The sequence below is a fragment of the Camarhynchus parvulus genome, chromosome 2 (genome assembly GCF_901933205.1).
Source record: "Camarhynchus parvulus chromosome 2, STF_HiC, whole genome shotgun sequence".
NCBI classification, from domain to species: domain Eukaryota; kingdom Metazoa; phylum Chordata; class Aves; order Passeriformes; family Thraupidae; genus Camarhynchus; species Camarhynchus parvulus.
Genome location: NC_044572.1, coordinates 92561261 through 92849618, shown reverse-complemented (window position 1 = coordinate 92849618; position 288358 = coordinate 92561261). Strand labels below are relative to the sequence as shown.

General features: G+C 38.4%; 2 protein-coding genes across 4 annotated transcripts; one reads left to right on the top strand and one right to left on the bottom strand.

Annotated features, from left to right (window-relative positions):
- The first annotated feature begins 80753 nt into the window (after positions 1-80753).
- Positions 80754-156926, top strand: ZNF236 (zinc finger protein 236). Of its 3 annotated transcripts, none has more exons than XM_030965458.1 (33): positions 80754-80783; positions 91469-91611; positions 93079-93243; positions 97262-97440; positions 98883-99007; positions 102689-102861; positions 105457-105603; positions 107432-107503; positions 112334-112537; positions 113626-113854; positions 115557-115829; positions 117581-117784; positions 119543-119687; positions 121926-122186; positions 122438-122688; positions 123300-123401; positions 128243-128394; positions 129527-129633; positions 129758-129909; positions 130027-130239; positions 130753-131032; positions 131483-131586; positions 135241-135606; positions 137570-137715; positions 138932-139175; positions 139871-140050; positions 140567-140719; positions 141345-141535; positions 143169-143300; positions 144545-144742; positions 150310-150439; positions 153306-153482; positions 153921-154048. In XM_030965458.1, the coding sequence occupies exons 2-33, from the start codon at positions 91585-91587 to the stop codon at positions 154046-154048; spliced, it is 5610 nt and encodes a 1869-aa protein (XP_030821318.1). In that variant the 5' UTR covers positions 80754-80783; positions 91469-91584. The 3 variants fall into 3 exon arrangements, with proteins under 3 accessions (XP_030821318.1, XP_030821309.1, XP_030821303.1); XM_030965449.1 differs by lacking the exon at positions 80754-80783 and adding an exon at positions 80960-81057 and having other exon boundaries at positions 137600-137715; positions 153921-156926; XM_030965443.1 differs by lacking the exon at positions 80754-80783 and adding an exon at positions 80960-81057 and having other exon boundaries at positions 153921-156926.
- Positions 156927-157358: 432 nt separating this feature from the next.
- On the bottom strand, positions 157359-267787 carry MBP (myelin basic protein). The gene is made up of 9 exons (XM_030966163.1): positions 267549-267787; positions 241999-242072; positions 211552-211642; positions 176017-176447; positions 166322-166348; positions 163846-163953; positions 163350-163385; positions 161643-161765; positions 157359-159159 (listed from the first exon to the last, which is right to left on the bottom strand). The coding sequence occupies exons 2-9, from the start codon at positions 242047-242049 to the stop codon at positions 159103-159105; spliced, it is 924 nt and encodes a 307-aa protein (XP_030822023.1). The 5' UTR covers positions 242050-242072; positions 267549-267787; the 3' UTR covers positions 157359-159102.
- Between the last annotated feature and the right edge of the window lie 20571 nt (positions 267788-288358).

Below are 288358 nucleotides of genomic sequence, written 5' to 3'. Positions count from 1 at the left end.
TGCCATAACAATTGACCAAAATGCTGGTCTTCTAAAATTACAGAGAAGTAGAGGATCCTAATAAACATTTAAAAAGGAGGACTTCCCATATTTCTTTTTTCAAACGCTAGCATGTGCTCAAACAGCTATTCTTTGGCATTTTGAGTAATTAGCAATATTTTTCCAGTGCTGTAAGAATAAAAAAATTTAAGGATTCCCTGGACATAGCACAGCAGCTGCAGTTCAGACTTGCAGTTTGCAAGACTGATCCTAATCTGATAAGGCATAAATAGGAATTTGGCCCTTACCAATGTCACCCAGCAGTACCCTTCCTCTGCCACCAAAAGGTTGGCATGGCACAGAGACCCCAGCACTGGGATGTTTGCTCCCTTCTTCAGTGGTAGATCAGTGATGTTCCACAACACTGACCAGCTGCTTTCTCTGTCTGAAAAGTTTTTCTTCAGTGCCTCAAGCACACTCCTAAGGTGCTGGCATAGTCAGAATGGCTCCAGCTGCATCTTGCAAGACACCTTATCCATCATATTCTTCTTCTGACAGTTGATAATTGGTCTTTTAAAATGCAGAATCATTCTGCAGTCTGTGCCTTAGAGTGCCAAACATTCTCCTGGGCTGGGAGCTCCCACTGCTCCACGGCTGCTCCGTTGATGTGTCTCTGGGAATCAGCATGCCAGGCCCTTTCAAACCTGAGCTCCCAAACACATTTTCAGGAGAGAAGCGGAATACAGTGGCTGTCTTCCTGCAAAGATTAAATGCTTTGAGGAGGAGCATGTTATAAAAGCTGTAGACACATTAGGTATTTCACAGCAGACAGAGCCAGTTGGGTCTTTGTGGGAAGCGTGCAGAGAGGGATCAGGCAACCTGGGATTTTGGGATGTCTCGGTTTGTAAACCGTATCTGAAAAAGAGGTAAGAGTTGCTTCTCTCTGGTTGTTCTTTTTCTCTTCACCCATTCTCTCGCATTTCCTTCCCACAAGATACAAAGATCCAAGGAACATATCATATGCTACTGGAAATAACCGTAAAACTCCAGGACAAGACAGCTGTGTGTCAAAGTATTCAGTAGATGTTCTACAGTGCAGCACAGCAGATTTAGAAATAAAACCCAATGTACAAATTTGCTACCCATATACTGAGATAGAAACAGGGTTTTAAGATAATCACAGCTCAATACTTTTAGGATCAGGATGGGAAAAAAACCGTTTTTTCTTTCCATAAAAACTATGTTTCCAATTTTTTTTATTCCCATGGGAAGTCAGTTACAATACTATATTGTAACAGGTTAGTGTTAAAGCCGGGTAATGACAGTGCAAAGGCAATTTTCCTCTAAGAAATACCATCCCCTACATCTCTGTGAAACTACATTATCCAAGGGACACAAACTCTGATATTAATATACTGTCATTTAATTTAAGAAGGGTCTGATGGGCCTGACACAACCCCCACCACAGTCTTTCCTATTAATGCAAGATATTGCCTTGAGAAAAACACTTACTGCAGCATTTTGAACCCTGTCTGTATTATTTTAAAGCAAGACAGAGTACGATTGTCTTTCAGTTAATGATGTGGCAGGGGGTGGCTTTTTGCCAAGATTAGGTTAGACTCCTTTTAAGTTGGAGCCTTTAAGATCCACCTGGACAAGCAATAATTAAAGGGAATAGCAAATTAAGTGTATTAGGAAGGGGAAATGATTTACTAACCAAGGGGAAGAAATAATTTATTGGAAAAGAAAACTTTTCCTTTAAGCCGAGAGAGTCAAATTACCTCTTTCACAAATCATTTGCCCTGCTGTTGGTAACTCAATTTTTTAGCTTTTCCTCCTCCACAAAATTCCTCCTGACCCACAAGTCTGTGGCTACTTCTTTCCCTGGGGCACTGTTCCCTGGCATACAGAGCCCATCCTGACACGTGCTTTCTGTGTCAGCTCAATAAGACTTCCATTTTCCCTGCAGAACTATTTTGGGACAGGGTGGAGAGATGGAGAAGAAAGCTGGGGAAAGCATTTTTGGACAGACCCTGCATGTTCTCCAATGACAGAAGCAGTGAAAGAAACCTAGATAGAGCAGCCTGATGGAGAGTACTCCCCTGAGGCTCCTGGTCATGCAGCAAGCCAAAAACATAGAGTTTAAGTCAACTGACTGAAACTGGAAAACAAGAAGTCAGAAATCAAATGAGGGCAGGCTGTCGTACTTTTCTAGCAGATGAGCAAGGAAGAGCAATATTTGAGTCATCCCAATCACTGTTTATTTCTTTTAAAACATTTTGTCTGTAATGTATTATTGGATCTTGCACCACATTACAAGTGAGACCCGAGGATCCATAACAATTAATAACCCTCACGTTTATTAAAATTCAGCCACAGTGGCACAACATAGCATGCAATTATAAACACAAAACAGATGCAACACCATCTTCTCTATAGTCAGCAAAGATTACAATCTGCAAAACCATGGAAATTTGTGTCCTTGATTTAATGGTTTAAAATGCAGGAAAGCTGTTTACATTCACTGTCAAAATGTTTGCATTACATATGCTCACTGCCCCTGTAGTGGAAATATTTTTCCACTAGCACTGCAGAATAAGCACAAAATGAAGATGCACCGCTCTTACTAACAAAATGCTGGCATAATGCAGTTTCACCTCTGCTAAAACATTTGTTAGTGACTCATCACACTGCGTTATTTGTTCCCTCTACCTTGGATAGACTTCCTGAGAAATTTAGTGTTATACACATATTTTCAACACTCCACTGATCAGATAGCCTTCTGTACAATGCTGCAGACACTTTTTCGTGTCCTAAAAGCATTAGCAATATGGATAGTTTTTTAAGCCCTTGATTGCAAACTTTAAATTATTCAACTAAAAATGGAAAAGGTGCAGCCACCTTTCCTGACACACATTTAGGAGCAATAAGGTAGGCTGGAAATTTTAATTTATATCTTCAGTTAAAAGATAATGATGATTTTCAATTCTGTACTCTAAAATCAGTCTGTACTTTAGAATTTAGGAATGCAAATCCCAAGGAGATTCAATGGTATTTTTTTAAATCTCCAGCTAAGATATCAGTGGATACACGCTGAAGACATATAATATTCTGCTACCAGAAAGTCTTTTAAACGCATATCTGGACACACAGAAAAAGTATTGATAATGCTTATGTTAATAGCTATGAAACACAGAGTTTCTTATAAGTCTGCCATAATTCATTTAACTTACATTGGCACTACACAGACTTACCTATCTTTTCTCATGTTTTCCTCAGTTTCTGTGGGACTATTCCCAAGATAAAGCCCACGCCCAAATTCAAAGCCATAGTGTTTCATACTAGCTGTAGAGCATGATTCAGTTGCTGTTACTATGTGCCTGATGGCAAATAATTTCTCTCTCCAGGTAAGCAATTGGTGTACCAGTACAACAAAAAAGGCAGGTATATTCCATGCAAATCATACCAGAATAATTTATTTTTGTTAACTATCCTATAGCAGGATTTGCTGATATGTTTGATTCATCTTGTGCAATTAAATAAAATGTATGAAATACATCTAAATGATGAAATATTATGCAACAGTTTTCCACTGTTGAACCTTACGGAGAAAACTACATTATTTATTCAAATGCACACTGTGAAGGATTTTTTTGCAGTTGTTTTTGCTTAGCTTTTTTTACTGTGTGGTTTCTTTGCTTGTAAAGAAACAGAAGATGACTTACATCTGAGCATGTTGAGTGAATTCTGCAGATATTTTGGCTGCACTAAAGGTTTCTCTTGACTATGTTAAAAAAGTTTGTTGTCAAGAATATTTACTAACACGCTCTCAAGCCACCATCCTGCAGCCAACCAGCATCTGTTAACAACAATTTGCCTTTGGTTAAATGCAAAAAAAATTAAGCAAATAGTAATTTTTTCTAGTTAAGGCAAATACTGCTTGACTGGGAGAATCTTTCCCTACCTGGTTCAACCTTGTAAAAACAGGGTCTTTTGCCTTCAGCTTCAAAAATTTGCATATAATTTTAGGGACTTGATTATGCCACAACAATCTGGCATTACGACATGCTTAAAATATATTATCTCCATCAGTCAAAGTACAAGATGGCTAGGATAAGGGAATGGTTGTTATCCACACATGGACGGCAACATGGATTTCTTCCACAGCTCTGTTTAACAGGAATGAATCAGGCTTTCTGTCTTTACAACTGGGCATCCACAGTGTGTGTTTTCACTGTGAACAGATTCAGTTAACAACTCTAATCTGTTCCTCGTGGGGTAGAACAGAATATTTTGGAGACTTTTATACTCCATTTTTGAGGATGTCTAAACAATGTTCAAACACATACATATGCAAAAGTGCATTTTTTTCCTGTTTGCTGCTGCTCACATTACATGAAGATGGCATACATGTATTGAAACAAACGTGACTCATTTTGGAATTGCACGTTCACACTCGGAGTAACGTATTCTAACACGCTAAAAATGCAATCCCCAGAGACAAACGTGCTGAAATCGATCTTCAGCTGCTCACAATACAAGTCAGTTCTTCTACATCCAAGCGAGCTATTCTCTGACCTGACTGCCTTCTGACATTGTTGGTGGAACAGACTGGGGTGTTTCCAGAGTGTTTCTACTTCTCCTGTATTCAATCATTCAAGATACTCTCTAAAAGAGAAAATACAATTTTTTTTGAAAATTATTCACTCGTTTCTCATACTGAGGTGTCCTAAATTATAGTACAAGCCTGGGATTACTATTTTAATTTTAAGATAATCACCTTCTGACAGATCACAAACAGGCCTTTTCAGACAGTGTATGCCTGTTTCCTATTTGTGGCATTTGTTTACTCAGAGCATTTTTCTTAAATACTGGAAGACTCAGGGATACAGTTAAAGAACATGGGTAATGTCTAAGGAGACCTGCACAAAAAGTCTAAGATGAAAGCTAATTGGTTAGCAATTTTGCTGTGAATTCAAAACTTGGAGTAGGGTCACTGATTCTGTGGCCTTTCAACTCCTCTCAAGGTGATTTATGGGTTTGTGCTGAAACACTATAGCAGACTTAATGGTTTTGCATGGTTGAAGCATGAAATAAGGTGTAACCTGAGTGTTTTCACTGGATGTAAGTTTGTGTTTGGGAAAGTTTTTGAGTCCAAAATTTCAGCCAAATTGCTACATTCTAAAGCCTATAGCCACATGACAACTCGGGGGAAAAAAAATCTAATTAACAGTTTTTCTGTGGATGCTACAAACTCATCAACATCAAAACACTGAGATTCATACCACTTTTATTTGATTGGCCATTCTAAAACGAATCCAAAAACATCCAAGTCAGAGTCCTTGCATTATAGTGACGTGGAAACTAGTTCAGTTGTTGTCTACAGCTTGATGGTTCAAAACATTCTTTACAGGGAGTTTTGTGAATTTAAGAACTTTATGATCTAAAACCCCATTTCCTTTTCCCTAAGTCCTACAGCATACTGAAGGCTGCCATGGTCACCTTCTGGAGTTCAGGTACATAAACCTTGGACACCTTTTAAGTTTTGACTGCTACTCATTCAGCAGCATGATGCTGCAGGCTGCAGACTGCATCCTAAATACAAGAAGGAGACAGCATTTGAGATTTCAGTTAGCTTTAGAATATAGAAAACATTTCCAATCCCTAGCTAGAGTTCATTCTCAGCTGTGAACCCTGGGAATATCCTGGGAAAGTATTCACTGTGAGGTGCTCCAACACTTACCACAGCAAGACCAAGACTTTTTGTTAGTTTTGTTGGTCTGTCAGGCTGTTCTCAGCTTTTGCCTGAGCAAAAAAAATATTTTAAATCTCTCACTTGGAGATTAGTAAGTCTCATGCAGCCCTATTCTCACCCATTTCACACCCTTCTCTCCTTTCCATGATTCTCAAGAAGTACAAGACTTTGCAAGAAAAACAAAGAAAATAGCAAACTCAAATTCCATTGAGCTCTGGGGCTACAGAACTCAACTGAATTTCCTTGATAACTTTATATAAATCCATTTTTGTAGTTGCAAAATTCTATTATATTTAAGCACTTGCATATCCCTGAGGGTTTTATGTACAGACACACCAAGGTCCTGCAGACAGCATTTGAGAACAATATTTTTCCCTCTTTCATTGCAAGTAAAGATGAAAAAGGTTGCTCTCAGATCTCTATCCCAGCAGTCTCCTCAAAACTCCAACTGAAAAACTTTTTCAACTTATTTTTTCCTTCTCCTTCAGCCTAGTTTATATGTGGCCAATATTGCATTTCTTAGCAAACCATAACATGCAATCCCTCTGTAAGCTAATAAGGAAGAGAAATTTATGAATTTCGTATACTTAAGTACATTCGTAAATAAAAATCCATTTGTAATGCTCAGACAGATTTGTTGCTGAGAAGGTTTTATGCTGTAATGCAATTTTTAGTTACCCTTGGAAGTTAGAGCTTGTTAAAATCCTTAAAGTTTACTAAGTCCAGACTACAATCAAACTCTAGCCATAATGGTGGTTCACTGGTCCAATATATGAAAAAATAAGCCCTCAAAATTAAAATTCCCTTTCTTTTCTCTCATCAAAATATATTTAAATTGACATGAGCAACACAGTACTTTATAGAACAGAATCTGGGGATCATACAAATAGCACATGGAGAGACAGTAAAGACAGAGGCTATATGTGTTTTAAAAATTAGAGACAGAAAAGAAACAAATATTTAAAGATGTAACTGTATTTATTTACTTGATAGTTCTGCTGTAAATGTTTTCCTTCACACTCTACATAGCAACAACCTGAGCATTCTCCCTTCTGTCAAGATGGTATCCAAGTGACAAGCAGAACTATAGAATTAATAAAAATTAGATAGGGACCTGATTGAACTGTCTCACTTTTGCCAGCTAAAATAATTTCCTTCCAGAGCACAGAGCGGTTGTGATGGATTAACTTTTCTCTAACGAAAGCGGAAACTGTATCAAAAAGGAAATAAACAAAAATTTACTACTCTGATGTTTGTGCATAAAATTAAAAACAGTGATGTGAATTATTGATCTGACCTGTTAATAGCAAATGTAAATTTCTTTCAGAAGAGCATTTCTGGAAAAAACAACCCAAAACCTTCTCTTCTTTACTACTATCTTTTGAAATGCTCATTGCAAGGATAAATTTATCCCAACCCAAAGCAACTTTATGGGTGCAGGGGATTTGGGAAACACAAAGTAGCTGGCAGGATAGGAACCTCTGTCTGAACTGCAGAACAACTTTGTCTGATGAGTTTTGAATATCAGTTTGATTTTCAGGCTTGATGTCAATAAACTGTCGCTTAATGCTGTTTCATTTCTTTCCCCACTTATTAACAGAATTCAGGATGACCTTCAAGCGCTTGGTGGGACACACAGACATACACACACAAACATTAGTATATTGGTGTGTTTCTTTGAGAAGTGTAGGTAGAGATATGCCAGTTTCTATGGTAACAACAAGACTTTTACATTAGTAACAGAAAAATAGGTGTTGAGATAACCTCTTAGAAATTGTCAGTGCTTTGGTTATTTCCAGTGTCAGACACTGCTTTCAATTAATACACATTTAATTTGTAAATAAGGGTACAACCTTCTTTAGGAGTTAAACACTTTGCTGGTGTGTAACAGGTATGTGTTCAGAAAAAATGCTGCAATGCATCAGAGGAAAAACATTCTGCAAGGAAAGATTTCTACTTGCTGTGGGATTCTCATGGTATTATTTTAGTAGCATGGTGATTAATTTGTCATTCATCAAAAGAACTCACTGATGAATTGAAACATTAAGGAAAGTTCAAGCAAACATAATGAAACTGTGTCTTGATTCCTGGTTATTTTTTAAAATTTTTAATTTAACATTAAGAAATCTACTTTTGGCAGGTTAACAGCTATCATGGCATGCTATTGTCATTATTTATAGTTAAGCCTGACATTTCCTAGGCAAAATAATTTGACCAGGCAAGGCTTCTGTGTGCTGCCTGAAATGGGTACCGGAGTTCTCCATGGAGGAAGATTCCAGCTGGAATGATTCTCCCAGATAGAGGAAAAACCAATAAATGGTTCATGTGCACATTTTTTTTCACAGAAGCTCACATTTTCAACCAGCTTTACAATTGGTGCAGAAGCTCCTGTTTCCACAGCCCACAGCCCAAAACCAGTAGGAAAATGGGCATGTTGAGACAGAGGAGGGAGTGGTTGCAGCAATCTGTACTCTCTGTATTGTGGGTTGCATGTCCCTCATAAATCGGGTCAGTCCTTTCTATCAACTCTAATTCATGTAAGCAGGGCACGCTTGGGTTCAAAGCAGCCCAGGAATGACAGATAGGATGATGACTTAGTGGTTTTCCTGAGCTTTGAGGCTGTAATGTACCATTTAATCAAATGTACATTACAGCTCTCTTAATCAACAGAGCCCAAAATGTAACCAGACTTGCAGTGATTTTGCTCCTTTTTCAGGCCCACTGATTTGAGCAAGGCTTTGTGCAGGCAACCTTGTAAATGGTAAGAGTGAAGTCTGTATCATCTCAAGGTTGGTCACTTGCCCTTTCTCACAATCTTGCAAATAACAATCATATCTTACCCATCTTCTTTTTCTTTACAGAAAAATATGACAGCTCTTTTCCTTCATAACAGAAAGGAAGTCCTGCTCACTATAATTGAAGCAATGCCAGCTGTTTGGAGCTGCTGGAAACAGTGAACTGAGCAGCCATTACCTCTCAGTAAAAAAAAAAAGTTTTTAAAAGTAAGTCTCCGTTTATGATGGCACCTACCCAGGCCCATTATAGTGCTCTCTGAACAAATCATGCCTTTCAGTGTGATAATCTCAATTACAGGTAAATGTGGTTATTTTATAGGAACACAATCTTGCAGACACAGAACTGAGATTTTTTTTGGTTTGTTTTGTTTATACTACAGAATTGTATAGATCATCCTACTTATGCATCCACACTTAATTTTGAAGCCAGATAAAATCCTGAACTTCCATTAGTCAGGTTAGACCAGTTCTTCCAACAATACAAGGCCACTGCTATCACGCTTGTGTAGACACTCCTGTGTCAGATATTACCTGCCCCTCTACAAGCAGTTTTTCATTAAAAACACTACAATTAAACTCTTGCTTTTGCAGAATTTCACTGGTTGTACTTTCCAGCTTGAAGGTTTGGGATAGTCACGATCACTTTGGCTCTGAATACCCCAGTGTGGTTTCCATCTTTGTGAGCTCAGAGGAATCATCCATGCACAGCAATTTGAACTTGAGTATTTGCCCAAATCAGTAAAATAAAAAAACACACAAACCACTATCTAGACCCTTAGAAAAATGTCAAAGCAAACCTGGAAGGGAGAAGAGGAACTACCACTGCAAATGTATTTGATGATGTTTTTCAAGTCCACATGGTACTCAAGGTTTGAAATTCATGAGATTTTAAAGGAAGAAATGAAAATAAACTGAATTATACCATGAGTAAATTAACTAAGATGTTATCCAGCTTCTCTGAAGCAAGATTAACTCCTTCAAAATACTATGACTATAAGTTTTCAAAGGATGATGTACATCAATCATTATATTTTGTGGACAGTTTCTTTTTCCTAGTATCTTCCAGGCTTCAGCATCTTATACTTTCTGCTAAGAATGATGGCATAAACTGTAAAACTGTCCTTTTCATGCATGACCAGTGAATGATAAGGAGTACTAGGAGTAATTACACTGATCTCTGATGCAGATCAGAACAATCAGAATTTTGCCATTTTTAAAAAATTAGTTTGTTGAAAAATGGAGTTTCACTTTGGTATGTAGACAAGGTGGGGTTTTTCCCTTAAAACCAAGAAATAAGAAGTAAGAGATAAAATTAACAAGAGGAAAAAAATAAAGAACAGTTCTATGAAAATGCAGCTCCTCAGTAAGATTAATAAAAGTTCTTAACAGTTATTATTGGTCACGTTCTGCACAATGGGAAAGCATCTCCTGCTGTTCTGTTCTTCTCACTGCCACCATTCACACAGGATGGGAGGTTTGGGCAAGTGCCTTTGTGCTTATATTTCCTAAATCCTTCTTCTTCCACCTAATGGGATTTGTGTCCTTTATAAACACTCATAACCATTTTGTTAAACAACAATCAGCAGTCATAAACTTAAACCTTTAGAGCCCACTTAACATCTAACCTAATAATGTAATTTCCATGACCTTTTTTGTCTGGTCACCATACTCGCTTCTACTGCCTCTCATCAGCAGAGAGAATAATTTTTCATTACAGACCAGGTCCTTATGAGTCAGAAGTGAGAGTCTTTTATACAGAGGCCAAGACCTTAAGAGCAACAGCATTGCAACAGCATCCAAACATCTGTAGGCACTGACAAAGATAAAATGTCTTTTTTTGACTTTTCAATAAGTCATGCAGCTTCCCAGATTAATGAGAGAAATACCCTAATGATTCATCAGTGCCATTTCTGTCTAGCTGCTCAAAAGGTGAAATGAAAAAGAAAAAAAAATCAAAGTATCTCCTAAATTCTTACCTCAGGACAGTTGACTGAATCAGTCAGTGACTTTCAGTCCTTTCAGTTCCCTGAAGTCTTAAAGGTCTTGTGTATCTCAGTGATGTCAACTTTTTCTGTATTTTTCTTCAGACCAAAAAGATTGACAACCTTCAACCTTACAACCTTCCTCCCTCCCTTCCTCACCTCACTGCCTCTGCACTGGCACCTGAGCTTTGTTGGGCTGCTTTTAGACAAGGAAGCTGGGCTGGGTCCAGTACCCAGAGCTGGGAATGCTGCTCTCCACAGCTGCCACCCTTAGATGATGGTCCTATACTTGTACCATAGACTGCATGGGGCTCTTCTCAGCACCTCAGAAGGGCCCCTCACTCCCATGCAGCTGGACACTGGAGCAGCCAGCTCCTGCCTGGATCACCTTCTTTTTGTCAATGCCACATGAGTGAGGGGACCTGAGTCTCTGTCTCCAAAACTGAAAATATTCCGCCAATCCTTTCCTGAGTAAGTGTACAGTTTATGTGTGTAGAGTTTCAGGTCTGGTTGAATTAGGAATCTGAATGAAAGGATCTGTGGGACCTGACCCAAGGGCCCTGCAGTTCTTGCTAAGAACAAGGTTTCCTCATGGTGCCAAGGAATACCTGCCAGAGCTCCCCATGGGAGCAGAGAGACTGGGAGGGGAAGGCTTTAGCGCCTAACCAACGTGTCAGAAGGACCACATGCACACCAAAGAGGCAAAAGCCAATCAAATCAACTACAAAGTTAAAAACTGAATTAACTTTTGAGAAGAGACACAACCAGCAAGGCTACATGCAAATTCCAGTAGAGATCCAAGCCAACATTTTTAAGCTCTAGACACATCCTTGAATTACTGTAGCAATAGTGCTGAATCTCATAGGACTGTTGAGTGTAAGGGCCTGTAAAGGATGAAAAACTTAGCAAAAAAGTGGGCATGAGGTTCAGATTGCTGCATTCATCATGAAAAATAAGTGATGGTGAATAAAGGCAATACATTTTTACGTTGCAAAAGAATCTCAAAATTTCTCTTGCAAGAAGTTTTGTGGTGATTTGAAGACATAACTGCCTTTTTTCATTCTTATCTTTTTTTTAACTCAAAACCACTTACATTTCTTGTAAGTTGCTTGGGATATTATTTCCAGCTTAGGAACTGGGGCAAACTCTAGGTTCTGATCCTAAAGATCTTTCTACACACGTCTAGCTTTATAATCATGAGTGGAAGTTCTGTTGGCTTGCAAGAGGGTTGAATAGAGGTTGCATAAGCATATAGGTAATTTTATCCCTCTGTGAACTGAAAAGATCTGTTGCATCTTTTGAGGTTAGCCTACCCATAATAAAACTGAATCATACTCATCTCTTGGTCAGCTGTGCTGTTTAACAGCTTGTGGTGCATGGGGATCTCATGATAGAACATGAAAACCCTTTATTTCTGTTCATTTGAACACTACATTCACGAGAAGGGGGTTAGTACGTCATTTTGTTCTCTAGTTTTCCATGGGTCTTTCACCAGACTGAAACCTACACCTTATTTTCCTCCATTGTCTGGATGCCAAGTTGAGCGAGGTTAATGTTTTGAATTACACGCCTACTAATCATTTACCATCAAAACTGGTAGCATTGTGGAGACACACAATGTGGTGCACTGCAGGTAAAGGTATCACCAAGCTGTCAACCATTTCTTAAATGCATCTGATGTGGTAGCATTCCTGTAAGATGGCCACAGATCCTCTTTGTGAACACAAGCATATCAGGTGGAGTAGGAAATCCCTTGTTTTCTTTGCCCTTGCAATTGTATTTCATTTGCTCAAAACCCACTTATGACATCACGTAGAAACAGCAGTTAGGGAGCAGGGTGTTGTTTTTGTTTCATATTTCAGGCAGGATTTTTGATTGTATTGATTAAAAAATAAAACCTAGATGTTTTAAAGGTTTCCTCATAATTTCGGAACCTGTGATGATCTTTTTCTATTGTTGCTTTTCAAAAATGTGCTTGCACAATTATTAAGTGTCAGGAAATGTTGTTCTGAACTTTGCTAAAATCTGCTTTTAAAATTTAAGTGTGAACCCCAAGCGCATTACAATGGTTGCACTCCCAAGGAGCACAGTTTCGACGTGCTTCATTTTCAAATCCCACTTGGTGCTTCTCTTGACTCCTCACCCCTGCCTGCAAGAACCATCCCCTCAAAAAGCTTTGGGTTTGAATTAATTTTTCTCCTTCTCTGAAAAGCTGCCCTGGGCCATGGCTGCCTTCAGGAGATCTCCCCAGGGTGGCTGCCCCTCCCTGGTTAACAGATGCAGGGGCAGGGGGGCTGGGCTTGCTCTCTTGCAAGTAACCAACAGCGGAGATTTATTTGCATTATGCTGACCCAATAAATAAAACTGATCTTGACTCTGTAATGTGGAGTGAAGAAAAAGCAAGCAAGAAATGTACTGGTAAGGAAAGAAACTAAGCAGAGAGAGGTACCAGGAACATTTTTCTTGCACGATTTGTTAAAACAAGAGGTACACCAAATAAGTGGTAAATTCAGTGATGATGAAAACTTCCTCAAGCGCCACAGGGCATTTCTGCAGCTCTTACTCAAGCAGTTAAAATTTGTCTCAATATGGAATCTAAGGAGAAGGAGAACTCAGTTTTTATTTCTGAATCAGTTTTTCAAATTATTTTGACAGTTTCAAAGAATTTTTTTTTTCTGTCAGAATACTAGAGTGGTTTAAGGCAAATTGAGAACAAACATCCAGAAATGCACTGGTTTCTCCCTAATATAAAACCAAACAAAGAAATAAAAGAGTAAGGCTTTCTGGGTGCATGGAATTTGACACAAAAAGCAATTGAAAGTATGTCCCAGACCTCAGCATTAGCTCTTGGCTTCTCTGCACTGAAGAAGAAAATTAACTGGTTTAAGAAACGCATATGAAATTTCCCATCTGGCTGACAACATGGATGTTTCTGCTCACTGTGACAATCTGAAAACGCTGCTGAGATGTTTTAAAGTCAGTGTTTATATCTAAAAAGCCAACTCTTCCACAGCTAAGGTGGCTCTCCTTGCTTCCCTAAGATATAAAATAAGACAATAAAGTCCATCTGAAACTCATTTTTAAAGGTGCACAGCCATGATAAGTGTGCTTTGATTAGTGCTCTTTAAAATTCATCTTCTTACTCTGAAGCCAGTTTTTACTTTCAAAGTTGTTTTTGTCCTCCATCAAGGAACATTTAATAATTGGGTTTAAAGCACGTACAACTGTAGTTTGTATTTACTTGCTAATCAGATTAGCATTGCTAAATACATGTGTCATGTGAAGGTGTACTGCTACACTCCTTAACTTTCAAAGGCTTCAGGTACCTTGGAAAAACTGATGATGTTATGACAGACAGGTAAAGAGCACCATAAAGCTGTCTGCTAGATACAGCGTATGCAGAAGCAATTTGCCTTCTAAAACTCTGAACATGATATTCTGTAATATTTCCTGGCAGATCTTCAGTAGCTAGAAAATAAGCATTTCCATATGTAAGAAAATATTCCTTTGAAATGTAGATTTTTCTTTACAAGAAAAGAACACAGAGAGAATTGCATTTTTAAGCTAAGGGTTCATTATTATTTATTTTTCTGCTTTGAAAAATGTTGTGTGTTTCCCATACAGCACTTAGGTGGTAATTGCAATTCTAGGATCAGCTAAATTACTGTTAACAAACCTCCTAGCTGTTTTTGTCCACTAAGAAAAATCTCTAAATAAACAAATTTTGGCTAATACATAGCTCCTCACCAAATACTTGGGCAATGTTAAATTTAATATACAGCAGCAAACATAACTGCATTTATCTAAAATTTAAAATGTGCTCACAACACTGCCCCTCTGTTCCGCTGCTTTAGTAGGGTGTTTTCCCCTTTAAGGAAAGCATTTTAAAATGGTTGCTAGTCATCTCAGTTGCTGCAACCACATGATGCAATCTATTGTCAAATTAGTGGGTGGCAGCAAGTGGAAACAGATTTCACCAGCAATAAAGCCCGTCACATGATTTCATCTGTTCACAGTCATACAATCTCTTAGCCCGTTCCTCCTGTTTGATCTGAAGGCTCTGTCCACATGGAAGCTGATCTTTGCTATCTTGAGCACTGCTGCTAAATAACAGTCTTTGTGGATGGTTTTCACTAAGTGGTATTTTGGGAGCATACAGGGAATTAAACCATTTAGCACAGAAAAGTTTGCACGTTTTTTAAAAAATTGAGCTAAACGCACAGATGTTTTGCAAAGTCAGAACTAAACTTAATGAAAATAGTAACAAAATATTTGCAAAAGAAACCAAATCTAATTAAAGTCATAGAAAAAGTTATACTTTTAAAAGTCTGAGCATACTATACATATTTATAAATGAGATTAAAATTATATATCTGAAGTACAAATAAATTAATCTATCTAGTATTAAGTTAGTGATAATCACACATGAATCAGCAAAAATATGGAGGGTGGGGCAAAAGAGAAAATTTGGTATCAAAATAGGTACAAACTTGTCATGTACATTGAAAATCAGAATATTTCTAACCAGAAGTATTGTGTTTTTATTATGGAATAGTGTCATGATACTTACTTCTAATTTTAAGAGCCATTAAAATCACCATCACAAATTATAAAACCAGTCAGGTGTTCTTGGTTCTTTCTAACTTTGTGAAATATCTTCAGCCCTGCCTGGTCCCAGTACAGCCAACAAACTGCAGGTTCCAGGGCCAAGATCTTGAATTTCCACATTCATCTTGTAATGATAATACTAAGAGCAGTGGGGGATGGGAAGCACAGGAACGAAAACAAAAAGCTTGGAAGAGAACCACAGTGTGGATCACAGAAGACAGAGGTTTGCCCTGCCCTTTTTATGCCGTACCTGAAAGCCAACTGAAGCACTCAAAAAAACCCTCCATAACTAATTGTCTGCAATATTGCTCCACAATAACTGTCTATCCCAGTTTGAAATGAGGACAAATGCAATGTTCTTCAGACCCTGGACCACCAGCTGAACACTGATTATTCGTGAATAATGTGATTCCCACTTAATGGGCCAGTCAGTTAAATTAAACATTAGTATTTGTGCTGTCAAATAAAATGCAAAGGCCAATGAACAAATTTTTCTGGCAAAGTAAATGTCACAGACTTCATTTTTGGAGAACTGCAAGCTAATGTGCAGATCAATAGGATCACCATTTCTGCAATAACTATGGAAATGTTAGATACAGCGCATGGCATGTGTTTGAATTTCTCAGCTCTCTCTCAGATAAACTTTGATTACATAAGGAATCTGGCTATGAAATAGATCAAAAAAAGGGGATTCTCCCTGACAACACCTAATGCTGCATCCTTTATAAACCATTTCCATTGAAATTTGGTTCTCTTGCAGTATAGGAAATCAGGAAGCATAGAAAAACATGGGGCTCTTGATCTAAATGCTGGTCCAATTCAGAAAAGCACCGACTGATGTGCTCAACCTTGCTTAAGCTTCAGTGAAGTTAAACATGTTCAGAGATGTTTTATTAGTGTATTTGCTGGGCTCACTGCTAAAACTACTCTATTAGTGAGTTTGTTTCACAGACAAAAAGAAAGACAGTGGTACAAGACAGAAGTCCCCAAGCTCAGAGTTAAAAGCCCTCTTTTTTTTTTTTTTTGTGTACGTAGTCATTCATGTAAATAGACCTGCACTTAATTGTATTTCTTTTAATTTCAAACATATCTGTATTTTATGTAGTCATTCTTGTAAACAGATCTGCTTACAAAATATATCTATGCAAGAAGATCAAGTATTTGCACATCTAAGGACCCATTTTGCATGGGCAAATAGTTGTTTACACATACAGATGAAAAATAGGGATACACAGATATGCAAGTGACTCTGAAATCTTGACACACATCGCCTTACAGGATGAAGCTGGAAGAATGTCAACAGGCAAGAATTATCCAATTAAAAGTCCGCAGTCATGTATGCATTTGGAATTAGTTCTAAAGGCTTTGCAGAAAGAATGTACTGCAGTAAACATTTCATCGTCACTAATTCTGTCCAGATTCATTCAAAGCACATCCCCTTCTGAAGATCCATTAATATATTTTTGATTTAGAGAAAAGTCAGCAAACTATTTGTTTCAGAAAGCTGCCAAAATAAGATTGAGACACGTGTAATGGAAAAGTATCAGGACTTTATTCACTCTCAAGAAAAAAGAAAATCAGAAAAAACCCCAAAACTACTGAGGATCTGAGAACAAAATCTGGATCTGGTATTAAAAAAAACCAAACAACTGAACATGCACTGGTTGCTATAGAGAGAACCTCTTACTTTCAACCACAATTGCAGATGTGGTGGTGTTGAAGTGAGTATGTATGTCCTATAATATTTAACAGCTATGTAAAAGATGCATTAAAGTGATCTGAGATATTTTTTCCCAAAAAGATATTAGATAATTGTGAGTCATGCACTGACTGCCCAAAGGAATATAGGAACATTCCACAAATAGCTGAGACTTAAGCAACCCTAGACAAAACATAACAGTTGGCCAATGAGTAGTGCTTGTTTACTGATAACACATTAAAAACAGTAAAATAAAACAGGCATTAAACAACAGTCAAATTTAAAGAATTTACATAGTTGCTCGATCTTTCTGTGTGGAAATCAATGAAAGTCTGGAGTCACTAATGAGAGGTAAGGAGGAGTACATCTTACCACTGAGTACAGTTCACTGCCAGAGTATCCTCATCTCATTCCCCACCCAGATCAGTGCCTTTTCGATCATTTAAAGCCCCTCCTGATATAAATGAAGCTTACTGCACTGGCCTTTCTTAGTACAACAGATAGTACAGTGTGGTTGAAAACTCCCTGCTGTTTGAAGCTATTAATACTTGACTCTTAGATCACAGTAGCACCAAAAAGCCACTGATCAAGGCCACATGATTCTACATTTAAGGCAAAAACAGAAGAAGTAACAGTCTGCCTCAGAGAGCTTAAACTCATTGATCTGGCCCCATCAGGCAATTTCTGTTCCAATTTCTAGATTTAACTTCTAGAAAATACAGGCTCAAGTTCATTGTCAAAGTGCTATTTTTGCAAGCTGTTTTTATGAGGGCTTGGGTTTAGAGTCATAGAACCATTCCTGTGCAGCTTGTGCCAACATTTGACAACCTTTTTAATGAAGAATTTTTTGCTAATATCCAATCTAAGCCTTCCCTTGAGCAACTTGAAGCCATTTCCTCTCATCCTATTGCTCATTACCTAGGATGAGAGGCTGACCCCCACCTGGGCACAACCTCCTTTCAGGTATTTGTAGGGAGGGATAAGGTCTCTCCCAAGCCTGTTTTTCTCAGGCTAAGCAACCCCATCTCCCTCAGCCATTCCTCATAGGACTTATTCTCCAGACCCTTCACCAGCTCTGTTGCCCTTCTCTGGACTCACTCCAACACCTCAATGTCTTTGTTGTCCTGAGGGACCCAAAAGTGAGCACAGGGTTTGAGGTGCAGTCTCAGCAGTGCCAAGTACAGGAGAATGATCCCCACTCTGGTCCTGAGCTGGCCACACTATTCCCCACACAGGCCAGGAAGCCCTTGGCCTCCTTGGCCACCTGGGCACACTCTGGCTCTTGTTCAGCCACTGTCACTCAGCACTCCCAGGTCATTTCCACCAGCAGCTTTCCAGCCACTCCGCCCTCAGCCTGTAGTGCTGCCTGGGGTTCTTCATGACCCAAGAGCAGGACCCAGCACTTGGCCTTGCTGAACCTCACAAAATGGCCACAACCCATTGATCCACAGCCTGTCCAGATCCCTCTGCAGAGCCTTCCTGCCCTCCAGCAGATCAACACTCCATCCAACTTGGTGTCTTCTTACTGAGAATAAATTCAATTCCCTTGTCCAAGTCATTGATAGAGATTAAACAGGACGGGTCCCAATGCTGAGCCCAGGGGAGCACCACTTTTGACTGATTGCCAGTTGGATGTAATTCCATTCACCACTGCTCTCTGGCGCAGCCATCCAGAAAGTTTTCTATCCAGCAAAGAGTGCACCTGTCCAAGACAAAAGCAGCCGATTTGTCCAGGAGAATGCTGAGGGAGACAGGGTCAAAGGCTTTACTACAGACCAAGTAGGCAACCCCCACAGCTTCTCCTTCCTTCACTGAGTGGGTCCATTTGTCATAGAGGGAGATCAGATTGGTTCAGCAGGACCTGCCTTTCATAAAACCATGCTGGGCCTGATCCCTTGGTAGTCTTGCATATGTCATAGGATGGCACCTAAAATGAGCTGATCCATGACCTTTCCCAGCACCAAGGTCAGGCTGACAGGCCTGTAGTTCCCCAAATTCTCCTTTCAGCCCTTCTTGTAGGTGGGCATTGCATTTGCTTACCTTTAGTCAACTGGTACCTCCCCAGCTAGCCAGGAGTGCTGGGAAGTAATGGAAACTGTCTCAGCGAGCACTTCTGCCAAAATCCTTCAGTACCCTTGGGTGGATCCCAGTTGCCCCCATAGGGATGTGTGTGTGTCCCAGTGGTGGATCAGATCACTGACTATTTCCCCTTGGACTGTGGGGGCTTCATTCCCCTCCACGGCTCTCTTTTCCAAAGAGCTCAGGAAGCTGGGTACTGGGATAACAGCTGGTCTTACTGTGGAAGACTGAGGCAAAGGCATTGGGTTCATCAGCCTTTACCTCATCCTTTGTCACTGTGTTTACCCCTGCATCCAATAAAAGATGGAGATTCTCCTTAGCCCTCCATTTCTTGATAATGTAATTATAGAAATATTCCTTATCTTTTAGGGTAGTAGCCAGATTAGGTTCTCACTGGGCTTTGGCCTTTCTAAATTTCTCCCTGCTGCCTGCCCCTTCTTCCAAAGGTCATAAACTCTGGGGTTTTTCCCCTGAATTTCATCCAAATCTCTGTGGTCAGCTAGGCCAGTCTTTTTTAGCTTCCTTCTTCAGCACATCTTCAAGGCCCTGATGCTGCCTGCTGGTGAGCAGGAACTGTGAGACCAGAGCTGGGCTGAGTTCTGGAGAGAAGATGCACTGGCCATGATGTGTGGGCCAAGCAGGGCTGGCTCACAGGACCAAAGTCAGCACACACGCCTCCATACAAAGATATGCCCCCAAGTTTGCATTGCAGAGCAGGTGAAGACTTAAGAGAACATAAATATATCTTTGTAAATTTACCATGAGGATAAAAATCAGAGATAAGGACAGGTTACAAAAACTAAAAACAACTTAGGCACAAAAAGAAACAGCCAGGGGATTTTTAATTCACTCCCCAGCCATCAGCATAGTGAGGTTTCAGAGTAGCCAGTCTGCAGGAAGAAAAAAGGAGCAAAATCCTTAGGTATTCATAAGACAAAGCACAAGCTGTTCATGAAAAGCACACTACGCTGGGATCACCTGGAACAACAGAGGACTGGCATTGATGAGTTTCTAAAGGGTTTCAGGTTTCTAAGGAGTATTTCCTACAGCATTCATGTGTTTATCATTTTCACACAATCCAGGATTCACATGATGTTGACAACTGTAATATATTCTTTGCAAATTGCAATTGAATCTTTGGATCTCCTGACAGTTGAGAAACTACTTTCTCTCACCTGTTTAATTAACCATGCCATGTTTTCCAAAGAAAATTAATTGTCTCAGTGCAGCAGTAAGGAAACTCAAAGGTTTGAAAGAAAAATAAATATGAGCATGCAGCAGAGTAAACATTTATCCAATAAACATTTTCACAGCTGAGTTTCAAACTTCTCATGTTCCAGCTTCTTATATTTTATAATCTCATCCCACTTGGTCCTGGCACCACATCTCTTTGAGACATGCCTCATGGGAAAACACTGCCTTGGTAATCAAAACATTTAGACTGCAGAAGAAATATAAAACAATTCTCAAGGAAGTTTTATGGTGCAGCAACTGCTCCAAGATCAGATTGTAATTTTTTCCTGCCTGGTCCTTAACAATTGATGAATAGAATTGGTTTTGTATCAAGCTAACTCTACCCTGATTGGCTCAAGATTTGGCAGATGTTTCCCCTGAGTAGAAGCCAGTAACGCTCCTGGTGACAAGTGTAGTGTGTCTTCTTCCTCACTCTTCTGCTCCTGAGACTATCTGTTGCTGCTTTCCATAACTAGAATTAACCTTAAAAGTCTCAATTTTAACCAAATTGAAATAGCTTTTTTTAAATTGCTTTCATTTCTGCTTTTACGAACATTTTTTAAAAAACATTACTCTGAGAATGAAGCAAACAGTTGTACGTGAAAAGGAGAAATGAAAATGATCTTCAGATAGTTGTTTCTACAGCAGAAAGCATTTTTGGTGTTTAGCTGTGGTTTTATGATGGAAGAAAATCTTCAGGGTATCTGTCAGTTGGATAAAGTGGCAATCATTGAAATAATGATATTAATCATTGTCATTTCAATGCTAAGAGGGCTGAGGCCTTTTCCAAAGATTCTGAAAGTTTCTAATTCCCGGTAACATGATTCCACGCAGAATGTTAAAGGGAAAGACCAGCATTTAGTCTTACAAGCTGAGCTACTTCTTCCTTGAAAAAAGGAATCTGGATAAGTCATGAAAAATATACCTGCATTTCAATGAGAAGAATTTCAATCAGGGCAGAAGGAGGTGGGAAGTATTTTCTGTCTTTGGAAATATTCTCAACATTTTGCAAACTTCATACTTTGACCCTTTAATAGTTCTTAGTCCTTAGAAAAACTGTTGCAGTATCTGCATTTAGAAACAGGATTTAGTGCCCATGTCCTCAAAGGATTTTTAGCTCTTTAGGTCAGATATTAAAAAATCAGACCAATATAGCATAGCTTGAGTGAAGTCAGTGGAGAGAAGCCATTTATCATAACCAGCTAAAGGTCCCCCTTGGCATATTTCAGCTCTGAAGAGCAGTAAATCTCACAGAAGAAGCAGACACCATGCCGTCAGATAAGTTTTTGAAACCCAGTGATATATTAAGTATGGTTTAGATTTTGTATTAGTCAAACAAAACTGAGAAACACTTTCCTTTGATTTGTTCCATTTCTGAGTCGTTCAGAGTAAATTTTAAATGAGTAGTCGTTGCTTTAATAACTCCATGTCTGCATGACCTTGATCTCGGTTTAACTTTTTCTTTCACTTCTGCTCTTGCACGTGCATGTCTGTATTTGAATGTGCTCATGTCCTCACTAGCAACATTTCTATAGCTGCGCTTTCTTGCTTTTCTGATGCACCTTGGAAACACCTGTACAGGCCTGGGTGTCCAGCCCTTCTGAACTCAAGACCCATGTGTCAGAGGGACTCAACAGTGGAGCAGGCTATATAGATACTCTTGAAAGACCCAGCCCTTTCAGATTAACAGAAATACAGAATTTGTCTTACTATGACTAAAGAGGGAGGGTCAGAAAGTGCTAGGAGCCAGCTGATTTTCTTTGCTGAACACCACCCCAGTGCTTGGAGCAGCTCACCAGCACATTTCAAGATGCAGCACAACTGTCTCCAAACCAGCCCCAATGGGCAGTGTCAGAGGGAAGTGCATTTACCCCACTTGAACCACAACTAGTGTGGCTTGTCTGCTTTTCCTGAAATGTTGTCTGCAAGAGGCAAGATGGGGATTGCTGCTTGTTGAATACCTGCCCGAGCAGATGAAGGCTTTGAGCTTCCTCACCTCCCCTTCACTCGCACACCTGCTCCTGGGCAGCCACAGTCTGGCCATGAGCAAAAGCAATAATCTCTGCAGCATGAGAAACAAGCAGGCTGCTGAGCCTCATGTGTGTACCAGAGAGGCATCATGAGAGACTGAATAAGTGATTTTTTTAAAAGACGTGCTTATAAATCATTAAAGTGACATAGTATGGGTTTGGGGTTTGTTTTGCAAGCTAGAATGGGAATTGTAACATCCGTATTTCAAAACACATACTCACCCTTACACTTCCATTTCCTGTGGAAGGCATCCAAATTTAACCTTTAATTTCTTGAAGAGCAGTTTCTTATATTTATTTGTTAGAATAAGCAAACAGCTGACTACAGCAAATCCAGGGAGCTCTTCTAAAACTATCCACAAGCATCAAGATAAGTGCATTTCAAGCATCCCCCAGGAACTTTAAAAATACACCACTCACCTGCTGCCAGCTGTTTCACTTACTTTAGTGCAGCTGGCATAGGCATATCCCAATCTTCTGTGATCCCCAAAAGTCTGAAACTGGCTCCACCTCTGCTGCGTCAAACACAGCGGAAAAAAGGCAGGCTGAGAGGAGCCTGCTGTCAAGTTAAGATCTCCCAGTGTGCCTTTGAGGGGCCACATTATCTCTGACAACTGGTGGCCAGCACCTGAGCACACCAGCCACTATCAGTGTGCCCGCCTGGTGGGAGATGGTGTCCCTAAAGCAGGACAGATGGTAAGGCTCAGGAAGGGCCAGGATCCCAGCCATAGGATGGGTGATCCAACAGTGCACTGTCACAGGCATGGGGACTCTGCGTTTGGGACCTGATGCCTAGGGAAGTTAAGGTATGTTGGGTGCCTCTTGGAGTCTTACTGCATTTAGGTTCAGGCTCCACAGACACTGCTCAAAGCCACAGGAAATCCTGTGGGAGATGGGCAAGTGTGCCTTGTTCTGAACAGCCAAGCCTTAGCTAAAAGTTGGTCACCAAAAATGACAGCAGAACCAAACACCATCTTTAGGGGCACTTGTAGAGTGACTGTGGGAATGGCTCCACATCCTGTGCTCCTGGGAGGGATGGGGAGGCGCAACCATGCAACCCATGGCATAAGGAAGAGCATATGCAACCTCTGGTAGAGACTGATCAGAGTTATAGCCCTCTTTAATTTGCACCCCCTCCCTACACTCTCAGAAATTAGTGTGTATGTTGTCTACAATATAATGGTCTGGACCTGATGAATCAGGAGTTCAGTACTCAGGAATTTCCTCCGAAACCTCACACATTCCCTTGTGTGATCAGTTTAGACCTGACCCAGACTGCAGTCAAGCTAATCCCTCAGAGTGATGTGTGGTGGAGATGCTGGTTGCTGCAGTACCTGGGCAACCAGCTCCCAACTATTTCTGCTTTTCTTTCTGGCTGCAGCTTCCCCCAGTGACTGAGCCCATGCGCTGCTTTCCCCAATGCAGCTACCTGAGTCTGGGCTGTCAGCAGGTGGTTGCTGATAGATCAGATTTTGGTTCTTATAGCCCTTGACGCTGGTCACGTTGCTTCCCTTTCAGCGAGGGTATTTTTAGTTTTATGTATGTAAATTTGAACGTGCAGGCAGTGTGTCACAAATCACACTGTACTGGTTTCCATTTACCTCAAAGACCTACACGTGGGTGTGTCAGCAGACGGAGCAACGTCTGACGGCTTCTTCTTCACTACCTCAGATTGCACTTCCAAGATTTGGGATTACCACAAGAAATTGATGGAAATTCTTTTCCATCCAGGAGTTGCAGGACTTTTAAAAATCTCACTGAAGTGCCAGAGAATGTTTTTGTAGAAGTTTCAGGACAGGCCCCAATGCTTGCAAAGGCTGTCTTGAACAACCAGGGGTTAATTAATGCTCTATTGATAAATCTGGCTCCGATGTTTACCCCAAGGGTTTCGGAGGGTGGCAGAGCTGGGGAAGGGAGGGACTTTTTACATTGGTAGGCCCATCTGAGAACTTTTTAATCCTTATTACAGTTACACTTTTTTGTGCTTGCCAGCCTGCAAGAAAGTTTGAAAGTCAGCCTGACCTCTTGAGTGTCTGATCTAGGTCCAACGGGGAATGAGATCAGGGAGCTGTGAGAAGCAAGCTTAATGGGGAGACTGCTGCAAATGTAGCAAAACAAATAATAGAGGCTCAAGTTTTTTGTTGTAGAAAATACACTGCTATGGCTTTTGGGTGCCAAGAGGCAGTTCTTTTAATAGCTACATTCTTTGTAATGCTGATGAGTGGCAATATAGAAAGATGAAAGTGGGAGGGCATTGTATTATGGTCTTACATATATTATGCCACAAAGAAAATGCAGTTGCTGGGTGGGGATTCTTCGCCCTCCTCCTGCTGAGCTATTCATACAAACTCTCCTCTGTGGATGGCAATCCCCATTCCATCTCTCCTAAATCCCAAAGGGTTTGCCAACTGACTTTCAATTTTTCAAGTGGAAATCGCAGGACTGAATGGTGCATTGAAGTATTTCCTCCTACACCTCACTGCTCCTTTAGGAAGTGAGCAGACATTTTTTTCCAAAAGATGTATGCCATCTCCTGGGAACAGTAGAAACTGCAGGCCCCTCGTATGGAAGCTCCCTGTAAATTGTATTTGCCTCTTCTCGGAGGGCATTATAGAGCCACCAAATAAGTTCTGTGTAGCTAGGACTACCCCCACCTCTAAATTTGTTGAACTTTCCACAATTTACACCAGAAAACCTCAAATTACATTGAAAATTTCATTGTTTACTTTGTGCACCGGAAGATTTGGGTGCATGCCAAGTAGTGTGACAAGATAAGATTCATCAATACATGATACTAATCAGTTACAAAGCAGTAGTGGAGCTTAGCATGCGCTGATGTGATGTTTTAAGTCAATGATATGAGGCTGAAATGCAGGCCAATGACACTGCTCTGATCTGTCTTTCTTGTCCCACAGGACATGTGCAAGAGACAGAAGAAAACCAGAGATTCCCTTCTTAAAACACCATACGATCCCTTAGCATACAAGAGAAGATATGTTTCTCTTAAGTCCTAAACTGCAACTTGCATATGTCAAACAACAGACTCATCTCCTCATCACCCTTATGCTTTTTATTTGCTACTGACATGCCATTCAGCTTTCTCCTGTCAAGGAGATGTAACAGGGAATAAAATCCATGGATGCAAATGAAGGCAATTTTGCATATTGAATTAATAAATATACAGGCGAATGAACTCTTTGTCTTTGAATTGGTCTTTAAAACAAGTTAGTTATATCATATGGACCAGCCCTTGAAATAATGTGTGTAAGCATGGTTTCACATATAAAATGTTTTTCTGGGTTATGTATATTAAATATACCTGCAAAATATCATAAAAATATCTTTTGTTTCATAAAGGTAGATCAATATCTACTTTAAATATTTAGCAATGACATAGCCTATGCACGTGGAATTTGCTTTTATGTAGTAAGCAGTAGATTTAATCCTCTTAATTTATCACTTTTTTATCAATTAATAATCCTATTTTTTAATCACTTTCCATTTCTTCCACAGACTTGAGAATCTTTGAACAAGAATTGAAAAGGGAATTTTTTTCCTCAAAAAATATCATAAGAGAAGAAATTTTATAGAATGGCATCAAAAAGTAAGAAAACAATGACTCAGGAACAAGAGATGACAATGTCAGGCATCCACACTGACTAGTGGCTGAGCTACAGCAGAGGGCATCTCTTAACTCCCTGAGGTCAGGATTCTCCCGTCCTTGTCACCAAATTCCCAGTTTAATAAAAATGTTGCTTCATGGTTTGTCTTCATCTTCCCTATCCCAAGATCTGCAGATTGTCTCTAACTACCATTTGGGCCGTGCCCCCTGTGCATGGGGGTGAATATAAAGGTGGGAGAGGGCAGGGGAAGGATGACTGCAAACGAGGTGCTGGAGAGCCCTTATTAGAAGAAACAGGCTTTTCCTTAGGGTGCATCACAGTCCACCTACACACAGGTTTTATCTCACCATGTTCTTTCATTTACATCCAACTGATTGATTAATAAAATGAATTCCAGATCTCCAAACGCACAAATAAAATATAGCTGTGTCACAGGATTTGTGAAAGTCTCCACTCAGGGGAGTGGAGGTGGAACATCACTAAATCATCTAGTGGCAGTGATCTGTCAGTGATTTGTGCCCCTGTTGCAACTATTCAACCCCCTCTGCCACCCCCAAACCACTAATACAAGCTCCTGCCACTTAACCCTCGGCTGAGTTAAATCCCTTTGGCAACCATATGGGTACTTACACCAGCATGGCTTGAATTTTTAGGGAGAAATAGGGTGAGAAGTCTTTGCATGAAATACATCATCTTGATAATTTTAATATAAAAATCCCTAATCACGTCAAAAAAACTTCAAGCACTACAAAATCCTTCAGCTCTGCACTGACCCAAAGATTTTTGAGTTTGAGCAGCTAGAGCTATGCCGTAGTTAGATGCCCAAGGAGGAGGTACCTGGCTTGCCTAGAAGCTGCAAATCTCCTCAATGCCCAGGGTAACTGCACATTTCTCACAGTTTTGAAAATCTGACTGTTTCCTTTTAAGCAGTTTAAGTATGGAATGAGGAATCTGCCTGTAGGAATCAACACTTCCAGGATCTGGGCTTATACAAGGGAGTACGCTGCTGACTGCTTGCTTCCCCAGGAAAGTGCAGAGAAAATTAGTGGAAAGTTAGTACCATCTAAGTGGATTTCTGCAATGTGTTTGCTGTGTGCAGGAAGAATTTACTTGTCTTTTGAGACCATTAACTTTATGTACTTGGAATGATTAGAGCTGAGACAAACCACTCTTTCATAAATCATCAGCACGATGCAGGACACTGTTCCACAGGTTCTCGTTATAAGGTCTCCATTGTTTGGGATGTCTCAGAAGTAGACTTTTGGAGTGTGGCCAAAACCAGAAGGAGACTATATTTCTAAAGAGATATTATTGCTATGCATACTCTCTCTCTAACCTGGACTTTTCTTTCACTGTCTCTGAAATTACTTCTCTCAATAATGCCTATATTTAAGATTTTTTAATCTTTAAGATTCTGTGTTTATGTGGGTGGTTACTGTATCAAGTTTAGTATAATGATTAGAGAAAGGCTATTTTATCCTGTTTAAATTTTGTTTTATTCAACATCCATTTCCAAACTCCATCTGACAAAAAAAATAAAAACTCTTTCTGAAACTTACCAACTCTTACAGTTAAAATTTCACTCTGCTCTGAGGCAGGCTGTAGAATACTCTGGGTTCCCCATGCAGTCTCCTGGAAAACAGAGAACATTTTAGGGTTCTTTTACTTTGGAAAACTCAATATGCAACCAGCACCACTGATTCCGTTAATCTGGGAGTATTAGTGGATGATGGGATCCTGGTGTAGTATGAATCAATTTTTGTTATTGAAATAAACAAAGTACAGAATAAACAATAAACAAAAAACCTCTAAATGTGTAAAGAACTGATGGTATGAAGGAAAAGGGCACTGTTTTTGCATTCTCAATGGATTTTCAGTCTATGTGGGGACCCTGGGCAGCCAACACACTAGAGCTAAGCTCTGCTTGGCACTGAAGACACACCATCCCTTATGTCCCCAAAACATACTGCATCCCTGACAAACTGAAAGATAAAAACATCAGATAACCTTTAAAAAATATTTTCAATTTGAAAAATAAAATCAGTGAGTGTTCTGAGCTGCTGCCAATATTAAGAGGAAAATGAGGAGAAAGTGCCCTGACTTTATATTTATATTTGAGATAACAAAAAGCATCTGAATGTATTAAGATGATATTAATACATTAATCATCTTAATGTATTAATGTATTATGTAACAACTGCTCAAGCAGTTGTTGTTGGGGTTTTTTTCTTATTGTTTTTCCTCTTCCTGTTCAATTCCCCAGGCTGTTGATTGCTGAGCTCAGGCTCCTCAGGCTGCTGTTGTAAAAACTGTCTGATGTCACTTCAGAAATCTTCCTTCAGTGGACAGCAGCGTTTGGACTTACTCAAAGTTACTCAGTAAGGAAACTTCTGTGTCCCTCTCATCAGTGGGAAATGGCAGGACCCAAGAGGCGGAGGGGGGAAGGAAAATTTGAAAGATTACAGGCCACTGAGATAGATGCAGCGCACTGAAACAAAACATGTTTTATCTATTTGCAAGGTTGGTGCCCTCAGCTGGAACAGAAGTTTTGGAAGTGTAGTAGAGGAAAAGTTTCATCTATCACAAGCACTAACTAAGGCATGTTTAAATTCTGTTTATGAAGCAGTTTAAGTAAATTTGGGCAATGGGACTTAGGAAATTGTAACCACATTTGCCCAGTAGATTGCAGAAATAATAGCAGCCAAGAAAAAAAAATTCCAACAAATCTCCCTATAAAGTGACCTAGACAACACTCAATTCCCATGTCAGGTAAAATGCATATATTGACTGCTATGAACAGTGATGTAGATGAACTTGACTTAAAACAACTATTTTCATATGCCTTTAACTTAAACCTAAAATGCCTGTGAAAGATACAGCAGTCAAGCTTGTCACAGAAATATAAAATGAAAGGCACTGGCTCTTTGGCACGTCTTTGATTTCTTTCTGAACAGCTTGGTTCAGTCAGATAATTCTGTTCATAGTTATATCTATTTAGTCTTGGAGTAATGCCATCAAATTCAATGGTGTTACATGGATTTAAATTGCTTAAAGGAGAAGAAAGTATATTCATTACATCTCTGGAGTTACTCTAGCAGTGCATTTAGCCTAGAATGTGCAGCTAATGTGCTAGATTATTTAACTGTTACTGAGATGAGACAAGCACGGGGCACAGTTTCAGAGGCCATAATGTAGCAAGTATCGTATTGTTTTAGTTTTCAGCATTTCCATATGATTTGTCTCTCTCTTCCCACACATGTGGGTGATTATCCTTGAGGCCACAGCGCATTGCACGCACACAACATACGCAGTAAATGCTTAAGAAGTTTAGGGAGAGGGTGTTATTGTGTGCTCAATAATAAAAGGAGAAGTGGCACTTCAGCCTGATGGTTTTGCAGCATTCCTTGCAAACTCCATTATCTTCTTCCTTGTGCAAGTAGGCACACATTCTTACATGCACACATTCACTTTGGGTGTCAGCTGGTTAATATTGTGGGCTCTTGACACCTACAGCTTATCTAAGTGCAAATAAATGAACATGAATTATGCAAATACAACAAGCCAAGAATGAATCCACAGGTTCTGAACAGTATGGCACAAGCCAGGTCAGCAGTAATAATTTGTTTAAAGAATGCCATGATGGGGAGGTAAGAGGAGAGTCCTCCTGCACTGGAAGCAGATGATGTTCATACAATGGCAGGTAGCTTCTCATTTGAAAGATATTCTTGTGTAGTAACACTGACCAGTATTTTCAAAAGATGCAGAACGAAGTAATCTGAAATTAATCTGATGAGTCAGACATGACTGCTGAAGCACATCTAATCATACAGCTATTAGAATGCTGGTTTACAGTCACTGCACCTATGTGCAAGTGTAGGTGTAGTGAAACTAGAAGAGATCTGGAATTATCATGACAATACTCAGTTTTCGTTGCCTTCCTGGTGAAGGAAATTGACAAAAAGTAAAAAAGCCCCTTAGGGAAAAACTGGGAGCTTCAATAAGATAGTAGGTTATGGGAATTCTGTAAGGTAAATTGTTGGCATGAAAGATGGTGTGTATGAAAATTGGAAACCCTGGTGTTTACTTGTATGTATGAAAAGAAATAGGTCAGTGACTTTGTTTCCATGGTGACCATTATTGAAATAAAACAAACTGACACCAATGTTGATTTATTTCCCTATTCTGCACCCTTTTAAACAATTGCCTAAATCTGAGATTGCTACTCAATGAACAGGATATCAGAATGAACTTCTACAGCGTGACCTTCTCAGGGTTATTAATGAAAGAAAGGCCTAAAGAAAAGGTCTCCTTCAGAACAATTCCATCCTTTGAGTCAAAGAGATGCTGTAGTTTTTGGGGTCTGTGACTTGAGGAAGACTTAAGCATCTAAAATTAATTTATGTGCTCCTGAGTGCAGGTACATTTTAGTAGCTTTCATAATCTTAGTCTTATGCTTTCCCTTTGCTTTTGGTCTTGCTTGTGATGCTTACTTCCAAACACATAGAGTGATAATTATAAGAGTTTTCTATTTCACAGAGGCTCTAGGAGGTTAAATTCATTTGAGATTTTGAGATGATCCAATAATAGGTTTATACAGACATGCTGGAAAGATAAATCCTGCAGGTTCTTGACACAATCCAGTAGACCAAGGATATCAACCTTGTAATCTTACCACAGCACATTAAAAACATCAGAGATAATTACGTTTGTTTGGCAATGTCCATTGTATAAGAATTGCCACAGATCTAGAAATTAAGAAAAAGAGCATGGTGTAATAATACTTGTGACAACAACATCAGTATTTGGTAGCAGCTGAGTGTGCAATTTATTTCCCAATATCATTGTTTTGATCTGTTATAGCCAATACACTTATTTAGGCAGGATAACTGGTGAGGAACTAGTTACCCTGCCTAAATAAATGTATTGGCTATGATTATAACATAATTGTTTTGTTGTTTTTATCCTGCATATGATATTGCAGCAGCCCTGCTCTTTTCATTAGCACTTGAAGGAAAACAAAAGATGAAGGAATGCATGAACACCTTTTAAACCTCAACCTGTGAAAGCAAAGGAAGTACAATGAGATGTGTTTATCAGAAAATGTGTGCCCATCTACAAGCATGTGAGTCTCTAAGGAAAGAGAAGCACAAAGAACTGAAGCCACAGCTATTAACCAAAGTCAATTTCTCTCTCCCTGTTTGTATGATAAAGTCTGTTACTTCAGTAGAAGCAAGATTAGACTTTAGCTACTTTCTTTTGAAACAAAGGCAATAGTGTCCCCCTCAGTTTGAGCCCTGAGCCTCAAAAATGCTTTACTGATATTTTTGGTTAGGATAAGACTTTTTATTTAAACTTCCTTTCTTAACATCCTTTCAGTGAGTTTCAAGAGGAGATTTGGATGTCATTACAGTAAAAAGCAGTGACAGATGTGGGTGCTCCTCAGAACTGTACCGATGGTAGCCCAGTGCAATCTAATTTTTATTTTTGGTTGTGATTTCTTATCCTATGGTTTTGACACCCAAAAATCAGTGGTAGGGACTTGTGGCGTCTCATTATCATCTACAGCAAGGTATAAGTTGGACAACTATCAATTATCACATGTTAACTTTTAAACAGTAGAAAAGATAAATTCTTTGTATACTAAACTGCATCATTCAAGATACTGAATTATTCTTCAAATTATTCTATGAGTAAGATGATAACAAAATCAGGATTGCAGGAAGATTCATTTTTAATCTTAATTCAGTAAAAAGGCCAGTAACTCAATGTCCTGAATGCTTCATGCAGTGCTGTGATGGCTATCTTCTTACTCTACAAGGCCTCTTTCCCAGTCAATTTTTTTGAGATTTACCTAATCCATTTTAATTGTTTGGAGTAAATGCAGATTCCTGTAAATGACAATGAATTTTTGACAGCTTATTTTGCTGCTAATACTAAGCTAGCTCTTATTCTTAAGTCTTCTTATCTCCTAGACACATACTTTCACCTCTGAGAGATGTCACCACTCTGATCAGGGAAAAGATACCTTTGTTGATGTTCACCTTTCTAATGGTTGTTGCTCTTTCACCATACTAAGGCTCACTTTTCCCCTCTACATGTACATCTTTGTTCAAAGCTTATGCAAAGTCCTCTGCTTTTTTTCTACATGGCTTTAAAAAAATCTGCCTTTGATATAGCCATAAATAGAAAGGAGTTAGGAAAGATCAGTCTTTGCTTCAAATTCAGGCCACTGAAGTCAAAGGTCTAAAAATGAATGGCTAATTCTGGTCCATCACATAGTTTTCACTAAATCCTGCCTTTTGGGCATGCAAGGACATTCCTTTGAATTCCCAATGACTGTTACAGGAATATGAAACTGTAAATGTCTACCATGAATGGATATATTCAAGACAAAATGTCAGAGCAATGAAGAGAAGCAGATGTCTTTTTATCAGGGATAGCTTTAGAAAGATTAAATCAAATTTACCACAATACCAAAACATGGATGACTCATCACTGGTCATATGCAACTCTGAACATGCAAAGTATTAAATTATTTTTGTATAATATTTTTACGTTCCCACAGGTTTTTTTTGTTTGGTTTTTTTGTTTTGTTTTGTTTTGTTTTTCATTTAATTGGCCTTTCCAGGACAAGAAAAGTAATAAACAAACCAAACCTCAGAAAATTATCATTTTTCTTCATTATTAAAATCTCCTTATAAAGAAGGAAAAGGTCTTGTGAGCTGAAGACTGTTTCACTTGATTCAAAAGTAGTCTTTGAACTATGAAATTGCAATGGTACAACTGTTACCAAGATTTGGATAATAGTTTTCTGATATGTTTATCTGATTTTCATGTTTACACATGAATAAAAAAGGTTTAGGGATAACTCTACCTTGTTGTCAGGACTCTTCATCTATTAAACAGTGTGGCTCAATGTCTCTCATTATAGTGCACTTTTTGTTCTCTCATCACAGACCAAACTTCTGTAAATAGTACAGGCATACACTTTTTCATTGTCAAAATTATCTAAAGGGGAATCAGGTTAAAGAATTCCACACAAATCACCTAAAATTATAGAAAGGGGAGATTTTTAAAAGGCACTTTTTCCTTTGAAAAATACATTTGAGCTGCACAAAATGTAGGGAACACATATGTTAGCTGAGCTATGACTTTTGCCCAGAATACAGTGTGCTTTGTGTTCTGGGCTTTAAAAATATAGATGCATTAGGTTCTAGGTAAATGAGATAAGATGCTTTAACTCTGGAAATTTTTGGCTGTTGAAATTTTTAGGGCCCTTCCTTACCCAGAGGAAAAAAAGGCATTTCTTTCATAAACTTGCCCTCAAATAAACTTTGGGTAGTAACATGCTATCACAACTATTCTATTTACATAAAAATGGAACACATACATAGCGGGTGAGAATGTATTTAGCACTATTAAGAATATATGAAAGGATACAGTTTCCACACTTTTGTTTATATTTGGCCCAAGGGAAAAAATAACTCTCCTGCTGTGCAACTTTTGGAAGAAGACGTAGCATGGCTGCTGGGGCACCCCTGAGCTCTCGTTGAGTCAAACCAGCACAGAGTAGGGCAATATCTCCTCTCCAAAAAAATGTGATTGAGTAGCCAAGAGGATGCCTAAACAGCTGTAATATTTCTGAGTTTCTGCACACAGGTGCAGCAGGGGCTCCATACCTCTTGACAATGCATGGAGCCCGTACTGGGATGAGACATATGAGGCATGCCCCTCAGACTCTTCTGTCTTTGTTTTTGGTGCAAAATTCATCTTCCTGGGCCAGAGGGAGCCCTGGGAGTTTGGTGAGTGACATCTCTAGGGTTTTTTCTGGCAGTGCATCCCCATTGCTCCAGCTAAGGGCAGCCCTGCACACCCCAGCTGTGTCTGCTTTCCCTTAGGTTGCTCTGAGAAAGCAAACTGCAATTCTTCATGCTTTTGTTGCAAATGCCATTAAGAAGGTTGTGAGGTGAATTGCAATCTGTTTTAGAGCTCCTCTGCAGTAAAGGATTTTTGACTGGAGTTAGTTTTTTATTTAGGAAAAAAGCCCAAGTAAACAGCAAACAAAGGGCATGTGTTCCCGAGCATGTAAACACACATTAGGCAAACGCTCACTGGAAGCACAGCACAAATTATGACTGCTGAGGTTAATTAATTGATAAAATCGCTTGTATAGGGAGGGGTAAAGTCTGAACTAGGTCTTCCTTGAAAATCCATGCCAACTCAGAGTAAATTGCTGGATGAGGTACTTTGTCCTCTGTTGTGCAGCATATGTTACCATAACCTAATAATTGATGAGTGGATCCCAGAAGGAATTATGGACTCCTCCTTCCCACTTTGCAGTGGAACAACACTATATAATCTAAATAATTTTAGGTATGCAGACATACTAAAGAATGCAGGTAATGATATCTAACATTTTTAGACAGCATATAAATATGTAAGAGATATTCAGTAGCTACAAGTGGCTTGGATTATTTGCAAATTATTGGTTGCTCATACTGCAACTTTATATTCTGCTAATCCTACAGTGGCTAATAGGAATAGGTTAGATGTATGCTAAAATGGAAAGAGAAAATGGAAAAGGGGTTGAAAGCAGCCCTGAGGAGTAGAACTTTGGGGTGTTGGCTGATAAGAAGCTCAGCACGACCTGGCAGTGTGCACTCACACCCCAGAAAGCCAAACCTAGCGCGAGCTGCATCAAAAGCAGTGTGGCCAGCAGGGAAAGGGAGGGAATTCTGCCCCTCAGCTCTGCTCTGGTGAGACCCTACCTGGAATGCTACATCCAGCTCCAGGGGCCCCAAAACTAAGGCTTTAGTGAGTCCAGAGGAGGCCATGAAGATAATCAAAGGGCTGGAGCACGTCTCCTATGAAGACAGACTCAGAGAGCTGTGGTTGTTCAGCCTGGAGAAAAGAAAGGCTCTGGGCAGACCCTACAGCACCTTCCAGTACCTGAAGAGGACCTTCAAGAAGGTTGAGAAATTTTTTACAAGGCCGTGGAGTGATAGGACAAGGAGTAATGACATTAAACTGAAAGAGAGTAGATTCAGAGTAGATATTAGAGAGAAATGCTCTGCTCAGAGGGTGGGAAGACACAGCAACAGACTGCCCAGACAGGTTGTAGATGTCCCCTGGAAGTGTTCAAGGCCAGGCTGGATGAGGTCCTGAGGAACCTGGTCCAGTCAAAGGTGTTCCTGCCCATGTTCCTACCCTAACCCTAGCCCTAACCCTAACCCAACCTCCCATGGCAGGAGGGTTGGAACTAGATGATCTTTAAGGTCCCTTCCAATCCAGGGCATTCTATGATTTTATGATTCCGTGATTCTACAAATCTGTGATAGCATCCATTGTTCTGACATGACAGGAGAGAGCTTTGCATGGTTTTCAGTTCTGCCTGGGGTTTTTTTTCCCTCTTTCTTTCCTAGGTCTTCTGTGTAAGACCCTGATGTTGTGAGCAGTCAGGATGACTAGCCAAGAACATAAATGGAATTAACATACAAGCAAAGAATGAAAGGGGCTCTTCAGGCAGCAGTTGCTGTCACTGTCTAGCTGAGGAGAGCTTCACCTCTTGGTGAGTTCACCTAGCAGTCAGTCCCAAAGGTGATGTCAACCATAGTTACAAAAGCTGGGTTAGAACACTTGGAAATTTCCCACCACTCATAGCATGGACTGTTCAGATTGCCAGTCAGCAACCTTAATGTAGCTTGTCCTCAAAATACTCATACGGACTCCTAATATTAAATAGAAATAACAATACCTAAAGTTAATATAAAACTGCTTGTGGTGATGCAATTTTTTCTACTTTAAGATACTAGGTAGAGAACACTTGTTTCTATGAGCAAAAAACAAGGCTTCAAAAATTCAGTGGTATTTTAACGGCACGTAGTGCTTTTGAACAAACAGTTATGCACCTGAGTAATCCCAGTCTGGTCTCAGTTAGGCTGAGGTAGGAAAAGGTGTTTTGTTTTTTTTTTTCTCTTCTGTGAATCTATCTAGAACATCAGCCCACAGGGACAGAATTCAACCCTGTGGTTTCAGGTGCTTCTTTCAAGTATGGTGACTTCTTTGTACATAGTTTACTTTCTTCTGTATGCCAGGTGCCATCTCTTATTTGGCCCTGAGGGTAATAAGCTGAATGCAGCATGGATGACTCACATGGACCACAACTCAAGTTGAAGAACCTTGAGCGAAAAAAAAGCCTTGAAATGAGAAACCTGAAAATAAATCTGGATGTGTATGCACAACAGATGTGTATGTCTGCTGCCTTATGTGACAGCTGGAAAGGAGAAGGGGATTCTTTAAATACACTTGTGGCAACAGGACATGAGGCCTAAGGCAAAGTACTAAATGATTTAGCTTAGACACCATTCAGGGAAAGCCAAACAAGCCTACACTGTAGGCCATCTGAGCTGAAACTCTGGGCCTCAGATGTCTCCAAGGCAGTCAATGTCTCAGAGAGGCAGCAGCACTCTCTGCCTGAGACATCCAGGTCCTTGTGGAACAGCTCTGGCCTTCTCCCTTCTGCTCTCCCTCTGTCCTTGTTAGCCAGGAGCAATGATGGGACCCAAACCAATCTTGGGCTGCACATCTTGCTGCTGACTGTGAGTCTTCAAATGAGATTGGAAGAGGGTCCTGTTGCATGGGAACAGCTGAACAGCAAGTGCCAGGTATGACCCTGGTGCAATATTCGGAGTTCTGAATAAATTGTGTTCCAAAACCCTGAGGTACATGTCAGCAACACCAAATACTGTAAGGGTGCTAGAGAGGAGGAAACAGCATGTGTCATTCCTTCCTACTGCAACACTTAGCTTTGTTTTTTATTACCAGGCTTCACTGATAAAAATGGGCCAGGAATAAGTAAAAGAATCTTACAAAAATTTAAAACCTCCCTTTAAAAACTTTTCCTACATTCGTTTTACTTTTCAACTTAGTTTTCCAAAAGAGAATGTGTCCCATATTTACAGACTTTTTACTGGAGATCTAAATATGCTTTTTCAAATTCTAGTTCATTTAGTCTCAGTATATTCTTCTGAAATAAGTAAGAATTGTTTTACAAATAACAAAACTGAAGCACATAAAGGTTTAGTGACCTATTCAGGCAGAGAAGTGCCTGTCAGAGCCGTGAAGAGTAACTTCCCTGATATCAGGTACTCTATCCTAATCAGAACAGCACTCCTCTCTGCATCAAACAAAAAGCAGAAGACAGGTTTGTTTTAGCTGAAAATGTGCTTCTATCTACAGAGAACAGATATCATTCTTACCATGTTTGAATGATCAAACTATATATTACACACATGCTGTCTCTTCTTTTCTTCTGACAGTTTTCACAAGAGAGCCCAAAACAAATATATTAAATAGAGAAGACTTTAAAGCAACATAGTCCTGTTTCTTGTGGGAATATTCTGTAATGATCACATATACTGGCGAATCCTTTGCGTATCTTAAAAGCCAGCAATGAAAAATCTGTAGTTGTTTGGAGTTTTTTAGGTTTTTTCTTTGTTTGTTTGTTTTTAATTGGGGAAAAAAAGGAGGGGGGAAATACTATTGTTGAGGTAAAAACAGGCACAAATGTGTGACTCATCCACTCATTATCACATCTATATTCACACTCCACACTCTCCCTAAAAGGCTCCCTGAGCAAGGAGGTCACAAATTCGAGTGTGGTAGCTGTTAATTAAGCTGATACTACACAGAGAAGCCAGTTTACTAATTTTACTGGAAAAACAATATTACTGAAAGATATGATTTTTTTTTCAGGTTGGAAAGAGGAGAAGAACTAAAACACACAAACAGTTAAAGTGCAAGTATAGTGGTTTTAATAAAATAGCATTTTACTGGAACTGGGTATTTCAGTTCTGTTGCTACAATGAAAACTGGGACAATTGCCTCTATATAGAACTGAGAATTTTCTACTGCCTTGGTATTGCTAAATCAATATGGGAGACAATTTTATTCCTGGAACTGCTATAGATATTTCTGAATGATAATTTTGTTCCATTTGGGAGAAAGCAGAGTGCACCAAATCTTGTGTATTTCCAATATCCCTGCTGAGGCATAAGACTTCAGGAACTGAACACAGGAGCAAAATACGAGGTTTTTTTACTCCACTTCTTTTATTACAATAAAAAACAAATGCAGAACACCTCTAATTTCACTAGATATTATAGTACCGCAGTCCATGAAAATTGCACGCTCTGTTACAATTTTCAGGATTTTGCCACTGGATTTCCTGTGGCTGTTCAGGTGTGTTGGCAGCACAGCATGAAGAAAGCCACCACAGCCCACCCATCCTTGCTGTTCTGTGAGCCAAACAATCCTCAGGCCCATTTGATTTCCTCATTGCTTCTACTTTGAGGGGAGAGAGCTGGAATTACAGCTGCTCACTGCTCAAATGGAGTGAAATCCTTCTGGACATGTGTGTAGGGCAAGGCATAATGTGGCATTAAGAGATGGCATTAAGAGCTGGCATTTGCCTTCCTCCAGTACATCTTGGAGCTGGGGACTGAGGTGCATCAGCATGGAATTTCTCATTAGCAAACACACCGCTTCTGTTGTGTTTGGGCTTACAGTGTTGCAGGGAAACATGTTTGATTTAATATTTTTTTAATAAGGTTTTTACCTGCAATATTTAACAGACTCTCTTCACATCAGTCATTCAAAGGAAGCTGGCAGCTGGTGTAAAGGTGGGTTTGAGCTGAGGAGACCAGAAGTGGGTCAGTTTGCTGATCTGAGCTGGAGGGGTTTTGGGGGGGATTTTGGCTGGCATGAATTTGTGATTTCCAAATGAACTCTGCAAATCAAACAGAAAGACTAGACAATCAGATTAGCAGATACACCTATTTCTCTGAAAAGAATGCTGCAGCCATTCAGCTGCGTGCTGGCCATCTGTGTGGCTGTTCAGAGAACATTTTCTCAGGAATACTGTCAAATATATTTGAATGGAGAATATAAAATAAGCATTTTATATCAAGCTGCCATAACTTTTCTTGTGCTGTGGTAGGTTTCAAGAAAAATAACAAAAAGTGGGTGGAAAAGCAGAACCCTGCAGTTTAATTAAGCATGAATGACATTAAGTGTTGGCGTAAACCACAGGGTGAGTCAGTGCTGTTACTGTGAAGCATTATGTCCATCCTGTAGTCATATGATAGAGAAGGAATGCTCCTCACAGCACACACAGAAATTACTTGTCTTGGCAGCACCAGCAAGCACACAGCCCCAAGACATTACTGTGTAATAATTTCCCTAGCAAAGGAACACAAACTATGACTGAAGCTTTTCCTGACCTTAGAAGTCGTGTCAGTTGGTTAAAGCTGACCTACTTTGGACTTACATTTTCAATTTCTTTAACTAATAGTTGGGGTATTTTTGTTCTGTGACACTGATTTTAGGTTTGTTTTGTGGGGTATTTTTGATCCAGGGTGGAGGAGTAGATCAACGATAAGGTTTTCAAGTACGGAGGGAAATAACCAGAGAAAAATTTTCCTTTACAGTTACATGTTTTCTAATAGGATGTTTATTTGCTACTGAATTTATTCTAAATCTGGCACACAACACATTTTTTTTATTACCCGTCATACATTTTGATGAATCCTAATATCTGTGAGTGATTCCTTAAGTAAAGAAGAAAGAAGAATTACCTTAAATGTTTGTGTCATCATAGAGTGCCTTAGTCACCAACAAGGCATTATACAAACACCAAAGTAGGAACATTTTTTATTTTCTATAGATTTCAAACATGCTGAGAAGAAATGGGGATTTTATTATTTACTCTTTACAAAAGGTAAGATTCAGTGTAGCCTACTCTGTACAGTACAAAGTAGAGTTAACCTACTTTTTCTTTTGCTAACCACCCAAGGCAGCTGCAGGCAGTCAGCTTAGCTACAACAACAGGGATTTTCACAGAGCTACAAAACTCCCTCCCTGGCTAGAGACAGAAGACAGAATTGAATTCCTCATCCTTATGGGTGGAACCTCTACAATTATCCAAGGGAATTTCTTTGCAGCACTACCATTTTGCCTTTGGAAAAAAGAATATTTATGCTTTGGGTATGAGACTTGTTCACTATCCCCTTCCTCTCACACATCCATTCTGGGATTTCATTTATCAAAAGTCAGTGTTCATCTCACTAGCTGCAACTGGAGCTAAAGAACACTACAGGGATATGCTGCACAGTGACCAAGGTGTAAATTTCCTAGGAATTTTGGATCCCTTTTAAAGGGCACATCCTTCAGCCTCGTGCCAATGAATCTCTTTTAAAAGTTTACCATTTTCCCCAACCTACTCAGTCAACTGCAGCTGAATAATTTATTTCCCATTCTTTCTCCACAGTTTTTGGTAATCAGAAGGCACTCCAGAAATGTAGACCTATTTTTCACATTTAGACATACATCCTGCTGCATTGCAGTGACTTGATTTCCCCAAACACAGAGCAGAGGCAGATATAAAGCCCAATACCTACCTACCACCAGAAATGCTGGACAAATATTGCTTGCTTTAGTGCAAACAGACTATTATAGATTATGTGTATAAGCCTGGCACCTGAGCATGAAAATCACATGGACTGCCAAAATACAGGGCGAGCTGTCATCCAGGCATAGAAACACTGCAAAAAATGAGCACCACTGGTCTCCTTTTTATGGTAACCTCGGTTGCCTTGAGCAACACTTGAAGACACTGTACAAATATTTCTGTTTGCAGTGCACTTTGTACATGCTAGAAGTCTGAGAAAGACTTGGATCCTGGCCATCAGTGCAGAAACTCCGTGCCACAAGTGGAGTAAAAGCAACATTAAAAGTGCATAACTCACCAAATGATGTTTTCTCTGCATCCTTACCATCCACCTTGCAATTGCTGGCAGGGAGACAAGAATCTTGTTGGGGGCTGTTAACAGCTCAAGGTGGGGCAATCAACAGCACCAAGTGCACCAGCTCTCCCCAAAGGAGGCTTTCTGCAAAGGAAGTAAATCTACGTCCATTCAGAGGGAGCTGCAGTAAGCTTCAGGCCCAGAAGAGAGTTTTGTTTTGTCACAACTCTGGATTATAATATTACCTTGGATACTTAGGCAAGAAACCTTCAGAGTGTACTGTGGTGCTAAATTAGACAGTCATCATGCAGTTTCCTGTGGGACTATTTGATAGCACTAAACCCATGGGCAATTTTACCAGGTATGAATTCAGAAATTAAGAGATGCAGACCAATTTACACCAGTTGAAGAAAACTGGTGTAAACACCTTTTCCAAAAATATTCACTTTTCTCTAAATCATGCATGAATTTATAAAACAATAATTGCTTTTGCTTTATCCTTCTGGAGACAGAGACATTTCAGCAAGTCTCAACAAATCTTCAGAATAGCATGGAAAGGGATCTTAAGGGCTCGACTTAGAAACACTTTATTTCTAGTGTTTCCTTTCCAAGGATGGAGAAAATGGTAGAGAAAAGGGTGCAATGCTTCCCAAAATATGATTTTTGACTGGTTCTGGCTTTATTAACATGGATACTATGTCAGACATCCATGAGATGACACCAATGCAGCATTCACCATGCCAGCAGAGACTGGTTTGTTTCTCTTGTAGAAAGAATTGAGACATTTCCAAAAGAGTCATTGTTTTACAAGTAAATTAATTTCCCCAGTTATGTGTTCTCACTTTCTGCATTATCACAAATCTCACTGATTTAGAAAACCTGAACTGTCATGCAGTTTTGTGGGGGTTTTAGATTTACGAACAGGTAACACTGGAAATCCTCCTGCAATCTTTTTGTTCTGTGCAGGCTTAATACATTTAGTGTCCCAAGTTTCCTCAGCCTTCACTCCTGTGCGTCATGACATCAGTGATGTTCCTCAAATGAATTAGCCCTTGTGTGCCCCAGAGCCTTCTCTAATATTGTATATCCTGTATCTCATGAAAGAAATGATAAAAAATAAGAAGTAACAAAATACAGTTGTAGTTTTTGTAAAATAACACAAATAATTATTTGACTACATAAAAAAAAACCTGCTGTGGTTTATTTTCTCTCTTCTTAGGCACAAGTATCCTCCACTGAATATACTTTTTATTTCTTAAGATATAATTTTTTAATAAATCTGTACTGAAATAGCCAGAATAACTCATCTGAATCACCGGAATAAATTCAACTCTTGTTTAGCTTAATATTAATTCAGCAATTTAATTCAGTGTTGCAGAGGTCAGAATTTGCCTGAGAATTTGATATTTTGTCCCTTTAAGAAAAAATACAGGTTAACATTAATATGCATGCTAAATTCATTAACATAGTAATTATAAATCTATAAAGAAAATTAATTCAATTCAAAGCCCAATATTAAGTAATACATTTTTAAAAACCATATATGTAAGTAACATTTTGTACATCAGCAATTTTTGAACCTGTTATTCAGACAAAACTGCTTTTCTTTTCATGTGGAGCCTACTTTTGCAGGGCAATAAGAATGATGTGGTCATGCTCTAGGTTGTCTTCTTGTAACCTTTGAGTCCCTTTTGCCAAATTCAACCTGATTCAGTGGCATATAGGTGCAGTATAGCAGTGCCACAAAAATAGATGGGGACATATAAACAAGACTACATTGCTTATGTAGAAACATGAAGTAATTTAGGGTGGAAATGACCCCTGGAGACCACTTGGACAAAACCCTTCTCAAAATGGGCTATCTAGGCTTGCTCAGGAACTTTTCCAGCGCAGAGCATAACATCTCTGTGAACTGATACTTCACAACTTCTCTGGACAACCTGTTCCAGTCTTGCACTATTGTCTCTGCAGAAACATTTCTCTGGTAAGGCAAAAGATGGTTACGAACTTTTTAAACAATAAAAAGTCTACAGTAGAAATGGAGGACCCCTATTATGAATAACCCTAGTATGGAAAAAAGCTTTGAGTCTGTTTGGTCCCTGAAGATAGAGTTGCACAAGTCTTCACCAATCAAGCATCATTAATTTGACTTCTCACAATAAAACTTGGTTTTTTAAGGAGTTTTAAAATTTAGAAGAAGTATTTGCCTACATTATAAAAGTTCTTGAGCAAGAACAACAGGAATTAATAATTTAAAATAAGACATAGAGAATGCTGGGAAGGAAGTATACCCCTAATATCCTGCTAATGCAGAGTAACTTAATGAGGACAGAGGGTACCAGGCATCCACATGCTCCTCAGCACACAGTAAAAGAGGAGAGGCAGATCCTGCTGACACATTATGTATTCTCCTCATGCAGGCAGGCAAGAGCAGGCAGATAGAGATTTAGGCTGGAGAAAGCTTTGCCAGAATGCCAGCACACTGCTGGGGTTTTGCACAGAGTTGTTTACCCTTTCCCTGAACTGCACGGGAGCTGAAAGGGGTTTTCCAAGTGGAACATGGCAAGATGTTTCTTCTTGCCCTGAATGCTTTCTGAAGTCCAAAGTGCTGCATGTACATTGTGTTGTCTCCCCAGCTGGTGGGCCAAACTTATGCTGCAGTCACATCCTAACTTTGTGTGGGCTGAGACCACAATTCCTATTCACAAAATCACAGAGTCACAGAACGGGTCAGGTTGGGAGAGACCACAGAGGCTCATCTGACCCAACCTCCCTGCTCAGGCAGGGTCATCCCAGAGCACATGGCACAGAACTGTGTCCAGGCAGTCCTTGAATATCTCCAGTGAAGGAGAATTTACAACCTCTCTGGGCAATCTGTTGCATTTTTGTCCTTTCAGCTTTGTCTTTGTGGAAATGAAAGCATAGCATGTGGCCTGGAAGTTGTGGGGGAAGGCAATTACCAGCTTGTTTTCCAATTTGGTGAACTGGGACAAGCACAACTTCCACACAGCTTGGATGTCACTCCTGTAACCCTGAGCATACACTTGCTTGCTCAGACAATGAACAATATGTTTCACCCATCACTAATGCTTTATTTAAATTCTCTTTTCCTTTTTACATTGAAATACATATATCTGTACACATAAAAGGAAATAAAAATGTAGAGAGAGTATTTATGCAGCATCACAGGGACACAGGGATAAAAATTGAAATACTGTAAAAACTTATTGCTACATTCTAAAACAAGGGGTTTTTTTAATTGCAAAAAATCAGTTGCTTTATCTCTCTTCAGTACTATCTATACATGTTTCACATGTCAAATAAAATTTTTAGCATATTATTGTATAATAACCTTAAAATAGATATTTGGTGTGGAAAATGTAGTTTGGTTGGAAAAAAAAATCATTTTAAGATCTTCTAAGCAGTAAATGTGTGACCTAACACATCTGATTTTACACCACCAGTAATTTTTCAAATGGAAGACTCACATTTGCAGATACACTGTATAAAGACCGACAAGTAATACTTTGTTTTTGCTTTTCAGCAACAATTGCTTTCTTTATTGCCAAAGCGCATTTCAGAGAGTCACTTCAGAGAATGCAAATGAAATCACAGAGTAAATGTCTTTCATCTTACTTCATGTTGGGGGAAAAGTGAGGTCTTTTTAGAAAATATTCTATTTTGGCATCATTTGAAAAGAAAGCTTTAATTAATAGTACGTTCAGTTTTCTGATGTTGAGTACTATTCAGAAATGTGGGCATCTGCAGCCAGCTAGAGGCCATTAAACATGCTTTTGCACTCTGTTGACAGGATTTTGCCTCAGTACAGAAAAAAAAAGCTTTGACAAAAGTCTCTCCAGCAGCTACAGAAAAGTGAAAGAGTAGAAGGAGCCTAGGAAAGCATATTAATACATCAGATAATGCACAGAAGGCAGAAAATGAAATTGTGAATCTGTATATACCTGGAGTGAGATGTTCATGTGAAATTGGAGCTGAGTGACTCATTTCTTGGTTTCTTGAATGAACAACAAGTTTGCTCCAAAATAAATGTTACAGGGGTGTTATATGTGGGATGCAAAGGCAGAAAGCAAAATGAAAAACTGTAAAAAATTCACCTCCTGTTGTAAGCAAACTAAAATTGCTGATACATAATTTTTCTGAAATATAATATTGAGGGGAAAAAGCAGTGAACACAACTACACAACAGACAGTTCAGTCCTTGCTGATCTTTTGCACTGGCCACTATTGAAACAGGAAAGTTAAATATACTGTAAATCTGATCTGTAAGGTCCTTTTGTCCCTAAATCTGAAGTGACCCATGTAATCCATCAGAGTGAGAGTATTCTGAGCATCTGCTTCAGGCACTTGCACAGTTGCATAATCCTCAGGAACAGGATCTTGAAGGGAAGGGAAAAATCTCCAAGCTATGCATTCAGAACTGTTATTTCTAGTTGTTAGGGTTTTTTAAAGAAACAAAAGATTTATGCGGTCCTGGAAGTACCCTTAATCTTGGTATCCCTGTTTGCCAGGTGTTTCACTCTGTTCCAGTGAAATGCTTCATGCACCAGGCACTGGAAGACTCCCCTGCAGGTTCGATTGATGCTGCTAATGCTTATGCATTTGCACAGTGCCGTGCTGGCACACAGTTGCTAGGACGCCTCGGCAGAGATCCGGGAGCAGCCAGGGATGCATTCACAGGATCGCTGGCTGCGTTGCCATGCCTGCCAACTAGTGGACAGATCAACAGCGAGCCCCTTTTTTAGCAGAATCCATGCTAAGGGTACACTTTCTCTATCTTCTTTCTGCACATGCCTCAGATTGATACAATACTGGTTAAAATTGTCTTTTCTTTGTATTTTCTGTCTTGAAGTTTGCTGCCTGTTCCTTGCTGCAAGCCTTCTATTGACTTTGATGGCAGCTGCAATACTTAATTATTTAAAAACCTGGCCATTTATTTAAGTGCCTGAAGGCAGACTTAAGAGTGTAACTTGGAATAGTGATATATATTCCAATATTTTAATTTTAAATTTATATAGCAAAAAATGGACATGTCGTGCAAGATGCAAGCTTAGAAATAAACTCCAGGCACGCTGATCTCCATAGCAATCATAAACAATTTCTCTAAAGCAGATCAGGTGTTATAACAGGAGTCAGGACGACTGTGTCCACAGATGTTCTACAGTAATTCGGTTCATGCCATCCATTCTTCCCAAAATACCTCTTTGGAAGCATTAAGGCAGGAACACAGGGGTCAGAAATGAGACTGGTTCCAGAAGAGCTGGTTTGTCAGCTGGGGTCACTGACACACGTGCTGTGGACAGTGTGCAGAATCACCCTCAGGACTTACGGGCTTTGCCAAACCTGCCATGACCTGCAAACATGACTGCAATGACCACAAAGGAGAGTAAAGAGGCCTCCAAACATAGTGAGTCTCTCTACTTGAACCCAAATCTTCCTTCTTTTTGAGGCTGCCACAGCTTTTAACACAAGAGAAAGAAAAAAACCCACAAAGCTTTGTTTTTGTTGTGGCGAACGTTAACAAAACGAGCAGGGGATGCTGAAGAAGGCAAGAAATGTCTACCAAATGTACCACGTGGAAGCCATCACCAAGACTAGTCACTTGCAGAGTGCAAATAATGGCACTGAGAACAATTTGGAGACAGCAATTCTACTGCTTCAACCAGAGCACACAGCCCTGATTGTGTCCTGAAGGGCAGCTTAAAGACACGAATCTCACAAACTCCTTTTGTGGAGCAGAGGCTGCACCCATCCAGCTCCCTGCAGTTCTGGCAGTTCAGAGCAATGGACAGCACAAGGTTCTTTTGGCCTTTCTTCTCCACAGATAGAGTCCCTGCTGGCTGCTGGCACATAGCACACACCTGCAGTGTTCCAGGGAAAGGTTAAAAAAATGTAGGAAGTACAGAGCAAATCCACTACGGCCAACAGCGATGAAATTCTGATATATCACCACACCTGTTTGGAATAGTTGAAGGATGTGGAAAAGGTGTGTAGGACAGTTTTATGAGCGTGTCTGACTGTGTGAAAACTGAGAAAGTGGCCAGATAAGTACAGATGAGGTGACTTACTTGGAATGTAGGATGAGAAGTGGCTAGATCAGACAGCAACTGGCTACACTGGAAGCTGACCTACCTAACAAACACCAGATGATGACTTCTTGAGGATATTATTGCATCTCTTGGTAACCATCTACCATCTAATTTCCCCAAACAGAGTCTAAAAGATCAGTGTTAGGGTTTTGTTATTCCTGTTTGGGAGGATGCATACGATGATCACTGACACAATGCCTTGCTGGGAATATTCCATTACCTATGGTGTGAGTACCAAGTCTCTGGTAATTTTCATTTCAGGTTGACAGGGAAAGTTGTTTGAAAAATGATCCAATCTCCCTCAAGAAAAAAAAAAAAAAAGATTCTTGGAATAAGCATTAGAATTAGGTGTCTATGGCACATGCCTTGTGCTTAATTTTGTCACTGCAAAACAATTACTTCAGTTAATACAGGACAATTTTTTTTTCTTTGTATCACATCCAGTAATTTTTGCTTTCTCTACTCTGGACAAAATATTATTGTCACTTAAACATATCAGGTAATGTTATTGCACTTTGGTTGCACAATAACTGGAGTTCATAAACTAATACCTATTTTCCTGGATCCGTTCTAGGCAGCACGCCATCCAAACATGTGATGAATGCCCCTAGCCAAGGAAAGTGTCACAAATCTCTTCCTGTGATCATACATTCATTTTTCTTGGACAGCTGACCCCAGAAGCCCTTATTTGAAGTCAACAGGAATTTTCCTAGGGAAAAAAAGAGAAAACAAAATTTGCCCAAACCAATTTTTTTTTTAACACAGAAAGTTTTCAAAAATCCAACAAGCAGCCCAATCTTTATTCAAGCAAAATGTTTAGTAACACCACAAGAGAACATAAAAGCCATGCAAAGAACAGCAATAAAAGTAAGAAAACTGACTTTTCACAAAGGCAGTTATCTGCCACATGAATTAAAGCAAGCTAAGCGTGCTGTTCCCGATAACACAGACAACACAGCACCTTCTCATTAAATATTCTTTTAGTGAATCTGCTAGTGGGTGCAGGTGAGGATGGATTTCTCCAGGAATTTCAAATATTTGCAAAAGCTTGGGAGATAAACAGAAGAATCTGGGGAAGAGCAGTGGCTATAAGAATTTGTATAGCTGGGGGTTTTGCTGCTGATCTGCATTTAGAGTAGATTAAAATTGTTTCCATAGCAGAAAGAAACAGTGCCTTCAGACAACTTTCTTGGAGAATGGTAAAGCACTCTGGAATGGTCTCATCCTGGTGGACAGAGGACCCTATACCCACACTCAGATGGAGACAGACCCCCAAAACACACACCCCATGTTTCTTTTCCTCTTGGAATTCTGGATAGAATTTCATTCTGATAAACTGAGATTTATGCCGATATAAATTACACGTGCAAATCTTCCATATGTCAAGGCGGGAAAATTTACCGCTTATATTTTGTACTTTATATTTCTTACTCCTGACTAAAGTAATTTTATCAACATAATACAGGCAGTGGGGCAACACTTCATAAGCCAGATGTTTATTGACCTATGTGACCCTCCAAGTGTTTTCCTCCTGATTATTTGTGGTATGAGCATAATGGACAACATCTGAAGTAATGTGGGAAAATGGGCCTATAAAACCCGTCACTTTTGATTTTTGTTTCAGCTAATTTTGATTTCATTTTATTTTGTTTCCTCCAGGTAAGCATTTAAGGTGATAAAAACCAAGAAAACAATTGAGCTAGCTCTCAGACAGTTTCGTATTTCCACTGTCAAATTCTGTAAGGTGGCTCTGAAAATAGGATTACATGAGAAAAAGGTCATTAATTTGATTCTACAAGAGAATTTATACAGCAAAATAGATGCTATGTTTATAATTAACATTTTAGTACTATGAAGGGCACTACATTGTCATATTAAAATATTATATGAAAACAATTATTCTGAACATAAAAGATTGGAATGTTAATTGGTAGAGTGCATCTGAAGTTAAAGCTATTACAGAAGAACTTAAGGTACACTGGAAGTTAGAGATGTGTAAACAAAAATGATAACACTTTGGAGAATATTTTGCCAAAAACTAATTAGCTATGATCAGATTTATTTTTTTTTTTTTTCTGAATGGCATCTGGATCCTTGAAGTTCCCTTATATTACATAGCCCCAACAGAAAGCATAATGAAGAGAAAGTAATCATAGAAAAGAGGGATGCTCAGTCTCATCTGCTTTTTCTAAACAAGCAGCATGCAGCCTTTGGCTAGGAGCTTCCCAGTTGTGAAAAAAGCAATTATTGTAGAAATCACTGTAGCACTCATTCCTCTTCCTCTGTCCACGGGTATTTCAATGAGCCTCCAGCTGAAGATTATTGGCCATACAGCTGATTTAATGAAACAATTTGGGTATGCCCCTCATTCTCATCATGTCAAGTCACCTGGATGCCATGAACTGTCATTGATGCCTTGAGAGGCTACCTAGAACAGAGGCTAGACAGAGTTAAAGGAATAAAGTAGGTATTAAAAAGGCCTTCAAAGGATACACCTTGGGCAGTACAGGAATCTGGCCAAGGCTACACCAAGATGGATAATGGGTCATGAGTTTTCACGCATTTATAAGTTTTGGTCCATTTACATATTGGGGTTAATTGTCCAATTACAGCTAGGAGTTAGCACAGGCCGGCTGGTTTTTTCCTGAAATGTTCAAGATAGTGATTTAACAGACTTGATTCATCTGTCTCAGCTGAAGAGGGAGTAATAATGAGCAAAAAGATAGTGAAACTCAAGCATTTCCAATTGTGATAGTTATTTTTGGATTTTGCCTGGCCTCACTCATCTTTCTCTCAAGGTCAGAGAAAGAGACTGAGGACAACTTAATGTTATTCGGGGGATGGTTGGTTGCAGGACAGAAGTGTCTAATGCAATTACCCTTATGCTCTTTGTTCCTAATACTATTTACAGAAAAGGAACTTCTGCATAATCTTTCAATGCACCAATTACATTACCTGAATAACTGACTTGTCGCTAATTTCTGTTTCATATGAAAAACTCAACTCCACAGCTCTGGATTTTGCTACTACATAACAAAAGGAGACTACTCTAGATTCTTGCCACAGATTCAGAATACTTCATCATCATCACTGAAGCAAAGTGTCCTCAAACACTCAAACATTTTTCATTAATAGAAAACCAAGGATTAGACTGAACAATTTTTATTTGCCATAGGTCTCATGGAAAACTTGCAAATTGATAGCGGACAAACTGTCCTGAATGTTATACTCCCAGAAAAGGTGCAGATGATTACTTTCAAACTGTATATGAAAAATACATTCAGATTTACAAAAGTAGTTTCCAAGGTAGGATTCACTAAATCTAATACTTTTCTTTGAATGCCACGGGTTCCATGATTGAACTACTGTCTTTTATTAAAGACAATAGTAATTATTGTTGTTCCATTACGTATTTTGACTGCTAGTAGGATTTTCTGAGAACTGATTTTCCAGTTCACCATCAAAATGTATTGCCAGGTTTGTCAAGCTGTCAAAGCAGAAACTGTCCACTTTTAATCAGTAGCTCAGAGTCCTTACCCAAAATGTGCTGCTGCGTTTGGCGCCACGTGCTTCAAGCAGCAGCAGAGAGCCCTTCTGATGTGAGGGAGCACTTGAATAGGTTACACAAGGTGAAGCAGGGAAAATGGGGCAGTGGAGGAAGACTCATGCTCAAGCAGCCAAATTGATGCTTAGAGAGGTGCTGAAGAGGAGTCAGAAGATCTAAACCAAGTAATGTTCATCTGCTTATAAATAGGGAAACGGGAACTGAGTCAATTAGGGACCAACAGCACCAGCTCCCCCATCTTTATTTACTAAAACTTTGGTTTAAATTGTTATTCTGGACAGATCAGGCTTTAAACAGCGTAAACTCAACCTCTTTATCAATAGCTGTTTCTTATTTCATCTTCAAATGCTTCAGACATATTACCAGTGTTTGAGTCTTTGATACTTAAAGTGGATAGGAAAAAGCTGCGTTAACAAAGCAACAATTTATCTCAGTTAATTTCCACAGATCACAGTTACTAATGTTTCTTAAATGAAGCATTAGAGAACTTTGCCTGGGGTATGTTATCTATAAACCTTTTTTTTAGCCAATAAAGCTAGGATTGAGAAAGCTTAAAGTGTATAAATAGTAGTTGGAAGCCTTATTTTAGCATAAATGTGTTTGAAATTAGATTGCAGATAGCATGTGGAGGAGTATAAACAGAAAGCACTTCTGTTGCTGTGTGTATGTAAGAGCACGATGGCCTCTCGCAGCTCACAGCACACCCCAGCAGTGCAGTGGCCTCTTAACAGGGGTCTGAAAATGCCAGATGGACTCCAGAAAACTGATCTTAAAAAGGATTTAAGTAGCTGTGGGGGAGGGGAGGTGTCTAGTGGACAGTAGCAAAGCCTATGGTGCTGCTTGGAATTGGACAAAGCATCAGCGAGCTCAGCAAGCACAACTTTACCTGCCAAAATCCAAACGCAGGATGCAGTGTGCGAGCAAGAGACCAAAAATAATTGTATTCATATGGAAAATGTAAAACACTGCTGTGGTTATTCGTGGAGAGAAAACAACCTTTTCTTCTCTCTTTCATGTTTCAGTTTGATGTCAATTGTTTTGAACAACAAAAGAGAAAGGAATCAAAATTTGGACTGAAGCCCATTTACTGAAATGTATGTGTAGGAAAGTACCAAAGATGCCATACGGGAAGGTTTGGACTGTGCTTTAAAAAAGATGCAATGACAGAAACTGAAAAGAACAAATGACAAGGAAAAAGCATCTTCTGATTTCTTCCAAAATTTTATGACAACGCAGTAGGATTTAGATGTCTATATGACATATATGTCACCTATCTGAATGACAAAATCCCCCTTATTTATATTCTACTTGGGTATTCAGTTTACAAAAAGAACACAAAATATTATTGAACAGTGATATGCAAAATATATAAGCAAGTAATTAACTATTCATTTGTACAAGCTGGTATCGTAGTTATAAATTAAGTGTTCGTGGATTCCCATCTGCGTCTGTATTTACTATAAGCTTCCTGAACATGGAATACAATATTTTGTCCATCCCACAAATAATCTACTGGGTTGTTTGTCTTCATTTAACATCAGTGGATTGAACTCAGCTCTGATACAATTTCAGTCTTTTCAAAAGAGTTGCATCTGTTATATGAGGTCTGAACATGTGATACTCTTCTAAACTTCCCTGAATATTCCTCTTTGCTTCATTACAGCAATATGTAGGCAATGGTTTTATTCTTGATACAGTTTGCCTAAACTGCTTAAGTAAAAGCAACATGAGGAGTTATAAAATTATCAGGATTTTTTTTTTAATTGTGGCAATAAGAAATAATTTAAACAGATGTAAATATGGTAAAATGTTAGGGTGCCTAGTTGCTTTAGCTCTTTTTCTCCTTTAGTGGGAGGTTCCTGTAGCAGATGAAAGAAAGCAACTTGCCTCAGGCCACGTTTCTGATTTCCCTTTATTTTACTCAGCTTGGCCAGTTTCACATGTTGAGTATGTACATTTATGGCAGACTAGATTGGATACATCATTTATGAGCATTGTTTTAGTCCAGTGCTTATATCCAACCCACATTTACACACTATCTTCATCATCAAGTCTGTCTCACACACTTCAGGTTCAGAGGTTGCCAGAAGAAGATTCTTATGTGTTTCATTATAGCAGCTTAAAGATATACTTCATACCCTTCCTTTCCTGAACAATGTAAAGAATTCCCATCATTTCTGTAAGCAGATGCATCTAATTTGCAAATAGTGTAAAACTGCTCTCCCTCCACCAATGTCTAAAGATAGTGGTGGGTTTCAGTCCCTAAGTTCCTTTTGCATGTAGAAAATGAAAATGACAACTGCATTCTTTAAGATGCAGGGCAGTCTGTAGCACCCCACTCTCCAGGCCCTACAAAATCATGATGTCCATAAAGTCAGCTGTAGTGACTGACTGCTGGGTGGTGATATGAGGAACACAGTGCCAAGTCACCTTGAGCCCATGCTCGACGTCTGTCTCAATTTGCCTGAAGTGCTCCTTTTGTATATGCTGGGATCATTACTGTGTGAGCAGCAAAATGAACAGATTTCTAGCAGCAATTAATCTTTTTGTGCATTGAACAAATGTGCTTTCTCTTTAAGCAAGTTTCTCTTTTCCCACAACTTCAGAGGTAATATTTATTCCCCACAATTAAGAGCAACTATATTTAGGCTCACCACTGCTACAGATTTTTACTTGCAGATGCCTATTTTCATATTAATGCATTTAGCTTTATTTGTGGCCTCTCTCTAGGCATTATGTTTTATTTTTAATCAACTATAAATTTCATTGCTATTAATCATGTTTTCCCCTGTAATTGCATGAAACATGCCAATAGCAACTTCATTTGATTCATCTCCCGTTTATATCTCTTTTACAAAATAAGAGTCTTCAAATGTTCTTGTTTTGATCCTTGGAGTGAAGACCATTTAAGAATCACCTACTCAACAGGCTAAACATTATCTCAGTAAGAAGACATTATCTCATGTTTTAACATATTTTGACTTAGCACTTATAATTACATCAAATTTTCAATAAACACCCACTTTTTGTATGTTCCTCATTCATATTTATCACAGGCTTCACATGTCACAGTTATTTATTTCCCTCAGATTCTAAACAGGCATGCAAAAACAAAATACGTAAAGTAAGTTGCATTTCACAGAACTGGATACATGGTGGTCCTCATAATCATTCAACATGTCAGAATCCTTTAGTAGGAGAATAGAGTTAACCCTGTGCTGCTTAAATCTGTCTTCTTATTAAATTTATGCTCAGCAAAGCCCTTTCTAAACTGTATAATTCAGGCTACAATTTATTTGGCATCTTCAGCGTGGCATCAGAGTCTTTTCAGAGTTTATAGTGTCTTTCAGGCAATTTTTCTTAAGCAACTTTTATGCCTTCATTTACGCTATTATTCATTGGTTCTTTGTTTGTGGTGGGAAGAGACTTTACCTCCTCCAACCTCCTACCCTCCTTTCCCCAAAGCGGGGACAACTAGAACAAGTTACTCAGGACAATGCCCTGTTGGCTTCTGAGCATCTTAAAATATAACCTTTCTGGGAAATCACTTCTGAGGTTCCACTACTCTCACAGTAAAAAAGATTTTCTTATGTTCAAGGGAAGTTTCCTTTATTTCATCCTGTTCCATTGCCTCTTGTCATTTCATTAGGCACCACTGAGAACAATCTGGCTCCATATTCTTTACTCCCAATCATCAGCTATTTATGCACATTGATATGATATCCCTGAACCTTCTTTTCTTCAGGCTAAACAGTCCCAGCTCTCTCAGTCTCTCTTTCTGTGCCAGATGCTCCAATTCCTTAACTATTTTTGCAGCACTTCACTGAATTCCTTAATCATTTTCACAGGCTTTCACTGCACTCACTCTTGTGTGTCCATGTCTCTCACTACTGCAGAATCTGGGACGGGACACAGCACTCCAGATGTGCTCTCACTGGTGCTCAGCAGAGCCAAACAATCAGCTCTCCTGACCTGCTGGCACTGCTCTCCATGCATCCCAGGATGCTGCTGGCCTTCTCTGCTGCAGAAGCACTTTACTGGCTCGTGATCATTTTGTCCACCAGCATTCCAGAACCTTCTCTGAAAAGTTGCCTCCCAGGCAGTCTGCCCCTAGGTTGCGCCAGTGCATGGGCTGTTCTTCCCCACAGTTAGGATTTTGCATTTCCTTTTGCAGAACTTCATTATATTCCTGCTGGCCCAGCTCTCCAGACTGTTGAGATCCCCCTGGTGCTATGTCCCTCGTGAGCTTTTCAAGATCCAACAATATTGAATTATTGAATAATAAGAAGTGGCCTTGGGGTTGATGGGGGGTTGATGAGTCCTTGTGTTGAGCCTGTTGGGCAGCCCTTTTTCTGGCCTACTGCTTGCTGATCCATCCATACACATAATTCTGTGTTTGCTGGTTGTTTTCTCCTGATGAGGTGTCTTTGCAGCTTCTGTCTGAGTTTGTTGATTATTTTTTTCTGCTCTCTTGATTATTTTGTTAGAAACATGAACTACAGTAAAAGACAAAAGTTTACTACTCAATATCACGTTCATTACCACTAAGTGGTCAGTCACTCCTCCTGCCACTAATTAATAAAGGTGCCCTCAATTCACTGCCTTCACTCCTGCACTTGATATAAGCATAAAGTAATACTGATATGAAATTGTGTGCCAGGAGTGTTATTTATGGCAATGTTAACTTGACAATATGGTAGGATATGGGGGTTGAGGATGTGTCAATTTTCTGTTTAATCAGGGACTTCTTAGATATGCGTGGTACTTTGATCACCTATAAAATAATCATTGCATTGGCATGGCAGCACCACTACAGTATCTTCTGCCTGGAAGCTTTTATTACAAGTATTTATACTCAGCAGCATCAACTTTTTATTTCAAAATGTTTCAAAACATGGACTTACTGTGACCATGACTAATTTAGTGCATTATAGTTGCAGAGTGCTGAAGAAAAAAACTTTAGGCAAAAAAATGCTGGACAGAAATGGAATGCAGCTGAGTAGAGAACTATATACATGCTAGCATTGGTGGACACAAGCTTTACAGAAATTATATCTTGTCAAAGCAGACATAGGCCAGTTTTGCTGCAACTTTCATCATAAACTAAATAACTACACTTGTAATTATTCTTCCAGCAGTCAAAATTTCAAGAAGTCATCATTTTATTTGTCTCTCTCAGGGACTTCAAGAAATAAATATATGGTCTGTTCAATGCAGAGAATTAATGAGGAAATGTAAGAAAATATCAGTTTGAAGCCATGAGTTGTTGACATACCAAGAAGGTACCATGGGATAATGAATTGCCGTGTGTCAGCTCTTGTGAGGTAACCATATAAACATCCCTCCTCTCCTGCTAAAATATTAGGTGGTTTTTCTCTCAATTAAAGGACAGGCTGCTCCACTTTCACTTGAAGTAAGAGAATGCACACAGAGAATTCAACATGGCAATTTCCTATGTCCCAATAATTTGTTCATGTTCCCTGTGTATCTGTAACAGAGTTCAAATGCAAAGGTAGGTGCTACTAGGATTATCTAATTAATATCCTGCAGAGCATTCGACAGCAAGGTTCATTCATTTTCAAAGACAGCAATTTCCAGAGTCATCTCAACCATTTTTTGTAATCTAGATTACATATCTAGAAAGACATGACATCAAGCACATCACTCAAACACAATTAATTTGAAACCTCTCCTAACATGTCATTGACTGTACATTAAAAACTTGAGTATTTTTGCTGAACTGGATCTCCAAACTGCAGGGGATGAAGAATAATAATATTTTCTCATAAGTGATTTCAAAGGTTAGTTCACTTGCTTTCTACTTTGAGTGCAGCTGGTATTGTCTTCCAGGTGCAATCCACCTTATTTTCCTGTTCCTAAATGAATACTGGGATTGACATAACCAGACAGATCAAGAATCTGTCGAGCCCCATGGCAGAAGTTCTACATGGTTGCTTAGGGGATTACCATCAGAAACTGATCAAGGGTAGGGCAATGTTTCCTAGGAATATTGTCCATATTTCCAGGTACATCCTGCATCAGAGGTTTCTGCGGGCTGCTTCAGCTGAGACCTAAATGGACCCATCCTTCCCAGGTGTGTCCAGTCCCTTTTCTTTAACTTCCTCATCCTTCCTGGCAAATGCTCAGTTACTGCTGTGGCTGATAAAGAAGCAATTGTGGAGCTGGGGTACTCACCACACAGCCCAGTAAATCAGCAGAACAGCACTGACACAAACAGGGAAAGAAAGAGTGGATGCTCCACCACCATCCTGCTCCAGTGCTTAGTTAGGACTGGGCTAGCAGTCACTCCAAAGCAAATCTGACAACAGCAAACAATAGGTCACATAATAGTTTTTAAAAATACAAAATTTTGACACTTTGGTTGCTGAGAAGAGATGCTTTCTCTAACTTAGAGACGAGTAAAATCGAAAGGGCAGTAGAAACTGGCTTTCCAGCAGCCTAACTGGAAGGAGCAAGTAAGGGCCCCTTTGGGGGGTGGTAACTAAGTAACTAACTAAAGAGGCTGCAATTCAAGAAGATGAGAGAGATGGAGGAGGTCCCTGGAGTGCTGTGAGACTGATTACCAATGCATACATATGAGGCAAGTAGAAACCCAGAAGAAAGCAAGAGATGTCAAGGGCATACCTCTGTGAGCAAGATGAGCAGAGCTGTTTGGGGAAAAATTTCTCAAAAGCCAGGCAGATTTTGATTTTTGAACGAAGATGCTGTCTCATAGTGCTTATTTTGACTCTTTCCTAGAAAACAGAATGCCTCATACATTCCTGTAAATTACCAGGATTGTCACCATTGGGCTATTCTCCATTTCTCTTGCTAATGAGGACAGGCTCTTAATATTGGCTAACCACTGCTACCAAAGGCAGTGAAATTCTTCTTTATGTCCAAAACTGAGAAACTTACCTTCCAAGCATTTCTAGAACAGCCATCTCAGTAATATTTGCATGTTTTACAGCACAATATAAGAGACCTTTTTGTCATGAGGTTCCAAAGTGTGATGTAACACATAAGATTTATTTATATGGAGATGTTAAACCCTGAAGGTTCACTGAGTTTTATTAAAAAGAGAACAATGATTCAGTTTTCCCAGTGCACTGTTTAAAAATCAATGACACAACTACATGTGTAAAGTGATAAAAGATCATGATACTATGACTATATATTAACAATTCAACTGATATAATAGTTTCCTTTTGTAGTAATTTAATTCTATGCCTTTTAAGAAAGTGTCATATTAACTACTGTCAGGAAAAATTGGCCCCAGTCTGGATACCTTTGGGCATCTTACCCAAATGGCTTGTTCTAAAAAAATGAATGATAATCTGATTAGCTTTTCCCCAAACACAATTTTATTTGGAAAGGAACAACCATGCTGGTTCTGAGACAGATATGGAAAAAGTACTTACCCTTTTTCCATAGAAAATAAAGATTGTTGTAAGCCCACATTGCCTACCCCCTTTCAGGAATGAAACTAAATTTATTGTTTTAAGATGAAAACCAGCCAGTTTCAAGGAGGTAGTGTTATATTTGTATTTATATCAATTAAAACTGATGTGGAAATGCCAAAAAGCTTTTTTTCAAGTGCCTTTTGTGCTACACTAAGTGCAGAGTTCTACTACATGAACAGAACAGTATCATTTGAAATGAAGCTGTCTCTTTTTTCACACTCCATTACTTCAGCTAAAATGCAGGTCCAAAATAACACCCCTCCAACAGTCAGAATCCTGGCTCTAAATTCCCACATTAAATTTAATTATGGTCATTTCCCAGGTATTTGTTATTCTGCCAGCATTGTCCCTTAGCTGGACAGCCGTTTTCTTCCCTCATATTTTTCTCCCCCTTGCAGATGTCTGGTTCAGGAGGTAAAACATCAGTACTGGGGTAGACTCCATTAGTGCCTGTGTTTCCCATCGGTTTCAGTTACTATTTTTCTTTAATGATCATGACACCAGCAGCATGAAATACGTTGCTGTTACATATTTGGGAGCATCAAAAGTGCAAACCAGGACTAGGATGTCATTGAATCATAGAATAGATTGGGTTGGAAGGGAGCTTAAAGATCATCTAGTTCCAACTCAACTGCAGTGGAAAAATACCTATCAGTGAAATGCAACTATTGTATTTGCGGGGTGCCTTGTGGCAGGAAGGAATGATGAATCTGACTCCATGTTCTTAGAAGGCTAATTTATTATTCTATGATACTATATTATATTAAAGAATACTAAACTAAGCTATACGAAAGAATACAGAAAGGATACTTACAGAAGGCTAAAAAGATAATAATGAAAACTCGTGAGTCTTTCCAGAGTCTCGACACAGCTTGACCCTGATTGGCTTGACCCTGATAAGTCAAAACAATTCACATGAAACCAATGCAACAACCACCTGTTGGTAAACAATCTCCAAACACATTCCAAAGGAGCAAAACACAGAAGAAGCAAATCAGATAATTACCATTTTCCTTTTTCTCTGAGGCTTCTCAGCTTCCCAGGAGCAAAATCCTGGGCGAAGGGATTTTTCCAGAAAATATGACTGTGACATGCAACAGCCTAAAATGCTAGGTGCTCTACTCAAAGTCCAATAGCAGAATTTTTTGCTCTGAGAACTTTTGCTCTTTGTACTTACTCTGAAAACAAGATTTTGCACATATTTGCCACACATGAACCAATAGGCAAAGGGAGCCCACAGCACATTGGGAAAGGCACTGCAGAGATACTGAGTGCTGCTGTATTCCACAGCAGAACTCAAATGCTTAAAATCTGATTGGAGTGCAGAGAACCACTGGGATATAACAAAGCACCCATCTTGTGAGACATTTAATTGTTAACCTCAGTCTCTGTTTTATTTTGTAATTCTGCATGCAATTACAGTGTTACATCAAGGTATTAAATACTTTAAATCTGCTGAAAAAAAAAAGGAAGGAGATTAGATGAGATGTTGTGATTTAAATTTAGCTCTTCTCACCACTACAGTGCTTTTATTTTACTCATTCTTCTTCTCCCTCTGTACCTTTGCCGAGTGTGGAAATTAACATGAATCTCCATGTCAGTCTTCCCCTGCTGTGCAAGCAATTTCTAAACACCAGGTTGAACTGCATAAGCAAAGTAACCTTGTGCTGCAGCCAGGCTGCTTCCAAAATGTGAAGTAATTTATGTACAGCTGCACTACATTTTAAACAATGCTGTAAATATGAGAAAGCTTGTATTTTAAAGCTCCTCTTAGTTGGGCAGAAGAACAGCACTCCAACACTTTAGTGGAGTTCATTTTCAGATTCCTCATAAAAAATTCTCAGTGGTTCAGAACTCTCATAACCAAAACCTTCCTCCCCTAAGAATCTGTTTTATTTTTGTTGTTTGGGGTGGGGAAATTTCACACCACGCCACGCCACACCACACCACACCACACCACACCACACCACACCACACCACACCACACCATACCATACCATACCATACAATACCATGTCATGCTCAGCATGGAAAGCTGGGATAGGAAGAAAGGAGAGAGACTTTCAAAGTGATGCTTTCACCATTACTTTTGATGGAGTCCTGCATTCCTGGAAGTGGCTGAACACCTGCCTGCCCATGGGAAGTAGTGAATGAATCCGTTGTGTTGCTTCACTTGCATACATGGCTTTCACTTTATCTATTAAACCTTTATCTCAACCTACAAGTTTTCCTCACCTATACCCTTCTAATTCTCTTCCCACTCTCTTCCACTGGGGAGTAGAGTGAGGGGCTGCATGGAGTTTCACTGCCAGCTGGATTAAACCATGACAACTGTACTGGGAAAAGTGTAACCAGCAAGTCAAATGAAGTGGGTTTTTCTCCTTCATGTTGTAATAAAGAGGCCACAGCTGGTGTTCAGTTTAGGGCTTTTCAATAAAACAAGGATATGGACATACCAGAATGAACCCACTGGAGGGCCACCAAGATGACTAGGAGGCTGGAACACATCCCACCAAGGAGGTGGTGGAGTCCTGTTTGTTCAGCCTGCACTAAGGAAGTGTAATGGGGGCTATTCTGCTGTTATAAGATCACAGGGGAAGTTTCTTCTTGATATGCCATAAAAAAAAGAACAAGGCAATGGTGCTGAATGGCAACAAGAGAAATTTCTATTGAAACCTATCAAAAATGTTTTCACTGGGAGAGTGGTCAAACACTGAACCAAGCTGCTCATTCAAGTTGTGGAATCTCTGTCTTGGAAGCTATTCCAAGCTTGACTGGAAAAGCTACAGGCATAGCTCCTCACATAGGTGAGGAGAAATTTGTTTGGTTTGGTGAAGAAGAAAATACACTATGAGCTAACAGTGGCCTGCAGCTACCTCAAGGGGCAATGCTGCAGTGACAAATTTTTCATGGTGGTTGCAGACAGTTTTGCAAGATGCAATAGCAGCAATGTGCAGTGAGAAAAGTTCCAACAGGACATTACAAAAATGTCTCTACTAAGTGTGGTACAGCACCGGGACAGAGAGACTGACTTCATCTTTGGAAATTTTCAAGACTGAGGTAGAAAAAGCCATTGCTGACCTGTTCATCTGTTGAAAAATTCTCATTCAATTAACTATGCAGGTGGACTGGATGATTTTCAGAAGTTCCTCCAACCCATAAGCTTATATTTCTGTAACTCAGTCTCCTATATTACATTGTTACATCTCCTGCTCTGTTCCCTGGCTATCTCAATTTTTCCACTTTCCTGGAGGTAACTCCTGTTCTTTCCAGAAATTAAGTCTTCTCTTTCCTTGCCCACACTTTTTGGTGATTTATACCTGTTTTTTGACTCATCTCCTCCTCCTTCCTTCATTTTGACTGATGACATATGGGGTTTTGGGTCATATAACCCTTTCATGCATCTCTCCTCTGTGTCATCTCATTTAACAGGTGCCTGTAAACTTCAAATGTTTGCACAAATGCCTCCTCTCTCCCTTCCTCTGCTCTCTATTTTCATGTCACTCTTTTACCAATCCTCCAGTTGCAGTGCTAATCCTCAGATCTTTTCTTCTCTCTGGCAACACTTCATCAGTAAGTAATTTCCATCAGGTACCTTTTCAAGATTAGAAAGTATCCTACAGCTTCTGCATCATTTTTATGCCTGTTCCATTTTTAGTCAGATTTTATGCATTAAAGAAACTATTTCTCTGTCCCTTGCCTGGTTTTAATAGACTATGGAGGTTTTTTCGGATGTGTCACATTGAGTCAACAACAGTCTGTGCAGGCATGAAAATACAAAGTAATATGAAAGCTATCAAGTTTGTGAAAGACGATTTTGACAGACCTTTTTAGAGACATGTGGCATATAATGTAGTTCTGTGAGTAGGAGATCAATTCAGACCAAATTTCCCTAAATTTAAAGAGAAAATTGTACTTCCATCATCTCACCCTATAAAAAGATATTTTAAAATACTCTTTATGTCTTTGCTTTTATAGTCCCTGGACTTTCCTCAACATTGGCTGCTTCCACGGTTAAATCTCTGCAGTTAACTGTCCATCAGCTGTGATTAAAAGCAGAAAGCTGCAGCTGGCTCAGACGCACGCTGCCTGTGCCACTCAGCTCCCCTGGAGAAGACTGTAAACTACAAACTGCGGCAAACCACAGATCCCACACACTCTAACCCAGCCAACTAGCACCAGCCACTGCAACCTTCTCTTGCATTTGAAATTAAGTGGGAATCTCAGAGAACACTCCACAACTTTTTGGAATGTGTTGAAGTTCTCTAGGTTGAGGAGATGTAACAAGACCAAGCAGCTACAATGGATATAGCTGGTTTGAGGTGTGGCAACACACGAGTAAGTGACACAAATTTCTAATGCTGCAAACTTATCTTTGTCATGATTTCCATACATTTGGTGATGTTCCAAATCATGAATTCCTAGAACCAGAAGACTACAAGAAAACACCAAACTTCAAAGGTTTTACACATTGAGGACATCGACTGCAGTCTTCTGCTCATGGTGTACATTAAACAAATCTATTTACCTTGAGTCTAGTCCTAAAGATCTGTTTATTGAACTGCTTTACTCATGAAAACTGGCAATCACAGTATTTTATTTATGCATGTTTACTGCAACAAAATAACACAGGAAAAGTTCGTGCAGCACATAGTCTCAACCTACACTTATGGACATTTATTTTAGAATAGGTGCTTCAATGACAATTCAGATCTAGATAAAAAAAATCTAAAACTTGACTCTTCTACCATCATTCCTACTTTTCTTTGGTACATATTTTTATGTCCTTTTTCACTACCTTTATATCAAAAGTCTCACAATATTTTGGAATAGCACTAGAATATCCTGTCACAGCACAGAGACTATGCTGTTTGTAGCAGAAGGAAGGATTTAAATTAATTAGTGATGCTGAAGTAAAGCAAAAGGAAAGAGTTTTAAGATCACATTTTTTCAGTTGATGGTAAGATATAGCACAGCTGAAGAATAATGATTTTACTGCTTGCTTATTTAGCTTTATTTTTTCTTTTATAATGAAAATGCTTGTATTAATTCAAATTTTCTACATCCTTTCTCTTAGTATATGCAACACTGGATAAACAATGACACCTTCTAATACTGCAGATCTGTTCTATTAGCTGGATACCAGAAAGCCTTTTAAGAGTATGCTGTAGTATAAGCTGCCGTCTTCTTTGTGTTCTGATTTCTTTATGTAGCCTCACCACAGTTTTATGTGCAAATTTTCTGCAAATCTCTGTCTTTGAAATATGCAAACATAACTTCATCACAAAAAAGTGAGATAGCATACTGACCATGGGATTCTCAGAGTGATCCTCTGAGGGCCTTGCTCCTTTACCATCATGACTTAAAAAATCTCCCATAAAGCACAAAGGCATGAAGGGCATTAGGGCTGTGACAGAAGCTTTTGGCTGACCTTTTGTGGAATCAGGGGATCTAAATTAGTTCTGTAAATAATGAGCAACCAAGATAAAGATACTTCAATGAATAAACAACTTGTAGGAAAAGGGAGCCATTTTGCTCAGGTTAAAGTTGAAAGAATTGATAAAGTTAGGTAAATTCAATGTAAAGTCTAAACAGTTTTTTTTCCATGCGTTGTGTGGTTACAAGTGTGTTTTACAATTCAGGGTGGTTTATTTATTCCTTCTTAGCTAATGCACAAAAAGTTTAGTGGGCAGTAGGTGGTGCCTTGAGAGTCTACCTAGAACAGAGGCTAGACAGAGCTAAAGGAATAAAGTAGGTATTTATTGAAAAGGCCTTCAAAGGATACACCTTGGGCAGTACAAGAGCCTCGCCATGGCTGCACCCAAGATGGACGATGGATCACACGTTTTCACACTTTTATAAGTTCTGGTCCATTTACATATTGGGGTTAATTGTCCAATTACAGCTTCAGGTTATGAAGTACCATCCTCAGTTTGCTCTCCTCAATTCACTGTTGTTTATACTTTTTGAGCCTGAAGCTGCAACAGTGTCCTTGGTTGTCAGGCTGGAAAAGTTTTGTCTGACTACCCTGTGAAGAGAACTTGCTAACATTTTATATGAAGTTCAGAGTTATATGCTAATGCAGTACAGAATCTGGATAACATGAAAGCTAAAACTTAAGGCATCATAGGAAGTAGGAATTAGAAGACTTAAAAATGTTATAATGAACAGACTAAAATAATTCAAATAGACAATCTGTTCACACCTAACCATTGCTTTACTTTTTTTGTATCAAGTTAATATGAAACACAATTATAATTTTACTCAATTCCTACATAATAAGCACAGTTAATTGCATAAGAAAATGAAGCAGTGTTTTGCAAAACTTGAAAGTGTTTTAAAGATATCTGTTTTCTGGAATGATAGCTTTAAAATTGTAATATCTTCTAAATAAGTAACTGGTATCAAAGAAAACAATAGGTGGCGGAGAGAGAAGACTCTGCACAGAAGACTGTTTTATATATCCAGAATTACACAAAGCATTTCAAATTTAGTTGTCTACTTCTAAATTTGCCCTAAAGGCCACAAAATTAATTCTAAAACCTGTAGATATCTTCAAGCTATTTTATATTACTATGAGACACTAAAAGTGTTGCTACACTATCTAAATAAATATTACAAGACGAAAAATCCAGAACCAAACTATAAATCTGTATTTCTCAGAAGTAAAAAGGTCCACAACAAGGCAGGCATTTGAGCCAAGATTTAATTTTTAATATTTCCCCACTAATAATCACCAGTCTTTATCATCTCTGAGCAGTTGGAAAGAATTTGTGGAATACACCAGTGAACCTAAGGCTATGTCTATGCCAGTGAATTACACAATACCTGTGACTCTTCCCAGACACTGGAATATGACTGGTCTGAAATTATTAGAGCAGTCCCTGACACACTTTTGGCCTGTACCAACTAGCTGTCTCCCAAGCAATTCCCAGGCATGGAATTACAAAATCCCACAGACCATTAGCACCAAAGGATTTGCATCCAGTCAGCCTGTTCTGGAGGCTGGCTGTGTTTGTTTACTGGGGTACTTTTGAGTCAGTCCATGCCAGTTGGCTTCTGGGCCTGGGAATATTCTTAGGAATGCTGTTATTTGCTGGTATAGAAATACTTCTCACCCTTTCTTTGTAATGCTCAGGGCAAGCAGGATGCTTAAGGAAGGTAAAGACCAAGTCAGTAAAGTTTCATTCAGTTAAAATAACTTTGATTACCAAATCCATATGGATGAGGTTTTTCTTTTTTTTTTTTAACAAACCACCTTCCCCTTTTATTTTAATCACACTGCAACAGATGCGACACAAAATTCAACTAAATTCAGAAACTGTTTGAGGTGCAGCTTGTTTTTTCTGTAAATTGATTAATCCCATGCAGTATGTCAGGCTGGAGTTACACTCAAAGGTAGCACATGCAATGCAGGTAGAATATCCAATGCTACCAGTAACCAGAGATGAGTGCCTGCCACATCAAGTCCTGGAAGCCAAGAGAGCAGAGCATTATTTGGTGCTTCTTCAGAGTGCCTCTCTTGTTTTGGACTAACTGTTAACAGCCCAGCCCATAATGTCTAACCTGTTAGGCTACAGGATTATGCCTCCTCTCTTCCTCCAGTACAATCCGTTTAAGAAGACCACCAGCTACCCTGATGGTCAAGGCAGCCCCAAAGAGAGGATGATTTTAAATACTCCCAGCTGCAGAGAGACAAATGGGAAGGGTCAGAGGTTCCAATTTGCAGGGTGAATGCTCTAGACATTGGGATAGATGGTACAGTACATCCAAAGCTTACTTGGCTCCCTTCCTGCTTGAAAGTACCTCCAGAGGAAATCTAGATTCTTACCTTGTAGTCTGAGTACAGTCATGCAAGCCTCAAACAGAATGAGTTTTCAGACAAACCTTTTACTGGTACCTTTGAGATAATTCCAAATGACTCCTCAGAACATGATGTTTCTGGGTTATCCAAACTTTTTTTAGGCCCCAAAATCTGGGCTTTGGATTCCACTCTTGAGTCCAAATCTCATAAAACTTAGTTGTGCTGTGCTGAAATTATGGACACCTAATTACCGTAATAGCTCAGGCTTTTAAATTGCTGCTGTATTTACACTGCCTTGTCACTTGGGACCAGAGGCAAAATTCCCTGGGGACTGCCTGCAGGCTGATTCTCGCTTTGCTTCTCATCTGGAAAATCAAAATGCCTCTCCAAAACAGAAATCTAAGGCAAAGAGTAGGACTGGCTCATACCTGAGCTCCTCCAGGCTGTGCAGACACAGCTTCAGCTGATTTGGTTATTTGAATTCAAACACAGATTTCGGAGTCAGTAGAAACAGTGTGGCCTTAACTCCCCATGTGTAATATGAGGAGTAGCAGAGCTTTTCTACCTTACAGTGATCAGGAAGATAACGCATTCCCATTCTGGAGTCACTCAGGCAGTACACCACAGCAGCCAGTCAAAACACACAGCCAAAAAGATGGAAAGTTTTTGGGGGTGTAGAGGAGGCTGAATGATGGAGGTAGTTATGGATCACTGATTCTCAAGGCAGACTCACACTGTTCTATATCCTAGTGAAAGCTTCTCTACATGCACTGACTGAGTACAGCTGAAGGACAAGGTGCTTGCAGCTCTGTGACACAGAAGCAGAGTGTGGTAGGTGCCAGCCAAAGCAGGCAGCCAGGGGAATTCTCAGCTGGGAGAACCTGGCTGCCTTCCAGCCTTGCTTATCTGCATATATTATACAAGTGTAAGTTTATATATATATATATATATAATATGTGTGGGTGTGTGGGTGTATATATATACACACATATATATATGTATGAATGAATGTACAGATAAAAAATACATACACACACATATATATGTATATCAGAACTTTTGAAAGAATCATTATGTTAAAAATGTCTTTTAGATTGGCTGAGTTTTTTGTCTCCTGTCTAGTCATAGAATAAATCTACAGATGCCTCTTCTGTGATTATCCTCAGCTTTCACACAGACCACGCTGTTAAACAATCATGTTGGTAAAAGTTTCTATGCCTCTCTTCTCAGAAAAAAAAAATATATATAGGTAGGCACTCCAAAGATCTTCAAAAATGCAAAATATCTTTTCACACCTAGCACAGATATGGGTGAGCAAAGCTATTGGCCAAAGACAGAAGGGAAGAAGGAATACCTAAATGAATTTCATGATAAAAGTGTTAATTTCTTCCACCTTAACCCCCCCACTTTACTAGTTTCCAGGTAATTCTAATTTAATTCCTTTCATTAACATCTTACAGCTTGTTCAGCCAGCTCTGCAGACAATTGATTTTTATTACTACATGCCTCAGTGACTTTCTACTCTAGATTTTTTTCTACTGACTATGCCATTCTTGAAATCTCTTCAAAATGGTATTTTGTTTGTCTTTTCATAGTCTAGTCTGTCTTTTCAATCAACCTTATCACTTATTTATCACATTCTTCTACAAAACTAATTGAATAGATATGTTATAACAGCAAATATTTACTATTATGGTTGCTGCTTTCAGAGGTGGGATTTCAAGGTTTTTATTATGGTGCTGCTGCTAGTGAAAATTGCTGAAAAGAGAGAAAAATAGCCTGATTACGATATGGTAACTCTTTGACATGTGAAAGAACAATATTTGGAAAGCACTTTTGAATAATAAAAGAGCTTTTAAGATCCACAACCAAGAGTATTATGTGATGGTGTTGAAACTTCTTAATCAGATTGGTTTCACCCTTAATTAGAAAGGCAGAGTTCACACTGACACCTGCTGTTAAGCCTTCCTAACTTTTTCCATCATAAGGCCCTTTTCAGCTTGATTGTGTGGGCTGATATTTTCTGGAGTAAGTGTCTTCTTCAGAATTAAATCAAAGGATGAAAAAGAAGAGTCGGTGTTTCAGATGAACTTGTGATTTTTAGGAATTACGTGGGGGATAACAGCTTGCTTACTTCATATGGACTCTCAGTTATTTCATTTTAAAAAAATCGGTTATCTATATCCTTTGGAAAAAGAACTTGAAAATCAGCACTTTCACTCAATGAAGTTCCCTAGAGAGGCATTCATAATTTGCCAAGCTACAAGCCCCAGAAAAATCAGACAATACACACTGACTTAAGTGGAAAAGTATTGCAATTCTATATCCAATGTCTTTGAAGATTCTACTTTCTTTTACCTCTGACAAATCACCAGGAGTAAAAAAAGATAGCTAGGGAACTCAAAGTATGTAGGATGATGAGGACAGAGGTGTTACAATGGGATGTATAAAACAGAAGAAGAGCAGACAAGTTTGGTAGGACATGCAATGCCAGTGAAAAGAACAAATATTAGCAAGAAAAAAGAGAAGGGAACAAGAGGAAAAATTATAGGAGGCAACAGGCATTTTAATGATGAAGCGTTAAATCACAACTTTAGTATCTTGAGACTTCTCTGATCTTTAAAACCTGCCATAACTTTCCATTTCCTTTTACTTATGTGCCTGCAAAACAGATAACACATTTTTGTTGCTTCTGTGGTACTAAAATAATGATGAAGTTCAGTGCCAATGACCTAGGTAGCCCAGGAGATAACTCATATGGAGGATGAGCCTGTAGTTGTTCTAACCTTCCCCACAGAAAGTCAGCATCAGGCTTCTGTGAAGGTGACTGCATACCTGTAAGCTGAGTCCAGACATATGCTATTACAAAATCATTTGCTCTTCTCATAGAAGTGATTGTACTCCATTCATGTTACATAAGAAATGTTCTCTGTAAAATAAATGTTGTTTGAAATTACTGGCATCCCTAAGATTGCAATTGCTGACTGCTCATCTGCTAAGACCTACATATTAAATTTTTGTTTGTTTTTTATTTGGGATGATTTTACACCCTCTTCTCTTCATCACCTCTGAAGAGAATTTGGAATCAGAAAACTTGGGGGTTTGACTCTGAATTTTCCCCAAGTTTTCTACATTCAGTAAACCCATTGGCCTTTGCTCTCACAATGTCTATAAAATAATTATCTATAAAAAATTATAAAATAAATATGAGTGACCTATGAGCAATGTACAGAGTTTTCCACCTGGCAACTACATTTTGGCCCAGGTCAGCAGATGCTAAATGTAGCAAAGACTACAATTTACAAGGGCAATCTTCTATGCACTTCTTTTATGTCACACAGCTCAGCATTTACACCTTCCCCCTCCTGTACTGGTGACTCACATGACCCCAGCACGTCATGGTCACCTGCCACCTTACTAACACTTCATTAACTAGAACACCTGCAGTGATTTTAACCACAGCTCACCATAATGTAGCCACTACTGGTCTATACTAGACCAGCATTCATGAAATGGTTGGAAATTACCTGGTTGTCTCAGCCCTATGGTGTTTTAAGATAGAAAATATATAAATCAGTTCCTTTTTATTCTTTAAATAATGAACAATATAAAAATAAAGTTTTGTTATGATGCTGACTTGCTGATGTATTTTTGAGCTGGTATATTCTTCAAATACTGATAAAGATCATAGAGAAAAGTTAGTTCAAATAGCTGTCCTCTTGATTTAATTTGGAAACTTTGGGGTTTGTTTAGTTTAGAGTCCCAGAAGGTCATCTGAAAGCTTCATGTGGAGCTGGACTCTGAAATACATTAAAAGATATATGCTTATCATTTGCATTTCAACAAAAACTATTGAGCTAAATTGAGCTAAAACATACGATACCTGAAAAATTGCAAATGTAAATGAGTATCAAACCCACGGTATTTGATTAAAAAATAAATTCTTCAGTATTTAGTGTTGAGCTATGGTCATACACCTTGTTAAACCTCTGCGCACAGAATGGCTGAGCAGCATTCACCATGTCTTTGGATGCCCTCAATGTGCTATCAAGAAGTATTTTGTTACTACTTTAGTATCTCTATTTCCCTAGTTTTATGGTTTTTGCCCTCTGACTTTTCCTTCAACTCTCTTTTTTTCAAAATTGTGATTATAATTATTTGTTGCCCCTAATAATTTAGTTTCTTCCTGGTTCCTTTTTCCACAGTTTTCCCCTTGTCACTGAGAATATATCCTTTCAACAGTTGTAGCTTAAGTAATTTCTAATATGGATGTTAATCTATGCCTCTGACCATCCCAGTTGAATTTGACTAAATGTTCTTTGGTCCCTTGTACTTTTTTGAGGTGGTAGGGAGGGACAAGACCAGAACTGCACAACATAATACAGACAGGGCAAAACCACAGGTTTACATGGTGGCAGACCACCAGTCTCTCTTCTGTTCTTCATTCTTCTCCTAGAGGCTCCTGATATTTGATTTACTCTTTTGAACACTACTGAACACTGTTTCTGTGTGACTATCAATCATAACTCCCAACTCTCGTTCCAGGCAGCTCATGGAAGTGAAATCAGTGTTTCTTCTCTTTATGTGCATCACTGAACATTTATCTACACTAAATTTCAGTTGTCATTTTATTGCTCAGTCACCAAGTTTTACTACCCTGAATAAATTAGTATCATCAAACTTGATTACCTCAGTGCTAACATGCTTTTCAAAGTAATATATAACCATCTTGAACAGCAAAGGCTCTAGCGTAGATCATACAGAACCTCATCTGTCACTACCTTCTACTGTGAAAATTGACAATTTACTCCTGTCTTCTAAGCAATTAACCATACAAGGGTCTTCCCTCTCATGACATGGTGTGAAGTTTCCCTAAATGCCTCTAGTAAGACATTTCTCATTTCTTCTGGAAAAACCAAGTAAGCCACATCAACCACATCACAGTTATCCATGTAACATGTTGATAAGACTTCAGAAAGGCCAAGAAACCCATAATTTTATCAAGATATTAAGTAATTCTGCTCTTGATAGCTATTCTGCATGGTACAGATATCATGCTTTAAAAACGCTTAAGAATTTTGTACTTCCCCAGGTCTCTTAAGAAGTGTTTCAAAAGTTGCCTTCAGATTTTCAGTTGTCCTTGGGTCCCAAGGCAGCTTTGGGAAAGTTACCACTGTCATGTTTTAGGAGTCATTCAATTCTTTCAGGCTTGAATTCCTCCTGAACTCTGTCATAAACACCACTTTGTCCTGGCAACGTGCTGCTTGTTGTAAGCTCTGTTTTCTTCATTTCTGTAGGCATTTCTTTTCCATGTGGGTCTTCTGAGGAGTCTCTCATAAAGACAACTTTAGATCAGGATCTGTCCTGTTTCTTGTGCAGTGACTGCTGACAAAAATAATTAATGTAACTCCTCTGCAATGGCCTGACCCTCCTGAGTGCTCTTTTCATACCACGATTACTACCCTTGCCCTTCAAATTTTGGCTTAATTCCTGCTTTTGATATATTGGAAGAAAGATTTGTTGCTACTTGTGAATTCCTCCACTAGATGCTCCTCAAAATTCTTCTTGTCTTGTGCTTTTACATGCTACCTGCCAGAATAAACAATTCTTTCTATTCTTTTAATATGGACATCAGTTTTTTGCAGAGCATCTCCTTGCTTTTGTTATGTTTGTCACTTCCTCCCCAGTATGTGGGTTTTCTTTTGCCATTTCCCACACTAATCTTTGTAAAGAGGGTGTGTTGGCCCAATGCTTCCATTGGGTGTGGTGGTGGCCAGAAAAAATTCAGGTGAAGTAAGAGGATTCCATTCTCTTAGCTGACCTTTTTAACTTAACAAAGTGCTTCTTTCCCACAGTTCCCCTTTTGAGGAGCCCAGCTGTTGTTACTCCTAGAAGAGCACCGAAGCTGAGCGTGCTGCAGCAGCTGCTGCAGAGCAATCCCTGAGCTGTGGGGCTCTGGGGCAGCCCCTGGAAGCTGCTCTGACCCAGCTCAGGGTTGCATGTAGGCTGCAGACCCTCCTGGGCCCTGCTCAACCACCTGCCCCAGACCCAGCTACTGAGCAATCTCTGTGGTACAGTCTCATGGTGTTCCACCTGTCACTGCAGGCAAATAAGGCAGCCCATGATTGTCCTCCTGCCTGATTTGGCTGCTTCTTCAGTGGTCTTAGAATACTGGATGCAGTGTTACCATCTTTGCCGGGCAGTTATGATGCATAACTGCCAAATGATGCATTTGATTTAGGCTTTGAATTTCAGTCCACGTGGATTCATAATGTAGTTTGATGAAGCAGGGAGTTTCTTCATTATATTCTAACTTTTAAGAAGTAAGTAACACCACATCACCACCCTGAAGGCCTACTTAATTTTCACCTTCATCAACATTTTTTTTTGTTTTGGTTTTCTAATCTATGGATTAACTTTCTTCTGTCAAGCTTCTGGTAAGTGTACTATGCCACTTCTTCCACTTAGGGCTGGACTTGCTTCCCTCATCGTTTATCTTAGTTTTTTTAGCAGTTGTTTCTGCCATATTTTCTTCTTTAACAGGCAGCCTATTTGATTTTTCTCTGCTTTGACTGATGTATCTGAAATCCCATAGCATTACCAGTACCACAATTTCCACTTCAAACCACATGTTCTTCTGAACATACTGGCTTTCTCAACACTTCTTTGTTTACAAGCTCATGACACTCCTGATTTTAAGTGCCAGAAGCCCAGTTCTCTAATGACCCCTCTCTCATGTCTTCCTTGTACCAAGAAATGTTTCTAAATCCTAGTAAATCTGGCAACTTTCTAAATCCTAGTAAATCTGGCAACCAGATTTTTGCAGCTTTGATATCTGGCTGAGGGGATGGCATTTGTGTTTGGCACCCATATACTGTGCTTGCCAAAAACATAAAATACAAATCCTCTAAAATGGGGTCAATTCCATAATTTCTTTCAAGTATGGTGTACCCTCATACCCTCATGGACCATCATGCCAGCACAGCCCAGGGTGACAAGCTGTGGAGAGAAGAAAAATCACTGTGAGAATAGTAGGGAGGGAATTTCTAAGTGAGAACAGCCACCAACTATTTCACAATGTGCAGCTACATCCCCAGAAGGGCTCTGTCTAAGCAACACTTCTGCACATGAATTAACACTGTGAAAACATAAAACAATTAATTATATTGAATTGTTTGCTATTGCACAAGTTTTCAAAATTACAAGACTATGAACATGAACATTCAGATACTTGTATTGATCTAGAAAAGTTCAGGCTTAGGTTTAAGAGAGAAACCTTTCGATCAGATTTTTCTAATAAATGTTTATAAGAAAATTTTATAATTCAAATAATATTTCTGTTGTTCAAGCAAGTACAATTGGGTACTTTCTTACTCTCACCTTCCCTGCAAGCACCTACTTACTTTGTTTTGTGCTTTCTCACTGTGAGCTCATTTATACTAATATCTCGGTGTGTGATACAGAGTGAGAGGCTCCCATCAACAAGTAGGAAAAATACAGGTTTGTGAAATGATAAAAATTCCTTAGTTATCTGTCTAAAGAATGGACTAGCACTGGTTGCAGCAGGTAAGATCTTTGCCCTTCAAGAATAAAGTTGGGAAATTTAATTTTTTCTTCCTCAGGATCAAAGTATTTAGCCTACATTCCTACTTCAGGGTAAGTCCTACGCATAGTCTAACTCTGGAGTCTGTAAGTTTACTTCCACTGAAAATTTTGGGAGAAAAACATCTCCTCTGCACTTGACTTGTTCAAGTTTCTGCCGTCTATGCAGCATCCAGATACCAGGGCTCTGTAGCATGTCCAAAGATGGAAAAATACATCAGATTTAAGGAAATACACGTAGTGTCCAAGTACAAAGACTTTTTTCCTATTAAAAAAAATCTTTCATATGAAAAGACCAATGGTTTAAACATAGTCTTCATAGTGCAAATAATATGTCATTTGTAATTTCTATGAATGGCAAGCCTTACTTCTGAAACTGCTCTGCAGAAGAGGTCTTTATCTGTGGAGGGCAGAATGATGTCCTGAGACTGTACTTGTTACTTGTAAAGGTGACTACCATATTCCATGGCATATGAAGACATTACATGCTTCTAGGGGATTTCTAGGATTTTGCATTCATATCTCAATATTTAATGAAAGAGTTTTTTAAAAACAGACGAAAAACTGTGGTTAAGAATCTGGGGAAGACCAATGCTGAATCATATAAGAAAGCTGAATTATAGGACTGTCAGATTAAAATCCTCATCATTTAGAAATTGGAATGAAGCTTCAGGAGATTGAACAAAAATGTCCAAAAACTTCATGTAAACATTATGAGGAGATACAGACAAACACAATATGGACAGCAACTCCCCAGTAGAGCAGTCTCAGGGACAACTTGGCATTTAACAGAGGGAAAGAACAAAAAGACAGCAAAAAGCCTGCCCAAGAACCCACTCCCATTACCAAAACCATGAAAAAACAATACACAGCAGAAAAGACAAGCAAATTACAAGATCACATAACATTGCTCATGATGTACTATGAAGAAAAATTAGGTGATGGATAGACCTTCTGTTTGGGGTCATATATTTGCAGCAGAAGAAATTATTGTGCCAACACTTGTAGTCAAGGGAAAGAGAAATAGGAGAGGGAAGAGGAGAGAAAAAAGGAGGAAGGGAACAAAAAGGCAACATAAAACAGAAAACATAAACCTCAGCCTATCATAAGACATCAAGACAAGGCAGCCTACAAACAGGAAATTAAATGCCAAGTTCACAGTAAGGCATCAGTGAACCTAGTAGGTTATGAAGACTCCTACATTATTACTTGTGAATAGAAAACAAAATTGAAACTGTAACGAGATAGATTAAAATTGTAAAACGCATGACTATAAAACCACAAGGACCATGCAATAAACCCCCCAAAAAAGACACATAAAGAAAACATACAGAGAAGGCTTACAGGCTGAGATTTCAGGTAGTGCAGACAACACGGAAACTGGTGTCACTGGAAGAAATAATGAAACTTATTGGAGGTTTCTGACAAATTATTTAAAACAGATTCAAAAATTTCAAAAAATCAACACTCCATACTATCTAGAGCATATGATACATGGGTATCCCTGCAGCAAAGTTGCTGAAAAATTAGCAGGTGATATGTGAAGGATTGGACCATCTTCCAGGCATGTTATACCCACAACAGAAAATAAAGCTCAGCCAGTGGAGAACCTGCATCACAGGGTATATATTACATAAGTAGAAGAAAAATAGGAGAATCAAATACAATAGAAAAGAGTCAGCTCTGGTCACAGAGCCTCAGACTGATCAACCTGACAGTAAAAACTGCAGCTTAGGAAAGCCGTAGGAAAAAAAAAGGTGATATCTGTGCTCGGTTTTAAATGTGGAAGGAGACTTTAAATCCCAGTGTAGGAACCAAACTAGGTAACATGGCTCTGTAGAAATTCATAGGAATCCAATTAGAACTCTGACACTGACAGCAAATGTAATGTCTATCCTTTAGATGATCAGTTTGAGTTAGTGCCCAGCTGGCAGAGGTGAATGTCACACAGATGTGAAATATCCAAGTTCAGTAGCATATGTTAGAAGAAGCTGCTAGACTCCATGCTGTTCTTATTTGATTAGTCATCCTGGTCTCAAAATAGATTTCACCTTTAGTACAGCTCTACTACTACAATATCCTACAGTACAACCCTGCCTTACTATATTGAATTTCCTCTTAAAATACTGAACTGTACATGCAGCCTCAGGGCTGCCAATGAGATTTTTATGGATATTATTTAAGGGGCATTTACATTTTCAATCTTCATTAAATGTGTGAGGGTTTGTAATGAGTGTAAACACTAGATTTTCACAGGGAATTAGTTTTTCATCAAAATACTATTTTCCACTGGAATAGCACCTTCAGAAGCAAGATAGCTGACCGTGCTGGAAACCCAAGTCCTTCAGTTACACAAAAGGAAATCAAGAAAGTGTAGGAGGCACCATTTCTTTGATAAATGAACAAACCAACCCAACAAAGCAGGAAACATTTCCCTTTCCTTGGAAACTAATATGCTAACACTGGAAAACTACCTCTTTAGTGAAATCCTTCATAAACAATGCATACTGCAGTTCTCACACTGCATAATTTTAAGAATTTATACATTCTGAACATACACCAGGCCTATTCTAGCTTTTTCTATTATAGCAGTATGACAGAAGATGATTATTGCTTTTGTTGACACTTCCACATTACTGCAGGTTCTAGTCCAAGTTATGTGCTATAATCATAAAGCTCCTATTGCCAGGACAGCTGATTTCATTTTGGCAACAGCACTAAGACAGTCTTAAGTTTGTTTACTGTTTTGTGCCAACAGTTGGCAAATACAGTGTTCAGGCCAGGCTGGATGGGGCTGGGAGCAAACCTGGTTTAGTTCCCTACCCATGGCAGAGTTGGAACTCAGTGACCTGCAAATCCCTTCCAACCCAAAGCATCCTACAAAATTTGATGGTATAGCTCTCAAAACGCCCTTCTATAGAGGCCTGGCTCTACTGTGTATTTAGGATATTGAGATTGCTTCTCTTTCTCTCACTTCTGGCTGAACACAGAACCACAGAACTACTTTGGTGTATCAGCGTTTTCATCACGCTGAGAAAACTGCAATACTTTTTTCTCAAAATGCCATTGCTCAAAGCCAGACCAAGACACAAAAATGCACTCACTAGAAGTATGTTTGTTTCTACTTCACAAGCATTCAGACATGCAAAAGCCAAAACATAAGAGTTCAAAAGGTGTTTTACTTATCTAAATGTCACGACTCTAAGCAAATTGTAGATGAATTCTCCAATTTGGAATAGTACACATCTACAGCTTTAACTCAGGGAAAGTACTGTGCTGCCTTCCCCAGCTTGGAATACATGGACAGGGAGATGTCACATGACCCTTAAAATGAAAAATAAAAATTTAAAAAAAAATTGAGCGCATTCTATTAATTTGTTTGAAACATATAGAAAAAGAATAAATTTTAAGTATTACTGGAATGCACTCCTCCTGAATTAAAATTCTAGCTGACATCAACATTTTCAACCACTGGTTTCACTGGTGAATGCAGCAAATGATTTCATGTGCCTTCTTAAATAAGAAAAAAACCAAAATCAAGGTTGATATATAAGCTGACAAACAGAAGTAGACTGTTCAAATCAACAGCAATGAGACAGCTGGCATGGAAATTTTAGTCCAAAGATTTCAAGTATGGCAAAGCCATAAGCAACTGAAAAAAATATCTTCCAATAGTAAAACAGTATCTGACAACTGAAAATAGTACCCTACTTAGTAATTAGCTTTACTGAAATGGTTCACTGAATTTCATTAGTTTGCCTTAAAACTCAGCAGCACATCTAGTACTACTGGTTGGTAGTAAAACCTAGAACCCAGTTTGTTCTGTGGCCTTGTGTTAACCTTACTCTCTGTTGCTATAGTTCATCTGCAAGTATAAGTATACAGTTTATTGCTGCATATTTTAAAGGATGATGCTATAGCTGCTTTTCTGCCTAGAAATTAGTGATACCTGATAAAATTAATCATAGAAAAGTTAAAGGCTAGCCATCTCACACTCTGTATTACATTACAGATTCCATCTGGAAAACAGACCCATGTTTTCTATGTACGGACAACAGAGCATAAGTAATGGTCTGCTAGGTTCTCACTTGAGAAGGCACTGGGTTATAATGCTAGGCACACCCCAAAACCAAGAGTGTCCTGTGTAGCAGTTCTGGAGTAATGCCAGAGACTTTAGAGAGAGACTGTAATTGGAGATTTTATTATTTACAAAATACAAAAAATTGAAATATTTTGAAATATCAGCACTTCTGCAAATACAGACAACAGAATCACTGACAAGTAGCACAGAAGTTATAGCAATGAGTGCAGTACATTTCTTCCAGGAGCTGTGAAGTGCAAGGGAAAAATATTGTGTCAATCACACAGACAAAGAAGGAAAATTACACAGAGATTAGACAGCTTGAAAATGTCTGTAAAGTTAGGCATCTGATATACCACTGAATTTCCTTATTAAAAAAAATGTTCATAACCTCTTCAACACATGTTCCATGCACTCTTCATAAACTATTTGTCTCCCAGTACCACAAGCTTCTTAAGGCCCTGAAGAAAAAAATTATGTATATTCTGCTTTTATGCTTTTATGCAGAGCTAGTTTTATACAAAAAGAGAGTGATGCAGAAGTGTTAGAAGACTGATAGGCAATGACAAACATACCACATAAATTTGGAACAGATAATGAACAGACTTTTGCAGTACAAAATTAAACACAATTGTATGTACTACTGCTGAACACTGAAAGACAGGCAGAGAACAATAATGTTGAAAAGCTAAAATAGAAATGAAAGTTGGCTTTTGCAGTAAATGGCTTTCATTACTATCTGTACAGATAGAAGTTTCCAGCACATACAATCTCACATTTCCGTAAAGTGTGCATCAGCTCAAAACTGAAAATAAACTCAAAATGAAGGTTCCTAATCCTAAAGCAGATGACCTCAACAAAAAATACAGACATGCTTGATAACGAAGTTAGAATAAAATCAGGAGAAATATGTAAGATAATGAGATTGTGCAAAGTTTTTCCAGATACTGATCTGGTTCGATATCTTTGGTTTTGATTCCTACCCCTGGGTTCTCTCTGCAATCACGCAAAAAGCTGTCACTTCGTTTCTTGTACTTGTAGGTTGTAGCTCACTGCTAAAACGACCGGCGATCTTGGTATTTTAGCACAGAACTATCCTACAGCCACCAGAGGCCACTGCTGCTCTTCGCTCTTTTCCTGTCGGCAGCTGGGCTGCAGCGAGTAGAGAGCCCACAGAAGCACCAGGCAATGGTCACACCAGCTTCAGTCCTCCTTTCCATTTTTATACAGCCAGCGCTGCACTTCTGTAGAGAAAATTAAATACAGTACACTTTTTATTGGTGGACAGACTGTGAAATTATCTAAATATTGCTTACCCAACCTTAGCCTTCAGGTAGAAACTAAACCTTGCATTCCAAAAACCTGAATTCATTCTTTGATATGATTAAATTGGGTTGCTTAAGGCAAGTTTTTAGATGTAATTTAATTAGGTATCTGAAAGGCTTTAACTTAAGAAAAAACCCCCAACATCCATTTGAAACGGAACAAGATAGATGAATTAACGAAGTGATAATTAACATTCAACGATGAGAAAACGATTGAGTAATGCTTTGCTACCACAGTTTACAGATATCAGTACCCAACCCACCCTGTTTTTTGATCAGTGATCTGAAGCACCTGCCAAATACTATTGCAGAGACTACAGAAAGTGACATTAAAGTAATAAATGTAACAAATGAGGACAGGATCATCCAGCCTGGTTAATGCATCATATTAAAAGTGTTTTAATACAACCTATTGAAGCACTATGTAGTTTTTAATAAAGACACTGGACATATGCTGGCATATGGGATGGGGGGAGGAAAAAGGGACATCCTAGAAGGCAGTGAGAAGAATTTGCACATTTTAACAGTTTGGCAAATAAGCTGCAGGAAGCCAGTTCAGTGGCAATGGGCTTTGGATCCATTTTTGGCTGTAAGACTTGAGTTGCCAAAAAAATGTTAAAAAAGGTAGTTTGATCACTGCAGGCAGTATTCTCATACAAGTTCCCTCTGTACAGAAATATACTCATTTTAAAAAGGTATTTAAAAATCAAAAGTTGTAGGAAACCCCCCTAACTCACAAGCTTTAGAGTCTTAAACAGGTCCAACTAAAGAGATAATGGAAGAAAAAGAATCAAGTAATTCATCAAAAGTATTTTGTATTAAGATTTATTTAGCAAGAAAGAGGTGTAATAAACACCTAATTTTAGAAGCTCAACACTTGTGTATTAAACAATGACATACAGCAGTGTCTTTGGAAGCAATGAAATCTATGAAGTGCAGAACATGCTGTCAAGAAAAGCATATGCAACTTTATTTGTATCTTTCCAGAGAGTGCAGTTCTATTGCACACAAATACAGGGGACACAATCAAACTCTGGCCTCTGATACCAAAAAAATCACAATTAAATGACCCAGCTATCTTTTATGACAACTCACATCAAGATCTGAAGAGGGACTTCTGACAAGGCTCACTCACGAGGAGTGACAGGACAAGAGGAAATAGCTTTAAACTGAAGGAGGGTACACTACATACTGAAAAGGAATTATTTACTGTGAGGGTAGTGAGACGCTGGCACAAGCTGCCCAGTGAAGCTGCAGATGTTCCATTACTGCAAGTGTTCAAGGCCAGATTGCCTGGGGCTTGAACAACCTGGTCTAGTCAAAAGTGTCCCCGCTCACGCGCAGGTGCATTGGAACAAGATGATCTTTATAGGGTCCCTTCCAACCCAAACCACCCTGCGATTCTAAGATCTCCTTGGGCAGCAATTTGGTTCAGGTAGCAAAGCTTGGCCAGGGCACAGCCAGGCCAAACAATTTCAGCAAGTTCAGCAGCAAACCCTGCCTACCCTGTGTGCAGGCTGGAGGCTGCCACCTTCCTGGGCACCAGGCGAGTCCCATGTGCTCATGTTTTGTGCCCCTCAGCCTAAAACCAGAATTCATGGAGGGTGTGTGAGGAGAAAGCAGAGAACAATTGCCCACAGCGAACAGAAACAGAGAAGGACCTGTAAGGATCATGAGAGCCCAACTGCCAGCCCTGCGCAGGACAGCCCCAAGACCACACCATGAGCCTGAGAGCATTGCCCAAACACTCCCTGAACTCTGTCACGCTCGGTGCTGTGACCACTTCCCTGGGGAGCCTGTTCCAGTGCCCAAACACCCTCTGGGTGAAGAACCATTTCCTAGCACCTAATATCCAACCTAAACTCGCCCTGACACAACTTCAGGCCACTAACCACGCGGCTCTGGCCGAGTCCTGATAACTTTCAAGCTCTCACCCTTACAGAATCACAGAACAATTAAAGAGTTGGAGGAGACCTCTAGTCCAACCCCTCTGCCAAGACAGGGTCAGCTACAGCAGGGGACACAGGTACGCGTCCAGGTGGGAGCCACAGGCAGGCAGATCCACCGTGCCAAACCCCGCTCGGCCCGTTCCCGTTCCCGGGCCGGCCCCACAAGGGCGCCCCGCGGGCCCCGCCCGCCGCCGCACCCGGATGTACCGACCTCCCCCCAGCCCAGCACAGGCCGGCGCATGCGCACCGGGGGCCGCCGCCGCCCCTCACCCGCCCTGCGCCCCCCGCCCGCCCGGCACTGCCGTGAGTTCGCCGCTGCCCCGCTCGCCCCCTGCCCGCCTCCCCCGGGAGGGAGCGCCGGCGCCCGCCCCCTGCAGCCCGTGTGTAGGGCCGGGCCCGCCCGCTCGTCCCCGCCCCTCCGTCCCCCCCTCCGCCCGTTGCCAAGAGTGTGTGTGTGTGGTGTGTCCGTGTGTGCGTGCGCCGGGGGGGGGCGGGAGGGACGGGTTGGGGGCGGCCATGCCGAGGGGGCGGCCCCCCGAGCCCGGCGGGGAGAGTGGCGAGGCCGGCGCCGAGGCAGGTAACGAGCGCGGCCGGGCTGGCGCGATCCGCGCCCGGGGGTGGGAGGCAAGAAGCCTCCGCGGGCTCCGCATATAGTCCCCGGATATGGGGGAGGAAGGCCGGGTCTATTGTGCGAGGGTACAGGCGAGAGGGCGGAGGGGAGGAGAGGAGAGCGGAGGGAGCCGGGCCCGGCCCTGCGCAATGATACCGGGCGGGCCGCGGCAGAGCGGGCCGGGGCGGCCTCCCCGCCGCCTCCCGCCGGGGCAGCGCGGCCGTGGTTGTGATGGCCGGCGGAGCAGGGCTCCTCGGGCCTGGCCCTGGCCGTCCTCCTTCTCCTCCTCCTCGTCCTGCTGCTGGCGCGGTGCGGGTCCCGGAGCTGGAGGAAGAGCTTGGGCCAGCTTGCGGTGGGCAGAACGGGATGGCTCCGGCTCCTTCCGCTGCTCCTCTCCCTCTCCCTTCTTCTCCCGGCCAAATTAATGAGGCCTTCGAATAAAGCATGATAAACAAATACAAAATTAAGTTCAACTCGCTCATGTTTCTGATTTGCAAGGACGACGTTATTTTTAAGTTTCGTGTTGTTTTTCTTTAAAAACACTTGCGGTCGTTTTCTACGTGAATATATGTGTAAAAAGCCCCAAACCAAGCTGGTTTTCTTTCTCAACATGTATTAGTGTCACGCCTAAGTTTTAACATTTTTGATTGTATTTTATTGCCGTTGATGTCTGGGGAGCATTTTCAGGGCATGATTGGTTTGATGGTTGGTTGGGGAGCTTTTTTTTTTTTGGACAGTAGTTGGTAGCTGGTGAGTTTTATGGCTCTTTTATGTAGTTCACTCCTGCTGATGTTACTGTGGTTCTGTGAGCAATATGAAAATAAGGTCCACAAGCAAGAAATGCTGTGGTTCAGATAGGCCTGAAACCCTCATAAGTGACTTCTCCTTCAGCACAAGCATGTAGCAGTAGGTGTTTAATTGAAATACATATTTTTTCACAAATAGAATGGAAAGAGATTTCATAAAGCATTTTAATACCATACCTATTTCAGTAATGAAAAGTCATCCAATTAATACATTCAGTATGTATTTAGAATATTTTGTTTTCCTAATGTTTTCAGATGGGTTCTCGCTGTGGAGTGGGAATGTGTAGGTGAGCCTTCTGTGGAATACTTTTCTGTAGAATTGAAATGTGCTGACAGGCAAAGAAAAAGCTGTGCTGTTTCGTGAGAGTTGGGAAGTTGGGCGAGGTTTTTTCTACAGTATGGAAAGCCAGATGGGCCACAGGTTCCTACCACAAGTGGTGGGGGATTTTTTTTTTGTTAGCTCTGTTATGGCTATTGGTCTCAGCGTTTGATCACTAAGTAATAAGGATATAAAGAAAGTCCCAAAGAACTTTTGGTGTTACTAGCTTTGGAGGTGGTTTTGTTTGTTTGTTTTATTATTTAAACTAAAGATCTGCTTAGTTCTCTAGTAGTTTTTGAAAGGGTATGCATGTGTCATACATGTGTGAACTCCTATAGTAATGACATGATGTACAAATGAGAAGAGGATGAGAATTGAGACAAGCTGTCCAGGCAGCTACAGCCTAGTAGCTGTATTCATTTTGCTTGTAGTTGGACCTTGATGTTAGACTATTTCTATGGTAAGATCTGCAAATGGCTGCCAAGACTTAATGTGAGTTTCATCACGTTCTTAATTTTTCACATTTTCATTTATTTTAAAAGAAGTTTGCCAATTTATTAATTATATTTTTTTCATAGAGGTGCTTTGAATGCATTTGAGAATTACAGGGTCTGGGGCTATCCACAGGGATTGAGAGACATTTGCAAGGACTGCCCTAAATAGGCAAGTTTTGTGGATTCTGGTGGGTTTGGTCCTTGAGATTTCAGCAGTTTGGGAAAGCAGTGAAGTCAATGTTGGCAAGCAGCACATTTTATTCTGCACTTCTCTGTGACAAAAAAAGGTCATGAATGAGGAAGCTCTGGCTGAACAGGACAGCTTAAATCTGGGAAATTTATGTTCTCAGGACATTTGTCTGTTTGTCCTGTTCAGATACAGGCTTTGAAAACTGTTTGTGCATTTCATGGGTTTCACTTTTACCAGAAGGAATTTTATTTAGAAAATAGGTGTTTACAAAAGTAAGTATATCATATCTTTTACTTAGGAGATTGCATTGGTTTAGATTTTTTTGAAGTGTGGTCCTTGGAATTCATACAGCCATGCTTTGCTGTTGTCTTTCATGGAAATGTTGCTCTCTGTAGCTGTACAGTCTGTGTGTTTATGGTAATTCTGCTTTGGGAGAAAATAAAGGTGAATCAATGATGTTTTATGTATCTTTCTTAGACAGTCCACCATGCGTGTCAAAGACTAGAACAAGTTCTTTGTTCTAGGAAGATTAAATGTGTTGGATAAGAAAAATGAACTCTAGGCAGTAGTAGTCAAAATAATATCTTGACCTCAATAGCTGATATTTTAAAAGTTCCTTTTCCTTTTTTGGTATTGTATTGTTTTCCCAAAACCATCTTGCATTTTTTTTTAAACTCAGTTGAACAGTTCAATTTAACCTCTCTGGTGAAAGCTGAAACATGCTAGGTTCTGTCTGAGCATAAGGAAACACTTCTTTACTGTGAGGGTGACTGAGCACAGGCATTGGTAACACAAGGGAGTTGTGGGGGTCTCGTTCCATAGAGAGGCCCTCTCTAGTTTTACCTGTGATGTTTGTCACTGACCAGTGGCAACATGAAATGAGCAGTTTTGACTTTTGGTATCTGATCATTTTCAAATAGCAGGAAAGGAATGCTTTGAACAGCAAGATGAAATATTTCAGGATGTACTGAAGCAGTTTTTAAGCCTAGAGTGTATGTCCTTTATTAAACCCAAGGGCTAGTTTGAAACAAGTCTGAACTGAGTTCCTTTATGAGTGCAGTTAAAACTTGAGTATTTCATGTCTTCAGAGGGCCTGAATTGTAACAGAACTCACACATGAAGAGTGATAAATATTAAATAGGCAAAGCTAGGAAACACAGAGATGACATAGCTTTAAGTCTGCCTCTGCAGAGCTGGCTGTATTTTGTTTGCTGCTGTCAGTCTTCTAGCAGCATTTTGGATGTGAGTACATTGAATTAGGGGAAAAGAAATTTAGAGGCTTTACATCCCAATTTTATATTACTGAAGAAAAATGAGACTTGAACACATAGTTAAATCTTACCAAATTTTTGTTATGTGGATTATTTCAGTAGTTTTGCATTAGGGTTTTATGTGGTGACCTCTGACTGACAAGAATAGGTGAGTGATGTCATGCAGGCAAGAATGTAGAGGTACAGCTTGTGTGGTGTGCTCTAAATCTCTTAAATACAATAGGTATGGGTAATTTCTTTGGAAAACATGCAGAAGGAACAACTGCTCAAGCTTTTGCCTTAGAAAACGTTCATATTTAGGCTTTAATGGTGATACTCTGGTATCTCACTGTTCTGCAGTAAAAAAAATCCATATTTATGTACAAAGGGGCATGTTGGGTAATAAAGATGGTAAACTTGGATTACACTGGCATGCTTTAATTCCACACTAGTTTGTCAGTATACTTGAAAGAATTTCCATGTCTTTTCCCAAGTAATCTATGCAGTTGAATAACTTGTGTTCTGTGTGATAGCTTCAGTTCTTGTTCTGTCCCTTGTCCATAGCTTTCCACCAGTTGCAGAAATTTTATTTCCTATTGCATCTGTGCTGGTACCTTCACACCTCATTTATTCCCATGCATTAAGTGCTTCCAAATATAATTAAAATTTCTATTTTAGATCTCTCATGTCCCTCTGTTGACTTTTATTGCTGTAGTTGGATTATGTTCATTCTCCGGAAGAGGGAAGACCATGTAGTAAATCATTAAGTTCATTCAGAAGTTTCTGTTAGCAGTGTAGGGGTTGGGCACAGGTAAAGGTCATGACTTCACACATGAGAAATCCAAATCATGTGAAAACAGCTGAAAAATGGTAGCTTGGTACATTCATATGCAGCTGTCAAAAAAAGTGTTACTCTTGTTTTGGAGCATTTAGCAATAAATATAGCAAGATCTATCTAAATGTCAAACAAAGCTATCAAAGTTGCTGAAGGAAATGCCAGATTTCAGTTGTCTGTGTAGGTTAGGATGGTGTGGATGGTGTATCTGTGTATTGGGTTGGCCTTGGCCAGCAATTAAGCATCCTCCAACCACTCGCTCACTTTCTCCTGCAGTAGGGTGAGGGAAAGAATGGGAATAGCAAGAGCAAGAAAAAGCTTGTAGATTAAGATAAAGGCAGTTGAGGAAACAAACGGGGAAAGTTTAAAAAAAAAAAGGTTAACCCCCTGCCCCCCAAACCAGCCAAATTGCCAAGTAACAAAAAGGCCCAACCAAGTGGTGCAAAGGTAAATGTTTGCCATCACTCTCAAAGGTGCAGTCTGGTGCTCAGTCTCTGAGCCAAGAACCCTACCTTGGAAGAACTACCCCCAGTTTTATATTGCTGAGCATGATGGTTTATGGCTTGGATATCCCTTTGTGTTAGCTCCAGCCTTTCTCCCACCCTCAGCCTACCCACTGTGGGGGCAAAGTGAGAAACAGAGAAGGCCTTCATGCTGTGCAGCACTGTTCAGCAATAGCTTAAGCAGTGATGTTAGCAGCATTGTTTTAGTCACAAATTTGAAACACAGCACCATATGGGCTGATAGGAAGGAAGTTAACTCTATACCAGCCAGATGAAGTGCAACCTACTTAGCATCTCACTGGCTGTGATGGAACTGTGAATTTTGTGTCCTCAGAGTTAATTCAGGCTTTTCGGCAGCAGAGGTGCAGCAGTGTGGCTCTGCTCTGTCTGGACTCTGCTCCTGGAAGGAGTGCATCTACTTTGTGTTGGCACGTGCTAAGTGACCAGCCCCTGAATGTCCATCCCAGCAGTGTGTTCCAGATTAAGTGTTGACCAAAGCATAATAAAAATACCTTGTCTTATATGAGCAAATCTTTATTGATTTCTGGATTTTTTTGAGAGTTGAGTCCTTCTCCTGCTCTTCCCATTAGAAGTCAGAAGGAATGCCTGCTGGTTTTGTTTAGAGTGCTGAGCTAGATTTAAACGAACCTGTTGCTTTTATGATTGCAGAACTAAGCAAAATGTTTTAATGATTCATTGTCATTTGTGTTCTGTGAGTTCAAGTGTAGTATGAGGAAATGTCAGTATTGCCATCTCTGTTTTGTTCTCTTGTCCTACCACTTTCTTTCCACTCATAAATTAGTAAATAGGTTTTGATAGGGTCAGACCCTTTTGTCCCTAGGCTTGCTAGCTGCCATTTAACATAAGTGACAAGTTTTCACCCATGAATTTTACGAGCTTGAGTGTTTATTTGCAATGTCCTTTCAGTTGGATTGGAGGAGGTTATTAGAGATCTAATAAGGCTGTGCTGCATTCACAGCTGAATGAGTCCATCTGCGCCTTGCAGAGAGGGCTGTGGGCTGCCATGAGGCACAGTGCTGCTTACATAAGGAGGGAATGGCTGGGAGTGCTCTAATTCTGTCTTCCTCCTTCCACGTTGAGTTGACATCAGTGGCTTCTAGCAGAGAGCACCTGCTTGCTGACTCAACTCCTGAGGTCAAGGGTTGGTGAAGGCTGTATCACAGCTGAATTCACCCAGAGTGATTATTGCTGCTCTGTGAGGGACAATAAATTCAGGAAAGACATTACAGGTTGTAACATTAGGAGTATTCAAGTAAGACTATGTTTAAACTGAAAGTTTGTTATCATTGATAGGTACTTTGCAAATCTGATTCTTCTATTTTTGGGCACTTTCGACAAACTGTAAGAATACAGACAAAAATATGTTTGACAGTGCATGTTGACAAAGATGTGTTTGATGGTGCATAATGAGCTAAGTGCTCCCTGTTTAGGTTAATTGTATTGATCCTTGACTGTCTCTCCCAAGCTGTGAAGGAATAAGGTTGATTTATGCTGCAGCTAGACTAACGTGCAAATTGAAAAAAAAAAGTAGAAAGTGACAGTAGCTTCTGCGCTGTTTTTATGCAGCTAATACTGATAAATGCAAATGTTTGAAACTATCCTTCTGTTCAGCAAGTTTGTTGTAGTGTGCAGACCTGAAAGAATCACTTATTTTTCAGGAGGTCTGTTACTCGAATAGTTATTTTCCGTTTTCTCTCTCTGTGTTTGTTTACGGATATTACTAAGAAGCTGCTCTCTAATAAGAGCATGCCAATTTTTGTGTGATTGTGTTGGTGTCACTTAATCAGTTAATGTCTTCTTGAACTAAAACCTCAGACTTTTAATTCTGTGGTTTTGGCTTGAATGGCATTCTGAATTGCATTAATTCATTAAAAAACAGACTTGTGTTTTCATCTGCCAGAGTATACCTGACAATAAATAGATTACTTAATTTGTGTTTCTAATACTTATATTTACACATATTACAATATGAGAACATGAGCATCATATTGGCTATTAATGAAATTCTTGCTAATATGATAAATGGTAAATGTGTCCATCAAATGTTGTGTCGGTTATGTGAGTATTTTGATTTTTTTTTAACTTGGGTACCCAGGGAATGTTTGGAATTGTTGCATTTTTCTTAATTGACAGATTTCTCAGTGGATTTAAAAATTACAGGGTTCATGCCCCACTGCTAGCTTCTTGAACTTGCTTTTGTCTGCATGTTTTTTTGGTATTCAAAAGTATTGGGCTTTAAGATAGGTTCAGTATTTTGCATCATTTGGCTTGTTTGATGATCCAAGCTGATGCACCATAAGCATTTTTTCCCTCTGATATAGGGAAAGATTTTTTTATTGCTGATTTATCTGAAATGCAGTAATGTAGGTTGTTACTTTGGCTTGTTATGAAAGAGGTATCAGTGTAAATAAAGTTTTCATTTCACTGATTCTTCTAACAAACAAATTGTGTCAAACAGTTATTTCATTTTGGAATTATTTTTTTAATAACATTGAAATGAAAACAGTCCTGAATCATACTTCATGAGGCTGTGACACCTGCCTGAAAAGTCAAAATATGGCTCACTTGCTTGTTACTTCTTTAATTGACAGTGTCTTTCCTGTTTTTACTGTCCTCCTAATTCTAAACAGAGTGTAACCGTTTAGGCCTTGCTGTTATCCAGTTGTTGGATTTCAGAAGGGATATTTTTCTGAATACTCTCCTTGTTAGTAGAAGAGTAAGCTATAAAGTCACTTCCTACATCTTTAATAAAAAGGAGCTGTGCAACTCTCTGAAATATCCAGTATTTAGTGGGTGATAGAGGACAGGGCTGTTTTAGTGACAATACAAAGGAAAAAAGACATTGTAGTCTCATTTCTCCCATAGGCTACTTCAGACGTAGTGGTAATGAATAAATGAGATTGTGTTTTAATTTAAACCTGTATTAGGTAGCAGTTCTGCCCTTTGAGAAAAAGTGAAGCAATTGAACTTTCAGAATTCTTTATTGTCCAAACTGGACTGTTTTAGTGGACTTACTGGCTGTTGCTACTGAGAACAGACTCCAGCCTGATCTCTCAGTAGCTGAGCCTTTGAAGACTCCTGGAGTCTAACCTAAGTTGATCTGCTGTGCCTTGTCCTTAAGGATTTCTGCACTGAGAGTCTTCTGCCAAGAGAAGCTGGACTTTACAGTCCAGTTGGTGATTCTAGAGTCCAGTCCTGATTTCCCAAACTCATTCCTTTGCTTTTTAGCAATGTGAAAGACAGGACCAAAAAACCCTGTAAGGTTTGGCTTTGGAAAGAGTTAAAAAAATTTTCATTGAAAGAGTAATGCTTGAAATGTTACAATGTCCATGCTTAAAATGGACGGTAAGCAGTCCATTTTCTATATGGGTACCTTCTGTTTCTTCTTCATTGGGATCTGAGTGCCTTTGGCAGCTTGAGGGCAGCTCAGGGTTTATGATCATCCATGAACTAGTCTTGAGAACTTCGTGATGCTTTGGCATGGGATGTGGTATGTTTAACTCCTCATTTTTATAAGTTCAGGCTGTTTTTCTGTTCTTTTCTATGAAATATTTTAAGATTATGCATTTGTTGCCTCTTTCTGTTTATTTTAGCAGCGGTCATTCCTGTCTTTTTACAGAAAACCTGAAATACTTTCAGGTACTGCATCAGGTGGTCTGATTGCATAGAATTATAGTAATCAAATTCTGCTAAAATATTACAAGATACTTAATTTTTTGTTCTATAGTTAAACTCCTTTTTAAATTGCAGAAGAAAATTCACAGCCTGTAGATTAATCAGTATTGGTCAATACAGATATGATACACATTTTAATAAAAATGATACATAGGTATGTTATTGACCCATGACCGATACCACTTGGCAGTATTACTCAGAACCTAGTGAGCATGTTGGGATTTTGTTTCAAAGTGTAGAGAATTTAGCACCTTTGATGTCACAGCTACATTTTTGCTACTTCAATTGCTTCCACATTGTTTTTGCATGTTGCCCAGTGCCTTTGATCTCAAGAGTGAATGTTTAAAGATACTAATCTCTTTGGTTCAAGGAGAAGGTTTGAAGGCCTTTGGAAAGTCATGCATTGGATCATTTTTCAGTTGTCAATTTAAAGTGAGAGGTCAGGCCTATGTGGGGTTGAACAATTACTCCTTTTTCCAGAGGAGAGGAAAGCCTTATGCATTATGTTTTCACATAGCCCAAGTATAGGAGTAGGTTTTTCTTTCACTTCTCTTGTGATGCCATTATTTACAGGAACTGATTTTGTGTCCTTTTTTCTACTCGGGCATATTTATCACAAGATTACTTGAAGGTTTGTGTCTTGTAATTAAAGCTGTGGTTTTCAGCTTTTGAAGAAATGTGGCCATTTCAGGGTTGTTATTGATAGTGTCTGCATACTATGAATTTAGAGTCTGTTAAAGGGTGCAGTAAGTGTAAGTTTACATGTGAGAAAGATAAGTGAAGTTTGCATCATTCTCTTACAGAGAAATATTTGATAACTAAATTTTGCAAAGCAAAATTTAATTGGGTCACTTAGTCCAGGAATGGGAAGTGCAAGTCCCTAGGGCATTGGTTTTTGTTGTAATTTCTTGCCCAGATAAATTGTGCTGAAATGTTTCCTACAGCTTCCTAAACTACAAGCTTTTAAAGTTTGTTTATGAGAATTTTAGCAGGAAAAAAAAGATCAGGACATAAGGTATTGATATTTTCTTTCCCCTTGTAAATGTTGTGGTGAATGAGAGAGGACTTTGAAGTGGGTGCAGCAGAGTGGAAATACTATATGAACTATATAATCTTCATTTTCCTCTAAGGAAATGTTAACAGGATGCTGTATACTTCTGCTTGTGTTGTTGTTACTTCCTATGCCTAGTTCTTACATACATGAAGAAAAGTACTGACTTAAAGAGAAACATCAGACACCTTGCATGTCTAGATAATAAAATAAATATTCCTTTCTTTTTATGTTGTGTTTTTGATGCAGTTTTAGTTGTGGTAGTTTGAAATTGAATTCTATAGATTTTTTTTCCTCTTTCATGACCCTAACCTGCAGCACAAACTGATCTCTCCTGCCAGTTGCTTTTCTTAAAGTTTTTCTTAAATAAAGATAACTTTCTTAGTAATACAGTATCTTCTCAAATGTAAAATGTGTTTAACTTCCTCGGATTAATATTTTCCTTATATCATAAAGTGTTTATAGGATTGACTTCACTCATTTGAGCAGGATGATGTAGTAGCTTGCAACTTGGTGTATCAAAAGTTACGTGACTGTAGGAGTTCAAAAGAAAACTGTATGGGCTTAGACGAGGTCTGTTTAAAGAAAAATACATCTCTTTCCATTGATTGAATATGTATGCACTTAGACTTGCAGTTTATTGCATTGCTCTCAACTGCTTGAAACATTGGTGTTGGGTTTACAACTCTGAAGGTTTTAAAATAGTTTTTAATAAAGGTTTTGTAATGCCAGAAGGAGAAGAAAGTATTTTTTGTAGGGAAGGAGAGAGCAAGAGAAGGGAGGGAGGGCAGAAAATCTGTGTAGTCAGAACTGCTGACTATGTAGTTTTAAAAAACTTTTTTAGAAACCTGTGATGTAATATTATTAAAAGTAACCCCTGGCAGTCCCTTACTCATACCTAGTGTTTTTTGCAAGGTTTCATTTTGTTTCAGACTTAATGAGTGTTTGTGAAGCACAGAAAGAATTTATTTCAAATTACTGGGGAAAGGTGATTATTTATGTCTGTAGTGACTGGCAGTTTGAGGTATGGATATATTTGGTTGATCCTGTGTCAATGGAAGCAGTAATATTTCAGCCTGAGATCTTCAAGATTCCTTGAAGTTACGCTGTTGGATAAGTGAAAAATCTTAGAGGAATTGAAATAGTTTCTGCTTCAAATTATTCTGGTTTTTACAATAAATTATAAGTAGATAAAATGTGGCTTCATACGAATGTTTTATTGCTTGTTTTGTAGATGATGTTCTGACACCAACTACAGAGAACGGTAATTTTCCCTACCAAGTACCCAACTTCCATAAGTGTGAGATTTGTTTGCTGTCTTTTCCAAGAGAGACCCAGTTCCAGCGCCATATGAGGGATCATGAGCAAAATGACAAGGTATGAGTTGTGCTAGATATAACCAGTGTACACTGATATTTTCATATACCGTCAAGTGAAGCTAGCACAAGTTGTCTTTTCTATTTCTTTTCAGTCACACCACTAATAATTATTACTTGGGGACCTTAGAGTTTTGTGACATATCTCTTTTATGTTTTTCATGTTTCCTTTGAGATAGGACCTTCCTTTGATGCCCTTTAATTGGATTGTTTTTTTCCAGATCAGTAGTTTTTAATTTTAGCCATTTTCTTTGATTTCTAAAATACCCAGGTGGATGACAAAATGTATGAAGATTTTTCAGTAGAGTTTGCAAAGTGATTCTACACATTAGCAATAAAAAGAAAATAATGCTTATGTTTATTAACAGGATCCTACTTGTAAACTAATTTAGTATGTATGTATTAATCAGTGGATTAATGTCATCACTTCAGCTACTTACAAATCAAATTTGGGAAAGAATGAGAAGAATACCAATATGTGATTAAGACTGGACTGGCTTTTTAAGTGAAGCTTTTGGCGCAAGTTGCATCTGTTATATGAAGCATTTATTTCCCTTGCTTTCTTGTTCACAAAGCTAAAACTACTCACATGTAATAGGAAAATAATTCTATTACTTTTTGAGGTAGCCCTAAATACAGATTAATTTTCACAAAATGTAGCATAACAATGGAGATAATTCACGTATACAAAAACAATTTACACAAGTTTCAGTTTTGTAAAATTGATAAGGTTAAGCCCATGTTATTGCACACATGGGTAAGAGCCTTTACATCCAAAAATGAAAGTGCTCTTAAAGAATGAAAACTGGTTTTGCAGATACCAAGTCAGGAGCACTCAGGCCTAGTATAAACCAAGTGTTTTGCTGCTTTGATTATTAGTTTTACTTCAGGAGATTTCATGGAACCTCAGAATATACTGAGTTGAAAGGACCCACAATGATCATCAAGACCAACCTCTGACACTGTACAGGACACCCCAAGAGTCACACCATGTGCCTGAGAGCATTGTCTAAATCTTCCTTGAACTCTGTCAGGCCTGGTGCTGTGACCACTTCCCTGGGGAGCCTGTGCTAGTGTCCAGCCACCCTCTGGGTGAATCATGATCACAGTTAAAATAGGAGAATGTATTTCTGTCTCCTGCTCATTGCTCTCTCCTACTAATTTCACTCTTTTCAGACAGTCTCAGTTTTGAGTCTCTGGTTTTGAGTCTCTGGTTTCCTTAGTTCCCCCTTCTTTATTTTCACTTAGTGCTCTTATAATGCTGTATTTGCATTTTCTGTAATGAGATGCAAAGAAGAAAAATAATTAATATTGGTATTATTAAGCATCATTATCCTATGTAGATACTTGAATTGTTCTTTTTTAATGTTTAACATTTTGATTTGTATGGTTATATGTGTCACTCAGGGTATATGTAGCTTATGGGAAGACTGAATTTTGTGTTTATTTTTGTGATTTTAACAAACAGCCTCACCGGTGTGACCAGTGCCCGATGTCATTTAATGTTGAATTCAACTTGACCCTTCACAAATGTACTCACAATGGCGAAGATCCTACGTGTCCTGTGTGCAACAAGAAGTTCTCCAGAGTAGCCAGTCTGAAAGCACATATAATGCTACATGAGAAAGAGGAGGTAATTCATTAAATTTCATAATTTCATTTTGAAAAGACATGTCATAGTGGTTGTATTTAATCCCTTACCTGTATGCTTTAGATTTTGTGTAAATTTAGATTTTGAATAAATGATTTTGTTCTGAAGAAATATAAAGCTTTATGTGGGGAGTCTGTTTTAATATTAGTTACAGAAATTAATATCCTGATTATAGATAAGTGTTCCCATTGTGTCTTTATGAACAAAAGGAACTTGAGCATATTTGATAAATACCATATCATACTATATATAAACTTTGACTGATTGGTTATTTGCACATACTTTTATTTTGAAGATACTTCTGTGACTTAATCTACATTGATAAGCCTACACATAAGAAATAATGTGTGATCATGCTGGATGGCAGATGTCATGGTGAGGCACTCTCACCATTCATAGAAATAGATAAAGCTGTTACCTTGTCTACAGCTCCCACCTCTGTTTTTGCGTGGTTGGTTTTCCTTGAGAGTACTTGTTCCTTCCCCTATCAAAATTTCGTTTTTCATTTTGATAGAGTGTTAATTTAATTCCTAGCAGTTAATACATAGTGGTGTATTTTGCAGACCTTATAGTCTTTACTGCATTACAATTGCCAGAGTTGAATGCACTGCCCAAAATACCAAGTTTTTTATGATGTAATTGCCTCTTCCTCCTGTTAAGGCTTTTTTAAAATTGCACTTTGTGTTGGAGAACTGGAGCTGAATCAGGAATGCACTTTTATTGTCAAACTTCTAATCACAAATGTAACAGTGATGTGTTTCTCCATGCCAATTGCTGACAGCTTACAGCAGTTTTGACCTGTAAGTTGGGAATAATAGGCCTGTGTGCACTTTTCCCTAAACCAGATGCAGGGCATGCCATCTGTAGAGATTGTATTCCCTTTTTAATCATTTTAGCTTGTGTTTTGTCATGTACACAGCCAAGTAAGCAGCCAAGTTAAGTGGACTGGAGTCCAATTTTGCTGTATATTAATGTATCTATAATGATAAATGGCTTAATTGGTATTATTAAGGAAACTTGATTTATTAGTTGCTCGAAACATCAGAATAAGAAAGACACCTGAGGGTGGATTTTGGTATTTATTTCTACCACTAAGTGATTTTTCATGCACTTCAGCAGTGCTGATTTTTTTTGCTTTGGTGCAGATGTTAGAATAATAAACTGTGTGATGCCTTCCAATTTAAAATTCCATCTGCAGCTTGAAAATTAAGTTTATAAAAATATGAACATATTTCAGTTGCTAATGAATGTGTTTCTTATAATACCCAATAGTTTTGTGATGAAACAGAGATGAATGTAGCAATTAATGCACATAAAACTGCAGGAATAACTTTCACAGTAATTATGCACGGGACCTGTAGGAGAGCTGGAATTTGAACTTGAAGCAGAGGGTATTGGTGATGGCACCGGCTGTCATTGAGGGATTGTCCACAACGTGCAGGTTAACAAGTTATGGGTGGAGTATGTTCTCCCTCCTGTCTGCTCTTCTTCCTTTTGCTGTTAGAAGGGTTACAAATCTGAAATCAGAGCAAAGGTGCATATACATTAGGGGACACACAGAGAGGGTAAGAAGATTGCTTCACAAAATGAAATTTGGGGAGCTTTACCTTTGTTTTGTGCTGCATCAGGCAGCTTTATCTACAGAAGAATGCAGATGGGAAAGAACAGAACATCTCTAGTGAGATTTTGGAGAGTGGGTCTGTCTGTGAAACTTAGATTTTTGTGATTGATTGCTCCATGTGAGAGGTTCTCGAAGGAATTTTCTGGGCTGTTGATACTGAGCTTGCAAGAGACTATTTTCTCCTCACATTCTTCAGTGATTTATACGTGATAAACTGGTGTGAGGAAAATGCTTCATATTTGAAATTCCTCACTAATATGGGGTAGCTTTCGCTTGAGAAGTCATTAAGAATATCTTGTGTAAATATGACCCATCTTCTTGAGGATTGTTGAACATGTCCATTTCCTCAGTGGAAATGCACAATAGTTTTCATTGCTACATTTTGCCCTGGCAGGATAGAAATGGTGAATAAAAAACTGAAACACAAATTATTTATTGCATTAGAACTGCTATTATGTCTTCTTTTTTCATGAACATGAGTGGCTTTTGGGCTTTGGGAACACCTTAATATTTTGAAAAAGTTAAAGCTGATATTTGGTGGATATAAAATGAAAATTCCTTCATTATAAAATCTGCTTGCTTTGTGTTTTTATGTTTTACTTTGTGTGATATTGGGGTTTTGTTTGTGGTTTGTTTTTTTTTAGAAATATCCACTGAATTTGATTTGTACTGTCTAATAATTCATGAGCAATGATTTTTTGAAAAAGTGCAGATTAAAATCCTTTACAGATGGTGGGAGTCATAGACACAAAACAGGTGAAGATCATGAGTTCCAAAGTGTTCTTCAGATGTTGTATCTGGTAAGATAGGGAGAGATAAAACAGGCAGAATCCAATGAGTAGAGCTTTAAAATTTTTTTTCTGAAATTGGGAATTTTGTGTATGACCAGCTCCTTCTGTTTAAATGTGGGTTTAACCATAGTGAGGTTACAGTGTTCAATTACTTGCTCTGTGCATGGTGGTGACTTTTTTGTTTGCTTGAGGAGCAAAAAATTACATCTGGTATTGCCTATAGCAGAATCTGTTTGGTGTGATATATAGGTGGGTTTTCTGGAGTTTTTCTGCTTTACTGTGATCTTGCTTTCCTACAGCAAATTTCACAGTACTGAACAGAATAATGAAGACTTTAATTGTCTCATATTTTTTTTTTTTAGGAGATGCTTAATAGAATATGTATATTTGCAACTTAACATGATGCATATGCGTGTCTGAAAAATGCTGAGAAGCGATTCAAAATCCCTCAGTTTTGAGGTTCCTGAGCTTGGCATAGTAATTGTAGGTTTCCCTTCATAAAATTTTCCCCCAGTTTTAGAAATCTAAAATTATAAACTAAATTTGTTGTATAAGAGCAGTAGATGCCCATAAGAAGTATTCTGATTTGAATGTATGTCGTAGAAAAAAAAACTTAGTTATTTGTTGCTCACTTGATAACTTGAATGCAGTAGTAATGGCATCTAGGTTAGATTAAACAAATAATTTTTGAATTGGTAATTAATTTCATTAAAGGACTTCAGCTTTTTAAGCTTTTGTCTGGAAATGTGATACTGCAGAGTTTTTTTTTCAGACTTAAAGAACAAATTTATTGTCAAAACAGTCCAAAAATAAGGGTTGCATACCTGTGTTCCTCTTGATTAAAACATTCTTGTCAATATCCTTCTTGAAATGAACATGGTTGTGTTCTGTTGTTTGTTTTTACTTTTCTTGTTGATCATTATGAGAGAGGAAAAAAGGGTCCGGGAGGATAAGAAACATTTCAATTTGCAGTGATAGTCACAATTACTAAAAACTGAGCTGATAAAAAACCTTTCTGAAATTAGTGGGTTGAAGAGATATCAGTTAGAAACACTGTGTCCTTCTTTATTTCTGTCATCTTTACTGTGCAAGAAAGCTTAAAAGTCAGTGCTAACAGTGGTGGGATTACTGTTTAAAAATGACATTGAATATAATTTTAACCTGTAAAAGTGTGAAATCCCTGAATCCACAATTACAGTGATTTTGGTTGGAAAGTAATTATTTGTTACAGATGTTTCTGTAGACCATGGTGTAATGGCACTGAGGTGAGCTTCTGTGTGTGTCTTGAATCAGCCCACCAAGGAAATAGGGAGTGGTGAGGATGGTACTGAACTGCTTGTTTCTACTGCCATATGAAGTTTTCCAGAACTCAGTTCTACTGGAGTTTCTTAAAATATAAATATTAATATAATCTTGCAGTGATTATTGTACATGATTTATACCACAGGGCTCATAAACTCTTCTTGCTTGTATACTTCCCTCGCTGCTTGCTTCCAGCTGCCAATGTCCATAGAAGGGTGAGTTAATCTACTTGAGCAAAGCTTGTGCGCTGCTGTTTTGAAAAATCAGTCTCTATTATCTCTTTCAGAATCTTATCTGTTCAGAGTGTGGAGATGAATTCACTTTACAGAGTCAGCTGTCCATACACATGGAAGAACATCGTCAAGAATTGGCAGGCAGTAGGATTCACAGCTGCAAGTCTTGCAAAAAAGAATTTGAAACTTCCTCACAGCTAAAGGAGCATATGAAAACTCACTATAAAATAAGGTGACAATCATGGGTTTATAACAAAATGAGCAGATGTTACTTTTATGGTGATAGCTGGGAAAAGCAGAAGTAGTATTTCCAGTCAGCAAAGTTCCATGATTTATGCAGATAATTTCTTTTCTTTGGTATGCTGTTCTAAAATGACACTTTCTTTTTAAAACCTTGCTTAAGTGGGTGGTTATTTTTGGAGGTCTTTTTTCCCCCCTGTTTTTGTATTTAGGCACACATACTAAGCATAGTTCATCTGCAAGCTATTTGTAAACATGCATTAAGTTTCTCTGATGCCAAGTGATTTTTGAAGTGTGTTTATGATTTTAAACACTAATAGCACTATATTGAAGCAAATGTATATTAATTTTACATAGCATTTATTATAATAAAGAAAGTTTTAATACTTTCATTCTGCAAAGATGTCACTTGTTCTTTGCAGTTTAATTATCTTTCCCCATTACTGCCTCCCATGAGTTTCTTGTAGATCTGAAAAAGCACAAAATGAAAGGGGGAAAAAAGAGGCCTAGTAAATGCTGTTCTTATTTTTGGTGAATATTTGTTCTGTCTTTTCTTTCAGCTCTGTAGTTTAACTTTACTTTGAGGAAGGTGAGGACTACTTTAAGTTAGAAGGAAGAAATACTTCTCTTGGTTTATTTTATATATTAAAAAAGCCTGAAGTCTTGACAGCTGATCTCTCTTCTAATTTTCACTGTTTCTGTAAAAAACAGATGAGGAAAATTATATATTCAAAACCAAGAAATGCTGTTTATTCCCTGTTCTTCTTACTAGAAGTTAATACAGATTCTACGATCTTAATAGTTGTGTTTCAAGAGGTTTAAACAAGTGTTGTAAATTTCAATCTGCAAACAGAAATTTAAAGGTTTGAAGTATCAAGTAAGGTTTGTATTGAGTTATGTAAATGTATTACCTACTAAAACCATTGTTGTTGTGGACAGCTCCTGTTGAGAGGTGTTAGGATGAATAAACTAATTAGTTTGATTTGTAGCTAAATGAATTTTGGGAATTTATATTCTCTGCTTCTGTGGTTCTTTGGAGAGTGCATTTGTACTCCAGTGTGTGAGATTTGTGTATTCTAGTTCAGAATGAAGGACTTTGCTATGTTCAGGCAAAAGAAATAGAGTTGAAGGTTCCAGCCAAAATGTTTGTGAAGTCACTGTATACTTCTGGCAGAATTTACCCTGAAAATGTCTGAAGATAACCTTTAAGATTTGTGAGATCTTTACTGCAGAAATAACTAAGAGTCTTGGTGCATGTAGGGACTGAGAAAGAGCTGTTGGTGTTGTTCTTTCAGTATCATTATGGAGTTTGGGTTTTCACTGTTGCAGCTGATACTATGTTGCCATCAAATTAACACTATGTTAAAAATGATGGGGTAACAGAAGCATCTTCAAAATAACGTTTCATATTAATTCTTTTTTTTTTAAACACAGGGTATCAAATACCAGATCTTACAACAGAAACATTGATAGAAGTGGGTTTACCTATTCCTGTCCTCACTGTGGGAAGACGTTCCAGAAACCGAGTCAATTAACACGGCACGTTAGAATACACACAGGTAAGGCTGTGGAAGTATGGAAGTACTTATTTTAATTTGGTTTTGTTTTAAAAATATCAGTTAGCCTCTGAAATGCCGTGTATTTTTTCTCCCTGTTGGGACCTGAAATATTATTAATACATTTGGCTTATTAGATACATTTACCTGTTGGTTTTTGCTTAGGAAATTTATATGCTTTTAAATTTTCCAGATTTATATGATTAGAAGCAGTTTAAAAATGTGAAAAAATCTATACATTTCATTTGTTTCCAAATATCAGTTTTGGTACTTAGAGTTTCAATGGGCCCTAAAATCAGAATCTCTTGATCAGGGCCAGTCATCTACTTTAAATTAGATCTTATGTGCTCTAGAGAGCAGGTCCTAAAATCTAGTTGCAAAAAGAGCACAAGTACATGAGAATTAATGGTACTAATAAGGTAGTAGTTTTGCATTTTTAAAATTGGTTAATTTAAACTTAAGAAGTGATCTTCTGAGGTGGTAAGCCTAGGTTGTAATAATTGAAGAAGTGCAGGTGACTGTTCAAATTTGCAGAATGACTAGGAAATGTTTTTTGCCATAGTTGTCATAAATATGTGCATGTTTAAACCATGAGCATTTGAAATAATTGAAAAATGCCAAGCATAAAAAAATATAACACTTTTGAAGTGTACGGATGACTATAGAAGAATAGTTCTTATGTTTTAACCAGGTATACATTATTATAACAGGAGTTTGGCTTTAAACAAAGTCTTCATTGAAGATATTCCAGTGATGTTCAATATGTATTTTTCATACATACTGAATAAATTGCCATTTGTCTAGTTTTTAGTTAATTCAGGTATTCATTTGTGTAAGTGTACAATTCTGTTTGTGGTATCAGTCAGTGTAATATCACTGTTCAGACAGTGATGTGACGAGTTACCATTTACAAGAATGGCCTTGTTTACAAAGAAATAAAAAGACCATTGTGTGACACTTTCTTAAGAATCTTTTGGAGTTTTACAGATCTAGTTATAGAAAAGTAACACAAGAGGTCACCCTTGTACCTGCTTTACAACAATTGCTTGAAAGTAATATAAAAAAAAAGGTCAGTGAAAATTAACTTCAGTATTTTAGATTCTTGGCTCTATTTAATTCATTAGCTTATTCTAGTCAGAATAAAGAAACAAGATTATAGTTGGTTATGGATGCTCTTTTAAAGCTTCAAAAAGTTCAAGGGCATTTATCATTTTTTTTGAAGACTGAAAGCCATTTGTCTGTTGGGAAACAGAAAATGCAGTCCCAATCTGCACGTGACAGGAGGTCATTTTAACTTCCAATTAGCTTGCAAATACTCATTTAATTTGTGAAGTGTGTTAGTACTCCAGATCTGCAGACAATCCGTCTGGCATTTGGCTGCTTGAGGTACTGTAGATATGTAGAAAAAAACAACTCTGTTTTAGAGAATTTAGAATGCCCAGGTTTTTTTAAGTGTTAGAATAGCAGATCTGTGCACAGTGGGTGGCGTTAGGTTAGTCTCTTAGTTGCAGTACTTTTTTTGTTCTAGCTAGTCATTTCAGGCACTTACACCCTTCTGAGAGAAAAAATCCAGTCTCAGGGGCTGCAATTCCCACATTAATAATTGAGTAATGAACCCCTTGTCCCCTCTCTCAAATCTGTATTTTATTAAGTTACACTTGAGAAATACAGAAATTTCACATTTCCACAATAGAGTTAAGATTTTGTTTTTATAATGAGATTTACTTACATAGGTAAATTTAACCTGGAGCAATGCTTCTGTGTGTCCACCAGCCACTCTTACTGGAAGCTAAGCTTTTTTCCAATGAAAGCCTAATAGGAATTTTGTATTTCCAGATGTGAATCAGTGTTCTTCATTTTCATCTCTTTTAAAAAATATACAGTTAAAACCTGCAATCCTTAAGGCACCTTCAAAACCCCTAAGCACCAGAACAGAAGATACACATTCCGTCAGTGAGTTATATGCTTGAAATCAATTTCAGGAAAATAGCTGCTTTTGTTATTTTGTTTCTTAATTAAGAAATAATAAGTTTAAAGTAGATGTAATTACAGCTATAAAATTATAAATAATATAAAAATATTTATTAAAACTGGTTTAGTGTGTACATGGTAGGACTTTGCTACTGGTGTAGCAAAGATAGCACCCAGTGGTGCTGGTCTTGGCTATGGAAATGCGCAAAGGTAAGGTGTTAAATATTTTCCTAGAGTTACCACAGCTGAACTATTTCACTAAAAGAGAAAAAGTAGTAGTACTAGGTTCACAGTGGAGGTTTCCAGGAGTTAAGTAGGACACATGGTTGTAAGAAACTGAAATTTATTATTAGTAAGTTTATGTAGCTTTGTAATCTGTTCATGCAGTCCTCTTATGTCTTGTAACTTAAAGTTTCTATGGGTTTTTTCATGCCTATCTGGTAACATACAAAAAGTGTAATTATGCGCAGCACTGAAGGCACCAAAATTGGGAAATTGTGACAGAGCATTTTGGTAAAAATGTTGGCTAGTTTTTCTTTAAATATTCAATATGAACAGTTTTAAAAATTATTTTCTGAGCAGAACTGTCCAAAACATTATTTCATTGCATCTTTTCAGTATGTGGTTGCAAAGAGTGAATGACTCTTAATATTTATTGGGGAGTGGGAACCATATGCCATCTTTTGCAGAGTTGCTGTAAGACTTTCTGATTTTAAATTGGATAAAGGGTTTAATTTTTGACTGTTAGTTATTTAATACTGTCCATTTACCCTCTGGGCCTCCTTGTTTCTGTGAAGGTGTATGCATTTATAGGATTTGATATAAAAAATGTGGGTTTCTGCACTGGAAATTTATATACAGACACGAACAGGACAGGGATTGCTTTGGAATGTGTCTAGAGCTATTTATTCTTCAGCATTAGCCTCATACATGATTTTTTACATGCAGGATGTGAGCAGCTTACACTCTAGGCAGCAAGCTAAAGAAATTTGCTGTTACAATCTACCAAATACTCGTCTTAGCCAATTACACAGAGCAAAAGCATATTGACAGAGACTTTAACCAATCAACATAAACATACGTAGCTTGAGTTAAAACAATGCTTGCTTGTTCATTTATAAGAAGTCAATGCATAAAACTCTATTCATAAAATCTAACTTTGCTATGGATACTTTCTGCAACTTAGAAAACTATTCTGAAACATTAACATAGGTCTATTGTTCTATTCTTCACGTCTTCCTGCAGCTAACAAGATGCATCAGCAATATTAATAGTTCTGTCATAACTAAAGCCTGTCTGTTTTCCCACAAACCTGAACCCTCTAACTTTATAAATTCCTACAGGTTTCTTTTTCCCTTTGTTTTTTTTGCTCCAGTGGTTTTGCATAGCAGCTTTTGAGATCTTTCAACCCACAAGTTGAGGGAAGGTCTTTTGAATAATTGCCTCATCTAGATTTCCTTTATTTTACCCATTTAAACTGATAATCATCATCTAAGTCACAAAACCTTTTTAACGAGGCCACATTTTCATCAGAGTAGGTGCTGAGGTTGGTAGTCGAGGTAAACAATTTTATTGTCAAAACCTCTTAATAACATATATAATAACGTGTGTATTTTATTTTAATGGATACAATTTTTCATTTAGCTACAGAAAACTGCTGACGTTTACTTAAATCTCCTTACCCTTCCTCCTCCTGCCGCTGTTTCCCTGCAGGTGAAAGACCTTTCAAATGCAGCGAGTGTGGGAAGGCCTTTAACCAGAAGGGGGCTCTGCAGACCCACATGATCAAGCACACAGGGGAGAAGCCCCACGCCTGTGCCTTTTGTCCCGCTGCCTTTTCCCAGAAAGGCAACCTGCAGTCACACATACAGAGAGTTCACTCTGAGGTAAAGGCCATTATTCATCGAGTCCTGGGTGCTAACAGGCATCTTAACTCAGTTTTGCTATTCCTATGTGCTCCAGCCAGTATGCATTTATTGCTATAGTGTAGATTCTGGTTTGCTGCTTTTACCTCTGAGCTTTCCTTAGCTTGTCTGAATAAACGTATACTCAGGAGAAGTAGCAAAACCTTCATTTGTCAGTGTCTTTTCAGTACATGGGCAGATTAATAAATAGTGGGATTAGGTGCACAAAAATGTACCTGTGTCTGTCTTGGGAGAACAAGGGCTAGAATCAGATTAAAGTAAATCAGAAGTAGCCAAGCAGAAAATGGTGAAAAATTTCAAGGCCAAGCAGCGACTCACTAATTCTATTGTAGAACATACTTCATACTTGCCATTTATCCTTGAAGTATGTTTTGCAGCCTTTTACAGAGTTTTTTTGGTTACAAGTGGAAGAAAATTCCAGAATAAGTTAAAAAAAAAAAAAAAGGTTCAGACCTCTTTATGTCTGGCTTTTTTCTCTTTTTGGCAGAGAATTAGTAAGACTCAGAAGGTACTGCTGTGATAAAGTAATACAATCTTCTTAGCAATATGAGCTATGCAACTTTGTTCAGTAATTTCCTTGCAGACTTTAGTGAGTTGTGGTTGGAAATACCCATAGAAAAAGACCTAGTTTTGGTTTGAAATTATGAAGTGACAGAGGTAGTGCTTTTTGCTTCTTTTATTTCCTGTGTGCACAATATCATCTTTATTCTCACTCTTCCCCTAATTGAGATTTGCAGTCTCATATTTCATTTTTGTGTTATAATGGTAGATATTACTAAGGATCCTTTTAACATGTTAGTTTCTTACTTTTAGGATATGCCTTAGTATATGAATATGTCTTATGTGATACACTTTATTATGTTAAGTCATATAACTTGGAGTGCTGTCTCCAGTTTGGGACACTCAGTTCAGGAAGGACGTTGAGGTCCTGGAGCATGTCCAGAGAAGGGCAATGAAGCTGATGAGGAGTCTGGAGCACTCTGTGAGGAGTGGCTGAGGGAGCTGGGGATGTTTAGCCTGGAGAAGAGGAGGCTCTGGGATAACCTTATCACTCTCTACAATTGCCTGGAGGGAGGCTGTGGCCAGGTAGATGTTGGCCTCTTCTCCCAAGCCACCAGCGACAGGACAAGAGGACACAGTCTTAAGCTGTGCCAGGGGAGGTTTAAGTTGGACATCAGGAGGAATTCCTTCATGAACAGGTGATTAGACATTAGAATGGGCTGCCCAGGGAAGTGGTGGAGTCACCATCCCTGGACATAAATATTTAAGCCTGGACTTGGCACTCAGTGCCATGGTCTAGTTGACATGGTAGTGTTTGGTCACAGGTTGGGCTTGAGGACCTCAGAGGTGTTTTCCAACCTAATTGATTCTGTGATTCTCTGGTGTGGCTAGTCATCCTCAAAGTTAACAGCTCTCTATGTGTGATAGCTTATGCCACATAAAAAATGAACCAACATTGATTTAATAATTTAAATTTACTTTTTTCAATATTAGTTAACTTTTTACTTTTCTCTCTGTTACTCTGTTTTTCTGTAAGAAACAAACAAGCTGTGGGATAAGATACTTTAAATAAACGCTCTTGATCACATCCTATGCTGTGTCTTACAGTCCTGAGCCTGCATATGAGTTACTGCTTTGGTTAACTTACTGATTTTTTTTTTTCTTTCTTGCTGTTGCTGTGTTTTCTTCAAGCCTGTGTGGAGCTCTATGAATTCTTTGTTTTATTCTGAGACAGTTATAGAATAACATTGCAACTGATAATGAATTATGGGTTGATTCTCACTTCCTAAAGCACTCCTGAAGTTTAGTTGTAGCATACTTTATTACTTAATACCTCTTTTTGAAAGTCTTGTTGGCAGTTTAACATCACAAAACATGAAATATCAATAATATATTGCAGGTACTGCAGTGTGTTTTCTTTTAAATACTTGCACATAGCATATGTGTGATGGACTGAGGAGGGAAGGTGAGGATGGTTGGAATCCGCAAATTTACCTGCTTTAATTACCTTGCCCCATTGATCTGAAAGTCTTAAACAAGTGACTACTTACCATTTTCTTGTTCTGTGTGTTCAAATTCAGTTCAAACTAGATATTAAACTTCCATGCTCTTCACAGTGTTGATTTTGTCTGTGTTTTTTTCATGTCATACTTCCAAGCTTCCATTTCTATTATGTATGATGTTTCCTCCTCAGGCATATATTAATTGTAAAGTTGCATTTCAGTTTTGCTTTTAAGTGTGAAATGGCAGGAGATGGTAAAGAGAGAAAAGTCTGAGGCCTCGTTTGCTGCAGGACATGAGTTTTGCTGTCTGGTGCTTCACAGTGTTGTCAAGTGGTAGTAAGCAATTGTAATCATGCACATAGATGATGTGTGATTATATGAATCTGCGTATATCCAAGAGGTACCAGCCTGATTCCATAACTGCATACTGGTAACTTGAAAAAATAAACCATTGTAGCTCTCATAATCCTGTAGTATACTTGTTATATAGAAAAATAATGAAAAAACATAATATTTGGTAGGTGTAGGGAAAATTTACTTTTTTTTTTTTAAGGTGAAGAATGGCCCTACGTACAACTGTACAGAATGTAGCTGTGTCTTCAAAAGCTTGGGTAGTTTAAATACACATATCAGCAAGATGCACATGGGCGGTCCACAGAATTCTGCAAGTGCTTCAACAGATGTATCTCATGTTACAGTGGTAAGCTTTGCTGATCCAAATGAAATGAAAATGCCTTTGAGAGTTTAATTAGGTCTATATCTTAATTCTAGTAATTCTTCAGATAGGTTAGAGCTTCTAGACCTGTAGCTGTCTTTTGTCTTTCTCAAGTTTTGTGTGATTTTTGGTATTAATTTGCAGGATTAAATATTGGGAAAATGTAAATTGGCCAGCTATATGCAAAAAAGTATTTACAGTTCGACACTTTGGTTGACAATGGAGCAGTTTAATTCTGCAAATAAGTAAAGTATAATTCTTGTTCTTACAGATTATGTTAGCCTCCTCTGATGAAAAAATTATGGGGAAGTTTTAGAACTATTGAAAAAATGCATTAGTTTCAACTCATTTTCAGAAATTGTTTGTATAATTCTAGTCTATATCAACACATGGTGGATTCTTCTGTGTATATCTGATAAGTTTTTTTTTAAATGCTAGCTTCTTATTAACCAGATTATAAAGGAAAAAATATGGTTTGTTGGAAGCAGTGCATGTTTTTTTTTCTTTACCAAGATACAAAAAAGAGCTAAAATTCAGAAAATGTCTCTGGTTTCATAAGACTACAGCATTTTTTGAGCCAGTGCATATTTAATTTATCATAGTACTCTTCTTTTTTTCTTTGTTAGAACAATCTTTTCTACTTCTAGTCCCCTCTGCTTTGCTTATCTCCAACTCATGCTTTAATGTTCAATGGGTGATGAGTAATAGCAGTCTTTGAAAGAGGAAGGTTAACATTTGAAGTCTGAACTTCATTTTGCAGCTGTGTCTTCTTGAAATAACCTGTCTAGTAATGGTGTTTGGAAAAGCTTTTTTTTACATTTTCTGAAGTAGTTTTATAGGGCAAATGCTATTTGTTTCTCCATGTTAATTCATAAAAAGAAAGACTAATGTCTCTTATTTGTTTGCAAGTGCATATATTTTCTGTCTTTTTTTACATTTCTACATTCTCAAGCCTAATCTTAAAAGCAGGATGGAAAAGAATTCCTTCATTACTACCTCATGTATTTTTTTCCCTGGCCAGCTCTGGGTTTTTTTTAATTTGTTTTTTGTTTACTTAAATATTTTGGATTTGCTTAGCATATTGATATTACAGCGGTGTGGTATTATCTCTGCTTGCATGAATACTTTGCTGCTTGTATGCAAGAGTGGACTAGCAAAAAATGCCATACAGTAGTATAAGCAAAGAGAGAGGAGGGAGAAAAAGATTCTTTCTAAAAATATATGCCAATAAGTTTAGCAAGGTGGAGCAGAGATAAAAAATGACATGTCAATTGCATATTAGAGGGGATTATGCTTTTTATTTGTAATTTTATGTCTGAATCTGCATATATTTAATTATTTCTATTTTTTAAAATTGCATTAGAAACTTAGTACATTATTAGATTAGCACTAGCATTCTTACATTAGCACTTTTCTTCATTCTGCTGAAAACTTGCAGAACTGCTTTAACAACAAATCTCCAGTATAATAATTCTATTTTAAGTTTGCCATCAGTCTCTGTCATCCCTTGGTACATACCTGGGGATAAGCAAGGATTATGTCCTTATTAAGTACCCATTCCAAAGCTGAAGTTTCCTGAAGTGCTGTGCTACCAAAGAATGTACTCTTGTGTCATCCATGAGAATATTTCTAAATTACAGTGACTGTAAGGCTGTCATTTGCTGCATTAGTATTTATAGCTAAAATGATTTACTGTACTTCTGTTTCTCTCACATTGTCTGATTTTTTCTGTGCTACTTTTCTGCCATGTTTTGTATCAGCCATGTTTTTCTTCTTTTTGATTAAGATTTAAATTATTTTGATTTCTTTGTAGGACTCTGTCACCCAGCCTTTAACGACATCCCCTGCTAACCTTTTGCAACCTGTTGATAACAAATGGAAGAATGTAAGTGTGAAGTTTTGGTCATATTTTTGCATCAAGACTATAAATGGGAGAAACTTTTTACATAATTTTGTAAATTTTCATTTACCTGGTGAAAAAGGGTATGCTGTGATACTTTGTGATAAGTTGATCAGCTAATATGTGAAGGGAAGCTCCTTGGTGAATGCAGCTGGTTATTTAGAGGTGGAACAGATCTTGAATGTTATGTTTGCCTCATTTGCCATTATGTTGCCTCATTTGTTTACACACTCATGATTTTGCATGTAAGTCTCTTTAACAGCTCTTCAAAATGGAGGTAAATACTTTTCTGTATAAAAGGTCCAGAGAGTAAGGATTCTAAAAAATCCTGGATTGCCCTACCCTTCTGCCTTTATTTTGCAGTGATTACCATGGTTTGGTTGGAGAGGGAAGGGGCTGTGTTCGTACAGGTTGAGTTGATTGGAATTTAGGCAGCAGAGGAACTGTGGGGCTCAGGAGGAGCCATGGAGCTGGGGAAGGATGATGCGGGGCTGACTTTCTAGAACTCCATAGCAGACAGTTGTGGTGTACAGGAAGGTCTGTATGTGCCTGTTCCCCTGGGAATTCTGGCAGGTTTTGTTGCAGCTGTGCAGCATCTTGTTTGTCAGCTGTAGGTTGCAGCGTGTATCTTAGGGACAGACCGCCTGACTTACAGTCTCCCCTTCCCAACTTCAGCTACTGATTATTTTGTGTTGTACTCACAAAACCAAGATCTGGGAAATATGGCAGTACAGCTTTAGAGTCACCATAAACAGCTCATCCACTGTAGGCAGGGCAGAAGAGGTAGAGGGGAGGCACTGAATGTGTGTAATAGAAGGGTTATAATGTTCGGAACTCTCAATTGGCCATGGAATAATTGAGTGCCTGGGTAAGAATCAAGGGGCGAACAAATAATGCAGGTATCATTGTGGGATGTAGATCTGATGACCTTCCACACAGGACGATGACATTGAGGAATTATTCTTTGAGGAGCAAAGCGACACCTCTGAATCAACTGCCCTTGTCCTTATGGGGAGCTTCAACTTGCCAGAAATTACCTGGGAGAATCACACAGCTGATACAACTTGGGCCAGAAGATTGCTAAAAAACCTGGATGACAACTTTATGGAATAGGTCCTAAGGGAGTAGACTCAGAAAGATGCCCTCCTTGATTTACTGCTTGTCAGAAGAGAGGATCTGATCCCACAAAATGGAGATTGGCAGCCATCTTGGCCATGGCAACCATGAAGCAATAGAGTTTAAAATTGTTAACAGGAGGAAGAATGCCAGCAAAACCTCAGCTCTGGATGTGAGGAGAGCAGACTTTGGGCTCCTGAGGGAACTAGTAAAGAAGGACCCCTGGGAAAATATTTTTGCAGGTGCTGGGGAATATCAGTGCTGGGCACTTTTTAAATATCACCTTCTGAGGGCACAGGAGCAGGCAATTCACAAATATCACAAGTCAGGCAGGCAAGGCAGAAGGCCACATTGGCTGAACAGAGATCTTTTGGAAATAAGGCAGAAAACAAAAGGTGTATGCCCTGTTGTAGCAAGGTCAGGTGACACAGGAAGCGTACAGAGGTACTACATCTTTCTGTAGGGAGAAAATTTGTGTGGCCAAGGCTCAGCTGCAGTTGAAGCTGGCCAGAATTGTGGGGGACAATAAAAAGAGCTTTTTCAAATATATTAATGGCAATAGGCAGTGTAAAAATAACATTGGCCCATTACAGGATGAGGATGGTCACCTCACAAATAATGATAGGGACTTGGTCTGTTCAGCCTGGAGAAGACTTAGACCTCATTGCAGTTACAACTTCCTCATGAGGGGAAGAAAAGGGGCAGACACTGATCTCTTCTCTGTGGTGACCAGGGACAGGACCTGAGGGAATGGCCTGAAGTTTTGGCAGGGGAGTTTTAGGTTAGATATTAGGAAAAGGTTCTTCACCCAGAGGGTGGTTGTGTACTGGAACGAGCTCCCCAGGGAAGTGATCACAGCGCCAAAAGTGGAGTTCAAGAAGCATTTGGACAATGGTCTCAGACACATGGTGTCACTCAGGGGGTGCCCTGCACAGTGCCAGGAGTTGGACTTGGTGATCCTAATGGGTCCCTTCCAAAATACTCTGTGATAATGTGGTGAAGAGTGCCAGGTTTTTCCTAGTGATAGGTATGAGTTGGGAGCAATGGATCCTATTGCCTTCTCCTCCCAGAATTGCCTGAAACTGCCAGGCAGCTTTGCAGCCACTCTGCCCCCATCCTGTATCACTGCCTGGGATTTGTGTGACCTAAGTGCAGGACCCAGCACTTGGCCTGGTTGAACCTCATACAACTGAACTGTTAACGCAGTCTCTCCAGATCCAGGGTTGTATCTGGTCTGTATTTCATTCTGGCAATTTTTAGGGGTTTTTTTTAGGTTTTTTTCTGTTGTCTGTTTATAGTGTTCACTATTCATGGACTGTATTCAATGATACAGGAGGAATCAGAGCCGTCAGAATCCTTCAGATAGGCTCTGGTGTGTTTTTTAGTGAAGAGATTCAAGGTGCATTAGCTGCCTTGTCCATCAGATGAAATACTTAGACATGATTTCATCTTATGTTTTGAAGAAGAAGGAGAAGTTTGTCATCTTAATAGAGGAGAGGAAATAAAGTTTGAGGGTCATAGCTAGGCAAATTGACACTTGGAAATAAAGTATGAAATTTTAGTGAGGATCATTTACTCTTGGAGCCACATATTGAAGTTAGGTGACAACAGAAAAAGTTAACCACAATAAACTACTTGATTTAAAGAACTGCTCTAATTTTTTACAGTTACTGTGACTTGAAGGAGTAATTCACTTAGAGCAAGCACACTGTCTGTGTTACACAGCAGATCAGACAAAACAAGGGTCATCACAAGGTCCACTGTTCAGTTGAACAACAGTGGAATTACGAAGCAGTAATAAAACACTTCATTCTCCATGTTATATTTAAAATCAGATGTTCAAATAAGACCTAGAAAGAGCCCTCTGAAACGTTTTATAATTAACAATGTGTCTTAAGAGTAATGGTAATAAACTTCATATATGTGCATGTGTGTACATTATTGTTCAAAAAAGATAACCTCCATGAGACTGTATATAAACTGCTGTAATATGCAGGGCACACTGGCTAAATTCATGTAATGCTGTAATTTTCATATCAAAGATGATGTTGAGAAGTTCCTTCATTAACAATAACATTAATTTTAATTAAGAATAATTAATTAACAATAACATCAATTTTTCTCTTGCTAAAACCTGAGGGAATTTCATACACTTTTAGTATACGCATCCTGCTCTACATAAAAGCCTCCTTACATTCTGTTTCCAGAAAAGAAATTGTGTGTATAAAGAACTGTTACACTGTTCAGCAAACTGCTTTGCTTTCATTGAAGTTTGCTTCCTGTTTGTGCCATTCTCACTGCAATATAGTGTGTCACCTATATTGAAATGTTTATAGCACTTTTGCTAAATTGGAATCTGAAGAGATAAGGAGTCTTTTTGTGTCTCACTAGTGAGGTCAAAAAGAACTAATAGTTAAATCAGCAAAGTAACAAGTGATATTCTCAAGAGAAGCAAGATAAGGATTTGGTTTTATCGTCTTATGAGAAGCCATTAAGAATACTTCATCAAATACACAGGACGTAATCCAAGTCAAGCTAATGTTTCTTAATATTATTCTTTGTAACCATCCTTCCTTTACTACAGTGAGTGTCATCTTAACTGCCTAGTATAAAGTGTCAGTATAAAGAAAATCTCAGGGAAGTTTTCAGATTAGAAGGAAATAGTACAAATGTGAAGCCTAAGATTATTGTTTGCTAAAAATAATTTGAAAGAAGATAGCCTTTTATAACTGTATGTGGTTACACATGCACCTTGAAGTGGTTCTTTAGGGAACAGAAGTAAATGTGAGAAGCAAATAACCAGTATGTTCTTGGATACCCAGCTATGGGGCTAGCCATTGTATAAATACATATTTCTATTTTCTGCAATAAAAAAAATATTGAAAGGAATTCTTTCAGTAATTGTATACTTATGCAGTCTATTTGTCATAAGAAGTGAAGTTTATAAATGTAGGCAAACAGGAGTCTTTATTTCTGATTTAATTTAAAATAAATACTAAGGCTCTTTATCACTTTTTTCCTTCATATTTGTTACTGAGGTAGTCTAAGATACACAGTTTCAAATTAAAGATTGGGAAATTAGTTTTTAACTTCAAATTTTTTTTAGTATTTTGACAGAGCCTGATGTGTATTTTAATTTTTAGAATATGAAGAGATTCCTCTAAAGCTAAGTGGTTTCAAGGGTTCCAAATTGAAGGGGAAAAGTTAGTAGTTTGTTCTGAAATGTTTTGATACAGCAACACAGATAATTTAGTTTAAAAAAAAAATCTCTGATGGAAGGTTGTTTTTTTTACAGAGGATCTGTTTGAGATAAATGTGAACTTTAAGAAGATAGCCACGTCAGTTTATTTTTTTTGGGAATTACTTTTCATGTGACCTTTGCATGTGGAGTTTTGTAGTTGATCCCTCCCTGTGTTTTCTAAATTGGTTGAAGGTTCAGTAGTTAACAGTAAATTTAATTCAAACTGTAAGCTTACAATTTCAAGCTTGGGAAGAACTGAAAGAAAAGGGGATGTACAAAAGCAATTCTATAATGGAGTAAGCAAACTTTGAATGAGGCTCTGTAAAATAATTTTCTTCTGTAAGTAGCCATCCTCCTAGAGCACAGTTACCAGACATTTCAGGTAAGGGAGCTGGACCGGTGGGTTCATAACATGTTCTTTTGATCTTCCTTGACAAACATGCCACTGTATATTTCAGGCCACACATTTTCGGTCTCCACTTCTTCAACAGACAGAAAACCAGGTGTCTCCAGCTGCTGCTCATCAGGGTCAGCAGACTGTCACTGATGTCATTCAGCAGCTCCTTGAGTTATCAGAACCAGGTTCTGTAGAAAATAACCAGCCTCAACAACCTGGTCAACAGCTCAACATTGCAGTGGGGATCAGTAGAGATATTTTGCAGGTAAGAGCTGTACGTGAGAGCAGCTTTACATTTCAGTGTTTCCTTTCTCATTCTTTCTTATATTTTAATGAAATTCGTTCTCCATATTTTCAATTGTAGCATTCCTTATGGATTTCTAAACAATCTGTTAGTCAAGAAAGAATTGTAAAGATTTATTGAATGGGTATGGGCTGCACCAAGTTATCTTTGTATGGCTTTAAGTGTACCCCATACATGGATATTTTTACTGATTCCTTAAGCCTTCTTTTTTCTTGTTGGCTGGAAGCAGCTTGTGGCATTTCTTTAGGTTATGCAGTGCTTGAAACATGATATCATTCAAGAGGGGAAAAATATTTTATCTGGTTAAAAAATGGGAATGTATACCTGGCCTTTACCCTGTCCTAATTAATAAGGGCTATCTGAATATTTCCTATTTGAGCAAGAATTTTTTTTCTGAGGTCAGCCAGTGTTTTTCCTGAAAAACTTCCTGTATTTTGTCCTTGATAATGGCAAAGGAGATGCGGTGTAAGAGAAGAGATGTAGGATGGTGAATTACTATCTGTGGTTGTTCTGCAGCCTGTGCCCCAGAAGGGCACAAACAGGATGGATCAGGGCAGAGAATAATATTCTTTAGTGTTACTGGTAGCCTGCTAACCTGTAAGGTACATTTTCATCTCTAGACTTTTAAATACCATTTAAATTTGGGGTTGGAAGACCCAACTGTTATATGCAGCTATGGGCAGGCTCATCCTGTTACCTCTGCTGAGTTCTCTAATGTCTGGAACGTGATGAGGAATTGCAAAGAGTGACAACATGATAAATAACTATTATCCTGATAGCTATTACCAAAAAAGGAATAAGTTGTTGTTTCCTAAAAGGCAGCTATAAGTGCAGAAAAACCAACCTAAAATTTCAAGACAATCAGAAATCAATGCTGTGTAATAACGTCTTTGCAGGTTTGAAATATAGCTGAAATTTTATGAGAATGAGACATTTAATTCCTTTAATTATATTTTCATTGTATCTTTCAAGTACTTGTTTGAGAAAAGTTGGGGATAGCTGTGGAATGTTTCTTCCTTAATCTAGAAGTTTTTTTGTTCTTTTTTTAGCAAGCATTAGAGAACAGCGGGTTGTCATCAATTCCTGTCTCTGCACATTCTACTGACTGCAGCCAGGCTAAGGCTGCTGGGGCCCAGGATCAGAACCCAGATGTTCCGAGCCTCTCAAATCATCAGGCTGATTCTAATAGTGCTGAACAAGACAAGGAGCAAGAGAGTACGGATAAACTAGATAAAAAAGAAAAAAAGTTCATTAAGAAAAAATCACCGTTTTTGCCTGGTAATACCGCCACTGCTTTCTACTTCTTGTGCTGTAAAGAGTGTAATAAATGTTGGTGTGTTTATGGCTTTATAAAGAGATTTCCCAAAATGTATTGTGGATTAGTTATGAACAGTATTTGTTCTTGTCTAAAATACAGTGTAAGGTATGCTTAATAATATTTATAATTTTCATTATTGAGTATATTTTCATTAAAAAAACATGTCTGGATGGCATGAAGTGAAATTATACTTCTGAATCTTTTGGATTAAATCAGTAGAGTTACAGGAACAAGACAAAGTATGTGAATCTATTATTCTGTTCCATCGTCCTTCTCTGACAAGGACTGGGTTTTCATTGTGTGTCCCAGAGCAGAGTTCTTGCAAGGACTATTCTTCCCGTTGGAAGTGAAGCCTTACAGAGACATAAGGACAGGACTGTAGATCTTGACTGATCCATGTAGGGAAGGACAAAGGCTGGCATTATGAATAATTCTTCATGTCACCTGTCTCTGGAATCGCAGTACTGATATGATACTGTCACCATAAATACATGTTGTTATTCTGCCTCTGTACTGTGCTGTGCGTATGCAAGCCTGCATTTTGTTTCTGTGTGCTTAAATGCAACTTCAGTTTCAAGGTTGCTTGAGCTTTATGGCTGCTAGAAGTTGTTTGTTCCATGTAAAGCCTTCATACTTTAGCAGCCAGCCTGGTATATACAGTGCTATAATGCAGCCTTTGATCTCTGTCTGTAGTATCTGCATAGGTACGCTGATGTTGCTTTTTCTTTTGCAAGGAGAAATAGATCTAAAGTAAAAACTTGTCTTCAGTATAGCTGTGATAAAAATTAACATTAAATTTTTCCTCTGGTATGTAATTATTTTGTTACTTGTATTTAACAGCAACAACTCTCTAGCTGTGACTGCAAATAAAAATAAAAGGTCATTGCTGTAGAGTCAAACACAACCACTTTTGTTTTTGATAAAGTAACATGACTTCAGTATGTTGACAGGGAAAAACCACTAGGTTTACTGATTTAAATGAGCAAACAATCTGATATTGAACAATATATATGGATAAAATGCTTGGATAGGTTTTAGAAGGGTTTCTTTCATTTTTTGTTGAGGAAAAAATGTCCTGTTGCCTTAGGACAGACTTTAGGGTTCTTGGATCATAAACCAACTTTTATAAAAAAAGTAGTCTTGAATTGTTAATCTATTAGAAAGACTCGTGCAGTCTTTCTTCCTTTACAAGTTTACAAAATGTAATTTTAGTCTGAATTTGCAAAAGAGGGGGTCAAGCAAAGTATCTCCTCCAGTTAGGTAAGTGTTAAGTACGTAAAATAATCCGGTGTGGTTGTGGTTAAGGATTTACAGTCATTGTTGTATAAATTTGTGTTAGATATTTTATTTATAAGTTAATTGGTATATTATATTGCATTTACAACTGCATTCTACATTTCTAAGTGGCATAGAAATTGCGTTATTTGAATTTCAGCAGGATTCTCTTGGGTTTTTTTTGTCTTTACAGCCCATCACCATTTTCATAAAATAGAATATATGTGATAGAGAAGTTAATCTTCTTTGAAGCGTGTTGTGATGGCATCTATTTCACAAAGTGTTTTTGTGGCCTGATTGTTTCGTACAATAACGTCAATGTAGTGGGAGTTTTCAAGAATTGTTAGAAGGTTTAAAAAGCATTCATTTTGATATTCTTTGTTTCAGGTTCTATACGTGAAGAAAATGGAATCAGGTGGCATGTTTGTCCATATTGCTCTAAAGAATTTAAAAAACCAAGCGATTTAGTGCGCCACATTCGCATTCACACCCATGAGAAGCCATACAAGTGTCCCCAGTGCTTCCGCGCCTTTGCCGTGAAGAGCACTCTAACAGCACACATAAAAACACACACTGGCATTAAAGCTTTCAAGTGCCAATTTTGTATGAAAAGCTTTTCCACCTCAGGGAGTTTAAAAGTTCACATTCGCCTGCATACAGGTAAGGCCTTGAGATGGCTTTGTGTATTCTATGATGTGGGTGGGACTTGAATAAGTAAAGACTGTGAAATGTAAGTGGTAGACATGTCTGCCACGTCATTGTTAATATCAATCCGAGAATGTACTATTTTAGTGTTGTACATCATGAGTGTCATTTTTTGTCATAACTTTCTAGTGTTTCATGGCTTTGAAACTTTGGGCTCTTACAAAAAACATTGACGTTTTATTTTCTGATTATGAGTCAGCTGTTGTTCCTTTCTAGTATCACTGTTCTGAACTGTGCTTTCTGAAGAGTCATACTCTTGCAATTTGAGTTCTGATTTTACTTATCCCCAGTCATCTCTAATATTTGCTCTTGATCTTCCCTCCTCCCCACACTTTTTTATAATATTACTGTAACGCTCAGGGCTTCCCATTTTATCTTCTACATTACAGTTTGCATCATGTTTTCACCAGCTTACGTGTTTCCAGCATCTTACAGTGAATATCCTAGAACTCCTCAGATCATATGGTCTTTGTTTACATATGATGGCTTCAAAACGTTTTTATGTAATTGAACTATCCTTTCCATAAAGAGCAATGAATTTTCTGCTTTTGGTAGGTTACCTGGTTGTTTTCCAAGTTCTGTCTTTGTTCGTTCAGGTAAATAAAGTTTCAGCAAGATAAATGTGCTGCTCTTCCCTTTAATTCCTGTTTATATAATTGCCTTCTGCAAAAGTATAATTTATTTGCTTAAGTGCATTTGGGATCCAACATGTTTTATAGTTTGATGTATTTCATCCATGAAATATCAATGTTGGTTCATCTGCAGAAAGTCTTCCACTTTTTTTTTTTTTGTAAACTTGTAAACCAATATTTTTTTTCTGTTAGTCAGGCTTACTTCATACAAGCATTCAGATTAATTCAGAGTGGCAGAAGCACTAGGTGGCTTGGAAAACAGGTAGTCCAGTGTTTATGGAGCTGCTCTGTACTTTCAGATAATGTTTCATTTATTGCATTGTGAAGAATGGTTCATTCTTATACATATTTTCTGCTTGTGATTGAACTTGATAAAAGCTATCTTCATAATACCTGGTCATATTTACTAGTCTTTTAAGTCCAGGATTTCCCCTTGAACAAAACCAGAAAGTTGTTCAGCTTTGCCTGTCTCTTACTTAGCAAGTGCTATAGGAAATCTCTCTCAAGGAGATATTTCTACTGGATTTTGCATTAAAAAGGTCTTTCTTTAATGCTTTTGTTGGCATGCTTTTTTGACTGTCATCAGAGTTGATGTTTTCAGAGGTGGATTTTGACTTGATTTTTTTGAATTTTTTTGACTTTGTTACATCCCTGTTCCCTCTCTTTTATCCTGTTATATAACAGGATATATATCCTGTTATACTTGTCTGTGTTTGATGATTCCTTTTTCTCACAATTTTTAAAAAGTTTGTTTTGGAAGGACTTTTAACTTGCCATGTGCAATTCTTAGGACAGCTTCTGAAACATTTGAAATTTGCTGTCAGTTTTGCTTCATCCAGTTTTTTGATAACAAATTTGCTTCAAGTGATGTGTTTCAGTCAATTAGCCATTCAGCAGATTAGTTGTTATTTTGATTGAGTTTTATGGATCTGTTTTGAGAACCTGTGTTACAATAAACACTATGAGAGAAAGCAAAAAAAAAATCACAGAAAAGAGAATCTGTATTCTAAACCTACATTTCTAGGTTGATGGAAATAACATTTTAAGGTTTTTTTGTTTTTTCCTCTTTTGCAGGTGTTAGGCCTTTTGCTTGTCCTCACTGTGACAAGAAGTTCAGAACATCGGGCCATCGGAAAACTCATATCACTTCACATTTCAAACATACAGAGCTAAGAAAGCTGCGACATCAACGTAAACCCACAAAGGTTCGAGTAGGAAAGTCAAGTGGTCCAGTACCAGACATCCCTTTGCAAGAGCCCATACTCATAACTGATTTAGGTAAAGAGCGACTAAATCCATACTCTCTTGAAATTTGAAGTTCAGTGGAATATAAAGGCTGCATTTTAGTCAAGCAAAAGCATTCAGAGCTCACTTGTAAAGATGCTTGTTGAAATAAGTCTTCAAAAACTTTAGCAAAGTGCCATATTTTATAGTTTGCTTGCACTAGAATTAATAAGAAGGGTATTTTTTTATTTACAGTTAAGAAGCCACGTGCATTTTTATTTTGGGAGTTTAATTTGAGTATTATTAGACCGTTGGTTTAGAGGAGATGACAACTCATGACCAAGAGTCTTCTCAAGATGATCATGTCTCAATCAACATTTGTAATAAAGGTTGCAGATAATAATGAGTCAGTCTGTTACATGTGTTTTAAGTATTTGTTTTAATTATGATCTCAACTGAATTAGTAGTTATCATTCGTGGTCATATCTCAGAAAAAAGGCAGCTTAATTCTGGAACCTGCTTTGGAGAACTCATCCAGTTATTATAATTCTGTTGTATAAATATTGTCACAAGATTATGTTAAACTGCTTTTTGGAAGAAGTTGTACAAAGCAATATGTAGTTGTCCAGTAGAGGTCAATGTAGTGGGTGAGGTGTTTACTCTTTGTTGTTTGATTGAACAGTCTGCTAATGCTAACCCTTGGCTTATCTATCATACAGTCATTTTTGTGGTGGAATCTTACATTGGTAATACCTTTATCTTATATCAATAAAATTTTTTATCACTCTTTAAACATCCTTTTGCTTTCACTGCATCCAGGAGTTACTGAAAGCAAGAGTAGGGGTTATTTTGGTATCATATAGAAGAAACTTAAATTTTTCAAAAACTTAACTGACAGCTTCAGACAGATCACGCAGTATTTCTTTCTTGAGTGAACCCCAGAAGCAAGTATAATCCCATTTCTCAATTCTGAAGAGAAGGTCCACTTCAACACAATTAAGATCTGCACCATCAAAGTCCAATTTTTGGAGAAAGATTAATATTAACAAGAAAGACTGTAGAAGTTGTTTCCTATGGATGCTGATAACACATGAACTCTGCTGATATTAGAATGTTCTATGTAAAAATAAGTTCTACTGTTTATCTAGAAGGTGTGTCATGTTTTTTACACCCCCTGACAACATTTCCACATTTTTACTCCTTCCCCCCAAAAAAGAATTTTAGTTCTTTTAGAGGTGTCAAGAATCTAATAATGTTACTTTGTAATAGTGTTAATCTTTGAGTGGCACTTTTGTGGATATATATTTTGCTTTCTGTAATAGTCTTAATTTTTCTAAAAGTCTATTTAAAAAGTCTGCAAATTGTTCTCTATCTGTTTCAATGCTTTTCACAAAAGGCATATTAAATATTTGCCAAGTTGTATACCTGATAATACTTGATATAAATTGATTAAATATCATTTGCTAAGGTAGAGGTTGGAAGGAGAAGATATTATTTGATCAGTGACGAATTCATAACTGTCAACTTTAGAAGAAGTTAATGCTCATTTTAGACAAGGGTGCTACTGTAGTGAAGTGGACCTGTGGATAAAAGGAGAACTTACCATTAAAATACCATGTACAGTATAATATCCATAATGCTGTATGTATGCATAATTTTAAGTAAATGCTGAAAACATGCACATTTTCTTTATATTTTTCGATACTACAAGTTCAGTCATGCTTTCTTTTCAAGTACTAGCTCTTCAGACTATTGCATCCTTGGAATAACTTTACCAATCAATTTTTTCTGTTGGTGTGTTTATGTATGCAGGTCTTATCCAGCCAATCCCGAGGAATAGCCAGGTCTTCCAAAACTATTTTAACAGTAATTTTGTGAATAATGCAGAGAGACCATACAAATGCTACTATTGCCATCGAGCCTATAAAAAATCCTGTCATCTTAAACAACACATCAGGTAAAATAAACACAATCAAGAAAGGAAATGTATGCGATAACAAATTTGTGGAAAGACATTACATTTATATGGTATTCACTGAAAAGACTTTTTTTACCATCTCTTAAACACTGAACAAGTGATAATTGATTTTTTTTTTGTTGTTGAGTTGGAGGAGGCTTTGGACTAACTCATGGCTATGTGCAGTTCTAGCAGTATAAGTGGTTGTGTTCAATGTGCAGTTAAGTTTACTGACACTTGAATTCTTTCTTCCAAAACCGTGTATAGAAAATAAAAAGCATTGTTTGTGAATTCTTGTGGTAATTTTGTAATTGCATACTCCAGATTCCCTGCTTTGTATGTAACTCCTAAAACCTAAAAGAATTGGAGTTTAAATTGTAATTGAGTAAATGTTGCTGGGGATCATTTTGTTGCTTGAAGCTCAGTTCAAGGTCTGTATATTCAGTGCTTGTTAGAACCACAGTCATGTAGTCATAGAAAAATTTATATTGTAGAAGAACCAGTGGAGGGAACTAATCCAGTCTTTTTTTGAGAAGAGGAGTAGCTTCAAAGTTATATTGGGTTGTGGTTTTGCAGGCAATTAGATTAAACATTTAGTCAAGGTATAAAACAGTGCTCTCTGACTTACAAGCTATAAACAACTAGAAGAAGAAATACGAAAAAACCCCACCAAAGATGGTTACTGGAATTTAAGGGAAGAGTCCATACAAGCAGGTGGCAATCTGCTTGTTTCTGCAGTGTAAGCTCTGTACTGCTTTCTCACTCTCTCCAGCTTAGGTCATGGTGAGCTCCTCATACTCTCTTTAAAACTCAAGTTCTGTATTTTTAAGTTCTCACATTGCCTTGAAACAGTTCTTGGGTTTTATATGCTGTCTTAACAGGAGGAAGGGAAGCTTTACAATATCCCATTTTTTCTTTTGTAATATCCTACCTAGATTTCTCATTGTCTTCTGTAGACACATTCCAGATGGATTGATTTAAATGAAAATAATTTTGAATTATACTGAAAATGAAAAAATAGGATGTGGGTACCAATCACCTGCTGCTGTGTTTCTTTGATCTTCCAACTGAGTACTGAGTGAGCCCTGGCTTTGTTTAAGAATTGTGGAGGAATTAGAAACTTTTTCTTGTCACATGTTTGCTCTTTGTAAATTGGCATTGTTGTTATTAAATTACTTTGCTTGATAATTTTGTGGACAGTGTGTCCTCATGGCGTAGTGCTGATCATTGCTTACAAAGTTTCTTTCCCTCTCTGAAAAAGAGGGAAACTTGTAGTAGGTATTTTCAGTAGAGCAGTGATTGTGAATAGTGTGTCAAATAATCCCCCAGGCACACCAAGGAAGGTCAGGATACTCTACTGCTAATTGTTATCATGTGTATTGGTAGAAAAAGAGTAATCTTCATGTCCGTCATATACTTTGTTTTGGTCTCTGATGTGGTGGTCATAGACTTCGAAGGTTACTGTAATCATAAGCTGTCCCTTACTTTTCCTGATTTTATTCAACCTTGCTTCTTTTATCTTCCATTTCCTAGCATTCCCATTGCCTTCTTTCTAGCTCTCTCCTGGGATGTAACCCTTAAAATTAATGTTGCGTTCCATTTCATTTCCTAACTTTTCCTTCTGTCCGTTTTGTATCTCAGTGTAGTCCTAAAGGGAAACTCCCCTAGCACTTTTAGAAGGAATGATATAGTGAGTGCTATGTACTTTGATAAACAAGAAGCTTGAATATTTTTTTCACATAGCATTATGAGAGACAGGTTTTGCCTTGTTTGGGAGGTATTCGGGATGGACACAGTTCTTTTCCCAAGAGTTTTGTTGTTAAGTGTAGTGGTAGTATATATAAGGAGAACCATGTCTTTTTCTCCAAACTTTTGTGGACAGTTTGTTAGCTGAATTGAGGAAAATACATGTGAGTGATAATATACTAGTCTTGAGAACTACTGCACCATCTGGAATGGAAACATTAAACCCAAATATTGTGATGGAGACAAAGTACAATCAGAAAAGGAGATTGGACTGTACAACATCATTAAAACTACACTCAGTATTGTTTTTAGCCCTGCCAGGTTGTTTATCTTAATAAAGTTTAATTTTTGGTTTTCCTAGCTGGGGCCTCTTCCATCCATACAGCTGTCACCTTAGTTTGGTTTATTTCGCTCATTTTACAGTTGAGTCCTTTAATAACTTTGCAAATCAAACATTTAAATCTATTTTAACTTCTGCTTTCTCTTAAAAAGGTCTCATACAGGTGAAAAGCCTTTTAAGTGCTCTCAGTGTGGAAGAGGTTTTGTGTCAGCTGGAGTTCTGAAAGCACATATTAGAACACATACTGGATTGAAAGCTTTCAAGTGCGTTGTGTGCAACGGGGCCTTCACTACTGGTGGTAGCCTCAGGCGGCACATGGGGATCCATAATGACCTTCGACCATATATGTGTCCCTACTGTCAAAAAACATTCAAAACATCACTCAACTGTAAAAAACACATGAAGACTCATAGGTATGCTTGCAATATTTGTATAAGTCTTCCAATGTAATTCAGCAGCCATTCCTTAAAGATGCTTGGAAAGGCAGCTTTGCTGTGTAGGACCTGTATATGTTTTAATAAGGATTTTTATTTACGGGTAGCAAACCTTAGGTATCTTTGCAGGTATAGTAAATTGTGGTGTACAGTAAAAATAAAAAATTGTTCATATAAATAGGATAAATGTCTAGCTGAAACCATAAAGACTTTCTCACCTTACTTTGTAGATATGAACTTGCACAGCAACTTCAGCAGAATCAGCAGTCTTCTTCAATAGATGATTCTACAGTACATCAGCAGAGCATTCATGTTTCTACACAAATGCAGGTGGAGATTCAAAGTGATGAGCTACAGCAGTCAGAAACTGTTGCAACAGATCAGCAGGCTATTTTAGAGTTAGACCAGCAGCCAGTAGTAGGCACAGAAGAAACAGCACTAGAACAAGAATTGGCTGATCAGCCTTTAGAGCAAGATGAGGGTGAGTATTTGAAATATGATAAGGTTTATAATGAGGTAAGTTTACAATTTCTCAAATAATTGCTTCTTGACAGGAACTACAAAAATACATGGAGTAAAGGCTACTTACTATATACTTAAAGTATATGGTACAGTTTCATTCATTGGTGTTTACGTTTACTATTGCACCCTTTAGTTGTCACAAGCAAAACTACTAAACAAATATACAAAAGAAATGATCCATCTGCAAAACCTTACCATGTCAGTTCTCTGATTATTAAAAAGCTCTGCTTTATAGTCTACTTAGAAAGTAATACCTGTGGTTTGAGGTGAACGTTCCATGTTCTTATTTTATTTGTAATAGTGGAACAAAGTATTTTGGTTTTGCTTTGCCCTTTTTCATGGTGCAGTGAGTTATTGAGTACAACAAGGGAATATAAATAAAATGTACTATAAACAAAGATTTGAATACCTGTTCAGCTAATAATTGTTTAGTTTCTTTTTAATGTGAAAATTTGGATGACTGTAAAATATGAAGGTTTCAAAACAACTGAAATACACATTTAATTACATATTTTTTTCTTGATATTTTTCATTTCCCCCTTTTCCCTCTCCTTCCTTTCCGCATTTCAGATAGATTTGTGACGTCCCAGCATGCTTTACAGGAAAACATCACTCAGTTTGAACAACAGACTATAACACAGCAGCCATTTGATCAACAGAGCTTATCACAAGGTTAGTAATGAATAAAGGAGGTAAAAAGCAGTTTTATAAATCTGACTTTACAGCATAGCTATGATAAAACATTTTTAAAGTGGGCATCTGCAGTTAAAGTAACTGCAATGCAGAGAACTTGGAAAAAAATTACCATTCTGAAGCTATACTTGCTAGAATATTATGAATACTTAATTTTTTTTTTGCTTTTATGAGCCGATGTCTAGTCATTACAGTATGGGTTTTATAGTGAAGCATATAAGATTCTTTCCTTGATTGTGTTTGAACTTGCTGTGGCAGTAGGCAGTTTGCACAGGTTTCTCCCTTGATATACATGCTCATAACCTGAGATGATCAGAAACACAGTCTTATGATTTGAGTGAGTAGCTACTGGGATTCATTTTGGAAAAATACAATGCAAAATACAGTCAGATAAAAATCATCCTTTCACCTATCCACAGTGGTTTCTTTTTATATTTTATAGAGCAATGAAACTAGCAAACTAAGACATTGTAAGCACTTGGAAACTATTTTTTCCTCCTAAAATACAGAGAAGTATGTGTAAGTGTGTGTAGCCTGCAAATAGTAAAGAAATTACTGTCTTTTTTTGCTTTTCACAGCTGGATTTCTTGAATTGTTACATATTATGAAGCTACTAATTTTGTTTTGGGGTTTTCTTGGTCGTTGTTTTGGGTTTTCTGGCAGGGGGGCTGTTGCTGAGGTGGGGAATATTCAAGGGGTTTTCATTTGTTTGATTTGGAAACATCACTGGCTTATCCCTTGATCTCCTTGTTTCTGACTCCAGGAAATAACTTTCTGTAGCTGATAACCAGTAATTGGTATTCTATGTGCACAAACTTCTCTGTTCTTAGTTTCATTCCCTTGTAATTGTACGATATCATTTGTAAAAACTTAATTGACTGTGGAAAGTTGTATCACACTGTGAAGAAATAGTATAATTTGCCAATTTTACTTCTCTAGGTTGTGCTGCTTTGCATGTAAAGAAAAGAAAATTAAAGTCTCCACCTTTATTAAACAAGACTGATCCAGATCCTCTTAAAATACTGTGCTTATTTTCATTGCTTGGCTTTTACAGTTTTTCAAATGAATGAGAAGACACTATGGAAAAAAAAGCAGCCTTTTGTTCTACATTATTGTGAAGAGTGGTTTTTGTCTGGTATATTTTAATGGCTCCTTAGAATTTATAAACCCAATAAGTAACTCTTGTTTTATCAGTTTCTGTGTATGTGTATCTTCTGTGTTATATAAATATCAAATGATTTCTTGGGGAGGGAAGAAGCTCCTGGAACCCACAAAACAATTCTTTCATCATCAGAAATCTAGATTGATCATCAATATGTTGTACAATTGGTTCAGAGAAGCAGAACATGTGTGGTGTGGGCATTTTAAAGTCTCATTTGTGTAAGATGTCTCCTATTCTACTTGGAATCTCATCCACAGATTCCCAACTCTTTGAAGTTTCCTTGAAGATCCTGGAGCCCTTCAAAATTTTTGAATTTCAGGTAGGTAAGCATTTGCGCGGATGCATGCGTTAAATTGGTCGACCCTCTCCCTATGTCTGCATCTGTGCTTCATGCTCCTAATTCCTTTTTCCTATCAGCTAGGCAGAACATTCAAGCTTAAAACACTGTCTTTTTTATTCTTTATATTTATAGGCTGTATTCTTGATTAAATATTTTGATTCAGTGTTTATTAATAAAATTATGTAGGAGTTTAAAAAAAAGTCTTTGAAAGGTTGTTTGATTTTTCTTTTTCCTTTTTTGAGGGAAAAACCCCAACTTTGCATTTTAGACAGATGAGGGTAATCTCTAGGTCTGCATAGACCTGGCAAAACTTAGTTTCTTCTTTCAGGTTTGTTCGTAATACTTCTGTTGAATTTCTTGTTTATTCAGATAGGTTATTTTCTTCATATGTTCAGACTTGTAAAAAGTGCATATCCTGTGAGGGTGCAACAGTATCAAATGATTCATTTGAGCTAGATTTGGAGGCTGAGGAAAAGGACTTAAGTTCTTTGTAGTGTATTAATCTTCATTTGAAGATTTTTAAGTGAAGTCAGAACAAAAAATGTGTCTTTTATCTGAAACTGAATTTGGGTTACTGAATATCACCTGTCAGCAAATGTGTTTTCATATAAATTATATCACCTTTACTTCCTTCAAGGTGTCCCTGTAAGCATGGTTGAATGATAATTCAAATAGTGGCGATAGGTAAATGATCTTGAAAAACCAGAAGTCCAAATGTTAGTTCTATAGCCCATACAAACATACCCTTGCCACCAGAATGCTATTTGCTTTCCTAAGAAGCTGATCTGCAATCTCAGGACTTAGAATACTGATCTTGCAGTAACTGTTTACACATATTTGCAGTCAGTACTGTCCAGCTGGTTTCCTTTGCCTAAGAAGCAAACCTGCAGAACAAGTAATTGATAGTCACTGATCCCTGCTGAGATGCACGTGTTCATATCAATGTTTATAGTGTTAGAATTTAAAAGATCTGTCAGTAAAGATGTGAAATTTCTTCTGAATTAAATACTGTATTTACTACAAAGTCATACTGTTGTTTTCTCATTTTCACATGCAAGACACATCTTTCTATGAGTAAAATGATTTCCAGAGTGTTCTGTTTTTTGCTATGTTTTGTTGATATTGAAGATAAAAGGTTGGATGATATCCTAAAGCTGAAAAAATCCCAAGATACACGAATGATTACTTGTACTGAAAAACACCAAATCCAATTCCAAGTTTAGAGGACTTTGTAGTAAGAGGCTCCCCTTATTATACAGGGCATAAGATACTCTCTGTTCTTTTAAGATAGATCAGAAGCTTCTGGAAAACAACATACAGTGATGAAAACAAGAGCAGAAAATAAAGGTTGTGAAATTTCTTTCTCAGACAATGTCTGGATTCTGGTGTTTGGTGGCATGGGGTTTTTTTAGTATTGTTCTATAGAAATAGTATGGCAGTAGCAAATGCTTTTAGAATGCTCAAAATTGTCAGATCTTTATTAAATTTTGAGAGGAAATTGACCCTTACGCTAGGAATTGAGCAAAATGGGGATGCATCGTGTATATTCTTGTTACAGCTTTGGTTTGTATTTATTCCCAAACTACTTTCAGAAGTAGCATTTCTTTCTTCAGTTTGTCCTCAAATACCTCCACATTCAATGCTCTTCCTGGGCATATTGCTGTATGATCCTGGGAAATTTTTCAGAATCTCAATAATTCATTCAAACATTGTGAAATGAAATAGGTCATAGTACAGTAACTTCTTTTTTCCTTCTTAGCTAGTAAAATATACCTACTGATTAAATAAGAAATTTCAGGTTTTTACATAGTATATTTAGTAGTTGTTTTTTTTATGTAGGGCATGTAAGTAACATCACTTTGCTTCAGTTTCTTGAGTCTTGTTTTTTTGTATTCTCATCCCATGTAGTGGGAACGTCATTTTTCTATAAAGATACTTCTAAAATTAATTTGAGAAGTAGAAATTAGCAGCCCTCTTATCAATGCAGAAGTTTTCATTTCTTTCTTCAGGCTATTTTTTTGTCATTTCACAAAAGCCAATTGAGGTACAAGGTCCAGCTTTTAGGATCTTTTTTTCTTGTACTCTTGTGGTACTTCTAGGAGAGAAAATAATATGTGAGTTTCAGCATTAAGTTTGGTTACTAGTTATGACCTGATTAATAATGCTTTCAAGATTTATTTACATTCTTGAGTTTTCATTCCATGGTCTAAGCAGTAGCCTACAAATAGGGGTTTTTTTCTCTACTGATTACAATATTCTTCTGCTGTGGAAAGTGTCTCTTGGGAACATTTCTGCTTAAACTCAACAGATCCAGGTTTTTGTTTTACTGTTGCTCAAAAACATTCTTTAAGCATTGCTTTTTGGCCTTTGATGCTGTGATCATCTGATGTGGGTTTGTTTCTACCCTGTGTTCATAATCTTTACCCTTTTTGTCCGCTAAAGGCAAACTGCACAGAAGTACTGAAATTGTTGCCCATACATTAATTACTGATACTTGTGGTTTAATTTTTTCCACATGACATTATGGACTATTTTTTAATACTGGAAGTATTAAGATTTAAAAGGGTTGGTAAAAGGACATCTCTAATAGCATCAAAAACACTGCAATCTGAGCTCTCAATAATTGGTGCTATCATTTCATTCATTGATTTAGAAAAGATGATTAAGACCTGCTATTTCAGGAGAACAAAATGAAATAAAAATTTCAGGCTTTTATACCTGAAATGCGAATAAAAATGTGTTTATTTTTTACTTTGCAGTTTGCCTTTGAGAGGCTCTACTCTACTATTATCTAAAGAGTGGGGATATGTGGAGGAGATCCAAAGTAGGAGAAAATGGGGTTACTTTGTCAGAAACTGGAGTTCTCCTATTGGGTCATCTCCTCCACTCACCCGCCATCCTCCCCACTGAGCTTTGCATCCTTGTGATCGGCTTCCAGTGTAGTTAAGGGAGCGTGGTACCAACGTGGATAAAGGGAGATGGGTCAACCTGTTTGACACATGCATGCTTACATACAAGAAATTCAAAATTTCAATGGCTCTAAGGTAATTGTGGCACCCTGAAGGAACTTCAAACAGTGTTTTTCTGTGGAGGAGATTTTCCAATAGAATTCCAGCTAACGGTAAGTAACCCTGTTATGCCTATTATGTAGATGCCAGAAACTTGTGTATGTTTTGATGCTCAACAGTGAAGAGTACAACTATTACTATATGGTAATGCTGCTTATTCTCTTTTGAAGGTAGTCTTCAGAAAAGTGTGGTGTTATTCAAAGTCCAAATCAGTGTATTTTGCACGTTTATGACTGTTTAATTTCTGCAGGTTTTACTGTGAATGACAACTACAATCAACAGAGTCAATTTCCAGCTGTACAACAGCTGCAGGATTCAAGCACACTTGAATCTCAGGCTCTTTCAACGAGTTATCATCCACCAGCCCTTCTTCAGGTTCCAAATACAGACACTATTAATGTAGTAAGTACTACTTGAAGGCAGGATTAATTTTTCTGTGTTCAGTTTTGACTTTCTTGCACTGTTTCATTGATGATTAGGTAAAACAAGAAGTCAGAAAAGTTCTGGGATTTCTTCTCTAGATTGCTTGTGTTTAACAACTGGAAATTAGAAACATGAGGAGAGGATAAGTGCTTTGACTACAGTTTCTGAAAAGGAAGTGCATGTTTTGATGCTCTAGACTTAAAAAAGTACTATAATGTTGGATTGTGACTTTAAAACTAAGGAGAGGATATAGTGTTATGAAATAATTTAACATTATTTCATTATATTCTCTTCTAAGTATTCAATCTATATGTTTATAGACACATATGATCAAGCAATTTAAAAAAGCATTACAAATCTTTAAGTCATCATTCATGGAGCTTGCATAATGCAGTGTATGATGTTTTTGCATGCTTGTCATTTAGTTAAATTTGTAAAAGGGCTCAATTGCTAAAAATACAGTTTAACTATAACTTTTATGACATTAGAAGTACCTAGCATGAAGACAATCTGTTGCAATGTATTTACCAAGATGACTTCTAGGAATTGCTGTCTCTTGAAGCTTGTTTGCAAAGTGCACATGTTGTCAGAGAACTGATGTGGATTTTAGGATGTGGAAGAGTTTGAGTCATTCCAGCCTACAGGCTTCGGAATTTCCTTGTCTTCAGTTTTGAAATTTCTTGCTCTCTCAAGGATTATTCTGTTGTGGCTTTTACTTACAGGAGTGTTCAGAAAGTAGTGAAGTTTGTCAGCAGCACTGTGTTTTGCTGCTTACTCAGTATTCAAAATGTCTGGTCTAGTTTTAAATTTAACTCTTCAAACACTAGTAAATGTATACAATTTAGATACATTTTTGTGGAGATTCAGGGTAGTGTAAGTGTACTATGTTGTCTGTTTATTCCAGTTCAGTAGCTGAACATTTTTATACTTTCCTTCTCAGTATGGAAGAGTGAGGTATTACATTGCACTCTTAATTTCCTATCAAAATGCATGAAAGCATAAATTTAATTACTTGTGTTGACTGTAAATGCTGTAATTTTTTTCTTGCCTGTTTGTGAGACTATATTTAAATACTATGTTACTGAAATTCACTTGAGGCTTTGATTTTTAGACCACTCGCTTGATGCAAGACCAGTCACCACAGGAAGAACTTCAATTGCACACCCAAAGGCCTCATTTTCTTGAGGATAATGAAGATCAAAGTAGGCGTTCATATAGGTATGTTACACTTCTAGCTTTTGTCACAGAATTTCCTGAATGGCTAATTATTACATGTAATTATTATGTAATTATTATGCCTAATAACTACATTAAACTAACGAAAACTATTTTCTTCTAACAGATGTGAATATTGCAACAAGGGTTTTAAGAAATCCAGCCATTTGAAGCAACATGTACGATCACATACTGGTGAGAAACCTTATAAATGCCAACTCTGTGGCCGTGGTTTTGTTTCCTCGGGAGTTCTTAAGTCACATGAGAAGACTCATACAGGTAAACAGAGTATACCAGCTCTATTATTAGCTTAACTCATGTTTGGGTTTTGTAAATGTCCTGTGTGAGTAAACTTAAACAAATAGCATGCTACTTATTTGTTTCTGTTACTTTAAGGAGTTAAAGCATTCAGCTGTAGCATTTGCAATACCTCCTTCACAACTAATGGCAGCCTTACCAGGCACATGGCAACTCACATGAGCATGAAGCCTTACAAGTGCCCATTCTGTGATGAAAGCTTTCGAACAACTGTTCACTGCAAAAAACATATGAAAAAACATCAGGCAGTCTCCTCAGCTGTAGCAGCAGCTACAGATACAGGAGGAGGAGGTAAATGATTTCATTTTTATTTTTACAGTCCTTACTACATAAGAAATGCAAATGTTTTGGTGGATTACATGAATGCTATAACAGTGATGGTACAAAATAACCTTCCAGCATGGATAATGTCTGCTGTTTAGAGCTGCTGAAATTTCTCTGTTACCTGAATTGTTTAAATAAACTAGTTTTCCAGGATCTGTTCAGCACAGTAAAGGTATTGTATGTAACATAGCTATTTTATTATGTCACTAAAGTAGATCTTTTGTCCTGTATTACTTAACCTGTGTAAGTTATTATAAAGATAAGAATTATAAATCCAGCTTTTTTTAAAATGAAGTACAGACATGAGTAGTTAGACCTCTAAAAGAGATTAAAGTCCATAACAGTGCAAGTCCAAGCACAAAATGTAGTGGCTGTGTGTTTTATAATAAACCCTTCTATTTTTTGTAATTTCAGCTGACAGATTAAACTGAATAGAAATGTGGTTTTTATTTTGGTTTGATTTTTTTTTTAACTTAATAGTTGCATGTGTTGAAGATGATGATGAAAGCTCTGAAAGAACTTCCAGAAAATCTCGTCCTGGTGTCATAACTTTTACAGAAGAAGAGACAGCAGAACTGGCAAAGATTAGGCCTCAAGAAAGTGCCACTGTGTCAGAAAAAGTTCTTGTCCAGTCAGCTGCAGAGAAAGACAGAATTAGTGAGATGAAAGATAAGCAAGCAGAACTGGAAGCAGAGCCCAAATATGCCAACTGTTGCAGTTATTGTCCCAAGAGCTTTAAAAAACCCAGTGATTTAGTCAGGTGAGGAATGGAATATGTTCATATGTTTTTAATTTGCTGTATAGTTCACCAGAAACTTTTGAAATTACAATTTCATATAACTCTTTATGCCCAAGTTGAAGTTTGACTAATATTTACATAAATTTTTCTTTTTCACAGTGGTTTAAAAATGTGTCAAAATGTAACATATTCTGAATATGACTAATCCAGCTCTTTCATATTTATTTGCCCACAGTATGAAAGCTATTATTATTATGAATTTTTAGAATAAATTGGGGTTTTTTTATCTAATACTTGCATATAAAAACATGTTGAAGAAAATGCAAATACTTAAATCTTCTTGTTCTGCTTAGTGTAATGCTAGTATAAGTATTTAATTTATTAATAAAATTAATAAGATAGAAGATAAATATTTGTACAAACTGACATAAAAGTAGAATTTCACTTGTACATGTATCCTGGAATTATTAGGCATGTTCGTATCCATACTGGAGAGAAGCCGTATAAGTGTGATGAATGTGGGAAGAGTTTCACTGTAAAATCCACTCTGGATTGTCATGTTAAAACACACACAGGTCAGTAAGGTTTTGCATGTCTTTGTTTAGAAGCTGTTTGCTTTCTTGACCAGCTGTTTAATTACAGATTTTGCAGGGAATGTTATGTTTCACTGTGATCTAGTATTTGGAGCTGTGGATGGCAATGCTAGTGGAAATTTGGTACTTGTGACACCATCAAATGAATCACATCAGAACACTCTGAATAAACCATGTTATTACAGCATGGTTCTAAAGCATGGTCTTAGCTCATGCTAAAAACTGTGTATGTAAGTTTCTTGAATATGTTCATGTCAGGTCTTCTGCAGCATTTCAATGATAAATGATTTTCCTGAGTAAGAAGGTGGAGTTGAGGGAATCTTATATAATTTAGAGGTTAAAAAAAACTATAAACATTAATGTTTGCACTGCTACATAAACTGGAAAATAAGAGTACAAAAATTTTGAGCATTCAGCTGTTTGAATTTTGCAAGTTGAATGTAAACCTGAATATCTGCAATATTTAGATTTTTACGGTAGGCTTTTGTATTCCTGAGAGAGGTCTGATTTTAATAGTAGTATTTTTCAACTACAATTTTGTGCCAATTAAAAAAAGCCTTCTAAGTCTTTCATACTTGTTTTCTTCTTAGCATTGAACTTCTGTAATAAACCCACTCCTGATCTAATTAATTTCTAAATATGTCTACAGTTTTGTTAAGTTTCATTATGATCTCTTTTCAAAAATGAAAAAAAAAACCAACAAGATAGAAAGCTTTTAATGTTGTAATGCGTTATTATTTTGCTCATGGAAGCTCCCTTTTCATTTTACTGTATTTGTACTTTCTACTGTTGTTTAGCAAGAAATAGTACTCATGTTATGTGAAATTGTTGTGTAGATCAGAACAGACAGTAGCAGACAGTAAGGATAATGAAAGGAACAAAGCAGGGATTGTGTCATGTTACCTCCAGGTTCAAGCAGTTTACAAATTGTCGGACTCTGAATAAGAGATTGCATCTCTTTGCTTGCTAGCTTTAATGGAATATTTTACATTAGTTTTATCCAGCTGTTTTCTGAATGCAGAAAAACTGGATAAAAAGGAATGGCCTTCAGTAGTCAGTAGTAGTAAGTTTCTGGATTCAAGTTTGATTTCCAGTTTGTTGTCTTGATAATTTTGTTCATAAGCCCACTAGATTTTTGTTTGAGAAATAAATTGTTTCCTCTTCTTAAATTTTTAGCTCTTTGTGGTTGTGCAGACGTTTTGATAATACATAATGGAGCTTTGTAAATTTTTATTTTAACATCCTTAAACAGACTTTCCCAACCTGCTATTCATTCTCTCTTTCATAATACATATGGTGCAATTTTAATGGTTTGAATCCTTGCTCAGGTGCTTAAGAGCTCTTCTGCTGACTTACAGCCCTTTGAAAATTGTCCATGTAAGCCATTTGTGTTCAGTCTTAGAACTGGTTTTCTTTAGTTCATGCAAAGACTTTCCTTTCATCCTGTGGCAGCATTTTTATGAAGATCTTTTAGTGTAAAACCAGTGTAAATCTCCAAAAACCCAGATACACTGGAAATCTCATCTTCTTCAAAGAGCACTCACAGATTTGTGAGGTGTAATTTTTACTGCAAAAACCACATCGTTTTCCCTATTGTAATTCATTTTATGTTATGGGAGTTTTTTTCCATGTTTTTTATACTTGGGCCAGCTTGTGCTGGATGAAGTTTAGCTAATGTGCAGTTTTCTGCCTTTGAGCCTAGATTGCTTTCTGCAATGCTGTCTTCATCTGTGGGCAATACCTACACTTGCTAGTTCATTGGTTTTATATTGAGAGATCCATAATTTATTTAAATGAATAATAAAAAAAAATTTACAATATTAATATCTGTAACTCCCCTAAAAATAGTTCTGTTTGAAAAGCTACTCTATTCCTCACCTGTAAATGAAAGTTGCCTGGATAGGAACCTAGCTGATATCATCTGTAACCAGCATTGATCCAGAGAATTAGTTCGGGGCTTCACTGGAAGATTAGAAGTTTCTCAGAGAGGTATATGGTTCTTTGTCTGAACACTTAGCTCCTGCATCCTGGTGTAGCATGAAGTGGGTAACTGAAGTCACACACTATTGCATTTCTGTCTTCATTGCTTTTCCAGTTTCCTGATTACAGTTCTTTCAGATATATTGTTTCAGATAGCAGCTCTTGTTAACTTGTTAGTTGTGTAGCCAGTAGTGTGGTGTGTCAGTGGCATAAAACACATTTAATTTTTGCTGTATTTGGAAGCAGTGCCAATTTAGTGTTTGCCATTCCTTGATGACTTCTCATCCAAATTTGTGATCATCTTGCCTCCAAGTTTCCCTTGTGGATGTTAACTCAAAAATACTAAACTACTGAAAACAGTTCAACCACCTTTCTTTTTTCTTTACAGATTTCTGATATTTACACAAAAGGCCCAGGAGTCAGCTCACAATCTCATTGCATATTTAGATAACAGAACTTCAGATGTTCTGTTTGTTCCTTCCTGCTTTTTTTTGTGTTGGTTTCCTTCTCTCTCTCTCTTATTTTTCCACCCCCCTTTCTCCCAATGGGTGGGAATTTTTTATTCTGGAAATTTTTTCTATTCTGGGGAAAGACTGCTGGATAGCTTCCTTTGTGGCACTGTGAATGTGGTAGGTGACTCTGCTGCAGCCCAGATTCCCATTGTTTCACTGGTTCATGTTATTGGGCTCTTTCTTCTCCATTTTTTGAAACAGAACATTGTCAGAGGTTTACTTAGTTTTGTTTAACAGGGAGTGACAACAGTGTGCCAGGGTTTTGTAATTTGAAGTAGGTTGAGTTGTAGTTCAGGAAATGGATGAGAGATTCTTCTGTGTAAATGAAAACTAGAACTCAATAGCAGGACTTATAGGCACATATTGCTCTTGTGATTTCTTTACCAAATGCATTGGTTTCTTTCCCTTGTTTAGCTAGGAAGCAATATTGTGCTGGAAGGCCTGGGAATTTCAGGAGTTATAGAGGGTTTTCAGCTGCAGTGGCATGTTTTCTGCCAGATAGTTACATTATGCTTTTGTGAATTGTATAGCTGTGTGTATGGTTCAAGGAATAAACTCTGTAGTTTGCTTGTATTTGTAGTACATTAAAAATTCCATTTGAGACCAAGGATATTTTTCAGATGTTATGCACTCCAAAAGGAGAGACAAAGAGGTCTGTATATGTATAGACCACATTTCTGTGCTTCTGGATTACTTTGTGGGCTTGATATGTTGTTATAGAATGTTATCTCACTTAATAGTTTCTTACTTGTAATCCATTAATACTGGTTAGTTAGGGCAGCATTGAAACAGAACAATAAAGCTGCTGGAATTAAGAAGGAAATGAGTGTGTAGTTGAAACAACTGGATTAGTCAGGAATATGAGATGAGAAGGATGACAGAGGAATGAAGGTGACCAAATAAGATTCTGCATGAAAGCTTTAAAAGCATATGGGGTTTTAGTAAAAGGAAAAAGTTAATATGCTCTTCATTGAGAACCTTAATTCATCTGAAAAGCAGCCAAATGATAAAGTCCAATTATTTCTAATTTATATGTTCAAATTAGTTTAGAATCTATTACGGGGTTTGTTAAATGGATGATTTAGTCCTCTCAATCTTTTTAGGGATTTAATCACTTATCTTTCCGGTTTTGAAACTTTTCTAGGCCAGAAGCTCTTCTGTTGTCACGTGTGCAGTAACTCTTTCTCTACAAAAGGCAGTCTAAAAGTCCACATGCGCCTGCATACGGGAGCAAAGCCCTTCAAATGCCCACACTGTGATTTGCGGTTTCGTACTTCAGGGCGCAGAAAAACCCACATACAGTGTCATTATAAACCGGATGCAAAGAAAGTTAGGAAGCCTGTTGCCCGGACTTCAACTGAGGGATTACAACCAGTCAGTCTTCTTAATTCATCCTCAACAGACCCTAATGTTTTCATCATGAATAACTCTGTTTTGACGAGTCAGTTTGATCAAAATTTACTTCAACAAGGACTTGTGGGCCAGGCTATCCTGCCTGCTTCAGTATCAGGTAAAAATGGATGGGGATGGTGGTGGAGGTGCTGGTGTGGTGATCAAGTTATGAAATTTGCTTTCTATTAGAGTTTGGAAAGTTTTACCAAACACTGCTTGCCAAACAGGTAAGAGTTTTACTGAATTCATGGTTTGATGCACAGTGGTGACATGAATAGAAATTTACTTAAGAATGAAAGAAAAATATATGCAGTTCACCTAGAAGTCTCTTCAGTTCTCCTGTGGTATTGCGCTGCAGATACTGCAGTGGAAGAAAATGCAGATAACAAATAGCTGGAGTACTTGTATTCTTTGTGGTAATACTTTCTTGGTTTTATTTAAAAAGAAAATAAGTAAAACAGTTACTGTTTGTCTACACTACTTATTTATGTGAATAATGAAGAATGTCTTTTAAGTGTACATCCTCTGTGGTACATGTGTAGTTATTTCTCCAAAATAAAAAAAAACACCCCCACCAAAAGAAAACCAATCAAAAGACCCCCAACCTCAACACAAAGCAAGAAAACTCTAACAATACAAAAAACTAGTACTGTAGGTATGTATGTTAGATAATTGAGTGCTTAAGATATGAAGTCTCACTAATTGACAGTGACTACAGCTGCATTAGCACATTAAATGTGCTACAGGCCATTCTTCGACCAACTGGCACAGAATACCCAACAGGCTTCATGTTGTGAGAAAGTGACCTTTTGAGAATGATCCTTGCCTATTTCTAAATTTTTTTCAGGTATTTTTTGGGTAGGTGCTCCCTGACCCAATGTTTGTGTAACTGCTCAGGTGAACTTTGGACAGGGACAAGTTTGAATGTAGAATAGTATTAAGATGTCTGAAGACATGCCTTGGTACTCTTAAATGTACTACTTAAATTGTGGGTCTTGGACTGTCTGTCATTTCTGAAAGCGAAACTTTGATTTTATGTGCTTTGGCATTTTTTTCAGTCCACGTCTATGATTTAGCAGGTATGCCCACAAATTCAGAGTATTATATCAGTATCATGTTTAACTGTAGCCATTCCAGCTTATCTGATTTGATCTAAACTGTTGTCCAAAATGAACAAATAGTTGATGTTCAGAAGCTATTGATGTTATTTGACAGGTACAGTGAGTGATAAACTTGTGATGAGAAATTGTTTGCTTGGATTTTTGAAAATACTAAGGTGGAGTGTTTAGTTTGTTCAGATGTCCTAAAAAGAGACCTTCTTAAATTGAGACTAGTTATGTGGGTTTGGCCAGAGAAGGTATTTTTTGGGTGCGTTGTAAACCAGATTTATTATACTAAAGAATTCTCAAGAGGGAAGGATAGATGTTTTTGAAGCATCAACCAAAGGAAACTGGTTGATCACACTCAGGGTGTTTGGAGAAGAAGGTACGTCAAAACAAAAGATGACTTTTTCCATATATGCTCTCAAGACCTTTTGTAGAGATGACCTATTCAACTTTTGAGATTAGAACCTTTTTAAGGTCTAAAGACTTTTGGATTTCAATTGCTAATGCACCTTTATTTTCATCCATCTAAGTACAGAGGATGAACTTCGGCAGTTTGATACTGAACCATGTCTGTGCTGTGCAAAATGTGGCAGTAGCTTTCTTGTGTATGTTCAGAGTCAGAATGTAAATGCCCTGTGTGTGTGCTCCTTTGTTTTGGTGCAGCACACTCTCCAAGGAAATCTAAACCAATTTTTCCAGATTTCTAATGCTACTCAGGAGGGATTCTTGTTTTGTAAGCCGCTAGTTAGTGCCTACATAGCAATCCTTAAATCACGTGGAATTTATGAAGCTTTAAAACAGGCAGTCAAATTACTTTATAATCAAATTATAAGCTTCAAATTATCTTTCTTGTCATAAATAAATGTGTGTGTATGTAGCTTTTATATTGATTTAATTTATAAAAATAAGCACGCTGAAAGAGGTAGTCAGTAATAGTAAATAAAAACATTACAATATAACTGTTTTCTTTGGTAGCTGGAGGTGACTTAACTGTGTCCTTGACAGATGGTAGCTTGGCCACTCTTGAAGGAATACAGTTACAACTTGCTGCTAATCTGGTTGGACAAAATGTTCAGATTTCTGGAATAGATGCCACTGGTATTAACAACATAACATTACAGGTAAGTTGCTCACTGCTCCTTGCTTTTAATTCTGTAGAGTCACTTTGAGGGCTGAAGAAAGTTTAAGGAGCCTACATAATTCTGGAAGAGTTCTTGAGTTGAGTGAGCTACTAGCATACTCTATCACTTGTACAATGTAGAAGACTTAAAAAATAGCTGTGCAGTGGGGTATGTTTCTGGTTTGGTTTCTTTAATTTTCATTTTTTTCAGGATTTTTTACCTCTCAGGGATTTTGACAGACTGCTTTAAAATATGTATTTTTTTCTTTTAATTGCATTTTTTTCTTTAAACTTCAAAAGTACTTTAGCTCCCACCCAACCCCCAAAAGGCACCCACCCCCCAAAACAAACCCAAATTATTGCACAGAGTGTTCTTTTCTAAGCATAAGGCACTGTGTTACTTTGCAAGCCTTTAATGGTTGAACTCACAGTTTAAATTCCCACTGAGCTTATAAAAAGAATGACAGAAAGAGGTGAGATTATTGCATTTAAAAGTTCTTGAGGTGTGTGAAACAATTATTTTCTTGAACGTGGCTGTGTTTGATCCGTTGCACAGAATTACTGTTGTTGGAGGAGCCCTCTGAAGGTTGCCAGGTACAACCCCAAGGTCAGGGAAGGGACATCTGCAGAGTTGCATTGAGTTGCTCATAGTCCCTCTGTTCAGAGTTTTTAGCATAAAACGGGGACATTTTCCTTTTGTTTTTCTCAACTGCTAAATATCTCTGAAGAGGAAAATGTCTTATCTTTAAGTATAGAGAACAGTTGTTGGCTTGTGAAATGAGACCTTAATGACCCTTAGGAGCTGAAAAATTAAATAATTTCTGGTATCAATCTTCTCTCTGCTCCATACCTTTTCACTTTCAAAGGCTTGGAGACTGTGATAAGCATTACATGCACTAATAGGACAGTACAGAATACCAGCAGTGTGTTTACCTGGGGCTAGGTATGCTGATATGTAACTGATCATGATTTCCCAAACATTTTGCTGAAGGAAGAGAGGGAAAGTGAATCTGAATAGACTGGTTACATAGTCACTTCAGAGACTGGCTAGATACAGACACATAAAAACGAAATATAAATTTTAAATTGTTAATTATAAATTTTCAGTACTGTATTTACTCTCTATGCAGTAAATATGTATTCTGGATTTATGTTAAGAATATTCATTTAACCCAGTTTGTTAACTTCATATTGATTGCTGAAAACTTGTTTTTCAGATTGATCCAAGTATCCTACAGCAGACATTACAGCAGAGTAATTTACTTACTCAGCAGCTGACTGGAGATCCCACCATGGCTCCACAGAATCCCTCCCTCCAGGCAACAGAAAATGCAGTGCCAGCTAACGTGGTTATTCAGCCCATATCAGGCTTGTCTTTGCAGCCCACAGTAACATCATCTGCTAACATGACCATAGGGTCCCTGTCTGAGCAGGAGTCTGTGCTGACAACCAGTGCTAATGGTAAGCACTGTCAGTGGTTTTATTGTGCATTCAATTTCTTAATTTTACTCAGGGGATTACTCACAGTGAGAAAATGTCAACACTGCCTCCCCCCACTCCCACCAAACATCTCATTTTAATAAAATAAACTTGCAGTTCTTGCTTGAGCATCTTCAGCAAATTTTACAGCTTTGTGTTACCCTTTCTTAATACGATTTTTTTCAGAAGGTGAATTAGAGAGTAGGTTTAGATTAGCTATTAGGAAGAAATTCTTTATTGTGAAGGTAGTGAGGCACTGGAACAGATTGCCCATAGAAGCTGTGGATGCCCCATCCTTGGAAGTGTTCAAGGCCAGGTTGAATGAGGTTTTGAGTGGCTTGGTGTAGTGGAAGTCATCCCTGCCCATGACAGAGGAGTTGAAACCATGTAATCTTTAGAGTCCCTTCCAACACAGGCCATTCTATGAAAATACTTAAGAACTTCCATGGTTTTGAGCAAAATACAAAAATCTTCATTCTGAAAATCTTAACTGTAGAAGAATAAATAGGATGTGAAAAAAATTTTTACTTTCTACTGCAAGTTCTAGCATCTTCCCTTGGCTGCATCAGTTATAGTATCTGCGAAAATAATGTATAAATTGCTCTAAAAAGTTCTGTCAAAAATTCCACCGAAGGATATTCATGGATTTTTTCTTTTATTCTACCACTTTAATTTAGGTGCACAAGACATTACTCAAGTCATGACTTCACAGGGTATGGTGTCATCTACAAATGGACAACATGAAATAATGTTGACCATAAATAATTCCAGTTTGAGTCAAGTTCTAGCTCATGCTTCAGGTTCCACTACTGCGACCTCATCAGGAAGTCCTCAAGAAATCACTCTTACAATATCTGGTTTGTGTTTTTAAAAATCTTTAATGATACCAGATCTCTATTTCATAGAGTACCTATACAGTAGCATACAAGGATTTTCACAGTCCACAGTTTTCCCATGGCGTATTTTCCTTATATTTATCAGCTTTAAAAGGTACTCCCCAAATCCGTGTTTTAAACCCGAACACGTTAGATTGGTTCACTGTTTTATTCGTAGCATCAGTTAACAGCTGGATTTTTATAGATTGATCAAGTTGGTGCTTTGAATCTAGAGAAGTAAGATCCATATTTGTCTAAATATTACTAATCTCAGGTATTTCTGTACATGTTAGTATCTGGATTTGCATAATCACATCTGTATTAAAAACTTGCCAAACCACTGCATAAAAATCTGCATGTGTAGAAGTTAATTTTGTGTTTTGGTTGTATTTCTACTTTGGTTGTTTTCTACTTTTATTATTTTATGATCTATTGCAAGAACAGTAGCAGAATAATGCTGAGACGATTCCAGTTATGGTAGGACTTATTTCTATTCAGGCCAAGATCTTATTCAGCATAATTCTGGAAGTACTGATCTGAACACTGGCTTAAGGCTGACAGCACCAACCATCAGCAGTCAGACTACAGGTGCTACATTAACTATAAGCAATGACCAGCTTCTTTCTCAGGGCCCTTCACTAAATGCTCCAGGTATGCATACAACATTTTTTCTAATTGAAAATAATACTTTGTTTAAAAAGTAAATACTAGAATTAAATGGAATAATCTTGCATGTCATGATTCAGGAACTTTGTTTTGTGTGTTTTCTCACAAGCTTTAAATTGTTATGTCAGTTTAAATGAATTTTATTCCACACAATAGGAAAAAAATGAAAACAAGAAGACATGTCTTAAATTAGTACTTTGAGGCAGTTACAGGAGTATTGAAGAATTATATCTATAAACTGTAGGACGACAAAATCTGGTGCCTTCGCTGCAGAAGTGATAAAATACCAAATTTTCTCTATTATTCAAATTTTGAGATTTTAAATATGTTTATGAATTTCTACCTATATATGTTTGTATATGCACGTGACCACCTGTGAGTGCCATACTGTGTTCATGAAGCTACACTTAAATGTATTTTCTCTGATTTTATCATCTGACTGACAACTTTCGGTTCTTGGTTAGCAGCTTAACTGATTTTGTTGATTCCACAATAGGAAATCCTAGCAATGGGAAACAGATATTACTAAGTTCACTTAAAATAAATTTGTAGTTTAGTGTTTATGTATGTAAGAGATTTATTTTTTTTTACCATTTTGCATATGTTCCAGAACTTAATACAGCAGGGGGAACAAATCTTCCTTCAGCAACACCCATATCTCAGTCTGCAGTTTCTGCACAGAATTTGGTCATGTCTTCATCAGGAGTTGGAGGAGATGGTAGTGTCACTTTGACTCTTGCTGATGCTCAGGGAGTGTTGTCAGGTGGTCTTGATGCAGTTACACTTAATATCACTTCACAGGTGAGATGCTTTTCTGAACTGACAGATAAATTTAGGTTTCTGTCTTACAGAACATGATTTCTTTTGGTTAGAAAATACTTTTGTCCTGTAAATACATAATATTTGATATTTTAGTTAATTTTCCTTCTTTCTGCCAACTGTGTGAGTTTGGCATCTAGAAACATGAACTGTTGGAACAGAAGTGCCGATAGATTTTGCAAGATTGTTTGTTTTTTTCAATTAACAGATAAATTCTATTTTTTCAAACATGGTTTGAGATCAGTTTTTAGTGTTAGACTATGTACTTCATTATCACTATTCAGTAATACAGCTTAGTACTCCTAATATATTATTTCATTTGGTAAATTTTTCTTTTCCTACTTGTGCATGGGAGAATTGAACAGTAGTTGTGACAGTTCTTTTCACAGCAAGTAACAGGACAGAATTTAATTGGGTATCTTTAATAACAGGTGGCATTATAAGAAATTTTATGAAAATGGTACTGTATGGACTGTCATCTCTCCAGTAACCTTACTATTAGTTTCATTTATAGCTTAGCTTAAGAATTTTGTGGTGTCATCAAGAGCCAAAGACACATTTGGCAAATAGAATCTACAGAGAGATAAAAAATAATATTGAAAGACTCCAAAGTGAAAAGGTTGTGTGGTTGACATTTCAATGTAGATTTTACATCTGAAAACTTGGGCTGTTTCTTCTATTTTCTTGGCTTAACTAGGTTTTAGATTGATTTTTTATTTACTTTTTGACCTGAGTTAGTGTGTAAATGTATATAAATTAAATACTATTTATCTTGCATGTGCTGTGATTAAAACTGGTGAAGCAAAGTTATATGCTTTCCTCTGCAGTTTTGCTCTAGGGAAGGGAAGAAAAGATTTCTTAAATAATTCTTATGATATGTTTGTGGTTTCTGGTATCACAGAGTAACAAAGTAGAACATGGTTTCATTTCAGGCCTTGTAATAATTTCAGTGATAACATTTGGCAGTGTTGCTGTTTATGAATAAGATCCCGTGCCTACTGTTAAGACAAGCATAAATAAAATTGAAACATTGAAGAATAATAATAGCTGTGCAAACACAGTTTATGTTGCAAGAAATCATGGTGAATAGATAGGCAGTATAGGTAGTATGTAAAAGAACTGTGTTTCCTGGGGAAATTGAAGTCATTAAAAGTAGTGTAGAAATAGAAGTAGTAAGATACTAGTAATCATATATCCTAAGTAGTGATTTTGTATCATGATTTCATGGGATTTGGAAGTATGCTTAATCAATCAAGAGGTTTAAATAAAGATACTGTGGGAAGGCCATGCAGGAGAGCAGAATACAGGAGTTAAAGAAAGGCAATGGAAGGCTAAAACATTCAGCATTTCATGCAGCGCTGGTAAAAAGTGATCAGAACTGAATCTAGTCTTACAAACTTCCAGCTGTTGTTACCCTTAAATGGTTAGATATAAATGTAAAGGAGAAAAGGAAGGAAAACAGTTGCATTTGTTCAGATAGGGTTCTGAAATGTTTCTTTCTAAAGGAAAAAGTACTGTTTAGGTGTGAAAACTTACATTACTCCAGTCAGGTGTTTAAATGCAGCTTTTTAAATATAGTTACTCTTTTTTTTTCTTGTGCTCCCCTCTCTGACAGGGTCAGCAGTTCCCTGCTATACTCACAGATTCCAGTCTTGCTAGCCAAAGTGCATCAGGATCACAGCAAGTAATACTGGTGAGCCATACACCCCATTCAGCACCTGCAAACTCTGATGAAATAACATATCAGGTAGATACTATACATTTCTGTATCTTTTGTGGCAAAGGACTTTTATTTAATTAAAATACTGGAACAATGTCTTTTTGTCTTGAATCATGAAGCCTGATTCCCAAACAAGAGTTTTGGGAAGAGGTTCTCTGTAACTTCCTAGTCATGCAGATACTGTTTTAAGTTTTGAATTAAAAACCACTTTCATAGATATATACATGGACACAAGAAAGAAATGTAATTAATAATGTGTTTCTTTCTACAAATCACATAATCATGTGCTCAACACAGACTGCTCCAAAAATTTCCAAGTAAGTTGATATTTAGAAAATAAAAATAGATAAATTTTGGAGCTGTGGGGAAAAATAGCACCTCTTGGTACACTTTTTCCATTCTCTTTCTGTATCCAAGTTGTTTCAGTGATGGTGCAACATAAAGTCTTCGCAACATCTTATGGCCTTTCACCACAATAGAAACTCCTACATAAGTAATACAGTTTTGCTATTTGAAAAAGTGGTTCAGACTTCTTTTCTTGAAGGCAGAATTAATGTTTTCAACCAGCCTGGTAGGGCAGGCTCTAAAATAGGAGAAATGAGAGAGGCGAATTGTTACTTGATTTGTTGCTTTCTATGTTACCGTACTTAGGATTCCTCTGTATCTGTAAAGTTAAATTTGGTATTAAAAAAGAATTTGGTATTAAATTACCTGAAGAAAGTAGTTTTTCCAGGCAGTTCTCACTAATTAAAACAATAATGCAGCACACCACCATCCAAGTCTATCAATTTTTCATTGTGTTTCAGTGCTTCTGGAGGTAGACCATTACTTCGTTATGAAAATAGAATCCCCAATAAAGAAGTTAAACAAATAGAAAATATTCTTCTCTACAAGACCAGCGATAACTCTTTTTCTGTCCAGAAAGCTTTTGGCTTTGAATTTTATTTGATGGCAGATTGAGGATCATCTGCATTGTTCAGGAGCATAAAACTGGATGTAGAATAGTACGGATCCACGCACACACACATTCTATTTATGTGTTAAGTCAATTTGATCACAGTTATTAATGTTGTTTTCTTAAAATACATGTGTCATTCTTTTGAGCAATGAAATAGAAGTTCATATTTACATATAACTGACTTCTTTTGTGTCTTCTAAGTTGCTTGCAGATGCTCTCCAAAAATTTGTCATGTTGAGGTAGATTTTAAAAAATAAACCAATGTGGATGTGCTTATGAAATTACCTGATAGTGTATTTGTAAATTGTTACAGGTGACAGAAGTTTCCCCTAATGTGAGTAAAAGCAGTCAAGCAGAAAAAGAAACTCGTGGGCACCAGTGTTTTGAGTGTAGCCAAACCTTTTATTCTGTCACCATGCTGACGCACCACTGCAAAGAAGTTCATGGCAAGGAGCGAATACACGTTTGCCAGATCTGCAATAAGGCCTTTAAGAGGGCAACACATCTCAAGGTATTTGGTAATAACAGTTGATAGTTCTCTAAACTCCTTTTGTTTTGGACTTTCTGTGATATTAACAAAAGGTACCTATTAGCCCTTTGTCTTTGCTTTCCCTTTACAGTGTGAGAGGTGTGCATCAGAGAGAGGGAGTCTAAGTGATAATGTATGCACAGATAGAGAACTCTCTTCTGGAGCATGGAGAGGATTTTAATGCATATGTTGACTACAGAATGAAAATGTTAATACCTGTCATGCAAGTAGTAGTGTCAGGAAAAGATTTCACTTATTTTATTTGCATATGAATATCATCAATGCTAATCTTGATTTCCAGATAATCTTTTGCTATCTCAGGAAGTTACCTGCTTTACAGTCTTACAATTTCATTTGTAGATGCTCTGTCATGTGAGTACAAGTGATAGAGCGAGCATTTATTTTAAAATGTCTTTATATTATTGCTGTTGTCTAGTGATATTTTCTCTGTCTTCTCTAGATTATGAACAACCTAGTACTTCCAAGTATTTTAAAAAAATTAGTTATGTATCTAAGTTCTTAACTGTATTATAGAATGTTCTTGTTAGGAATACTGGGCTGTACTAGACAAGTGCTTTGCTCAGGCCAGTATCTTACCTCTGAGAGATACTTAAAGGAAGTAATTTGAAGAGCTTTAAGAAAGGAGTAAACATGTAAGTTGCCCAGAATCTTGCCAGCTTCCCAGAATTTATAGCAAGAAATTTTTGGAGCCAAAGGCAATGTATTTATATTCATTTATATTTATATTATCTTTTAGGACACCTCTTCAATAGATTTCATTTCGCTTTGATATAATATTTTAATGAAATATACTGTCTTTGTGAAGTTCACCCTCTTGGAGTGATCAAGTCTGTCAACTAGACTATTGGAAACTATCATAAAATGTATTGTTGTGAAACTCTTAACCTCTGAGTTAGAAGAAATTTTCCAGGAAAAAAGCCCAAAGGAGTCTTGATACTTGTTTTCCTTAAGTAATGATAACAAACTCCAAAAATCAGTCTCTCTTCAGTTTGTTTTCTTAAAACTGGGCCCATGTTAAAGATACAACAAGATAACTTCTTACCCTAGTATGTCCCTTGGATTATTATCCATAACTGATTTTTCAGGAAGGCAGCGATTGAAGTTGCAATAAGAAGTTCAGGGGCAGTCACAAGAGACTTCAGGGCCTTGGGACAACTTGTTAAGGGATCAGAAGCACAAGTAATCTTCTCCTCTATCCGTCCAGTTGCAGGGTGTGATGTAGGAAGAGCTGGCAGATCAGCAGCTGTCTCTGAGACTGGCATCACCAGCAGAATTTAGGGGTTTTTGACCATGGACTGGTTTACACAACAGCAGGTCTCAAAGGGGGGAAAAGATCTTTGCTGAGGAGTTAGCAGGGCTCATTGAGAGAGATCATCTAAACTAGGTTTGTAGGGAGGAAGGGATAAAACCAGACTTGCTGGAGATAAGCTTGAGGGCAGCACACCAGTGTTTGAAGGTTCGTGCGCCAGCAAGGCCCTTCAAGCTCCGCCCCACTGTGCTGAGTACACCGGAGCACGTTTGAAATGTCCCAGTGCTGGTGCATGCAGCACCGTAGCCATCTCAGTGGAGGAAGGGGAAATGGTCAGTGACCTGCCACACCACTTCAACATGCGCAATTTGTCTATAGCACTGGATGGAATCCACCCAAGGGTACCAAGGGGCCTGTCAGAAGAGCTTGCCAAACCACTTTTACGATGAGCAGTGCTGGCTAACCAGGGAGCTCCCAGTTGACTGGGACTTAGCACCTGTGATGCCCATGTACAAGGGCTGGAATTAGGATCTGGAAAACTACAGGCCTTTCAGCCTGATCTCAGTGCCAGGAAAGGTTATGGAGCAGCTCATATTGTGTGCCACCACGTGGCACATGCAGGACAGCCAGGAGATCAGGCACAGTCAGTGTAGGTTTATGAAAAGCAGGTCCTGCTTGAGTAACATGATTTCCTGTGACAATGTGACTTGCTCATGGAGGAGGGAAAGGCTGTGGATGTTGTCTACCTGGACTTCAGCAAAGCCTTTGACACTGTTTCTCACAGCATTCTTCTGGAGAAACTCACCTCCATGGCTTGGATGAGTTCACTGTTTGCTGGGAAAAAATTGGCTATATGTCCAGGCTCAGAGTGGTGGTGAATGGAGTTACATCCAGCTGATGGCTGGTCACAAGTGGTGTTCTCCAGGGCTCAGTACTGGGGCTGGTTCTATTTAATATTTTATCAATGATCTGGACAAGAGGATTGAGTGCACTCTCAGTCATTTTGCAGAAAATACTGAGCTGGCGAGGAGTGTTGATCTGCTGGAGGGCAGGAAGGCTCTGCAGAGGGATCTGGACAGGCTGTGGATCAATGGGTTGTGGCCATTTTGTGAGGTTCAGCAAGGCCAAGTGCTGGGTCCTGCTCTTGGGTCATGAAGAACCCCAGGCAGCACTACAGGCTGAGGGCAGAGTGGCTGGAAAGCTGCTGGTGGAAATGACCTGGGAGTGCTGATGGACAGTGGCTGAACAAGAGCCAGAGTGTGCCCAGCTGGCCAAGGAGGCCAAGGGCTTCCTGGCCTGTGTGGGGAATAGTGTGGCCAGCAGGAGCAGGGCAGGGATTGTCCCTCTTTACTTTGTGCTGGCAAGGCTGCGCCTCAAATCCCGTGTTCAGTTTTGAGCTCTCAGTTCAGGAAGGACTTGGGGTTCTGGAGTGTGTCCAGAGAAAGGCAGCAGAGCTGGTGAAAGGTGTGGAGCACAACTCTTAGGAGGAGCAGTTGAGGGAAGCTGGGGTTGTTTAGCCTGGAGAAAAGGAGCCCAGGGGTCACTTAACACTCTCTCCAACTTCCTGAAAGAAGGTTTTGGCCAGGTGGGGGTTGGCCTTTATTGGAGAATGAGCAACAGGACAAGAGATAATTACCTCAGTTATGTTAGGAGACATTTAGATGGATATTACGGAAAATTTCTTCATTGAAAGGCTTGTCAGGCACTGGTACAGCCTGTAAAGGGAAGTTGTTGAGTCGCCAACTCTGAAGCCATTTAGAAGATGTGTAGATGTGGCACTATGGACAGTGTCTTAGCAGACATAGTTTAGTGGTAGACTTGTCAGTGCTGGTTAATGGTTGGCTGTGATCTTAAAGGTCTTATAGGACAGTTTCATTTACCACTGGACCATCAGGTACTAAAACAAATTCCACCCCTCATCAGACTCTTTTCTTTATCAAGGTGTTAATAGCAGCTTCAGCTGTGAGCAGCCTTTAGCAGCAAATTCAAAGATAAATGTTGGGGTTCAGCTTAGGATTTTGGGAAGAGTTCAGTGATCTGTTACTGGTGGAATTATGGAGATCACCAAAAACATTAAGGGCGCTACCAAACTTCAGGCTTTTCAGAGAAATACAGTAAGAGGTAAGGGTATCAGTGTTTAGATCCAAGTACTTAACTGTAGGTGTTTTTTCCAAAGATGTCAGTACCAGCATTTTCATAATTATACACAAGAAAATACTCTTTAGAGATCATGTACAAACACCTCCACCACCCACCCCACCCCCAGTGTTAAGGCTTTTCAGTCTAGTGACTCAATTCCCCTTCTGATGTGGGTTACTGTCCTCTTTTACAGCTTCAGAGAGGAGAACCTTAAGACATGCACAGTGACTAAACTGTCCAGTTTCATATGAATATGTAGTGGAAGTATCTGGAAGTTGACTGTTGATAGTAAATAAGGCACAGACATGATTCCAAGATGAAAGGAAAAAGGCCTTATCATCTTATTAAAACAATGGAATGAAACAAACTTTTTATTGCCACACTTTGAGAGGTGGTTACAATTAATGTTTCAGGAGTGATGGGGTATAAGAGTGGCGTACTAATGCATGAGCCATTTCAAAGGAGGTTTCCTGGTCTTATTTTTTAATTAGATAATGCTTGTTTGCTACCCCAAGATAATTACTCTCTGAAGACTATAAGAATTGCACAAATAATGTTGTAAAACATCACATGAACAATCAGTGAAATACTAACTATGTTGATAAAGAGATGATTGCACTTCATGAATGTTGCATTTCCATGAACTATTTTCAAAAGAATATTTATTTTACAGGAAAAGTATGAGAGGTGCACAGATCAGTGGAACAGAATTGCATCACAAACTGTTTCTTCAGAGAAAGTTGGCAGAAAGTTTTACAGGGCTATCTGGATATGTTGTTTGCATTCAAGTAGAATATGGGGTGGGAGTTTTTGGGATTTGGAGGTTTGGTTTTTTGTTTGGGTTTTATGGTGAAAGAAAGAAGCAGCTGGTTTCAGATAATTTTTTTGAAGTAGGTTATAGTGTGCTTCCACCATTTCAATGCTTGAGGGGGTTATGAACAAGATAAGACCTAAAGATTTTGTTTATTTCCACTTAAGCAGGGGTTTTAAGATACCTAATTTTTCTCAGAAGACCTTATATTATTTCCCTATAATACTCTATTATTATAAGTACTGTGATAATAATATTCATCCATGTAACTGTCTCACTGATTTTCCAGTGTAAACAAACTCTGCAGACACAGTTTGCTTCAGTTCGTGGAGTGAGGAATAGGACTTCATAGACATCAAGAAGGCTTATTGTTTAGGTATAGTAAAGACTAATTAATAGTTTAGTCTGTAATCAAATAGACTAGAAAAGAATATCCACACACATTTTAGAAAGTGGACAAATATTTGCAGTACTGTTTCACAGACAGTTCTTGATTAGATTTTTTTAGTTCTATATATATTTTTATATATTTTCTTTTGTAATTTGAATTTTAACTTGGTATTAATAAATAAATTAAAAATGAAAAAAATTAGTAGATAACTTAAATACTCTTCTAAGTTTGAAAAACATCTGGGGCTAGCATCAGTGTATTAAAACCACTGAAATGAGAACTGTTATTGATGATTCTTCATGAAGATAAAACATCCTGCTATCTTACCATTAAGAACCTTAGTGATTTAATTTTCTGGTGTTTTTTTCAATTAAGAGTCCATTGAGAAGTGGTTCTGTTTGCATCTTGCCATTGTGCAGCAGTGTGTGTGTATGTTGTGATAGTTGCCTCTTTGAGGCCTGTGCAGTTTGAGAATGTTACCAATTCAGGTGCTGAGGAATGCCCACTTATCAGACAAGGAGGGAGATGTATGCTGTAGAGGAGAGGGGGAAAATCCTACATTAATTTACAATGCACAGTTGTCAAAACACTTCTTTGTAGATGAACAGAGCATTTAAAGAACTCTGGTTTGGTTTTCTGTATTTTATTTTGCTTCAGATAATTAGTAAAGGGACTAATGTATGCCAAAAAAGAAAGACATTCAGTTATTTATGGAGTTTTTCAGAAGTGTGAAGAGTGATGGTTAGAGAGAGTTGATACACAAAAATAATCTCTCATTTAAAAGGAAAAAAAACAATGCAGGCTTCCATTTTCTTCCAGCTTGTCTGCTGATGACTAAGATCCTCTGCTTTTGTCTTCAAGGTGTGAATATATTTTTATGTTAAGTACTGAAGTCTTTTTAAAGGGTCTGAAATTTTTTTTTTCCTATGCTGGCTTAGGAACACATGCAAACCCATCAGGGTGGACCTTCACTGAGTTCCCAGAAGCCTAGAGTGTTTAAGTGTGATACTTGTGAAAAAGCTTTCGCTAAGCCAAGTCAGCTGGAGAGACACAGTCGCATCCACACAGGTGACAACAGAAAGTGTTTTTATCTTGAGAGGTTTTCTTATCAATGTTTGGGTGTTATGTTTGGAGCCCTTGCTTATGCTTTCAGCTAACTGCATTTAAATATCAACTTAAGCTTAAAAAACCAAGTAAATTTCTTTCTTCAAATGTATGGAAATTAAAAGGAGGAACAGCAAACTTGAAAACTCGTGTGCTTCACTAAGCTGATCTGTATTTTGGGACTGGCAGTACTGCAGTGATAATGTGAGTGCATGAGCTTGTGTCTAAAGGTTTGTCAGCCTTTGGAAGAGGTTAATAAAATCATGTTTTAAAGTATTGTTTGAAGTGATTTAAAAACACTGGTTATGATCATCCTCAATCATATAGAAGAATGTGCAAATGAGGGGTGTGCTCAGCAATGTTAAACAAGGGATAGGTTTGACTGCTGATGTTGACTGCTGTCTGCAGTGCTTCATTGTCACTGAGCTAAATGAACAGGTCATCTGTTTCTAATGCCAGAGCTTTTAATTTATTGTGTTATTTTCCACGTATTCCACTTGTATTATTCCCTTCAACAGTTAATCTATAAAAAGTCTATACTGACTTCTAGGGAGCACTCATTTTCTGTGATGTAAGTGAAATGCTTTTCAGGTGGCAACTTCTGCCCTACTATAAGTTGAAGGCTGTACATGGATGATAGCCCGGCTGCCCTCCCTGTCACCTTCTGTGCCTGACAAACATTCTTCTTCAGAACATGAGTTCTAAATATAGCAGTCAGTTCTCTGAAACAAGTTCTTTCTTTTTCCTACCACTGCTACCAATAAATAGCAGTCAATGGCTGCTAAACGTAAACAGGACAGGGAAAAGCTATCTGTGCTGCTACTAAGCTGGAGAGGACCAATGGATTTGGCTGGATGTGCTGTAGACTAAGAAGATACCCTCAAAAGGGTAAAACTCTCTCTTAGAGTGAGTCAGCCAGAGTTTTCTCTTTCCCCAGCATCAAGCTGCTTTGTGGTTACTGCATTAGAAAGAACATTCTGGTTCTACTGTGGCTAGGAAAAGAGAAGCAGGAGTTAAAATCCCAGGAGACTTAAATACCCTCAGTAATTTGCTTTTTGCAAAACTGACGTAAATAACACAGGCTCTTGAAAAAGTTACTGTCTCCTAGTTTAAGGGTTCCACAGAATATGCAGGAAGCAGGAAAGATGACCAGTTGTCATTTTCCATGCTAGTTTAATTTCATGCTGCTGCCCCATTGTAATAGGCACAGAGCAGTTCAGGGAGGCTGAGAACAGAGCAGAATCCCTTATTGATCTGTTTCTCATAAATCTTCACCATCATAGGATGAGTTCTTTCTGTTTTGGAATGACTTGTAATTCACTCAGGAAATCCTTAAATCCTTAGATATTTTTGGGTTTCTTGTACTAGGAGGCTCATGTGCTAGACTGTTGTTAACAGACCTTGCTAAATTCATATTTTTGTGTTTCAACAATGTCAGGAAATAGTAGGTCAAACTATATGATTGTAATTCTTTCAGAAGAGAATGTTCTTTTGGAAATCACTTGAGACCAAAAGAGTGAAAATGTGCTGCACAGAAGTATTTAGATGGATGCATTTCCATACACTATGCTAAACCTAAACTGACTAAACTAATCTAAACCTAAACTGACTTATTTCCATAAAGGTACTGTCCTTGTCTGTGAAAAAGTGTTTGTGATTTCTATCTTGACTAAACATTTTTAACCATTTCTAATGGGTAATATCTACTGAATCAATGACCAGAAGGAAAGCACATTATTTCTCTGAATACCTCTAGATATCTTGCTATTTGGGATTTATCAGTGAAGAGTGGTTTGCTGAAATGTTGAAATCAGAGGGAAGCAGTTGCTTCCAGTTCTACCAAAAACTGTGTAGTAATCCATTACACCAAAAAGGCTGCTCACCTTCACTGAATTTAAAAAATGGAATCAAAAGAATTTCAGTAAGCCTGGATTTCTCTTCAAACTAAAGAAAAAGTTGTTAACAAAAATAGAAGGAAAATATCTGTGCTTTAAAGGACCTTCTGTTGATTGTCTGAGAAGTTGGATTTGGCATGCAGGTGGGAACACTAACATAATGGAGAGATATATTTGTCCTGTAAGAAAGAATTTGGAAAAATGCTTTTACTCCTGCTTGTGCTTTATTGTGCTAACTAATAGCAAGAGTATCTTAGAAAGTGCTTTTAGAAGTCCTTAATGACATACAGCGTGTTTATATCAGAGGTTATGGTGTTGAGTGTTAGTGTTGAAGCAAAAGTCTGGTCTTGCAAAGTAGGTATTTTTAAATTTTAAAATATTTTTAAGTTAATATGTTCTTGTGTTTATAGTTAGAAATCAGTAGTATTCTGGCGGAATTGGAACAATAAGCCTCTTTTGGTGAGATATGAGAATCACTACGTTGGCATAAGAAACCACAAGTTCCATATAGAATTCCCAGGGACTTTTGTTTGTTAACATATTTGACTTTTCAGTTTCTTAAAGGCACCAGCTTTGTTAATTCTAGTACATTGCTTTATCTGCATTACTCTTCATGATGCAAAAAGGTGGTGGTTTCCTTGAGTACAGAAAAGTCAAATTAGTAAATTGATTTTTTTTTGGTACCTCTGTTAAATAACTTACCTAGGTTATAAATTGGATCAGAAGGATAATATCAGTGATTTAGTACTTATATAACTATTCTGACATTTAATTTGATATTTTTGCTGACAATGTGGAGCTATATCTCTGTTTGGAGAAAGTCTCAAGGAAAATTATGATGTCCATTTCTAGATCATTTTGATTTTTTTTACAGAATTTCAAACTGTATTTCAATCTTAAAAGGAAATATTATGGTGTTTTTCTTTCTTATAAAGGGGAACGGCCATTTCAGTGTACGCTTTGTGAAAAGGCATTTAACCAGAAGAGTGCTCTTAAAGTCCACATGAAAAGGCACACAGGAGAGAGACCTTATAAATGTGACTACTGTGCAATGGGATTCACACAAAAAAGCAATATGAAACTGCATATGAAACGGGCTCATGGTTACACTGGTACGTAGGATGGTGGTAGTACTGCTGAGGGCAGGACTCCGTGTATTTTGTTAGAGGAGCACAGAGCACTTCCCTTAAGTTATTGAGGAATCAAGCACTGATAGCCAAAGACCACAGTTAATGAAATAATAGTTGCACATGCAACCCAAAAATCAGGTTGAAACAGCAATTCATTGCTTTTTATGGTTCCTTGTTTTTGATGTGGAGCTCTGTGTACAGAAATACAGAGTTGAGAAATTATTCCAGGAAAGCAGTATAATATTGTATTAGATTTTTAAAAGAATTTTTCCAAGACCATCTAATGAATTTACAGTATCTGAAGTAATTGTATAATACTGTTCCCATCATGTTTCCTTTATTCCCAAGTGCTGTATTTGCCTTTTTCTTACACCATATGTCAAATGATACTCAATTGCCTTTTCTCTTGTACTTTGGTAGGTCCGGTACAAGAGCCGGCAGGTCACCAAGAACAAGAAGGGGAAGACATCAGTCGTGCTCTGAATTTAGAAGAAGTGGTACAAGAATCTTCAAATGAATGGCAAAGTATAGGCAATGTTTTCCGATAACACATTGAAATTGGAAAAGAAAAAATATTTCTGGGACTCGAACTTTACAGTTAAAGCTTCAAGCATTGAAGATACTAACAATAGAAAAATATATTATAGTTTTTTTAATTATTTACAAAAGATACCTAAAAGATGAATTCTTTTTTTTAAGCTTGTAGAAGAATATTGGGAAAACTTCATTTAATCTGTGCTAAGTTGTCTGTGAATCAATGAACTCAGGTAATAATGTATACAGTTTCATCTTTGAATTCACAGCCAGTATATCTATTTAAAAATAAACTGGAACTTTATATCAGAATAGAATGATTCCCATTTTTAATGGAGATGAAGAATGACTTCACAGGAAAATCATGAAACTGTCAGTTAACTTTTTTTTAATGTATTTTAAGAAATAATTGAGATTGGAAACAAAGTGTTGCAGTTGATGATGCATGCAGTATAAAACAGTGGAGTTTTGCCTTTTTTTTTTCTTACAAGGCACAGGAAAATGCTGTATTTCTTTTGAAAGCTTTCTTTTTTAGTCCATTTTGAGAATTTTGAAAAAAAATAAAATACTGCGAGCTCGTGGCTTTTCTTGAGGTAAACTCTTGAGAGGAAGCATGTTCATTTTCATTCCAACCGCAGAGGCAGATAGATGTTAGTTTTTACAGTAAAAGTCTTGAGGTTTTTGACTTGGCAATCATTACTTAATAAGACTCCAAATGAAAAAGGGTTCCAGTTGTTGCTGTTTGCTGTACTGGGTCAGCAGGTACATATCTCAGTATCTGTGGAAAACAGCCATATACTAAATCTGTGAGTTAAACAAGTACCATTTTGTGGTAGCAGTGAGAAAATTAGGTGCACACTAAGTCGCCTATACTATACAATGTTCCCCAGCTGTAAACAGTTATCACTTTGAATCTGTAAATTCCTTATTATTTTCTTTGTGGATTTTGGAAAGATGTTACATTTATTTGTTGCTTAAGTCATTGTTTTAGCAAAACTACCTAGCTGACTGAGTATTGCTTTCAAAGGTGCCACTTGTTAAGTATATTCATAGCAGAGAAACACTGGAGTAAAAAGCATAGTTGTCTTTTAGACATTCCAAAGACAGAAGCTGTTTTCTTATTTTTGCCTTGTTCTTTTGCATTTTATTTATATGTTACATATATATAAATATATATATGTGTGCTTATATATGTGTATATATATATATGTATATATATATATGTGTATATATATATATATATATATTTAAAGTCTACGAGCCTCTGTGTGGCCGATCAGTATATTTTGTAAATACTAATCCCAGTTGCAAGGAGTTCATCTGTTTGGTTGCCACAAGTACTTCTAGATCAGTGGTGGATATGTTGTACTATAATACGGACCTGAACTTTAATTTTCCTTCTAAAAGATAATTGTTCTCAGATCCAAAAAGCTCTTTTCTGTAAATATTGTCTATACTCTGTCTGTGATACAAGCTAGTTATTTCAGATTGCTGAAGCAAGAAATCGCTGTTGGTTTTGATAGGGCATCTCTTAATTCTTTTGTTAACTGTTCAGCATATGTATATAAGTTATATAGTTGGTGACATGAAAATAACACTTTTGTTATGTGGAATATTTAATTGAAAAACATGCTAAATAATATTACTTTTTTCCAAATTTTGTTTCGCGTATTTTTTAAGCATATGATTATGGATTCTAGGAGATTGGAAAAAGTGTTTACAGAAGTGCATGTTTGAATATTAGATGGGAAGAATAAAGTCCTTCTATCAGTGCCTTCCCTTCCAGGCAGCCTGCGAATGTTCCAGCTGTTAAAGAAAGACATTATATTTTACAGTTGTCTGGCCTCATGGCATAGCACACTGTTTATCTGTAATAATAGAGCAAAATGTGCTGTATTGTGTGTACCATGTATGAAATATTTTCCCTGTTATTTCAGGGAATACTATATAAATGCACAGACGGCTTGGAACTAGGTGATCTTTAAGGTCCTTTGCAACCCAGACCACTTAATGATTCTGTGATAATTGGAACACAGAACCTAAAGGCTGATCTCATGGGTAAAAAGATGGCATTTTTAAAGGGTCACTTCTCAAAGTGTTATGCCTTGGTTAGAGGCAGTGAGTCTGTTCAGCAAGCCTTGGAAGTGTTAACTGAACAGTGTGAGTTATGGACTCAGCTGACATTTTTCCGGAAATCAGTTTGCTACTCTTCCAGCACTTGGAAATCCTGTCAGCTACAGTAATAGACTTTTAAAAAATTTCTTTTTAACATTGTATATGATTTGCTTCCATGCATCCTCTTCACCTGTGAACTTCAAGTTTCTTGACAGAGGTTTTTATAGCCTTGGTATGATTGAGTTGGAGCTTTCCAGAGCATGTGTGTGTGTCAATGTTCAGAACAAATACAGACACGGTAACCAGTATGTTGATATTTTCAAAAGCAGCGTTAAAGCAGATGCATTATGTAAGGAAGCAGAACTCTTGTTCTGAGGAGTGCTTGATGTGTCACATTGCATAGTGGGTAAGTGGACAGCCCTTGTTCTTTCTGGTTTAATGTAGTAGTAGGCTTGTGCTAGCCTTGGGGTTTTGGCTTGTGTCTGCTCACAGTTTCTTTTGGTTTATGTCCATTCCTTTGGAACATTAAATTACGCGCTCCTGGTATTTGCTGTGCATTCTTGTTTCAGGAAGAATCCTTTGCTTATAAATCAAATGGCCATTTAAACTGCTGGATTTCATCAAAACTACTAGTGTGTAACTAAAATAATATATTTCAGGCTAAGTTTTAATCTCTTTTCATATTGGTAAAATAATGCTTTCAAGTACTGTACCTATTCCAAAGGAATTATATCAAAAAAGCCACTTTGACCCTCTGGCAATACAGTGCCAGATATACAGTGCAGTATATTAAAGGATGTATTTCTCTGGGTTTTTTACCTTAAGTAATCTTTCACATTTTTGAGGGCTGTTTGCGCCACAATTGTTCATGAAGGGGACTGGTTTTTATTTCCTGTTCATAGACATTTTATGCCTTGCAATATCCCTCTGGCCTGTAGCTGTCACTCCTTAGACACTGGTATTCCATAATTCTTGTGTCCTATTGTCAACCTTCTGGGCCATGCAGTGTCACTAGAAGCCTAGATGGGCCCCAAGGTCCCATTGTGGTCCCAAGATGTCATTGTGTTATTTTCTAGTATCTGGACATTATTCATAAACTCTGGGGGATGGTGGGGGGGCAATAAATCAAACAGACCTAAATATATAAATATATATAAGTATGTATAAATGTATATATATCCTTTGTTAAAAAAACAAAACTGGCCCAAGTTTCATTTCAAGTTGATTACTTTATTTCAATAGTGACTATTTTTAAAAGCTGTGTTCCTCTAAGAACAATACGTGTTCAAATTAAATCAACTATTACGTTGCAGAGTATACATCTGAATGAAGCTACAATAGAAAAATACACATAGCAACCAACAAAGGTAATAGATGTAATAGTGTGTGTATGCATAATAATTTTGGCAGTTTTGTTTTCTTTAGTCTCTATGTATTTTCTATCATCTCATCTTCCATTGCTTCATATTAATGGACACTGATTTAAACCTACAATAGTTCTAGATGTGAAATGTAAATAACATATATTTATAGGTAACTTTTACTGGGCACTTATTAGGAATGCTGTTTCAACCTAGGAAGCACTAACTGTAATCTACAGTGCATAGGCTAAAACTAAAAAAATAAAATAATTAATCTGACACTTAGATGACAGGTTGAAGAAATTGTAAGTTTAAGTAATAAAACAGTGCAATTCAGAAGAGCCTTTTATTTCCCAAAGTGTGGTTGGAAATACCATATCCACACATTCATTTTAGTAATTTGTGAACAATTCATATCTAAATCTAACTGAACTATAATCTATTTCTACGAGGCAACTACAATACAACAGTTAAATGTTCACAGTAGTTTACTACAAGTTTGCTTTGGTGCACTGCCCTTAAAAGGCATCCAGGTGTTACTCAGGCAAAAGATGAGCCAATCAAATACAACACTGCTGCAATACCAAGAGAAAGATTTGAAATTCTAATGTGAGATGTGCAGGACTATCTGAGATACCAGTACTGAAGGGCTTTCTTTCAGAAATTAGACTTTTTTGTTTATATGCTTATTTACTTATTGTACTGCAAAGTTAATGCTATTGCAGCAGAGTTTATGTGAAGCACCAGTGACGTCCAGTGGTCACGTGTGCAGTCTTAGATGTTTCTCTGGGAATATCCCTTGTTTTGTAACATTAGTCTAACTCAAATTTGAAATCCTCTTTCTCTCCCTCATCTACTCTTTATTCTCATGGTTTGGATGCAATGAGCAAATCATAGTATGGAAAGAATTTCCTTATTGCTATTGCTCCACATCATATTGATTCTTCAACATCTGCCCCCTCCCACACTTCACATACCTTGAACTCCCAATGTTTGATAAACCTTTCCATGACTGCCTAATCCTGTTATGAAAATAAATTATTCTGTGAGTGAGAGAAGGAAGATTAAAACAAAACAAAAGAAAAAAAAACTAAAAAGAAAATTTGGATAAACAGTCCTTACAACTTCTGCACATGTTGGATTTTTTTTTTGTTTTGTTTTTAACAGCAGTGTCTCAAAAATTCATTAACAGCAGTGCTCAGTATCCAAGGCATTATAGCTCTTTATTTGTAATTCTGATGTTCACTAAAATGAAACCAGAAGGGTTGAGCTTAAATTAGCTGCTTGGGAGAAATAAAGGAGTCCAGCATACAGTTAGGGCATCCTGAAGAAGAAGGGGTAAAGTCAGAGATCTTGTTACTTCACATAAAATAAGGAAAACATCTAGCAAAGCTACTTTTTGTGTTCCTTTCATTCAACTGTTGCTCAGGGATTGCCAATAGAAGTTTGTATCATCTACTGCATGGTATTACTACTAATTGGCATTAAGTAATGGATTGCATCTATCTAGGTAATTGTGGCAGCTGTTACTAATTTTAAGGCAGTTATATTATGAAGCAGAGTACATGATCCTTGGATGGCATCTTGGAGCTTCAGCGCCTAGCAATGGGGGAACCAGACCGCGATCCAGGTCGGGACCCAGAGCTTCCCTGTGGAGGGAAGAACAGAGTTGCATCAATTAGAAATTAATATGTATTTGGGGCTCTGCCTTGAAGAACATCAATCCCTTGTAAGTATGACAAAATTTTAAATACTATGTAATGAAAATAGCCTGCAGTTGCCTCTAGTATATCACTAAATATTACTGGGATTTTTCCCTTCAAAAAGAAGATTTATTTTCATTGATTTTCACATAGGATTAACTTACTGTCATTAAGTCTTCCACAGAAGACTAGACAGTCTCTCATTAATAACTTTTAAGTGCATGTTCTTATTCAGGCCTTCCTAACGAAAACAATTTATTTCCTTGGACAGCATGGAAAATTTCATTTTTATGAACCCTGTACTGTGTGTATACTTTAAAACAAGTAACAAAACAAAATCTCCAAACCTTGCATATGAGATGTAATAGTTTCACATCTGAAAGAACTGAAATTTAATAGTTTCATTCTGCAGAAAATTCTCAGTGTTATATCAACATGAGGCTTGTACGAAATTCCAGATACAGGAGAAAATGATGCAGATACAGGAGAAAGCTAAGAAAAGATAAAAGGGCTGAAACCTGCCCTGTTCTTAGAAATAATAAAAAAGTGTCAAACTGTGAGGAAAAAACTGTGACAATTCATAAATCTGCACTTGAGAAAAGAAGCATTTTTATAGCAAAGATGATTCAAGCTGAAATTCTGACATTACATTTTTTGGAATTTGAGATTAAGCTAACTTGATATCTTGTCCATTAGCTTTAGCAACTCTTCTATAGGCAAATCTTGAAAAATGCACTTAAAATCACAAATGTGAGATGGTGTGGTAATTTTTACTGTAATCAGGTGTTGACTAAACTGTTTACTTGGAAAAAAACATGTGTGTACTTTGGGACTTCATTTTCTTCATTTATGTTCTTATCTTTCAGCACTGCCTCCTTAGTTTTACAGAGCTGTTACAGGAAAATTCAGTCTAATTCATTAGGTAATTGGCTTTTTTTCTTTCAAAGATATCTTCAAGAATGGATAACTTTTTCATATTACAAGACCGTTGAACTATATAAAGAAACAGTAATTAATGCCTCCTGCTGTAAACAATAGGTCTAAATCAAATAGGCATGAATAAAACTCTTATCAAAGTTCAGAAATTATAATGGCTGGGAAAAGGTTATCTAAAAAGTAAAACTGGTGTATGTATCTCTCAGATATATATATATTCAGCTAAAATAGCTGTGATGAATATGCAAAAAAGAGAATGTTAAATTTCATGAGAGATCATTAATTTCCAGATGTTGAAATTAAGAAGTTTTACAAATAATGAGAGTGTATAGCCATGGAATAGTTGATGTACCTGAACCCCACTAAAACTACCAAGTGCAAAACATGAAAATAAGACTTAAAATGTGTTTGTTTGATTTTTTTACCTGGGCCTCTGAAGAGATCATTCCTTTTCTTAAATTACAACATAACAATTCCTACTACTTCCTTGAAGTTTTTGTGCTGTCACTTGGTGCTGCATATATTTGGAAAACAACTGTACAATGGGAGATATAAAACCTAAACTGTTTAAGAGACAAAAATGTGGGTTTTGTTGCAAATGAAGGCACTGTTACATCTCCTCTTGAGAAGAGGAATAGTAAGAGTCTGAAATGATCAGCTCTGCTAAGGATCCCAAACCTTCTGACTTGAAGTTGACTGCTGATGGCATCTTCATGTGCTAATATTGTACTGGGTGATTTTTTATGAGTGAATTCCCTGCCATCATTGCCTTTGAGGGAAAATACAGTCTCTGTTAAAGTATCTGCCAGTGGATATAGTCTGCTTTTCATGTGTCTGTTTCCTGACATAGAATGGGAAAAATCCTCACAACTGACCTTTATTCCTGTTCTGTTTTCATTTATTGCCCGTGTTGTTGTGGCTGTGCTGTGCTTTGAAATGGGGAATTGAACTAGACTAAAGCTAATCTGACCAAATGTTTATTTCTAATATGATGTCTACTCTGGAGTTTCGTAACTTTCAATACTGACATTGTAAGAGTTTTCCCACCTGGGGTAGGAACAAGCAGGGACTGCTGGAGTTGTTACTGCATCCAAATATGTGTCCAACACTGCTCTGTACTACCCTTCTACAGTTTATCAGTTTTCTTTCATTTTCACTATCCCAAATAATTCAGCAGCAACGAGCTGTGTCATCTCATTTGTCTTCTGTATTTCAGATCATTTTTGCGTTCAGTGACAACACTGGTCTTTGTGGGACATTGTGGACTTACCTTCTTTCCTGATGGCCACTAACTGTGTATTTTTACCTTTGTTTCCTATCATGTAAGTAGTCACTAAGCCACAAAATAAGCATCTGGTTTATCCATGCAAGTCTAATTCCATCAGAAGCCTTAAGGAAATATACTTGTTTCAAACATGGCAGGTTCTGGAGAGGTTTGGCTTCTCTTTTTCCCAGTTCAATTTTTTTGTACTTAAAGTTCAGTTGTACTTTACCAGTTTAAAGATTCTGGAAAGAGTGCCCTGGCCCTCATGATAGGATCCCTTGTGTCCCTTATGAGCAGATTTATGCTCATAGAATTTTCCGCTTCCATATCCTGGCTTGTGTGTTTCACCACCCTGCAAAGAAAGATTTTCATGTATATTGCAAATTGTCACATTCAAATTATCATATGCATGTTGTAGTCTTTATTTATGATCACTGAAATGTAATACTCAAATGAGGAATGTGGAGGTTGTTGCAATAAAACAATCTTTTATGTAATAAACAAGGATGAAGGAAAATGTTAGGAAATTATCTGAATAGATTCAAATCTGAGGGAAGCATCAATCTGTAAAAAATGAATTTATATTCAAAAATTAAATACTCAGAAGGTTAACCTGTGTGAAAAAACTTAAAATGTTTTAATTTCATGAGTTCTAAGATGTCAAACACATCAGCTAATATGTGGTGTTCTGATAGTAAAAGAAATGCTTAATGGCTTGAAGGCTTTGATATTTTGTCTTAAAAATGCCAGTAATTTACATGCCATCTCATATCAAATCAAACCTGTGGTAGAGAAGTAGAATTTAATTAGTTGGGAGAGAACTGTGGGAAGAACTTGTCTAGGAATTGCTTAGGCAGATCACTTCTAACTGACAGGAAAGGTGGAACAAAATACTGAGGTTAGTGGCAGCATTAGTTTTGCAGACTGTGTAAAAGCAGTTGCAAGAGTGGAATAAGCACCTATCTTGTCCCAGCCTTCCCTCCCATTTTTGTCCATCCCAGGAGAAGAAAAATGCACCAGGTGGGTCTTCCAGGAACCTTTAAAGGAAGATAACTTTGCCATGCAGTGGATTTTTCTCCCTTTGTGCTGAAGCAAAAGAAATTACTGCTGCAAGGGCTGTCAAATTGCAGGATAAGAGCAAGCAACACAATTGCCATCTTAAAGTGCTGTGGAAGGAGGAAGGAAAGTAGAACAGGAAAAGCAAAATAGCAAACTTGAGACAAAACAAAATTATCACATTGCTGCAGCAGCTTGAGGCAGTGAAGTAAGAGATGCTTTGGCCTGGTAAATAAAAGGGCTGTTACCGAAAGCACGTTCGTCACCTACCCAGCTAAATCTGGTGAGGGATAATCCTCTTCCCTGTACATGCAAGAAATAGAAACAACGACATGGTGATCACTATGGAACACAGCACCTGGGTCTGCCATACACAGAAGAAGATGAAAAGGTAGCCTAGATTATGAAATAATGGCCAGATAATGAGGCAGGCAGGAGTTGAGAACAACAGTCTGTACAGTCATTTAATGAATCAAAAAAAGGCAAAATTGTTAATTGTGATTACTAGAACTGACTTTACTAGCCAAGGTTTGTCAGTATCACTACTTCAAAAGCCAGCTGAGTTCAGTAAAGGGAAGGACAGCACCTGGCTGGTGAGGCTTGTTTGAAAGCATTGCCTGTTGTTAGTTCATTACCTAAAGCAATCACACCATAAATTGAATATAAAAATCTCTACAAATGGCTTCAGTTAGTCATGCATGAAGTCAGGAAGTGCACAAGGAAGAGAACCATGACTTCTGTGTCTTAGGCTCTTGCTTTAAATTGTTCCCAGGGATACCTGTAGACTTTTACTTAGTGCCATTAGGGACAGTGAATCAGGCTTGCAGTTGAATTAGTGGGAATTAGTGCATAAATGCCTTGAGTCCCTGAAATTGCTTACCTTTGCTTGCATTGGGGGTGGTGTACGGGGTGAGACCTAAAAACCAACACAAAACAGTTGTCAAACTAAGGCAAAAATAAATGCCAGAAATCATCAGGCCGTGAGCTAAAAATGGTAATTTTATTGAGAAGCTCCTCTGCTGTCTTAGGCTTGCCTGGAACACGCTGGATTTATGTCCATCTTGAAACAGTAATAATTCCTTAATACTGCCAGTGTTAAAAGCACCAGGACAAAACCTGTATATGGTGAAGCTGTATAACTGACATGGTTAGCATTTGGCTATGCTAATGGAGGTTCACATGCTTTTTTGGTAACATTTCAGTATTGTTTGTCTTCTAGGTAAAAATTATTTTTGTATTTGGATGGCATAATGAACTCAAAGGGCACAGTACAATTTGAGGCTTGAAATAAAGGATAATGATTGGGGAGTGTTTGTTTACTGATGGATTCTAAAGAAAATATTTCATTTTGGTGCATAAGAGGAGGGGAGACTTACAATGTTCTTGAAGAAGTGGACTACAGGGTTGTCATCAACAGGCCGGCCATGCTGAGATCTTGGGGGGATGGACCCAACGTGGTGGCTGACCCTGGCTGCATGTATGTCCTGAAAAGCAGAACAGGCACATGGCCCAGTCAACTGGGAAGGACAGCTTATCAGCCATGGCATGAAGAATTGTTTTCAGGAGAGAAGAGAGGAGGAATATGCCTTGGGAATCTACAGAGATTGCCCCCTACAGTTGTCAGTGCTGTGAAATGGCAAATGCACAGTACGTATAGGCACATATGTTGTGCATATATATGGATGCACGTGTTCTTAATGTTATAGCCCATTGTGGAAATTGGGTCTTGAGGCTCTTATTAGAAGGCTCTTATTGGAAAGTTCAAGTAACAGAAACCATGTCGTTTTCCTTAAATAGGAAATTTTTCTTAAGTAGGATCATAGACTGTGATTTTAGAAAATAAACCAAAATAGAAAAAACCTTAAAATTATGTTGGATCATTCTGCATGGGGAAGCAGGAATAGATCATGTACCATTTTTAGTTCCCAAAGACTTTGTAACACTCATGATCTGCAAGAGCAATGTTATTTTCAGAACGAGGGAACCAAGTGAGGCTGACAATTTCTATTTCAGTAGGGCTTTCTATTTTCAGAAGGGCTTCCTGAGCAGAAGTCCAAATGAAGTCAGATATTGATTTCTGTTGGGAAAAAACTAACTAATGCACAGAAGTTTGGCTGATTTTTATCAGGGTTGGTTTTTTGCATGCTGATATATGGGCACTTAATTGTTTAAAAAGCAGGAAAACCTGAATTTTGGATCTGTGAGATCTCCATAGTGTCAGATAGTCAGTCCTGCTTATTAATCTGCAGCAGTTTCTACTTGGTCGCTAGTTCCAGTGTTGCCAAAATAGCCTCTGCTTCCGTGGTTAGGAAGAGAGAGTCAGTTACTTCAGTCGTAGTTTTGTCTTCTTACTCTACATTCAAATCACTCTTTGAAAACTGCTGACTACCTTGTATTTAGGATAAATATCATGGTGCTGCAGATCTGATGGGCTATGAATGAATTGCCAGAGAAATGGAGAGAAATTGGGATAATAAGGTTTTAGAATCTAGACAGGGTTGAGTTTCTTGATTTTGGCGTTTGACCAATTATTGGGTTCTAATAACTTGGCTTATTGGAAAGGTTATTGTGCTATAAATACAAAGTTTCCTCTGCGTGCAGTGTCACATGTCATCACAGGCTTTGATTGTCTCCTGTCTTAATGTGTATGAAGCAGTAGCAAATCTGAAGTAATTTTCAATAGTGTTCTGGGTAAGTTTCTTGGTGTTTAAAATAAAGTGCTTTCCATTCATATTGTCATCAGCAAACTTCATCTGTCTTCAGAACTTTTGATATTATTACTTATTTGTGACAGGTAATTTACACATTTCTGCTCAATTCATTGTTGAAATTACTCTTTCACCTCTAGTTTTCTCTTTCAATTTTTGAACTCCTAGGGACAGAAAACAAAATCCAATGGTATTTTTCAGAGACTGCTTTTGTTTATGTAATATCTGTAGCTGTTAAAAGATAAATTCTGATGGATTTGAAATTAAAAGAGAAATCTGATTTATACTGCTATGATGGGCTACTGAGATGGTTTGATATAAGTGGACCTTTTTGAATTAATTCAGTGTAACAGTTACCATGTGTTTCATTAATGCATTCAGATCATCACTATTTACCTTTAAATATGCTTTAAGTGCTTAGCTTTAAATAATCTTGTTAAAACCTTACAGGAATAGAGAAGAGCAACTGTGTTTTAGGAAGGGATATAATTTGCTTCTTATTTCTTTGTGTTACTTGTCTCTTTCACCCAGGGGCTGTGGTGAGTTCTCCCCGCACCTCTTGCAATGTTGTTAAGAATTTCAGTCTTGAGAGCATTGCCAATAAAATACATCCTTGGCTTCCATATAGATGTATTTTGAAATGTACTTGCCAAGTGTGTGAATTCAGAGCCCTTGGATATTGGTGGTGAAGTTTAAAATGGAGGTGCCTCTGTTTGTGCCCTTAAAGAAAGTTTAAAAGTACCATAATTCTTCAGTAACTGATCAGAAGAACACTCAGCTTTTCCTGTTCCTAGTTAACGTAAATGAAATGTTTTACCTCAGTCAAGGATCTCAACTAAGTCAACTCTGCTGCACCTTCAAAAAAGCCAAAAGGAACCCTGAAGATGAATGATCTTAGTAAAAAAGATTTACCAGTACTAGAAATTTAAGCAGTAACTGGGAGATCTGATGACAAAAACACAGTTTTCCAACTTCAATGTGAAATCAATAGTTTTAAGGATTAATAATCTAAATAAGAATTCTTTAAAATGTACATAAAATACCCGCAGTTATCCTGTAAGGGGAGTGATTTTTTTTAGAAATATTTTGTGGGTTTTTTCTGGTGATGCACAGGAAAATAGCATTGTTTTACTGTGTCACCTACCTTGGTAGTATGGTGGTATGTTGGCCACTAAGACAAAAAAAAAAGAGAGTAACTGTGAATGCAATGCAAAGAGAACATGCAGGTATTTTAAGTTTCAACATTAGCTATACATTGGAATTGCATTCCCTGTGTTAGCCATGTACTTTCACATCAGGCTAATTACATTTACTGGCATAACCTGTATTAGTACCTTGTAAGAGCTGTTAATTTAAAATTATTTAAAATTAATTTGTTAATTAAATAAATTTAAAATATTTATTAAAATTAATAAAAATTAATAAAATATTGTTCATTAGTTAACATTAATTAACTAACAATATGGGCTCCATTTGGGGTTTTGTGCAAGGTTATTACATTTCCAGTTGACCTGAAAATACCAGAGTGTGTGTGTTTGTGTGTGGGTGTGTGTATATTTGTGTGTGTGTGTATATATATATATATATATATATATATATATATATATCTAGTGTTGTGCAACAACTGGCTCTGGGTATAAAATGATAAAATGGATACAGTTAAGCAGTTACAGGCTTTTTTTTTTCAGTCATGAAATCCCATGAAATCCATCCCTGACTTTGCTTGCTATAAACAGGATATGTCAGATCTTGCAACTCAGATGCATTGGGGAGGACTTTTAAATGCATATTATAATCTCTCTGAGGGCTCTCACCCTCCACAAGAGGATTGCTTACAGCTGAAGATTCCATATGCATGTAAATAGCTCTTAACTCCTCATCAGTCTGTGACTGTGCCAGTAACAGTATTAAGTTAGTTTTGGAGTGGAATTTACAGCTTTTTACAGTTCCTTTTGGTATCACTATTGTGTGCTTTTATTGCATACTTTAGAATGTGAGATGAAAATCTAAAGTACGCCCCATGTTGTTTTTCAGCTAGCAAAATCCACACATATAAAATATGGAAATAACCGATTTAAAATGCAGTCAAACCAGTTAAAGATGGAAAACAAAGGGCTTTTTCATGGGTTCAATGGGTTTCATGGTTTCCAACAGCTTTTCATCACAAGATACCTAACGAGTTGCTGTGCATGAATTTAAAACATATCATACAAAATCCACACATTTCAAATTCACATAGACATGAAAATTGCATTTAGATTGTCTTAGAAAACCAAACTGTTCCACTGCCTGTAGGTTGTCCATAATGCTTACCACCCCCACTAAGACATTTGGAACTGTACTAGTAGACTAAAATTATCCTTTAAGCATTATATGATGAACACTGTGCTGTTCTATGGGAAGAAAAAGCTGAAAGTTCAATAGGGAATTTGTGAGCCACTCAGCTGATTTTGTGTTAGTCCTTGAAACAGACTCTGAATCCCAAACTCCAATGAAATTCCTATCCAGGTTCAAATGTAGGTAGTCAGTATGGTTTCTAAATATGTATGCCAAACAGGAATTGAGATGCATCCTTTCAATAAATATATATACTTTTTCTCTCTTATTTTAATAATATGGAAATCTGTGATATAGTTTAATGAGAAATCTGGCAGGCACTTGAATACAGAAATTGCTTCATCTTGGGGTTTGGAGGGGCTTTGTCCATGGGGCTTTGTGTTCCTGGGCATGGCTGACACTTCATCAGAACCTTCCAGTGCTGCTTCCCTGGCTCTCACCAGGCAGCGACAGAATACACAGCCCACATGAGATGTATTTTTCCATGCTTGTTCCAGGAGGAATGTAACTTCTGTGGGCATGCACTGCTAAATCAGAGCTGTGGTAGTGTTGGTTCCATCTTTGTTCACATACAACCCAGGCAGCAGTTTGCTCTTGGTGGCAGTGTTTGTCCCAGGCTGTTCATGACTTGCTGATCTGTTACCAAAAGCAATGGGAATGCTGACGTCTTCCCCACTGTCTGATCTGGTGATGACATTATAGTTAATTACCTAATTCAGCAGGCTTTTTAAATCACTTTAGGAAGGATGAGCCACACATCCTTGTAATGGTACTGTTAATTTTTACTAATGTGGAAGTTAAGACAGAAATTAAATTACTTGCTCAAAGGTATAGAGGAGAATTGACAGGAAGAGAGATGTACAATGCAGGAGATCTTGCCTGTCAGGGTTGTGCTGAGATCAATCTTGTCTAGAAATAGGTGATGAATGAAAAGAGGAAGAATTCTTAGAATGACAGGAATAACAAATGTGGCAGTAGAGATGACTGAAAAGTAAGAAACACAAGGAAGGAAACAATGGAGAACACTCCTGTCAAAAGAGGTGCCAATCAATAATCCAGAACCACATTTCTCCATAACCCCATTACCCTTTAGTGCCTTGATGATTAGTGTTCATAAATTAGCAGGTAAAAGAATTACTGGGGAAAAAAGAAGAATAGGGGCAGTTTTTCCGGAGAGTTCTGGTTTATGATGGGACTCAAATGGGAGACCAGTGCCATGGGTTTTTTCCCCATGTCCAGTTTATTCCATTGTTGTGACACTTGATTAGTGGTTTCAAAGGCAAAACCCAGTGCTTTAATCTGACTTGGCTTTTTTGAAGCATTTTTTCTGCCTAGAATGAATGATTTTATTCAAATATTCTTCATGACAGAAATTCTTTATCTGCTTGGACATAGTCTCTGATGCATACTCAGTATTGTTCTGTTATTGTTCAAGTTGGTATCATGGATTAAATGACATGGATTAAACTTTGTTGAAATGATCCATGCTTTGGGTGGGGGTTTTCTTGGCGGGATTTGTTTTGGATTTTGTTTGAGAATCATCTCCAGCAAAAAAAAAAGACTTTGGCTATTAGATATTCTCCAAGTAGCTTCTGCTGCCATCAAACTTCACAGCCTTTAGGACTTTACTGTACATAGGCAAGATATGGAAGGCATCCTGCACTGGTATTCACCATGATCAGTTTCTACTGATCACCTCCATATTTGGTGGAGATGCATCTGTTTGCTGGTGTTGCTACAGCAAAACAATGTAACATTCTGGGCTATGGGTATGGCCACTGGTAAGAAAGCAGTCATTTATACAATTTTTAGATGTCCTGTTCCCTGGTATTTTCATATAGTCATGAATGTAATACAATAAACAAGATGGGAATTATTTCAAAAACAAGGCTATAAATACCAGGTGTACACACAATCACTTTCCAGCTGCTGGCCAGAAAAATGTTACTACAACCTTGATTTCTGGAAATCTCGGATTGCACGTACTCAATCACCCACTCACCCACAAAATATTTGATCAGTTCTCATCTTAGAGGGATTGGCCCAGTTCTATTTCTTTTCTGCCTTTAATGGGTAAGCAAGTGACAAGCTAAACTCTCATACAGGTTGTTAAAAGCACTATTGCCTGTCTCAGCATTACTGGTACAGAGAGTGTAATAGCAAGGAGGGTTTACTCTTATGAAATATTTAGACATGGCATGGTTAATAGAATATTTCTTTGAAAGAAATACATGGGAAAATTTCCAGTAATACTGTTAGTATAAAACAGTAGTGGAGAAGATGGACCACTCCAAACCTGAGGCTCATACAGTTTCCAAGGTACATTAATTGCATGATGTATCAAAAATGGAGAAGTAGATGCATCATAAGAATTAGTTTTTAATTGATTTGTAAAAAATTCAGTAAAATCACCTGAAAATGGCAGTGGACGATTTCTTGTGCAGGTTCGAAATGAAACCAAGTAACTTTGGAGTGTATTGTGTCTTAAATGGAGACCATTTCAGGAACATGGTGAGATATTTTGCATCAGTAAAAAAGGTGAAAGCCAGCAATTGTTACTAATGCTATGTGATGACAGAGGTACAAAACAAGGGCAGAGACAAAAAAAGTAGTAACTTTTGCTCTGGTTTTCTATCTGGAAGCATTTACCATTGTGTAATCTGAAAAACCGCTGAAGTACAGTAATTTATTTTGGCATTCTAGGATGGAAAGGGCTAAAGCTAATGCAGTTCTTCATTTGCAAGGAATGTGATAGAAAAAGCTAATATAGCAGATTTTAAAATAGCAATTTTTTACTTATCAAACTGCTTCATCTGCAGAGAAGTTAACATTAAATTGTTCTTAGGCAGAGAAAATCCTTGTGCTAAATTTTTAATAGCTGTATTAGACCATCTGTATGTACATTTTGGCCATCTGTATGTACATCCCTGCCTGTCCCTTGCACTTCTTTAAACAAACACCCCCCTCTGAAATATGGTTTTAAAATTAAATCCAGACTTTACTCTCAGCTGGGCTGAGGGGCCATGCAGGTGAACAAGAGAGGCATGGCTGAGAACAGCTGAGGCCAATTCCCACCAGAAGATCCCAAAGCTTCCATCAGTGCCCCTCCACCAGCTCTGCCATCAGGCTCAGGCCCAGGCAAAGGGCACCACAAGCTTTGAACTTCACCAAGTGCTTAAAAGAGTCCTTGGAGCTCTTCTGTATGCAACTTACACATACTACTGTTATTATTATATCATATTAGTGGATAGAAGACTCTAGAAATAATCAAGCAAAGACTGAACTGAAAGATCCTGTTAGAAGCTTAATGAAAGGGGAAAACTTTTTCGTGTGGAGTGATTAGAAATAGAGATCCTTCAAATGTTTTAGTGGATTAATTTGTATTTTAGCCTGAACCTGTTACTAAATACATTTCTGAATGTAAAAAACATATAAAAAACAGTAAAAGCAGTGAAGCACACAGGCATTCTCCCAGTCATGATCTCCTCTTTAACTTGTGAAACAAATCAGCAAGCCCCAAATACTTTGTCCCATTTCTAAACAAACCTTGCCATGCAGCTGATGTCAGGTGAACACGAAGCACCACTAATACTTTACCAAAATTTAGTGCTTGCACTTTGAAGTACCACGTAAAGAGCATTTAACCTATTCCCAATTCCCAAATTCCTCTAGTACCTTGTAATGATTACTTCAATTAGTAGCTTCCTTGAAAATGCAAGTTCCAGTGGATTAAATAATGTGTTAATTATTAGGCACAAATAACATGTTTATGGTCATAGCGGTGTTAAATGAACATGTCAGCGTCAATCCCATGATGGTGGCTCCTAGGCCCTTCACTTCTCCCATGGTGTGTGTGCTCACCGGTTGGTATTGCCTTGTTTTGTGCAGGTGATTTTTTTTTAAACCAGGCATATCTAAAGAAGTCTGAGGTTCTACCACTGCACAAGCTAAATGAGCTTCAGACTGGCAGTTCTGTTACACTTATTCATTTTTAGGCTGCTACAAATGAGAGGCCAGATTCAGTGAGAACATCAGCTTCAGGAGCTTTGGTTATTCCAAGCCTACCTTTTCCTTCCAGAAGGAAATCTCTCTATTCCCTTCTGTCCAATGCACTGTTCTAACTGAATTTTGCAGAAGGACATGCAGCCTCTTAGTGAACTAAAAACCTGTCATGTACAAGTAGTAGTTTGTTGCAACTTCTGTTAATGGATTAAAGCATTTAAAACAAATTAAATCATTAGTACACTGGTTTTTGTGATATAAACAGTTTAATGAATACATAAAGCACATAAAAAGCGAAAGATTAAAACAAAATTATTGCTACAACCACTATAAACGCTATAAAATTTTTTTACAAGCATACAGCTTGCACAGCAGGTTTTACAAAACAGTGTATCACAAGCAATACCACTCCCTGAAAACTAAGACTTGGAAATTAAAATCACAGTAAGTATTTACTTAAATCACATCATATACTAGTCAGACTAGCACTGATTTTACTGCTTTTCAAATTCTTCATGGTGCTGTAGTATACATTAAAGCTTCCACAGGAAATGTGAATAGAGTTCAAGTGCAAAAAAAAAAAAAAAGATTCTGATTAATTTATCCCTCCGTGGCACTATTTAAAACTGTGGTTCCTAAACTTTTTGCCTTTGCGTGATTATCACAACCGTTTTTGTAGATCCCCACTCCAGCAACTGCTTAGCTCAGGAGTGGATTTGGAACTGCTGATTCAGAAATGCTGATCCCAAACCCTGGTTCTGCTCAAGCTGAGAAGAACTTCAGCCCAGTGCTGCTCCTGCCTTGTATCTGTCTGTAGCATGGGGAAGCCCCATCTCTATATTCCACATTTCTTGAACCCAAACACACAGAAGTTGGGAAGGAAATACAAGAGCAAGGCTTCATTCAGGCAACAGGAGACAGTTACAAGATGGCATACCAAACTGAAGCAAAATGTAAAAGAGAAATTGATTTAATCTTTCACTAAGTCTTGCCTCACCTATTATTTACTGTCACTCACATATTTTGGTTTGTTTGATCTGTGTCACAAGTGTAGTTTAAAGTTTAGTACGTTAATGCAAAATGTTAAACCAGGACAGAAAAGTTCTTGTTTCACAAACCAAACTTAGTAGAAAAAAAAATAAAATCATAAACATAAGGATTACAAAACAACTGCATCAAAGAAACAAAATAGCAGTCAGTACATACTGAAGTTGAATACAGGCTCAGAATCTAGGAGGCACAAAGAACATTTGATAGTTTTAACAAACTTGCTTAGACAAATATTCTATAAAGATTAGAAAGGAAATAATTTATTGTTATGCTGCTACTCTCTCTTGCATGCTATTTAAAATGTCTGCACCACAGTTTCTTTCTGTCACCATTTAAAATTCTTTTTTTTAATATGATTAAATTTGAGCTGTGCACAACAACAGTTTTTTTTCAAATATTCTACCTTAAAAGTTTTTCTTAAAAGTACAAAATTCAAGCTGGTTTTAATTGAGTTTCAGCTATCCAAAATCTCGATGGGATTGGGGGAAAAATGGCAAATGCACTTGCTGACCCTTAGAAGAAAAGGAGTATTTCTGTACATTCCAGTATTTCTATTTTTAACAACTCCCATGGAACTCCCATGCAATTTAACTTCAGAATTGCAGAGCAGGGGAGAACCTGCTCCACATGAGAAAAGGAGGCCATGAAACAGTCCCAGCATTGTTCTCACCCCACCTTTCTGGACACAATAGTGAGTATTATTCATTAATGTACTTCTTAGCTATGGATGCAAGAAGAAAATGCCTCCACAAAGAATTTATAATGTGTTTTGCTTGAATGTCAGCCCTAAATCTGTACAAAGAGCAAGTGTTGTCTTTGCATTCCAGTGCTTGCTGGTGTGGGTAGTTGAGATGCTCCCACTGAGGCATGGGCTGGCTGAAAAAAGGAAGACTGCAAGAACGCAGCTGCAGAATTGCTTTGAAATGCTTCAAAATAAAGAAAAAAGTGCAAGCAAATAAACAAGCCTTTTCAAGCCTTTTGAAATTCATCCTTTAAGGTGCTTTTAGTGGTATCTTATTTATCAAAGACCTGTTTACTTAGTGAAGTCTGGAATACCGCCAAGGGACTTCATTCTACTTTGGCTGGTTCAGGAACACTTTCATCATCTATCAGTGATCCTCTACAAAATTCAGCAAATGGCAACAACTATTTAGGGTGTAAGCACGAATGAGCCATCTAGATTTCCTCTGTCTACTCTTGTATAAATAAATGACACCACAAGCCTTTCTTGATACAAGAAACCAAAAGGCATTGTTTCAGAGGCTAAATAAATAATATTTGAAATGACTGTGCCACTTGCTCAATACTTTCCACACTGAAGCCCTCCCACAAAAGAGCTTCCTAGGAATGTCTCCTAGGATGTACATCAATATTATCATTGTGTGGAAGAGTGCTAGAGATGCTTTGGCACTGGAAGTCCTAATGTGACAGACTTTTGCCCAAATAATTCAACTTCTCTGTGCTTCCAGCTCAGATCTGCAAATCAGGACTCCGTAACTCTACAAGTAGTTGTTCTTAAGGGGAAAAAACCCAAACAACTACTTCTGCTTGGTAAAAAATGTCAGAAATGTCCATAATTCTGTTCTGTTTTGCAGACATTTAAGTTCTTCAAAATAGCATTTTACAGCAGAGATAAAAGACATAATCTCCTGTCCTCTCATACATAATTACATCAAAATCTATAGAGAATCATTGCAATCATGTTCACACCAAAGGATAAAATACAGACTTTGTACAGTTGGCAGACATTTCTTAGTCATTACTCCTAAAAACTGAGATGATTGGTTTGATTTATTGCCACGCAGGAATGCACATACCTCTGTATATTCTGTCTGCAGAATCTAACTTTTTGGTATTGTCACCTTGGTGTACAAAGAACATTTCATACACTATTTTTCATCAAGTAACACAGTACATGAACAAAACAGCAAGAGTTGAGCTGGCCAACCAGGACCCAGAAAACAGCAGCTGGGAACAGTCTCTGTTATTTGCAGTAACAATAAGAAAAAAGGTTTTCTTCATGCTCACAGCAACTGCTTGTTGCATTTATGATCATTACACACAGGAACATTACACACAGAAATGTTACTACAGAAAAAACTGCCTGGCTGCTAAATCTTTGTCAATAGCATTACAGGTCCCCGTTGGTAAAGGTGAGAAATAAAAAGAACAAAACACCCAGCTTGCTTAGTACCGCCCACCAAGTGTGAGAAGCTTCTGGTTTTAAGTTTCTTAGAGTATTTTTCATCCAGTGGTCTCTACATTAAAACAACTTTTCAAGGAAGGGCTCTTACATGTTGTGCTCCAGGTGTGAAGCTGTGAAGGACACTGAAAGCCATAGCTGTGGGACCACCACAGATCAGTTTTACACCACAGGGCAGTTTGTGTCCTGTCCCAGTGCAGCACTGAGAGACAGCACAGATCACAGGCTGGAACACTGAATAGACCTCAAAGGTTGTCAAAGGATTTTCAAAAATTTAGGCTCAGCCAGCAACTATGAATGCTGCTTTTTGCAACATACAACTTGAGCAACAACAAATTCAGCTAAAAGAAAAGTTTTACAGCCCTACAGCAGTTCCATTCAAATGCTTATGTAGTGTATGGACACACAAACACAAGACTCCACTTATCACTTACATGGCAAAAGGTACAGTGAAAACAAATTAAACTTTGCCACTTGAATAATAGTGAACTAATATGCCAGCTGCATAATTTATCAGAGGAGGCAGGTATCCTGGAAAAGGGAAGAATTTAATTAACAGTCTTTCATCAATGCCCTTGGTTTTGAACTGATAGTGTAGAAATGGCTTGTTATGCAATTTCTAATATGAAATGCTTGGAATAAATCTCAACTTCTTGTCAGAATAAAGCAGCTGGATTATTTTGTACATCTGGGATTCAAGATAGTATCTGTCAAGCCGTCTCCCCGGCAATGCTGTCAACTGACCTTAAACATACTCTTGCACAAGCAGGCTGAGAATTTTGCCATAATTCCTTTTCTAACATCTATTTCCAAGGCTGCCCCTCAGTGCCAAGATATGTAGAGATCATCTTGCATTTAGTGCTCTCATCCAGCTCCCTTTTGCAAATATTTAAGAACAACACACAAAAGCAGACTGAAGTTTCTCTAAATGGCACAGCATAGAAATGCATACAACATACAACATTAAATGCTCATAAAAATTCCTCCCAATAATGTTTCTAGAGCCCCCTGGATTTCTAATACTCCATGTTACTACCCAGAGTAGCTCCTCTTGTGTCCCAGATCTTTGCTTTTTTTGCTGTTGCTGTTTTCAGTTTAAAGCCAAACATTATATTACAAGTACCATCCCGCTGGCTAGGTCAACTCTTGCCTTATAGCAGTGAGACCCTTCTTTCAGACCCACCCTTCCTCTTTAACTGTACTGTGTTTTGCTGTAGCCTTGCAGTTCTCTATTCCTCAGAGCTCACCTTGCCCGAGCCCCGCCGGGGAACGTGCCTTTCACCTCCAAAGAATCTGCCCAGCGAGTCAAGTAGACCCGAGTCTCTGTGCCGTGGGGATCCATGTCTGGCATGGTCTATAGTGCTCGCAGATGCCAGTTTTGATCCGTGCCGGAAAGAGGAGCGTTTTTGTGAAGCCATCAAATCCGAATTCTCTGAAGCTGCTGCACTGTCCTCTTGGATGGTCTGTAGCTCGTCTGACTCTGAGGGCCGATCTTTGAAGGTGTTGTCTTCTCTTCCTGGGGCATCTCGGGAAAAGAGGCGGATCAAGTGGGGGCGACCAGTCCTGTCAGCTGGGTTGGCCTCAGGCCAGGCATTCTTCGGGTCTGCTGTGCCTTTGGAGTCTGTCACCGCTGGGCTCTTCGTGGAGGTCCCATTGTTCTGGTTCACATCTGCCTCTCCTGCAAACAACAAGGATGAGATATGAATACAGGCCTGTGAAAAACAGCCCTGGAACAATGCTGCTTTCTTTCCCTTGCCTTGAGATGCTCATTTCATACAAAACCCTTAATATGTGCAGTTGTAATGAAACTATGTTCTCTTCCAGCCTTAAAGAACATTAAGTTATCTTGGAACTGAAACCAGAGTGATGTTCTCACACAAATTTGCAGTAGTTCTAGGTGATTTTTTGGGGTGTGTGTGTGTGTAGGTTTTGATTTTCTTTTGTTTTGTTTTTTTTTTAACACATTTATAAATAGACTGATAGATTACTTGAAACATAACTGAAACTAACTTTATTCACATGGAAGGCTTGTGGATGAGGAGACTTTCAGTGAGTAATCAGAATTCCTGTACTTTCCCTTGAGGTTTGCAACTCTATGCCATCCTCCAAAGTGGGGGGGAAAAATCCCAGTGACATTGCAGATCTGTGCTTTCACAAGTGGCCGTTCCCTCTCCACGATGTCAGAACTTATGGCCTCATTTGGAATCCCTCGCTGTAACTACAATATGGATCAAACAAGCAAGTGAGGGGAAGGGGTTTTTGCCCCACTATTGACATTTTCCTCCCTTCAAAAAAGAGAGCACTAAACTGCAATTTCTGCTTGGCCTCTCATGACAGTTTTTGTCCATGTGTGATGATCCTGGTACTCCGGGTACAATGTCCTGGCATTGATGCTGAAGGCCTAAAGCTAAACTATCCAATTTGTATTTAGTGCTTGTGAGAAGTGACAAGAACAATTACCAGCAACTGACAAGCTTTTTTTCTTTTAGCCAAGAAAGGTGCCAAGACAGACCCCTGTGGTAAGTGAAATGCCTGCTGCCTTCTCCAGAGTTGTGTTCTGATGCACCCAGTAAAGCCCCTGAGAAGCATCAGCTGCAACACACTTAGCTCTTCCTTCACCTGTAGTAGCTCCTTCTATCAGTGACAGAAAAACTTATGGAGGTTTTGATGGTCTACACCATGACTCCTACTGTTCTAAAGGAAACTTCACCCACTGAATAATATGCCTTATCGCCAAGGAACATCAAAAGAGAGTTAGTAAGTCACTGCTTATGGAGTAACCTTCAGCACAGACACGTCCCACATATTGTGTGTCAGAAATGTCTTTTGGAGTTAAGGGGGCTCAGAAATTCAGAAGTAAGTTAGTCATGTGTTACCTTCAGGGTCTCCTAATTACCTTTTTACATCCTCATTTGATTTGGTCCTTGTTGCTGTGGGAGGGACAGGATCTGGCAAATACTGCTGTCTTTTCAAAGTACTCTGGGCTCAAGCACTTTGCTGATTCAGCAGAGCAATTTTAGACTTGACACAGTCATTTCATGTGGTTTCACCCATCCACAGGGCACTAAAGAAATATTTTCTTAGGCTGAGAATAATTCTGAAATAATTTTATGGGTAACAACACAAGACAGCACAATGACGGCTTCTGCAAAACCTGTAGGTAGGTTACAATTGGTTTTAATAGCCTACTACAGTTTTTCATATAAAAACATAAAGTGCAGTTTTGCTGTGCAATTTTTTATTTCTTTTCTGAAAACTAGCTAGAAAATGTTCAAGAAAAATTTCTTAGGTTAAATCATCTGAGAGTCTCTCAGGAATATAATTATTTAACCAGTGCCTAACTGTCACTGAAGACCTCATTAACGGTGAAAATATTTCTGGCAACTTTGGAATTTGAGTGTTCCTGAAAAGATGCTCTCAAACTTACTAGAAACTACTAAGAGACCCAAATAACTTTCTTAATAGAACAAAAGGAAAGTAACTAACTTGGATGTGTGACACATTCTGAAACTGCAAAACATTTTAAACAGCGACCCTAAGCCTAGGTTCTATACCATAATACAAATCCATTCAAGGACAGAAAAAGAAAAGCAAACAAAAGAGTTATTGTATTTAATTAAATGCATTAACAAAACACCAGAGCATCTGCATACTAATATTTTTTTCAACAGTTGTTCTTTGTGCCTCTGAATACGGGTATTGGTAAGCAACAAAGAAGGGTATTTGTGCAACAAAAGTAGCTTCTCCCAATGCATACCCAGTGAGCTATAAAGTATAAATCTTTCTGGAGGCTTTATCTCAGCAGTGAAAGCACACATTTAATTTTGCCTCTAAATTTTCTTCATGCTTATGTCTTCTCTAATATATAAAAACATGTAAGAGGGATACTGTTAATATTGTTGCTAACTAATCAAAGTCTTCCAGTGCATTTGGAGAGACAAATCACTTTAATAATGTCCTCAGGACATCCAGAATTAATGGACTATATAAATGTATGCTTATTTGTTCATTTAAAAACAAATATTCACACTTTTATTAAAACCTATTGCAAATGCTGTGTATAGCTACTATTTTTTAAGTTGTTTTTCTTTGGAAGATAAAGCTCTTTCTTAAAATAGAGCACACAACCTGCACCATATCACTTGTACAAGAGAAAATTGCCCAGGGAGGAAGAGATCTTAGGCACTTTTCTGCTAATCCTTGTAAAATGAAGTACAGCAGGATGCATTGCCATAGGCATTAACTAGAAGGCTATGGAAATGTCTTCTATTTATTTGTAAGTTCATATGGTCCTTGAGAGCTGCACAAATGAGAGCACAAGAAAAGCACCTCCTCACATTAGCCCAAAACCAGCCAGAGGGAACAAGACTCCAAGTGACTTGCAAAAAGAGGAATACGGATGGACAAAAAATTCTTAGCACTCTGTTAATGAAAAGAGAAAGTCCAAAGGTGCTTTCAAAGAGACAATAATAAATCCAATCCTTCATTGTCCTTAATAGGAGTTAGGTCCTATATAAGTATTTTAAAATTACTGCGGCTTTGGTGCTTGATTAGACAATGATAGTTTATCCCATTTCTTGAGAATGAAAATAACTATTTTCCCCAAGCTGCTAATTGGCTGGGACCTCTCAGCCCAATGCCTCAAACAACTCCTCTCAACAACCACGGAAATTTGTTCTATGCAAAGGACAATTTCCCATTGAGAGACGTCTGATACAAATATCCCTCCCATGGATCACTTGGAAGAGCTGCTCTATCACAGTCCCTCCTTGAGTCTGCAGGCTGCTTCCATACAGAGGACAGCCTGGAAAGACATTGTTAAGCTAGGAGTTTTAAAAAAGATTACAAGTTTTTCATCTCCTCCTACTCCTTTCCAGTCTTGCTTTCTTGCAGATACTTGTAATTCCTCTCACATTCCTATTGCTGCTCCCTCTACAAATGCTGTAAAACAAAAGAGGAAGATGAAGCTGATAAAAGCTGAAGTACATTACCTTACTTTGGGTTCTCAAGAGAGGCTTAGATCAACAGTTGCAGCATGTTGCAAATACTGATTATACATGACAGCAGCTTAAATATTCGTATGAAATCTTAAGTATTATTTACTCATTACAGATGCCAGAAAGCACATTAATCAACGTTGTAACACCAAATATTTAATACACTTTATCGTAAGGACAGGCTGCTGTGATCAATTACACTTCCTTTTTCTCGGCCTTCTTAGGGTATGAAGATGGTAATTACTGAACTTCTAAATCAACTTTTCATTTTAGCATAAGTCATCTATATATATAAAGCACTGTTTTTCAGTGCTTTCAGAAATATAATCTGTATTTGTCCTTTTCTACCTTTTAGGTCCCCTCTTTTCTATAGATGTCAACTGGATAGTGAAATACAATGCAGTATAGTCCTCTATTCTGAGTTAAGTTTATTTCAGTATTTTTACTGAAATGCTGACAATAAAATATTGGTTAAAACATCTGACTTTTTGTATTGATTCAGCTATGTTTAGTGACTTGAACAACAGAAGGTAACACCTAGAAATTAATCAACTTTGTCACAGCTGAGATTTAAAGATCTCTGGTAAGCCATAGCAATAAGACAAATGTATTAGTAATAGGTTGCCTTGCATTATTTAAGAGGCTGAGACCACTGTTTTGGAACATGTGGCTTCTAATACATTTGTGGTAATATCAGGCACTTGAAAGAATAAAAGGCCAAAGAAAAAACATCCATCATCACTACATACATGTTGCAGCTGAGGATATCTGGGTTCCAACTCTGCGCTAAGATAATTTCACAATCCAGCTCCTGGTTTGGACTTTTACTGCAGCACAGCCCACAGCAGAATAGCATGTCCCCAGCCATTAGGCTTCACTACAGAAGTGAAGCCTATTTGGGGAGGAAAGAATTATGTCTCTATTGTTAAATCTGAACTGCAAAAGCTTGATTCATCATCATTATGCTAAGACACTGCAGACAAAAAATGGCTCTTAGCCTAACTTCTCTAATATGGTTAGAAGGCAATATGCCATCAGACATTTCAATTCACAGACCTAATTACTGGGTTTGTCTGATGCTTGTCAAACGGTTGGGAATCAATTTTGGACAAATATTTCTGTTTGAAATGGATGGCATGCAGTATAATTGTGAAACAAACACTTGGTCATAGCTCTGAACACAACCAGAACGGATGTGCTGGTGCATTTAGCCTTTACACAAACATTCTCCCCATTTTCTAGCAGAGTGAATTCAGAGAGAAGTGCCCATCTATCTCATGATGCAGATTCACATGAGTTTAACACTTCTACTGCACTTAGCCAAGAGATCACTTCCATTACAGCTTGCTCTCCTCCCTCCTTGCAAAAGCTTATCACTTTCAGGAAAAAAAAATCCACCCAAAGGCAAATTTTCTCTGTAGCTTCAGCATAAGTGAAGGAATTATATTTTTCTGCACAAGAACTTTGGCTTTTTCTATGGGCTAACCAAGCTGCAGACTAAACCACCACAAAAATGAGAAGCCACCTGCTAAGTATAACATGCACTCCTTTGATTTCCCTCCCTCACTTCTTTCATTAAGCATTTTACAGCATATAAAGCTCTTACCAGACTATAATAAAAAAGTTGTGAGGGTGTTTCCATTCCACTGATGAGTTGAGCACATTTCTACACTGATCTGCTGAAGCAGTGAATAAGGGGTCTGCTGGGGCATAACTTTCCTTACAATAAAACTTAGTACTAAAAATACAGTAAAAGGTGAAAAACCTCACCCGGTCCACTATTTACTTCTATTGAATTAAATTTGAAAAATACAAAGTTTAGTTCTATACTACATCTTTGGTCAATAAGGATCAGTGGCTGAGCCTGCTGAAAGTTACTGCACTGCTGTTGGTAAAGGCACAACACAGGTTTAGACATTTAGACTACATTGTTGTAGAACTTTCATTCACTGTGGTGAATGAAAGTTCCACTTAACATTTTACAAGAAGTGCCTGACAAATCCTGCTTTTCCTGAATCCCTGGTACCTCATGGAATAGCAGTTCTTAGCTGTTCCCTGCAGAAAGCCTTATGCCCCCTAAGAGCTGATGCCAGACCGAAAATTAATAGGTCAAATAGGATCTATTAATTGCTAGACCTCTGCTAATACCCAAGTCTTGGCACAGCTTCTCTCAGACTTATGAAAGATCTCATTTCTCCAAGCCCTCCCTGGTCCTCTCCTGCTGAAGAGCAGCTGCTGAGGTAGCAGAGTTTGGCCTTACAGCAGAGCTCACATGAAAACACAAAAACGTTTGATGGAGAGGGGGAAAATGTAGTTCACATCCTGTTATGGAATCAACTGTCTTTGAAGTTGACACTTCAGCTATATTATTTATGCTCATATTTCAAAGAAAAGTACTGAATTCTCTCAGGTAGAATAGGAATATGTACTTTTTAGCATTAACAGAATAGGAATATGTACCTTTTAGCATAAAATTATGCTGTAGGGAAAAACCTGAAAATTGCATAGGAGAATGTAAATTCTTTCAGATACTAACTACTACAGTATGAAAACATAAGTGTGATTCCTCTCACTCTATTTCTGATACTATCCAAAACATAAAAAAAAACCCCAAACCCTCAAACATTTGACATACTTTAGCATCAATTCACAAGTATTACGTATTTTACTAGCTAAGAGAGTAAAATCTCTCCTGAAACAACTAGCAACCTTCTTCCCAAAAGGCCAGTCAATGAAAAACTTGCTGTAGTTGTATAAATAAGTATTATTAATTTTGCAAGTTCAGTACATCAATCAATAGCCTGATTTTTTTTCCTTTCCTCTTAAATCGGCTAGACTTCATCATCCTAAAGTATTTAATATGTAACTGTGAACTACTGCTTGTTACAAGAGTACCAGTTTCATGATGAATACATCCCTTAAGCATTGCTCTGCAGTAAAGCCAGCATTTTCTGGGAGAAGGATCTCTGTAAGGTGCCACTGGGAATTGTTGCTGTGGTATCTTTTTTGGTAGGGTAACTATACTGACCTTTTAAACTTACCCAGTAAAACCATAATGCAACCAATCAATGATTAGGTGAAAATACACAGCAATATGACATCTAGCTGGAATGGTGGCATTCTGATAAACATGCCTAAATCTTATTTTGTGAATCAGCAAACAGTACATAATTTTTGGTTCTGCTGACAACTTCATGATTTGAGAGGGCTGGTTCTGTGAAATGACTACAAAATAAAAAGTAGAAATTAAAAATAGGCTGTATATTCATTGCAGCTTATGTTCAGCATTATCATTCTGATGAAGGCAATTACGTTTCAGGGTATCAGTGTGTAAAAACTAGCAATACTGTCTGAGTCAGAGATTTTTTATACGTCAGGACTCTTCTTGCTGGAAAGCTTTTCTGTTTTTTCACCAAGGCACACACAACTCCTAGCATCTGCATGTCAGAGATGTGAAAACACTTCCAAGTCTGTGCAGTAATAACCCACAGTCCATGCCCAAAATCTGGATATTAATGGGAAGCATGTGTGGTTACTGTGGGCTGAAATGTGTTACTATCCCATTACCCACTGTGAGGGCTGCACTCCAGGAGCCAGATGCCAGACTTGATGGAAGAAAAACAACATCATACCTTCCCCAGATCTGTACACCCTGTATTGTTTATGTCTTTAAGAACTCTCTCTCCGCTGTGTTCTTACTGAAGAAATTTAGCCAGTCAGTTCTGCCATGTCAAGGAAAGAGATGAAAGCAAAGCAGTCAGCGAGGCATTTCCAACCACAGGAATCAGAGCAGCAGTTGAATACCAGCTCCCTGTGCTCTCCTGTTACTGCTGATGCTGAGGCTTAAAACCAAGGGTGCAATAGACCTTTTTTTTCTTAAACCTACTGTGTAAGTCATATTAGATTCAATATACAAGAAACTAGCTGGGAGGCCTAAGTTACACATCATCTGTCACTGCATGGTGCTTAATTTCCTCTTCATCATCTTTCTAAATGGGCTATGTATTTCAGCAATTCAGTGGAACACCTTCATAAGAAATTACCAGTGATTCAGCATTGAATAGGACTTCCCAGGGAAGTGATGGAGTCACTATTCCTGGAAGTTTTCAAGGAATGGCTGAATGTGGCACTTAGTGCTGTGGTTTAGTTGACATGGTGGTGTTCAGTCAAAGGTGGGACTCAATCTTTGAGGTCTTTTCCAACTTTAACTGTAGGAAAGACATTTTGTGCTGTTCTTGTGAGCCAGCAAAGGTTTCCTAAAGATAAGGAAAGCCCCATATCTCTCTTGAGGAAGACACCAAGGCTATCCCCATGACAACGTGATGGAAGAGATAAAGTTAAAAGATTCGGACTTTAGCTGGCTCACAGAATGACATGGCTCCTTGTTCACCTATTGAGAACTTTGTTTCTTTCTTATGACCAATGGGCAGTGAAGTGTGTCTGTTAAGCAAATGTAAATATCTTGAAAAACTATGAAGGCAAAATGTTGCTATAGTAAATCTCTCTTATACACCCTTCTGATGGAGTCTTGGTGCCCTGCACCGTGTCGTGCTCTATAGCGACATTCTGTGACTGGGAAAGAGAAAGTGGCTCAGGACTGTTACAAGCCTTGTGGGTGTGTAAAGTATTGTTTGCTTCTGAGGACAGGTAAAGAAAAGAAACAAGGAAAAAGAGGCATTCAAAAAAGCAAAAAGCATCCCTTGAGCGAGAACAATTTTTGATCTTCAGACTGTAATTAAAACCAATCCACTTGACTGCAGAAACTGCCTTGCATTCTGCATGCCTTCACAGAGTTGGGCACTTGGGTATCCGTGCCTGTGGCTCACAATGAAGAGCTGAACCAAAGCCCACACGGTGGCCTACCATTGCAGAGGAATGCAGCAGTGTAGGCCTGGCTCGCTCCCTCTCGCTCTTGTTTTCCACAACTTCTGGCACTGCCTCCACTTGCTAAGGCTTACAAAGGCCAGTACAGAAAACAAAAGAGCCTGTGGTTGAAAACCAGTGGGACTTGCTATGGCAGAAATTTGGAATCTATGAGAAGCATGTGGCAATTCTCCACACGGCCTGCAGAGAGGTTTTTAAAAAACTTCAACAAAGAATTTTATCCACCCACCAGTTTCAAAGAAAAACGTTGCTTTGTGTTACTAGAACATATAGGTTTGTTTTAATCTCAAACATCTCACAAAAGAGCCTCCCACAGCAAAGCGAGCTGGAGCATCATTTGTAACAAACAATTTCATGTACTTAAGGAGGAGAAAATAAATCACCTGCTGACCCATCAGCATTTGTATTCTTTAAAAATTGTGCCACTGACTAGTATTAGACAAAGATTGTTTGATTATTCATCTTTTCTGCTTCAGTTGCACTGAGTGTGAGTAATTGTTAGGTTGTAAAACTTGGATATATCCCCCACCCACCAAAGTATGGCAAAATGAGTAGTGCTTCCATCAGACCTCACAACTTCCACTATCTTTTGTATTTTCCACATCAGTTATGTTTTACTGGAAAATAACCTATTTCCATCAGTGTAACTGGGTACCCAATAATACTTTTTTTTTCATAATACCATTGAGAAACAGGGCCTTAAAAGCAGCAGAAAAAGAAATGCAGGTGAAATGAGTGAGGTGAGAACCAGCTGGTTCAAAGAAGTTGTTCAGAGCATGATAAGCAGCACAAAAAAACTCAATCAGTAGAATATTTCCAATCATGTAGCACCTCCAATGAGGGCCTGATAACACTGCTGTGTTTTTCTTGACCAGGATTTAAGTGTCTGGGTGGTATTTCATTGTTTAGAAAGTATAAACTGCAGAAGAAATACTCTTGTAATAAGTTAACCAAATAAGCTACCTTTAAAAACCATGGTTTGATTGTGACCACAGGGAAACTACATACAGCATAAGGCTATAAACTCCAATTTCAATAAGCTGCATTTCAGTTCTACAGAATAACAGTGTTCATGTGTGTTAACTCCTCCTGGGACCAACTAACCCAACTAAACCCAAACAGAGCCCCAAGTACTGTAGAGGAGATTTTCGTATGTTAAACAAAGAGAGAATATGAATGTTTTTAACTTCCTCCAAAATAACACATTAATTTGCTGGTTTGAGGACATAACTTCAAAAACTTTGTTTTCCAATACAGCCTTGTATAGGGCAGGTCCAGGCAAAAAGCAAATTACAGGAGTATGGCAGTCCTAGAGAGAAGAGTGCACAACACAAGCCAGGTTTCTGGAAGCTGTGAATCACCTGTAGGATGACTGTAATCAATAAGCTTGACATTTTCATGCATCCCTCAGGTGTACATTGCCTTATCTCTGAATTTCTCTATTTTGCCCTAGTATATTCTGAACTGAAGCTTTTAATAGCACAAGTGACTCCAGAAAGAGAGTCATGGTTACAGAATTTACAGTGATGGGAATTATGCTGGTAGTTTTTAGAAGATTTTTTTTTTTCCCCCAGAAAATTCTGCAGTACACCACAATGGTATAGACAACACATTCCGAGTATGACGCACCTATTTGCCAGTATTTCTAAAAATATCTGAAATACCTGGGCACAAATAGACTTTAGAAGCCTACAGACTTTATAGGTCCTTTACCATTGTGCTGAATTCTTGTATATGTAAAACAAAATTGGAGATGTGGCTCTTCAGAAGCTGACAAAACATACCTCCCAAACAAACAAACACAAGCCAAAAAAGATGGGGTAGGGTTGTTCAAGTCTGCCTAAACTGCAGCCCTTTACAATCAGAACAAGTCCACAGCCATTAGTTGCTGTCTGATATTTGGAACTGATTCACTTCACTTTGGAGCTGATTTTCACCTGAACACCTATGATGAAAGGTCAGAGGAGCAGAAGTGAGCAGGAGTTTCTCCCAGTCACACAGAGTTTGTTCACAGAGCTTGTCACATCTCAGAAACGGATGGATCGCTGTGAGTGTCCCTGAGCCTGTGAGAGGCAGAAGCCCAGGGGGGAGCTCCCTGCCCCGGGAGGGTGGAGAGGCCCAGCTGTGCCCTGCACATCCAGCTGTGCCCAGGAGGTGGAAGATGAGCCCCCTGTGTCCTGGGGTATTGCAGTGACTCACACCTCCAACTTGACCCGGACATCTGAAGTGGAGGAAGCTCACATTCCAGTGGGGACAAGAGCCACACAACCAGCTGCATCCATGAGGTGGAAGACAAGCACCCCTGTAGCCCTTTGGGGAAGCAGAGGAGCAGGTCTTCAGCTTCACCTCCAGTTCAAGATGCTGGCATTAAGAGGAAGTCCCTTTCTCTCATAGACACTGTACCAGCCACAGGCAACTCCAGGTCTGCCTTTGGTACGGATGGTGAGAAAGTCATTCTGCCTAAAACATCAGCAGCTGATTGCTAATTTTAAGAACACAGTAAATGCTTTACAAATGTGTCACTTCAGGGATGTTCAGCACTCCAGATGTTCGTTTTTGTCTACTAGCAATGCTTACTCTAACCAGATTTTAAAATGTTTTCGTGTAATAGTACGGGATTTTAGAAGGTGACAATCAAGCTGATAGCTCTGAACTCTGAAGAGAAACCTGACAGCCAGGTTACTCAAAGGACAAATTCCACATGCCATATCCAAAGTCAGCAGAGAAATCACAGCTGAGCACATTTATGGCAGGGATGCTGCTAGGGCACAGACACCCAAGGATGTGTTTGGCTGCTCTCACAGTTTAAAGCCTCTCTGCACCCCTGGCACAGAAGCACTCGAGGATGCTGCACCCTGATCACTGCCTTGAACAGAGGGAACGGGATTTCTGCTACCATGCTCTGTCCTGCTTGTCAGAACAGCTTTGTCTGGAAGCCGCACAATGGAGAATGTCAGCACAGACCTAGGAGCAGAGCCATGGAATTGCTGTGGCAGAATGAGAAGAGGATATAAAAATATTGCAACACATGCAACAAAAGGCAGGTAGTTTGCTAAAATACTAATTATTTCAAGGCCTTTACACATTTACAATTATTTAACTTTTAAAATTTTTTCAAGGCCTTTACACTTTTACAATCAGTACAATAGAACTCCCAAGAGTTTTAGAGGTAGTTTCGATTAAACAGCAAAAATAAACTGTGTAGAGACTTCTGAGTGAAGCTATTTCCAGTGAAGAAATTTGATAACCAAAGAGATATTTTTCAGAAGGGAACTCTAATGTATTCCTGAGCAATTGATATGAAATTTGATTAAAATATGTGCCTGCCTGGCAGACAGACTGAAAGAAAACCTTATTCTAGAATTTGTCATAGGGTTTACAGGTTCACCTTCTTCATAATTGCCTCAAGCGAGCCCTAAAACCAGAAAAGAAGAATACTTGAAACCAAGCAAATCAAACAATGAATCCAAAGGACTAAAGCAGCCTGCACTGATTGAAGTGGCACAGGGCCTAACAGCAGAGATATTACTCCACAGAAATACTAACAGAAAGCTGAGAATAAGATATTCAAAAGAAAGATACCAAGGGAAAAAAAAAAGATGATTGGGTTTTTTTTGGTGATAACCTGAAGACATTTAAAGCTGGATACAAATCACCTTGTCTGTCTATCCTGCAAGAAATGACTAGTATTTACCAGAGAATAAAGAAACATTACCAGCAATCACATGGAAAGACTTTACACTCCAAGATGAGCCACAGAATCCACAGCCTCATGTGTCTAGATTCAAGACCTTCAATCCTGAAGGAAATGACAGTGTTTGCACTGGTCACACCATTCTGCTGTTCTCTCTTGTCAAGCACTGTCTGCCTCTCTGGCCCCCCGCAGTTTCCAGTCCTTCCTCCCACCTTCCCTTCCTTTCCCAAGGCTCCTGGACCAAAGGAGCTGCCATCCAAACCACTCTGCTGTGCTGCCTATCTGACTCCCAGGAGCTCCAGCTCCACAAAGATCATGATCCCTTGCCATGCTGCTGCAGGCTTTGGCAGGCTTCTTGTGGACCAAATCCCAAATTGTCTCTGCACAGGAATTCACCTCTGGAATCTCTCCTTTTCGTAAGGCCTGCCTACCCAACACCAGTCAGAGCTGCCAGAAGCTAGTACAAGCAGACAACAAATACTCACCTCTAAACCAACTACAAGAGTCACAAGATTAAAGTGCTACCTCTCCTCACCTACTCTGTCAAATGCTTACAACCCATACGTGTTCTTACGATGTTAACACAAAACATCTAAATCCAAACAGTCCCCACTTGGAAAATAAATACTGCACAGCCTTCTGCCCTTTCTCACTTGCTTCTGCTGCTCTGGGTTGCTGACATTTGTCCGCATCAGCTAAGAGCTTTCAAAGAAATGTCAGGATACACTTCCCAAACACCTTTCCAGCAGCAACCCTCTACAGCTCTGGTAACAGAGCACCACTGGATCAGCATCTGCTCACAGCTCTCTTACACCAGCATTATGTGTTACGTGGTTGGTACCACAGATTGTTGATTTGCTTTGGGGAGTTTGTCTTTTCTGCACTGAAAGAATAAATATTTAATTTCTCATCCTTCCCAGTGAAATTTAAATGGCTGTGCTAACACAAATATCATACACTGCTGCCTCCTCTCTGTCCCAATTACAAACAGGGTCCTCCCAGTTTTGTTCTACAAGCTCATCTATACAGGTAGTGCATGAAAGGAAAACAAAACATTTCTATACTGGCTGAAGAAGGGAGCAAATTACAAGATTTCCAGAGTAGCCTAGGCCAGGGGTAGGATTTGTACAGCATGAAATCCCACATTTCTAAAAGATGAATTTACATGGTGTTTGATAGACTGAGAGAAAATGTGGTCTGTTCACACATCAATTTAAAATCATCTATTATTTCAGCGGGATTTTACCCAAGATACACTTTGCTCTTAGTCAGAAAAAGTTAGGGAATCCCAAATCTGTTAATGTAACACCAGATAAAAAAGTCCATTTCACCTCTGAGCTAAGCATCTGTCAAAACAGCCTTGTATATATCTGCTCTAATACTTCTAACCTCAGCTGTTCTGGGTCTTTAGAAACTCCATTCCACTCTCCATCATTATAAACAACATCCTACACTTCTAAAAATATTAAAAAATCTGTTCTCATCTATACTAGGCCACATCAGACATATTTGCTATACACTAACAAATCAATGATTTCAGATTATGAACAATGAAGAGGTTTTTTACATTAAGAAAACCCAACACTTTCTTCCCCCACGCTGAACACTTGTGAGCTGTACCATAGCGCTAAATGTGACTCAATGCTATACGAAGAACAATGGTGACAAACTGTATAAAACCGCGGCAGTGATCGATGGTACTTCACACAATATCTGCTTTTCAGCAGCAGCATTCTAAGAGTGAAAAACTGCTTGCACAGTACCAAGCCTTGTACCAGTTCGTGGGAGTTACTGCTATTAAAAAAGGAAAGAAAGAAAATAAAAGAATTCACAAACTTTATTTTGCTATTTGAGTACGTATAAAGTCACTTTTCATGTGATGAGGAAAGCACGCTCAGCAAAAAGAGCTGTTAACTCTGAAGACTAAAATGGCAGTATGATTGAGCTACACAATATTTTAACAAGCAAGAAAAGCTGTAAGCATATTTTTTTTCCCAAGTTTTCTTTGGGTATGTTTCTCTCAATCCACCCAGCAAGCATGAGGATGAGTGAAAGTACCACTTATAGAAAAGTTCACGAAGAGCCTGAGAGCAACTCAGTGGGTTACACCAGAATGACTATCACAACTGTACACAGAGGATGCACACAGCACACAGTCCTGCTCGCCCAAACTTAGGGTGCAGCCCTAGGGAGGCAGGTGATACCATGTCTGCTTTCTGCAGGCAGAGGTTGCTCCACTGTGCCCAAGGCCAGCAGAACTCATGCTGGAGCCCTCAGCACCACGCTCACCCCACTTGGCAAACCTGGCTAATGCCTGGCTTGGTGCTGCACTGACCTGGGACTGGCAGCCTCCACCTGGCACTTTCCTGGGTGCAGCAGCCCTGTGCCTGCTGGCAAAAGGCTCAACAATTTGTGGTTCTGGGCCTGTGTTTGCAGGATGACCATCCACTAAGCCATTTCAGAAATAAACAAAACAACTCCGCCTTGGTTTTCTCAGCAGGAAGTTTTCATTTTTCTGCCACCTAGGAAGTTGTGCAGACAAGTCACAGAAGCTAGAAAGTGCTCCACAGACAGAAAAATAGCTGTGTTAATATCATCTCTGAAAACAAAAAAGTAGTTTATTTCCCAGATAAGTGCTGTAAGAGCACTTCTGCAGCCATAGATTATGACTGGCAAAATGAGAAGTCTTTCATATTCACAGTCTGTGGTTTCCCAGAAAGTTACCTAGCATCTCTTTGGAATAAGTAAATAATGCAATCTGTTTATAAAGCCCTTGCACCTTGGTTCAGTTCTCAATTTAGGATGCAGTTCATTGTAGAGAATCAAGGGCTTTGCTTATCTTGAGAAAACAGGATAACCAGGACAGTCAGACAAAGGGGTGCCACAGACTGTAGAAGTCAAATGTTCTGGAAGTAGCAGGAAAATTGCCATATACTTCCAGATTTGTGTTCATGGCCTGCTATGATTTTTTTTCTCCCCACTGAAAGACTGAAGTACTGGAATCAAGGATAAAAAAAAATGCAAAGGAAAAAAGAATTGAATTCCATCTATAGTAACAGTGAAGAATAGCTGGAAGAACACATGGCTCGAGGATACACTTCCAGGTCCCAAGTGCACCAGAAGGCTCTGCAGCCTCTTCCCACTCACTCATCTGGGAATTCCCTGTTCAGTGTCAGCTCCAACCCAGGTCCAGCCTGCCAGGACCCAGCTCGGATGAGACAAAGGGCTCTGAGGATCCTCACGGGTGGCTGGGCTGGAGCTTCGGCTGTGGCTCATGGCCAGGTCAGACCTGCTGCCCGTGCCCAGCCTTGTGTCTGCCCATGGTGGCACCTGCCAGGGCCCTGCCAGCCCTGGCTGCTCCTGCTGCCCTGAGGTGCCTGAGCCTGCCTGCCTCACTGCCACCCTGCTCCCAGCTCAGCCCCACGCTGGCCAGGCCACTCCTGCTGCTCCCAGCACGAGAGCATCAAGCTGTGAAAAGCAAACTCACGTAATTTTGAGCTCTCATTTATTATCTTTGCTTATTGCAAGGGGGATTCAGCCTCAAAAGTATCCCTCTGAGGTATACCTCAAAGGTATTTCCCTCTTAGCAGCAAAAAAAGCCCACTGTGGACAGTACTGCCTGAGAAACAAGTGGAAAAAAAAAAATCAAATGCATACAGATTAACAGACCAAGATAAATTTCATAGAAGTAAGAAAATAAGTAGTTGGTAATCAGGACAAAAACTTGCAGAAGTCTCCAGCTCTGACTGCTTGCCTTTCAGAAAGTATCATAAAGAGGCATTTACTGAAACAAATCCCCTTTTTCCCACCCAGATCTCCTGACAATTCTTTCTGTGACAATAAATAAGACAGGTCTATCACTCACCCCATTTTGGATTTTCCAGTTTTCTATTCTGGCAAGGGAAATATTTCTCATGTACCTGAAAGGAATAAAATTAAGGCCCATATTCTTTGCAGGTGGCTGATACAACTTCGGTGAAATCAGCAATTGCCAAATTATCCTAAACTTCTACTGATGGCACAAGCAGCATGTTGCAATCCATATTAAAAAAAGAGAAAAAATATAGAGGATAACTTGATAAGGAGCTATACCATGACATTATCTGAGCATCTATTCTTTTTCATACAAGTCTCATTTATCATTTGATACAGTTTGACTAGAAGATTGCAAGTTGAAGTCGTGCTGCTGCTTACATCTTTCTCTCATTGCCAGGTCTGTCACACAGAGTAAAAGGTGTCAGGCTTTCTGAATACAGTAACAGTCAACTTACAGAGCAGTTCATTACTTAATTACTGCACACTTTGTATGGTCCTCAGAAGCTGCATGGGGCTAGCTAAATTGCAACCATCATCATCACAACTAACCAGCAGACAAAACTGCATCATCTGCAGCCATTATTCTTCTGCTTGCACTGCAGTATAGATTTGCTACTTTTTAAAGATTATTTTCACTGGTATTCAAGTCAGTAGGAGACACTTGCACTTATGTGAGTGGCAGGGCACCCAGCCCAGTTCACAGGAACTTTAGCATAATTTAGCTGATGTAATTAGCAGAAGCTGGTTTACCTGGTGACAGACCAAAGGCGATTCCCTTAATAAATATAAACCCTTAACAAATGAATAAATGTCAGCAAAAGGCAAGGGTGGGTGTACTGCAACGCAGAGGCACCTCATCCCTGGGGTGTGCACCAGGCTACTTGCTGACAGTGACGTTTCCCATGTGACCAGATACAGTTTCTCCAGCAACATCTACACAAACAGGAGCATTAATAACTTGGAGGTAACAGCAGCATTAAGCCTGCAGAAGGGCTTGCTAACTAGATCAAATATGCTTTAAATGGTAGCCAGAAAAGGAATGGATATGAAAATGAAATACATTTAAAAGGGTCAGTGATTCTATGAATAGAAATTTATTCAGAGACTGTCTTTTCTTGTTCTGCAATGCAAAACAGATCAAACAAGGCTGTGCTTCTGAAAAACACAACATTCGATGAATACCATGGCACTTGAATGCTGACTGGAGAGATGCCAGTGATATCAGAGAAGCAATGTCTTTTTCTCCTCTACTGAAACACTCTTTGCCCTACACAATAGCTAAAAAGTCTTTAAAAAATGGCTGAGAGGAAGTCTTTTACCTCTGACTAAGCATACGTATCGGGGACTATGTGCTTCATCCCCCTTGCAGGAATTACACATTATCATGATTCAGAACTAAGCTGATCAATCCCTGGGAAACATCCATTGTTTTGCCAAAGCATTCCTGCATCTATTTTACACAAATTCAAAATTTATGTAAAACAAAATCTCTGAAGAACTAAGCAGCAGCCTTAGCCATACTCCAAATGGCCTGACAAAAAGTCTGTTCTTTTTTGTGTGTTCATACCAGACATATTCTTGTGATATAGCTGTGCCCATGTTATGTGTCAGGATGTGAATTCTGACATCCTCAGTCACCCAGCCTGCTCATGAACGTTTGGGTTTTGGTTTTTTTTTTACATGGGAACATAGATACAAAGGTGTGGAAGGGGAAAGTAAAGGGACTGTAAGCATGTGAATACAGGAAAAACCAGGACCTAGCTCTTGGAGAGATGGAAAATGTTGCTGGGGTCCTGCAATTTAGAGGGCTTCCTTGAATCTTGTTATGCCTCAACTTTAAAAGAAGGGAGAAACAATTGTTTATTTTAAAAGATGCACATGTAAAAATAAATCACTCACTGAGAAAGAATGCCGAAGTAAAGAAATAAAAATCTTTAGATTCCAGGATCAGTTATGTGCTTGATCAGCCAAATTTTCAATCCCACTTAGGATGTGAACACTCTAGTACTGTATATGTACAAAACAAACCAACAAGCCAAATAATAAAAGCTTTCAACCCATGACCATGGCCAGTGTGACACACATGCCATGACCTTCAGATCAAGATCCAGGTGAGGAAGAAGGAAACATCCTAATCCCCTACCAGCAGAAGTGTACTCACCATAATGCACATTTCTCTTGCTTCCCTTGTCTTGCTGTCCCATGAAGATGTCACAAATCAAGTGTCAATTCCTCTTCTTTCAGCATACAATGAAATGTGCTCACCCAGAGCAATTTAAAAATGAAGGATCTCCAGAAGTGAAATTAAGTGTTTTCATTGTGTAGTTACTGCCCCAAAATGCCTCCCTTTTTGAAGAAAGCTTTTGCATCAAATTGCTTTTTTGGGCAAACATGGACAAGTTACTAGGAAGACAAATTCAGGCTTGTCACTGGTATGACCAGGTTGCTTTGGCAGTACACTCTATTGGAAATCAAAAGCAAACAAGCCAAATGTGCAGCCACTCTACCTTGGAATTGGGCTTCGTTTGAAGTGGGGTGGAGAGAGGAGGTGGAAATAAAGCAGTGGCTCAAATTCTGCTTTTGGACTATTTACTTCAAATTTGACAAACCAATCCAAACAGATAAGGATGAGCTCAAAAAGAATTAAGAAGTAGAAGCAAAAATCAAATTAGTGCTTAGCCAAGTGGAACTGGATGTTACAGACGGCTGCTCTTTAAGAATATGTGTCAATTTATTGATCTTGCTTGGCTGCCCCCACTGTGTTCTTACAAAACACATACAGCTAGGGGCATGACTGCCAGACAAACTGGAAAGGTTTAGTGGTGTCAATATTTTACCTGCCAGGTTAAAGCTCATATGCAGTCTGGCATCAAGTATTTTGACCTTCAACTCTTCCAAATAAACCCCCAAACCATGTCCAAATTTCCAAATGCCAGAAGTTGTTTTACATCTCAGAGTTCTCAGAGCATGGTATTGACAGTGTTCATTACTAACATTTGCGCTGACCAGATTTTTCTACTCCTTCTCTCCCATTTCCAGTTTTTCTTTTGAGACTGAGCTGTAAATGGGAAAATACTTCGGGATATTCTGCAGAACTCACCACTGTGCTTAACGTTCTTCATTACTTACCACACACTCAGGTTGTGATCTTTTTTGATAATTTTTCCAGAGTATTTAAAATTCCCTTCAGGTATTTCAGAAAATCTACCCACACCATGCAAATTGCCTGCTCAAGAATTTTATGTCGCTTTTTGTTTTCTACCAGTTTCACCCTCTTAACAGAGAGTGTAACATGCTGCCAATATATCATGCACATTCACCTGGCTTTTTGGTTTTGGTAGGTTGGTTTTTAAATCTGAAGCAAGATACTAATCCACAGTACTTAAAATAATTCGCAGAAAGGAAAATAGTTCAGCAGTAGATTTAGACATGCAAAATACTTCTCTCCAATAAACAAAATCTCAGTGGGACCCTGAGAAACCCGGCCGTGCTAAATACCCTCTGCAAGATAAAATAAAACCAGCACAGCTTCCCAACCTTCCCATTCTTGCTTGGGATCACAGTTATCAGCAATTTGTTGCCATCTAAATAACCACTTGCTTTTGGACTCATTAGCATATGTTTTCTGCTCCACCAGGAGAAAATAAGAGTGTGAAGGGAGATATGCATGTGTCTTCTACTCAGCAGGAATATCAAATTGTGTGTCAAATTTATACATTCCCATTTCCAGCCTCTGACCCCCCAACAATGCAAAATCCAACAAACTGTGTGTGCTTCCTGATTATAAGCAGCTCACAGCCAACCACCACAGCCTATTCCCCTGGGATAGGCTGAAAGCAGAAAGAAGAGCTAGTGAGACTCTAGACACGGTAATTGGTCATATCTGAATCTAGGGCTAAGGCTTAAATTCATTCCCTTTCCTAAAATGTATAGACAAACCTGAAGTTATAGATAAATAGTACAAATACAAAAGTAAAAATATGTTTCTTATGCTGGCAGCATTAAACTAATTAGCAGGAGAAAAGGGGAAAAAGAAACCCAACAACAAATCAGTAGAACTCTATAATGAGAATATAAATATTACATTGAGGCTTATTTCTGTAGGTGAGAATTAGCAATTTTGCTGAAGAGCATATGTTTTTTCCCCTGAGATTTTATTAAGGCATGGGCACTGCACCAGCAAAACATGTAAGCTCCAGATCTTAATTTTAAGTTAATGCAATTTATGATCTACAACTTTCATTCTTCTTCATCTAGAAGGAAAAGGTTAGGTGATATGACAAGCCCAGAGAACACAGAATATATTTGTATTTGTATTAATTCAGCTGCTGACTGCGCAACACTTGTCTGTCATACAAATACTTCTTTGCACACACACATGCACAACGTAAGAAAGGCTCAGTTTTGTACTAGCTTTTCAAATTCAAAGAAAAGACAAGACATCCTGTTGTGGAATATGTCTCAGTCTTGACTAGAATTTGTCATTACAGCAGCATGGCCCCAGCAGCCCCAAGCAATGCTATTATCCCAGGTCACCTCATCAGTATTCATTTGTGCAAGGCTGGAACATTCACTGGTATGTGGCTTGCAGTGTCCCACATTCAACATTTAAAAATCAAAATAGGAAACATCTAAATTACTTCAAATTGACTTTCAGCATATGGACCTTTTTCCTTTCCTGATGATCAGGGATGAGAGAAAAGAGATAGATGGGCTAATATTGTTTAGAATGTTTGTGGGTACAACCAGGTTAATCATCAAGAAGCTCACCAGGAGAACTTCGTGTGTTTGTTGCTAGAGAAGATGCTAGAAAGCAGCAGAAGTAGTGAGCCCTGGCAGTAAAGGACGACCATGAAGAGGAAAAGAGGATAAGGAAGAAAAGGAAGGAGCCAGCCAGATAGAAGAATGCAAAGGCAGCTAAAGAAGGTCTGGCAGAAGCCAATGGATCAGCAGGTGAGAAGAAAATATGGTGAGAAAAACACAGGGGAAAAAGCCTGGAGGTAAGCAAAAGCAGAGAACAGCAGTAAAACAGTGTAGTCACACAGAAGGAATCAGTCACAGTAAAAAGGATTGACCACTGGGCCAGAGAAATTACCTAGGGCATAAGAAAAGCACAGTCCATGGTACAGGTTCTGTTTGCAACAGGAGGATCTGTAAACTGATTTAAGAAAAACCAGGAATACCAGACAAGTGACTGGGGAAGGGTAGGGGGGAGGTATTAAAAAAAAAACCAACCAACCAGGCAGGTTAAACACAAAAAATCTCAAACATTTATTTTTGCAGCACCCTATTCCACTAAAACCAGGGATCTGGCAACAGATCAGGCTGCATTTCTCAACTGCCAAACCAGTTCAGTTTGAGATAGTAACAACAAGGTAACATAAACTCTGACTTTCCTCCTTGGAAAGAAATCATAGCAACCAGTGACCCTATTGTGCTTTGTTGTTGCATAATTGTTAAAGAAATGCTTTCCGATGCCCTGTGAGAGGGGGTACTATCTCGAAAGCTCAAAGGGATTGTTCATTTGATCACTAAGCACAGTGTTATTCCAGCCACTCATGCATGCAGAGAATGCCTCTATTCTTATGTTCCCCTGAGAGTTGAGGTCATCTGAGATATGTTGGCTATCACATATAAAGGCCGAGGTAGAACTGCTGGCAGGACGTTTTAAGTTAAGTATTTTCACAGACCTGGAATTTCTCTTCTGCCTTTTCGGACGAACTCAGCGATCAACAGGCTAATTTAAAAGGTGTTAGGATACAAGCTACACTTCAGTTAAGAGTTCCAGCCTTGGGACCCTGTCTGCTGAATGGTGAAGCAGTTTTAAAAATGACAAAACAGATACAGATGTGTTTCTAACCCCGGATCCATCTGTCTCTCCCCAAAGCCTTAGGCAGAAACCTAAAAGTGCATTTGATCCGACATTCTCATCACAACTAGATACTAACATGGGAGAAAAAAACCAAAAAACCAACCAAGCAAAAAAAAAAAAAAAAAAACCACCAAAAAAAAAAAAAAAAAAAAGCTGAAAAAATTCAAAACCCAAACCAAACAAAAAAAAAAAAAAAAAAAAAAAAAAAACAAACAAACAAACAAACAAACAAAAAAAAACCACAAAAAAACCCACAAAAAAAACCCCAAATCCCCAAACAAACCTCCCAAAAAACTACACTCCAAAACACAAGGAAAATCCCTACACTCAATACCCAAACACTAGGCTAAGAAACTTCACACAAAGATAATGTAATTAGGAAAGAATAAGGTTATTCCATTCTGTCCTCTTCTACAATCTCCCATACAAGATTTATTTCTTACCTCTTAAATTTTGTTTTATAATATTCCATTCAAGTCACATCCTTGTGATGCACTTCAGTGATTCTTGAATTGTTTTGTTGAAACCATTAAGTTGTTTACCGGTAATCTCAAAAATGAGATGCTCAGCCTCTTATCCACAGATGTGTTAATGTAAAAAAAACCCAAACAACAAAACAAACCACCTCTAATTCATGCCACATTAGCACAAGCTGCATATAGGCAAGAACTCCAACTGGGACTACAGAAATCTACAGAAAATTATACACTTTCCAACTTACACACTCCAGAGCAACAAAGAAATTGCCTTTGCATCTCCACTGTGTGCACATTACTGTTCTCTGAATTAACACACAAACCAGCCTAGGAATTAAACAGATGAATGCATAGAGCACAAAAGGACATAAATATGCTTTATCAAATTCCTCCCCTAATCCAAGTTGAAATTTTATCTTCTCCCCTTTGGAAGACACAGTTTAGTAGCATGGTTACTTATTTTTGTGTATAAATAATATCCTTAAAATAAATGCACTATTGCAACCACAACATTTTAAGAAGATTTGAAATGTGATAAAATCCTACACAATGCAAATTAACTGCAATTTTCAGAAAGACATGACCTCATTAGCAATTCTACAAAGAAGAAATGTTAGGATATTTCACTCAGATGAAAATGTCACTATTTGCATAGATTTTTAATTTAATATTATAGATTAAAAAATTACAACTCACCAACATTCTGAGATCATCCACATCCCTTTTCATTCTCTAATTAAAATAGCAAATAAAACAACTAAATAAAAAATACCAGAAGTACCAAGTATTTATATACTCCCTCAATGAAAATGAATCTGCTAAATTAAAGGGTTATATTTTTATTTAAATCGGGATATTTGAATTATGAATCTTGCCTTTAAAAAATACATGTCTTTATATTACAGTGTTGCATCACAATTATATCAACACAAGCAAACTAATAGAGATGGAGGAGAAAATGCTCTAAATTCCAAATAGCTCCCTATGTCAAACTATCTTATATTCTGACTTCTCCCACAATTCATTCCTGATAAGGAACATGATTATAATACTCTGAAAACAGACAGGGAGTTCACTAGAAAAGCCAGGGATTTGGACATGCCAGCAGTGGTCAGGTGTCACAATGTCTAGCCAAAGCAGTAGGTGATTTTAAATAACATGCTGATTTCAAGACATTCACTTCTGTTTTCTTGAGGGGCCAGCTCCACTGCTTCCTTTTTCTTATTTTCTTTTTTAATGGAATCTTGATGTTCATTTGCAAGAACATTTAAGTCCCAGAAATCTTCTAATAGGTACCTTTAGACAGAGCTTAAAAGGGTCTTTTTACTTGAGAACTAAGAAAATACAGAAAATCGTATTTTCACTGCAGGGGACATTTTTAATCAGCACATACATGAAAAAAAATAACCCATGGCTGGAAATGTGTAACTCAGAAACTAGAAAGACATTTGTCCCTCCTCATAATTATTCAAAATCGAACAACAAATTACAAGTCAATATAAGAAGATTGTTGGGCTGAAGAGAGGAACGGTTTAAACGCTTGCCTTCAGGGAGCAGTCACTAGCAGAGCTGTGCTGCCACAGGTGTGGCACTGCAGCTGTAACCCTGCCAAGAGCAGCAGCAGCAGCACTCAGAGAGGCTGCTGGTGAAATGCACATCCGCAGAGAATAACTGTGCTCTTGAGATTCTGCTGCTGAGTTCACCCAAACGGAAAAGGTTTTATCAGGAAACTACAGTTAGTCTAGAGCAATTTCTGCAAAATCTAAAGCAATTTGGTCCTTGTCTTACAGTCAAGAGCAAAATATTGCTTGGTGTAAAAGCAGTCTGACTGGCAGGGAAATGCCTGCCCTCAGAAATGGGAATCAGTAGTAACAGGTGCAGAGCAACCTTGTGATGGTCTAATGTTTATAGATCAATAGGCTCAGTGAGGTCCAGTCCTCGACTGGGTGCTCCTGCAGCATGAATAGTGACTGAAGCAATGCTGGGAGTGAGTCTGCATTTGGATTATGGTACTTTAGTAAGGTAGGAAAAAAAAAACAACCCTGTGCACCATGAAAATAATGAGAGCAACTGAAAAGGAAAAAGAAAAATCCCAAGCATGAATGCATTTAGAAGTCTTGACTCCTGGGCTTCTCACTTTCAGAAAATTCCTCAATTTAATCTCACTAATCACTCCAGCCCACATAATGAAAACAGGCCACTAAATACAAATTACTACAATCAGGTGAGCACTGATTTTAAAATAGATACCAGATTTATTGTTGGTGGCATATGGAAACAGAAGTCACATCTCTCTGCTGGAGCCTAGGGGAATTTATCACAGAAGGAAAAGTGACAAACAGTTATCTTGCCCAACCTTCTCATTTTCGCTTTAAGCCCAGATCCACCAAAATATCTTGGTCAAAATCTGGATAGTATTTTGAAGTGTTAATGCATGTTCCCAATTCTACTGAAATCTAGTGAAGTTCCTCTATTAATTTTCACTTATTATTGTCCCTCATAGGCTGTGCAGCTCATAATGATGTTGGCCAGCCACTGATCCCTCAAAGCAAAGCTGGAAAAATTTGGTGGAAGAGGGAAGCTCTCATTTTTCAGGGGTTTTAACATTTTTGGTTTTGAGTTTTATTTCAAGCATGAATTTGAAACAAATTTGCCTTCAGATCTTCATATGGGAATTATATATTCTGAAATAGAGCAGTAAAATTATTGCAAGAAATTTTGGCAAATAAATCAAAATAAATGAAATGTCAGAATTTTTATTTAATGCTGAATAAAAATGCAGAATTTTTATTTAATAATAATAGGGCACTCAGATTTGTTGTATAATTGGTATCCACACATCTACTCCCTATTTTGTAATAGATTTGCTATTTTGACAAATGCAGAAGGAATGAAGATACTACAGCAAAAACATTTGAAGACCAAACAGAGGGTCTTGTGGCCACTTTAATGATGGCCAGGTTATAAACAAGACTGCACATGATACACAAAACAAATGATAGCCTGAAAGTAAGCAAAAGAGAACAGAATAACACTACTGCCTCTCCTGCCATAACCTTACCTTAAAAAAATGGCATACTTGCACATTTCAGACCTGATGAAAAGGTGAAGCAAAAAGCGGCAAAAATGTATCAGGTCTATACCTACTCCTGCCCAAAAAGGCTTTCCAAAAAATTCAATTCGCTCACGGCAATGAATGTCAAAACTGCAATTAAAACTTGGCCTATCCATTTCAGAATAAAATTATCTGCTACTCCTGTTTGACTTAGGGCTGCAAGACATCAGGAGACCAGAAAATAGAAATATTGCCTGCCTGAAGCTGCCCCAGTGGCATGCTCAATGCCTGATGTGAAAGACAGCTACCCCAAACCTGCTGGCTGAGCTGATGACCTCAGGCACCACAGATCAGCATCTTCCCTGGCAGGAACTCAGGCATAACCATAACCTTGGTAGGAACTCAGGCACAACCACTGCATGGCTCTGTTAAAATCAGCAGAGCTGCTGTGCTGAAGAAGCAGGAGGTCCCATCAAGGTAAACAGAGTCACCACATCCTTATAAACATTCAGGGAAGCAGGCTTATTTCAAAGAAATAAATATTGTCAAATGTCAAGTATTCATTTTAGAAGCATCACTATTTTCATTTTGTCTCCACTGAGTCCAATGAAATTAAGTCTCTTCATTGTAACATAACATAGTGGCTTAGTTAAGTGTTCCAAAACCTATCACTTTTGTTTCAGAGCCCATTCTTTCACTTTTCCACGGTAAAGGTTAAAAGAAAATTCTATTACAGATATTTCTGAACAGAAATGAGAACTCCTTTGAATTTCTTTTATCCGTAGACTGTTCCTATTGAAGTCACTTGAAATAAACATATTTAGATGTATTTTTTTGCAGTCCATGCAGGTGTTTAAACTACTAAGTTTAGTCTTTAGAATGCTCATTTTTACTGCAGTCCTCCTGCAGCAGATTAATATGATGCACAGCAGAAATTTTAAGATGCTACAGCAAGAACCACCAAAAAAGGAAAAAAAATCACAAAGGATGACAGCTACCAGAAATCACTCAAACTAATTTAAAGTTTCGGTTTTGATGGAAATATTTGCATCCAGTATAAAAATGGTTCCTTCTAATGAAGTGGGACTATTAAAAGGACTAGAGAAGGCCAAGCTTTTCACTGGCAACAGGGAAGGGAAGCATAGGGAAGACTCTAGAGAGGGACCCTGCTCTGAACAGCCCTGGAAATAAAGAGCAGCATTATCATGGCTGTTCTCTGCTCCCTGCAAGGCTTGTGAGCGACTGCAGTCTTGTCGCCACCAGGATGTTTCTGTACAAGTACCAGGGTGTGCACACCAGTAAATACTGGCCCTTTTCACTTCTATTTTCCTCATCAAAAATGGATTATCTCAGAGGTGAATTTCTGCTCTGTTCCTCCTTGTCAGCACTTAAAGGGCCACTGTCCCACCCCTAAAACTGAGCTATTGCACAAGCGCTGCCAAGCCATGTGTTTTGAAGGAGTTAAGCCAAAGCACAGTCAGCCTCCTCCAACAAATGCGTAGCAGAAAGTCACAGTTTCAAGTATGGATTGGATTTCCTGCCTGACACGGTACTGGAGCCTGGAGTTGCACAGAGCTCCAGGGTACAGCCATGGGAGTGCCAAGGGGAAACTGACAGATGCCAAGTCCTGCACATTTTCATTCACTCATTTGAATCCTGTGTATTCCTTCTTGCTCTCACTCCCCACCACCATCAGATTAATTTTCAGTCCTGTGGACACAGTTGCAAATGCCATACATGAGGCTGAAGCACAATTCAGATTAATCCAGCATAGGAATAAAAATATGTTGTCAGGGTCACCACCAAAACAGCTTGCATGGGGTGTTCACAATTGCTGTCATTCTCTACTTTCATAATCCTTTCACAGCAGGCTTTTTGCTGCTTTTTGGCTCTCCTTCCAGGGCTATACCATCACACACCCAAGCTGATACTTTCACAGAACTGGTGCTGGACAAGAGGATACAGCTACAGGGCTCTCTCCCTGCCCCTCCACATACTCCTTGGGCATCAACATGAACATAATATCCTCAGGTTGTTCCACACTCCAGACCAACTCTTTAATGTTGGAAGGACAAGTCAATGGATTTTTTATTTTTAAGCCCAATTCACTATCTTTATAGTTTTGGCAAAGCCAGTAGAGGTAATTACAGTATCATGAGTGAACATTACTTACGGGGGGTGTGAGCAGGAAGTATCATTAAGAAATACAACCCAGAATTTCTTAGGCCCATTGGATCCTGGCAAGGAATTGGAACTTCACCCATTTAACAGCACACTGGATGGGAAGCATCAACATAGCACAGAGCTACAGTATTTCTGAGGGCAAGATGTTTACCTCTGTATCCCCCTTTTTCCCCTGGTTTCTTTCTTCTGCATTCAGAGAATAAAAAATCTGTGTTTGGATATGTCTTTCATGATGTGTACTATGGGCAGCCTCATGGGGGTCAGACACACAACCAGAGGTAATTATGAGGTCCAGATCATCAACAAAATGCTTCTAACCAGGGTAACCGACTACTTAAATTCTGAGAAGAATCCACTATTTCAGTAAAATTTTTGGACATTATTCTGACTCAAATCACCTATTAAGGATTTTATCTAGAAATTACATAATGAAATTCCATAGTTTGTATTGTGCAGGAAGCCCAAGTTGATGGCTTTTTTATTATTTATTTTTTTAAAGACACAGAAGTGTTATCAATCTTAGCTGCTGTTTTCATATTCTCCTAATGTATGGTACAAAACCTCCTCCTATTTCTCTTCTAGCCACTGCATTAAAAAGTGAGTCATGTTGTAATTAAAGTTTAATGACAACATCTGTTTCAGCTAACCCGACAGAAGAGCGGTTGGCCCACAGAGAACTATTCTGCTTCTTCTTTCACTCAAAACAGAACTGAGTGGTTATTCAGCCTCAAAAAAATTGGAAATGGGACAACAACATTTCAACTCCTTTCCCCAAAATAAGGATCTTTCAGAAGCACTTTTAATTCATTTACAGATAAAATCCTGCCTTAACCCAACTGGATGGTACATAAGAATCAGTGACAGAGAACACTAAGGACTTCTGTGCACACAGAATACTCTCTTGGGCTGCAGCCTGCTAACAAGACAAAGATGACAAAATCCACTGGGAAAGGAGTAATTTGTTTCATGGCTAGCCCATTAGCCAAAAGCCTGGTATCACCACCCAGCAGCATGTGACATTAGACCACCCTTGGAGATCCTCACTTTTACATTTGGATACAATGCTTGGTCTGGATAACAATAGGATGGTAAATGCCTATTGTGCTTCCCCCCATCCTGCATACAGAATTACTTCACTCTTACTGAATAAACAAGAGGAAAAGAAATCACCAGCTCCTGTACACTGTATAGCAGTCATTAAAATAATGAATAAGTCATTTATTGTTAATGTGCTGATTAATCACAGCAAGCACAGCCCACCACTGCTAAAAATACAGCAGGCATCACTGCCTCAGCTCCACGCCTATGGTAATGACCCAAGTCACAAATCCAGTCCCTATGACATCAGAAAAACCCAGACCCCTGTTATGTATGTTGCTTGCATGTGGTACACACAAGAAAAAAAAGAAAAATCGTACCAAATCAGAGCTGTTAAAAAATGCCCTAAAGTGCTTGTGCACTAATTTTGCAGTGCAATTTAACATCAATGGCATACTAAAAGTAATCTTAAAGATTTAAATGATGCTACTGTAAAACACTACATTAATTAATTAATGGCATATTAATTAATTAGATGTCCAAGAGCTACTGTTACTGTTTAAAGCATCAGATTGCTGCCAGGAAATAATGTTTGAATGCTACTTTTAAGTAAAGAAAAAACATAAAGATGAACCATAACCAAACCAACCACAGAACTAATATAGAAGTTGCAAATATCTATATTTTATAAAAATTTGTTGCTTCAAATTTTAAAGTAACAAAAAATCCCAACAGCTGGCCAGCTGCTGCCTCTGGACTCCTACAGGTCTCTTCCCACCACAGCACTTCTCTCAGTTTCACTTGTCCATATGTAAAAACTACACACAGTTTGCAGAAACCACTTTACGATATGTAAGATACACAAGATTCAGCCCTTTCCCTAAAAAAAAGATCTGCAGGTAAGCATGAAATACCATGCCAAAAAAAGGAAAGCTGTGAGCTGTACCTCTGAGACCCAACAACTTGTACAAAAATAGCAAACGGGTTTTTTATTAAAATGTAAATATTATTAAAATGTAAATTCTTTCCACCTCAGAAAGCTAATCCAGGGTTGCTGTTGTAATTTTGATAAACCAGTGGTCTCTGGAGAAAGGCAGACAGACCAAGTCTTGCAAGAAACTGGGAAAAGGAAAGAAGGTTAAGGAAAGTGGAAATAAATGGATAGCGGGAAAACCAGAACCATTACTTAGCTTATAATGAAAACCGACAGGACGCTAAATTCTCCCATTTGCCTCTCAGGCAAGAGGAAATAACTGTAACACGGTAATAACACCTATTTTAGAACCATTTGCTGTCACACCAGATTGATTTTTTTTGTGTAAGCTTGCCATTATTTTGCATTAAAGTCATAGCTCATGTTCCACAATTGATTGTGTTTACAATGAAAAAAGCTTCCCAGTAAGGTCACTGAACTGCAATAACCCTCAGCTTTTAGCCAGCTCCTGACAGGACTGCATCACCTCCTGATAAAGGCCTTGTGCCTTCCAGCTCCTCCCTTCACATTCTGCCCCCTCCCTTTCTTAAGCAAGAATAAAAAAGCAAAAACGGGTACAGGAAAAGAGTGACATCCATACAGACGTAACATACAATAATTTACATTCCCTTTGCTTTGTCAGTATATTCTGTAAGACCTGAATACAAATTCTCTCATTTTACAAGACACACTTTATAAACCATCAATAGATCCTTAGCTGAGAAAAAAACCCAAACAACAACAACAAACCCACCAAAAAAACCCCACCCAACCAGAAAACCCAAATTGGCATTCAATACACAGCTTCAAAAAATTCCTATGTTTGGATGCAGTGGGACCATGGGGAGGAAGACCCACAGTGAGAGTGACTGCGTCTGTCAAACCACTACAGATGAAGTCTCATGGAGAGAGAAATCCTTCAACCTGCGTGGGTTTACACAAGTCCCCACAGGACATTCTGCGTGGGACACAGCAGCAGGCATCAGCATAAGCAAGAATCAGGGTGAGTCAGGGTCACCGTGGAATTGTGCTGAATGTACATTTTCTTGCTGTATCTCTCAGCTCTGCACACAAAAAAGATACCTCAGGACATACCCAATTCTGTAATTTGAAACAGCAGAATGGCAGATGGTGCTGAAAAAGCTCTACAATAGGATCTCTCCTTTTAGAAGGAAAAAAAAGTGTTCCTTTTGCCTCTTTTTAGTCAAAAAATGCAAAGAACAAACAAACAAACCGAAAACCAACCAAACAAAAAACCCCCACCAACAACAAATAACCAAAGCACAAAACCCCATTACCAAACCCAAACAACAACAAAAACCCAACACCTCACAGTACAGCTCCAGGCACACAGCATGGATCCCGGAAAGCTCTAAGCCAGAAGAAAAATGGCCACATCCAGATACAATTTCAGACCTGATCTACCAGATAAAAAAGGAAACCTTTGGGTTTGAAAAGATAAAGTCTTACTCTGTCTTCCCAAGTCAGATGTTTTTTACCATGAGGGTGGTAAAACACTGGAGCAGGTTACCCACAGATGCGGTGGATGCCCCATCCCTAGGAACAGTCAAGGTGACATTGGACAGGGTTCTGAGCAACCCAATTTAATTCAAAGTGCCCTAGCCCATGGCAAGGGGTTAGGACTAGATGGCCTTCAAAGGTCCCTTCTGACTCAAAATATTCTATGATTCTATCACAAAAAGTTAGCACACTTTGACATTCACTGTCATCAGAAAGGGGAATACACAATATGCAACAATTCTCTCTACAAAAAAATCTTGCTTGTAATTATATGCTAATTCAACCCTACAGAAAAAAAATATATGTAAGTAAAAATCTGCATTTGTAATTTTCCAGGTTAATGTAATAGGGGTTGCACCAAAGAAAGGAAGCTCCAGTCCTTCCAGTGGTCAGAATGACAGGCAGTTTTCCCCCCTGCTCCAGTCTGACCATTGTAGGGTAGCACTGGATCTAATAAACTTCTGAAAATACACTCTGTAAGTAAGGTTAAGTGTCCCCTCCTGACCCATTTCTTTAAATGCATAGCACCACAGCCAGCAAATTTCTTCTCTTCCTTGGACTGAGTTGTGATTCAAAATCCTTTTCTGACTACATACTAGTAGCAACAGAGACCATGTTGACTACGTGCAAGTTCAACAGAAGTTTGCAGTGAGCAAGACGTTCTAGCTCCACATCACAGATGCATATTCAGTATATATCAGACAACAGAACTCTGTTGGGTGCCACAAGAAAATCCTTTCAAAGGGCAAACAAAACTAACTCTTGTCAATTCAGAATTGCATAGTTGCAAATGCCATCACTGTGATGTCTTTTCTCTCCCAAATACCCTTACCCTTCTGCTCCATTTCTCCATCCTCCTGTATAAAAAGTTCATTGCCTTTGAGATTTAGTTCTGTGAAATGTAAGACACACCTGACTTGTTTGTTTCATAAAGCAGCTGGTACAATGTGGCTTCATTGTTGGCAAGGTCATTTCATCTATATCCCAGTCTAAAAAGAAATATTAAAGAGAAATGCAAAAAAGCCTTCTGGAATGGTAATTCCCAAATTTAACCCATACAAAGAACAACAGGAAAACTAAGGCATTTATGTGTGTTCACAGGTGTCCCTTTACAGTAGTGGATGAAACCTTGCTTGAATCTACAAAGAATGCTACCAGGTCTAGCAGACTTGAAAGAGAGCCCTACACTTGGTTCCTTACCACTGTGATATTTTCAATCAATAATTAATGTGTTTGCTTCCAAAACTGGACCCAGCTGATTAGGACTGCAGAAACCACATTTACTCTGAAAGGAAGTATTTTCAACAAAACCCTATTCAAATAGTACAGTTCATCAGGTATAGTCTGTATAACAATCCTTAGCAACTACATCTATTCCACGCTGTCCACAGCAGAGAAAGTTCCCCTGTCCTGAAAAGTCATTATTGTCACCTGGTCCATGCCACCGCTAACCCTGGGGAGTGATGAAACAAGCGCAAATCAAGAGATTTCTGCCTCCTTTGCTGAAGAGCCTTGGAGTTGGCAGTCCAGGCGCCCTTGGAGCTGGCAGCTGCTGCCACCGGGTGGCTTCAGTGACAAGGGACAGCCAGGGGTGCCGCGGGACACGGCTCCTCCAGCGCCCGCTGCGCTGCCCCACACCAGGGCAGAGAAGGCTCCCAAGGGGGACTGCCCTCCTCAAAGGGGGCTCAGGGCTCCTCTGCTGCCCATGCCAACCCTTCTGCAGGGGGTGGCATTGCCCAGAGAAAGCGAGGGAAAGGATCTCTGCAGAAAATAAAAAAGTTACAAGAAGATAGTGATGTCCGTGAAAAGGGAAGGCTGAGCTGCACCCGCTCAAAGAGACTGGAGGCTGTTAAAAATTCTTCAGAAGAGGGATTCTAGTCAAAGCTGGAGCTATAAATTAGCCAACTATTGGTGCATACTTGATGCTTGGTATAATTAGCATCACTGGGGGAAAAGAAAGAAATGAGGGATAGCTTGAAATAGATCAAGGCAGAGGGAGAATAACTGAGCAGGCTCTGTAATCATTTAAGTCACAGAACAACAAATAACTCACCTAGGGAAAACTGCTTCAAGCTTATTCTTTATCCCTATAAGATGTAAGAGTATTTTAAGAAATTGTCCAGAACTCCAGAGAAAGGCATATACAGCAGTCATTCTCAAGACAATATGAAACCTGTATTTATCAAAATATTCTCCCTGATTCTTACCACAGTGGTTTCATTTGCACCTTCAGTCCACTTTGATTTACTCAATTGACCAGGGTAAGAGAAGATTACAGAGTCCATTTGCACCATATTTCCTCTTTTTTACCCCCGTTTTGACCTAATCTTAAAATCAAAAAAGCCTCAGACTGTCATTTGCAAAGTAGTAGGAAGGTTGATATAAGATACTGTAATCTGACTGGTTTTGGAGTTGGAAAGAAATTTTCCTCCTTGTTATGTCGAGTTCTCAAAGGCTGATAAGTGTCTTATGTTAGATAACCAGCTCAGTTCACAGATTTGGAACATGGAAATATTCAGCAGTTTGTTAGCAAATCATTAGCTTTAAACACCACATAGAACACTGCATATTGACTTTCTTCAATTAGTTAAAGAATATGTTGATCCAGGGTATGGATCACTGGACGGCGAGTTTAAACCTACCAACAATGAACTTCATGCTTCATTCCCGTCTTTAAACACACAGTTCCCACATGGACCACAGGCTTAAATAACTGCTGGGTTAGGCCACTGGTACACAGGAGTAGTGATCCAAATATACAGAAGGTTTAAATGCCTGAGATTTTGCTGGTAGAAAGAGGCAGATGGAGATCTCCTTGCTTTGCTGTCTCCACCCTTCTCACAGAAAGAAAACAAGAGATCTGCACTGAGAAAGGACACAGTTTGAGATGCACATTACACCATGCCATGGGGCTTTACAACCAGTATTACTGGATCTACTGCAAATAACTGGCAGAGCAAATGGCCAAGAAATGAGGTAATAGCCTCAGCACCCACTTAATAAAGTTGAAAGCTAGTTCTAAAGTCCACTTGTGGATTCATCAGCCACTGGCACTATATGATCAGTGTTGGAAATATTTGTACCAGGAATTCAGGTTCATGCGCCAATCACGCTGTATTATCTCACTGAAAAAAGATGGTTAAATGGTTTCCATTATTAGTAAGAAAGACTAATCATTAGTTCTTCATGCTCCATTCCTTTTGTACCTTGAAAGAAAAAAATCCTTACTGTATTCAAAAATATTTCAGTCATCCAAAAGTTTTCAAGCTAATCAGCCTTAGTAACATCCACATGATCAGCCTTGCCTCAACCTCTCCTGCAATAATGTTAGACTACTGCTTCTTCATTGGAGTTCTATTAGCATAAAATCAACCTTAAGTTGTAACAATAGGGTTTCCCTTATCGGGAAAAGGTTCTTCACACAGTGAGTGTTTGGGCACTGGAACAGGCTCTGAAGGGAAGTGCTCACAGCACCAAGACTGACAGAGTTCAAGAAGTGTCTGGACAATAATCTTAGGCACATGCTGTGATTTTTGGGGTGCTCTGGGCAGGTCCAGGAGCTGGACTCAATGATCCTGATGGGTTCCTTCCAACTCAGCATATTCTATGATTTCCTGTCTCTTTTCCAAAACTCAATACAGAGGAAAAGGTCAAACGTGGCTTTCAGATCAAATAATAAAAATATCAGCAAGACCTATATGGAGAGCAGAGAAAGGATTCACACAAAAAACACCGAGAGAAGCTCATTTAAAATTGAGGCCTCCAAGAATTCTCAAAGGTCATCCAGCCTATCCTTCCGGCACAAGATGATTACATCAGTTTAGACAGTTACTTGTCTAACCTGTTTTTCAAGGCCTGCAGTGATGAATCTGCACACTTTCCAGATGATGTATCACAATGCTTTAGTATTTGTTTCTGTATTTCCCTTCCTGACATTTGATCACATCTTTCTTTCTGCAGTTTTAAGAATTCATTGCTTATCCTCTCCATTATGGATGGAGAAAAGTTTATCTTCCCTTACTGCATAAACTTTTCATTTTGTTGAACACTTGGATTCAATCTTTCTTCTCCTCAGAGATGATTCGTTTCAGACTGCTGATCCCTCTTTGTTTTCTACTTGGTCCTTTCCTCCATCTCTCCAGGTCTTTGTGGGAGTGTACAGCCTGCTCTCAAATACTGTACACCAACATTAAGTAGATCACCACATCTTTGTGGGAATTCCCTTTTTGCTAACACTTCAAATAACATTTTCAACTTTTTGCAGTAACTCACCAAATACTTCATTGTCCTCTGATGACTGCTGTGTTAGTCTGGCTGCTTTTGGGCTCTCCTTAGCTGCTTCCTCCACCTTGGTTTCAGCATTCTGTAAAACAAACATTTACTGAGATTAGTCTTTCTTTTACAGCTCTCAAATAGAAACACACTTTAAATTTCGTAACTGCATTCTTAATGGGTACATGTGGTTTTGTTATCTTTGCTACACATATGTGGTTTTGCAAAATATTTAGGAAAAATGCTCTCAGAAAAATCATGATTTTCTTTTGAGTCTGTTTTAATCTGAGTCAGTTGGAGAGAAAAGACATTTAAACAAGAGAGATATCTTAAACCATAACAGTTTTCTAAGTTTCCACCTTTCCTCCACATATTTAGTTTTATTTCTATTGACATATTCCATGTTGACTTAATGAACCAAGAGATCAGAAGATAGTACACAAATATTTCTCCTTATACAGGAAAGGCAAGTGAGCTAGAGCTTCAAGTCATTAACCAATTCCTGTACTTGACCATTTAAAGCATAAGGACTTACCTATTTCTGAAAGAAATTTGCCAGTTAGCTACCTGGTATAATTAGGGATAAATCAACAGCTTTGGCACTTAACTTGCCAGAAGTTAAAACATTTAATTCCCTAGCTAGAAAAGTCTGAGGAAAACATAAGCTGTGAAACACTGAGTTTTAAATATTTATATTTCTACTAAAGAAAAAATAACTCATGTTTTAAAAATGTTTTACTTTAGTACTCAAGAGAAACATACACACAAGCTTACAGCAATGCAGACAGTAAACTGCACAAGCAGTCAGCTTTTGAAAGATGGATATGAAATGACTGATACAATATTAAATATTACTGTAAAGAGTTGACTAAGAGTTGAGGAAAGAATAAAAGAGAAATGTTTTATGTCTATGCATTTTGAAGGATACATATTGCTCTATTCAAGTACATGCTCATTTGGAAGACTTTGTGTGATGTTTTGAGAAATACAATTTTTAAACTCTGACATATATTTGAAAAGGCTGCTATACAAGGTGTTCATGAAAAATTACCATCTCTGCTCTCAGAAACATAGCACACTTTCAAATTCTCTTATTTCCCATTATTAATAACAATAAGGAAGGTGTCAGAAAATAGGCAGATTAAGTCTGTTAATCTCCCTATAGAACAGAGGAGTGCAAACTTAAGGCATATAAACTCAAAAGATGTTGAAGCAAGACAGCAAGAATTTTCAGAAAGAAATGAAAGATGGACCTAGCAAGCCTACTGTTGTCACATGGCAGCTGACAAGAATTGGGAAAAGCAGAGGCAGAGAAACTGCCTCAGAGGAACAGTGCAGGTCCTTCCTGAAGCAGGAAGGGTGTGTAAAAGTGGAAGGATTCTGCACTCCCTCAAGGCACCAAGGGACCTGACTGTGTCCCATGCAGAAAACCCATCCATCAGCTTGGTACCTCTCAGAGCTGGGGAGGGAAGTCAGTTTTAGCAGATGCTCACCTCAGTCTGGCTTAACTAGTGTCCCTTGGGAACATGGAGGGACCCAGTCAGAAATCAGTAGTGGCTATACTGGGAGACAACTTGCTTTGGGTAAACAACTTCATGATCAGCACAATTAACTTAAGTCCTGTCCCCAGAGACATAATCTGTTAGTTGTGCAGGGACACAGTTTGCAATGCTGTCCACTCGGACAAGGGATGTGGGCTAAGGTCTGTGCTGGCTGACAGGACCACCTGCATTTAGAGGCCACTGATTCTGTAAGCTGCATATTGGACTCAGGTTCTCCATCCTATTTTAGTTGCTCTATAGCGAACAGCAAATCAACTACATCTTTGTTGTACAGAGAGATGGAGAACAGCAGTCAACTCTGAAGAGGACATCTGCTACAGCAGGGTAAGTCAATCCCAGAGGCAAAGAAAAACACTGAAAACTGTGTCATCATGGATGAGACAAAATTAGTACATTTAGATGATCAAAAGTTCAGGGCTTTCCCAAATGAAGGGGACAGCTGAACTCCTGATCACAGCTATTGCTCTAGGCTTGGTAAAAATGGTGCTTGTTAGCTCCATCTTTAATTGTATTTTATCATATTTAGTGTGTATGGTAAAGCTGGTGGTACAGGAGGGGAGGCATTGCTGCTCTTTATGCTCTTGTTCCTCTTGAGAAACAGCTGAGAGTGTGTAACCTGCTGCAAGGCATCAAGAGCAGCAGCAGCAGCAGCAAAACACTATCCAGCAGACACTCAGCTGTGTCTGGGAAATGTGTTGTCACTCCAAGCTCTTACTGGGGAGATGTTTGCATCCCTTACTTTGAAAACAGGGTCTTGGCAGTCTCAGGGAAGTTAGAAAGACTGAACCCTGAGACATTTTGGTTTGACTTAAATCACTGGAAAGAACTACACAGCAGCTGTGCTGTCTGCTCCCTGCATAAGGCACAATGCTGGTGTTGACAGATGCCAGCTCCAAGATGTTGACAGCAAAGTTCTGTGATGTATCAGCCGAAAACATGACAGTGTATGGTTTGATATAATTCTGCTTGGCATGCCTTCTTAGCCAAAATGCAAACTTTCAAAGGACTTCTTTTGCTTATTTTTTTGAAGAATCTACTCAACACATTATTGCTGGCATATATAATACTTGTATTACCAAAATCAGTACAAGACATATCCCTGCAAAAGAACAACCAATGATCCAGATGCTTCAAACCAAGCTGTATCAAAAAAAAAGCCAAGGCTTGGTCAGTTGCTTGATTCCCTCTTTCTAGGGTCCTAAAAAAATTAAGTGTCTCCATCCTTGCAACCAATGAAGAGAAAAAGTGAAAACACATTCCCTTACACTGTCTGAGCTGTGCCAGAGGAGATTCTTTACCAAGAGTTATAGTGTGCTTTATCCTGGGTATAAAATAAAGGCCCTTTGTACATAGCAGTAAACACAATTCTACCTAGCTCCTTCAGGCTGAGTACTCAATGCAATTTCAGAAGTGATGGGGAAAATAGATTTCTTTTACAGTATCAGTTCCCAGAAGAGTAGATAGTACCTGATTTTAGCATGAAATAAATATTAGATAGATATAGGCCTAAAATTGCAAAAAACTGTCTTCCCCAAAAAGCATCTCCTTGACTACTCATGTTCCAAAATACCATTAAATACCTAAGGAGCAAACCAGCAGCTACTGCATCATAACAGCTGGTGACAGACTAGAACCCCTTCTATTATTTCATACAGCAGTTTCAAAATGAGATGTGCATATACACTGCAGCTCTATATAGATCAATACGTACATACACAGCTGCTCTTGACTCAGACCTGATAAAAATTAGAATTGCATTATAATCTGCCTCAGTTTCAGAAGATATTTTTGGCCCAACTTTCCACTGTGGCTGTCACCTGGTGCCTTATGACTCAGTTCACCTGTTTTCCCATTATCCACCATGTGCACACCACAGTGTCCATATTACACAGCATTTTAAAACTTTGATAGGCAGCTATACAAATAACCAGTAGCTATCAAAATATTTGCAGCAAACAAACAGCAATATGAAAAATGTTATATATATACCCATTAGTGCAAGAAGAGGCTACTTGTATTTTGTTGCTATCAGTGCCTACTTAGGTGATCTTTACTTACATGGGAAATATCAAGAAATCCTGAGTTACAGTGAGCTGTACTCTGCAGGCACTACAGCGTCAGGCCAGGTTAAAAAGTGCAGTGAGGCATATTACATTTAGAGAAGCAGCTAAGTCCTCAAGGAATCATAGGCCTTGGAAATGGAAAGATGTACTCCAGAGTATTCAAGCCAGCTTTTTAACTACATTGCCATTTTTGCATACTAGTTAGGAAGGATTTGTTTCTTTTCCTTTAACCACAAAGCTGTTACTCAAAGACTTAATTTTCTAAGTGACAAAACCACAAAGAAAAGTTACAACTTTTCATCAGAGATAAAATTATTATTCAAGAAGTGTTATGCTTCAATGAAAATTAAAGAAATCCAGAGTGAAGCACTGATTCGTACTGTCTGTGCTTTCATTTCTGCCTTTTACAATCTACTCCTTTTTCTTATTATATATATTTATCTAGTATGTTTAGCTTCATTCCAATGGAACAAGAGAAAACAGTGAAAATTCCCTTTCTTTTTGGAAAAGTGCCACACAGGTATCAAAAGCTGCAGCAAAACAACACAGACTGAGCGCATGGCAGCACAGACATTTCTCCAGTTCCTTCTGTCATTCATTCCTGTCCACAGCACATTACCTTCCCTCCACAAAACCCAGCAGCACTGGGGGCATGGTTATTGATTCTTCCCCCATGCTACATCTACAAAACTAAGATAAACAACAGGCACCACCTCAAAAGACAGACAAGAGCTTCTAGTAGATAAAACTAGATTTGACTGGCAATAAACCTTCATTTTGAATAACAGAAAAAGAGTAAGTTGTTGAAGGCAGTAACAATCTGGATAATCTGAACCATATCCATAGCAGTAGATCATACTGCTCAGCTGAAGAACTCTGCAAAACATTCCTGATTTTCCACTTCTGCAATGATATTCCCCTAAACCGTACCACGTAAGGCTACCTTTCATTTAATATTCATAAAATGTATGTATGATGTTCAGGCTATAGTATACCTTCAGGACAATCTATACATTGTCTTCTCAGAGATAACTGATTTTCCACAGAGTTCCATGGAAAAAATGTAAGAAAATTCTTTAAAGCATTAATATGTGCTCCTTCAAAATTGTGACACTAACACGACTGAGACAAGTATCAGAAAGTCTGTCAAATGCAGGGATTTTTCTCTAAATACCAAATACTCCTGCAATAGCAGGGCAGGATGCAAGTCAATTTTAAGAGTCATGATTTCCCAGTAATTTTTGTATTCTGCATCCCCAGATTAAGAATGTTGCTGTCATAAATGCTGGAAAAATTCCTTGTTACTTCTTATCAGACACCTCAATCAGTATCAAAATGTTTAGCTCCTCTTCATGGAGAGGAATTTCTACACATAGAGCTTAACACAGTCAAACACATGAGATGCTGTGGACCACACTTATTAGCAGCAGAAATTCATGGAATGGCAGCTGGCCCTCTTCAGGTGAGCTGATATCTCCTAGACCTGCTTTAACAAGTATGTTCAAACATATTCTTGAACTCGATCATTAGTTCTTCCTAAATCTGCCGATTTCCTAAACCCCTTTCTTTTGATACAGAAACTCAAACACACACACTAGCAAGCACCAGGCCTCTTGCATTGAGGGTGAGCAGTCCATTTTAACCATGTCATACTGGCAGATTTGTACTCCTCAAACAAGACTACAGCCACCATTCAGAACAAGGTTATGCCAGACTGAAGCTGGCCTCGTGCTATCTACACAGCTCCAAACTCTTGTAAACATTCCAGGAACTCCTACACCAGTTTGTTCTTCAGTCCCCACCAGCCAAGAGAAGGATGCAAATTTTATCATTAATTTTCAGTTAAATAACTCCTTTAAACATCAAGAAAATCACAATCGTTATCTTCAGCTTTCTATTGCATCTTGTTTTCTCAGTTTAATTTTCACTTCTACAGATTTTTTACATGCAGTTTCTAAATGCAAGACCTACAATATCCTCTACTTCATAGTTTTGACAAAATTCCCATGCATGTGTCAAAATCTTATTTAAGGTATAAGAAAGAAAAAAGAATATGACAGGGTGATGGAAAAAGAGAGGGCTAGAGTTTCCAAGGACAGTTTTCTGTTCCTCTCAGCTTCAACAGCACAGTGCTACTGCTGCTGTCACCAAAACAGAACTTCAAAAGAAGTTGCAAACAAAAGGATTCTCATCACTAAACCCCAAGGCAGACCAAGGCACTTTTAAAAAGGTCTGAGATGCCTCAAACACATTATCCAGGACTTTGAAGAACTGAATTCAGTCTATTTTGAAACTTTAAAATACCAAGTAAAAACCACTGAATTCCATCTCAAAAATTTGCTCCATTCCATATTACAGTTCCACGCTATTTTGCTATGTTCTTCCCTTCTTTTATGAAAGGCTTTTTAAAGCTACTTCTGTTTATGGAGAAGTTTCACAGAATATTCTGAGTAGAAAGGGATCCACAAGAACCACTGAGTCCAACCCAAGCCAATGGCCTATACTGGAACTCATGACTTTGGTGTTACCAGCACCCTGCTCTATATTCTTACAAACTGGGTTAATACAGAGAATATCTCACCTTTACATGTTCCTGACCACACTGGGGTTCTCATATTCAGCTCAGAATGTAACAGATAAAGATAATTTATGGACCTACAGTGCTCTACTAGTCAGCTTTCACTAGTCCATACAGTAGTCCCCTATGCTGAGGATGGAATTTCAGTCATGTAATAGGAAGAAAATGAGGGATTACATTACTGATACAAGTCACAGAGGCTGAAGGCATTTGGGAGCAAGCTGTTAAAATGACAGCATTCATTTGGTTAACAAACCTAAACAAAAAACAGGTCAGACAACCCTGTGCAAGATTCAAGAGGTTTGCATTAATACTGTGAACTGAAAAAAAAAAAAAAAACATCTCAGGTGCCCTATGCATAGGGGCAAAGGGAAAGGAAAAGATTTATGAGTGACCTTTTACTTTGTAGGTACTCTATAAGATACTGCCATGATCAGGAATCCTCCTAGAACCACAAGGAATCTGCAAAACAAGTAAAGACAAGACACAAAAATATGCTCTGGGTCAATATTTTAAATTTCAAGTAACTGCCTTTCACTCTGTGCACATTAACCCTGAAACCGTACCTAGGAAACCTGGATATGAATCACAAAGTCAGGCAAGTACAGGCAGGGCTGTGACTTGTTATTTTCTCTGCCAATCCCACCCTGGTCCTATGGGGCAGAGCAACCATCATCACACCAGCTGCACAAGCCGTGCAGTGCCAACAAAAGATGAAACTGTGAAGAGTAGTACAAGGACCTACACCCACACTTGGGAACACAGTGAGGTTCAACAGCCTCCAGAACACCTGGAACTAACGTTATTAAAGAGCATGTGGTACCTGCTTTGAACCCAGACAGGTTTTCTACAGCTCCACTGCAAACAGCATCTGGCAGGCACACGGACGGAAGCAGCTCTTGACCTCAGGAATCAAACAGGAGCCATAAAAACACTCAAGGGACAAAATCAAAAACAGGTACTTTGGACACCAAGCACAAGAGCACATCTCTTTTAGAAAAAGTGTTCAAGCTGATTTCCAGAGCAGTCTGAAAAGTGACAGCTGTCAATATCAATGCCTTCACAGCCCATTCATCATCTTTATCTCATCTAAACTGACTGCAAATTTACTCACCTTTAAGCACTTATTTTAGCCACATGGTGAACAAGTGCAAATATTTCACTCTGTTTTTCAAGAAAAGGATGTGGTTTAAGTCAAAAACACAGTGTTGATGCTGCAGCCTCAACCCTCAGTGCACCTCCTTAAAAGCTTCATAAATCCATTGAACAATGTCAGTGTCTGGCCCCAGCAGACTGGTAATTTTCAAATGCCACCACATGAGGTCTTTCTGAAGGGTTATAACAGAAGTGTACAACAGCAATCCTGTTTTCTTCCCAGCTAATGAGGGCACTTCTATATTCCTGCATATTGATAAAATCTGAGTTCATATATCAGGATACCAATATACCAGAAAAAGATACTCTCTATTGTAAAAGCACAACAGAGATGCAAAAAACTAGCAGCTAGGTACAGAATGATGTCCAATAATTAACAGGTGGGAAAAAACCCAAACCAAAGCCATTTTAAAAAAAGGTGCAAAATAACAATCCACTAGCCAGGGAGAAAAGATGAGAAATATTTTGAGCTTCTTTTTCACGTAAAAATGCTTTTCAACCTCACATCAGAAGTCTCAGTTTGGCAGTTTGCAATGAATAAAGATCAAAATGATTGCCTCATAATTAGAAATCCTCAGTCTTGAATCCTCCTCAGAGGCCTATAGAAGACTGAGCGTGGCAGTAGACCTGGTGATTTGCACCTTTTATCCACAAGAAGAGATGCAGAAGGGGTGGCAGCTATCTGTAAGGAGCACATCTGGGAGACTGCATCGTTCCAAAGCATCATTCAGTGCAGAAGTTACCTGATGTCATGATACACAGAGGAAAGGCTCCAGTCCTTTTGCAGAATCCCACCAACCATGGCTATCTAAACCTGCATTGCTGCATTTGCACGATGCTTATGGTTGTTTAAAAAAACCCAAAAACTAAGAAATTAGGCCTGAAGCAGTGTCCAAATCTGGTTCATCAAACACAAGGATGGATGTCTGCACTAATCCAGGAACAAGAGGATATTCAGAGTGTCCTATATAAGAAAAAAAGGTTTTTAAAAAATCAGTTAAATTCTATTTATCTTCTATGTATCTTGAAGGTATTTTGAGGGAAATATATTATAAAATGAAAGCTATTACAGAGCATCTCGGAAATATTCACTGAAAAAGTGTCAAACCTAAGAACAGTAAACAACTCTTAGAGATGAACCTTTCTGCTGCATTACCAGCAAAACACCTTTTCTCAGCCCCTAGGTGTGAAAATGTTCTGGCTTTTGCAGTACTCCAACTGACAGTGCACAGGTATTTTTTGATAAAAACCCAGCACAGCTGACATCCTGGCTCTGCAGCCGGTGTTAACGTTGTTAAGAGGAAACGCACAAGGTTCCCCTTGTCAACGTAAATTGTTGACTCCACTGGCCCGCAGGAGAGACGTGGAACATGTGACTGTGGGGGCTACAAAGAGCTGAAGCACAACTGTGCCAAAAAAACATGCACAGCAGGAACTCAGCACCTAACACGAGAGGTTCACTCTGCCCAGTTCCCCAGCAGCAAACCAGGCTGCAGGGAAGGCAGAATTTCACTTCTGGTATTTCATTCCTAATTCCATTACGTGCATGAACCAGTCCTTCAGTGTGCAAAATAATTACACAGAACATGTGTCTGGGTCATTTCCTCAACACAGATGTAGACTGGCTTTCTTGAATAATAAAAATACCTTTGTAGTGCTTTTGTAAGAAGACAAAAACAGTAGACAACTTTAGAATACTTTCTCACCGTTCTGCTCACAATGGGCAAGAGATACAACAGACTAATTCAAATCCCCTTTGAGCTTAATGAGTATGAAACAAACTCTGAAACAGCTGCCAGTGAACACCAAACATGAACTTTCAACTTCTTGGATTTAATTTTCACTTTCAAGTCTCTAGCTCACGAGGAAAGAAAGCTCAAAAGCAGCTATGTAAAAAGCATTCAAAAACATTCAAAATTGCATCACTTCAACTCCCTAAAAACTACCAAAACATTTTCAGCATTTAAAAGCAAAATTTACTTTTATTTGCCAAGAATTAAACTCAACATCAAGCAGTTAATTTTAGAACAGAGATTTTTCAGCACACTGAAAGTGCTTTAGGTCACTCGGCAGTCTCTAGCTCCATGAAGTATATTTCAAGGCCAAAGCTACAAATAATTGAACATACAAGTCGCCTGATGCTAAAATACATTACATTTCCCTGCAAGATTTGTAGGTCCAAAGAAAATTCTGACCACAGCACTCATCAATGTTTCTGAACTGTGATAAAAGAAAATTACCAGACGTTGCTTAAATTTTGTACAAAAAGGTTTTTTGGGGGCTGGTGGGCTGTTAAGAAGAAGGCAATTTTGCCTTTCCAAAGTGGCAAGGTATTTTGACACAGACATTTCATCTCATCATTCCATTCACTCCTGCCAAGATCCCAGCCTTGTCCCATCTCCAAGGAATGCATCCTCCCTCCAGACCATACCTACAAGCTGGGCTGCTCTCCAAACTTCTTCATCCTTCAAGGAACCGGACAAGGGGTGAAAGAGGGGCTAAAACCAATCCATCCCAGTAACACGAGGGGGGAGAAGAGGAGAAAACAAAACCAAACCAGCTCTTGGGTCCAACCCACCAGAGAGCTCCTTCCTCACTCCAGTCTGTATGGGAAAAGAAGGTTTGCTGTGTAACACTTGGTTAAGGGGGAAGCTGCCATGACCCTGCCCCCATAGAAAATGAGGTCTTGGTGTGCACGTACCTGTCTATCCACCCAAGACAGAAAATTACTTTTCCATTTCCCTGTTTGATTTAAATAGGCCAATGTTAAATGCAGGATCTTGAAAGAAAATTAGTTTTATTGCTCTGTGCTCCCAGAATGTGCATACGTCCTCTGTGTAGGGTAAATAAACGCGCAAACACCGCTTAGAAGAAAATGTTTTCAAATGTCAAGACCTACAGGGTCAATATTTACAAAATAACCAACACAACTGCATTTTTCAAAATGTAAATAAAGATTTCTTTTCAGATAAGAGTTTTGAAACGCATTTGGTGTGGAAGCAAGGAGGGTTTTTATAGTTAAGGGAAACTACTAAAGGCACTAAACAGTTTGTATAATTGCAAAACAGTGGTATGACATCTTTTAACTCCCACATAAGTAAATTTTAAAAAACATCAAGCAACATGTAAAGATAAGTAAGGACATCGATCATGTTATCAAGGATCACTTTATCAATACACTACTAAAAGATAGTTCCCCACTATAAGACTACATTTAAAAAATACTTTCTACTAAAAAATTGTTAGAAACATTAAGATACTAAGTTTCATCAAAAGTTTGAGTCTAATGCAGACTCACCAGGAAAGTTAAGACACTAGGCAAAATTGAGTACTTGCTTGATAGTTCATGAAATAAACCTCTGCCTTCAGCCCTGTTACATTTTTTATAAGGTTCTTCTTGTCTGCATCAAACCCTAACCCTTTGTTTGCCAACCCATTCCATCACTCCCCACTTGTCTGTGGGTTGTCATCTCTCTCTCCCTTATATTTCCTGGTTTAAAGCTTTCCTCACCAGCCTGACCAGCCTGCTGTCAATGAGGCTTTTCCCTGACTTGGTCAGGTAGATTCCATCTGAGCAGTCCTTGGCCCTCAGAGAGCAGCTCCATGGCTGTAAAAGCCAGATGCCCGCTGTCAGCATCAGCTGTGCCACCAGGGGTTGACCTCTAGAACCCACTCACTTCTGTCCCAGCCCTACGCCCTCACTGGGAGCACCAGGGAGAAAACCTTGGCTCCTGTGCCCTTGTTCCTCAGACCCAGAGCCATATAATCAGTCTCAGGACCCCATACCAGTATCAAGGCTGTCCCCCTATCAAGGAAGAGAAGTAGGGGGTAAGAGCCCAAGGATTTCACAGGCCCCCAACAGCATCACCACACCACCATGGACCCAAATCTCTCCACTAGAAGAGAAAATACATGAGATGGAAAACAGTGTGCACAGTAATGTAGTTGCACCTTATGTAATGACCCTGGATTGATATTGATAAGATTGACAAAAAGGAAAGAGGGACCATTAGTTTTTAGAACCATATTAAAGCCCCTCAAGGAGTCTGTTTCTAATGTGCTTAAAGACCAGAAGTTACCTCCCCTTCCCATACCTCACCAAATACATTACAAGTTTCTCAGAAGTATTAGTCACCTTTGCAAATATTTTTACAGATAATTTTAAGAGATAGAGCTTGCCCATAAACTCTCAGCAACTTCAATTCTCACACAAGTCAACCAGCAGGAAGCAACAGAATGATAAATGCTAATTTTTGACTTCAAAATCAGCTTTCAGGTACAGCTAGCTCTTCAGAAAGCCACAATACCATCCCAGAAATTTGTTCATCTGATATCCAACTGTAGGCCCAAATAGGACTGACCTTCCTTTCAGCAGCCCACTGTAAGCCTTTCAAGTATAAATCAACTTCTAACTACCAGATAGCTGTCAATGGTACATAAATAAAACTACTTACTAGAACACAGAGAAATAACCCAAGAGATATTTCCTAAGAAACAGAGAATATACAATGAAATGTATGCAATACTTACCTGAATATTTTAAAAAGCAACTTCAAAACACCTATTAAAATTAATTTATAGTTTTGCTTGAAACACTTGAAGAAAGCACAATGAGGATCCCTTCCTCATTTTTCCTAGTTACCTTAACAACCACAAAATGCAAAATCTGAAGAGGAGATTAACTGATTTCAGAAATATTCTATCTGTCAGTCATTTTTCAAGAAACTGTCTAAACTGAACCAGAAAAAGTGTCATAAAGCAAATAACTCAAAACAATGCACCTAATTAGCACTAAAGCAATAGAACCCAAGTCAGGAGAATGTCAAAAATCTAACCAAAACCAATTCACACCAATAACAAGGAAGAAATCTCAGAGCAATAGAACACAAATCCCTCAAATTCTCTCAACACAAATAAAAACTGCTCCCATTCAGTTCTTGCTTTGACTTCTATGTCCTTTATCAGGAACAGAGGAGCAGAACCCTTGCTGGCATGATTATTTCCCTTTCACAATGTTCATATGCACTAGACATGTGATGGAGCAGCTTTGGTGGGCACCGGGAGTCCAGCCAGGGTCAACCCACCACATTTTCTGAAAACAAACAAGAGAACAATGCTTCCCTACATGTTTTAAGCCAACACAGAGGCACTCTCACAAAAACTACTGTGCAGAGTTACAACTGCACCAATATTAGAAGAAAAATTGACCATTGTAACACATGTATGAAGCTGCATGCTGAAATATTAACCTACATATTCAACAGGTGAACTTTCCCATTTCAGAAGGGAATAATGAAGTCTAAGAGGCAAAATATTTTGGAAAAAAAGCACAACAAACCCAATTGTTTACCCAAACATGCCCAGAGAGATGACATTTTAATTTTTTATTTTCAGCCTGTTTAAAATGTCCAAATTAGCATTCAAATTGTATTGACCACCATGAGGGGGAAAACAACAACAACAGATCCTGAAGATCTGGATGTTAATGAATGGCAGAAGCCAATTTCATTAGTTGCCCCACAATTCAGCATCTGATCACACTGGGGCTTCCAGGCATTTTAAGGGCTGTCACTCAGAGCCTGACCCATCACTGGGCTCTGGCTACCAGGCCACCATCTGGTTTATTGTACCAGTGGCACTAACACCTCCAGATTTTGGTGCCCTCCTCTGGAGCACACTTACAGTCTAATGCAGCCCAGACTGTAACATGCAGATATGGGTATGTCAGATATGCAATCTGATCAATGCTTTTCCAAAATTCCATAAAATGATGTGGTGAGCTTTCAGCAAATACCAGTGATTTCATATGCAAGGATTACAGCTAAAATGTTACATTTTTCTCCATATATCAGTAATTTAACATGCTCCTGACCCTCAGAAATAATGATCTCAAGTTAAGTATTGCTGCTTACCACTTAGTGGTAAGACAAACTTTGAGAGCCCAAGGAAATGACTCACTCAGATCTCACACTCAGTGCTTCTTCAGTCCCAGGTGACACCTGATTCATCTGCAAATACCTGCTATTACTCACCTGGAACTAGGGAAGGTTTTCCTGTGGAGTTAATTGCTGCCGTTTTTGTACACCATATAAAAAAAGACTGTGGTCAGTAAGCATCTACCCAAAGTGTCTCCAGATGGCAAATATGGTAAGATACAGGCTCCATAACAGAAATGGTTCATAATCCTGTCCTCATACCTTTTGCAAAGCATAAGCAGCTAATCTAATAACTGAATTTAAAAACCCCTATCTGCATAATGCACAGTCCTGTTCTTCAGGAACATTTCTTGTTTTGTTGCAGAGACAGTATGGTTTTAAACAGCTGTAGCTACCATTTTTCAAATACATAAAGTCAAAAAAGAAACTAAACCTGAGAAAGATCAAGCAATATAAATCTCATACTGACTGTGAGATAAATGTCCATTTTCTCTAATACCAATGTAAATAAGTATCAGAAGTGATGACGTTGAAACACTCATGTGCATGTACAGACAGGAGAAATGGTTAAGACCAGAAATACAATTTGTGAGCAACCAGCTTATTACTCAGTGAGCCAAAAAACAAATAGTAACTGTCATTTAAAAAGATCACAGAATCATTCAATATGCTGATTTGGAAGGGAGCCACAAAGATCATCACATCCAACTCCCGGCCCAGAGTCACACCATGTGCCTGAGAGCACTGCCCAAACACTCCTCGAACTCTCAGGCTTGATGCTGTGACCACTTCCCTGGGGAGCCTGTTCCAGTGCCACAACCACCCTCTGGGTGAGGAAACTTTTTCTGAAATCCAACCTAAACCTCCCCTGACACAACTTCAGACCATTACTTTGGGTCCTATCACTAATCACTAAAAAGATTATTCAATTCACCACAGTTTGATTCATTAGTGTGGTTCTAGTAAGAACTCTACATCTTCAGGAGAAATATTGCACTGAAATTCAAGAGCTATGTGTTGGAAAGAAAAAGAAAAAAGGTAATTTAAATAAGTGCTACTTTGCACTATTTATAGTCATCATCTGTGGAAGCCCAGGCTCTTGGGGGAGAGCATGAAGCTCTACCAGCAAGCATACCTATTCACTGCCTGGGAACGTCTCCAACTCCAGGCAGGAACACTTGTTCTTTTTTTCAACTTCCACCTTTTCCTACAGTGCCTAATTTTTTAGATCTTTCCTCTTTTATAGCTATTTAACTAAAAAAACCTAAAAAACCCCACCAAAAACAGTAACAGAAAACCAACCAACAACAACCAAATGACCAAAAAACCAAAACCAACTACATAAAAACCCAACGACAGCTCAGCCAGACAGCATTGCCTTTTTTTCTGTGACCAATCAACATTTACTTTGTACTGTTACACTATACAGGCTGCTATCACTCTGTCAAGACTTGGTAACTCTGTGACAACTGCCCATCTTTCTAGAAAGGTTTCAAGAAATCAAGGATCATCACACAACCAGAAAGTGCACTTCACACCTCTTTTCTCTTTTATGTGGATTTGTTCCAAAAGAAGGCCTCAGTATTTTTTTTTGTCAATAATTCAAAAGTGCAATACTTTACAGAAGGATGAAGACTGTCAAAGGTAGGTACATTTTGTACTGAACAGAAACCTCTGCATTAACATTGAAGGAGTGATAATGCATTGGTAAAAAGAGAGACATGCTTTACACGCAGCATTTCAAATGCTTAGCTGTTTTTCTTTTTTTAGATGACATAACAGTTTTAACAGTAATTTTTCCCCATGGATAGAAGGTGTGTAGGAACACCCTGCTTGGATTTATCAAGGGCAAATGGTGTCTAACCCCCTGGATAGCCTCCTGTAATAAAATGACTGGTTTTGTGGAGGAGGGGAGAAGCATGACATCATATCCCCTGACATTAGCTTGGCCTAAGACACAGCCTCCCACAGTCTGCCACTCTACCCTTCCAGTCAAACCAAGAAGATACAGTCTGGGTAGGTGGAATACAAGGAGTGGGTAACTGGTAGCACCACCAAGCTCAGAGGACGGCAATCAATGGCACGGAGTCCATCTGTCTGTCAGCCAGCAGCAGCATCCCTCAGGGATCAACACTAAATATCATTTAATGTCTTTATTAAAAACCCAGGTAATAATAATAAACTGGGGGTACTGGTCAGTACACAGAGGCAGAGGTGCTCTTCAGACACGAACCTTGACAGGCTACAGAAGTAAAGAGACAAGAATCTCATGAAGTCCAATAAAGACACATGCAAATCTCTGCAGCTGAAATGGGATAACTCCATTCATGAGGATCGACAGGGGTCAAAATGGCCTGGAAGCAGCTTTGCAGAAAAGGTTCCTTTTTTTTTTTTTTTTTTTTTTTGCATCCCTTTTAATTAAGTAACTACAAATGGTTGCATTACAGGTGTTTGGAACTGATGAGCAGTTCCTGAAGTACATGGGAAAAGCAGGTGCTATTGGCAAATAGGTTTAACTCCAGTTCTCCTGAACTTGGGCATTTGAGAGGAAAGAAACACATGGGCCCCTATGGAGCAACAAGAAAAGGCTTTGGAAGAACAGATGTGTCAATTGTGTGACTCTTTTTCCCCTCTTGTTCTGTTTTGCTTCTTCTGTAGACTCAAAAGATACTCTGCTCAGAGCCAGTACTCCCAGCAGGGATGACAGCTTCCTGAGGGAAAAGCTGTGGCCAATACACCAGTTTAAAACCACTTGAGCAGTCACAGCTGATCACAAAGACTTACAGAAAAACAGGAGCTTGACTGAACAATGAAGAATTCAGGATCAATTTCTCTCCAGAGGGAAGAGTTTCTGGCCTCAAAACCAAATGAGTGAACTGCATGAAAGACTACAAAAACCCTCAGATACTACACTCTCTCAAACACAGGCAAAAAAATGCAGTCAGACAGTACTTGAAAATTACACCCCATCAAAAATGTTAAGAGACTTTACAATGCCAGGAACAGAAAACATTCCAACTTTTACAGAAATGGAATCACTAGGTTTGGTCTCTACTTGGTTTGCTGTTTTGGATTTTTTTATAATTTGCATAGAAATAACAGGAAAATAAACTAAAAAACAATTGTCATAAGTAAATAAAGTAAATTTTGCACTGTTGACAAATTAAGATACTATTCCCATGACAGTGACAACGCTGGTTACTGAAGAGCCCAGGTAAATAACATAAGATCAATTCCTGGTCATAATGCATTTCTCAGTGATCAACAAATAACACCTTGGATTCAGCTAAAACAATTGTCATTGAAATCCAATAAAATAATTACTAGATATGTCTGATAGATATCAATGACACTTTAATTAAAGGACTGTGAAAGTACTTCATTATAAAAATTTATTTTTGCCCATCTTTTACATACTCTGATTCGACATCATTAATGTAAGAAATTAGGATCTCCTTAAGTCACAGTGAGCAAATCACACAGCCCGATAAGCTCATGTTACCTTCCCACTGCAATAAATATTTACATACATGCACTTCTCCCTACCCTCCAAGTACTTTCAGATGAAAAGGAGCCTGGTAATAGAGAAATTAGTTAAAAGCTGTAAGACTTCATGAAAGTTCAACAAATCATCTTTATCAGCATATAAAAAGGTCTTCAGTTCAAAGCTCTACTGTAAGTCATATTAGGGGTGATTTAAAAGAAAGGCTGATCATTTAAGTAGAATCTTTTCCAATACAAAAGCTCATTTTCAAGGCTAGACACATGACCTTGCCCAAGTAACATTTACTGTAACCATTTACAAGTAACCAAATCCTTAGGAAAAACAAATCTTCTGACAGACCATGAAAAATTAGAATCAGAGTTAACAGAAGGGCTCAAGGGAAAATTCTCCTTATGCTATCAACACCCAGTCTATCCCCAACTCTTTCTGGTTTTTTGCCACTCAACTTTCCTCCCCCTGAAGGAAGGTACACACGCAAAACAAACTGATTGCACGTGGAATCCTTTTTATCTATAGATAGATATAAACACAAATGCACAAATATCAAACAAATATTAAAATGCACAAAATATTTAAAGTAGAACCTCCAGAACCATGAACTGGACGACTGCAAGTGCAAGAATTATAAACTCCCAGCCAACCTGAATCTGTGAAGGACTTGCTTCTTCAGCTGGATCCCTTCAAGTTTATGGTGCCTAATGGAATTCATCCCAGCATACTCAAGGAGCTGCCCAATGTCACCAGGAGACCTCCCTTAAAGATTTTTCAATGGTCTTGGGATGTTTTCAGTGATGTCTTGGGAATCTAGAAAGGTCCCAGCTGACTGGAAGCTGGCAAATGAAGCAGACACTGATCTCTCCTCTCTGGTGATCAGTGACAGGGCTGAAGGGAATTACCTGAATGTTGTGTCAGGGGACGTTTAGGCTGGGTATTAGGAGAAGGTTCTGCACATAGGCAGGTGGCTAGGCACTGGACAGAGCCAAGCCTGAGACAGTTCAAGAAATGTCTGGACAACACTTTCAGGCACATGGTGTGATATTCTTGGGGATGTCCTGTGCAGGGCCAGGAGCTGGACTTGGTGGGTCCCTTCCAACTCAGGATAGTCTATGATCCTATGAAATATATCAGGGTCCTTAATTATGGTGTGGTATGGAGAGGATGAGGTAGAAGGGCAAACACTGTTTTCATCTCCTGTCCACAGGGCCAGGCTGCAGAGAACACAATTCCTTAAACTACACTGTTGTTTTCCCAAGGTTTTGCTCACACTGCCCACAGCAAATCCCATTACATTAACGTGCAAAATCTATGTTAATGCACTACTTGGCTGGGAATTTTAAGAGCACAGACGTCACACAGTTAAAGACTGCATTTCCCTCAGCAACTGTTACTTAGTAACCCTCTGCACATAAATAGAATTTTACATCACTGCATACGTGTTGTGAAGGCTAAAATCCATGCCTTGATTCTATAGGCCAGCAGGAAGGAAAGGAGTCATGTGGGCAAATGTAAAACAAAGTAGCACCAACTATTTTCAACTGCTTCTCTAGGCAGAGAATTTAACTGGAGAGAAACCTGTGGGTAAACAAGAAGCTATTTCCACTCCCTTCTTTTGGTGGTATTTCATCATAAAAAGGAAGCAGATAGACCTTGGACAGAGTTTCTGGTATTATTCATGTGCTGTACAGTGGGGACTGCAGACATAAGCACAACAGACCATGCAAAGCTCTCCACCTTCTCCCCTAAAGGTAGTATAACCCAAAGGCTATGTAACTTCTGGGTAAAATTGGTACTGCCAGAGCCACAGTCGAAACAAAACTAAAAAAAGCTGCATGAATCAGATCCAGGACTGAACAAAACAGGTGGAGCATTATGGAAAAAAAAAAATAAATCTTAAAATAAATCCAGATTAGCATTCATCGACTCTAAATACAAAAGCTTAAATAGCTGTATTTTATTAACATATATATTCAATCCTTTCCATATATAGGCTAATGACAGTCTAACTCAAGCAGCTTGAATCAATATGGTACTTCATAATCACTTTAGACCCAGAGACTACCTTTTTAGCACTGAACAAAAGAGGTGGCCTGCTGGAAATACCTAGACATCTTTTTAATTCAATTCCCTAGCACTGCAAATATAACCATTACTCAGCTTAGTCCCATCCTTTGCCTCTAGCACCCTGCAGTTGTAGCTTCTTAAATGATTTACTATAATAAAAGTGGATTATCTTGACAAAAAACCTGTTTGAGTTATACATAAGCAACAAATGTATTCATTTGAAGAGGTTACAGGTAAAAAATATTTGCAGTTATTAAACCAAGTGAATAAGTATAAGCATATAGATAAGCAACACAAGTAATTTGCAATTCTATTTTGCAAGTTTACAAGCCCTAAAGTATAGCACTTCCCCTTAAGTGCAGCATTCAAATAATCATTTCTTACTTCTTCTGAACAACGACAAATTGTTATTCTAAAACAGGATTTTAAAAGCTTTAGCAAGCCAAAATATTCTTAACTCTCAAAATTCTTCCCCTCGGCTCTCATCCTGGTAAGAGGTAACTCAACAGATACAAAGGTTCTCCTTGCAAAATCCCAGGGAATAAATCCTTTGGAATAAGGGTTTCTACTTAAAACTTTTTTTTTCCTGTCACCTTAATATTAGTAACATTGTAAGAAGCAAGACGTATCAGCACAGATCAGAAATCTTTACTCCAGGAAAGCATCAAGCAATTTCTTTTAAGAAACAACATTAGGCTATGAACCATGTTGAGGTTTGAAACTAACATTTTGAAACTAACACATTATATCATGACTAGGAGAAGTCCAGATGCCCAGAGCTGTCTCTGAAGTCCCCATTTTCTTAAGGCCACAAGACCCAACTAGGCAGTGCAGCAGCAGAACTGAGAACCGAGCAAGAGACTCGGCCAAGTCTTACTCAGCGACTGGGACAATTAAATGGGACAATTAAATGGCCATCTGGCTCCAGCACAAAGACAGCAGCTCTGCACCTATTCTACCAGCCCACGGTTTGCAGGCTGCTTGGTTAAAGCAAGCCCATGGGACAAAACCCAGAACAACTTGTCATCTGCTGAGACCAGAGCTCAAAGCTGGGATCGAAGCCAAGGGCCCCTGCTCCTGCTGGAGCCATCTCCTCTGGGGGCTACATGCGAGACATGTTCAGAGGGTCCCTCCAGTTCCTTACATACAGCATCAACAGACATCATCAGAAATTATCAAAGACGTGCAATTTAGTTGATACAAAGTCTGTATGTCAAGCCCTACAGGCTCCCCAAATGCCATAAACCCTTTATTCTTCCATAGTCAGGTGACTCAACAGCTGCAATAGAATATTATTACATTATTACAGTATTAACTGCATTATGCTATGGCATTAGGAACTCTGCACAATCCCAGAGCAGAATCTGATGCCTGGAAGATCTCAGAATCCCTTGCCAAAGGCAGACATATCCCTTGCTCCACTGGTTGTTCTTGTACTTGGAGTATACCAGCCAGGACACCAGTACAATCTGCTGAGAGGGTATTAGAAGCCAGAGCTCCCCATCCCAACTGAACACATCCAATGACTGGGATCTTGTGGCCTCCTTTCCCCCAGGCTCCATAAAACTTTCATTTTATACAGTTTTATCAATCCTTATAAAGACTACTTAGCATAGCATAATATAAAAATAATAAAAAATGAAAAATAATAGACAAAATGCCAGTGAAAAGGAAAAGAAGGCAACAGACAGAAAATACATATTGAAGAGACTCCTGAATGTAGTTCTGTTCCTTCCCTTCCTGAGAAGACTGCAGGAAAGTAGAACACAACACTGAGGTCAAATAAGAGGGAAAAGTGTCAAAGCCTGATTTTCATTAGCTATTTCACCTATTATTTTCCTTGCCAATACCCTTGCCATATAAATATATGGCAAGAAATTTGTTGAAGCACATATAAAGAAAAATGTTTTCTTTCAAATTTTTTTTAATATTGTATTGTAGAAACAAAATATCAACATTAAAATTAATTTGTCGAGTAAAAGTGTCCTGAAGCTGAGTGCTCAGGACACATTGTCAGCACCTACAAACAAACACGCTTCACTTAAGCCAATCTGAATGTAATGGATTACAGTGGATCAGATCCATCTCAAATAAAATACATAACATAGGTTTTCTCCAAACACAGATTTGATTCTGAAGGAAACTGGAGATTATTACCCCACCATAGGAGAAGATCTCCTCTCAGCAAGTTTCTATCAGCAATTATCCTGCAGCACATGACAAGTTACTTATTTCAGCACAAAAATATAACATTGTGTGCAGCCTTGACCTAGAATCTCATCTCATGTGACCAAGCTCCACAAATAATGTCAATCATCCCAAATACACTGAGTTTTCTGTGCAGTAGTGCACCAAAGATGAAACAGTTGCTACTTTATGCCATGGGTTTCATCTACTGTGAGCTCTGAAGCCTCTCCTAGAATATGAAGATATATTTATTTATACTAGTACTATATATTTGTTAAATATAAAGATATTTAACTCAATACATATTAAGTATTGAAATATATTAAATATATTTTATGATCTATAAATTTTTCTCAACTATTACAGGCACTGACTTGAGATTCTGAGTCTCACATGCTCTCATCTTCTCACATCTTTCATCTTCCAAGTCTCAAAAACCCAGAATTGTCTGGAATTTCAGACAAGAGTCTAAAAGAAAAAAAGTACTGATTATTCAGGCTTTATCACTGTGAACCATAAGGCAAGCTTCATCAGCAGTAGAAAGCCCTGGCTTAGCATTAAGAAAACATTCAGTCTGTAGCTCACAGGGAAGATCAGAATAGACAGACTCCCCAGCGTGAAAGGCTACTGGTGTTGCCTTTTGAAACTAATGCAGAAAGCACATCTGCAGCCATACAGGCATAGAAGCATGGTATCAATACCTGAATATACACTTGCATTTATACACAAATATTTTTTTAAATATACATTTGTACTTTTTTCAATATGGACATGTGCATACTTACATACATGTGCACAAAAGAAACAAAAGTGGGATTTAAAGTTTTTGCAGTTCTGCTTCACACTGACAAATTTTAGCCACATTTCCCCAAAAGGACTGCACAAAAGTCCTTGCATTTGATGCATATAACAAATTCTTTAACAGGTACAAGGTACAAATGCAAAAATCCAAAACAACTTCATGTCAAAACAGTATATAAGTGTCAATGATAGTTGGTCATAAAAATAAAAGAATATTGTTTTGATTTTCAGCTTTCAAATATTGACCATGGCACTACTGGTCTGCTTTGTAAAGCAATGTACTGTGGTAGGCTGAGAAAGTTGCAGAAAGTCATATTATAACATGAAGAGAACTGGCTTGAAGAGAAAGTAATTATTCCGGTGGATATGTGTTGTCAGAAAAGTGCCAATTTTCTCTGTTTTCTTCTGTGGTGTTCACACCTTGTTCACACCTTCCTGATCAGACTGCCTCTTAGCTGGCCATCTCCTCACTGTTCCTGAGCACTGTTAGCAGCTAAACAGCATTTCTAATACCTCAGAAAAATCAAAGCAAGGCATTTTGACTGCATCAGAGGTGCTGCCAGAAAATAGCATGCAGTAAGAAACTGGGTGAAAGAAGCAGAAGGAAGACAAAGGAAGGAGCTAGACGGATAAGTTAGCTATGACCACAAAACCAAACAAGAAAAACCCCAAATGACTCAGATTTCAACATCACCATCTCATTTTTTTTTTAATTCAAAACATCTCCAGTACATTGGTAGTTCCATAATTCACCTAAAAACATCTGCACCACCGAACAGTGACTCTATCCCTGAAGCTCTTACTGAACAGGAAAATCTGAAGACCCTAAAATGGTGACTATTGTTTTGATAAGTGCCTGCTTGAAGATATATCTCATTAGTGACAGACTTGCTAAGATTTCTGGGTCTCTTGGGTCTTTTCAATGTTTTTTGAGCTGCCTAGAGTTCCAAGCAAGCTGAGTGCCCTCAGGCCTCCCTAAATTCAGCTTTCAGCTCGAAGTCCCGCCACATCAGCCTAAACATCACTGTGTGGCACTGTGACAAAAATGCAAGATTTCCATTATTGCCTCTTCTTCATTGCAACTGATACTCAGAAGTCCCCCTAATCATCCAAGGTAACTGGCATGTAACTTGTGGCTTTTAGCTCTTTGATATCTTTAGGGTTGCTGCACTGAAAGATCAGATTTTTTTAAGAACAAATCTTATCTCAGCAATCAAGAGTAACATCATATTATTCTGCTTAAAAGTTTTTCAATTTCGTTTTACAAAAACATTTTTTTCCTTCCCCAGCAAACGCTACCGAAGTATTTCCATCGACCAGACGGCCTGTAACAGTTAAATAAAAAGGAAAATCATTCCATGGCATTTCTCCTCAAAGTGGAAAAATCCATTTCTGAACTGTAGCTGCAGACAAGTTAAATTTATTCACTGTACAAATAGCTCCAATTACTCAAGAAATCCAACTTCTGAAGTGCAAAAAGAAGTTACTGTCAGCAATACTTTGCATTGGAAAGCCCTACAACCTTTTCCTTCCAATCTCCATTGCACACTTGCTGAATTTATGAATGAGAACAAAATTCAACTCAGCTTAATGTGGAACCCCTCTTTTCTCGTGGCAGAATATTTAGCATCTGAGATGAGAGTGTTTTGACTTTGCATTGATGCACAGTGTGAAACTATGTCTTACAACTACCCTATCTGCACAGTCAGTTGCATTATCAGAAATACACTTGTTAGAAGCTGAGAATTAAAATGAAACATGGCTCCAGAACTCTTCCTCACAGCTGCTGCCCAGGAGCATCAAACAGCACTGAATTAGCACTAGGAGGAAAAAGACAAGAACAAACTTTAAAATGCATTTTTAACAGGTTTTAGTACTTTAGTAAGTGCTACAGGGCAGGTTTGCCAGTCACTGTTTAGACACTGGAGATTCTGCTGTGGTTTGACACCGGACACCCAGAGGTAAAATTTGGCCATCTTCTAAAAGGGTGAATACATTTCACCACAACTTATTTTACAGATATAACTGCATCTTAAGGTAACACATTACTGCAGAAGATTTTTAAGCCCTTCTCAAATACAACCAGGGTCAAGGTAACAAATCAGAATTTTCATCTGACCCAATTTCAGAGCAAGTGATACAACATCACTGCCACAAGCTGATCCACAAGCACAACAGTAAAAGCACAAAAAGTTCTGTGAGGAAGGAGGACACTGCTCCCTTTCAGGATCGCCACGTCACTTACTGCTTCCTCAAAATTAAAAATATCAACAGCTTTCTCTTCATTTTTATGGCATGAAGGTGCCAAAGCACTGAACAACATGTTCTCAGGCTGAAGTATGGGCTGATTTACTAGAAAAGTCATCTCAGCAGCTAGAACAGTTCACAGAGAGTTCACAAAGAATGCCTACTGCACTACACCCCTGTTCTTCCAGCTCCTTGCTAATTTAAGTGGCACTGGCATTAAACTCATTTGACAGGACATTTATCTAGTTCTGCATCAAAGCTAACAAGGACGGAACTGTAGAAAACTACCACAAAAACATGGCATCTGAAGCACAAGACCTTAAAAAAGCACAGAGTGCACTTCCCTCTTGTAGTCAGTTCTGCAGGCTGAGGGTAGGAGAACAAAGCCCAACACCCCACCTCCTCCCCAGCCAAAACCACAGCCACTGCACTTCTTCCTTTTAGACCCATGCAGGCTTCGCCAGCTCAAGACCCAAACCAAGGAGCACTAGGACTTAGCCATTGCATGCAAAACTGAAAAACACACTTGCAACTTATTTTATGCAACCATTGCCCACACATTTACTCACTTTTTCACTGAAATACAGATCTAGTGGTATACTGCCATGGTTATAAAATTCAGGCAACTCCTTAAACATTAGCAGTGTGTGCTGTGGCAGGGCCAGAACCTGCTCCTCACTTGTACCTGCCTTGCTTCTCACCTTTTATCTTTTCCATCCATTCCTTGCACAGCAGAACACTGTACTTTCAGTAGCCTTCACATGCACCAAAGGCAAACATGGAAGTGTAGGAGTATCATCTTCAGTTCAGGTACAATTTATTGTCCTCCCAAAATTTCAATGAGCTTGCTATATTTTAGACATGAGAAAGATTAATTGCTGCAGCCACAATTGACTGTACTAAATTCAGCACCCAAACAGTTTAATGAACAGTCAATTATTGAAACCCATTACCTGGATTTACACACAAGGTGTTCCTTTAAACTTCATAGTAGAACTATTTGCCCACTGAAACATTAACACAGACTTCTGATACCATACTGAGTGCTGGTGTTAAGGTTAATTTTTGAGGACAGATGTCACAGCTACTTCATGCTTGGCATTCTCAGAGGTTTCAAACAGTAAGTCATTTCTGTATCATCTCACCAGCAGAAGCACATTAGTGCCTGAAGGCTCCACTCAAGGTCTCCAAGCACTACTATTAATACAGAATGACATTGCCTCTATCCCAACAAACCATCCAGTTAGACAGCATGAAGGTTAAGAAATTAAATAGGAAGACAGAGAGAGCACATGAGGATTTGCTCAAGGGCAAAGCTAGGTTGATGGTAGAACATGAGGAAAACAGACATCTATCAAATTCAACTGGTGTTGTTGAACCTGACTGCCCAGAACTTCCCTTCACACCCTTGAAGAAGATTTGCCTCTTTCAAAAGCAGCAGTTCCTTGTACCAGGCATCAGCATAACCACACACCAGTTGGTCATAAGGATCCTACAGAGCATATCTAACTTGCAAAATTGACTGGTAAAAATGCTCATCAAATCTCTCACAGAAAACACTGGTGCTCTCAACACTTTAAAGCTTTTTTCTCCTTTTTGCTTGCCTTCAGAAAACATACTGGCTCAAGGAGGAGCGTTTTAATCTATCCATCAAATAGCAAAAATTTCACTATAATAGTTCCTGTGCTCTTTACTGCTTTACAGGAAAGAGTAAAACTCTGAGAAAACACACAATTACACTGCAAAATAAAAATAGTGGTATACAACTTTGCTAGGAAGAAAAAGTGAGAAGGCTTTGTGATTAATTTTGGTATGGTAATAAGACTATTTCTTTTTGTTTATTTTTTACAGAAAAGTGTACCCCAGACTTCAAAATCCATACAATATCTATGTTACATCTCTCAAGCTGTATGTACTAAAAATAATAAACTTTTATCTTACAAAAGTAATACTTCAGAGCAATTAACTAAGCAAGTAAAAGGTGTTTCATCTGTTGGTTTTTTTTTCCTTTTTTGATAATTTATGATGCATACCAAGAGGAAGCACCTGGTATGCATCATACCACACATCCAGCTCAGGCCTGTAAACAGCCTAAGCCATGAGAGGTAGTGAAAGCTTTTATTCTTGCAGATCACTGAGCATGTATGAGATGACCAGTTCAACTACCATCGTGTGCCAGTCATCTTAATTTCAATTCCCTTTCACCAGGAAGAGACAAAAAATTTTCAATCAGTGTTACCCAGCTGCAGCCTTAGGGTGCTAATTTCACAACATTAGCAAGGTAATAGGGGGAAAAAAGAGGAGAGGAAATAGAATCTCCTCTAAAGCAGCACAGAAACTGATTTACTGATACATGGTCACCGCAGCAATTTAGCTTGAAGTAATTATGCTGAGCTCTCCTTAAACACTGAGAACCTGTCAGTTTATTAAAGTTATATCAAATCAACCACTGCAAAACACACTATAGAATCTAGGTATATAACACAGGGCAATCAAAGGCAAGATTTTTCAGTCTTGCCTTTTACCCAAGTCTTGCTGGGTAATAAGTTCATTACCCAGCAAGACTTGGTCATTATTAACGGATTATTTTTAGTTCAAAGAAAACATTAAATTGCAGACTGAATGCCTTATTCATCATTATGTCTGTTTTCAGTTTTGGCCTGCAATTACATTTCCCAAGGCTTTTCAGAGCTGACTACCAGAAGCAGCAATTTGGTTTGGTTCTTCGCTGGTTTTTTACAGTTACATAAAGAACATGAACTACGCAGATAATTCAGCATTTCCCATAATCTAATATGTCCCAGGCTTGTATAAATTTCTTGAGCAATCCCTTGACATGGCAATGCAGTGGGTTTTGATCTTTCATAACAGGTCACAAGCTTTATTTCCAGCTCCCCACAGTACTAGGTGACCCTGGAAACCAGGCTACGTGGACCAGGTGCATTTGGAAGTAGTTCTGGAATAAGTGGGACAATGCCAGAAACCTTCCTTCAAACCCTTCTTCCTGAACAATCGAAGGGCCAGTTTTGACAGATAGCAAGAAAGTTCAAAGATTTTGGGACGGTAACAATGTGCTGTGCAGAACTCTAATGAGGAGTTATCAGAGAGCTGTGCTGTTATAACACGGGCAGCTTTAGTCATTGCAGAAGAGATTGTGCCACTTTGTAGCGTAACGATGACAAATCAGCACACAGCAACTGGAACGCTGAACCAGTAAAACTCCACTGTCTGCTCTTTTTACTCCTCTACATTTAGCTCTATGAGAAGTTAAAGAAACTCAGAGCAATAAACTCATGGCAGCCTATTCATTTTGTTATCGTCATTCTTAATTATATTTATGTTAAATTCAAACTCAAGTATTAACACTAAGAGGAAAGTAAACAAAATAAATACTTAAACATTTACTAATGCATTAAGCAGATGCAAAGTCTAGTATCATTCAAAGTAAAAAGAAAAGATAAAATGTTGAGTTCATTGAGGAATGTTTTTGTGTCTTACAAAACTCTAAAAAAAGCAGGTCCATTAAACATACTAGAAAGAAATCCCACAGAAATGAGGTAGTGTATGCTACTGCTGTGAGTAAAACAGAAGGGTTTTGTAAATACTCCTCCACATTATCTATGTCAAATATTTTTCAAAGTATTCACTTAATTTCACAATATCTCATTATTTAATAAATAATCACTGTAGCTTGCCATATCTATATATCAAGAGGAGAACAATATTTTGAAGGAAGTGTTACAGCATGGGAAGCCATCTTAATGTCTTCTGTAAATTTCCTAATTTGAAAGCATATTAGTGTCACCTAAGACAGTTCATGAAGTAATTGCTTTCCAGAAGTCAATTTCTAATTTTTTAATTCAAACACACAAATTTACTAAAAGTAAAGTCAAGCTAGATGCCAACTCTTAAAACCACCAAACCAACCTAATAGTAATTGCTGGATTAAATGACATTTACTGGACAGCCAAGAACGGGAATTGCTGCAACTGGCAACAGTCTCTTTAATGTCACTACACATAAAATAGCTTTGTGGAGGAATAGTCTACCATTCCAGGAGCAGTACAGTGACTGTAAATCTGACCTCAAAGGTTCAAAGAAGATGCCTAAAATAATGTTTTTCCTTTGGACCTACAGTTTTGGGAAAGGGCTTACAGTAAACAGCCTGCAGAATGAAAGTAATGAAATTTAGAAAGATCCTTGGTGAGATGTTTGCCTCTTTCTTGCAGTTCTATTACTATGAGAGAGGAGAGGCAGTTCAGCATTTCCATTGAAGTTTCTGTAAGCTGTCAGCAGGTCTAGAAGATTAGTGGGAAAACCGTTCTAATCTACAGCAATATTGAACAACAACAAAAAAACCGACTTCAACTTTGAAAAAAATAAAAAAAAAAAAAACCAAACCAAACTGTTTTGGCTAATGCCACTAAGAAATTTAATGCTGCCTGAAAGTACTGAATCAAGAATGACTAACTACAGGGAATCCATAGTAACACCTTAAACATGTATTTCCCGATTTAAAATCTATGGCCTTGTAATTTCTTGTGGCATGATTACTGTTTTAGATAAAGGGAGATCATGCACATCTCTGTGCATAAAGGGAGATTTTGATCAAGCACTGACAGTTTGAAAGTTTAGGGGTTTGGTGTTTTGGCTTTTTGACCTTCTAGGAGGATGAGTGAAGGACAGAAGATATTACTACAGTAGTTAGTTCCCGCTTCACAAAACAGTTTTGGTAAACTAATGTTATTTTGATTGCAGAATCAAGTGTTCTCCATGAACTGATTAGGACAAAGAAGGAATTTTAAAGAACTGCAGCCATCCATTTCCTTCTAGTTCTGTCCTATATACCAAGGGCAGACTCACGGTCACCACCACAGAATTTGTACCTCCTTGCACAGGCTGTTACAATTTGAAGAATTTTTAGCTTTTTAAAGCCAGATGTGGCCCACAACTCACCCACCTGCCATTCAGATGCCTCAAACACGTGATCCCACAGCAGGAGAGAAGCTACAATGTGGGTTTTTTTAACCAAATTTTATCTCCAAAGACCAAAGCAGGGGGTATTTGGTGCACTGCAGCCCATCAAGCTCTGTAAACTTAATGTATCATACCTGCAGGATCTCACATGCTTATTTAGAAAGGATCAAAATACTTGGCTAAATGTTTCTGTTTGGTGCATTTGACTTTTCTGCACAACTGACTTTTCTAAAGGGCAAGTCTGCAAGACCAGGCACCACAAGACAGCAACTTGAGATTCATACCATTGTTTGTCCTCAAACTGAAACTTTGGGACTCAAAAGCATTTTGCAAAATACTGCACTGACACAAAACAAAACTGTATGTAGCCAGCTGTCCTCTGTTCCTGCTGCTTTCTCCCCATCCCTTCCAGTGTGACTATGCATTTTCCTAAAGGAGATGGCAAGGAACTGATAACTGTATGAGTTCTAGTTTGTATACCCTTTGAGGATAGCTGATAATCTGCCACAGCAAAGCAAAATACCCACATTGCTCCAGATAAAGCCCAGAACTATCTATTTACAACTCATGTCCAAAGCAAAGGGCAATAGCTTTATACAGTGTGGGCTTAGACTGTAAACTTATTTTTGGATGAGGATGTGTAGAGGAAAGATAGCAATAGCTAGCAACAAGCAGTGGGTTGGTTTTTTTTTTTTTTTTTTAAATATCTATAGAAAGATGTTCTGTTTTAAGATGTGTGAAATCTCTTCCGGTACAACATAGAAAAACAAATAAACAAGATATTATCACAAGGCAAACAGAATACCACATTATGTGCAGAATAAACAACAGTGTCAGCAGATGCCTAGGAATCAAATACTAACTTTTAATGAACATTTTGACAGCTCCTTTTTTTTTTTTTCCTAGGGAGGAGATTTTTAAAGCTGTATCTCCTTGGATTGACACCCTTGTCCTTAAAAATCCTTTTATTTTACCTATTTTTTCACAGTGTCTTTCTTATGGATGAAGCCAATTTTATTGCCCAAATGAAAAACTGTCAACACACAGAATGTAACTCTGCTCACTGACTCCTAAAAAAGATACTGTACAGTATCATGATTCTAAGTCCCTTTCATTCATTAGCACCATGACTGAGAAGATTATTATCTACTATGGATCAAACATCACATCTCTCACTAAATCCAGCAGAACAAAATCTTCATCTGGCCACATCTCATAGGACACTCTTTCAAAAACATGGTCACTTTACAGTGTAAACTACAAAATAATAATGATAACAGTGATCTGGTAAACAACTACTGTCCTAAAAACCCCCTGTATTTCACAGAATACATATTTCCCAAGTGGCTCTCTCTCTTCCATTTTCTACACTCACCTTGGTTGACTTCTCAGTGCTATGCTCTCGTTTTCCTACATGGTTCCCCATGATGGATCACCAAACTTTAAATTCTGAAAAGATAAAAACAAAACAACATTTTTGAAACCAATACATTTGTAAAGAAATACAAATAAATTTTTAACCTGACACATAACAAAGACATTTTTCATATTCAATGAGAATTTTTACAATCCAAGGTAAGATCCTAAGGAAAAAAACTTGTATGCTTATCTGGTCTATTTTGCACATTTAAGCATTATCAGAAAGCTTTCCTACTTCTATTAAAAAAAAAAAAAAAACCAAAAACATAGAAGAGAAGAAAAAAAATAAAACATTCTTTTTGAAATTTGCACATAAATCAAAACTAGATTAGAAATTAGGTAGAGGCCCTGTCTTTCGATATTATGTTTTAGTAACAAATAGTGCAGTACATATCAAATAATTTGTTACTATAAACTTCCATAAAAGTTCAAGTAAGTTCTTTTGAATTCCCATTTACCACTATATAAACAGCAATTAGTGAAAAAAGCACCTCATTAACTGCTAACAATTCACTGTGAAGGTTAGAACATGTGAGTTGTTTACAGCTCCCACTTTCATGATGAGCACATAAGAAGTGCCAACTCTTTCTTTGTATTTTCTGGCTCATCCTGCCATATCTCAGCTTAACAGAGCTTATGTAGGTTAAACCACAACACGCAAATTTCAGCTTTTAGAGCACACTCATGGTTGTGCCACATATTTCTTGTCATAGAAGCAGGTGTCGGTATAGGACCTTGCAGCTGCTGCCTTGAGATGATTTGAATGCAGTGCATCACAGCATTTAGACTCATGAGACTTAAAATTACATGCATGACTTAAAATTACATGCATGAAATAAAGCAATAGACTATACAAACTCATATATTGTTATAACCCCAGCTACATGCACTGATTTGTGTACAAAAGGATTCTAAAGACAGAAACTTTGCTCTTGACAAAGTACACATCTGTGATGGGCAGTCATAAGTAATCAATCTAAGTTTGTATCTCTACTTCAGCTTTTAGAGAGACTGACAGATTTATTTACACACACACTTTACCACCCTATCCAACCCCCAGTAATAAATTTCAAATTTTGAGGGTCTACAGTGTTTATTTGGCGATTCACTGAATTCAGTTTGCTCTAAGTTCCACGTTATCACTGTATCCAATTAAATAAATCCTTACAAAAATCCATTTTCAAGGTCTCACAAAATCAAAATTAAGAACATCCAAACTCAGTAAGTGCATTCAAGATAGAATTTGTTACTAAATTGAAAACAGATGTTTTTAAACCAGCCCTATCTATTGCATACAAGATTTAAAAACCCACAAAAAACAAAAACACAAAAACCAAAAAGCACTGTACTTTCCAACTGTGAGATCGGCACAATCAATTCACCCATTTTTGACATTCTAAAATTTTTGATGGAAAAATACAAATAAATTCATATACACTGGCTTTCAGACCTGAATTTCCTCAAACTGGTCTTTGCTCTACAAATTATGAGCAGCAGCTCATTCCTCATCAAGTAGATGATGAGGAATTGGTGAATTCCCAACATAAGGAAAGCAGAGCAGAATACAAAATTGTAAGACATATCTACAGCAGAATATAAAGGCAAATGTTCTAAATGTTATTCTTCCATTCATTTATCAAAAAAATAACTATCAAATTTAGTCCATAACACACATATGTCTAAGTACACAGATGATGAAGCCAACATAACACTTGCAGACCAGATCTGTGATCATTGTCTTCCTTTCTCCCCTTAGCCTCCCTCGTGTCTCTGGAGTAATGCTCCAGAAACAACCACCCTGTATCCATAAAACACTCCATAAACACTCACAGCTAGATTTTACTTTATTTTTTTTCATGCACAAATAAATGCAGATGCTTGGAGAGAAGCTAGCTACAGGTAACTGCTATTAATTCCTCACATAGCAATACAACTATTTTTCAGCCAAAGGGACAAAAGCAACCAGCCACTAGCAAGGGTATCCAAAATGTTACAGATTTCTTCATGCTACCTATTAAACAGTGAAATCTAAGTAATCCTTTGGCAAAGAAAGGATTCCAAGAATCCGACATGAATTATGAAAGAAATTGCATAGTGCCAACTGTTCTGTAGATATCCGATTAGGAAGTAAAACCATACATACATGCAAACATTTATAGCAACAAAGACTTAATTTTTCACTTCAGCCTCAAGCAGAAATCCACCTTACTTGACTAAAAATTGAGCACACAGGTTGTTTTCACTTCAGGATGAAACACTGAGACTTCAACACTGACTCTGGTTCTTACTGTACAGAGGGAGACCACACTGCACAGTTTCTACCTGCACCAATCTTTATGCAATGAGTTGAGTCACTGACTTCGATGGGATTACTCACTTTTACAAATCTTTGTAGGAACTTGCAGCCAACTATTCTAAACATCTCAGCTGGAAAAAGATTCATATTTTCTTTTTAGTCACCTTCATAATGTACAGGTTGCCGGACTAAGCAGCTCTGTATGAAGTGAAGACACAGCTTCTTACGCTTAACAATATCCATCAACTGAACAACACTCTTTGCAGAGGAATCCATGAATGATTCAGCACTGATGAACAGCCACAAGAACAGTCACAGTGCTCCAAGCAATGAAGAAACAGAAGTACAGTGGAAATGCAATACCTTCTTTGAATCTCACATGAATCACACCTAACAATAAGCTGCCAAAACAGGCCTGCACATGGGATCGAGCTTATGACCACAACAGCACTTGCCAAAAAGCTTCCTAGCGAAACCCTGCAAGTTTTGCAAATCCAATGAGATGACAAATTTTGTACATGAGCTTGAGTCACAAATGAGAGGGGACACCCCACATGCCTGCAGTGGACAGAGTTATATCACCAGCTCCCCTATAAAACTCCCCATCAAGAGTTCCTGGTTCCATATTAAAACCATCTGAGAGGCTCAGAAAATTAAAGGCCACACAACTAAACTGATTTAACAGGACTAAAAGTTGAAAATGCTTCTGTTACCTAAAAACTCTTTAGGGTGAAGTGAGTGAATCGGGGCAGGAAGTTGTGAGCCACTGCTGCAGGTGCCACCAGCAGAGCTCTCCAGCTGCCTCAGCACTCTGCCACAACCACCTACTGAGCTGAATCAGCTCTGCTGCTATGACCTGGCACTTCCCAATCCATGACTGATACAGCAGTAGCTTCACCTATGCCAGCTGCTTTGAGTAATTCCAAAAACAGCCGAGGGATTTTGCCTGGGGAAATGAAATTAAGCGTCTCCTCCCATCAATTCACCTTCTCACAGAGTTTAGACTAACAGATAACCTGATGGAAGCCTAGACCAAGCAGCTTTCCCACTCTCTTCACAGCAGGAACACATATTTCAACTAGCAACAACTACAGAAATGCCTGTGCCTTACCCAAGGAGAAAAACTTGTTTTTCCAAAACTCAAAAAAAGAAATGGAAAAACTCTGTTCTACACAACATATACCTGTAATAATACACTTGGGTTGGCATCATGTAATTTATCTTCACCTGAGCAGTTAATTAAAAATAGGGGTTCAGAAACATATATCATTGTAGCATTTTTTAGCCCATTCTAGTCTGCCTGTCAATATTTGCAGCTAAACAAGTCGTTCTAGTGATCTTCCCATACACACCCACTGTCCTATAAAGAAGATTTAGAATTGTCTTTGAAAGGCAGAAAAACACTTCTCCAAACCTTCTGAATATAACAAGAAAAGCAATGGCATTCCTTTCTGCAGGTTATGCAGTTTTAACTGCAAAATAGCATTTTCTTACTCACAGGAGCCTGAAAAAAGTTCACCCATGTAGTCACCAGACTTTAAATAAGTGATGTTGTAATTGAGGAGTCAAAACAGTCTGTAAGCCAATCCACATGGAGCACTTTTGTTGAACATTATTGGTTACTTCAAATTAAAAAGCATAAACTACTGAATGTGTATCACCTGATGCTGAAAATGGATTTCAAAATATGATCTTCCCTCTTCCCACACATGTAGTTCTGTTGAGTTAATTATGACTCAACAGAACTACATGTAATAATAAAGGTATGCAAGGACTTACATATTTACAGGTATCAGAACATAATTACTACCTTGTCTAGGAATATGTATTCATCACAGACTGATGTTGGGTAATAGTGCAGAGCTACAAGTGCTCCTAGCCTTACTCACACATGGGAAGGGTAACCATAGAATATAAAAATATTTGAGGAATTTACTTAAAACTTCCTGCTAAATTCATAACTATTCTTATACAAATAAATATGACATTTTACTACTATACACAGATCATATCAGAAAAAAGGGTAATTTCTTTTAAGAAATGCGCAAGTTCTCTCTAATTCTGGTAGACTCCTAACGTAAACTCTTAATTACAAACTTACCCAAGGTTTTGTGGTATTTTTTGTTGTTGTTTTGGTTTGGTTTTTTGCAGGTTTTTTTTTTGTGTTTGTTTGGTTTTTTGCTTGTTTGTGGTAGTGTCAAGTCCTGGTTACAAAGCTTCCTGGGAAGCAAGCTGACACATTGCACAGCAGTGGCTGCCAGCTAGATGGATATCTTTGAGTGGTTGTTTTGGGCTCTCAGTGTGATACACATCTTTCTAAGGAAGCCTTTCACTTCATCTTCTTTCAAAACAAGACCGAGGCACTTGGCATGCCTCATCTGTTTCTTCAGAATTCCCTCATCATGGCAACCAAATATTCCAACTCGCCAAGAAAGAAAACCTCCAGCAGGCACGAATCCTGCTAATCCATCAGCAGCCATAGTCAGACGCTTCATAGACAGATGTGAGCAACCACATAACTAAAGTAACCTGCCCCATGGACAAACTGCTCCACAGGAGTCTCACCCTCTTAATTCAACTGTTAAATCAGTTCATAAAATATAGTGCCTTAAATCCCTTACAAGTTTCATTGTTATTTAAAGCAAATATAATTTTTCATTATTGTGAAAGAATGCAATACTTCCTAAATCAAACTTTATTTCACTTTTGACTTCCACAATTATATTTCTCTGAAAGAAAAACATGTTATTGCAGACATATTTCCATCATGAATTATCAAAACCAAGATTTCAGTGGTGACCATAGCCTATAAATCAGAGAAGTCAACAGGAGTTTGGTACTTACAGATGTATTTAATCATGCTTGTACAGTGTCTTGCATATCACAGTCCTGACCTATCCAGATATTACAGCAATGTCAAAGTTTACAGATGTTTACAGATAACTGCATGTACCTTAGCAAGGACACTAGGCCTAGAAAACCACTCCTCTGAGAGACTGGCCAAGTTCTGAAACACTTTTACCTGAGAAAATACTCCCCAGTGCTAGCACAGTTGCTCAGTAATTCATACACAGTTCCTGTATCATTGCAAAGGACACCAAAATTATTTAATTTTCTCTAAAATTTTCTGCAACACTATGGCACATGAGAAAGGCTACAACAGCGAGAGAGAATGTATTCTGTGAAAAAAGGTCATTGCAAACTATTTCCTAAAATTGCCACAGGGTAAGCAGGACCCAAGGTTTAAGATATTTCCTGACTGTTTTTATTACCATTTTCTTCTATTGCCAACAAGAAGGATAGTGCACACTATCTTTTACAAAAGCATGTTATTTCCAGGAATCTCACCTCAGCACACTGAGCATAGCCCAAACTTTATTCTAGACTACAGTGAGATTACAATGAAATTGCTAAGCCACATTTATTTTCTGTAATGCAGGTTCTTCTTGCTTTTCTCTCCTTTCTTCCTTCAAACCACTCCACTCTCCTTGCTAGAGCACCATCCACCCTGTCCATTAAGAAAAAGAAAATTTCTCAACAGGGCTCTTGTGCTTCCAAAATGGAAAAATGCTCCCCTAAGGTCATGTAGCACATGCTGGTACCTACGCTCCTTCACGCAAACAGAAATCATCGATGACCACAATCACTCGGCATCAGCCACATGTTTACTGTTTGTCTTCAAAACACTAAGATTAGCAAAGCCCTGTGAACTCTGTGCCAATCCACCTGCAGGGTCATAAGGAAATTTCCTTATCGGCTCCAGTGCACCTGAGGAGGGAGCCAGGTAGGACCCCAAAGGCCTGGGGCAAGGTACAGCAGCACGTTTGAGCTCCATCCCTTCTGCTTGCTGCACTTCTACCACTGTACCTGCAACTGGATCTTGACTAAACACGAATTTCCTTGTAAGTACTCTGTGACTTTGCTGAGATACTTGTGCCTCTCAGCTACTCCCAGTCTAGGGAACAGAGGGGGCCACACAGGCACCTCCCTTGAATCTATGCATCAAAAGGAAAATGGTGTCCTCCTATGAAATTAAGACTGATTTGTCTGTTTTTATCTCAGTCACTAATATGAAAAGGTTCACTTGCTACATGCTGTCTTTCATGCACAGCACCACAACAAAATAGGCTGGGTGTTGTTATTCTCTTTTTCATATAGGTTTATGTCTGCATGGCATACAACACCTTGGAGCTAGGACCAATTTTTCCCAGCTTTCTGGAAAGGGTCAGACATATATTCATTGATTATTTTTTTTCAGCAACTACATGCTCCAGAGACAAAATAATTTGATACTACAGTAAAATACATTATCTCATGAAAAAAAAAAAAAAAGAAAAAAAATGGGACGGAGGAAGTTAGAAAGTTTAAGAATTGAGACATATCATAGCCTCATTCTATGCATTTGTAAGATATGCAGTAGACAGATTTCTAAGACCAGTGCTTTCCACCATTATGGCTTCTAAAGTACTATATTTCCTTTACAAATATACCTTCACAGCTGTGAACCTCAACATTCAGCCTCAGTGAGTCAACAACTAAAAGTAAGACATTTGCCCTAGATTCTTAGGTAGTTCTGAATAATAGGAAACACCACACAAGAATATATAACTCAAATGGAGTATTAACCAGGAGAATGAAAAAAAGAACAAACTTAATATTCAAATCATGGAGAATTTCAGGCCAAAGTAACAATCTTAACAGTACCAGAGGATAAAAATAAAAACAACTGAGAAATGATACAGAAAATTATAATTGTTTGTTACTTGAAGACTTTCAGTTTCTGAGATTAAGGTACTCTGAAAACAGACAAGACCTAGCACCTCTATTCTGATAAAAATTTTAAAATGCCAAGAGAATAAAACCAAGATATATTTGATAACTCACTTTTTTTTCTCCTTCTCTGCTTAGAAAAACCAGCCCTCTCCAAATGTTGAGTGGTTTATTCTCCCTTTCAAAGTGAGGTAGGTTACCTAAGCTTCCCAGAGAACACAGGCACTTTGATGATCAGTATTTCATTAACACTTTGTAGAGACTGACAACAACATGCACACCTGCAGTTCTAAACACACATGAATTAAAGGCACTGTATGCCTGCTCTTCTCATACCCAACAGACTGACAGATGGGACAAGGAGATGATTCACCCCCTTCAGACAGCATTAACTGTGCTGTGAGATAACACTGAATCACTAGATCCTTCTCAATTAAAAGGAAAAAAAAAGTCTCTCTCTCTCTCTCCCTGATCTTTCTCTCTTCTGACTTCATATATGTTATCTATATTCAAACATATCAACCAACAGGATGGATTTCCTGCAGATTCTCCTCTGTAACATTTGGCATAAATACTGATATTGCGAAAGGGTCTGACTTTCACCATACTCCGAGTTTACTCCCTTTGGCCCAATCTACTTCCCTACAGTCATTTCCCTCCCTTCCTACCCATGAACGCACTGCCAAAGAGGCACAAAACCCAATGTTTCTTCTCTGACACAGAAAAAATGCATCCTTAACTCTGTGCTTGTATTTCTCTTTTCTTGTGCATTGTGTTTCTCACTATTTTTTTTGCCTTCTTTTGCCTGGCTGTTTTGTATAGGTGTTCATACATGAAATCATGATCCTAAAGTGTTTTTTAAAGTAATTTGATGAAGACTTAAGCCTCGGTATTTTAATTTGTAAGCATGCTGAAGACATGCAAGAACGTTCAAAACTCATGTGGCAGCCTCTTAAAAGGTCACCATTATCCAGAGTCCATTAACACAAACAAGACAGCTCTCCAGTCAGAAATGGTTTGCTATGCAAGCTGCAAGTGACACCTCAGGAAGCTTACGTAAAGATTTATATGCTCCTCTCCTCTGAAATCAGTAAATAAATTTAAGAACAAAGTAACTCAGAAAGCTGTAGAGAAGCAATTTTTCTGGGCTCATAAATGATTATCTGGGAAGACACATACTCTGATCCCAGTTTGGGATTTTCTCTGGTGATGACACACTGATTTACTTTCCCTTCTCAGAAGAGAAAGCAAAATATCTTTTTTTGTGAAGGATAATTGCATAGCTGAGAAATAAATAATCAATTTATCTTCTTTTCAAATGGAATTTTAATCCAGATGTGTTGGCTTTAATTGTTTAGGTCAGAGGTTCAGCAGGTTACAGTCACTAAGCTGTGAGTTGTTGCACTTGGAATTTTAAATAATTAATGAGTAACAGCAGCTGAAATCTGCATGAGGAACATCACCCTGACATAATTATTGTACTTGTGTGCTTCTTTAAATATGCTTTCAAGAACTCGTGGCTCGTACTTGAATATTGTCTCATTTTATGTAACTCATAAATGTCATGTGCTAATGTTTTCCCAGTCTTTATCAGAGGTACATTTAAAGCCAATATAGAAACAGTCATTACTGAATAACTACTGAAGAGAACAATAATAGACCCAGGGGAAAATTTCCATTTGAACATGAGAATGTTCTAAATGTACACAAGACCATTATCTCCCCTTCTTTCATTAAAAAGAAAACCAGATTGTTTATTCCACATTAAAAGGAAGACAAAAGCATGTGACAGGCCAAACACTCATTTTTTCAGCATGGTTTTCAAGCGCAGTTCACTATTTATCAGTGTACAAAAGAAAAAGATAACAAAATCTGGCAACATATCAAAATAATGGAGTGAGAAAATAAATGTTTCAATAAGGAGACTAGCAGTGTATTCACTTTCAATCATGATTACCAAAACATATCTCAAATCCACTATATGATTAAAAGTAAGCTTGTATATAATATTTGCAGAACCCATCACAAGAATATCTTGTTCTTGAACAAGTTGCGCTTGTAAACTATTTTATTGTTAACTAAATATTTTTTTAAAAAGAAAATGTTGCAAATGCCATCATCTGTGACAGGGTCCACAGCCTTCAGCCAAGAGGGGTTTTCCAGACAGTGTGCAGAGATAGAGAGGAAGTTCCTTCCCTAAAGGTTTTGCAACATAAGTAGACAAAACACATGACCAGAAGGTAAACCTTTCTCCCATATTACAGATATAGAGCAAAGGCAGAGATAAGTTAAGGACAATACACCAAAAAAATACTTACAGCTCACTTGAGAAGTTTTGGCAGACATTAGAAAATTAAATCCAGAGTTGTAATTCTGAAAACCCGTTCTCAGCTACTCATAATGCCAGGGTTTGTACTCACAACACACACCTCCTTTCTTATTTTACAAGTGCTCCATGGCTTTCAAGTTCTGCTATCAGTCACACAAAATAACACTCCAGCTGCGATGATACAGCCAAGCATCTTCACATGATTTTACACCAGAACCCCATCAATATACAATGAGGTTATTTCTCTGACATCCTAGGGCTTCATTCAGCCAACTTTGTCTCAAACACAGAAAATGTGAACTATCAGACTCAAGATTATCACAAGACAGAGTGGAAACCACTGCAACAACCCACTCCCTGCCTTTTTTTTTTCCCTAGGCAGCTATAGCAGAAGGTCATCTATACCATGAGATAATAAGCTTGTGATTAGCACACTCACACAGGATGTGGGAAACCAGGGATCGTCTTAGACGACACTGAAGGGAAAGATCAGTCTGGCTTGATCACAGGATAACTGTGAGTCACCAGTGTGATCTGGCAAGGGGAAAATAGATTGAAAAAAACCCAGACAAACAGACCAACATTGTATCATGAAGGAGTATTTCCAGCTAAAACAGGGAAGAATTAAAGTCATCACACAAGCCACTAGCATAACATCAGCTGAAGATAAGGTACAATTCTGGTCAGCCGTAGCTAACAACATGAATTTTTTACTAGAACAGATGCGAAAAATGAGGGGAGCAATAGGAACCTATTAGACAGAGATAAGGCTAAGAGCTCATAACATGTCAAACCTAAGTAAAGCAAAGCTAAATGAGTGTTGGAGGAAGAGAAAATAGACACTGCCCACATATAAGTCTAAACTGAAACTCAGAATATTTCTAAGCATCAGGAGAGCAGGGCTCTGGGAGAACCAGAGGGGAGTAGAACACCTAGCTGTGTTGCAGATAGAAAGCAAGAGTCTGACCACTGTATTTCAGGGACTGCATGAATGGTGTGGTTCTTATCATGGCAGGACAGCCCCAAATGACACAGGGCATTCCTCTGCCCTGGGAATATTTCAATCCATATTTCTGAACAGTGTACCTGGAGCACTGGGGTGGGAAGCAGGGGGAGTAGGGAGCAGAGAGGGCCTACCTTTTTCTGAATCTGTTCATTCAGAAAAAGCTCACAGTGTCACTGTTCACAGTGACAACTGACTGTAAAAAGTAATAAAATAAAGCCCCAAACAAAACAAAATCACAAAACCAACACTACTCTGGAAAGGGGGAACAGAAATGAAATAGGATAGCTTTTAGCCAGATTTCACTGGCATGTAGGATATTAGACAAACAGACTTTATTCCCCACTCTGAGCTCATCCACTTTATCCTGTAAGGGATCAGTGTAAGTATGGGAGAGCTGTAACCCCCTCTGCACCAAGACATGCATTTACTGAAGAAAGGGAGCATGACTCCTGCTCAAGAGCTTCTACCTTGGCAGCCTGCTCCTTGCATCAGGAAACACAGGTCTGAACCCTTGGGGAAAGAGCTGGAGCTGATCTCCATCCCAACCACTGCACAGCAGGATCTTGGCTAACCAGCTCTTCTGCAAGTTTCTGAGCAGTGGCTCTCAGGAAACATTTGTGACACACACACAAAATCCACCTCTACCCTCTGCAGTTCTGGGAACTGAAACAGCAGTGAAACACACTTTGTTTGGATGGATACTGACTTTGAGGAGCCTTTGCTCATTGGCTACATTGGGTGATATTCTGAGACATCTGATTCTGAGCACTAGGTAGACTAGGGATTTCGTAGAAGGCTCTTCAAGTTTCTTTCACCCCTATTTCCCACACCATTTACAAACGGACTGCTCTTTTCATAACATTCCTCTAAGACTACATTCCAAAAGAGTCCTTAAAATCCCCTCCTCAAAAACTCTGCAGTAAACACTCCTCCATGGAAATGCAATAATGAGTAATATTTCCACAGTCTGTGACTGAAACTTTGTAGCACATATGCACAGAACAAACGATCTAATTAACTCTTCAGCAATTTGTTAGTGCACCTCATCATTGACTCAATCCATAAAAGTGCTTCGCATTCCATACCCTAAGAGAATTAAAACCTTTCAGAAAAGAGATACTTAGCTGCTGGTTTGGCCAAATTCTTTATTTCTTACCCCAAACAATATCTCTACCCAACCTACTACCATGCAGCTCTTAACTCACCTACAGCCCCTTCAAACAACAACTACTCATAGCATAAATACAGTAATTAATACAAGTCACTAGACCTGAATCAAAACCTGTCATTTAACATTCACATGAGTTAGCTACAAGTGAAAGCAATGGGTCTTTTATTTAATGAAGCATCATACTTAAACCAGCTTTTATTGAACTGCAAGCAATTAAGGTATACCAATAGGATTTAGCTGATTTATAATACATTTTTAAGGGAAAATTCAGCTATATAAATTAACAGTTATGATAAGTTTGAGATGTTACAGCTAGAGTCTTTCACTCCCAAGTGAACAATCCCTTCTTAATTTCAACATTGCTCAATTGCGGTTCCTAATATTTAGTCTGTGGCATTTTAAGACCTTAAAATAATTCTGAATTACCAAATCTGCCTTTACTAAGCTAATGCTACTGTTTTCATCACTACCTTCTTTTGTTTAACCAATAACACTAATGCATTACTGCTTATGGGTAAGTATCTATTAGTAAATCCATTCTCAATTCGGTATTTGAGCATCTGCCAAAAGTAATGCCAATTTCCAAAACAAAAATACAGCAATGCTAGGGACAAAAAAAAAAAAAAACCAAACCAAAACAAAAAACCACAATTGTTTTCCCCATTTACTATCTTGAAGCACACAATATTCACTCAGAAAAAAAACACAGCTCCACCCCCAAAACCACAGGCTTCACAGCATCTAGCAAGGATGTTTAAAAACATAAGTTAAAAGCACTCCAGACTCTGTATGTTTGAAGCTAAGCAAAGTGGAAAGCAATTATCACCAGAACTGTTTTGGAGTTTTTTTAAACATAGCTGCATGTAAACATTTCATCAGTTTGGATAAATCAGAGTGCACTTTTTTTCACTCTTATATTCAATTAGTCATACACAGACGTTTCCCTTATCTTGCCAATTACATAATATAAACAGCCAGTCCTAAAGCACTTAAAATGTCACCAGATTTTGGTGGTCTGCTAAAATGGAGGGGGATTGCAGATCATACCACAAATGCTCTCTCAAATGCCACATGGGGAAAAGGTGTAAGCAGACAATAACAGAATCAGATTCACAGTGATGGCAGGTCCAGTGGGACTGGAACATGAACAAGAGGTGCCACAGAAACAAAGGCACCTCATAATTTTTGTACTGGTTACTATTTTGCTCTTTTCATGTCATAACACTCGGACAATACAATTATCTTGCCCATCACTTGCTTCCCATCTGCCCACTGAAAATTGTCCATATCCAAACATAATCCAGAATATATAACCTTTTCACAGAAGAGTTTTTTTCATGCTCCACCCCCACAACCTGCCTGATCCTATATTGTAAATAGAGCATTTTCAAGCAGGAGATCTTCTCCCTTGGCCAGAAACTCGCTACATATGTCCCACCACAATGCTACTTCACATTCTCTTCAGTCTAAACTAGAATTTCTTGCTTCCCAACAAAACACAAATAAGAATAACTTCAAACATTTCTGAATTGCAGCAATCTTTAAATTGAGAAAACTTAAAATGTTTAAGAAGTTATACGACAGGCAACTTATTTAACTGACAGTACAGGAGTTTTTATACAAACAAAATAAGCTGGAATTGAGTCAACCTACTCTGAGTCAACGCCTCCCTCATCAATTTTTAAAAAATCACAAAATGACTCTGTACCACAAAAGGACATATACAGAATAACATTTTTATCTATTATCTATTTAAAATCAGTGTGGCAACAAACCTTAATGTCTTCAAATCTTGCTTTCATTTGATCTTACTTATTTAGGTGGTCTTTTCTTATACAAGAAAGCCCATTGAAGAAGCCCATTGTTGTATGTGTTTGAATCAGGAAGACACTGCAAAACCAGTTTTTATGCTTGTGTGTGCCAGTATTATTGCTGTAATGCATGAATGATTATGAAATTACTTAACTGCCTTCTTTCCAAAGCCCTGGTTATTCCTCTCAGGTTAAAGTACAGAGCTAGCTGATTGTGAAACACATTTAATCATTTGTCCATTTCCAAATGTAATATTCTACAAATACTGTACTTGCATGTTAATCTTTTATTTACAAAAAATAAAATATTTACTGAACACAAAAAAACTGAACACAAGGAAAATGCGATTTTACACTTCATAAGTAAAGCATAAAACCAGTCCTTAAAATGTCAGAGAGACAGGCATTATACAAAAAAGTAAGAACTTAGATATCTAAGATTTACTATAGAGGTCTCATTTAACATTTGACTTTTTCCCCTACATGAATTTTTCAGTCTCTGTTTAGAAAATGCCAGTATGATTTTGGAATACACGTAAGATTGAGTTAAAATACTGACAATGATTTGCCAACTATTATGACCATTTTCCTACAGTATTAAAGTCTTACTGCAATTAAACACTACTGGAAGCATTAAAATAATGAACTAATTACACCTGCCATTCAAAACATTTTGTGAATACTATATTTCTGATTAATTCACTGCTGATTAGATGGTTTCTAGAACATTTCTAAATTGTAGAATCTAAGTCTCACAATCAGTTCAGCTACTGCTCCTTTAGAAATGTTTTATTAAATATATTTGTAACCTTACTCTGAAGGGGCTTTTCAGGTCCTAAAAAATAATGCAGTTAATAAAAATTAATATCTAAATGTATAGTTCTATACAGGAAAAAACTAAGGACAACTATCATCATGTGACAAAATTATTTTGATACCTGATGAACTATACAGAGTAATAACTGCACATCAGTAACAGCAGTCAGAAAATTAAGCGTCTGGACGAGTAAGGCAAGTGGTGCTAATAAGATCTGAGAAACACTGAATTCCCCAATAAGTCATTGTGAACTCACTATTCAGCATCATACAATCAGGTTAAATTTCTTTGCTTCTTACTATGGGCAAATCAAGCAAGTCTCAGTTTTACTGTGGATCTTAATGCATTTGACAGGTGCTGGTGCTTTCTAAAGACCACCTAAAGTTATGAGTAATAAGGGAATATCAAAATGGTGATTACCAGAAAAAAAGCCACAACATAATTAGAGAAGTTGTAAAAGCAGATTAACAGTAGCAACAAAACCAAAAAAAAAGCAAACAACTACCAAAAAGAAGAAGCATATCAGAAGGCAACTACAGATTTTTCACACATCCTGACACAGTAAAAGTATGGTATATGCAATACTTTTACTGTCAAGCTAATGGCAAGATAATGGAACTAAATCAATACAAAAGAAAATCCAGGGCAAAGCCCACTGGCTTTAAGCAGATCATCAATATAATCATTAACATGCATTAGATCAAGCTAAAATAATTATTAAACTTACTGTCACTTTTCCTGTCACCTTCTTATCTGGTAAATTCCTCACACACACACACACACACACACACACACACACAGAGGGAGCAGGAATCACTCTGGAAGCAACATCCTGTTCCTAACAAACTTGTTCCCCCAGGTCACATGAAGTCCCAGCTTATTCATCACCACATTCCCAAAGGTGCAGGTGCTCAATCCTGTGACCAGCATGCACTCACCACCTACAAATGGACAGCAACTGGGCATCCAGAAAAGAAGAGCAGGACAGGGGTTATGCACAGGTTACCAGTTACCAAGTCTGAGGGATCACTAGGAAAGAAAACATCACAGTCCAAGCCTACTTTCATTGTTTGTTTATCCACTCCCACAGTATGTTCTGACATGTGCCTGCCTGCATGTCATTTCTGGGCATATTAAGGAGAAGATGGTCATTGGGAATCACCAGGATGGATTTACAGAGGTTAAATCATGCCTGACCAATATGATTGCCCTCTGTCATAAAATGACAGGATTTGTGGATGAGACATCACTGGTATCACCCACCTTGATTTCAGGAATACTCAACCTCTCCTGCAGCATCATTGCACCTAACCTGATCCAAGTTACAGCATGGATGGGTAAATTACCAGCTGATAAAAAAGCCCAAACATCTCTATCATGAGGCCCAAACAGCAGCTCTTGATGGTTCACAATCTGCCCATGGTTACAAAGTGAATAGGTCAGGGACCCAATCCTGTTTAAATCCTTTTACAGTGACCTGGCAGAGCACACAGTAAGTCTGTGAACACTACTGTACAAGACTCACTGGAGGGCAGGGTTGCCATTCAGAATAACTTAGACATGGCCAACAAAAATGTCATGAGAGCATAGCCTGAAGACCAACTTACTGGGGAGCAGCTCCCCTGAAAACAAGCTGGAGGTCTTGGCAGGCCATGAATCAGCCCTGCAGCTGGCAGCAAGGAGAGCTAAAAGCCTCCCAGGCTTTGGAAATGGAAGAACAGCCAGTGGACTGAGGGAAGGAATTGTCCTGCTTCATGCACAATCCACTTCTCTGGTGTCTGCACTACCAGGTCTGCTTGTGGATCCACATTATGAAATGTCAACAGGAGCAAGTTCAGTGGAAAGCCACAAAGACAGCTGTCAGCTGGAACACACGTCCTGTGAGGAGAGGTTGAAAACACTGGAATCGTTCAGCCTGAAGAAAGCTTTGGAGTACATAGTATCAAATTTTCAATACCTAAAATAAATTATAAAAATTGTGAGGTCAGGTTTTTTGCCAAGGTGCATGGGCGCAGAACAACATCAGCTGTGATCTGGGAAGCTGTAAATATGTATTAGATAAGGGGAAAAGAAACACAGTCCCTAATGACAGAATATAAACCGCAGTTAAGAATTCTGAATAGCAGCTACTCAGTGCTTTACCACACAACTCCATTAAGACAAGGAGCGTACTTTTGTTGTTGCTGCATGCTGTTTGTGGCCTTGCTAAGGCCTAATGGAGAAAATATTACTCACAGGGATGAAATATGCAAGCCATTTATTATAAAAGGCCAATTATGTTGCAAATAGTTTTCATTACTTCTTTCTCACTCTTTCCAGGGGCACAAAAAATTATTACTCGTGGCTATAATTTCAGCCTTCAACCAAATCTCTTCCTACAATGCTTTCATTAATAAAGAAGGTTGTGGCATTCAGGAGTTAGAATTAAGAGGGGGAAAAAAACAACCAACCAAAAAAAACCCCAAGCCCAATAACCAAACCACATACAAAGTATTTTACCACTGGAGGAGGAGAAGAATGGAGTATTTCACAACCCACCCTACATGCTGGCCAAAGTTTAAGATTAGCTTTTCAACACCAACAGCCCTGCACTCAGTTGAAAAGCACCTACTAAAATTTCCATTAAAGCAACCATTTTTCCATGTGACCCTATTAGGGGTTATTTCCCATTTGACAAGAGTATCTTTCTGAAGAACAAAACCAAAGCCAAATTGCTGCCTATCCTTCCAGGTGAACAGCACTGAGTCAGACTACGCTGAAATTGTGAAAGCTGTGCAGAAACTTATGTGCATCTCTTTTCCAGGAACAAGTCAGGGCAAAGTAATAGTACAGATAAAAGATAACACAAAATACAAGTCAGGGAGTTTCTATTTGTAGAAGCTCCACATTTCAGTGAGAAGTACCTCAGTAGCTTCCAATATTTGAGAAAAGAATTTAATAGTAAAAGACTCGACGAGAGCCAAAGCAGAAGATAATTGCAATTGTTCTCCTTTAAGTCAGTCCCAATTATTTGAGCACGTATATTAAGCTAAAAAACAACTGTGAAAAAAAATCCATCTTCTTTCTACTTTCAGAAAAATAAAAGAAGACTTAATACCAAGGCTGTCTTAAGGAATGTGGAGAGGTTCTACTCATATCACCGATTTTGTTAATATATGAAGCACAACAGGCAACTACTTTCAAAACAGTTTGCCACTGTTCTTCAGACAGCCTTCCAGGCACTGTTTTTTTCTTTTAAGCTAAGCGATGTAGAGATGAAAATGCCTGGAATCAAACTGCTGACTATTTCAGTGACCATTTCACTGAAGAGACAAATTAAAATGGGATCACTGGGTAACTTGATAGTGGATTTTAGTAATTCATGGGATTATGAGTTTCACTCCAATTTTAGCTCTCTAGAATGATGTGAGCTATCAAAACATTCCAAATGCAACACAGTAGGGGTCCGAAAGTTTCCTATTACAATGATTATATCATTCTTTATGGATAAAGCTCCAAGGCACACACCAATCCCCAAGGTTATGTTCTGTATTGTTTCATCAGTATTTTATCCCATACCACAGAACTAGTGGAAACACAGGCCAGTTATTTTCCTTCATTTGGTTTCAAACTTTGCTGTCATAATTTTCAGTATAACAGGTCCTTTCTGGACACAAACTTGTACAGCCATCCTCCACAAAAAAAAAACCAAAACCCAGCATACGCATAAATCTGCCATAATTTCTTCTGTACCTTCTTAACGCTCTAAGGGACAAGTATAGTATTTTATTTTAATCACTGTAAGTTCTGTCAGATAATATTTCAACACTACATTTTGTCCAGAGAACTAAAAAGTTCTGACAAGAGAGTTTAACTAAGGACTCATGTTTTTAGAATTAGAAGAGAAGAGCAATACTGACATCCAGGAAACAACAGTGTTGGAGAAGAATAATTCAAAAGCATTACAATACGTTAGAAAACATCATAAAGCAATGTTTTGCTATTAACCATGAGGTATTGGGAATGATACGGAACTGCCACCCCCAGAAGCTGATGAGTGTTTTCCGAGATGAACTGAAAGTCTAGGTAATTGAGGTATTTGTCACAAACTGCAGGAATGCTTCCTGGGAGTCAATACTGTAGGAAGCCAATAGAAGTTCTAAATATATACACATATTATTACATATATTAGTCAGGAGAAAATGGCAACAAGCTAGGGGATATGCTGATGAGACACAGGTTTGAAGGGCAGAAGACAGTAACAGTTGTCACTGTCTGGGATCTGCAGAATTGCTGCATAAAAAAAAAAATTCTAGGCTTTATCTTCAAGGCACTAACCCAGCCTGAGGAATGAGAGATTTGGCCACCTGTGAGGACAAACTGAAAGCGATACAAAGTGATACTGTTAGGTTGGTGAGGTAGATCTGAGGAGACAGCAAAGAGCACGTCTACCACTTAATCCAACCAACCGGAAGCCACTCTACCTCACTTCAGTTTATCCATCTGAAATCTATCAAGGCAATCTAGGAAAGTCAAAGATAAAAATTACAGGCTATATTGGAAACTGATTTTACTGTGGCAGTTTTAACACCTTAAGTCTAAAGATGAACAAACCTCATGACTGGCCTTTTACCACCATACCACACTTCAGCAAGACCATGCCCAGAACAGATGAAGCAGCTGTACATTGTCCCCCAGAAGGCCCCTGAATAACCAGAATACAACTGCCTTCTAATCTGGAAAGTATCACAGCCCAATTTGTAACTGAAAAGAAACAAAAAACAAAAAAACTGTCAGGGCACTGACAACACAACAGTTGTATTTCAGGACTTTTCCAATCTTCAGAGAAAAAACACATGCCCATTGAGATGACAGGCTGTTATTGCACTACAAGAGTCCTTGATCTAACTTAATCCACATATAACCATTATTTTTCATGGTATTCACAAGACCAATCAGAAAAACTGGTTCAAAAATGCAGCCGGAATGGCTTTATATGTGTCTGGTAGTACTGATCTCTCACACTGAAAAGCCTCTTTTATAAGTATCTAAATTCCAACGATAGCTAAAAATTGTCCAACTGCATCATTTTACCTCAATTTTGGGACTTCCAAGTAAGAAGTGAACTAAGAACAAACAGATTTTCACTTGTGATCCTGCAATTGCAACTCTTTAGCAGAAGCCAATGATAATGCACCAGTTAAACATATTAAAAAAACCACACAACATGTGAATTATTTTAGAAATACGCTTTGGTTTGTATTTGATTTTGCTTTCCCTCTCACTTTCATAAGAGTTAGACACTAGATCCCCACAGTTGTTAACTTCACCAACCTGGAAAGACCTGAATTCAAACATTTCCAAATGTTTAAGCTTTCTCAAGTGTTTAAAAAAATAAATACTAAGAATTTCAATTACACACACTAAGAAATTTTACAAGTGTAGGAACAAAATCCAAAAAAAGTCAGAATTAAAAAACCTCTTCCCTTCCAACATGCAAAACAAACCTAGTACAGCTGATACGTTGATCAAAAATTGCTCAAATTTTAAGAAAAATTAATATAAAACCTGCTATTTTACCTTCAGTCATTGTATATTTATTAAAAAAAGAAAGCTCTAACTTGGTCAGTCTGTTCAGATTTATTAATTTCCTTGTTTGTCCCCTCTGAAAGGGCTTCCAAATGCTCCAGGGGAAATAAATAAAAAAAAAGAAGTAAAATAAAAACCAATATTTAAGTAACTATTTAGAAAACTAACTTCTTCACTGAGTTATTTCAAAATCATTTCAGGACAGAAGCAAAAAAAAACGCCAAAAAACTGTCTAAAACTGAAAATGTCCATGTTATTTTTTGTTTTTTCTCTCACGTGCCTTTTGTGTGGGCTTTCCTGGGTTATGTCCAAGATTTACAGCTATTCCAAGCAACAGAACTGGGATTTCACAGTTACTGCAACTGATGCAAGAAGCCTCATAGGAATTATCTCACTCTATATTAACCAGAGTTCTCCACTTATTTTTAACAGAGCATTTTGAGAAGCATAAAGCTTCTTTCAGAATATGAAAGCCCAAAAACATTAAAATCTGAATCCTGTTGTCAGGAACTGTTTAAGCGTCTGCTATTTAGAAATTCTTTAGCTACTAATAAATGATCATAATAGATCCTGAATCCTTTAAAGAAAATAGGAGTAACCTGTGTATCAATCTCTACAAGAAAAAGTTAAAGCCAGGATGATCAACCTTTTACAGAAGGGTCAGTCTCTGGAAATGTCTCACGAAGATGAGGTGCAGAAAATTGATGAAAGTGACTGATATGTTTCCCAAACATCTAGAAAACATGTTTTTAAAAGCCATATCTAGAAAAAGTCTTTTAAAAAACCCAAAAACCAAACTCTGAAAACAGCTGGCAAAGCAAGAAAACTTGAGTAAAATTTCATCTTTAAAGAAGTTAGTAAGATTGTTAATCATAAACATAACATCAAAAATCGTTTAATACTATATCCAAAAGTTCACATGATACAAGGATTCAAAGAGGAAAATATTTGGTATGTGTGCTGATTAGATGGAAGAAGATATTTCTTCATGTGCTACTAATACAAGAAAACAACCAGAGAAATGAACATAGAAAATCCATGGTCATCTGAATGAAATTATTAAGTAAAGAAAATCTAAAACTGATTGTGACAAAACCTTTTTTTACTGCCATTGAATACATAAGGATAGGCACTATTACAGTCTCCCTAAGGGAAAGCCATCAATGAAGTTTTGTGCAACTCTTTCCAACCACAGCTTAGCATAACTATTTTGTCTAAATTCTCACTTTGGCAAAACCCTTAGAGAACTGTGTTTCAACTGTGGCACCTTAACTTAGGGCTTAGTGAGCCCCAGCACACTGCGCTCCTCCAGCTCGAATGCAGCACTCACAGGTTCTCTCCTCAGGCTGAGAACAACCTGCCTGCAGAATGATCCACACAGCCAGAGCCAGAACTAGGACTGAAGGCTGCAGTAACACAGCTCCAGTGTCATCTTCACTGCAGCCAGCCATTGCCTTGGGCAACTCCATTGGTCTCTCAGAGAGGACCTTGTTCATTTTGGATCGATTATTTCATTTGGTCCAAATCAAGCACTCTGTGCAGAAGGCTGGACACCCTGGAAAATGGATATTAACACAAGAAATATGCAAATAAAGTACTGTAACCTAGAGTCATCTGTCTGAAATTCCAGTTGCATGAGTGATTTGAGCAGTCAAGCTCTAAAGCATATACCCTTTTTCTGATTCTTCTTCCATTGGCTGCTACCTTTTCTTTTTAACACATATAAATTCAGGCTTCTTCAGAAATTACTATGTCCCACTGATTGTCTTCTTGGAAGCATCTAACAATTCTGGACACCTTTCTGTCTTCAACAGGGTATTTTAAAGAATACAGAAAAATTCCTGTTTTATAAAAGATTATCAGCTGTCTGTATTTAAAATGGCAGTTCCTGACCGACTCTTCATCACTGCTGTCCTTTATTTAAGAGCCTCACCTCAGGAAATACAAATAACAGTTTCAACCTGACATCTCCTGCCTGAAAGAAAAATATTCAGGTAATTAAATACCACAGAGCAGAGCACTTTACCAATGATCCAGAAGACTCTGCTGCCCTTTAATCCGTGGCAGAGTTTATACTTCAAACCTGTATTCTAGAGTCTTAGACTGCAAACCTTCCAGCCTTCTCCTCATTAAACACGAGTTATGGTTTAAGTGTTTTAGCCAAAAAATACTAGATTTCATCCATATTAGTCCAATAACAATGCTGACTGTCAAAAATTGTTATGTTCTCAAGTAAATTAAATTAATTTAGTTCTGGTAAGTAAAAGTTTGAGCCAAATGGCCCAGGCTCTAATATATGAGCACCATTGTATTTTCACAGCTCTCCCTTTTGACAGGTAAGATGCTAACAGAAAACAGTAGCATTTAAACACTAAATGACTTCTGGTACTTATGCTTCAAGTAAGCATGAGATATATATTTCAGCTTATTCAGCCTTCTCTCAACAGTTTCTAATGCATTTCTTCTGCCACAAAAAAATCATGTAGCAGAGAAATTAGAGCCTAAATTTATATGTTCTATTTGATGGAATAAATAACCAAAGTGGCTATTTCAACCATATGGGTAATTTACATCAAGTACTGAATAAACCACCACAGAAAGAACAAACAAGAAATTTTTGGATACACAACAGCAGGGACACTCACTCAGGTTGCTCTCCTGCCTCATCCCACCATTACCACTCCTTGTACCTTCATGTGTAATCTAACACACCACGAACACTCATCTTCTCCAACTTTCAGAACTGAAAAGAACTGGATGCATGTCCCACTTATGCTATCGATTAATGGGGTGACCAATGTCATCTTGGTTGTTCGCAAGACTTGAAAACAGATATAATCCTCCCCTGCATGTGCAGGATACTCTGAGTTGATTATTTCCAGAATTCTGACAAGCTTATCTTTAACAAGGATGTAAGGCTCTAGGTGTCATATGGGAACTGGCATTATGAGAAACAAATCCCAGTGTAAGAACAATTCTGTCATTAAATTTTTCATAAATGCACAAAATTAAGCAATTCTAAACATGAAACTATTTTTAATCAACATGCTCCAATTTCTATCATTAAGAGTCAGCAGTAAGCTGAAATTTCTCACTCCAATAGTGACTGTAACATTACTACCTTATTTATAACTATATACAATATATCTTATATTGAATATATATTTAGTGATATATATTTTATATATATGTAGTTATTAATATAACTACCTTATTTATATTAACTATTGTGATAGAACAGGGGCTTTGAAAGTCTGTGAATATTATTTAACTGTACAGAATGGCATAAACTCAGTTTTTGTTCTTAATTCTCTACTTAGAAATTCAGTGATGCTGACTATACCTTGTATTCATGGCTTTCTCCCAGCTCAGTGAAAATTAACTTGAATCCATTTCATTAAGAGACCACCTTTGCCTTTTTCTTTTCATTACAAATATCAAGCTTTATTTTAAATGTATTATCTCAGAGCCTAATGCATGAACACCACTTGGAAAATTAATATCCCTCAATGCAACTCCTGTGCATGGGCCTTTGCAAACAACAGCTTGCCCTCTGACCATCTTATCAGTTATTAATAATGTCTGTAGAATGCTTCATCTGGTTACCTATTTCCTCAGAGACTGAAAAAACTACTGTATAGGATCAAAGAAGGAACAACAAACTTTGTGTTGGTCAAGAATAAAGGCAACACTTCTACCCATGGGAGTGCTTAAGCCACAGCTGCCTGGAGAGAATATTCTAGGGAAGCATCAATGCAAGCTTTTCCTTTCCTGGTCCTCTCTAGGCTCTACTTACACCCAAGTAGAAACTTGGGTATAGCCTGGTACGGCATTGGTAATGTTCTCCTTGGTGCTCTTTAGAATGATTCAGAATGCAGTCTGTGACAGACAGAGCCAATGTCTGTCCAGAACCCACAATCCATGATGTTCAAGAGCTTTGATGGACTCACACCAGTAATGACTGACTGCCCTAAGACTATTTAAAGATTTTAGAGAACTGTTTCCTACTTGACTGCCGAGAGCAATGAAATCATTAACACAAACCAAGACTGTTCCCTTACTCTCTTATTATTTACCTTGACTGACAGGGAGACTATTTAAAGATTTTAAGACTATTTAAAGATTTTAGAGAACTGTTTCCTACTTGACTGCCGAGAGCAATGAAATCATTAACACAAACCAAGACTGTTCCCTTACTCTCTTATTATTTACCTTGACTGACAGGGAGCACTCCATCATCCTTTCAGCCAGGTGTGTCAAGCCTTTCTACACAACCAACCACAACCTACAGGTTAACTTGTTTGCATCTGTGAACTGGCAGTACTCCACACCAACAAAATGATATTCGTCTCAGCTCTCTAGAAATGATTAGTGGATATAAGAGAAATAAACCATTGCAATATACAAGCTATCGCGCCTGGTCACCTGAGACTCAATTCTGCTTCCACTGAAGAGGGGGATAACTTCAGTTTCTCTGCAAGAATTCATTACTTTCCCAGTGTATCTCAATCAACTTTACGTCAAACACAGCATCTGATATACTGAAGGGCAAAGGCAGTGCACACAGGAAATACTATCAGGATGGACCTACTTAAAATTACAAAATTGCATGTTTACATTCTTCCCAAGGCAAATCATGCAGCGATTTTTAAAAAGACCCCACAAGCACACGAAGGCACTAGAAGTATAGCCTTTGCTGTCGCCACAGCTCATCACACACAGAGACACAGTTCCCTCAAACACCTCCAAGCCTGCCCAGCCCTCACACAGCCGGTGGCAAGCATCAGAAGCACGGCAACTTCGAGCCGAGCCCAACCGCGGAGAACGGGGAAGGTGCCGGGTCCCGGGGCGCTGGACAGGAGCGTCCCAGCGGCACCTCGGAGCAGCCCCGTGCACACCTTCCCCACGGAAACTTAAGGAAATCCCGGCAAGAGTCAGGTGAGCGCCCAGCCGCGCAGGGGGCAGCGGTGGCACCGCGGCTGGGACAGCACCTGCCCCGCTCCTCAGCTCTCCGCCAGCGCCCGTCCTGCGCCGTGGCCCCGTGAATTGGGGGGAGAAAAAATCAACAAAACAAAACAAAACAAAACTTAAAAAAAAAAAAAAAAAAGGAGAAGTTGTCCGTTCCGGTGTAAGGCTCCGGGCACGGCCGCGATGTGAAACCGGAAGGCACGGCACGGGCTCGCCGGCCTCCCGCCCGGTTATGTAAGGCACGGCCGCCCCGACGGCCGGGGGAGCCCCTGGCAGACACCTGCGGGGCCCGGGCAGCAGCGCCTGCCCTCCCCGCCGTCCCCAGCACCGCTGGCCCGCTCCTCAGGCACCCGTCCCGCGGGCGGGATCCCTCCCCGAGGGAGCCCGGGGCCACCTACCGCTGCCACCTGCCCCAGGTGTCCCGCAGCGCCGCAGCTCCCCCGCCGAGCCCCCTGGGCTGCCCCGCCGAGCAGGACGGGACGCGGGCTCACACGGCGAAGAGAAACAAGCCGAGAGGCTGCCCGCCCTCCGCAGCCCTGGGGGAGCTGCTCGCTCATCCGCCTCCCTCCCCGGAGCACAACAACAACAAACACGGCGGAGCGGAGCGGAGCGCAGCGTGCGGGGCGGGCACAGCCCTGGGGCCGCCGGTGACGGGGAGGCCCCGGCTGCCCCTCTCCCCTCCCCTCCGCGAAGCCGCCCAGAGAGAAGAAAAGAAAAACCTCTGAAAATGATAATTATAATAATAATAAAAAAAATTAATCACAACGCACCCAGCGTATCCTCCTGGGCTGCGGCGCTCCAGGGGCTGCATGCAGCGGGCGGGGGCAGCCAAGGTGCGAGGGGGTAGCGCGCACACCGGGAGCGGCGGCCAGGTGAGAGGAGAGGCAGGGATGGAGCAGGAAGGAGGGAACCTCCGCGCCGCGCTCAGGAGCGCGCGTGGGTCCCTCCCGCCGCCACACAGCCGCGCCTCCTCCGGCAGGCGAGCGGGGAGCTGCCCCCACTCGGTGTCGGCGCCGTGCGGCTTGTTGCCTTGCTCCTTCCTGACCCCAGCCCTCCCCTCGGAAGCCCGGCGGCTGTCCCTCGGTACCTGCACGGGAGGTGCGCCCGGCAGCCGCGCCCCGCCCGCCCTCCTTGGCAGCCGCCGGCAAGCAGGAAGGACTAGCGGGAGAGAGCTCACGGAGGCGGGCAGGGAAGGGCAGGGACCCGGGGGGAAGGAGGGACGGGGTCCCGTTACCCCCCGGGGCTCCAGCTGAGAAAGGGACGCGGGTGGCTCTGGGCCACTGGGAGCTGCGTCCGGCCACGGGAGCTGCCAGGCGAGCGGTGGCAACCTGTCTGTCTGTGTGTCCGTCTGCCTGCCTGCCTGCCCTGCCCGGACGGGGCTGGCTGCCCTGGGCCAAGAACTTCCTCCTGTAACTGGGTTTACTGGGATCCTGATAAATCCGATGCCCGGGGGGTGGCGGGAGGCGTAGGCAAAGGGACCTGCAGTTTTAGACTCGAAGTCACACACCCGCAGCAGAGACTCGGTATCGCCGTGCTCTGCCTGGTCCGAGCCCCCCGGCCCATCTCGCTGTTCCAGAGGGAATCCCACGCTGCCCCATGGGCATCCTGGAGCCCAGGACCCGCCGTGACTTTAGCGCTAGGCACAAGAAAACTTCAGCCACCTTCGTGGAATGAAGCTCCAGAGCGCGACCCCCGGGGGTCGGGCTGTTCAGAGGGATGAGAAACTGCCTTTTGCATTTCATCCAGCATTTGGGGGCAGTTCTCTTGCTTGAATACTTTAGGCAGTGCTTCCATTCCGTTCAAAAATGCAAAAGTACAAAGTAAATTTGTATTTTTTTAATTTGGAAATTTCATCGCTGATAAGCATATCTGTTGCACCTGCATCATGTTTAAATCTCTATAAACCGAAGTTTATAACTATACACCAATTTGTCATTATGTAAACCTTTTTTGTCTTGCTACTCATCTCCAAAGATGGAGGAGGTCTTAGAAAAGTATTTTGGGCCAGATTAGAAACTCTATGTTTTCATGAATAAACAGTTATTTGTATAAATATTTCCATTGTACAAAATGTACATCTTAGCTTCCTAATTCCTTACAGTGCAAAGTGAGAAGTTTACAACATTAGTCTCAATTGAATGTATGAAGACTACTGTGCAGATAAAATGCTGGAGTGTGAATTAGAAAAGGTCACAGAAGGAAGGAAGGTTTGCAGAGGAAATGAAGAGGTGGAGTATCACCATTATGAACAATTCAAAGTCTGGGAATTTTATGTTAGGGATACATGAAATACTGCTTTGAATCATTTCTCTCCTCACACTTCTTCACTGGCAAAAAGGTATCACTTCTTGGAAATTTGAGAAAGATACTAAATGAGTTTGATACTTTAGTTTTGTGTACTTTTACACAGTAACTGGTGAAAAAGCATGAAAAAAGAAACCAATATTTAACAACTTTGAGAGACAACACAATTTCAGAGTTCGGGTGGTCATCTCTTTTCTTGCACAAAAATCTCAGGGGAAAATTAGACCCAAAAATCTAATCTGATGACACCCTCAGAAGGCAGATGAATAAATTATGGTAATCAGATTAGAACCCAAATCTTCCATTCTTTGATATTATCTGTAGGTTTGAGCTAGAATAATTACCCTTTGGGCAGTGGATCATGTATTTACACATGTGAACATCTTTACATACAGCTGTGCATACAAAAAATATATCTTTATGTATGTGTGTATGTGTTTCTACATTCAGTTATGGATGTATACTAGCTCTGTTGAGGCCTAAATGTCTAAGAAGGTATGAGGAGACCCACAGTTGCATAGTGTGCATTGTCATACAGTATATGGGAAAGAAAAATTTGAAGAAATTACTGCCCTTGTACAGCTGTGTTACCTGGCATAGCTGCAACATCTCTCTCTTAGTGTGTTGAGCATCTCCCTGCTGTTCAGTTTGTAGTTCCCCCTGTTGTTCCAGGATTTTTGTATGTAAGCAGATGTCAGTATGCTCAATTACATAGACAAATTAAACTTCTGCAAAAAACACTAGAATCGGTCGGCAGCACTGGTAGCTAGAAATGTAGACATTCTGATTTGTTCCTTGTAGCTCTGCTACTAATGAATGCCAGCTCCTGAAAGCACTTAATGATGAAAGCAAGTGCATATGTTCAGCAGCAATGTGCCCACATCTACAAAACCTGTATCATTTTGTCTTTTGTTTGCTTCCTTTTGCAGGGAGAAAAGAAAAATGTCACCTTCTTCTTAAATACTCCACATGCTATTTCACCCCTGGTCTTTGGGCCATTGTAAAGAATTCTACCTGAGTAAAAGACAGTATGAAAAAAGATGTCACAGGAAAATTAATCTTGAGATTTTTTTTTACATTAACTGTCCATGAAAAGATTGCTTGAGTCAAGTATGAAATGTTCCTTTATGCAAATCATAGAAAGGCAATGGAAGGAGAGCAGAATTTGCATAGTCTTTCATATGTACTTTTATACTAGAATTGCCATTTATTATTCTTAATGAGAAGCAATTGACCTTGTTGGCCAATGGCTTGGCCTCAGTAGGAAAACTATAGTTTGTGTGCAATAGCCTCATAATGAACAACATCATATGAACTCAGAGAAGGATTTAATTAAAATTCATGGAACACTATTGAATTAAGATGAAAGAACAGCTATTTGCTTTCAGGAATTGAAAATGGCAAATGTTGTAACGAGGAGCCATCACTGAGACAGTGGAGATTGCCAATGCAAGATTAACAATATCAAGCCCTACATGCAGCGGAAACATAATCTAGACCTAATTAAGAACTAATTTGAAATTTTTCATGAATGGACTATCAGTGAATTCCAGATGGCAATAGTTTCATTTAAGTCTTAGAATCAAGTATTGATTATAAAGACTTAGGAGATTGCTGTGTTTTCACAAAACCTTATGTGTGAGTCCTTAAAAATAACAACGCAATGCTTACCCTATTTTTATGAGCAGAATCACACAAGTTCTTGATACTTTTTTTCCCCAAGAAGACTCTGATACAAGAGCATTGTCTCAGCAAGTATTTGTTTGAGTAATGTCAGACTGTTTGTGTAGGCAGACAGAACACCATTACCTGCAGATGCTGAGAACTGTCACAGACTGGGAGTTATGTGTTAGCAGTCAATATATTTCAAAGTTAGACTAGAATTCCTAGTTAGAAATTTTCTATATGGTCAGGGTGACTAAACTTTAGAAGATCTCTGCCAAATATTTAGAAAAATGGCTCAATGTGTCTTTCTTCAGCAAATACCTGTGAAAGGGGCAGTTAAAAAGCCACCATTTCTGAGTCTTAAAAGAACTGCAGTTTTGCTTTCTCAATGAACCTTGAGAATCGGGGTGGTGCTCTGCAGCCACAAGGGTACAGACCCTCTTCAGAAATCTTGTCAGAACTCACAGTTTCTTACTAGCCATTGGGTATTACAGCATTGTAAAGAAAATCTTTCTACTGGTAAATTATGATTACCAACTGCATGAATCAGCAGTGGATGAAGGACAATAGATATTGACAGTTCTTGCAAATATGATATATCCTTGCCTGAATGAGAAAGAAAAGCATTTGTTTACAGAAATACTGGCATTTAAAGAGCTGAATGATTGCATTTTATAGCAAAAATAGCCTATCACAAACAATAATTTTTGTTCCAAATTGTTGACCTAAATATTTGTCTCCAGATTCTAAAGCATTGTTCAAGAGGTGAGCATTATTTTTATGACACCACCAATACCTTGTTTGCAGGAAAACATTGAAAAGCAGTTGTAGTAGCACAAGACCGTGAAGATGACCATAGCAGGCTACCAAACTCATTTTCTCCATTTTCTATTTTTTTGTCTCTGTCTAATCTTTGCCTCTGACAACCCAGTTTTCTGTGAAACTGATCATCTCACAAGTTATTTCAAACACTTCATGTACTGCTGGAATATAGGTCAAGGAAGTCCTATGATAAAAGGAGTTTTTACTCTTCTTTTTCTTCTAACTTGAACATTCCAGCTAATGGAAAAAGTTTGTCAAAAATATTTGATGTGTTCAAGTGCTGTTAAGAACATTACCATGTTTCTGCTCTTCACTTCGTCAGTAGAGGAAACATGCCTGCTGTGTGCAGTTAATTTACAAATGAGTGAGTAGAAAACAAGCCTGTGTATAAATACCTCTTCACTTATACAAATTAAAGTGTCTGTATTCTCAGTAATTACTTACGGATGCATGCACACACAGAGATATCCATAAATTTGATCCATTTCTATTCCTCTTTTTACAACACATACTAGAGTGGTTTAGAGGTTTCTGTGGGCAGATGGAAAGTTAACTTCAAGAGAGACAGAAATTAGTATGTACAGGACTACCTACTATGAACCTCTGTGCTTCCCACCTTCCCTTTTTTGTGTGTTATGCCTTGGCTCTTACATTGTGTGTGCTTCAGAGCTGGGACTTCTCTCTGGGATGACCAACACAACACTTCCTCTATTTCAGTAGAGAAGCTTTTAAAATAACTGTCCTCACTCAGCTCAGTGCCAGAGGAAGTTCTGCCCGTCTGTGTCTCAATCCGTTTTCTCAACCCATTATCTGCAGTGTGTTAAAGTACTAGTTTGTTTCGAATGCCAGCTCTCCAGCAATTTGGAGAAATCATCTTTATTCCAGAGATGTGGAATATCAAACTTCCTGTCATACTGAACTTGGAAACAAATGTAACAGGCAAGACTGTCCATCTCAAAGTCCTTTTGCATTTTTGTCATGAGAGGAAAAAAAGAGGAATAACACTTTTGTTCAGTTTTAATAATTAAGATTTACAAGTACCAGAGTGAAAGTCTCCAAAAGGGCTAATTGGAAAAGAAACCAGGCTTAGAACATAAAGACAGATTTAGCGTGCCTACTAACAAGAATGATTGCCTGGCACCCACAATGAAATAACTTTTTATTATTCTTTATAAAATCATAAGATTTTACCTTCCAAGTAAATTTTAGTAATAAAAGGGGTATAGGGGTATTAAAATACATGATAAAACCTAATGACAATATAATTTTGTTTACTATAGCGTAATCCTTGAAGAGAAAATCTGTAAAAGGCTAAGATTTGTATTACATACAATTTGTGACCACCTAGCTCTTGAATTCAGTGCACTTTGAGAGCAAATCACAGAATGTAGATATGTCTCTACAGGAGAATCTGATGTGTGCTGGGATCGGTTTTACACTAAGTAAAACACACTCCTTAAAACTCAAACATGACAGCCATCATTATAGTTTCTCCTGCTGCAAAAGAGAGAAGCTGTAGTCACTGTGTGGGCAGACATCTACAAAGCTCTGCTTTATTGCTATTCAATGCCTTTCCAACAAGAGGAAGCCAACCAGACTCACACATAAAACTTACTCCAGAATGCCTCAGCACAGCTGCAGCAGTATCAGCAGAGAAAGACCAGAAAACATTTTTGATAACTGAACTGGGGCTTTCCCTTTCACACTACAAAATACAGTCCCCTACTACAAAAACAATCACATTTTGCAGCTGGGGGTTAGCTTTGTAGGATGGGAAATCATGCAATTTTTCAAGTTTGCTGTTGCATAATCTGGAGGGATCTGAAAAAAAGCAGTTTTCAGTACAAATCTATTCAAAGTGTACAATTATAGGGCATGTAGTTGCTTGCACTGCTTTCTGTTTTCCCTGCTGGGAAATACTTTTCTCTTTCATACATGGCGCTGTGCTAACCACTCTCTTATCTTTTCTTTCAGTTTAGCAGATTAAAGAGCTAGTGCAGTATACATAAGAAAGAATTTTATCAGCTATGCTTACAGTGCTTGTTAATGGACTGCACATAACTTTTTTCTGCTACTGACTTCAGCTCAAGTTGTCAATGTGTAACATTCCCTCCCCCTAATTCTACATTTGCAAAGTGGGCAAGTTAGCCAACTGAAGATGAGCAACAAAAGGATATTATTTGCACCTGTGAAGTTTGTTTTTAGAAAGGAGGAATCAGTATCCTTGCAGGGTGTTGTGTCACTGCAATGGAAGAGGTCTAGAAAACATGGATGTGAGTAGCATTTTTAATGATTAGCCCAAAAGTATCCCAATTTGTGCTAGAGAATGCCTATTCTTGGAGATCTCTTCTGACTGGCAAGTATGGACTGACTTATGCCGTGGGGTAAGCAAACACTCAAGTAGAAAGAGAGAGGCATTCAGCTGCAGTTCATTCCTTTGCTGTGTGTGCTGCATTGCTTAATACTTGAGTTTACCCCAGATTCAGACATGGTAGATGGAAGGATGAATCAAATTTAATCAGAAAAGTCCTTCGGATTTATGCACCTAATAAACTTAACCATAATAAAAGATTGTTATTTGACTGGCTGGGAAAAAACCTGTAAAAATTAGAATGATGGAAAAATCTAAATCTATCAAAACAGATACAATATTCAGCAATCACTGTCAATAAAAGTTCTGATCTCGTATTCCTGAACAATGGTAGATCTAATAGTATTATTTTCAATTCCCATCTTTACAGTCACAATGCAACAATTCTCAACTCTGAAAATCCACAGCCCCCAAACTTTCAGGCAATACATGACTACCCTGGAAGTTTCAAATGGGCTTAAGCAGGGTAATTGTTATCTTATGCCTCCACAGTCAATACTGAAAACTTCCCCCAAGATAACTCTGGAATTGACCATGCCAAGCCCTCTATTCCTTGGCCAAAACAAGTGTAAGGTATGATAGGGTATTAGTGCTACCTAATATTCGTTTTAACCTGCATGGCAGACCTAAACTCTAAATATTAACAAGCCATGTGGATTTTTAGACATACATTGCAAAATCTAAGTTTGCTCGCTTGTTTTTACATGAAGAAAGCAACTTTCTGTATAATATGTATAATCCTAGTATACGAAATAGATTAAGCAATGTTTTTGAGGTTTTAGGGAGGGACATAGCCCAAATAAACTGTTTTCCCAAATCATTGAAATTTGACAAAATTTTAAGTGTCCAAAGCTGAGTCTTCCAAAGGGTGGTAGTAACTACCTACCAATAATTCCAGGTGGATCTATGGTCTGTTTTGTTGGCAATTATTAGGTATTTTATAAGGTATTTGATATAAATGTATTGTAAAAAACTATATGCAGTTATGAAATGGCTAAATATATCCATTTCCCAAAATACCCTTCTGAATAGATTTTAAAAGTTTCTTTGATCTCTGTCATAATGAAAATGATGCAACTTTGTTGCATCTTTGTTCTTTGTTTTTAGTTGATTAAAATCTTAAAGTTTTGTCTTGAAGGTAAAAGAATAGGCAGTTCAAAGATAGCAGTAGTCTACCATATTCCTGTTTTTTCTTTTTCTGATAAGCTCTAGTTACTAGTATAAAACTTTAGTTTCATTGACACAGAAAAATGTTAATAAATGGGAAATTTTAAAAAAGCTAGGTAGTATGAAAGAAGGTGGCAGTAAGAGGAGGTACATGAGAGGAAAATTTGGGCCTCTGATGCATTTCAGCAGGGACACACCCTACGGTTGTCCAGATTCCTTCCTCTTCGATATGAGCTGGAGGAAAAAGGATGGCCATAAAATGGGTGGAAGGAGCCAGCTGAGAAAGGATGCAAGTAATTTGGAAGGACAAGATGAAAATTAAAATATTGAAGAAATATTGATGAAATAAATATTGATGAAAATTAAAATATTGAAGAAACTTTAAATCTTTCCTAGGTAGTGGCTTTATGAAAGGGCAAAAAAAAAGTATTAATACTAATGAGAGGAGGCAGCAGTACTCTAGGAAATGGCTGGGGCTTACAGGTATAACATTATTAGACAAGGGCTGACCCTGTAAATCTTCCAGTGTATGAAAGATTGTTATAAGCAATTATAAGGTCAGATAAGAGCAGAAGGAAGGTGGTTTCGTTTGTAGCAAAAATGTTTAGAGATGGTGAACACTAAATAAAAGCATAGGGTGAAGAACCAGAAGGAGCTCCAATGGTCTCAGACATGTTCTGTCTGCAGCACTATGAGGTGCAGTCAGTGCTCTCTCCTGGGGCTGCTTCTCCATGCCTCTGTAGTCCTCAAATGAATTTGTGCAATTTTTGTTTACTGGGTTGAAACATTCAGTGTTCAGTGCTTTAGAATGCTTTAGTTTTTCTAAACTAAAGAAAGTGTGAATTATACTCCATTGTTGTACAGCTTACACAGCTGTGGAAAGATTGGAATCTGATGCATCAGAAAGAGAAATGATGTAAACTGGAAACATGACATTTCAAGGGGAAAAATACTTAAAATGGAAAACAGGACAAAAAAAAAAAAGCTAGTTCTATGTCTGCATGAAGTTGAATTTCCAAGAAGAAACAAAGCAAAAGAAAGCCCAACAGATGTTTTTGTGACTGCTTTTTAAACTTACTGTCAACACCTTCATTGGGAAACACCCAAATTCAATGAATAAATAAGTTTGGAATTAAAGTGAGTATATTCATAAATTCTAGTTTATTTTAAGAATTTCAGAAAAATAGTCAAATCATAAAGTTTCAACCCAGAACATTGAGTCCTCTGTAACTGTTTGGAAAAGTCTTTATAAATTAATAAACCTGTGAAGGCAAATATTCATGGTTATAAATAGCAATTATATAGTGATGTGTGTAAATTATTGGAAGAATTTATCAGAGCTGAACAGCTGCCAGTGGCCGAAACTATCTCAGTAAAAATGCCAGTGTGAGGAATTTTTTGTGGACTGGACTTATCTGTGGTTCAGCTTTAGCCCAAGGAAGTCTTTCTCTGAAAATAGCTCTGGTTTAGACATACTTATAATGCAAACTGTACGTATGTTGTTTGCAACCTTGTGTAAGCTGTCCTTCACATATCATAAACCATTGCATCTCTTTCATTAAACTTGGTGTTTGTTACAAGAGTAATTGTGGGCCCTGGCTAGTTTTCTCTTCCACAATTTTCAAGCCCATTGAAAACCTAAAAAATATTCCAAAAGTCCTTAGAAGTTAATAAAAAAGACTGTTTTTCTAGAAACATTTTAAACAATATTCAAATCAATAAGTTTAATGATAAGTCCTAAAATAATTTCTAAACAGGAATTTTAAGATAATGATAAGAAAAAATTGTTTATTCACTATACTTGGAAATTCACATTAATTTTGTTCTAAGTTTTGTGGAAGTATTTCTGTAAATTAGCCTGTGCTGGAGCATGTGCTGGTGTGTGTGCATGTCCAAAACAGCAGAAGACAGTTGTGGTTTTTTATTAACAATGTAGCTGGTGCATAATTTTTCCCTCAAGTGTCAGCATCTCACAGCGTGAGAAAACAACGTATTCCAAAAGGACGTGACAGAGGGAAGAATATTAAAGAGTTCTACTGTAGAAAGACTACTAAGGAAAAATGTGATTTTCATGACAGTCATAGCCAATCAGTCATTGTTAAATCAGGTACATATTTAATACTACAAGGATCTTAAATTTAACGCCTCTTTACGTAGCATTTGGTTTTACAGGTAACATGCAGTTCACCCCCATTGCCAAAATCTCATGCAATAAAATTCTCTGAGTTGAACTGTACCAAAATGAGAGTAGACTGAATGTATGAAGTTAAAGGTCTGCAGACAGTTATTTTGTTACTGAGTATATATAACCCACTAAAACTGGCACAAATCTTTACAGGGGAAGGTAGAAATGACACTGTCAGATTATCTGTGCCCTCAATTTTCCCTGTAAGCATCTGCAGAGCTCTGACTTTATCCTCCCTCCACTTGCTTTAATACCTTCCATTCTAATAATGCATATGTTAAAAAAAAAAAAAAAACCACAAGCAAAATTCACCCACCCACTGCCCAAATGAGCACAGCCACCTGCAGCACGACTGCAGCTAAGCTTTCAGTGGACAGAGACAAGTGCCAGGCAAGCTGACCTATAGAATTTGCCTTGTTATGCTGCTTCCCATCTGCCTGTGCCCATCTGCTGCCTTGTCCATTATTCAAGGACCTTATAATAGTCACCATCTTTTGCTTCCACGTTGGAAGCAGCATTTAGCATGAAAAGGCCTCAGGTTCACCATGACATTAACAAACACAATTGCAGCTAAAACACTCTTATTATAGCGTGTGGTGTTGGTTGTTTTTTTTTCCATTTGGCTACATCAGATTCTCATGCTGTGTTGTTGCAGTTCATGACAATCTTTGAAGAATCTGTACTACCTATTTTTAATGAAAATTCCTGCCTCCTGCTGGTTTGACACAAAGTGAGGGCCCCAATACAATCTAATTTGCAGACAGATGGAGAAAAATATGTGTCTTTGCAATGACCAAACATGTTTAGTTCATAACTATTAATTGGCTCCTGGTTTTTCCATCAAATGGGAAAGAAATTACTTAAATCACTGTTTTCAAACCTTATGCATGTCTTCAAAAACTGTCAATATGTGTCAGAAATATTACATTTCTAAAATTAGGATTGCTTTGTTGAAACTAAATGGCAACAATTAAAGGTAATCCTCTTGCTGATCCTGAAGGCCAAACAAGCAGAGCACAGTCTCTCCTGCCTCATGAAATTTTGTGTTTTGCACTGCTTGTGCCGAGTGCTGGGAGTGGCACTGAAAATCGTCCCATTTTTTCAGTGGAAAGCATCTTTTGAGTGGGGAGGAAAAAAAGTGCTTTCAATGGGTGTTCCACTTGCAAAGAACAGCTTGCTGAATGTCATCTTGCACTTACAATCAGTGAAGCTGCCTGTTCAAAGCAGAATGTGTCTGCTATCCTTAACTCCAAATCTGGGCCAATGCAATCAGTCCCTTTCCCTTAACTTAATGGGCAGATCTACATCGACTTTAATGTCAGCTTAATCAGACTCTAAGCTCTTCAGGGAGAGGAATTGAATTTCCTGTGATATGTGGAATCTAGCTTGCTGTCAGAGATTTAATTCTGGGTGATAGAAGATAACACCACCACCCCCCGGAATTCATTTTATTAAGTAGAGAAGAGAGTATTTTAATTATAACTTCTGTCATACGACCACAGTTTAAATGGAATATTTAGGTTAAAATAAAATATCTCAAGAATAAACTGGTATTTATGGATACTCCACAAGTCTGTCACTCAGCACTGCATATAAATCAAGTCTGTTTCTTCAATAATGGATTGTTACTTATCAATTTCACATTCTCTGTTATTTCCCTTGCAAATGAATGTAGTTAGAAGAAAATTATTGTTGTGTTGTCAATTTCTCTGTCTCTGTATCCATGTCTTGAATATTACATCATAAAGCAAATAAATTATTCTGCTTTATCTAGTAATATTGAGAATAGTGACACAGTTGTATTAGGAAAAAATCTTACTTTAGAGTTAAATCTTGCAAATTCTTGATGTGGCATGAAGTTATTTTTGGTTTTTTTTTTTTTTACAAGGACTACTTTTAAAAAACAGTGACATTAGTTATGAAGTGTTTTTTACTGTATGAAGGGTCAGAGTGGGTGAATTTGCCTTTTATACAATGACCTGTTTTATCAGGAGCCTTTAACACATGTGGATGTACTGCTCAAGGGAGGTGCTGTGCTGTAAGGTCTGTAAAAGTGTCATTGTCTGTAGCCATGATTAAAAAAATATCTAATATAGATGTGCTGCCACCTGTCTTTTTTTCAAAGAAACTGTCACAGCCATTCCATTTTAAGGCTGGGAGTTAAGTTCCCAGCTGTTGTGACCCAATTCAGTGTTTAGCTTCTGCTTACACTGACAATTGACTTTTCAGTTGTCAGAAAAGGCTTCAGATCGAACTACTGTGAAAAGAGATAAAAAATAGTGGATGTTACACTTCTCTGGGACAAACAGACTTTGATTTATCATAGGATCATAGAATCATAGAATGGTTTGGGTGGAAAGGACTTAAAGATGATCTATTTATTCTGGCTTTTTTTTTTATTTGACAAAATATGTAATTTGCCTTTTGCTCTTGAAAAATTAGTCTCAGTGAGAAAAAACTCCAGCTATTTTCTTTGATTTTTCCTTCATTTTTCCTACTATTAATCAAAGAGGAAAATGCTGTAATAGTGAAATAAATGCAAACTATTTGGGAAAGGAAAATGTAATAATCATGACACCTGATACAAAGTTGATGCTATTAGCATCTGATGAGCCCATTAGCTATATTGATGCAGAAGATCAGTTTTATCTATTATGAAACTGTTTTCCCCCCTCCAGATTAATGAAATTGCTAAATTTGATCTCTGTGCAGAATAAGATAAGAAGACAGCAGTAGAATAGTGTAAATACTGCCAATGCTTCCTAAATGCATTCAATCAAGCTAAAAAACTCCCAACACATTAATTTTTCCATATTTTTCTACTGTGAAGACAAATAAATTATTGGTTGAAGCTTCCCATCAAGTGTTTGGGAAAAGTATCCCGAGGATACTTTTCCCAAACCCTTTTTTAGAAACCTGAAGTGAAACTACTCACTTTTGAGTTACCACATTTATTAGATGGAGACCTTCCAGAGTCCTAAAAAAATGAAGAGGGCTCTTTAAGCCTCGTCATAGTCTTGGCACAGAGTTCAATTAACAAACCCAGCCACTGGTCACACCTCTCTCTTCATTACTGGAAAGGATCATGCATATACAGGGAATTGCTTGGCAGTGACAGGATAAAATCCAAATTTTCATTCAGCCACTGTCAGGAGCTTAATTCTTCTAGGAATTATGCTTCAAGTAGAGGACTTACATTCCCAGACAAGCTAACATTAACTGCAAGACAGAATCTTCTGGAACTTTCTAACTCTTTCAGGACTGAAGCAGTCATAGGGATTTTAATTTTTGAAGGATGGAAAAAAGGCCCAACGTCTGGAATGTAGATCTACAAGATTTCTGCCCATCTTTACTCATAAAAGACACTCAAGCACATGCTTGCAGCAACTCCAGTGGGATTCAGTCATGTGTTTTAAGCTGAACATCAGTGGTGTTTTGAATCAAGGTCAATAAGCACATATACTCAGTGATCACACAGTGACTTCTTCTAGTTTGACCAAAAGCTTCAATTTTGAGGTGCTACTGACTAGGTAGAAAAATGCCTTTTCAGTTGGTTTTTTTTAATAATTACATTTACAACTTTATTGTCCTAAGACCATTAACATATCAAATTGGATGCTTTGGAGTAGGAGGTTGGAGATCAGTCACAAAAATTCACTGTCAGCCCAGGCAGCACTCAGCCAATAATGAGAGGCAGACAAGCACCTAAGTGTAATTATCTCAGTTACAGTTTCAATGTACAGATTGGTGTAGAATAAAAGTGCAATGAAAGCTACATTCCACACTGAACCATGGGAAGCAGTCATTAAAGAGGGGAACAAAAGACTTTTACTCACCAAAGGAAAGTTTTCTCCACTAGTTAGTTATATATAGACCAAGGTTGCTGCAAACAATATGTACATATGGAATGAGGGGAAACAATCCTGGTTTTCATTAAGAAGAATGGGCTGATTATTTCCTGTATAAGCGTGGATAAACATGAGTTTAACGTGAGTTGGAGCAAAAGAATAGATTCATGTGGATGTCCTTGAAGGGCTGAAGGGAAGGAGGGCTAGTATTCCAGCTAAGGATGAGAAGGGGACAAGCAGAGATCTAAGCATAGCTGAAGATGCACTGTGAAGGTGCTTCCCCACAGGAAGCTAAAAACAGCTTAGTGATGGGCAAGATTTTAGGTGGAGGTTACTGAGCAGGTGCAGTATGAGACAGGAGGGAAAGAACCAAGCCACAAATAAAAACCAGACATAGTATTTGCATTAATAAGGATGAAAGGTTTTTCTTACATAAATTTGCCTAAGGTACACTGGCAAGGCTTCCTTTCACTTCTGCATGTATATCTCTTTTTTGGTAATGATTTGTAAATGTTCTTCTTTGGGATGTTGTGAATGAATGCCTGTATTTGCATCCTACTCTAACTAGGGTTGAATGGGATTTAATTTAACTGGAACAGCATGACATTGGTAACCTAAAAAAAAAATCCATGTAGTGGGTTACTTCAATCAATCCCTGCTTCCTTAGTACATCTTCCTATACTCAGAGGGTGACAGAACAGGCGACATTTCAGGAACATCAGTCAGATGGAGAATTTGCAGCCCAGACATCAGGAGAAAGTCATGGTTAAATGTGAAGGCTTGCAGGGAAAATGTCAGTGTCATTATTGGTTTCCACTGCATTAAAGGCTGAAAGAATCTTTTAGGAAATAGAACAAAGCCACATGCTCTACAAGCTGCTCTGCAACTATGGAGTGAAAACTATATAGGAGATGAGGCATACATATTTAATGAACCAATAAAACTACAACATGACCTTCCAATGCAGCAAGCTCTTTCCAAAAGCTTTGCAATACATTGCTCTTAAAGCCCCCAGGGGTTTTCTCCTTTTTGAACAGTGGAATGACATGAATTTCAAAAGCAGGAGATTATGTAAAAGGAAGAGAGAAGACATTTCATTCAAAACTAAAATGGGAAAATCAATGAATTTAGCTGACATTTAGACTTCACCTTTATCTGTAGTATGTGAGTCCATAATCTGGAATTGCTCTTCCATCCTCTTACTCTGCCTTTATTTCTGTACCTCCCTGAAAGTGTATTCTTTAGTGTAGATCTCTGATGCTCAGAAACACAAAGAAAAGGCTTTTCATTAAACATTTCTGTGTTTTGCAATAATTTATGAAACAAACGAATATATTGTTTATTAAATTTTTAATTATTATTACAATATTTCTTGCATGATGCTGCCAAGATTGTATTTGCACATTATAACACCAGAGGTGAAAAACACACTGAGGGTCATCATTCAGAAGACAAACTAGCCAAATTAAGGAATAAATGGATGCAAAGACAGGTTAAATTGTTGGCTTAAATATGCAGTGTACTTATGACAGTGCCTGTAGAAAATGTGGTTCTTCCTGAAAAAAAAAATCAGACCTAACAGTCTATAAACTTTTGAAAAAGTTTGGTCACAAATCTGAAATCTGCAGTTAATCTCAGCCAAATTTCACAAAACAAAGTCCCACACAAACATTGTCTGGGGGAAAACTGAACCATGAAACAACCCACGTTCATCTGTTTTATTTGTTTTGTTAAACTGCTGCTTTGTTTCTTAATAGTACCCTTCAGCCTAGTGATATCAGTCCCCAGATCTTGAAATCTGTGATATATACAGAAATGACCTTACAGACCATCATCTGTGAATCAGATGACCCTCTATAAGGAGATTGTCCCTGAGGGACATAGTCTGTGGTGAAGAGGAAGCATCATGTGTTACATAATCCCTAAGTGTTAGCTGGTGCCTCGAGTCATGAGTAAGGCACTGTGGCAGACTCTGGATAAAATGAGAAATTTGAACAGCTCTGTGTGGGTAGGGAACATTAAACAGTCTTGATAAAATATAGAAATTATAGAAATATTAATAGATATAGAAATACAGAAAAATTAACCAAGAAAATTCCTAGATCTATCCTGTACCTTCTGAAGATGCATCATCTTCAGATGCATCTGAAACACCAGATCCTAGGGCCGAAATCCCTACACAGTGTTCTAGCATATGAACAAAGCAGATCATTAAATTCAAGAAGGTTTAAAAAAAAATTCTTTCCCCACTTAATTTTGAGTGCTACGCAATAAGGATAGGGCCAAGATACATTTCACCAAGAAGCAGCCAAAACCTAGCATATTTGTCTTGGTGCAGACAAATATGTGGCTTGTACATCTATAAAGATTGAGGAGTAAAAGCCTTGGGCCTGCCACCAACAGAGAATAGCTCGCTCCATTCTTTTCACTTTATGAGCTGGAAAATACAGCATAAGGCACTCCTACTTACCTATTTTGTGAGAAACTAGTCTCCCAGTGGATAGTGGTAATTGGGAAATGTGGTGCAATTTCTTTTTTTTTTAATTCTAATATTACTGTTAGAAAAGTGGCAGGAAAGGTAAAGAAATAAATTAAGGACAAGATCTGTCACAGGTTTTCATTAAAAAAAAAACAATTACATGACAGAAATTGTACACTCTTTACTGTCTAGCATACAATATCTGGCTTTAGTCTTCAAAGCAGATCAACAGGAAAACAAGTTGGTTTGTTTTTGTTTTTTTTTTTTCTGCTAGGTGGATATGCATATTCTACATTTGCTTCTTTTTAAAGTTAACACACTACTATCAACATACTACTATATTACTATTAACATACTACTATTGCTGCATCTAGTAATATCCAACTGGGTCAGGTTACAAAACCTCTAGCCAAACCAATCTAGCAAAACAAATCTCCTAACAAGATCTGGGAACAAACTGGGGCTCTGAGACTTTCACTTTAGGAAGTTTTTCCAATATGCTGTTTTGAAGCATGTGATGACCACGCTGAGAGTCATCATCCACTTTGGTAACTTTGGAATTCCTCTTAGATGAGTGGGAACAAGTTCAGCTTTCTCCACTCTTGGGTGAAACACAAGAACACACTTTAGCTAACAGTAGTATATTGGTATTACAAAAAGTTACCTCAGTAATAATCTAAAATCAGTGTAAGATATAGTGAGCACAGAATTGGCAGAGTGAAGAATGCTTGCCTTGTCTGATTTGCACTTCAGTGCTGCTGCCTGTAACACAGTGGGACTGCTACACAAGCAAGCAGGGACAAATAAAAGTTACATGTTGGTCAAATCTCTTCTTCCTGTGGAAATTCACCTGTTTTACCACATTCCTTTCACTCAGGCGGAGGGTTCTGCCAGAAACAGGTCCTCCTGCAAGGTTAAAAGAGAGAATGCCGTTCCACCGCAGGTCCCACGTTTCTGTGCTCTGCAACTGACAGATGGCTGTGCGCTCTCCCATCTGGTCGCTGGGGTCACCTGTAGTTGAACATCTCCAGCAATGCAAGTAATTTCTTGGTCTTATGTGCACCCACAGTGTTTGCTTCATGGTGCAGAACAAGCTGGAACAATATATTTGTTTTTAACACCAATGTCATGGGCCAGTGCCATTACACACCGTCGCCTTGGCCATTCCTGTCTGGCCCAGGAAAAGTAGAATGAGAAGTCAAGCTGCTCTTTCTGGGCAGAGGGATGGACATGTATTTTCTGAGGCTCTTGGTCCAGCTCAGACAGAAAATGGGTCAGTGTGAAACCTGGTGTCCCATCTGAAATATATTCACAGCACTTTAGACTTTTAGATTATTTGTGTCCATTTTCTACACCAAGGAGCTTACTTGCTTGTGGTACTCTGAAATGTTGAATGGAAAGGATGGAGAGAAAATACTGGCTGTAACACACAGTAGGTGAAGAAAGGACCCTGTAAATAACCACACCAGAGCACAAAACATTTTTCCCCTCCTGCTCCAAACAGAAAAGCAAAATCCCTTCCAAATGCAAGGAATTAAATAGTATTAAAGGGAACACCATCCAGGCTTGTCAGCTATCCTTTCCTTGGATACAAGAGTGATATTCACCAGAGGACATTTCATTCTTTCTCTAATGTTTATTCGTTAACCAAGCGTACTCATTAATTACATGTGTCCCAGAATTCTTGCTGGGGTTTGCAGTCACTCAGAGATTAACAATATGAGAACAGGATTGGAATAGCTGTGTCATAAGCAACTCTTGCCAAAGTACATTTAAAATTATGGGGTCTAAGCAATTATTTCTTTTCCAATGAGAATCATTAAACATGAGATTGAATTTTAGAAACAGGCAGAGCAGACTCTCAATTGTTTCAAAGCATAACCAGCAATTTGAGCAGTTATTCTCTAAGGTGAAAAAAATGTATGGGGAAAAGTCTTAAAAAATGTTCAGCTGACTATTTTGCAAACAAGTCTACAGGTGAAAATTATAAAAGTTCTTGTCTTGTGATTAGCAATTAAAATACATTGAAATTTTAAAATATATTTAAATTGTGGCACTTTGCCATATGAAATGCTGGTATTCATCAAAGGTTAGTCTTGATCCTGGAGGTCTTCTCCAACCCTAATTCTATGATTCTAAAGTGTACCTAAACAAAATGAACCAAGTGAATATATGGAAAAATATAATGCTTTCACCTGGAAGAACTTATGCTCTAAAGATATCATAGAAAGGCAAGAAATGGATGACAAAAGCAAACAAACAAAACCAAGTGAAAGACAACTGTACTTATCATGTTCTGTGGACTACAGTCATTCATTGTCAAGCCAAAAAGTTAAACCCTATGCATTAAAATAGCATTAATTGTTAAATTATAGAAAAATGGAAATAGGAAGCTTGGGGAAGAGTGAGCAGTCAGTGGCACTTAAAAGTCAAATTAATTAGTGTCTGAATAGAATGAAGTCTCTAGCCAGCTTCTAATTCCCTTACTGGTTCCTTTAGCTTACAGCTTTAATTTGACACCCTCAAAGTGATATAATGTACAATAAATACTAGTAAATAAGCTTAGGATTTCAGAATATGTTGAGTCAATTAACATCACTTCTATTTTATTCTATTTGCTATTACCCACTTCCAGATATTTTAGTGGGAGATGCAAACATTTTTGAAATACAATACAAATCTTTAAAAATAGGAGGGATAGCTAATTTTGATGAAAGTCTTGTTGAGACACTGATAATTACCTGACATTTAGAGCACCAGGCTCTAAATATAGTAGTTTTTTAATAGCCACATGACTTTTTGCTTCCTTGCTGCCTGTGTAAACACTTTGCTAAGAACAAAATACAAACCAAATCCTCCATACACCCAATATTTATAATCTCTGAGGAAGTTTCACAGTGCAAAAAGCAACATCTTTGTTCAAACAAGATTTTGAAGTTTTGAAAATGAACAACAAAAAAAGAGTTTTTGTCTAGCATGAGAGTTATAAAATTACCTTTTATATTTACTCACCAAGACAAGGAGCATTCATAAGACTCATCATAATTTGATGAGTCTTTCCTGATCCAAGCTGGTAACTATAAATTGAATACATCTATTTTTCACTATTTTGTCTACAGTACTACAAGAATAAGGGGGATGATTCTGTCTGGGTTCACCTTAGATTTTGCACTGAGTTAACTAAAGCCATGACAACGATACACAGTGGTGAAGAGATACAAGTTGTGTTTGTCAGAAGGAGTAGAAACTATCAGCATTGATATTTAACAATGGGAAATCCTACTTAAATTTGTGAATATGAACAATCTTCTAATGGAACAAATTCTGACTGCATCTAGAAGTGTGATGAGATATTGCAGCTAGACCGCAGCCTGAAATCAGATCCAGAGGTCTTGGCTGTCATTTTCTAGTGCATTAATTAGGATGTTAATCTTTCCTTCTGAACCCTTAATGAGGCCCAGCTTCCTCTGCCCACACAAAGGGAGAATCTTTAATATGACTGAATCGTTAACAGAAGTGTGAGTCAGTACGTTCATCATCCTTAATGTCAGTCCTCCCAGAGCAGGAAACTAAGAGAGCCATAGCAAAAAGGAGGAACTTCTGGAGAGAAGAGCCTGGAGACATGCTGGCCTTTTCCCCAACAGCTGATTTAGGAATGAGTTATGAAGACAATACCATTTTCTACAATAATCTTTAGCACCCGTTTTGTGTCAGAGTTACACCTTAGGGAGACTATAGGTTTTCTCCTAGGCATCTGTGCTCCATTAGCAGATGTAACTCCAAATGGTTCGGGTAATTCCTGTAAAAGGTTGAGAAAGCAAAGTCTGAGCAGAAAGAAAGAGAAAAAGTGGAAATTCACAAGACCCTGTGGTCTCTCAAGGCAGTAAATTTATTTCATATAATCCTGACCCTTTCAAGATTAAAACTGATGGGCAATATTCTTTTGCTACCACAGAATTGCAATTTTAAATGTCTGCAATGGCAAATTGCATGAAAAGGCTTAGTTTACATTGCTACTAATCACTGTGGTTTTATTAAGCCTCTGAGGTTGCCTACCACTCTCTGCAGTGCCCTAAATAATAATTTCTGTGCCACCTAGTGCCTTTCCTGGATATGGTCTTCCATCTGACAGCCACTGAACCCTTTCTCCACTGATTTAAGCAGTTCTGTGGTATTTGGTGGCACTTGATGACAAATGTGTCACACATCAGCTCTACAAAACATTTAAATGCTGTTATGCTCTTACTCTCCTGAAAGGTGCACCTGAACATAATGCTGGTGTAGGTACTGTTCTTCCTGAATAAAATAAAGGAAACTGGCAGCTTATACAGGTATTGTTAAACTCTCTTCCTCCTGAAGTCTCCATCTTGCACTGATGCTCATGCACTTAATAACATTAGACCTGCAGAGTAGTTTAAATACCTGTTAGATCATGATCTTTTGCAGATATGGCATACATCTGTCCAAAGCTAGGCAATTATTTATTAGCTTTAAACAATTTCAACTGATTATTTATGCAACACTACACTTTGTCCTTTATCTTTGCATTGAATGAGTCTACTTAATTTATAGTAACTAGGACACCATAGAAATGAGAGGAATTTTGCCTAAAATCAGATGACTTACATTAATGATGTTCTCAGGTTGGCTGTCAAAGATTTTTTTGTTTTGATCTATGTGAGGCTCAGAAAAGTTATTGCTATTGCATTTGAGTGCTAAATTATATTATTAAACTTTAA

Coding starts and splice junctions, on each gene's coding strand:
- MBP (XM_030966163.1), bottom strand. CDS start 242,049: ATGGGGAACCATGTAGGAAAACGAGAGCATAGCACTGAGAAGTCAACC. Junction 166,349..176,016: donor CCCGGCGGGGCTCGGGCAAG/GTGAGCTCTGAG, acceptor TTTTTGTCTTAG/TGGCCAACATACCACCATAC. Junction 163,954..166,321: donor CATACCACCATACTACCAAG/GTAGGTGACACA, acceptor TCTGCTTTTCAG/GACATACATGCAGCCAGGGT.
- ZNF236 (XM_030965443.1), top strand. CDS start 80,997: ATGCCGAGGGGGCGGCCCCCCGAGCCCGGCGGGGAGAGTGGCGAGGCC. Junction 141,536..143,168: donor CACTTAATATCACTTCACAG/GTGAGATGCTTT, acceptor CCTCTCTGACAG/GGTCAGCAGTTCCCTGCTAT. Junction 143,301..144,544: donor CTGATGAAATAACATATCAG/GTAGATACTATA, acceptor AAATTGTTACAG/GTGACAGAAGTTTCCCCTAA.